Source organism: Podarcis cretensis (genome assembly GCF_951804945.1).
Source record: "Podarcis cretensis genome assembly, chromosome: 5".
Taxonomy (NCBI): domain Eukaryota; kingdom Metazoa; phylum Chordata; class Lepidosauria; order Squamata; family Lacertidae; genus Podarcis; species Podarcis cretensis.
In genome coordinates, this window is record NC_137174.1 from 91,419,312 (window position 1) to 91,663,104 (window position 243,793).

The 243,793-nt window shown below is 44.4% G+C and overlaps 6 protein-coding genes and 2 long non-coding RNA genes across 16 annotated transcripts; 4 read left to right on the forward strand and 4 right to left on the reverse strand.

The window, feature by feature from the left end:
- Positions 1-41,144: 41,144 nt before the first annotated feature.
- Positions 41,145-58,197, reverse strand: LOC307217201. Of its 3 annotated transcripts, none has more exons than XR_013839422.1 (3): positions 55,078-58,197; positions 53,316-54,720; positions 41,145-41,959 (listed from the first exon to the last, which is right to left on the reverse strand). It is a non-coding gene; the product is annotated as an uncharacterized lncRNA (long non-coding RNA). The 3 variants fall into 3 exon arrangements; XR_013839423.1 differs by lacking the exon at positions 41,145-41,959 and having other exon boundaries at positions 52,669-53,839; positions 53,888-54,720; XR_013839424.1 differs by lacking the exon at positions 41,145-41,959 and having other exon boundaries at positions 52,669-54,720.
- Positions 58,198-69,906: 11,709 nt separating this feature from the next.
- Positions 69,907-84,344, reverse strand: ZMAT3 (zinc finger matrin-type 3). Of its 2 annotated transcripts, XM_079978277.1 has the most exons (6): positions 84,302-84,344; positions 81,855-82,183; positions 79,589-79,708; positions 75,642-75,808; positions 75,372-75,475; positions 69,907-70,521 (listed from the first exon to the last, which is right to left on the reverse strand). In XM_079978277.1, exons 2-6 carry the CDS (start codon positions 82,125-82,127, stop codon positions 70,310-70,312), a joined length of 876 nt encoding a protein of 291 aa, XP_079834403.1. In that variant the 5' UTR covers positions 82,128-82,183; positions 84,302-84,344; the 3' UTR covers positions 69,907-70,309. The 2 variants fall into 2 exon arrangements, with proteins under 2 accessions (XP_079834403.1, XP_079834402.1); XM_079978276.1 differs by lacking the exon at positions 84,302-84,344 and having other exon boundaries at positions 81,855-82,375.
- Positions 84,345-95,023: 10,679 nt separating this feature from the next.
- Positions 95,024-137,326, forward strand: PIK3CA (phosphatidylinositol-4,5-bisphosphate 3-kinase catalytic subunit alpha). 2 transcript variants are annotated; one of them, XM_079977695.1, is made up of 22 exons: positions 95,024-95,313; positions 109,199-109,493; positions 113,488-113,903; positions 115,831-116,040; positions 116,565-116,815; positions 119,591-119,836; positions 120,870-120,955; positions 121,838-121,943; positions 122,192-122,344; positions 123,137-123,271; positions 123,580-123,704; positions 123,992-124,073; positions 124,573-124,737; positions 126,033-126,136; positions 126,895-127,066; positions 127,247-127,353; positions 128,216-128,337; positions 129,962-130,040; positions 130,659-130,829; positions 132,522-132,639; positions 133,107-133,258; positions 134,739-137,326. In XM_079977695.1, the coding sequence occupies exons 3-22, from the start codon at positions 113,552-113,554 to the stop codon at positions 135,007-135,009; spliced, it is 3,207 nt and encodes a 1,068-aa protein (XP_079833821.1). In that variant the 5' UTR covers positions 95,024-95,313; positions 109,199-109,493; positions 113,488-113,551; the 3' UTR covers positions 135,010-137,326. The 2 variants fall into 2 exon arrangements, with proteins under 2 accessions (XP_079833821.1, XP_079833820.1); XM_079977694.1 differs by lacking the exon at positions 95,024-95,313 and adding an exon at positions 95,368-95,511.
- Positions 137,327-139,837: 2,511 nt separating this feature from the next.
- LOC307217100 (uncharacterized protein) lies at positions 139,838-144,328 on the reverse strand. The gene is made up of 2 exons (XM_079978177.1): positions 143,052-144,328; positions 139,838-139,906 (listed from the first exon to the last, which is right to left on the reverse strand). The coding sequence occupies exon 1, from the start codon at positions 144,245-144,247 to the stop codon at positions 143,087-143,089; it is 1,161 nt and encodes a 386-aa protein (XP_079834303.1). The 5' UTR covers positions 144,248-144,328; the 3' UTR covers positions 139,838-139,906; positions 143,052-143,086.
- A 3,151-nt stretch (positions 144,329-147,479) lies between these two features.
- On the forward strand, positions 147,480-157,713 carry ZNF639 (zinc finger protein 639). 4 transcript variants are annotated; one of them, XM_079978122.1, is made up of 4 exons: positions 147,480-147,567; positions 154,813-154,881; positions 155,678-155,785; positions 155,985-157,713. In XM_079978122.1, exons 2-4 carry the CDS (start codon positions 154,824-154,826, stop codon positions 157,133-157,135), a joined length of 1,317 nt encoding a protein of 438 aa, XP_079834248.1. In that variant the 5' UTR covers positions 147,480-147,567; positions 154,813-154,823; the 3' UTR covers positions 157,136-157,713. The 4 variants fall into 4 exon arrangements, with proteins under 4 accessions (XP_079834248.1, XP_079834249.1, XP_079834250.1 ...); XM_079978123.1 differs by having other exon boundaries at positions 147,546-147,595; XM_079978124.1 differs by lacking the exon at positions 147,480-147,567 and adding an exon at positions 147,762-147,924.
- A 3,603-nt stretch (positions 157,714-161,316) lies between these two features.
- MFN1 (mitofusin 1) lies at positions 161,317-194,270 on the forward strand. The gene is given in 19 exon segments (XM_079977824.1): positions 161,317-161,437; positions 161,440-161,461; positions 164,874-164,995; positions 167,502-167,637; positions 168,672-168,834; positions 170,868-170,992; positions 172,582-172,690; positions 174,901-175,008; positions 175,977-176,130; positions 176,387-176,454; positions 180,736-180,857; positions 183,607-183,733; positions 184,433-184,537; positions 186,222-186,324; positions 186,873-187,102; positions 188,310-188,465; positions 189,787-189,983; positions 190,809-190,943; positions 192,043-194,270. Coding segments are annotated over 19 exon segments (2,358 nt in total). The 5' UTR covers positions 161,317-161,331; the 3' UTR covers positions 192,113-194,270.
- A 1,742-nt stretch (positions 194,271-196,012) lies between these two features.
- Positions 196,013-241,303, reverse strand: GNB4 (G protein subunit beta 4). Of its 2 annotated transcripts, none has more exons than XM_079978226.1 (10): positions 240,977-241,303; positions 213,578-213,685; positions 212,807-212,845; positions 211,551-211,657; positions 210,446-210,509; positions 207,989-208,151; positions 206,102-206,168; positions 205,805-206,006; positions 204,486-204,702; positions 196,013-202,001 (listed from the first exon to the last, which is right to left on the reverse strand). In XM_079978226.1, exons 2-10 carry the CDS (start codon positions 213,632-213,634, stop codon positions 201,895-201,897), a joined length of 1,023 nt encoding a protein of 340 aa, XP_079834352.1. In that variant the 5' UTR covers positions 213,635-213,685; positions 240,977-241,303; the 3' UTR covers positions 196,013-201,894. The 2 variants fall into 2 exon arrangements, with proteins under 2 accessions (XP_079834352.1, XP_079834353.1); XM_079978227.1 differs by lacking the exon at positions 240,977-241,303 and adding an exon at positions 233,825-233,920.
- Positions 202,018-204,466, forward strand: LOC307217240. The gene is made up of 3 exons (XR_013839477.1): positions 202,018-202,312; positions 202,674-202,834; positions 203,890-204,466. It is a non-coding gene; the product is annotated as an uncharacterized lncRNA (long non-coding RNA).
- Positions 241,304-243,793: the final 2,490 nt, after the last annotated feature.

Consider the following 243,793-nt stretch of genomic DNA (forward strand, 5'->3'; position numbering starts at 1 on the left):
GCTAGCCCAGCCCATAAGTAGAATGCTCTGAATGTTTTTGTGCTGGTCCTGGGGGCTACCGAGAGGCAAGGTCAGAGTCCAGTCCGAGGTCGATAGTGCGGTATGGAGGCTGTCCGTCAAAGCTGTAGCTGGGTCCAAGGCAGGGAGTCGGGTGGGGTCAGGAACTCTGGCAGAAGAGCAGGACAAGGTGCAAGCAGAAACAGGCTAGCAACAACGTTGCTCCCACAACCTGTGACTGGGGCTAACTGGCTTTTATCTGCCCTGAGGCATAGGGTGGCCCCGGTCCACAGGTGACTCGCCTCTCCTGGCCTGGAGACAAGCACTCCTCCTGTGGGAACTTAGTTCCCTCCGCCTCTCTGCCCCGAGCCTCTGTAGCTCAGGAGAGGCTGGAGGGTTACCGGACCCAGAGGAAACCTCCTCTTCCCCTGACGGGGCTGAGAGTGGAGCACCTGCAGGCAATGGGCCCTCCATCACCTCAGGGGCCAGAGCAGACTCAGCTGGTGCCTGCACCTGAGGATCCAGCACAGGTGAGGACCCTTCAGGCTCAGGCCCCAGCCCCACCTCAGCTGGTTCTGGAGGCAGGGACTCCTGTGCAGGCTGGGATTCCTCAGGTTCAGCCTATGAGTCTGAATTCCAGGCCATCACAGTTTTGAATAAGATACCTTTCACACCAGGGCCGTCTTACCCATAGATGCTAGTTGTGCAGGGCGCCAGGCAAGACCCAGGGAACACAGAAGGAGCGTGCTAAGTGAGCGAGGGTGTGTTCGCCGCTCCTGCCAAGCGTCAGCTCGGTTTTTTCTCTTTAAGCCTGCAGGCTAATAGAGAATTCTGTGGGGTGCCAGAAGGTTAAAAGGGAAAAAAACCGAGCCAACGCATGACAGGAGCAGTGCACAAGCCCTCACTCTCTCGCGCGCTCAGCGCAAGCCCGCTCACTCAGTGTGCTCGCTTGCCCAAGGGGTTGAGGCGCAGATGCGCATGGTGCACCTCCTGCTAGCCATCTTCTTCTTCGAGCTGGGCATCAGGTGCTGCGGATCTCCACAGGGCCAGCTCCCCCGATCTGCTCACCACCCTCACCCACCTCCACCATGTCGTGCCAAAGCAGCGCCACGCCCGGAGCCTCCGCCTGCCACGGCCACCGCGGTATGAAGTGGCCAGCTGAGCTGGGAGGCGCTGCGTCTAGCCTCTGCCGCTTCCCTGCTGGAGGAGCTGCCCTCCAGCCGCTGCCCGCCTCCTCCAGCCTTGTTCCTCCGCTGCTGCTGGTGTTCCCTCCCTTAAAAAAGGAGAAATGGGGGGGCACGCCAGAGGGATCTTTGCACTATGGCACCGGATATGCTTAAGATGGTCCTGCTTCACACTAGGAAAACACTGAGCACGACAATGCCCGACCTGAAGAATTTGGAGCAAATGATTCAGCAGAGGAAACACAGCCCAGAATAACTAAGGAGATAGTACAAGAATACTTGGCTAGTTTAGATGTATTCAAGTCTCCAGGGCCAGATGAACTGCATCCAAGAGTATTAAAAGAACTGGCAGATGTGATCTCAGAACCACTGGCAGTCATCTTTGAGAATTCCTGGAGAACAGGCGAAGTCCCGGCAGACTGGAGGAGGGCAAATGTTGTCCCTATTTTCAAAAAGGGGAAAAGAGAGGACCCAAATAATTACCACCCAGTCAGTCTGACATCAATACCAGGGAAGATTCTGGAGCAATCATTAAGCAAACAGTCTGTGAGCACCTAGAAAGGAATGCTGTGATCACCAATAGTCGGCATGGATTTCTGAAAAATAAGTCATGTCAGACTAACCTGATGTCGTTTTTTGACAGAATTACAAGCCTGGTAGATGAAGGGAACGCAGTGGATGTAGCCTACCTTGATTTCAGCAAGGCATTTGACAAGGTGCCCCATGATATTCTTGTAAAGAAGCTGGTAAAATGCGGACTTGACTATGCTACCACTCAGTGGATTTATAACTGGCTGACTGACCAAACCCAAAGGGTGCTCATCAATGGTTCCTCTTCATCCTGGAGAAGAGTGACTAGTGGGGTGCCACAGGGTTCTGTCTTGGGCCCGGTCTTATTCAACATCTTTATCAACGACTTGGATGATGGACTCAAGGGCATCCTGATCAAATTTGCAGATGACACCAAACTGGGAGGGGTGGCTAACACCCCAGAGGACAGGATCACACTTCAAAACGACCTTGACAGATTAGAGAACTGGGCCAAAACAAACAAGATGAATTTTAACAGGGAGAAATGTAAAGTATTGCACTTGGGCAAAAAAAATGAGAGGCACAAATACAAGATGGGTGACACCTGGCTTGAGAGCAGTACATGTGAAAAGGGTCTAGGAGTCTTGGTTGACCACAAACTTGACATGAGCCAACAGTGTGACACAGCAGCTAAAAAAGCCAATGCAATTCTGGGCTGCATCAATAGGAGTATAGCATCTAGATCAAGGGAAGTAATAGTGCCACTGTATTCTGCTCTGGTCAGACCTCACCTGGAATAATGTGTCCAGTTCTGGGCACCACAGTTCAAGAAGGACACTGACAAACTGGAACGTGTCCAGAGGAGGGCAACCAAAATGGTCAAAGGCCTGGAAATGATGCCTTATGAGGAACGGCTAAGGGAGCTGGGCATGTTTAGCCTGGAGAAGAGGAGGTTAAGGGGTGATATGATAGCCATGTTCAAATATATAAAAGGATGTCACATAGAGGAGGGAGAAAGGTTGTTTTCTGTTGCTCCAGAGACGCGGACACGGAGCAATGGTTCCAAACTACAAGAAAGAAGATTCCACCTAAACATTAGGAAGAACTTCCTGAGAGTAAGAGCTGTTTGACAGTGGAATTTGCTGCCAAGGAGTGTGGTGGAGTCTCCTTCTTTGGAGGTCTTTAAGCAGAGGCTTGACAACCATATGTCAGGAGTGCTCTGATGGTGTTTCCTGCTTGGCAGGGGGTTGGACTCAATGGCCCTTGTGGTCTCTTCCAACTCTATGATTCTATGATTCTACGACCTTAAGAATGCAGAGGTCTACAGTGATTAAAGGTCTTTGACAATTATCGCCTTTGCTTTTAACCAAAAAACTCAAAAACCAAGAAAAATCAATATTACAGTACAGTGGTACCTCAGGTTACATACGCTTCAAGTTACATACGCTTCAGGTTACAGACTCCGCTAACCCAGAAATAGTACCTCGGGTTAAGAACTTTGCTTCAGGATGAGAACAGAAATTGCGTGGCGGCAACAGCAGGAGGCCCCATTAGCTAAAGTGGTGCTTCAGGTTAAGAACAGTTTCAGGTTAAGAACAGACCTCTGGAACGAATTAAGTACTAAACCCGAGGTACCACTGTATCTCAAAGCACAGGGCTACTGTCAGGAAACAATTATCTCATTTGTTTCCAGCCCTTGCATGGAAAACAGGTTTGAGGGTTGAACCCACATGAGCCCATGCACAAATGAAGCCCTGCAATCTTCATTTTTTAACAGAAACTTGTTGGATAGCAGGTGGACAGCAGGAGAATTTCAGAGGGGCGGGGGTTCCATAGGAATTTAACATCTGTAACACGGTATAAAACATGGAATGACAATAAAAATAAAATTGGAAAGCATAAAACTATTCAACCAGCTGAAAAATATAATAATTTAAAATGCCCAGCAGGTGGAAGGAAGGTTTTAACCTGGTGTCAAAATAGAATAGAGTGCACTTGCTAACAGCTGCACAGTCATTAATTACCAGGAAATGGAAAAATCTCGAGGGCCTGTCCCAAGACAGATGTTACAGTGGTGTCTGGCAGCATCTGCTCATGGAAAAGGTGACACATAGACAGAGGCTAGAAAATGGCCAAGGTACACAAAACTCTTTTATTATTACATGGTATATGAAAGGAAGCGAAAGGAAAGTCCAATGCTGTAAAGAAAAATATTGCATAGGAACCTGGAATGTAAGAACCATGAACATGGGTAAGTTGGAGGTGGTCAAAAATGAGATGGCAAGAATAAATATTGACATCCTGGGCATCAGTGAACTAAAATGGACGGGAATGGGTGAATTCAGTTCGGATGACCATCATATCTACTACTGTGGGCAAGAAACTCGTAAAAGAAATGGAGTGGCCCTCATAGTCAACAAAAGAGTGGCAAAAGCTGTACTGGGATGCAATCTCAAAAATGATAGAATGATCTCGATACGAATCCAAGGCAGACCTTTTAACATCACAGTAATCCAAGTTTATGCACCAACTACTGGTGCTGAAGAAACTGAAATTGACCAATTCTATGAAGACTTACAACACCTTATAGAAGTGACACCAAAGAAGGATGTTCTTCTCATTATAGGGGATTGGAATGCTAAAGTAGGGAGTCAAGAGATAAAAGGAACAACTGGCAAGTTTGGCCTTGGAGATCAAAACGAAGCAGGGCAAAGGCTAATAGAGTTCTGTCAAGAGAACAAGCTGGTCATCACAAACACGCTTTTCCAACAACACAAGAGACGACTCTACACATGGACATCACCAGATGGGCAGCATCGAAATCAGATTGATTATATTCTCTGCAGCCAAAGATGGAGAAGCTCTATACAGTCAGCAAAAACAAGACCTGGAGCTGACTGTGGCTCAGATCATCAGCTTCTTATAGCAAAATTCAAGCTTAAACTGAAGAAAGTAGGAAAAACCACTGGGCCGGTAAGATACAATCTAAGTCAAATCCCTTATGAATACACAGTGGAAGTGAGGAACAGGTTTAAGGATTTAGATTTGGTGGACAGAGTGCCTGAAGAACTATGGATGGAGGCTCGTAACATTATACAGGAGGCAGCAACGAAAACCATCCCAATGAAAAGGAAATGCAAGAAGCAAAGTGGCTGTCCAATGAGGCCTTACAAATAGCGGGGGAGAGAAGGCAAGCAAAATGCAAGGGAGATCGTGAAACATACAGGAAATTGAATGCAGATTTCCAAAGAATAGCAAGGAGAGACAAGAAGACCTTCTTAAACAAGCAATGCAAAGAAATAGAGGAAAGCAATAGAATGGGAAGAACCAGAGATCTGTTCAAGAAAATTGGAGATATGAAAGGAACATTTCGTACAAAGATTTCCATAATAAAGGACAAAAGTGGAAAGGACCTAACAGAAGCAGAAGACATCAAGAAGAGGTGGCAAGAACACACAGAGGAATTATACCAGAAAGAAACGGATGTCTCATATACCCCAGGTAGTGTGGTTGCTGACCTTGAGCCAGACATCCTGGAGAGTGAAGTCAAATGGGCCTTAGAAAGCACTGCAAATAACAAGGCCAGTGGAAGTGATGGTATTCCAGCTGAACTATTTAAAATTTTAAAAGATGATGCTGTTAAGGTGCTACACTCAATATGCCAGCAAGTTTGGAAAACTCAGCAGTGGCCAGAAGATTGGAGAAGATCAGTCTACATCCCAATCCCAAAGAAGGGCAGTGCCAAAGAATGCTCCAACTATCGCACAATTGCACTAATTTCGCACGCTAGCAAGGTTATGCTTAAAATTCTACAAGGAAGGCTCAAGCAGTATGTGGACCGAGAACTCCCAGAAGTGCAAGCTGGATTTAGAAGAGGCAGAGGAACCAGAGACCAAATTGCAAACATGCGCTGGATTATGGAGAAAGCTAGAGAGTTCCAGAAAGACATTTACTTCTGCTTCATTGACTATGCAAAAGCCTTTGACTGTGTCGACCATGGCAAACTATGGCAAGTTCTTAAAGAAATGGGAGTGCCTGATCACCTCATCTGTCTCCTGAGAAATCTCTATGTGGGACAAGAAGCTACAGTTAGAACTGGATATGGAACAACTGACTGGTTCAAAATTGGGAAAGGAGTACGACAAGGCTGCATTTTGTCTCCCTGCTTATTTAACTTATATGCAGAATTCATCATGCGAAAGGCTAGGCTGGATGAATCCCTAGCCGGAATTAAGATTGCCGGAAGAAATATCAACAACCTCAGATATGCAGATGACACAACCTTGATGGCAGAAAGTGAGGAGGAATTAAAGAACCTTTTATTGAGGGTGAAAGAGGAGAGTGCAAAATATGGTCTGAAGCTCAACATCAAAAAAACGAAGATCATGGCTACTGGTCCCATCACCTCCTGGCAAATAGAAGGGGAAGAAATGGAGGCAGTGAGAGATTTTACTTTCTTGGGCTCCATGATCACTGCAGATGGTGACAGCAGCCACGAAATTAAAAGACGCCTGCTTCTTGGGAGAAGGGCAATGACAGGCCTAGACAGCATCTTGAGAAGTAGAGACATCACCTTGCCAACAAAGGTCCGTATAGTTAAAGCTATGGTTTTCCCAGTAGTGATGTATGGAAGTGAGAGCTGGACCATAAAGAAGGCTGATCGCCGAAGAATTGATGCTTTTGAATTATGGTGCTGGAGGAGACTCTTGAGAGTCCCATGGACTGCAAGAAGATCAAACCTCTCCATTCTGAAGGAAATCAGCCCTGAGTGCTCACTGGAAGGACAGATTGTGAAGCTGAGGCTCCAGTACTTTGGCCACCTCATGAGAAGAGAAGACTCCCTGGAGAAGACCCTGATGTTGGGAAAGATGGAGGGCACAAGGAGAAGGGGGCGACAGAGGACGAGATGGTTGGATAGTGTTTTCGAGGTTACCAGCATGAGTCTGACCAAGCTGCGGGGGGCAGTGGAGGACAGGAGTGCCTGGCGTTCTCTGGTCCATGGGGTCACGAAGAGTCGGACACGACTAAACGACTAAACAACAACAACATATGACTTTATTGACCACATGGATAAAGAGAACATGGAAGCAACCTTCGTGCACATAAAATAAACAATCTATGGTCTTTTAAACTAGATGGGGGGGGGGGGATTTTTCGTTATCAGGGTATGTATTTTTACATTTTTATTGTGTGTTGGAAATCAAGCCTTTATCAGGAGAAACTGGCAACTCTCCCAGGCACCTGGCATGATTCCCTGTTGACCTCCCTGGCTGCATTCCCCAGCAAGATCCAGGTGAGGTCTCGATAGGCGATTCTTCTCAAACGTGAGAAGAACACACCCCTCTTTCCTGCCCCCCCTGGCAGGGGAAAGAGATAGACAGAAACGTATTTACATGCCTTTATTTCTGTCTCTGCAGCATTACAAAAAACGTGACTGCTCTCTTCAAGCTCCAGCAGTCTGGTGACAAACACTTCCTGGACAGGAATAAATGGAAGAGCTCATATTACACTCTGAGCTAATTCCGGTGCTTCACACTGTGAATTGACTGTCCGTCTGTTTCCCATGGGCAGTCCCAACATTCCCATTATGTTTTGTTTTCAAGCTAGCACTTTGCAGCTGCATTGCATCCATATCGTAACAGTAAACCACCCTGTGATCTTCCAATGAAGGGCGGGATAGAAATTTAATAAATAAAATGATAAATAATGCCACCAGTATCTGGGTACTTCTCTCCCTCCCAACCCATATACATTTCCTCACAATACGAGTTTTTAAAATTATACATGGCATGGGGGAAAGTGGACAGGGAAATGCCGGAAGAGTCAGACAAAAAGAAGTTAAACTATGGGACTTGCTCCCATAGTGTAGCAAAATTAGTGTTTAGGCTGAAGAAAAAGTCACACAGCTATTTGAGGAAAACAAAAGGTGTTTCATTGCAAGCAATAAAAGTCTCAGTGGGATTTCTTACCCTAAAGCTGAGCCCCGCCTTGAAGCAAAAGGGGCTTCTAATATACAATTCTAAGGCAATGCATATGCAAAAGCTGAGATAAAATCCCTCCAATAAAAGGTTGCTGTTGTTGTTTAGTCGTTTAGTAAAGAAATCTCAAGGAGGACTAATAGGTGATAGGAACACAGGAAACTGCCTTATAAAGAGCCATACCATTGGTCCCTTTAGAAGAAGAAGAAGAAAAGATGAGTTGGGATTTGATATCCCGCTTTATCACTACCGTAAGGAGTCTCAAAGTGGCTAACAATCTCCTTTCCCTTCCTCCTCCACAACAAACACTCTGTGAGGTGAGTGGGGCTGAGAGACTTCAGAGAAGTGTGACTAGCCCAAGGTCACCCAGCAGCTGCATGTGGAGGAACGGGGAATCAAACCCGGTTCACCAGACTACGAGTCCACTGCTTTTAAACACTACACCACACTGGCTCTCTTTAGGTCGACTAGACCAGCCTGATCACTAACCTGTGACCCTCCAAATGGTTTGGATTAAAACTCCCAACATCTCCAGCTATCTGGAAGACACCAGGTTTGGAAAGGCTGGTCCACACCTATTGGCAGCAGATCTCCAGGGTTCCAGAAAGGAACGTTTCCCAGACCTTTCTGGAGATGCCTTGGTTGGAACTCAGGGCCTTCTGCATGCACAACACATGTGCTGCCAGTAAGCTAAGGCCCTTCCCCAGCAGCCATCTCTGACACGAAAGACTTCTCTGCCTAAGAGGCAGGATAGCCACTGGTAGCCAGAGAAGAAAATAGTGGGTGAAATGGGAAAATAGTCTTCTTGTTGTTTAGTCATTTAGTCGTGTCCGACTCTTCATGACCCCCTGGACCAGAGCACGCCAGGCACTCCTGTCTTCCACTGCCTCCCACAGTTTGGTCAAACTTATGTTGGTAGCTTCGAGAACACTGTCCAACCATCTCGTCTCCTCCAGCACCATAATTCAAAAGCATCAATTCTTCGGCGATCAGCCTTCCATATGGTCCAGCTCTCACTTCCATACATCACTACTGGGAAAACCATAGCTTTAACTATACGGACCTTTGTCAGCAAGGTGATGTCTCTGCTTTTTAAGATGCTGTCTAGGTTTGTCATTGCTTTTCTCCCAAGAAGCAGGCATCTTTTACTTTTGTGACTGCTGTCACCATCTGCAGTGATCATGGAGACCAAGAAAGTAAAATCTCTCACTGCCTCCATTTCTTCCCCTTCTATTTGCCAGGAGGTGTTGTGTCATCAGCATATTTGAGGTTGTTGAGATTTCTTCCGGCAAACTTAATTCCGGTTTGGGATTCACCCAGTCCAGTCTTCCGCATGATGAATTCTGCATATAAGTTAAATAAGTTTAAATAAAGTTAAATAAGTTAAATAAAAGGTTGCTACACCCTGCTAATTATACCATTGAAGGTCCTTTGGACGTGGCTCCTTTGAAATCCTTTCCTTGGGGGTTTACCTGTCTCAGAACATAGAGCCAGACACTTCCCTTCTTATGTGGGCACATCGGAATGTCTGTCTTCCAAGATAGAGCAAGGTCAAGGAACAAAGACTACTCTTAGAGTGTATGCAGACCTTCTGGAATCTGTTCAGTTCAAGATAAGGTCTCCTGCTGGTGTCAGGATGATCTGACTTTAAGGAGTCTGTGCATGAATAGGAGACAGTGGTGGTCTTTGTTTTCATGTGTGAGTGGGGTGGGTGGGTGTTTTGGATCAGGGTAGCCATATTGATTTGTATGCTGTTGGTGGATTTTTGTCGTTGTCTTGTTGGGCTGTGTTTGTGATAAAGGTGTTAACGGAGAAATCTGAGGGCTCCCTTGGACAAAAAACAAGGACACCAGCCAGGAATACCGGAGCAAAACAGCAGCCAGTAGGCTTGGTCTTTATTGAAGACTGTCGCAACAGGACTCCCACCTGCCACCAGGTGAAACAAGATGGAAGCTCAGAACAAAAGAAGACCCCAACTTTTATTAGCTACTAATCCCCCAAGCTACACCCCTAGAACTACATCACAACTACATCATGACTACATCATTGAGACATCACAAAAAGGAGGGGTTGTGGGAGGGGTTTGTAGAGGTAACCTGAGTATCTTGTCACCTGGCTGGTCCCTCCTTTCCCCCTCTCCATGAGTATTTTCCAGAGGACAAAGGGGAGCTGGCAGTTTCCTGCCCCCAGAGGGAAGAGCTGATCACCGTCCTTTGTTTCAGTCCGTGTTGAATCCACTCCCATATGCAAGTTCTTTAGATGGTCTTCTGTCTAGGACCATCAAGGTTGGCATGCCAACTGGGTAGGGCTCCTGTATACGTGTTGGTACACTCAAGGGATTATGGCCGTCCTGTATCAAATCATCCCCTTTTGATAGTCCTTCCTTCATGGAGCAAAATAAAAGTGGATCGGTGTAGATCCGATGTACTGTTGATTTTCTATGAATTTATAACAGAAACATTGTGTATGTCGTGTGTGAGTGTGTCAAGTTTGTACAAACTAAATGGGGAGGGGGGTTCCTGCAACAAAGGTGTCGTCTTCTATTTGTCCCCGTGTCAGCCAAATGAATAACCACACCCTAGGCCAATCCCAACCTCTCTCACCACCAAAGGAACACAAGTGAACAGCAAGGAACCTGCACAAGCAAGGCTGTAGCATTTGTGCGCACTCCCCCACCTCTCCAACCTGTCCTCCAAATCCAGCAGGGCCCAGCCAAGAGAGAGGGGTGCGCAGATGCTTTTACAAAACACACACACAAAAACCAGTAGTTTGTTGCCACCATTTCCTTATCTCAGAACAGCCCTGAAAAGTAACCTAAGGAAGGAGATTACTCTTCAGTTTTACGGGGCTGCCCCACACTGTGTCACTTTACCGTGGCACAGACAGAAATCCAACAGGCTCTGGTAGGCGACTAAATGGTTAAGCACTGGTTCAGCTCCCCAACAGAAAGGCACAAAAGACAGAAGCGGGGAAAAGTCCTTTTTCCAGAATTTATTAAAAAAAAAAGGTTACTCAGAAACATAAGAATTAGCACATCTCTTACAAATCCCAAACAGAAAATAAAAACATTTTTTTAATATCACTAACTACAGAACATACTCACAACAAGAATGAGAGTAGGAAACAAAACAGTTCAAAAAAGCGCTCTCGGCTGAGTCCTCCCCTTCCGCACCAGGGCAAGCCCTCTGCATAACAATGTTCTCACATGGCAAAGTATGTTAAGTGAGGTGGGCTGCAAATTGCAAGTGGGCTTCCTAAGTTTTTATCCCCTTTGAACCCAGTGGATTCAAAACTCAAAAGCCAATCAGTTCTTTAGATTAATTAGCAATTCACCGATGGTTACATGGAAGAACAATAACTCAGGCTTGTTAGGAGACTTGACAGCTGAATCCTGTTTATCAGAGGGGCCTTGAAGATTAAAGCATTCCCACAGACAATCAGATTCTTTGAGTTGTAAATTAACTAGATAACCCATTCACACTGGATCCCGGATAGCCAGGCGTCAAAAATCACCAATCAACAAGAAACTCCCTTTCCTATGGAGGAAGGAGACACCCAATTTTCACTTCTGAAGACAAGAATTCGGCAATTAAAGAACCAGATACACTTTCCCAGGATTCTGCAGCATTTGGCTCTCCCACAATGCTCTCCTTTGGCATGAGCCAAAGTTTTAACTTGCTAAGATTTCCCAACTTCACTACAAACGCTGACACCAAACCCTACGTATAGTAAGTAAAATAGAAACATCGCCACCCGACCCCACCCCACCCATCTTCCCTCCACCTCCACCTCTTTCCCCCTTTTCTTTCTAATGTCTCAACAAATGAAACTGATTTGTAAAATGTTACATGGGGGGGGGGGAGAGAATGCAAGAGAGAGACATTGCACACACTTTTGTAAATCAAGAAAATCTTTAATAAAAAAATAAAAATGGGAGTCAGTGATCATACCTTCCAGGTGTCCCGATTTTCCAGGGAGAATCCCGGAATTAAGAAAGCCACCCCAGCTTCTGATTTGATCCCAGAATGTCCCTATTCCCGCCCTCCCAAACTTGGGGGAGGGAGGAGGAGCCAGTGCTTGTCCAGAGTGATGTGGTGGTGGCAGTGGCGGCTGAGAAGGAGCACCCCGTTGCCCCTCTATGGCCAATGCTGCCAGCCTCCTCACTTGGGCAGCTGGTAGCGGCTGCTGGAGGGCAGGCGAGGAGGAGGAGAAGAGGCTGGCACCGCCAAGGGCCAGTCCCGCATGATGCCCCATCTCTGAGCTGCAAGCAGGGGGCAAAGCCGCCCTGCATGGGAAGAAAGGGGGAGCCTAGAAGAGCGCAAGGAGTCTTGGTTTTTTCTAAAATATACTTTGTGCGTATCAAATTTATTCCCCATCCCTCCTTATAAACGACAGCCCAGCCTTTCTTTGGAAAACCTCCAAGGAAACCAGTTTCGCAACATCCACAGACAAGCCCCCGACTTTCCAAGCCAGGGCTTGGTGTTTTAATTGCCTGTCCATCTAGCAGTAGGCAGCTAACCTCAGCTCCGGTTGCTTGGACATCGGCTGGCTGCAGTTCTTGCTTCAGTGCGTACATTTGATGCTCCAGTAGCATCTCAGCTGGCTGCTTGCTTTCCTCTCCATATGTTTCTGGGATTGAATGGCAGTCTGCCAATAGCTCTGGAGGGAATCGTCTTCTCTGTGGTTCCAAGGAAAGGCGAAGATACCAGAATTCAGCTTCTCAACAAGGAATCCTTGCGAGGTTCACATACATACTAGGACGGTGTGATTATATAATGGAGGTTTTCATGCTGCTGTCATGTGCCAGCTTTCTTTCCCCATGGTACCCTAACAGCAGAAAATTGGCTGGGGGGGGACTTTCCATGCTGAATTTCTGCCTGCTGTGCCGATCTTCTAGGTGCCCTAAAACAAGGCAAAAAGGGGAGAAATGAGTAGCACCAAAGAAGGATGTGGAAGATGAAGAGAGGGTCAGATCTTGAGCTGCTGCGTTATGGGGGGATTTAAGGGAATGAATAAAAATGCTCACTGTATTTAGCTTAGGAACATAGGAAGTTGTTTGATACCATGGAACTGATGCTTTTGAATTATGGTGCTGGAGGAGACTCTTGAGAGTCCCATGGACTGCAAGAAGATCAAACCTCTCCATTCTGAAGGAAATCAGCCCTGAGTGCTCACTGGAAGGACAGATCCTGAAGCTGAGGCTCCAATACTTTGGCCACCTCATGAGAAGAGAAGACTCCCTGGAAAAGACCCTGATGTTGGGAAAGATGGAGGGCACAAGGAGAAGGGGACGAGAGAGGACGAGATGGTTGGACAGTGTTCTCGAAGCTACCAGCATGAGTTTGACCAAACTGCGGGAGGCAGTGGAAGACAGGAGTGCCTGGCGTGCTCTGGTCTATGGGTCATGAAGAGTCGGACACGACTAAATGGCTAAACAACAAGAAGAAGACTATTTTCCCATTTCACCCATTATTTTCTGCTCTGGCTACCAGTGGCTATCCTGCCTCTTAGGCAGAGAAGTCTTTCGTGTCAGAGGTGGCTGCTGGGGAAGGGCCTTAGCTTACTGGCAGCACATGTGTTGTGCATGCAGAAGGCCCTGAGTTCCAACCAAGGCATCTCCAGAAAGGTCTGGGAAAGGCTCCTTTCTGGAACCCTGGAGATCTGCTGCCAATAGGTGTGGACCAGCCTTTCCAAACCTGGTGTCTTCCAGATAGCTGGAGATGTTGGGAGTTTTAATCCAAACCGTTTGGAGGGTCACAGGTTAGTGATCAGGCTGGTCTAGTCGACCTAAAGAGAACCAGTGTGGTATGGTGTAGTGGTTAAGAGCGGTAGACTTGTAATCTGGTGAACCGTGTTCGATTCCCCGCTCCTCCACCTGCAGCTGCTGAGTGACCTTGGGCTAGTCACGCTTCTTTGAAGTCTCTCGGCCTCACTCACCTCACAGAGTGTTTGTTGTGGGGGAGAAAGGGAAAGGAGATTGTTAGCCACTTTGAGACTCCTTACGGTAGTGATAAAGTGGGATATCAAATCCAAACTCTTCTCTTCTTCTTCTTCTTCTAAAGGGACCAATGGTATAGCTCTTTATAAGGCAGTTTCCCATGTTCCTATCACCTCCTTGAGATTTCTTTAGTATCAACTCTTAAGAAATACAGAGAATGATCATGGTGGTAGATAGGATTCAACTAGCTAGTTCTACTAGCAGAAGAATGTGCAAGGGCTTCCATTAGCACAGCAGGGCTTTCACCACTCTGCACGACTCTCATTGTCCTTTGGCACCTGAGATTTAGGACCGTATTCTTTTTATTGTAAACTGTTTGAACTTACTGTAAGATTGCATTTTTGCATTGCTGCGACCCACTTATGGTAAATGGTGGGTGTTTATTAGCATGATTAATAAAAACACCAATTATATAAAGCAGTTTTGTCTTGCTTTCCATGGAATTAAAGCCTGATAGCAAATTACTTTTTCGGGTAATATCCTCAGAGGCAGGGCTGATGAGCATAACAGATTATGTGCATGGCTGGAAGGGAACAGAGGGTCTTCCAGGTAAGGGATAACTCGTCTCCCTTTCTGGAGCATCTACTGCAGCAGTCCACAGCTAGCAACAGACAAGCCCTCTTTGCTGCGTCGAGCAGATTAGCTGCGTCACTGAACATCAGCAGAAAGTCCTTCACGGAGGAAACGAAATCAATGCACCTCAGGCAACTTCTCCAAAATGTGCTTAAGATGTTTAGGTCATTAGGCAGCAATGAGAGAGTAATGAAGGAACAAGCTCTCACGTCGTTAGTAGTAATAGCAGTACGTTTGTCAAGAGTTCCAACTCCCTTAAAAAAAACAAAATGCAGATCAAAGTGGCAGGCTGACAAAGGAAAGTTTTCCTTTCTTTTTCAAGGTGCTGGGAAGCCAAGGTGGAGACAAAGGAACATTGTTGTTGTTTAATCGTGTCCGACTCTTTGTGACCCCATGGACCAGAGCACGCCAGGCACTCCTGTCTTCCACTGCCTCCCGCAGTTTGGTCAAACTCATGCTGGTAGCTTCGAGAACACTGTCCCACCATCTCGTCCTCTGTCGTCCCCTTCTCCTTGTGCCCTCCATCTTTCCCAACATCGGGGTCTTTTCCAGGGAGTCTTCTCTTCTCATGAGGTGGCCAAAGTATTGGAGCCTCAGCTTCAGGATCTGTCCTTCCAGTGAGCACTCAGGGCTGATTTCCTTCAGAATGGATAGGTTTCATCTTCTTGCAGTCCATGGGACTCTCAAGAGTCCCAAAAGGAACATTAGAAGCTGCATTATATGAAGTCAGAGCACTGGTCTGGGTAGCACAATGGTGTCTACCTAGACTGGCAGTCGCTCTCCAGGAATTTAGAGAGGTTTTGTTTGGTTTTTCCCCTCCCAGACATACCTGGGGATATCAGGGATTAAACCTCAGACCTTCCACAGATGCTTTGCCACTGAGTCAAATCCCATCCTCCAGCTTACCACTGGGAAGAGAGTAGGGAACAAGGCAGCGGTGAGGCTGACGTGGTGCAAATGCACTGGCAGAGCCAATATGGTGCTTACTGCTGGCACATTTCCGCCACACCAACCTCACTGCTGCCTCTTCCCTCCCAGTAAGCCATGGCGACACCAGTCATGGGAATTCAGGTAAGCACTGCTGCCCTGCCAGCTGCAACTGCTTAGTCCTTGAGTGGATGGACCAGGGCAACCAGTAGCGTAGTGTGGGGAGCTGGGCTGGGGGGTCCATGGCTCCAGGTGCAATTTTTTGATGGGGCACAATCAGGTGCACCCATGACAAGCACAGAGCCCTGGCAGCTGAGGTATAGGTGGATTGTTCTAGTGGGTGGGTGGGGGCAACAGCCGAAGAGCCTGTTGGAGGTGGGCTCTGTTCACCCTTGGCATGGGCTCTACACATGCCCCCACCGCAGCTTCCCAGTCCACCTGGAGCACACAACACTTGCCTTGCCCCGGGGAACAGCAACCCACACTACGCCACTGCACCCACCTGCCCGCCTGCCTGTTACCCTGTGCACATCAGCTTGCTCTGCCTCCAGACTGGCAATCCTGGCATTCAGAACCCTGAAAGAGTTAACCCGAGTGGGCCTGGGATATTTATTTTTAAGAGAAGCATAGAAAGCTGTCAGGGAGTAATTACAGCCTTGATAACCAGAGAAAGCGTATTTGATTATTTTTTTTCCTTGCAGGATCACATGACATTCCGGCCCTGCAACAGCTGTGCTTGTAATTTCGCTGCTGTTTGCTTTGCATAATGTGTGTTGCTGGCTTGCTTTTGAACACCAAGAAATACGTGATAAGGAGGGGCAGAGAGCCAGACCCTCTCCACCAGCACTAGAGAGGCGGCTGCTCTCAAAAGCTGGCCCTTCGGAGGCCACGCATCGCCCTGCTGTTGTTGCGAAGATGTGGGGATGACCTTTGTGCTATTATGTTGTCAAGCAGAATGACTCTGGGAGGGAAGAATTGAATGCGCCACCACCCACCACTCCTGCTTGCACTCTGTCCATTTTTTAATCATCCCCTCCAGCTGAGTTGCTGGACCACAAAAGTATGGGCAATGCAATCTGTTCTTTTGTGGTTAGACATATTCCTTTCTTATCAACCACCCAGCTCGCTTCCCCCATCACCTTTTAAAGGCTGGGCAGTATTCAAACAGGCAGAAGGAAAGGATCCAACAGCAGGGGGGCAGGGGGGAGGACATCCAAAAGAAAAACAAAGAATTTCCCTCTCACCTGGGCTACCTGCTGCTCTCCTTCCTAGTCTGCTTCTTCCTCAACCGCTTCCTTCTTTTCACTAAAAATACCATTGGCAAGATGTCGCTCACAAGTCTTTCCTGTTTCTTTTCATTCCATTTCCATAGTCCATGTTTAGGGATTTTCTTTCCAGTTGAGCAGTAGCTGCCCAGATCGTCGATACATGGAGCGCAGGTGCAGCTTTCTAGAACTTACTCTAGATCAGGGTTTCCCAAACTTGGGTCTCCAGCTGTTTTCGGACTACAATTCCCATCATCCCTGACCACTGGTCCTGCTAGCTAGGGATGGTGGGAGTTGTAGTCCAGAAACAGCTGGAGACCCGAGTTTGATTAAATTGGAAGGTGCATTTCACTCTTCTTCAATCACTTCCAACAATTATTCCATCAAGGAATTGTTAGGGCTGCTATATGTCTGGGTTTTCCCAGACACATCAGGCTGCAAAATGGCATCTGGGTGGATTTTTGCTGAATTGGCAAAATGTCCAGGAAACTCGGATGCATGACAAGTACGTATGGTGATTTTGGGGGAGGAAGCTCAACAACTTTGTCCAGATTTTCAATTTTGGGAACATTCCAACCCTAGCAGTTGTTAACCCACACTCCCCCCCCCCAACTTGGAGGATGATCTTCTGAAACAAGGAACCTCCTGTGCTCATGGGAGTTCACAATCATGGAGGAGAGAGATAGCGATGGTTACTATCCATGATGGCTATACCCTGGCTCCATGGGCAGATGCAGTAATGGTTCTGAATATCAGCTGCTGGAAACCACAAGAGAGAAGAATGCTCTTGCCTCTTGCTTGCTGGTTTTCCACAGACATCCAGTTGGCCACAGTAGGAGCCAACACAGCAGTGAATCACCTGAGGCCAGTGAAGTTAATTCCTTATTCACGGAAGTGATCCACAGCTCTAACATAGTGGTCTCAGCAACTCTGCCTCTCTGAAGCAGTGGCAAGGACTGAAGGTCTTCCCATGTCCACTAGGACTCCTCCTCTCCAGGGTCTTTCCCACAGAGTCTCAGGATGCATCTGCGCACAACCAATCTATGCTCTGCCCATTTCAGTTCTCTGCAGGTTCTAGGAGACCGGAAAGGAGGTAACCTAGACACAACAGGAAGGAGAGACCCCCTGACTTCTGCTTCTGCCTCAGAGTCCGTACTGTGCTCTGTCACAGCCTCTTCTTGTTCACTAAAGCCTGGTGCCCCTTCTGCTTCTGACAACTCCTCCTCTGCTGCTTCTCCCTCTGACCAAACCATCGTCATCCCACCACCAATCTCCTGGCTCTGAGCCTTCATCCTTTGGGGGTTCCCCAGCTTGTGCCTCCTCAACACTCAGCTCCATCCAGCTAGTCTATGACACTTTCAGACATCAAAAAATAAAATCCCAATACAGTGGTACCTCGGGTTACAGATGCTTCAGGTTACAGGCGCTTCAGGTTACAGACTCCGCTAACCCAGAAATAGTACCTCGGGTTAAGAACTTTGCTTCAGGATGAGAACAGAAATTGCATGACAACAGTGCAGCGGCAACAGGAGGCCCCATTAACTAAAGTGTTACCTCAGGTTAAGAACAGTTTCAGGTTAAGAACGGACCTCCGGAACGAATTACATTATTAACCTGAGGTACCACTGTACAGTTAAATGAAAAGCCAAAAAAAACCCTATAGCACCAAAGCAGACCATGAAAATGGAAGAAAGAGGCAGAGCAAAAGAAAACCTGTCACACTCAAGGATTGAGGATTTTGAAATATCAGACTAGAATATGAAATATGCATACAGTCATACCTCAGGTTACAGATGCTTCAGGTTGGGTTTTTTCGGGTTACAGACTGCCGAAACCCAGAAGTAACAGGTTACTTCCGGGTTTCGGCGGCCACGCATGCGCAGAAGCGCCTAATCGCAACCTGTGCATGTGCAGATGCGGTAATGAACGCTGCGGGTTGCGAATGTGCATCCCGCATGGATCAGGTTCGCAACCCGAGCGTACGCTGTATATAAATATTAATATTGGGTTGGTCCACCATTCAAATTAGGGTAAAGGCAATTTACACACACACCCCAATAACACACCCCACACTGTTTCCAAGGGCCCTCCAAGCACTGTGGCAGTGAAAGGGGGCTGCAAAGGAAAGGGGAAGGAGGGACAGAGCCATTTTTTTGAATGTGAATTGTGTTCTGTTCACAGAATGAAAGTCTGGATCCAAACGAATGATTAAAAGATGAATTTACAGCAAATAGGTCAACATCCAGATCCAAACTCCAACAGTTTGTAGGGTTCCTCTCTGAAAATGTTGATATAATTACTTTGACCTCCTAGAGGAAACGTGGAGGGAGGGGACTTTGTTTATGCTGCCTGCTATGGCTTCTTAACAACCATAGCAACAGTTTCCCTGTGTGTTACAGGTGCTTTATCTGAGTGGAGAGTTGGGTGGTGTTGTTTTTTTCCACCAACCTCTCTGCAACTAGTCTCAGCCAGTTTGGATTATGTGTCATGCGTCTAGGAGCAGATCTAATGGAGTCAACACATTTCTTGCACGGCTAGCTTCGCCGATCATGTATAGCCCACAGGCAAAATGAGGCAGCTGCCTCAGGCAGCTGATTTTGGGTGTCACAAATGGTCACAAATTGTCATTTTAGTTATTGTTCTTTTTTATGTCCTGGGAGAGGCAGTGGAGAAGCTACATGCTCCAGCACCGGGAGCAGTGTACAGTGGTACCTCGAGTTAAGTACTTAATTCGTTCCAGAGGTCTGTTCTTAACCTGAAACTGTTCTTAACCTGAAGCACCACTTTGGCTAATGGGGTCTCCTGCTGCCGCCATGCTGCCGGAGCCCGATTTATGTTCTTATCCTGAAGCAAAGTTCTTAACCTGAAGCACTATTTCTGGGTTAGTGGAGTGTGTAACCTGAAACATATGTAACCTGAAGCGTATGTAACCCGAGGTACCACTGTACATCTGGGGGCGTGGCTGGTGTGGGTCCCAGGGTGTGGCACATAGCCCGCGGGGGGCATGATGCGCATCGGGGGATGCGCGGCAAGTAGTGTGCATCCCGGGGTGTGCACGGCGAGTGCTGAGTGTCCTGGGAATGTGTGCCAAGCGCCAAGCGTCCCGTGGCTGGGGCGACCGTGATGTCAACCCTCCCCCCCCCCGATGGCACCCAGGGCAGACCACCCCCACATTCGTTCACCAGTGGGAAGAGGCACTTATGGGGTTTTCTTAACCAGGCACCAAAATAACTTTGTAAGCCTAACTTGTGTGCTTTGTTAGTCTGAGGTGATACTTTGCTCTTTGCTTTTGCTTCCGTCCACCTTGGAACCTTTCAGTGCTATTTAAACAAGAAAAATAGCTAGCTAAAATTAAGCTGGCATAAAGTAGGCCAGATCTAAGCTCCATTCAGGTGCATGTTGAGGCTGCCATGTCAGGAACATAGCTGTCAGCGTTTCCTTTTTTTAAGGGAAATTCCCTTATTCCGAATAGGATTCCTCTCAAGAAAAGGGAAAAGTTGACAACTATGGTCAGGAAGAGAGGAAACAAGCCTTTAAAAAAGCATTTGAATTCCACCACCCTTTTTCCTGGCTTAATTTGGGCTCGGTTCCCAGGTCATGTGACTATGCTGAACAGGTTTAGGATGTAGCCTAAGTTCCCCTCCTCTGGTCGCACTTCTGCCAACTCTTCACAATACCCCCTTTTCAGGACTTATGCTAGTTTAAGATCTACCAGGCTTAGCAAAACCGGCTGGGTCCTGGTTGAACCAGGGTGGAGAAACTGCATCAGCGTATCTCTGGCTGAGCCAGAATGAGATAGTTTCCCTGGCATAGCCAGGAGCCTTCTGGCTCAGCCAGATTTTCTGGATCCTAACCATGCTCATCCCAACAGATCTAAGAGGCTTGCAGTGTCATTAAATAGACAACTCATCACCAATTCCCCTGCCATGATGAACAGGAAGCAATAAAATGTGCTGAACGTGCAAACAGTAAGCTTTTGATTAAAGACACAGTAGCCCTTAAAAACTAAATACAGCTTTTTCTTTTTCTCTTTCTTTCTTTCTTTCTCTCTTTCTTTCTTTCTTTCTTTTGGCCTGTCCACACAGCAGAGGCTGGCATTGCCATAACAGTTTAAATCAAAAGAATTGCCCAAAATTGCCCTGAATACTACAATTTGGCAACAACAACATCTAGATTCTCTGTAAAAATAAAAAAAAAATGAGCTAACCAAAGAAGAAAGTCCCAAAGAAACAGGCTAGTGTGGGAGCAACCTTTCTCTCCTTTCTCTCCTTTTCTCCTTCTTTATATCTGTTTAAACTTTCTTCCCCTGGCTTTGTCCTACACAAAGATCCTCCGCCTGCTTTTCAGAGCTAATCCTGGAGCCTTCCATTATTGAGCATTGTTTAAGCAGCACACACAAACTCTCCCTCTCTTATTATCCTTCCAGTCTGTAGAGGATTGTGGGCTATTTTTAACAACAGAGCTTGGCATGATAAGAGCCTTTAATTACAAGATAAAGTGTGTGACTATACAAGGGTGTGGGGTTTCTTAAAGGGGAAGAATGGGGGCTTGTGGGATAGCTGCACCAAAGATATTGGTGTGTCTGTTTTTCCCTGTAAAGGTAAAGGTAAAGGTACCCCTGCCCGTACGGGCCAGTCTTGACAGACTCTGGGGTTGTGCGTCCATCTCACTTAAGAGGCTAGGGGCCAGCGCTGTCCGGAGACACTTCCGGGTCACGTGGCCAGCGTGACATCGCTGCTCTGGCGAGCCAGAGCCGCACACGGAAACGCCGTTTACCTTCCCGCTGGTAAGCGGTCCCTATTTATCTACTTGCACCCGGAGGTGCTTTCGAACTGCTAGGTTGGCAGGCGCTGGGACCGAGCAGCGGGAGCACACCCCGCCGCAGGGATTCGAACCGCCGACCTTTCGATTGGCAAGTCCTAGGCGCTGAGGCTTTAACCCACAGCGCCACCTGCGTCCCTGAGCCCTTACTAATTGCATACAAGCTCTGGAAGTGACAGGGCGCCATTCCTGTTTTGGAACTATAAGAAGGCAGTAGGTACCTTCTTAGCAATAGACCCCCATAGAGAAAACATGGCATTGCAAGGGGCCTGTGACTTACAGAAATGAGCCTGCTACAATTACATTCAGGAACAAGCACACAAAGGAAAGCCTTTGCACCACAGAGCCCAACTTCTCCTCTCTTGGTTGCCAGGGTCCTCCCCAATGTCTGCATCTCCATCTGGTTCGCAGAGCCATCCAGTGGCTTAAAGGTGCACAGCTCATGTGAGGATTTTAAAAGAGGTCTGGCCCAGAGGAGTAGCAAGGTCAGGTGGTACCCGGTGCAGAAATTTTGTTGTCGCATGCCCCCCCCCATTGAAACTTATTAAAAGAAGGAAAAATTGAAATTATTAAAAGAAGGAAAAATAAGATGCTTACAGTATCCGCCCTCCCACTGTATGTCAAAGAGAACAACAACTACCAGACTTTTAGAAGACATCTGAAGGCAGCCCTGTTCAGGGATGCTTTTAATGTTTGATGCATTCCTGTATTTTAATATTTTGTTGGAAGCCGCCCAGAGTGGCTGGGGAGGCCCAGCCAGATGGGCGGGGTATAAATAATAAATTATTATTATTATTATAAAATTATTATTGCAAGTGTTATTTTCTGGTTTATTTACTTAACATTGTGAGCATAAGCACTTAAAACTTTTTTTCCTAACTTTGTTCTCAACCTCCTCCCCGGCGTTCCAGGGTTTGGGTCCCCACTCCCCCTCAACCTCCACCTCCCCGCCTGCCTCCTTCCCGTCCTCTCCCTGCCTGCCTGTCTGCTCACCAGCCTCCTCCAGCAGGCCGGGAGTGCGGGGCAATGGCGCGCCACCTGCCCGCAACTCCCAAGCATCCCCCAAGCTGCCAAAATCAAGGGGAAAGGGGGGAAGGCCTCTGGCAAAGCGGCACAGCTCCCCCCTTCCCCCGACGGCTGTTGGTGTTTCTGGGTGGGAAACGGTCTTCTCCCTATCGGCATCCTTCGGGGGTTGAGATGCCAGCTGGCTAGCCTCCAGCTGGATCATGCCCTTCCAGCCGTGATGATCCCCTAACCTCTGGTGTGACGTAAATCAGCAACTCAGACTTCAAATCCTGAGCACACTATATCAATAGAGCATACTGCGCAAGCAGAAGTGGCGTGAGGCTTATGGAAACATACTAACAAGCTATGGATTTATTAAGCATGTTGTTGTTGTTGTTTAGTCGTTTAGTCGTGTCCAACTCTTCGTGACCCCATGGACCAGAGCATGCCAGGCACTCCTGTCTTCCACGGCCTCCCACAGTTTGGTCAAACTTATGCTGGTAGCTTCGAGAACACTGTCCAACCATCTCGTCCTCTGTCGTCCCCTTCTCCTTGTGCCCTCCATCTTTCCCAACACCAGGGTCTTTTCCAGGGAGTCTTCTCTTCTCATGAGGTGGCCAAAGTATTGGAGCCTCAGCTTCACGATCTGTCCTTCCAGTGAGCACTCAGGGCTGATTTCCTTCAGAATGGATAGGTTTGATCTTCTTGCAGTCCATAGGACTCTCAAGAGTCTCCTCCAGCACCATAATTCAAAAGCATCAATTCTTCGGCGATCAGCCTTCTTTATGGGCCAGCTCTCACTTCCATACATCACTACTGGGGAAACCATAGCTTTAACTATACAGACCTTTGTTGGCAAGGCGATCAGGACAAAGAAAACATGTTGTCTCTCTTTCGTCTCCTCAGAGAGAGAATCAAAAGCAAAAGCTATACACAACAGAAGTTCCCAGCAAACTGTGCCGGAACGTAAACAGACATGTGACATGTAACAAACTCACATGTCTGCAACTTAAGGTGGAATGGAATTTTCCAACACTCCCAGCACCGGTCAGGAACTCATAGCACAGAATAGGACAGCATTCACCCCTCCAGATGATCAAGCAAGCAGGAGAGCTTAGCAGAAGCTGAGACTGAGGATATGTAGCATCTGGGTTTAGTGATTTATTTACAGGATCAAAATAAAGAACAGTGTAACCATCGCGTGTCTCTTCTCCTCCGAGAAAGAAACAAAAACATAATAGAAAACAAAGAAGACGGAAGTGGCGTACAGTTCCTCCCATTCCCATGCTTCCAAAGAATGGAATGTCAACACAGAGAGCATGTGATCTAGTAGTCACACATTCTGCAGCACGAGAGAGAATGAAACTCCTGACAATGGCTTGGGGTAGGCTTGGGAGTCGCAGCCAGGCAGTGCGGCGAATGCCATCCCCCTCAGCGATGACACCCGGGGCGGTCCATCCCCCAAGCCATTGCATCTTCTAGACCAGTGTTTCCCAACCTTGGGTCTTCAACTTTTTTTGGACTACAATTCCCATCACCCCTGACCACTGATCATGCTAGCTAGGGATGATGGGAGTTGGAGTCCAGAAATAGGTGGAGACCCACGGTTGGGAAACACTGTTCTAGACACAGCAACAACAATATATTTCAAGCAGGGATGGGATTGTCACTTATCAGTGGTGCTGCAGGAAGGGATGTCCTGCAATGGCAAGAGGTTGGACTACATGACCTTTGGTGATCCTTGTTATTCTAAAGCAGCAATGCAGCAGCAAGCAAAGGCTATAGCAGCCAAGTCTGCTGCTTGTGGCTGCAAAGCCAGACAGGATGTATGTGACTGTTGCCATGGAAACAAAGGGGCAGTCCATTCTGTACTGAGCACCGGATGTTAGCTCAGTGTGTGTGTCATATGACCTGTACAGGATGTACATGGGTGGAGTTTCTCTCTGTTTGTTGAACAGAGCAGACATGTTTTCTCTATATGACTGCTGAAGACAGGAATAAAACATGTAGATACATTTCTGTCTGAGTCTGATTCCCCTCCCTGGGGATATGCTGGAGAGCAGGGAGGAGGAGAAGCAGTTTGGTGTGTTTTTCTCACAGCCTGAGGAAAATCGCCGGAACGGACCTCGTGTGTTTTTCCTACCGGGAGTCGCCGGAGGGAGGTCAAAAGAATTCAGCCGGTGCCTGGAGAGATAGGCACATACCTCTGATCGGCCCTGAATTCTGACATTGGTAGCAGAGGATGGTTGCTACGATCCATGGGAGTCTGCATCAAGGAGGCTGTATTCATCCCTCTCCATGGAAGCCTGAGATGGATGCTGATTCTCTGCAGCCAGAAGCTGACCAGAAGAAGCTGAAAGCCAAGCTACGGAGCCCAGGTATGAGATTTTCGGGCTTAGAAGTGTGAATGCAGATGGATTAATTCTCTGCTTCATGGGAGCAACGTTTGGGAAAAACAGCTCCGAGAGAGAAGAGTCTGCATTCCAAACATTCCTGTGGTTTTTCCTGTCCAAGGAAAGGAATGTGGTTGCTTAGCAACGCAGATAAGGGCTGGAAGTCAGGCTATGCCCAAAGAGGCACAAACAGCTCGTGTTTAGACTAGGCCTTACAAAGGAACTGTTGGAAAGGGACTTTCCAAGCGGCCAGTGTTATTGCTGCCAGGTGCACAGAGTGTAAACAAGCCAGCTATTGGATTTTAGAGGCTTGTGTTTGAGAGTCAATGCAAGGACTCAAAATGGATGCCAAGAAGGAAGGCCTGCCTTCTCCAACCCTTTTGACCAGTGACAATTATGCATCTTGGTCTATTAAGATGAAGGCCCTGCTGCAGAATCAGAGACTGTTTGGGGTGATTGAGAACCCCATCCCTGCAGCACCAACGCCTGTTTGGGAGTCACAGGATATGAAGGCCAGAACTGCTATAATTCTGTGCGTGTCAGACTCTCAGCTTGTTCATATACAAGATTTAGAGCACGCGAAAGATGTTTGGGACACGCTGAGAAGGACACATCAGAGAGATGCAGGTTCTTCAGCGTTGCTGTATTTTGAAAAGCTGACTAACCTGAGGCTTGCGCCTGATGGAGATGTTCAAGCGCACCTGACGGAAATGAAATTTCTGCGTCAGCAGATGGTGGAACGCAATTTCCGTCTGCAGGAGGAAGTGTTTTGCTTCATGGTGATCAACAGCCTGAATCAGACTTACAAAACGGTTGCCAGTCAGCTGGGGTCTCTCCCAGCGCAAGATCTAACGTCGGACAGGGTCTTTGCCGTGGTCCTGAACGAACATGACAGACTTGCTGCCCTGGAAGTCAAGGACAGGGGGAGGGAAGAACGGAGTTCAGACACCCCCACTGCTGTAGCTACTGGAGGAGACGCCGTAGCTTTGAACGTTGTCCAATGCCACAATTGTGGACAGACTGGGCATCTTCAGCGGAACTGCAGGAAGCCACGTCAGAACAAAGGAGCCAAGGGAAGCTCCACGAAGTCTGAGGCGTCAGGCAGAAGTCATGCCAAGTCACAGGCGAAGCCTGCAAAGGCTTTGATGTCCCTAAAAGCCACACCACAAGTGGGGAATTCCTTCGTTTTAGACACGGGAGTGACATTTCACATGACCCATCGCAGGGATTTGTTTTCGTCATTTAAGAAGCAAAGCTTCGTTGTACAACAAGCCAACGGTCGAGAGCTGGAAGCCACCGGAATTGGGACTGTGTATCTTAAAAGTCTGAACTTGACTATAAACGATGTTTATTTGGTTCCAGAGTTGAAGTACAATCTGCTCAGCGTTTCGCAGATTGCCAAGAAGGGACTAAAACTGTCCTATGATGATCAACACTGCGAGATCTACAAAGATGGAGAGTTGTATCTTTCTGCCGAAGAGAAAGATGGACTGTATTTGTTGACTTTTGATCAAAGTGATTACATGGAATGTAATTCTTGTGATTCTAACATGATTTCTTTTGCAGGTGTAGCCAAGAAGAACGCCAAGCAGGTCACCTCGAGGGTCGACAGGGCATTTCAGCGGGTGTATGCTGATGTGATTGGTCCTTTAGCACCATCTAGAGGCAATGCAAAGTATTACCTAATATGTGTTGATTCTTTTACAGGTTTTGTCTGGATTTATCTTTTGGAGAGACCGAAAGAAGCCTTAGAAAGGTTTAAAGAGTTTTATGACAAGGTTAAAAATATGCATGATGCTGACATAGATTGTCTTTGCACAGATGAGAAGCCAATTTTTCTCTTACAGGATTTCCAGAGGTTCCTGAAGAAGAAAGGGATAAGACACAAAATTGCAGCTTCCGAAGAAGCTTGGAAGAGATGTGTCTGTGTTAGGGTGAACAAAGAATTGCAAAAGGGAATGGAAGCGCAATTGCTTAGTTCACATCTGCCACATGAGTACTGGGCTGAGTCGCTAATGTCATTTTGTTATACGTGGTTGAGAAAGGTTTCAAAAGACTTGGGAAGTTCTCCTTTTGAGAAACTGTTCCACAGAAAACCTTCTGTTGCCCATTTCAAGGTTTTTGGGTCTCATGTGAGGACAGAAGCTCCGGGTGGAGTAAAGAATGCCAGAGGCATTTTTGTGGGTTATGAAAAGGGTCTCTACAGAGTAATTTTGTCTGAATCTGGAAAGGTCATTCTCACAAAATTTCTAGAGAGTGCTCCTGAACAGGAGCGAGTGATTGTTCACACATTTCCCACAGGAGATGATGATGATTCTGATGATGATGATGATGAGTTTGATCTTATTGAGTTCAGTAGTACTGATGATGACTGCGATAGCTCAGACAGCTCAGTTGTCACAGTCATTGAGAGGAAATCTCACGTAATGACTAGACCCTCAGAAGAGGAGGATGAACCACTGATTAAGCTTAGTACTGGTTCTTCAGAGAGTTCAGAGGCTGAACCAGAAAGCAAGGGAGAGCAGCACCTCTTACGTAGGTCTGAGAGAGCAACGAAGGGTGTACCACCCAAGAGGTATTCAGAAGAGTTTGCCAACCAAGCTATTGCATGTGTTGCTGTTGTGAACGACCAAGGTCAAATTGAAGCTGTGTCTGAGTCAGAGACAAAGGCACAACAGAGAGTTGTTAACCAAGGTAATGCAGAAGCACTCATTCCTTGGAAGTCACACAACCAGAGAGGTACATTGGTGAAACCAATGGCGGGTAGTTCCAAGGGTGGAACTAAAACAACAGGGGAGTGTTATACATATAACAACTGTTTGTTTTCTTCTCTGGATGACGCTTTGCTCGCAGCACGCATTGATGCTTTAGGGGGAGTATGTTATTCTAAAGCAGCAATGCAGCAGCAAGCAAAGGCTATAGCAGCCAAGTCTGCTGCTTGTGGCTGCAAAGCCAGACAGGATGTATGTGACTGTTGCCATGGAAACAAAGGGGCAGTCCATTCTGTACTGAGCACCGGATGTTAGCTCAGTGTGTGTGTCATATGACCTGTACAGGATGTACATGGGTGGAGTTTCTCTCTGTTTGTTGAACAGAGCAGACATGTTTTCTCTATATGACTGCTGAAGACAGGAATAAAACATGTAGATACATTTCTGTCTGAGTCTGATTCCCCTCCCTGGGGATATGCTGGAGAGCAGGGAGGAGGAGAAGCAGTTTGGTGTGTTTTTCTCACAGCCTGAGGAAAATCGCCGGAACGGACCTCGTGTGTTTTTCCTACCGGGAGTCGCCGGAGGGAGGTCAAAAGAATTCAGCCGGTGCCTGGAGAGATAGGCACATACCTCTGACCGGCACTGAATTCTGACAATCCTTCCATAATGTTTAATCTCTTATCTCTCCTGAAGGCAAGAATCAGGACAGCAACTGCTCCCTGCCTTCCAGCCCCAAACAGCCCTGTTTCCACATATGAATGGAAATTTTATTAGAAACATGGATGTACGTTTAGCTTTTACCCTGTTTTGGTTTTATATTGGCTTTCATGTATGCATATCCTCCAACATTCCCCCAATGAAAACAGGGGCGGCCTGTTCCATAATAGGCTTCCAACATATATAAAAAACATAAAAAAGAGCTGCCTTCAGATGTCTTCAAAAAGTTGGCTCGGGGGCCACATAACTCCATACCTCCAACATTTCTCTGATAATTTTCACAAGCAGATTGAAAACAGGCATCCTCTGTGTGGGTTTTGTACTCTCCAAAGATCATATCGCTCAGGGACAGCCTCTGTTCATCAACCCTTCCATAAAAAAAATAAAAATCTTCGGTCTGTCCTTTACTTTTCTCACAGGGCGGGCGCCACTACCGAGAAGGCCCTCTGCCTGGTTCCCTGTAGCTTTGCTTCTCGCAATGAGGGAACCGCCAGAAGGCCCTCGGCGCTGGACCTCAGCGTCCGGGCAGAATGATGGGGGTGGAGACACTCCTTCAGGTATAGATAGATAGATGATAGTTAGATAGATGAGAGATGATAGATAGATAGATGATAGATAGATAGATGATAGATAGATAGATGATAGATAGATGAGAGAGAGGGGGGGAGGATAGATGGATAGATAGATGATAGATAGATAGATAGATAGATAGATAGATAGATAGATATAGAGAGATAGATAGAAACAAAAAATGCCAGAAAGCCTCGGTAGATGTTGCTGGATTACCTGGAGAATCAGGGAGTAGCAACTGTTGCTTGTTGCTTGAATTTGTTAGCAGAGCTGAAACAGCACCGTCCAAGGAACTCTAATATCGTTGGCCCTGCTCATAAGGAATGCTTCTTGACCCTTCTAATTGCAGTTCTCCAAACAGGCCTAAGCAGACTCAGTCCCCATTCATTTCCATTATCTACAGCTGAGCACTCTCAGCCTAATACAAATCTACTTGGAGAAAATTTGCTCCGATAAATATGTGCCCTGCGCAAATTGGAAATATTGACAACGGAGCAATTTCTGAGCCAAGCTTTCCCTAACCTGACTGAAGAAGATTAATCTTAATTCAGATCCATGTCTGCTAAATACGAAGTTGTGGAATGGAATTCTTCTTTCAGTTTTCATCTTAAATGGAATGAAATATTTGGGGATTAGAAGACAGATCATCATATTATTTCTGTTCTGTGCTTTCCTTTTTAACTTCTCTTTGGGGAATTTTTCCTCTTGCAGTCGCTGACACATTGATTTAGCATATTTTAGCTTTTAATTGGCTTCAGAATCTTATTGTGTTCAATGCCGCCAGATACCCTATGGAGAGGAAAAATATGATAGATGCCTAGGCAAACTTCAGTTGCTTCCTGAAACTCAGTACTCTTTCACAACTCTTGAGCAAACAAAAATATGTTTAATATAATTTATTTATTAAACTTATCAGTCGTTTCTTTACAAAAGCAGCTCAAAACTATCTACAACAAGCAAATAAAATTCACATTAAAACAAACATAAAAGAAAACAGAGAAAATCTAAAACACATTCCTATGTTAAAAAGCAGGATTACAGCATTCAACCTGGTAATAGAGGCCACAGACCATTGAAAAATAAAGGCTTTGGTCTGGTGCTGAAAGATATGTAATGATGGCGCCGGGCAAATTTCCTTGGGAAGGCATTCCACAAGCAGGGAGCCACCACTGAAAAGGCCTGTTCTTATGTTATCTTCATCCAGGCCTCCCTTGGATGGGGATACACAGAGAAGGGACTCAGACTGAATGTACAGGATTGCAATCCTGTATGTGTCTACTGAAAAGTAGTCTCTACTGTGTTCAAGGGGAACACGCGTGTAGGATTACAAAACTTAGTTATCTTCTCGCACCAAAGTTCCATGGTCAGTTGGCACCCCCAAGGTGGCATGCAAAAAGCTGTATATTGGGAAGGATTGATTGTGGGAGATAATAGATTAGATAGATAGATAGATAGATAGATAGATAGATAGATATAGATAGATAGATAGATAGATAGATATAATTTTATTAAATTTCCTGTTTTACAATTTAGAATATTCATTTAAACAACCATAAAATATCAGTGACTTCCCTTCTTCTCTTAATGAATTATCTTAATGCTGCCAACATTTCCAAGTGTACACAATTTCCCCCCATATATTCAACAAACATTTTCCAATCTTCTTTAAATATGTGTTCTTCTTGTTCTCTTATTCTATATGTTAGGTCTGCAAGCTGCACATATTCCATCAGTTTAAGATGCCATTCTTCTTCAATTGGGACATCGCTCATTTTCCATTTGGGGGCTGACAAAACATGGGCTGTAGTAGTGGCATACATAAATAACCTTTTTTGACACCTGGGAATTTCCATCTGAATTATTCCCAACAAAAAGGACTCTTTTCTTTAAAGTACTTTTAAACATTTTTTTCCCAATTCATTTTGGATTATTTCCCAATACTCTTTTACCCTTTTACTGGTCCACCACATATGAAAGAAGGTTCCCTCAACCTCATTGCATCTCCATCACTTATCAGATTCAGTCTCACACATCTTAGCAAGCCTAGTCAGAGTGCAAAACCATCTGTAAATCATTTTCAAGAAGTTCTCCTTCAAAGAATAACATGCTGTAAACTTCACATCTGAAGATTGTGGCTGGAGAAGCATGTCAGTTTGGGTTTCTTGTTTTTCAGTTCTTGAGTTCTTCACAGTTCCAAATCAGTGTGCATGTGTTTAGGGTCCTCGTGAAAATGTATCACAGTTTTAGTGTGAATTTCTCTTAATATACACATTTTTCTGCGAAATTTTGCCTTCTATACACATTTTTTTCAAAGCAATTTCTCCCAACACATTCTTGTACATTATTTTCAAAAAATATATGTTTATGCACACTTTATCCGGGTATGTGCATTTTTTTTTTATTTATTTTACACATCACTGAGCTGGAGGACTACATTGCAAAATTCAGAAAATTCAGAAAATACGAATTTCAGAGAGGGACGCTAAGCCACATTCAACCAACACACTAGAGCAGTGGTTCTCAAAGTGTGGGTCACGACCCCTTTGGGGTGATCAGCATGGCGATCGGCGTCGGGGGGGGCGATGTGGTGATCCGCCCAGGGGGGATTTTGTCATATCCCCCCCCCAGGAATGACACCTGGGGTGGACTGCTCCTACCGCTCCCTTCCTATGCCCCTGTATCCTTGGTCTAGTGTCTGCCTCCTGCTGCTTTGAAAGATGTGGGAGCCACACGCACAAAATGGCGGCAATCCTACCTATCACTAGCAAGTAATTTGGAGCTGTCTGAATGAACCCTTTCAAAGCATCAGCAATGTTGCTTCATCCTGGTTGTACATTTCCCTCTCGTACTGCTGAGGCTAAATTGCCCAAAGCTGCAGCGACTTTGCCAAGCTGATAATCGTTCCTGGGCTTAGGAACCAGGAACAAAAAAGGTGCAGGTTTCTTAGGCCAAGCGTAGCACGTGGGATTGAATGACAATTGGTTCAGACACGGCACCATTTTAAAAAAGCTGCGCCATGAATGCTAAGTCACTTTCTTTGATTGACTCTATCCTATGTAGAGCCTGTCAAGAAACTGACATAGCTGCTAAGGAGGTGTGATGACAATTTGTCCAAGGTCATGACTGAGGCTTCATCAATGTCATCATCAAATTATTTAGCATATGGAAAGCATGAGAGGTGCAGCTGCTGGAAGCAAATGCACCAGACTGAAGTTTACTTGCCAAGGATTATTTCATCTGCCTTTTTACAATAAACATTTCCCTCCTCCCAGGTTCTTTTAAAAGGAGAAAGGTGTTGCTAGGGTGTTGTTAGAGCTTTAAAAAGACCTGTGTTGCCTCCTGACTATAAAAGAGTTTGAGTGGAATTCTGAATTTGTGACACAGCAATGTTGCCCCAGGCAGTATAATTGCAGAATAAACTTTGACTCTTGGACTTGATATAATCAGAGCTTCCTCTTCCTTTTATCTTCCAGGTTTGGCATGCGGGACAAAATTTAGCCACCTGAGAATTCCTGCATTAATTTTTTTCCTTAAATCAAGTTTCTGGTTTTCATGTTTCCAGGTGTACTTTGCAGCAACATCTATCAAGATTCCAGAGTTCAGGAGGCAAAGACTCTTTGCATGGTCTTTTGTGCATAGGTAAAGGGACCCCTGACCATTAGGTCCAGACACGGATGACTCTGGGGTTTCGGCATTCATCTCGCTTTATTGGCCAAGGGAGCTGACGTACAGCTTCCGGGTCATGTGGCCAGCATGACTAAGCCGCTTCTGGCGAACCAGAGCAGCGCACGGAAACACCGTTTACCTTCCCGCCGGAGTGGTACCTATTTATCTACTTGCACTTTGACGTGCTTTCGAACTGCTAGGTTGACAGGAGCAGGGACCGAGCAGCGGGAGCTAACCCTGTCGCGGGGATTCGAACCACCGACCTTCTGACTGGCAAGCCCTTGGCTTTGTGGTGTAAACCAAAGCGCCACCCGCGTCTTTGCATGGTCTTTTGTGCATAGTGTCTGCTTATATCCCCCTTTCCTTACGGATTACAGTCGTGGCCATGGTTTTTGAGCTATTTTTAAGGAAATTCACCAAAAACTACACTTACGACATGGGTTGCCATATGCCCAGACCAGACTGTGGTGTGGCAATGTCCAGGAAACCCTAACAATGAGGAAATTTTATTCCATTAATCTCAAAAGCAAACTGCCATAGCACAGCTGGCAGAAAGTTGAAAGTTTAGTCTGCAACACCTCCAGGTAGAAGAGGGAATTTACCCAGGAGAGTCACTGTCACTCACTGTAAACAGTTCTGAGCTAGATGGACCAGCATAAGGTAGCTTCCTATGCTCCTAAACTTTGCAAATACAGTGGTATCTCGGGTTACAGATGCTTCAGGTTACAGACACTTAAGGTTACAGACTCCGCCAACCCAGAAATAGTACCTCGGGTTAAGGACTTTGCTTCAGGATGAGAACAGAAATTGCACGACAACAGCGCAGCGGCAGCGGGAGGCCCCATTAGCTAAAGTGGTACCTCAGGTTAAGAACAGTTTCAGGTTGGGGGGGCCACCAGGTGGCACGTTGGAAGATGGTCGACAATAACATCTCTCTGACCCATACGAGGTAATTAAGGGGCTGCTATGGGAAGTATGCAGCCTTCCTTCCCCCCCCCCCAGGAGACGGGGGCGCTGCCTTGCCAGCGGTGTTCACAATGCACCCCCTGATCCGAGAGATGGGGGTGCCAAACACTTGGCACGAGCCCTCGGTGAAGTCAGATCTTCCTGACGCTGATTCCAATTAGCACGTGCTGGTTAGCTTCAGCTCGGAATTATAATTGGAAACATACGATTGGAATGAAGCTGAAGCACATACATCAAGTAATGTTCGAGAGATAAGACTGCTGATTAATGGATCTCTGTGACCAGGAGTGACGGATGGATAAGTAAATCTTCTGATGAATCACCACTAGGAATGAAAGGGGGGTGGAGGAAAAAACTTTTTTTTTCTTTGCACGATGTGATATTAATAACCCTTCACCCCAGATAGAAATAAGATCGTTGCGTTTTTACTAATCACAAGCAGGAATTCAAGAACTGTGTGGGATGGATTATAACAGGAGAGAGGATTGGTGAATGGTGAGAAAGAGGAAATTTTTTATGACGCAGTTAAAAAATGGCGTCTCGCCAAGACAGGCTTGCCGGAGAAAGAAGGACAGGGGGAGGAGAATCAGGATCATTCGAAAGAGAAGGAATGTTGGAACGCAAGCTTGACCTGACAGAGCCTCCTGATTCATTTGATTTATTTGGCAAGCCTGAGAAAAGTAAAGGACAGACCGAAGATTTTTTTTTTTTTTTTATGGAAGCGTTGATGAACAGAGGCTGTCCCTGAGCGATATGATCTTTGGAGAGTACAAAACCCACACAGAGGATGCCTGTTTTCAATCTGCTTGTGAAAATTATCAGAGATCGCAAAGAAAGGAATATACGATAACAACAAGAAGAGAAAGAAAGTAATTTAAAATTCGGCTTTGTAATTCGGAATTTATGTGATTTAATTTGATTTGATTGGCCGGTTAATAAAAATTATTTTTAAAAAAAGAGAGGGAGAAAGAAAGAAAGTAATAAAGGACTATCTGGATTGAACTGGGTAGAACTGTCTAATTAAAGCAGTACTATAAGTGATGTTTGGATTCGTTCGGAGTTTTGGACTCGTGCGGAGCTTGATGTACAGGTACCCCCAACAAAATTTAAAAATTTGGCTGTATAATTTGGAACTAATGTGATTTGGATAATGTGATGTGATTGGCCTGTTAATAAAAATTATTTTTAAAAAGAACAGTTTCAGATTGAGAACGGACCTCCGGAACGAATTAAGTTCTTAACCCGAGGTACCACTGTACAGTCACAACAGCTGAGGAATGAGGCTGGAAGATAGGGTAACAAGTAAGCACACCAACTCCTACAGGTAGAGAGGTCTTCAAAAGCTTCCATTTCATATTCTTGTAAGTTTCTATTTTGGGGGGACAGGAGGCGGGCAGGTGTGGAGGATTCCCTGGTCCTGAATGGAGTAACTGTGCCCCTGAAGGACCAGGTGCGCAGCCTGGGAGTCATTTTGGACTCACAGCTAGAGGCACAGGTCAAATCCGTGTCCAGGGTAGCTGTTTACCAGCTCCATCTGGTACGCAGGCTGAGACCCTATCTGCTTGCGGACTGTCTCGCCAGAGTGGTGCATGCTCTGGTTATCTCCCGCTTGGACTACTGCAATGCGCTCTACATGGGGTTACCTTTGAAGGTGACCTGGAAACTACAACTAATCCAGAATGTGGCAGCTAGACTGGTGACTGGGAACGGCCGCCGAGACCATATAACACCGGTCTTGAAAGACCTACATTGGCTCCCAGTACGTTTCCGAGCACAATTCAAAGTGTTGGTGCTGACCTTTAAAGCCCTAAATGGCCTCGGTCCAGTATACCTGAAGGAGCGTCTCCACCCCCATCGTTCTATCCGGACACTGAGGTCCAGCACCAAGGGCCTTCTGACGGTTTCCTCATTGCGAGAAGCCAAGTTACAGGGAACCAGGCAGAGGGCCTTCTCGGTAGTGGCGCCCTCCCTGTGGAACGCCCTCCCACCAGATGTCAAAGAGAACAACAACTACCAGACTTTTAGAAGACATCTGAAGGGTGCCCTGTTTAGGGAAGCTTTTAATGTTTGATGTATCACAGTATTTTAATATTTTTTTGGAAGCTGCCCAGAGTGGGCGGGGTATAAATAATAGATTATTATTATTATTATTATTATTATTATTATTATTATTATTTCTAGGCTTTCCCCAGTTTAATCAGGTCCAGACCTCAGCTCAGTGAGAAGTGGTGCTTCATCTTTTTAAAAAATATAGGCCAGTCCGAGTCTGCAAAGCTAGAGGCTAGACCCCGATCTATACCTTGGGCAGCTCTACAAACTGTATTTATATGCAGCGCCTCAGTGACATCATCAGCAAGGAGTGAAGGTTCCCCTGGGTCCTAGCTTAGCCAGGATTAGGTACACCACAGATGAAATGCAGGTTGGCTTGGGGTCAGGTAGAAAGTCTACCTGTTTGAAATACAGTTTGAAATATTCGGTTGCAAATGTTCGCTTTTGTGCCATTCGGAACCCAAGTTGCTGTGTGCCAGTGCCATCAATCCGACTCGTTCTAATTGTCACAGAACATCTCACTCCTGTCTTTTCACACCTATTAGCACAGCTGGGAAATTCGAGTTCCTAAGTGAGACCATTAATTGTAATGGCCTGTTTTGGCGAAACTATAAATCTTACCAGCGGGTGGGGGGGCACGAGATAATGAATATTATGCACGGTTGGCAGGTAAGCTCTAGCATTCGGTGCAAATTCAATCTAACCCTCTCTCCCCCCCCCCCCAGAAAAAAAAACCTAGCTGGATGTATATGAGGATAATGTAAATATAGTTGAAAAGTTTCAGGCGACAACAGCTTCAGCATGGGCACAGCTGCAATGTGGATTGAATCCGCCCACACACCGACATGCTCAAAGGGTGGCATGAATCATCTCTAATCCTCCGGAGCATTCACAAATTGTGATCTATGGCTGATAGACTCAACGGAGGAATTGGATTTTGTAAGAAAGAAAGAAATAAATAAAGGTACGTTCCGGGGATCGGGGGAATTGTCCACATTTCTGAAAGCCAGCCTCGTGCAAAACGGCGTCAGCCCAGTCCTGTGCATCCTTACCTGGGAGCAGGAGTAAGGTCCATGGATATCAGTGGAGTTTAAAGGTAAAGGTACCCCTGCCTGTATGGGCCAGTCGTGTCCGACTCTAGGGTTGTGCGCCCATCTCACTTAAGAGGCTGGTGGCCAGCGCTGTCCGGAGACACTTCCAGGTCATGTGGCCAGCGTGACAAGCTGCATCTGGTGAGCCAGCACAGCACACGGAAACGCCGTTTACCTTCCCGCTAGTAAGCAGTCCCTATTTATCTACTTGCACCCGGGGGTGCTTTCGAACTGCTAGGTTGGCAGGCTCTGGGATCGAGCAACAGGAGCGCACCCCGCCGCGGGGATTCGAACCGCCGACCTGACGATCGGCAAGTCCTAGGCGCTGAGGTTTTACCCACAGCGCCACCCACGTAAGCCAGTGGGGTTTACTTCCGAGTAAATATGCCTCGCATTGCAGTGTTAGTCTAATAGCGGCAAAATGAAATAAAACTGGCTGCACCAACAAAATGCCGACTGCACTCTCAGAGTTAATGGAGAGTTCAGCGCTTCCTCGCCGGGTTTGGAGACGTTAACGCCAGAGAAGAGCTATGCCCCTTAGCGCTGAGGTTCTCCCCTTGTTAGCTCTTCGGCCAGATGTTTTTAAATTGATTTTAAATGGTTTGGTTTGGGGGAAACCCCATAAATGTGCTGCCCTGGACTCTGTACACAGGATCCCCACCTGAGCTCGGGGAAACTCATGCCTCCTGTTCTCCCTCTGTTTTCTCTGGCGTCTGGACTGCCTCGAGTTGCCAAGAGCGCAATCCTTCACCCGTCCTCTGAGTGCGCTGCTCCGGAAGTCCATATCTACTTGCACTTTGATATGCTTTCAAACTGCTAGGTTGGCAGGAGCAGGGACCAAGCAACGGGAGCTCACCCCATCGCAGGGATTCAAACCGCCGACCTTCTGATCGGCACGCCCTAGGCTCTGTGGTTTAACCCACAGTGCCACCCGCATCCCTTTTCAGCTGAAGTGTATCTAAGGCCAAAGGTAGAGATCTAGTCCACCTCTATTTTACATCATTATCCCACCTCATACCTGCCCCAAGCTTAGGCTGTCAGGCAGCAGGCTTTGAGAGAGTTTTTCAGGGGATAAGACTTGGCAGCTGTTGTTAGTACTAATGATCCAGTCCTCTGCGGAAACACCAGCCACTATCCTGGTATCTCACGGGATCAGGCCTTCATTTCCCATGATTGCATTTTTTAATTAAAACGGGAAGAATCTCATTTTTGAAAGATAATCCACAGCCAACTAAGACCACAGAGCCTCACTGGAGGGGGCCACGATCTAACTAGAATTATTTAAGATGCTAATTAAACAGAGATTGCTCTTGGAATGCTATTTTTATTCATATATATATATATATATATATATATATATATATATATAAAACCACCTCTGAGCTTCTGCTGTTCTGTCAGAAACGTCTAAAAGACAATGCTTTCTTCCAGATGCTTCCAGTTGTTGAAATGGCCAGATATGTGGCATCTTAAATATTTGTTTTTAAATTGGCTATTCATCTACACTTCTCTGTTTATCTATATCAGGATGACTCCACTGCACAAGAGGCTAGAGGAAAATAAAGCCAAATGGCCTTTATAAATTCAGAACAGCCAGGTCTAGCCCAATAAATTTTGCTGCCTGAGGCAAAGAAGCAAATAGCACCTCCGTGCACCTGCAGTCTGTCATATTATTTCGGCATCTGATGGAGAAAAATCACTCAATCCTCTCTCCCCCTTCCTGGCAACAAAATGCAACAACAATAAATAACAAGTCCTTCGCTGCATTTCATGACACCCCAAATCAGCTGTCTGAGATGGCTGCTTCACTCCGCCTAATGGTAGAGTCCTAGGTTAGAAACATTCTATCAGAAACACCACCCGAGATGGTAGAGAAATGGGCAAATGCAAAGTAGTGGCTTTGCCACTGAAAAACGTATTCTTACATCTTTGTGGTGATTTAGATCCTGCCCTGTACAACCCCAGGTGGGTTACAGATCCTGTGTTTCTCAAACTTGGGTCTAGCAGGATCAATGGTCAGGGAAGCTGAGAGTTGCGTGGCAAGTTTCCGCCTTCCCCCAGTGGAAATAAAGACACGTGACACCATTGTTTTAGGTTAATGGGCTAAAATTGGCCACAACTTTATTGGTTACAGGTAAAGAGCAGTATTGGCTTAGGCATTGGTCCTATCTGACTATCTGGCTTCAGCCTGTTTACTTGAAGACCAGGAAGGGTTAACACCAGCAGGGGGAACCCTGCTGATGCACATCAACTAGGGACTCCCCCGGGGTCACCGATCGGGGGCGTGCTTTAGGCCCTGGCCTCCATAGGCTTCGGACAAGGCAATGCCCCCCGGAATCCTTTACCGGACTACCCTTCAATATTTGGGGGAGGTGATGGCGCAACACATCTACATAACAATATCCCTACCAATGCCTAACCGCCAAAACCAAGGAAGTTGTGACGATTTGCTATGAGGTAGGTGAAAAACCAAATGGCCAGTGCCAATTTGCTGTGGGAAAAATTCCTAACAGGCCCCTTAATGGCAACCAACCGAGGTCCATAGCAAGGTCAGAAGGGCGGGTGGGTGGGAAACTGCTGCAGCTTTGCACACCAAAGAGGGAGATCCCGGGGCCATGCTCACCTTAAATGGGGCAAGCCACACCCCCAAGCCAGCCCAAGGATTCCCCTGATCACGCAGAGGCTGGAAGCCAGCCTCCGTCCGCGTGTTGGGGTCGTGAAGCCCGCAACACCACCTCCTCCCGAGGGTCTGAAGTGGCTTTGTAGTCCAACAACAGCAGGGGATCATAGCTGTCAACTTTTCCCTTTTCTTGTGAGGAATCCTATTCGGAATAAGATAATTTCCCTTTAAAAATGGGAAATGTTGACAGCTATGCTGGGGACCCAAGTGTGAGGGGAAAGTGCCTGAAACTGAAGGATCCAGGCCTCTAAAAGGATTCCTATTAGAAGCTGACTTCCCAGGAGGAAAGGGTGGGAGCAAATAACATAAGAAACCAGGGTGTAACCAAGGGTGGATCTACACACCAGGGGGGAGGGGGAGATGCTATAAATAAGTCAGAAATTAAATTGTTATAACAAAAGGGGGGAAAACCCTATGTAAAAATGCCATAGAAAGGTTTTGTGCTCTCTGGCGCCACCTGGTGTTGTGTGTTTATAATGCATTCAAATCACTGTTTTTTAACTAATGTAGTTGAGTCGCAATTCTTAGACCAGCATCTGTTTTCAGTGTCCAAATTTGACCCTGGAACTCAGGAAGCAAGAACAAATGAATGTACTCCTGAATAGGTAAGAATAATAATACTGTATAATAGTACTAAGAATTTATTATTTATACCCCGCCCATTTGGCTGGGTTTCCCCAGCCACTCTGGGCGGCTTCCAACAAAATATAAAAAATACAAGAAAACATTAAACATTAAAAACTTCCCTCAACAGGGCTGCCTTCAGATGCCTTCTAAAAGTTTGGTAGTTGTTTCTTTCCTTGACATCTGATGGGAGGACATTCCACAGGGCGGGTGCCACTACCGAGAAGGCCCTGTGCCTGGTTTCCTGTAACTCACATCTCGCAGTGAGGGAACCGCCAGAAGGCCCTCGGAGCTGGACCTCAGTGTCCAGGCTGAACGATGGGGGTGGAGACGCTCCTTCAGGTATACTGGGCTGAGTTCGTTTAGGGCTTTGAAGGTCAGAACCAACACTCTGAATTGTGTTCGGAAACGTACTGGGAGCCAATGTAGGTCTTTCAGGACTGGTGCTATGTGGTCTCGGTGGCCATTCCCAGTGGCCGGGTTGTGAACGTGATCCGTGTGAGATGCACGTTCACAACCCGCAGCGTCTAAAACCCGCAGTGGTGCATCTGCGCATGTGCAAAGTGCGATTTAGCGTTTCTGCGCATGCGCGACCACCAAAACCCGGAAGTAACCTGTTCCGGTACTTCCGGGTTTCGGTGGTCCATAACGCAACCTGAAGCTTCTGTAACCCAAGGCATGACTGTATATGAACTGTGTGATTGCATCCAGTAGCATTTACTCCCAGGTTGACCTTACCACCACCTTGCACACCCCACCCCACCCGTCTATCCCAATATGCAGCAGCAACTCAACCAGAGGGGGGTCAGGTGAGCAGGACAGGCTCACTACAATGTCAACTAATGATTTCCTCTGTCATTTTACACTCCCTTTTTCTTAATGGCATCTGTGAAGGGACTAGGCATCTGTGAGGGGACTAGGATTCAGGGTAGGGGGGCTTAATCCTTCTCTTTTCCTGCTGAAAATTACACATACACTCTCAAAGGTGCTCCTTTGAACCCATATGTTTTTCCTCTGGAGCAAAGAACATTTACAACGGGCAATTTTCATCAGGAAAATTGGCTACACATTCACACAACATGTTCCCAATCCAATCCTATCTTCCTACACTGGTGCTTTTTAAAAACATAATTCAAAAAGACAGAAATACAATTACTTTTTTTATATAAAAAAAAAATCTTGCCTACTTTCAGCCCCGAGGCTCAAACTAAATATGCTTTCTTATCAACATTTGGCTTTGTTATTTGTTTTGTCGTGCCTCAATATACAAACTTGTACTTCAATAATAAAACATATTATTTTTTAAAAAAGAAGAATGCATATTAATCAAAGCAGCCCAAGACATTTTGTTCTCTGAATCCGGAAATCCAAATTCTTACCTTCATCGTAAAAACTAGTAATAATTTGAAAAAACTGACCATTGACTGTCCTTTATTGACCTGCCACCCAGAGGTGCAATGGTCCGGGGTTGATGGGGGTCAAAGACCCATTGCTATTCTCTGCATCTGGGTCCCTGTCTCCAGCATCCTATAGCCACCAAATCAGCATGAAAGGAGCATTTTAGCCACAGAGAAATCTTTTCACCCATTGTATTGATGGGAGCTAACCAGACTGAAAGGAAGTGAGTGAGCCACTGAGGATGGGCTCCTAGGATCACTCTGGAGAAGGCAGATAACGCCAGAGAATTGTCTTGTGTGCTCCAAAGCTAAGGAACAACGAAAGCAACAAGGTGCTTCCACTTTCAAGAGAATGCTGGGCAAGTTCTGCAATGTACAATAGAAGTTTAAGGAAAGCACAGTTTCCATATTCAGTTTCCATATACAAAAGCTGACCAGGCCAGCCCAAGACATTTTGCTGCCTGAGGCAAAAGACAAGATGGTCCTTCCTCCCTTTCCATATACAAAAGCTGACCAGGCTGGCAGTCAAACCTTCAATTTAACACTTGTGGTGAGGCAGTATCCTCCACCCCACCTGAGGGAAGCAGGCTAACTCTTGAGGGCACGGGGCAGACTGAAGGGCACACAGCACTCTGTCCTTCAACATCTCCCTGTGGTTCCCTGTCTCCCAGCATTTGTTGCCTCACACTGCCTAATGGTAGAGCCGCCCCCATTCGCACATTGCAATCAATCAGGCCTATTCCAGATAAACATAAGAAGAGTCTGGCTGGATCAGGCCAGAGGCCCTTCTAGGCCAGTATCCTGTTCTGACAATGGCTAACCAGATGCCTATCTGAGACACTCTCCCCACTCATGATTCCACAAGTGGAGGCAGAACATAGCCATCGTGCCTGCCATGAAACCCTGACTTGTGACATGCAAATGTGACCCATACTTTAAAACTCAAACCTCTACAACAGGCATCCCCAACCTTCGGCCCTCCAGATGTTTTTGACTACAATTCCCATCATCCCTGACCACTGGTCCTGTTAGCTAGGGATCATGGGAGTTGTGGGCCAAAACATCTGGAGGGCGGCAGGTTGGGGGTGCCTGCTCTACAACAAAGCTTCATTTTTACCAATTCCCTGCAGCTGTTTCCATTAGCTAAAAAATCTAAGTCACTCTGAAAGAGGATATTAGAGCACTCCGAATCGTTTGCCCATGCATGTGTACAGAAAATAGCAGATCCGGCTTAAATACAGCACATGGTGTTCTGCATTGCAGCGCATCCCTAACCAGAAGTTTGTATAACCTTAAAAGGGGGCACGGCTCGGAGGGGGTGTTGCAGTGACAATCAAGAAGTGCCTCTGTGTTTTTGAATTTGCTACTGTGCTCCTGCTGCCACCTCACCTTGTCCAATGGTAGGGCCGTCCCCAATGAAACCAGCTACTAAGATCAGGAGCCTTTGCCCCACAACACAGCTGAACATGACTCAGCAAACGGTGCATTTGCAGAAGATAACAAACGCCATTTATAAGTACGCAGGAATGTCCTATTCAGAGTGCAAAATGAAGGAACCCAACTCTGACCCTGTTTCTGCTACCCCGAAGCTACCGATGTAACAGCATTGTGTTCAGTTTCACTTCCTTCGCTCTTGGACCCCGTTTTTATTATCTGCCTAGATTGCCAGTTGATGCACAATGCTTCGGTGGCAGGAACGGCCAGGCAAGTTATATTATCAAATTAAATTCGCTGAAAGGATACGGCTTCTTATACGAGTCACATTCATTTTTTGACTGAAATTAAATTCTTCTGCCACCGGGTGACTGGAGGTGAGACTGCCAAAAGTTTAAAAGTTGCCAGGAAGATATGAAATAAAAAGGAGCAGACTTCAATGAATAAAAAGGGCTTGAGGCTCTCTAAGAGAGGTGCCCTGACTTCTGGTCACAGTTTTCTGACTTCATACTGGCTGCAAGCTCATCATACATTGCATTCTGGGAACTGCCCATCACAGAGCTACAATTCCCAGCACCCTTAACAAACTACAGTTTACACATGTGTTTATGTGTAACACATGCGCCAGTTTACACATGTGTTTATGAGCCAAAAAAAGGTTGGTGACCCCCCAGCTCTACAGCAAAATTGGAGGGTCTTTTTTTCTGTTGAGAGCTGCATTCCCACAAGTGGTGGTCAGGAGCATCCATAGGAACATAAGAAGTCAGGTCGTTGGACCTCCTAGATCAGGATTGTCTAGTCTTTGACTCTCCTGGGTTCCAGGCAACCCTACCTGGAGATGCCAGGGATTCAATCTGAGATCTTCTGCATGCTCTGCAACTGAGTGCTCGTGTGTGTGTGTGTGTGTGTGTGTGTGAGTGAGTGCGCGCGCGCGCGCCACCCCATTCTTCTTCCAGAGACAGATTTAGGGGAGCATGACTGGTTTGGTCGCACTGAGTGCAGAGCATCGGGGGTGCTATTGAGACACCACCACTTATAAACGCCATCTCCAACTCCTCAAAGACAGGCAAACTAATACCAGCAAACTGGAAGAAGCCAAGATCACCAGTGTTGAAGCAATGATTCTTCAACATCAACTTCGTTGGACTGGTCATGTTGTGTGGATGCCTGATGATCATCTTCCAAAGCAACTACTCTATTCCAAACTTAAAAACGGAAAGCGCGATGCTAGTGGTCAACAAAAGAGGTTTAAAGACTCTCTCAAGGCAAATTTTTAAAAAAGTTGTATAAAGACTGACAACTGGGAAACACTGGCCTGCGAGTGCTCCAATTGGAGAACAGCCTTTACCAAAAGTGTCATGGGCTTTGAAGATGTTCAAACTCAGGACGAAAGGGAGAAACGTGCTAAGAGGAAGGCATGCTTGGCAAACCCTCACCATGATCAGTTCCCGCCCGGAAACCAATGTCCTCACTGTGGAAGGACGTGTGGATTCAGAATTAGCAGACTCACTGTTAAAACCGTGTTTATGGAAGACAATCTTATTCGGCTACGAGTGATCGCCAAAGAAGAAGAAGATTGGGGCAGCACAATTATTATCTAGGATGGAGCATGAGGGGTGAGGGGCACTGAATTTTGGCATTGCACAGGGCACCACTGACATTTGAGAGCTCAGGGTCCACCACTGCCTCCTCCTCTTCCTCACCTGCCTGAAATTAGGCCGAGAGCTACAGGAAATCCAAACCGCAAGCCCATTTCTGCCCTATAGCCTAAACTCCACTATTCATGCTAAAGATTGGGGGGGGGGTCTGAATCATCCCCATCATTACTTTACAATCCGATGACTAGAACACAGGGAAGTGCCAACAATTGAACATCAAAGACACCCTGTCCTTTGACCAATATTTGTTTTTGGGGTGGTTGTTGTTGGGGGATTTGAGGGGGGGGGGTTAATGAAGTGATGTACTTTGAAGCTTTCCCTTTCCTAATTTGATTGGAAGGATTATCTCTTTTATCTTGTTTGCATTAGGACAAGAAAGGCTTTTTTAAAATGCTGACACTAATAAGCCTAATTAGCAAAAGGGCTTTTATTATGTTTGCCTAATATCTTATTAGATTGATTTAGAGCCTGTTTACTTAGCAAAAACAACATGCTATAATTAGATTTCGTGTGGGGGAGGGGGAATAAGACCTTTTCTAATTACCTAAAAACTGGGAGGAGAATCAATAGAGGTTAAATTGGAGGGAAGGAAAAATAAATGAAGGCTCACAGCCTGCACATTGGAAGCATAACAAGCTAAATTAAAGGAGTTTCACCTTGCTAATTTAACCAGTACAATGGGAATTGCAGTTAAAACCCACTAAATCTACAATGGAAATGTAACATTGCAACACCACTCTTGGGAAAAGCACTGTTTATTTGTGAGAACTGACAGGACACAGTATTGTATGTGTGCGAGAGACTGAGTAATTGGGTTGCGGGGGAATGTTTGGTGTTGCATTCCCCTAGTTTCCTTTCAAAGAACTGTATTCTGCTTTTGCATCAGATCAATGGTGAATGTAGCTAACATCGATAGAAAATTAAACCAAATACATTGCGAAAATACAATTCAGAGAAGAAAGTAACCAGCAACTGCTATTTAGAAACATCACTGCCTCTGATCATGACAGACAAACATTATGGCTAGTAGCATTATCCTCCATGAATTTTCCAGCTCCCATCCAAATTGGCGGCTATCATTGCTTCCTGCTGAAGAGAGTTCCATAGATTACCTTTGTGCTGCATTAAGTAATTTCTCTGTCCTGAATCGGCCAACATCCAGCTTCACGAGTTCTACTGTTGCATACCCTTCAACTGCCATGGTTTTGCCAGAATGATCCCAAAATTGGTAAAGCTATCAGTTAGAATTCCTGCTCCGTGATTGCAGTCATGGGATTGTTGTCTTTCGCATCACGTGGCATGTTTTGACTCCACAGAGTGGGAAGTGATGAAGACAGGATGTTTGTGTTACAGTGGTACCTCGGGTTACATACACTTCAGGTTACATACTCTTCAGGTTACAGACTCTGCTAACCCAGAAATATTACCTCGGGTTAAGAACTTTGCTTCAAGATGAGAACAGAAATCGTGCGGCGGCAGCAGGAGGCCCCATTAGCTAAAGTGGTCTTCAGGTTAAGAACAGTTTCAGGTTAAGAACAGACCTCTGGAACGAATTAAATACTTAACCTGAGGTACCATTGTACTGTGTTCCATGAAGTGGGACTATTGTTCTTTGTTCTTTTTCTCTTTGCTGTCTGATGCTAGAGAGAGAGGGAGCCATGTTGCAGTGCTCCGTGTGTGTTTATATGTAAATAAAGTTGATTAGCCAAAATGCTGAGTTGCTGAGGTCTGTCCACGCACATGATGCGCAAACTATGCAGATCCCTAAGTGTGCCGGTGTCTGTTGGCATCGTGAGCTGAAGAAAGCTTATGAAGCTCCTGATCAACCAGGAGAGAGGTAACATGCCAGTCAGGCATGTGTCTCTGCCAGGGTCCTACTCGAGTGTAGGCTGAACTCCTGACAACCAAGGCTCCTGACTTGAAACCAGGGCACCCCAATTTCAAGGCTTTGTTCCCCCTTCACAGAACAGCCCCAGCAAGTGACAGAGCAGGCATCGGATTGTAGAGGCCACACAGGCCCTGAGGCTCACCTGCCATCTGCACGGTGGGCTGGACTCTCCAAGGTGGGTACTTCGGTTCCGATTCTCATGGATCCTGCCATGCTGCCCCTCACAACATGGAGGCCGGCTCTGAGCTTGGTGGCCAGGGCACCAATGGGAGCTGGAACCAGACAGGCAGAGGCAGCGGACATGGATATAAAAGAGCCGCAGTTCAGATTGGATCCAGAAGCAGCAGTGGGTGAGTCTTGAGCAGATAACAGGATGAGGAAGAGCATGGGAGGGAGGGAGGGAAATAATAAAATAATAATAATAATAATAATAATAATAATAATAATAATAATAATAATAATTTATTTATTTTTTTATTTTTTTATTTTTTATTTTATTTTTATTATTTATACCCCGCCCATCTGGCTGGGCTTCCCCAGCCACTCTGGGTGGCTTCCAACAAAATATTAAAATACAGTAATCCATCAAACATTAAAAGCTTTCCTAAACAGGGCTGCCTTCAGATGTCTTCTAAAAGTCTAGTAGTTGTTCTTCTCTTTGACATCTTGTGGTAGGGCGCTCCACAGGGTGGGGGCCACTACAAAGAAGGCCCTCTGCCTGGTTCCCTGTAACTTGGTTTTTCTCAGTGAGGGAACCGCCAGAAGGACCTCGGAGCTGGACCTCAGTGTCTGGTCAGAACAATGGGGGTGGATACGCTCCTTCAGAGGACTGGAGCCCAGTGCCAGGGTCTCGTCTGGTAACATGCGAAGTAATGAAGAGACAGTAGAATCTCTGAGTATGTACAGAGTGCACACATGTGTATTTCCTCCCGCTCAACACACAAACACATGCTTTCCCCCCAGCCAGGAACACCTTGCATTCCCCAGATCAAAATGTCCCAATTTTCATTGGAGGAATGTTGGAGGGTATGGTATTATAAGAGAGTGAGAGAAACTCTTCTCTAGGCTGCTTTGTGACCAAGGAGGAGAGGGATCCGAAAAGTCACCTACACAATAAAGCCCACCAAAGGCTTCTGAGAATTTGTTTTGTCCCCCGCCCGTCTCTAAAGAAATATACAGTGGTACCTCGGGTTAAGTACTTAATTCGTTCCAGAGGTCCGTTCTTAACCTGAAATTGTGCTTAACCTGAAGCACCACTTTAGCTAATGGGGGCCTCCCGCTGCTGCCGCGCTGCAGCAGAGAATTTCTGTTTTCATCCTGAAGCAAAATTCTTAACCTGAGGTAATATTTCTGGGTTAGCGAAGTCTGTAACCTGAAACGTATGTAGTTAAGGCACCACAGCTGTGGGCTAAACCACAGAGCCTAGGACTTGCCAATCAGAAAGTCGGTGGTTTGAATCCCCGCGACGGAGTGAGCTCCCGTTTCTCAGTCCCATGCTCCTGCCAACCTAGCAGTTCGAAAGCATGTCAAAGTGCAAGTAGATAAATAGGTACCGCTCTGGCGGGAAGGTAAACGGCGTTTCTGTGCGCTACTCTGGTTCGCCAGAAGCGGCTTAGTCATGCTGGCCACATGACCCGGAAGCTGTACACCGGCTCCCTCAGCCAATAAAGCGAGACGTGTGCCACAACCCCAGAGTCAGCCACAACTGGACCTAATGGTCAGGGGTCCCTTTACCTTTACCTTTACCTTTACTAGTCACCATGTGGCCTATATTACATAGGATAGTCTTCTGTCTGAGAGAGTCCTCAGATTAAAGGACTGTCCTTTCCAAATCTGTTTTAAAGATAACAAGATAATGAATAAATACGGGGGGGGGGGGGGGAGAGAGACTTATTGTTTTGGTTTGTTACTATGTTATGTGTTTTTGTATTGTAAACTGCCACGGATGAAGGGAGGTAAAGAAATTAAAATAACATAAAATAAAAATAGGCATGTTCACACATTAGCCTGAACACAGGTACAAGCTGTCACTAACACATGTACAAGTGTTTGTAGGGAAGAGTGTACACTTGTTGATTTGTACAATTCAACTATTGCACACCCAGGTACATAGACTGTACAGTTAGGGAATGCTAAATGTGAATAACCATATGAATATACCACTCAACTATTTGTGTACACAGCTACCCAGATGGTACACTTATTGGGTGTAATGTGTGAACGCCCCTAAGCAGGGAGAACACTGGCCATGAAATCGCCTGTTTGCAACTAGCAGACTGGGAAAGCAACGAGATCCCCTGGCCACAGTCCTCCCACAGCTACAGTGAAATCTATTGTATCTCTATCTCAGCTATAGGGATGCGGGTGGCACTGTGGTCTAAGCCACAGAGCCTAGGGCCTGCCAATCAGAAGGTCGGCAGTTCGAATCCCCGCAACAGGGTGAGCTCCCGTTGCTCGATCCCTGCTTCTGCCCACCTAGCAGTTTGAAAGCACGTCAAAGTGCAAGTAGATAAATAAGTACCGTTCTGGCAGGAAGGTAAATGGTGTTTCCATGCACTGCTCTGGTTCACCAGAAGCGGCTTAGTCATGCTGGCCACATGACCCGGAAGCTGTATGCTGGCTCCCTCAGCCTATAGAGCGAGATGAACGGGCAACCCCAGAGTCGTCCGCGACTGGACCTAACAGTCAGGGGTACCTTTACCTTTATCTTAGCTATAGTAATTATTTCTGAATTTGCACCTATGCATATAAATTAGCATATCCAAATGTAATGCAAATCAGTCATCTCTTTCTGGCAATAATGGGAACAGATCACTATTCAGATCACACTGTACTGTTTTTAACACTTGATTGGGAGCCGCCCAGAGTGGCTGGGGAAACTCAGCCAGATGGGCGGGGTATAAATAAATTATTATTATTATTATTATTATTATTATTATTATTATTCCCCAACAGCTCATGCATGCAAAACAGAAGTTGCTCCTGTAGGCAGAACATCTCCTTCCCCAAATATATCCCTCTAGTGCTGCCACTTTTTCCTGGCTGAGATTAGCCCAGCAATATGATATCCAAAGTGCAGCAGATGTTCGTACACAACAGGGCCTTCTTGGTTGTGGTGCCTTCGCCTTCATACTCCTTTCTGAGGGGAGCCTGCTTGGCTCCAGCACTGCTTGTCCATCTGTCACCCCAGTTAACAAAAATGCAGTTGTCTCAGTAATGAATGTTGGGTCAAAATACATGGGGAAATTAGTATTTCTTCTGATGCAGCATCTATCCTCTAGTCCCTAGAGAAGTTTCTTTAATTAAGCTCCTCATAAATTGATTTCTTTTTTTTCTGCAGCTTCTTAAATACTTGACCTTCTGCATTTTAAGATGGTTGTTAGCTTCCTCTGGAGGAGATGCCCAGTGGCAGAGAGGCAGGATACAAAGGCTTTAAATAAGCAGGTGTTGACATGGCAACGTGGTTTTCAAGCAGAATTCTGAGGTTCATCAGCAGCTTAGCAGGAGTCCCTTATTGAGACGATATTTGTCCAGCAAGCCCAGTATAATCTCTGGCTGTCTATGGAGAAACAAACAAGATGAACTGAAGCTTTTAATACAGGATGGCAAATACGACCTGGTAGGCATTACTGAAACCTGGTGGGATGAGACTTGTGACTGGAATGTAGGAATTGAGGGGTATAACCTGTTCAAAAGGAATAGACCAAATGGGAAGGGAGAAGTACCATTGTATATAAAGGATGTGTAGACTTGTGAAGCTCTATACAGTCAGTAAAAACAAGACCTGGAGCTGACTGTGGCTCAGATCATCAGCTTCTGATAGCAAAACTCCAGCTTAAACTGAAGAAAAACCACTGGGCCAGTAAGACACAATCTAAATCAAATCCCTTATGAATACACAGTGGAAGTGAGGAACAGGTTTAAGGATTTAGATTTGGTGGACAGAGTGCCTGAAGAACTATGGATGGAGGCTCGTAACATCATACAGGAGGCAGCAACGAAATCCATCCCAATGAAAAGGAAATGCAAGAAAGCAAAGTGGCTGTCCAAGGAGGCCTTGCAAATAGCGGAGGAGAGAAGGCAAGCAAAATGCAAGGGAGATAGTGAAAGATACAGGAAATTGAATGCAGATTTCCAAAAAATAGCAAGGAGAGACAAGAGGGCTTTCTTAAACGAGCAATGCAAAGAAATAGAGGAAAACAACAGAATGGGAAAAACTAGAGACGTTCATCTCACTTCAGGTCAATGGAGCCGGCGTTTGTCCACAGACAGCTTTCCGAGTCATGTGGCCGGCATGACTAAACTGCTTCTGGCACAACAGGACACTGTGACGGAAGCCAGAGCACACAGAAACGCTGTTTACCTTCCCGCTGCAGTGGTCCCTATTTATCTACTTGCACCGGCATGCTTGCAAACTGCTAGGTTGGTAGAAGCTGGTACAGAGCAACAGGAGCTCACCCCATCGCAGATTTGAACCTGCGACCTTCCGATCAGCAAGCCCAAGAGGCTCAGTGGTTTAGTCCACAGGGCCACCCGCTCCCTGCAAAGTATTACTAGCTCTTAGTAGACATGAACATTTTCTTCAATGCACAAGTGACTATGAAAAAGGCTTGTCAGGCGTAAGATGGAGTGAGCTGGTTTTCTGCTGCTCCAGAGGGTAGGACCCAAACCAATGGATTCAAATTACAAGAAAGGAGATACTGATTATAAACATTAGGAAGCATTTTCTGATGGCAAGAGTTGTATGACAGTGGAATGGATTGCCTCAGAAGGTGGTGGACCTGCCTTCATTGGGGTTCTTAAACAGAGTTTGGATGGCCATCTGTCAGGGATTATTTAACTATGATTCCTGCATTCCCTTGGGAGTCCCTTCCAACTACAAGACAAATGCCTCGCAAGACGAAAAGCGCGCAAGACAAAAGAGTTTTCTGTTTTTTGAGTCGTTCCGCAAGACGAATTTCCCTATGGGCTTGCTTCGCAAGACAAAACATCTTGCGAGTTCTTGCGAGTTTGTTTCCTTTTTCTTAAAGCCGCTAAGCCATTAATAGCCGCTAAGCCGCTAAGCCGTTAATAGCCGCTAAGCCGCTAATAGCCGTGCTTCGCAAGATGAAAAAACCGCAAGACGAAGAGACTCACGGAACGGATTAATTTCATCAAGCGAGGCACCACTGTACAATTCTCTGAAAATGTTTCCCTCTTAGTAGGAAAAATTATTAGGCTGGCAGGTACACCCCATTATGGAATGCAATTCCAAGTGATATATAAAGAAAAAGGATTTGATGAAAATATTTCAAAGTTTGAATTAGAGATATTAAGTAACGATTGTAAGATTTTGTCTAAAATGTATAAATTGCTGCTTGAATGGCATTTGAAGGATGAAGAGGTAAAGTCGGTTATGATTCATTGGGCTAAAGATTTTGGGTATAGTATACAGCTGAGTGATTGGATAAAATTATGGAAAGAAGGTTTAAAATTCACTGCATGTAATGCCTTAAAAGAAAATGTGATGAAAATGATGTATAGATGGTATATTACACCTGTCAAATTAGCTAAAATGTATAAAGTTGGTAATAAAAGCTGGAAATGTAAAGAAAAAGAAGGAACATTTTATCACATGTGGTGGGATTGTAAAAAGGTGAAAAGCTTCTGGGAGATGATATATAATGAGATGAAAAAAATGTTGAAATATACATTTATAAAGAAGCATTTTTATTGGGCATTGTAGGAAGTGATATAAATAGAAAGGAATGTAAGCTGTTTTTATATGCAACAACGGCAGCAAGAATGTTATTGGCCCAAAAATGGAAGCAAGAAGAATTACTGACAAAAGAAGAATGGAGGATGAAATTAATGGACTATGCAGAAATGGATAAACTAACAGGAAGGATTCAAAATCGGAGGGGCCAGAAATTCAAAGAAGACTGGAGTAATTTTACAGATTATTTGAAAAGTATTTGTGATGACCAGACTACATTTGTAGGTTTACAAGAAGTTTTGTGAGGAGTATGATTGGAATTATACTGGATAAAGGGGAGGAGGATTAGTTATGACATTTAAAGGTAATAAGAATTTAAGAAATGCATAAGAAGTGGTTAAAACGGTGGATCAGCAGAGGTGCTAAGGGAAGTCCAAAAAAGATTGTATAAATGATGAAGTTTTGTGGTATGTATTATAATTTATATGTTAAAATTAATAAAAAATATTATAAAAAAGCAATTCCAAGTGATAAGGAAACAACCCACATCTCTGGTCTCTCTTAAACAGACTTTAAATACTAATTTCTTTGCAATGACTTGGCAGGTTAATTAAGATGCCGGTTTGGGTTTTTTTTAGATGTACTTGGATATTTGAAGTATTTTAAATATTTTATTGTTAAACATTTTACTTGATTGTAAGCTGCTTTCTTTGAGAGGCGGTCTTCTCTGAAAAGTGCTACAGGCGCCTTTTAAATAAATAAATAGGAAAATAAATAATAAGACTGCAAACCCACTGAAATAGCAAAGCAGCATGAAGGATTACCAGAGACAGCAAAACAAAGCCATGAAACAGCGAGCAGAAGATGGTTTATTTTATAACACAGAAAGTTATCCGACTGCAGAAATCAGTGCAATTTTTTAAAACGAAGGAAAGGAGAGAGTTTCCAGACTCCAAGACTGACTAGACAAGTTGTCTCCAGCTGAAAGACATTTCCCTCAGGATTTGCACACAATACAGTTGCACACAATACAATTCCTTTCAGGAATACAAAAAAACAAAACAAAAACCAAAGCCATTTCTGTGGTTGTTCAAAGTAAAACGAATTCTAGCCAGTGGCCGGCCCAAGACATTTTGCTGCCTGAGGCAAAAGACAAGATGGTCCTTCCTCCCTTTCCATATACAAAAGCTGACCAGGCTGGCAATTGAATCTTCAATTTAACACTTGTGGTGAGGCAGTATCCTCCACCCCTCCTGAGGGAAGCAGGCTAACTCTTGAGGGCACAGGGCAGACTGAAGGGCACACAGCACTCTGTCCTTCAAACATCTCCCTGTGGTTCCCTGTCTCCCAGCATTTGTTGCTTCACACTGCCTAATGGTAGAGCCGGCCCCATTCGCACATTGCAATCAACCAGGCCTATTCCTGCTAAACGTAAGAAGTGTTCTGCTGGATCAGGCCAAAGGCCCTTCTAGGCCAGCATCCTGTTCTGACGATGACTTAACCAGATGCTCTCAATTAGGAGAAGTGCTATCTCCTGAAAGATTAATCTGCTGCAAGGCTCTGGAGGCCACAAAAAAGAACACTAGACAGAGTTTTAACATTTCTGAGGGGATTATGGCTTCTGAAATCTTTCTTCTCACAAAAAGGTTATGTAGTAATCCACCTGGCTCCAGACCAGGTGTGGGGAACTTTTGGCCCTTCAGGTGTTGCTGAACTACAATTCCCATCAACCCTGGCTATTGGATGTGCTTTGCTGGGGCTGATGGGAGATGCAGTTCAGCAGCATTCTAGAGCGATGTTTCCCAAACTTGGGTCTGGAGCTGTTTTTGGACTACAACTCCTCCCATCATCCCTAGCTAGCAGGACCAGTGGTCAGGAATGGTGGGAATTGTAGTCCAAACACAGCTGGAGACCCAAGTTTGGGAAACACTGATCTACAGAACCAAAGGTTCCCCACACCTCTAGGCAATATCACTTCAGAGTGCAGGACTTGTTTAAAAATGAACACAGGAAACTAGTATCTCAGAAAGAAAGAATGACTGCTTTCCCAAATTCAGTATTCTATGTACAGTCATACCTCGGGTTGCGAACGTGATCTGTGCGGGAGGCACATTCGCAAACCGCAGCGTTCGCAGCTAGAAGCACCACATCTGTGCACGCGTGTGATCTGATTTGGTGTCTCTGCGCATGCGCGAGCGCCGAAACCCGGAAGTAACCTGTTCCGGTACTTCCAGGTTCGGCACAGTCCGCAACCCGCAGTGTTCGTAACCCGAGGTATGACTGCAAAAGGAATCTGGAGGAATAATTAGTCATGTGATCGCCATTCTGCAATCTGAAGCGGCACATCCCAGACACAAATTAGTTGCTTTATCTGCTGTTTGTTACAAGACCCAAGTCCTACATCAGGGTTTCCCAAACTTGGGTCTCAATCCAATTTTATTTATTTATTTGGACTACAACTCCCATCATCCCTAGCTAGCAGACTCGTGGTCAGGAATGATGGGAACTGTAGTCCCAGATATTTTATTTAGATTTGACTTCCACAGGGTGAGAGTGAGAATCACAGCATCTTTCATTGAGTCTTGATTTATAGGAGCAGTGGAGGCTGATCTATTAGGCAAAGGGGCACTGCCTCACCAGTCTCAGTCTGCCCCCACCGCCTGCCTTCTTTCTTACTACCAGTCCAGCAGGTGACCCTGGCTGCCCAAGTCCTCCTCCTTAGTCTCTGTTTTGCCCTTCTAGGACTGAACAGGGTGGAGCATGGGGATAAAAGCTTAATTATTTGGTTTGGCCGGTCATTGGCTGTGGCTTTCTGTCATTTGTTCAGGCAGTCTACTGTTGCTTTCTGCCCCACCAATCCCAATGGGGACCATCCACCACTGACTAGGAGACCACTCAAATACTAGTTTCCTAACTAGTATTGTGGGTTAAAGCCTCAGCGCCTAGGGCTTGCCGATCGAAAGGTCGGCGGTTCGAATCCCTGCGGCGGGGTGCGCTCCCGCTGCTCGGTCCCAGCGCCTGCCAACCTAGCAGTTCGAAAGCACCTCCGGGTGCAAGTAGATAAATAGGGACCGCTTACCAGCGGAAAGGTAAACGGCGTTTCCGTGTGCGGCTCTGGCTCGCCAGAGCAGTGATGTCACGCTGGCCACGTGACCCGGAAGTGTCTCCGGACAGCGCTGGCCCCTGGCCTCTTAAGTGAGATGGGCGCACAACCGCAGAGTCTGTCAAGACTGGCCCGTACGGGCAGGGGTACCTTTACCTTTACCTTTAACTTAGGAAGGCCCTCTGTATTATGACACTTCTTAAAGTATCACAGTTCCCCCCCCCCATCTTGCTTCAGATTTTCAACAATGAGCAAGAGTAGGTCTCTCATGAGCCCGGCCTTCACTCTTGGAATACACTGTGGGATAGCTCAGCCAGTACAGCATGAAACTTTTAATCTCAGAGTGTCGTGGGTTCAAGCCCCACTCTGGGCAAAAGATTCCAGCATTGCAGGGCATTGGACTAATTTTTGCAGGTGGAAGGTGGGTTTTTTTCCATCTCAGTGACTAGAAAACTTCCCTTCCCTTCCAAAGTGTCCTTGTGCATGGAGACGGACATGTCAACATGGATGCAAAAAGAAAAGGCATTTTAACAAGGCCATGACAACAATACTCTAAACAGCAAGACAAAGAAGATTTTTTGTTTTAATTAAAAAAGAAGCAGCAGCAAAATAACATATACAGTAGTTCCAACATGTATGACAAGCAATCTGCTTTGCCTGGGCAAAACCATCATAAGACATGTCCTACATTTATTGCTAAGCAGCACTTACATTGTTTTTATTCTCACAGTGTATTTATACCATAACAGGAATCTGTTTTTGAATCAATTCTCTCCACCATGGTGAAAGGGGGAAATGGTGGTGGTGGGGCACTGTATTTTAATTACCCTGTTCACAAGGTCATTAAGAGTCAGTAATGATGGGGAGGTGGGCAAAAGAGATACAGCCTTCGGAGAAATGGGAAGCAAAAACCAAACACATGGTAATGGACCACTCCCAAAAATCAGCTGCTGATGAGGACAACAAATAGGCACAGCAAGATCAAGAGTGTTAATAACCATGGTTTACGAAGTGGTTGTACATACACACACACACACACACACACAAACACACAGTGGCCCATTTGCATGTCATGCTAAACCATGGTTTAGTGTGACATGCATAAACTACAACAAGCCTTGACTTCACACGATCTCCCTCTCCTCCTGAGCAGCAAGAAGCTTTTGCTATCACTTTTAGTTTGGGGCATCTTCTGGACTCTACTATGTGGCTGACACTACCTATGGTTTAGTTTCACTAAGCCAGCTTCATGAACCAGTTTGACATTGGCTCTTTTGAAATGATCCGTTATGCGTTATTAAATTGATGTACCGCCCTTCATCCAAAGATCACAGGATGGTTCACAGTATAAAAGCACTAAAAGCATAGCATAACAACAAATTGACCAGTATTAGCCAAGGTTTGTTGCTCCAGGCGGCATAACCAACCATGGTTAACCAAAAGCAAAAGCTTCCAAACTCCTCTTCCTAATCATGAGGGAGGAGACAGGGCAAGAAGGAGAATGTTGTGTTGCTTTTCTGGTTTAGAATAATATGTGAACAGACTTCTATATCTACCTTGTCTTCCTCTCAAATGATAAGAAGATTAATGCCATGAACCAGGTGCCAGATATGTGGCAGAACTGTTTTCTGCATGTACATAACAGAAGAGGTAACAAGTTTTTTTTAATTTTCTGAGGAAGAAAATTTGTTAAAATTTCTCTCCAAACAACCTGGTTGGTTAGGCTATTGACTGGGACCAGCTTAGTATGGGTATCACAACTTTTACAGTTTTGCTTAAATGGACTGTGCCTTGTTTACATTAAGGTAAGCAAAGCATCACAGTCAAAATCTCACAACCCCGAACGACCCACATTTCTCTCCAGAGGAGTTTTTGTTAGGCAAGCACATCAGGGAATTTGGAGGAACCTCAGAGGGCACGTGCTCTGTTTGTTGATTTCAGCAGCGTGACTGAGGCACCAGAGAATAATACTGGCATGTTGAACTTCCATAACCTGGATGCCATCTTGAACACGATACTTTTCAGTGGACACAGTCCACGCATGCAGCTGAGAACCAGCAAGATGCAAGCATGTGTGAACAAGCCCCCTAAGCAGTAAAAGGAACATGAGGCTCTTCTGATGAGTAATAGAACAGTGCAGCAAGGATGAGATGCAAGCCCATTCATGTGACTTTTGGCAGGTTTCAACACAACATGGCAATTAACGTCCCTTACAATCCAAAATGGTACACCTTTTATTATAACGCTGTGCAAATTCTACAGACACTGCATAATGGCCTTGTAAGTGGCATAACATGGCTTTGTTGTGCTCACGTTGTACAGTGCATCACAGAACCACAATTTTAAGACTCCGAAGCCATTAATCGGACATAGAAACCCACAGGGCAAATGCAGCAGACCCTCAATGATACAAACAAAGGCTGGCAGCAACCGCAGATGCTAATACTTCTCAGCCTTGTCCCCATTGGAGACACCCCACAATTCACACACTCCTTCCTTACGAGGAGGTCCTCCAATTAATTGCCCAAACTGACCACATGGAATAGCGTTTTACCTCAACCAGGACTATTTCCCACGAAGCACAAGGCATAGAGATTTCCTTCCTCCTCGCCCCACCCCCAATTCATTCATACATTTGATAAAGCATCCTTGATAGGTGTGGTCAGTTATGGAGACAGGTCCTGAGATTGATTCCAAGGATGCATCTGTGGTCCACTGTAGATGCAACGTTGGCCTTGTTAACTGCATTTAAAGAGACCGGGTCGAAGCCTTTCTCTGTACTCGTTTCTCAAGAGTTCCAGCAAATTCCCCACCTCTCTTCACAGCAGTTAAGCAGTTTGTTGTCACTTAACTGGAGGAGAGTCGGAGGAGATACAAGGAGGGGTCATGCATTCTTGCAACTGGTCCCAAGTTTGTTAACTGCAGATATCAGAAAGCCAACATCACAAGAGCACTTGCCCACCCTAGCAATGAAACGGAAGATCTATGTGAATACCAATCCACACTATTTTCTGTTTTACAGAGGCAAGATGAAGGAAGCCTGAAAAAGTAATATTGAATAAGAGATCAACGTGAGATGGTCAAGAGCTGTAAGAGAGAATGGGCAGATATAGGCATACACACAGACACACATCGGGAAATCAGCAATGTCAAAACAACTCTGCCCCGCCATTTCCCATGAGGATGAAATCACAAGTTCTGATATCATGAGTGGTCCTCAGTCCTGGGCAACCACATCACTCCTACCCTGAATGACTGATTGCTATTAGCAAGGAATGTTTGGACTTCCAGAGGCGGCGCGAACGACAATGGCAGTCCTTCTCGCGCTGTGAGAAGGAAGCTCTCCAGAATCGGGTCGTCCGCTACGGCAAAGCGGAGACCCGTGCTGGAAAACCCCAGGCAGCAAGAGCCTGGGGACGTGGGACTCGGCGGGTGCCAAGAGCGACCCTGGAAACGTTGAAGAGACCCCGTAAGGAGCCTCGGATCGTGGAGGGGGTCACGGCGCTGTGAGTCGATCGCTACTCTGGAGAGTGAAGCCGCGCAGCTGCTGTCGGTGAGCGCTGACCTTTCTTCCTTAAAATACTGGGAACCGAAAAGCAACAACCCGTGAGTAAGAAGGGATTTTTTACGATTGGAGTCTAAATTATTGGAAATTCTGCTGAAAGCGGAGAGACGTTAAAAGGAAGTCCGTCTTCCGCTGCTATTTAAACTTCAAAGCAAAAGAGCTGGAGGCGTGGAGCCATTCAAGAGGCTTTTAAGTTATTTTGATCTGAGCATTTTCTGAAGCTGTTTCTGGGCAAAGTAAGGATCTAATTTATTTATTGGACTTATTCTTTTAAGTGGACTGTGTCAATCTTCTTTTTTGGGAATTACAAAATCTTAACTGAGAAGCCCAGGCAATAGGGCTGCCTGAACAGTAGAACTGTCAGCTTGCAGACTTGGCTATTGTGTATTTGGATTTGCAACAATCTGAGCTTATTTGGACTTGTTACTTTGGACTTGCTATTTTGAAACACCAGTTGGCACTTGTCAGAAACAATGTTATGCTTTTAACACCAACTTTTTAACACCAAACATTAGCTATTGAAGGTCTGTGGACATTAAATTGGACTTAATTGATTTTATTTGAATGGACTTCTTCCCTCAAAACATTCTAAGCTCCCTCTAGAGGAATTTGGATTTACAGCAGTGACACTATTTTACTTTCTCTTTCCTTTCCTCCTATTTGACTGTTTGCTCTTGGGCTGTTACATTCTCATGGGAACAACTCAGTTTGACCTTGGCTCCCAGATAAAATTGGAATGAGTGGCACAAGAAAAAGAGGAGCAAGAACTAGACAAACAACTTTAACCTCAGCCTTACAGACACGTAGATCATCTGTACCTACTCTGCCGTCAGCGGGGGAAGAAGAAATTGTGTCTACTCTGCTGTTGGCAGGGGAAGAAGAAACTGAGCAGTTACAGTTGGAAGATATGGCCTCAGGAACAACTGCTTCAATTTTAGAGAAAATTTATGAAAAATTGGAGTCTCTGGATAAAAAAGTAGAATCTCTGGATAAGAAAGCGGATGAACAAACAGCTAAAATAGACCAAAATACAGCTAGTCTAAATAAAATAACTGGACAGGTGGCACAGAACGTACAAGCAATTGGGCAGTTAACTGAGGCCACTGTAGAGAATCGTAAATTGGCTGAGGCCACTAGCCAAAAGGTCGAAAATTTAGAACAAGAGGTAAAACCATTCCATAAACAAGTTGGAGAGCAACAGATGTATTTGTCTATGATAGAATTGCGGAATCGGGAAAACAATTTAAGGTTAAGGTCAATACCAGAAGTTGAAGAAGGAAATTTAGCTGAGTTCCTGACCAAAGAATTCTCCAAGTTCTGGCCTATCCAGGAAGAAAAGGACTTTAAAATTGTGTCGGCTTTCAGACTTGGAAAATTTGCAAAGAAGGATAAGCCCAGAGACTGTTTGATAACTTTGAGATCGAAGGAGGAAAGGGATAAGATATTGGGCCAACACTACGAAAAGTCATTGGACATTTTGGATAAAAGAGCTGAAATTTATAAAGACATCCCAAAACAACTGCTGGACCTTAGATCCGCCTATCTTGAATTGACCAGATTGTTAAGAAGCAACTTAATCATCTTTAGGTGGGAATTTCCTCAGGGATTATCCTTTACCTTCAGAGGGAAGAAAGTCAAAATTAAAACAATTGAAGACAGAGATAAATTCTTGACTGCCTACGGAGAGGACCTTCAGAAAGGAATTGAAACACCATTTGGGCCTGGAGCATCTGCTGTACTTCTACCCTTGGAACCTGGAGACTCAGAGAAAAAGATACCACCCCTAGAGAAATAACAGAATTGTTTAGGATGTCTCTGCAACTGTTGAGTTGGAATATTAATGGGTGCAATTCCCCGGAAAAAAGGAGGAAACTATTTCATATATTGAAAAAAGAACAATTGGACATTATTTGTTTGCAAGAAACACATGTGACTAGGCTCCACAGAAAAGTGCTAATAAATAAAAGATTAGGCCAAGAATTTATTTCTTCGGATCGAGTTAAGAAAAGAGGAGTGGTGATCTATGTAAAAGAGAGCCTGTCACCTAAATTTTTGTTCAAAGATGAGCAAGGAAGAATTTTGGCAATCGAGATACAATACCAAGGAGAGAAGTTTTTGATATTAGGAATTAACGCACCAAATGAGGGGAAATCGGAATATTACAAGAAGTTGCATGAGAGCGTCCTGGACTATCTGGACTATGACAACATCATTATGATGGGAGATATGAACGGCGTGGTATCAACCAACATGGATAAGTCACATAATCAAAATGTTACAAAAGATGGCAGACTACCTAAGACCTTTTTTGAACTGACTGACAATATGGACTTGATTGACATCTGGAGGACAAAGAACCCCTTGGGAAGAGAAGGAACATTCTTTTCTGAAGCCCAACTGACATGGACAAGAATTGACCAAATATGGATATCTAGAGGTCTGGCACCTAAGACCAGAAAGGTGGAAATCTGCCCAAAGACCTGCTCCGACCATAATGCTGTAAAGATGGTTATGACACTACTACCAACCGGCTCCTTTAGATGGAAGATGAATGACAATTTGTTCAGAGATCAGGAGATAACCAAGAAGGCCCAAAAAGTCCTGAAGGATTATTTTGAGATAAATTTGAATACTACAGTAGAAAAAAGAATTATCTGGGACGCAAGTAAGGCTGTGATGAGGGGGTTCTTGATACAACAGAATGCTGTAAAGAAAAGGACACAAAATGAGAAAAAAGATAAGATTCTGAAGAAAATTAAAGAATTTGAGAAGAAGTTAAGATTAAATCCGAAGTCACAGCCGATTCTGAGAGAAATTAAACTCTATCAAGCACAATATTCCAAATTGATAAATCAGGAAATAGAGTGGAAAGTTAAATTAATGAAACAAAGAACATTTGAATCGGCAAACGAATGTGGAAAACTGCTAGCATGGCAGTTGAAGAAGAGACAAAAATTAAATACTGTTACAAATTTAGAGGTTGAAGGAAGAAATATTCAGAACCCTGTGGATATCAGAAAATGCTTCCAGAGATATTTAAAAAAATTATATACTCAAGGGCCGCAAGATGAAATGGAGATAAAACAATTTTTGAAAAAAAATGGACTATCAAAATTATCACAGGAAAATAGAGTAATCCTGAACTCTAAAATAACACGACAAGAGATTGAACAAGCCATTCAGAACACGCAACTGGGCAAATCCCCAGGGCCAGATGGGCTCACCTCCAAGTACTATAAGACATTGAAAGACTATTTGATACAACCATTGTTGGAGGTTTGCAATGAAATTCTGGAGGGGAAGAAGGCGCCGGAATCGTGGAAAGAAGCGTTTATCACATTGATACCAAAATTGGAAACTGAAAAGACTCAACTTAAGAACTACCGCCCCATCTCTCTTTTAAACGTGGATTACAAAATATTTGCAGACATTTTAGCAAGTAGATTTTAAAAAGTTTTGAACCAAGTAATTCACAAGGACCAGGCAGGCTTTCTCCCAGGTAGACATTTGTTTGCTAATACAAGGAACATTATTGATATTTTGGAACTATTGCAAACAAATATCAACACAAAAGCAGTGTTAATTTTCATCGATGCGGAGAAGGTCTTTGATAATATTTCTTGAAAATTTATGAAGGAAAATTTGGAAGGGATGGGAGTGGGACAGGGTTTTGGAAATGGGATAGATGCAATTTATTCAGAACAAAAGGCTAAACTGATAGTAAACAATGTGATTACAGAAGAGTTCAAAATTGAAAAAGGAACACGACAAGGCTGCCCTATTTCCCCATTGTTATTTATTTCGGTCCTGGAGGTGCTCTTGAACATGATTAGAGGGGACCGGTTGGTTAAAGGGATTGAGGTCGGAGAGAAACAATATAAACTTAAAGCGTTTGCAGATGACCTAGTTTTGACTCTACAGGAGCCAGAATCTAGTACGAAAAAAGTACTACAATTGATTCAAGAGTTTGGTCGGGTAGCGGGATTCAAATTAAACAAGCAGAAAACTAAGGTGTTGGGAAAAAATTTGACAGTTACAGAGTCAGAACGGTTTCAGAAAGAGACAGAGTTAAATGTGGTCAAAAAAGTTAAATACCTAGGGGTGAACATAACAGCAAAAAATCTGAGTCTATTTAAAGATAATTATGAGAAATGTTGGGTTGAAATTAAGAGAGACTTAGAAACTTGGACAAGATTGAAACTTTCCTTGTTAGGCCGAATTGCTGCTGTAAAGATGAATGTATTGCCAAAAATGCTGTTTTTATTTCAAACATTGCAGATTGTGGACAAAACAGAGTGTTTCCGGAAGTGGCAGAGAGATATTTCCAAATTTGTCTGGCAGGGCAAAAAGCCCAGAATTAAGTTTAAGATATTAACTGATGCGAAAGAAAGAGGGAGCTTTGCCCTGCCAGACTTAAGGCTGTATTATGAATCAGCAGCTTTCTGCTGGTTAAAAGATTGGCTGCTTCTTGAGAATACTGATGTATTGGATTTGGAAGGTTTTGATAATGCATTTGGTTGGCAAGCATATTTATGGTATGACAGGGTTAAGATTAATAGGAATTTCAAGAACCATATCGTCAGAAAAGCATTGTTTAATGTCTGGACAAAATACAAAGACTTATTGGAAAACAAAACTCCAAGGTGGCTTTCACCATTGGAAGCTAAGGCCCGAAAAAGACTCAATATGGAGGCCAAATGGCCGAAATATTGGGAAATATTAGAAAAAGATGGAGACAACTGGAAATTGCAGAGTCAGGAGAAAATGAAAGACAAAGTGCGAGATTGGTTACATTATGCTCAGATTAAAGAAGTTTTTAAACTTGATAAAAAGCTAGGATTCCAGGTGGAAAAATCGAAGTTAGAAACGGAACTGTTAGAGCCTAAGACTAAGGTACTTTCAAGAATGTATAAAGGTAAAGGTAAAGGTACCCCTGCCCGTACGGGCCAGTCTTGACAGACTCTGGGGTTGTGCGCCCATCTCACTTAAGAGGCCAGGGGCCAGCGCTGTCCGGAGACACTTCCGGGTCACGTGGCCAGCGTGACATCGCTGCTCTGGCAAGCCAGAGCCGCACACGGAAACGCCGTTTACCTTCCCGCTGGTAAGCGGTCCCTATTTATCTACTTGCACCCGGAGGTGCTTTCGAACTGCTAGGTTGGCAGGCGCTGGGACCGAGCAGCGGGAGCGCACCCCGCCGCAGGGATTCGAACCGCCGACCTTTCGATCGGCAAGCCCTAGGCACTGAGGCTTTAACCCACAGCGCCACCTGCATCCCTCAAGAATGTATAACTTGCTGTTAAAATGGAACACACAAGATGAAATGGTTAAATCGGCTATGATAAAGTGGGCACAGGACATTGGGTACAATATTATGTTTGAGGACTGGGTAAAATTGTGGACTACTGGGCTGAATTTCACTGCATGTAATGCTTTGAAAGAAAATGTAATGAAAATGATATACAGATGGTACATGACCCCAGTCAAACTTGCAAAAATATACCACTTGTCTGATAATAAGTGTTGGAAATGTAAGGAAAATGAAGGAACGTTCTTTCACCTTTGGTGGACTTGCCCTAAAGTGAAGGCTTTCTGGGAAATGATATATAATGAGCTGAAAAAGGTATTTAAGTATACCTTCCTTAAGAAACCAGAGGCCTTCCTTTTGGGTATTGTTGGCCAAGGGGTACTAAAGAAGGATCGAACATTTTTTATGTATGCAACAACAGCAGCAAGGATACTCGTTGCCAAGCATTGGAAAACTCAAGATCTACCCACACTGGAAGAATGGCAGATGCAACTGATGGACTATATGGAACTGGCCGAGATGACGGGCAGAATCCGAGACCTGGGAGAGGAGACGGTGGAAGAAGATTGGAGAAAATTTAAGATTTATTTGCAAAAGTATTGTAAATTGTATGAATGTTAAGCAGGATGTTTGATCATAAACAATTGGGCACCATGGAAACAAATGAAGTGAATTATGAAGATAAGTTAAATTTATGAAAAAACTAAATTTTTAGATAATTATTGGGTTAATCTTAATGCACTGAAGAGGAAATAAACATATCTAAAATTTAAGATATAACATTGTAAAAAGGGATTTTAAGGTGGGGATAAGGTGAGAAATTGCTGGTTTAATTTTTATAAATTTGGAACGTAGGAGCGGGAGATGTGAGGAAGTCCAAGGAGGATCAGAAAATATGTTATGACACATGACATTCCTGTATGTTTTATTTTGTTTGTTGTATTTAAAAAATCTTTAATAAAAATTATATATAAAAAAAAGCAAGGAATGTTTGCTTGACAATTCCTTTCCAATTTCTGGAGGTTCATATCGTCCGAGGTTCTACTGTATGAAAAGTTCATTTTTGCATCTAACACGCATATTGGGGGAGGAGAGCAGGGAGGAAAAGCACATGTCAACAAAATAAATACTTAGTAAGATGAGAACTTTTTTTTAAAAAAAAAAGAGGAATGATATGGATGCCTTCAAGGTTAATGACACAAACATTAAATGAAACATACAGGATAAAGGCTTAAATATATTTTAGCTCCTCAGTGGTCAGTATGACCAAATAAATAGAAAAATACACAGATTAGTAGCAGCAAGTATCAATCAATTCACTGGCCATTAAGAAAACCACTTATTTCCCCCTTCCCTCTCCCACCACCACCCTTATTCATCCAGACAGAAGATGCTCAGAGCATCAGGTGGGTCTGTGCAAAAGATCTGCTATTCTCAGAACAATGCCCTTCACAAACCATATATTTCAGAACAGAGATGTGCTGTTCCAAATTGAAAATACAGAGTTCCAAGACAAAAACAAACCAGTCTCTGGCTCATCTCTACCATTCAAGTGGGCTCTCAGGTTTGGTTTCATGCAGTCTCCTCTCTCTTTTCCTGAATGGAATCCACTGTAGTATGGACCTCCTGAAATATAAATTCTCTTCCTCCCCACCAGGGATCAATTGTAACAGACCACTCATGCCTCTTGGAAAGCTGAACACCAGAAGACAAACTGGGGCAAAGAACAAGACTGCACGAAGGCCCTTTCTACCAAATTCTGAGGCTATGAAAGCCATGGTTGTTCAAAACAGTTGGAATTAAAAAGGGGTTAAAACCAACAGCAGCATCAGGCGAGGACGGATGGATGGATAGATGGATGGATGGATGGATGGGCAAACCAAATAACCTTCCCATCCCAGCCAGCCATGGACGCTCTAAAGTTGCAATCCTCTCCACATTTATCTGAGAGTTTAAGCCCCATCAAACCCATTGGGACTTGCTTCTGAACCAACATGCATAGGATCTGGCCTTGGCCAAATTAGCAATTGGTACATTACATAACACTTCCCCACTGAAATCAAGAGGATTGCAGAAATGGCAGCTCTCTTGTTGCGTCATCAACTCTCCTGCTCTGAAGTCGAGTGTCTACCTCACAGTGCTCATACAGGAATGATGGAAACAGGGGACTGGGAAGGGGAAACCCTGCCGCCTGCCCGGATCCATAAAACTAGATGGCGAAAACTCAAAATAAATAAATAAAAGAGGGTGGCAAAAATGCATTTTTCTTTCCGTGAAGGTCAAAAAGCTATACAAAAGAAGAGCACGGGCAGGGCTTTATGCCACACTAGGTTTTTTAAAATTTACATTATTTTAAAAATCGAAGCGGTGGGATTCAGAGTCTGTGCCACTTCACAGCAGGGGGAGGTTTCTTTGTTTCTTTGTTTGCACTTGAAAAGTTCTCTGCATGCACTAAATCAGCACATCAGAATGTTGCACTGAGCCTTTCTCCTTGTTGTGTAAGTCTACTGCCTGCAAGGAGTCTGGGGTTAAAGAGGCAGAGAGCATTGGAGAATGCAATTCCCCCACCTGCAGACTGAAGTGGTAAAGTCCACGGCTCTAACATTCCAGTCCGTCCCTTTTGTTTTGTGCAGACCAGCACCTCAGCTCTTGAGATGTACCTTTTTGCGGCTTTTGAGAGAGAGAGAATATTTAAAGGGAAGTACCAAAGCAATACCATAAAGAAGGCTGATTGCCGAAGAATTGATGCTTTTGAATTATGGTGCTGGAGGAGACTCTTGAGAGTCCCATGGACTGCAAGAAAATCAAACCTATCCATTCTGAAGGAAATCAGCCCTGAGTGCTCACTGGAAGGACAGATCCTGAAGCTGAGGCTCTCATACTTTGGCCACCTCATGAGAAGAGAAGACTCCCTGGAAAAGACCCTGATATTGGGAAAGATGGAGGGCACAAGGAGAAGGGGATGACAGAGGACGAGATGGTTGGACAGTGTTCTCGAAGCTACCAGCATGAGTTGGACCAAACTGCGGGAGGCAGTGGAAGACAGGAGTGCCTGGCGTGCTCTGGTCCAGGGGGTCACGAAGAGCCGGACACGACTAAACGACGAAACAACAACAACAACAACAACACCAAAACAATGCATAGGAACTCAAGAAGCAAAAGCATGGCAACTCATATTAATGCATGAAGCTGCCTTATACAGAGTCAGACCATTGGTCATGTATTGTCTACATCTGGGTTTCCCAAACTTGGGTCTCCAGTTGTTTTTGGACTACAACGCCCATCATCCCCAGCTAGCAGGACCAGTGGTCAGAAATGATGGGAATCATAGTCCAAAAACAACTGGAAACCAAAGTTTCCAGTGGCTCTCAAGGGGTTTAGGCACTCTTTTCTCGGTCCTACCTGGGAGATGTCAGGGGTCAATCCTGAGACCTTTTGCATGCAAAGCAGATGTTCTACCACTGGACCTGCCCACCCAACCCCACTTGTTCGATTTCTCAGTTAAATGAATCTGCTAAGCAACAAAATTGAGGAGTGGTTTCACCCATCCATGAAGGTCACGGGATGGGTCTGGATACTCCTGTGCTTCAGCGGCTGAACAGGCATGCAATCACAGCTGGCAGTATGTCAGAAAAGCGAATGCCAGCTCCCCTAAACAATGAGACTTCTGAAGGAAGAGGATGGTTGCAAGCCTGCCTGAGACAAGAGGCGCTGCCCAGCTATGTGTCGCCATTCTAGCAGCCAAGGTCAGATGCATCCAGTTGAGCAAATGGCTATGGCTGGCAATGCATAAACCTCACAAACGCCATGCTTCCAATCGCTGACGGCCATCAGCCTCACACACTGTGAAATTATGGACTTGTTCAGGGCTACCCTCCATCTCTAGAGCTTATTGAAATAGTCCCTTCCATATAAATTGAGTGAATATGCCGAACCGGCAAATGTAACTATGAAAATCAGGGATCAAGAAGAAGCCATCTATAAGGGGGTCTGGAAACCTTTCGTAGAATATTTGAAGAGTTGTTGCAAACACGTAAAAAGGCAAGTAGGATTTGAATGAAAAACAGCAGTAAATACTATGTACTAGGGAATAAACGGAAAGGATAGGACACAGAATAATCAAAATATGCAGCAACATGAGAAATTATGGGGAAACCATGGAGGGGTGGAGGGGAAGCCAAGTGGTAAATAAATATTAATGGGAAAGTATGTATTTTGTATTAAATTTGTAAACGTTTGAAATTTATAAATTAAAAAGAAATAGTACCCTCCGATCCGGAGGAAATCATTTTTATTTTTCCTATTATTATTATTATTATTATTATTATTATTATTATTACTATTACAAATGAAATGTGTGAAATAAAACTCATCCACAGCCATGAAAATGAAGGAAAGTAAAAGACACCAGGTTTTCTCAAAGTATGCTGAACCTTTATAACGGCTTTCAGTGTTAAATGTATTGAAATGACTAGGGCCCTCTTGTCACATGTAAACTAGGGAGGCCAACCCAACCCACTGCCAGGGAGTTTGGAATTGTGTGCTCCAAAACACCCCCCACTTCTGCAAGTGGAATGGCTCAAATTCATATTACTTCCACGTCAAAAATCGCCTGAATTTTTAACAATTTCTGACTGCTTGTGGCTTTTGTTATATTCTCCTTTCAAAGGGCACAATTTGCATGAACGCATATTGTCTGTCTTTCTCTCCCCACCCCCAATACATTTGTTAGGATTTTTATCCACCTGTGCGGCTCCAGTATGTAGCACTATGTCGTTTATATCATGTGAGTGTCTGAGAGCGTGAGACAAGAAGTCTCAACACTGTTGTAAGTTTTAGTTTCACTTCTGTGTGTGATGCTGTTCTGTACCGCTGCTGAGAGAGCACAGACATGCTGATGGATTCTTTGTATATAGACTGTAAAATAAAGTAGTTTAGAGCTACTGATTGACTCTTTCTTGATTTGATATCCCGCTTTATCACTACCCGAAGGAGTCTCAAAGCGGCTAACATTCTCCTTTCCCTTCCTCCCTCACAACAAACACTCTGTGAGGTGAGTGGGGCTGAGAGACTTCAGAAAAGTGTGACTGGCCCAAGGTCACCCAGCAGCTGCATGTGGAGGAGCGGAGACGCGAACCCGGTTCACTGGATTATGAGACTACTGCTCTTAACCACTACACCACACTGGCTCTCCAGTGATGTTTGATGATATTTCATGTTCACGGTTTGTAAATCCAATAAACTGAAACTGGGATATTCACATACTTCATTTTGCATATTTGAATTGGATGCTGTAAAATAATAATAATAATAATAATAATGCACCTGGAACGCCAACCCCCTTTTTAAAAATGGCTGGTTCCAACTCTGTAGGAGGGAAGGGCAATGGGTATGAAAGGAAAGGGGGACAGAATGCCATGGGGACAATAGGTTTTTACTAGCTTTGGAGGGGGAGAGACAAACCTCTGGCCCCAGATCTACTTTCTAAGCAAGTTACCCTGCAGAGTTTTAGCTTTCCCTCTCCATGCCCACCGGCAGAATCTTTGCAAGCAGACAAAGATGTCTACTACCAACTGTGTCTCTACAGGCTCATCCAGTATTGGCATTTCTAAGCGGCAACATCTCGCCCAGGCCTTGGGGCAGAGGTCTTCCGCAGCCCTGGTGCCCAAGAGCCTTTCATGCAACTGAAGATGCACAGGTTCAAAGCCAGGACCTCCTGTTTGCAAGGGGTGCGCTCTGCCATTGCGCTCTGGCCTGCCAACGGAGCTATGACTCCTGGCGCAGCACTGTGGCTGCTTTTCTCTCATCCAGACTGCCCCTTCTGAAGCTGCAGTGGAATGCAGGGAGAAAACAAAGAAGAAGACGAAGAAGAAGAGGAGTTTGGATTTGATATCCCGCTTTATCACTACCCTAAGGACTCTCAAAGCGGCTGACAATCTCCTTTTCCCTTCCTGCCCCACAACAAACACTCTGTGAGGTGAGTGAGGCTGAGAGACTTCAGAGAAGTGTGACTGGCCCAAGGTCACCCAGCAGCTGCATGTGGAGGAGCAGGGAATCAAACCCGGTTCACCAGATTACGAGTCCACTGCTCTTAACCACTACCCCATGAGCGAAACTTGCGCCCTGCCTGTTTGTGGCTCCGGTGCTTCCAAGGCCAAGACTCATGCAAAGGGGAGGATGGGGTAGGGGGAAGAAGGCAAGATTGAGCCTTAACGAATGAGCAAACACAACACGGAGAACTTGGCACCCTGCAGCGCATACTCGTGTGCCAAGTGGCAGCGGAATTTGAAAAAAAACCTTTTGCTTCACCTACTTCGCCGCTGGCCTTGTAGGTGCTTTAAAACACAGAGAGAGAGAGGAAGAGAGAGCGCTGGAGAGCTGAACTCCTAAGGCACGGAGTAGAAAAAGCAGGGCGAACGGCAAGCAGCAGGCGAGAGAAGTTGCTCCCTCCATCAGGGCTGGCGGGAGGGGAGGGAGGGAGGGAGGGAGGAAGGAAGGAGCCAGCGGGAATCGCCGTCTCATTGTACGTAGCCCAGGTTCTCCATCTCGTTCTTGTAGCGCTGCTCCGACACTTTGCTCTTGTGCTGCTTGCTCTCCAGGTGCTGCCGGAACTCGGCCTCCTCGCTGGCGCTGGCGTTGCACATGGAGCAGTAGAACTGGCCGCTGGGGGTGACGCACATGGCAAGGTCGCGCGGGATCCGCTGGCGGGAGCGAGGGTTGAAATAAGGGCCTGCAGGAAGAGGGGAGGGAGCGGAAGGGAAAGGTCATTCATGTCCTGCCAGAGAGAAGTCTTAGGGCCCAGTTCACACTGGCCAAAAACCTTAGAAGAAGAAGAAGAAGAAGAAGAGGAGTTTGGATTTGATATCCCGCTTTATCACTACCCGAAGGAGTCTCAAAGCAGCTAACATTCTCCTTTCCCTTCCTCCCCCACAACAAACACTCTGTGAGGTGAGTGAGGCTGAGAGACTTCAGAGATGTGTGACTGGCCCAAGGTCATGTGGAGGAGCGGGGAATCGAACCCGGTTCCCCAGATTACAAGACTACCGCTCTTAACCACTACACCACACTGGCTCTTAGAAAAAGTCCAGGCACTGGATCAGGTCAAAGGCCCATCTGCATGGTGCAGCACCCTGTCCTCAGCATACGTTGTCGATGCTGGTTTATTAACCTTGTATACCGCCCTTCCTCATTAGATCTCAAGGCAATTCACAACAGAAAAGTACAATACAAGAAACACAAAATCATAGAGTTGGAACGGACCCCAAGAGTCATGCAGACCAATTCTTACATTGGGCTTGGTCTATTCATTTTGCCATTTGTCTTATGCGTAGTGGGTTTTATGCATGTTTCACATCACGCATGTCCCGTGAGCAAGAAGACACTGTTTCAGCCTCCTTGCCCTGCAAGAAGCCTCTATGCAGGTAGGAAAAATCTTCTGTGATACATTATGGCCTTCTGCAGTCTATGCGGCAGCTAGACAGGTGACTGGGAGTGGCCGACGAGACCATATAACACCGGTCCTGAAAGACCTACATTGGATCCCAGTACATTTCCAAGCACAATTCAAAGTGTTGGCGCTGACCTTTAAAGCCCCATATGGCCTTGGCCCAGTATACCTGAAGGAGTGTCTACACCCCCATCGTTTTGCCTGGACACCGAGGTCCAGCTCTGAGGGCCTTCCGGCAGTTCCCTCACTGCAAGAAATGAGGTTACAGGGAACCAGGCAGAGGGCCTTCTCGGTAGTGGCGCTCACCCTGTGGAACACCCTCCCTTCAGATGTGAAGAAAATAAGCAGCTATCTGACTTTTAGAAGACATCTGAAGGCAGCCCTGTTGATGGAGGTTTTTAATGTTTGATCGTGTTTTTAATATTCTGTTGAAAGCTGCCCAGAGTGGCTGGGGAAACCCAGCCAGAGGGGCAGGGTATAAATATATTATTATTATTATTATTATTATTATTATTATCTAATAGAATCACAGAACTGTAGAGACAGAAGGAATCTCAACTAAAGCATCCATGACAGACGGCCATCCAACCTGTTCTGACTTTAATTCTGCATTGGGTTGTATCCCATGTTAGTCCTACTCAAAGCAGACCCATTGGAAATAAAGGAGGTCCATTCATTTTAGGGACTATATTCTTACGGGACATCACAGGGATGGTCCTAAAAGGTAGCCTGGAAATCTCAAATAAATACATGCAGTTAAACCAAGATCACTCCAATGAGCCTAAAGCTTTCTAAACCTATTTCAGTTACGTCTTGAGCAAGCTAAAGCACCTCTTGACCTACTCAAAACAAGTAAACAAACTGTCTGTCTCCTGGACTGTTTATTAAAAAGTCCACTCCGGAAATGCTGGAGGTGAAAAGGATTCCCATAGCAGATGGCCTTGGCGGTGGCTAACCAGCTCTGTCTTTCTGGACGAGGATCCAGCAGCAGTGTGGCAGGAGTCAAATGACCTGGCCTCGCGCCAAGGAAACTGAGCAGAAAATTGCCCCTGCTCAGAGCAGCATCAAGGAAGGGCAGATGGCAAATTAAGTTCTGGAGTGAGAAACCAAGGCTCACTAATAGGCAGACATACCCAAGCAAACTTTGGATGCTGTGAGGGCAAAGACAGGCAGGCAGACAGGGGTCATGGGGAGAGAAAATCAGACAAATAAGTCTTTAATGCTCATTTTCTGCAGCACCAACTGCCCAGGTTCTTAAGCTTTGGAAACCTCAGGACAAAGTCTTCGCAAAGCCAAAAGGCACAAGAATTTTATTTTTTTTTAAGAAATTACGAAAAGAAATACAAGACTCTGTCCTCTGCTACCTTCCCTGCAGAAGAACATTTGTTCTCTTTAGTGTTTTTCACGCGTTCCTACCCCAATTTCTCCCTGGCTCCCCACCACCCAGCCAACTCTCCTCCCCTCCCTCTTCCAAACTACCTCACAATGCCTGGGTAGCATTCATCAACCTTGGGACCAGGGATAGTACTGGACTACACCTCTGCACAGTGCAAGTCGCTTGTGAAGGAGCAAAAATCAGCACCGTGTAAGACAGGATCCTCCTGTGTGTGTATGCATACATGTGTGTGCCTGAAAACCTGCACACACCATCCTTTGTAAGGATCTGAAAACCCTTCAAATAATAACTTAGCCCACAACCAGCACCCATTGGGAACGAAGCAAGCTGCATTTGCCCCATGTCACGTTGGCTGTCGGTTTACCGCTTGCTTTTATTTTCAGAGGGGTAGCTGAGCGAGATCATGAACCAAGATCATGGCCACTGGTCCCATCACCTCCTGGCAAATAGAAGGGGAAGAAAGGGAGGCAGTGAGAGATATTACTTTCTTGGGCTCCATGATCACTGCAGATGGTGACAGCAGTCACGAAATTAAAAGACGCCTGCTTCTTGGGAGAAAGGCGATGGCAAACCTAGACAGCGTCTTAAAAAGCAGAGACATCACCTTGCCAACAAAGGTCCGTATACTTAAAGCTATGGTTTTCCCAGTAGTGATGTATGGAAGTGAGAGCTGGACCATAAAGAAGGCTGATTGCTGAAGAATTGATGCTTTTGAATTATGGTGCTGGAGGAGACTCTTGAGAGTCCCATGGACTGCAAGAAGATCAAACCTATCCATTCTTAAGGAAATCAGCCCTGAGTGCTCACTGGAAGGACAGATTCTGAAGCTGAGGCTCCAATACTTTGGCCACCTCATGAGAAGAGAAGACTCCCTGGAAAAGACCCTGATGTTGGGAAAGATGGAGGGCACAACGAGAAGAGGACGACAGAGAACGAGATGGTTGGACACTGTTGCTCGAAGCTACCAGCATGAGTTGGACCAAACTGCGGGAGGCAGTGGAAGACAGGAGTGCCTGGCGTGCTCTGGTCCATGGGGTCATGAAGAGTCGGACACGACTAAACAACTAAACAACAAAGCTGAGCGAGTCATCTCTTCGCTGCAGCCAAAACAATATACAACTGAGCCAGGGTGGACTAGGACCTGGGAGACCAGGGTTCAAATCCCCACTTGGCCACAAATTCCTCTGGGTGACCTTCAAGTCAGTCACTCTCTCAGCTTAACCTACCTCACAAGGTTGTTGTTAGGATTAAAGGGAGGAGCAGAAATACCACCTCGAGCTCCTTGGAGGGAAAGAAATTTAGAAAGTAAACAAATAAACTTGATTGTGGCATAAACTTTAACCGTTCATGAATCTAGGGAACCAGGCAGAAGGCCTTCTTGGCAGAGGCAACCTCCCTGTGGAACACTCTTCCAACCGATGTCAAGGAGATAAAGAACTACACGACTTCTAGGAGACATCTGAAGGCAGCTCTGTATCGGGAATTTTTAAATGTTTGGTGTTTGATCATGTTTCTGTATATGCTGGAAGCTGCCCAGAGTGGCTGGGGAAACCCAGTCAGATGGGTAGCGTATTATTATTATCATTATCATTATCATTATTATTATTATTATTAGACTGTAACCCACCAAAGTTTATGTTGAAATGAATGTCAGCCTTTAAAGTGTCATCACAACAACAACAACTTGGCCTGACTCCTCCCTGAATTGTTTTGGGGATGGATCTGGGGTGCAGCACGGGATAAATTGCGGTGATCTGAGGGCCACATGGCATGTGGGAGGGGGGTCCCTGTCGGGATCTCTGCTCAGCCAAGCTGATAAAGCTCATCCTCCTCCGGCCAAACCTTCGGAATCGCCTCCCGACGTGATTAACGACCTGAGCCTTTGATGAGGCCTCAGGCACATTCCCATCCAGCAGAGAATCCAGCAGCATGCGGAAGTGATGAGATTTATGGCTGCATGGCTAAAGAGTTTTATTTCTCGCTACGCAGACAGAAAAGAAACATCCTCTCTCTATGAAAGCAGAGAACAACGGAACAACAAAGGAACAAAGGAACAGGAAACCAGTACGTCACATCCGGCTCCTGTCTTCCGTGAGACTTCCAATAGCCTGGGCTGTCTCTGGAATGTAAACAGAGTCTTGTGACTCCAAAAGCACTGCACAGTGGCAAACAGAAACTAACAGTCCCTGCCCAGCCCTATTATATTAGTAAACCTCCCACTTACTATGTCCCAGGCTACAGCTTCAGCTATGGATGTAGAACTGGTAATTGGCTGCAATGATTCTGGAATCACAAGGTCTCTCATCCCTAACCTGGCTCTGCTATTGCGCAAAAGGAGGTCTCTAGCTTCAGCTAGAAATAACACGCACTGAATAGGATGCAAATTGTCAGTGTTTGAAAAAGAAAAGGTTCTGACCTCCTTTGACTCCTTCGCCTGGTTCTCAGACCCTAGTTGGAACAAAAGAGTCCTTGAGAAAGAGTATCTTTGCAGAGTACTGCTGCTTTTATTCTTAAAAGTCTTCTTATCCCACCACGACCGACAGCTTTATACATATTAACGCAACCAGCTTTCAACCATCCGACCAACCCAACCCATGCCACAAACAGACCATCAATGACCACCCTATATACAAGCATATGTAGGTGAAAGGTTTCATGAGTCATGCTGACTCAGTTTCTTTTTGTATTAAAGAAACAGCGGTTATTTTTTAGCCGGGACAGCAAATATGGGAAATACCTGTGTTACTCTGGACGGCATAGACGTTTCGTCTGCTCTGCATCATCTTGTATTCGTTCCCTACTTTCCGCATCTTCCTTTTGCCCACCACTTCCGATGACTCCCTGGTGTTGTGAAGACATGAGGAAGAAGGAGGAGGAGGAGGAGGAGGAGGAGCAGGGGTGTGGGAAGACAACGAGGAGATATATTTTACAGGTGTCACCGGACAAGGTTAGCAAAAGCCATTCCAATCACAACCCCTCACTCTCAAAGAAGTTCAGTAATACCTACGAGAATGTGTTGTTTTGAGCTTCAGCCAGGCGCAACCTCTTGGCGTGATTCTTCCCTTGGTAGTGAGCCTGGGCCACAGCCGGCGAGCTGAACGAAGCATCACACAATTTGCAGTAGTCATTTTCCGTGGCCAGGATCACCCGCCCTCCTGGTTTTGAGGAAGCGCCCTGGTCAGAAAGGGGGGGGGGGAAAGGCATTAAGGCACATCAACGTGGCTCGTTCTTCAAAACGGATGTTCTTGTACTTATTCATTCGGTTGGTGGGCATTCTCAGGGACTGGCTGCATGAAGAGGAGTGGTGGGAGGCACCAGCCGGGGAACCCCCAGAGGAGGAAGGCTCAGAGTCAGGGGGTTGGTGGTGGGACATTTAGTAGAGGAGAAGATTGGAGGAGGGAGGAGGTGCCGGACACTGGAGGGGCAACAGGGTTAAATGGGCAGAAGGAGTCAGTGACAGGGAGCAGTTCAGACTCTGAGGCTGAAGCAGATGAGGAGGGTTAACAGACTGCTGAAGAATCCAGGGAGTCTCCCTCTCCTGCTGCAACATGTTCCCCTCCCGCTAGTCTCCCAAAATACACAGAATAATGAGGAGAGCTGAACAGAGGCCAGAGGTGCGCAGACGTAGTTTGAGACTGCTTAGGAAACATCTGGGAGAGGAGGAGCCATAAGTACCTTCATTCCTGACAATTGCTCCATAAAGACCTACTGGGAAGTGTTGCTGAGCTATATGCTGTTTTGTCGGATAAAGAGTTAACTTCACTGATAACGGAGCCCTGTGTCTTTTGTACTGACCTGTGTCTGACTCTAGGCCTGGCAGGTACAGAGTACAGGGACTTTTCAGTGGTGGCTCCACAACTGTGGAAACTGATTCCGTGTCAGCCAAGCCCCATTCCAAAGTCTATTTAAACAGGCCTTAACAACCTGCCCCTTAGCACAAGCCCCATCCCTCAGTACTTTTCAGTGAACCTCAACGACCTTTTTGCTTTGGCATTTAATGGCCAATTAAGACCCGGGCTACAGAAATGGTACTGTTGTCAATTTTGAAATATTACATTTATGCTAGGTTGCAGTCACTGTACAGTCTATACTGGCTTCTAACAGTGTTTAGAAGGAAATGTAAATTTAAGTGGTTATAATATTGTTTTTTACTGCTTGTGTGTTGGTTGATCATTGGTGAACAACTCTGGTTGGCATTTTCTTTTGCCCTATACTTTTCTGCATTCACCCATAAGCATAAATGGTGCCCATAAAAATGAATGGCTCCCATTTATTTCTGTGTGATGGGAGAAAACAGTTGCAATCAGAGTGATCAACAGCTTTTACAGCAGGATCTAATAAAAAAATTTACATAAGAAATTGTCTCCCCCCAGTGGCTGACCTCATCAGCTACTGTAATCTTCACTCCCACCAAAACTGGTTTCCTTTAGCTCCTTTGGATCACTGGGTACGGTTAGCTAGGACTGGGGGAACGCATGCTGAGGCAACATCACAACACTTGGTGAGTGATTCTACATGTTCTGGAGGCAAGGGGGGAAACTTGACAGTGGGGTGTCATTTTTTGCAGCATCCCATATCACACGTAGCTGCCATGTTTGCACTCAACACCCAACCATAGTTTAGCATTACATAGCTGAGTCCGGATGAGTTTCAGGCACCCATGTCTCTGGCTGGAAAATTTACCAGAATTTCACCTTGAAAGAATACTGGCTTTTCATTCCATTAGAGCGAGGGATCATGGTTTAAAACAAGGGGACAACGAGTGCAAAACCTCCCCCCCCCCTTGCACCATGGTCCTCATGAACTCCTCCATTTAAATTACATTGTCCTGGGAAGGCACCTTCCATGGATGCCAGTGGAATCTTCTCTACGGCCTCAGTCCAGTATACCTGAAGGAGCGTCTCCATCCCCATCGTTCTGCCCGGACACTGAGGTCCAGCTCCGAGGGCCTTCTGGCAGTTCCCTCACTGCGAGAAGCCAAGTTACAGGGAAGAAGGCAGAGGTCCTTCTCGGTAGTGGCACCCGCCCTGTGGAACGCCCTCCCACCAGATGTCAAAGGGAAAAACAGCTACCAGACTTTTAGAAGACATCTGAAGGCAGCCCTGTTTAGGGAAGCTTTTAATGTTTAATAGGCTATTGTATTTTAATATTCTGTTGAAAGCTGCCCAGAGTGGCTGGGGAAACCCAGCCAGATGGGCGGGGTATAAATAATAAATTATTATTATTATACCAGAACGGCATAGCAGCTGTGGTCTAGATGAAAGAGGTAGCTCCCCCCGCATGCCCGACGGACCTCCAGGATGCAACTTACATAATAAAAATGCAGAGCGTGGAAGTTGCATCAAGGAGGGTGTTCATCAGTGTAAGCCTTTCTGCTTGCCTGTAATCTCCCCTCTCCTCCCATTGTGCTGTTCTGGGGGCTCCCCCGCTTCTTCAGAGAGGATTTGTGCAGGAGACATGTGGGGGGAGGAGAAAGGGAAGCCCCCTTTTGGTAGCAGGAGTCCTTGGTGCTGGCTTCTGCTAGCTGAACGGCACACATTTCATATATTATCTAGCTGTAATATTTATGCATGGGAGTCCGTGGGACACAGCAAGGAGAGAGTTTCCCCCATAATCACCCTGTTCCCAGGGTTTTCTTTGGAAGAGTAATTTGCTAGCATTTGAAGAACCCTGGGATATGAAACAAAATGTGCAGACACCGTTCACATTTTTGCATGTGAAATTAGCCTCTACCCGCCCTTTTCAGAGTTTGATTTTGCTCCCCGCACTGGCAGATTTTGCTCTCTGCCCCCCCCCCATTACACCCATGTAATCCCACCCTGCTTTTTTGTAGGAGAACCAAAGCAGCTTTCAACAGAGCAGAGCAATAAGTACCTTTTAAAAAATACATCATAAGGACACAAGATGAGCCCCATCTGGTTCAACATTCTGTTTTCACAGTGGGCAATGTGATACCCCCGGGGAAACCCGCACGCAGGACCTGAGAGCAACAGCTTTCTTCCTTCCTGTGGCTTCCAGCATGCGATATTCAGAGGCATGGCTGCTTTTGGCTGGGTGGAATGAGACACATGCATGCACAAAAGCACATGGCAAGTATACGTCCTTGTCTCATAGACACTGGCCAGGGAGTAAAATCCCCGCCAAACTCAGTGGAACGTACTTCGATGCCTCCCTTTCTATGGAGGCACAGATTGCAGCTATAACAAAGGCGGCATTTTTTCATCTCTGCCAAGCTAAGCAGTTGGCTCCTTACCTCTCTTGCCCTGACCTAGCCACTGTGATCCACGCGACGGTCACCTCCAGGCTTGATTATTGTAACTCACTCTACGCGGGGCTGCTCTTGAAACTGACCCAGAAATTCCAGCGGGTGCAGAATGCCGCGGCGAGACTCCTCACGGGGTCCTCGCCGCGGGAGCGCATTCATCCGGTGCTATACCAGCTGCACTGGCTCCCGGAGGAGTACAGGGTCAGGTTTAAGGTGCTGGTTTTAACCTTTAAAGCCCTATACGGCCTAGGACCCTCGTACTTATGGGACCACCTCTCCTGGCATGTCCGATGACCTTACGGTCTGCAAATAACAACACCGTGAAGATTCCAGACCCCAGGGAGATTAGACTGGCCTCAACCAAAGCCAGGACCTTTTCAGTCGTGGCCCCGGCTTCGTGGAATGTTCTCTCACAAGAGACCAGGGCCCTGTGAGATTTGACATTCTTCCGCAGGGCCTGCAAAATGGAGCTGTTCCGCCAGGCTTTTGGTCAGGGTTCAGACTGACTCATTCTCTCTTTGTATAAGAACAAGCACGAAGGATGTTTCCCAGCCTGCTCATAGGTCCTTACAATATAAGTGGAAACAGTTGGTTTCCACAAATAAAAATTTATTATTATTACTATTATTCTGTGTCAACATGCTGTGGAACGCACACCGCAAAGCAAAACCTCCATACAACTAACTCACCTGGAGCGGAAGCGAAACCACCGGTTGGGTGGCTGCCTCAAGGGAACTGCTCATCCTGGCAGGAGCTGGACAGCTGTTGGCAGCATAGTAATTCCGAAGTTTCTTACTATGGTTTTTACCCTGGAAAGAGAGCCTGCGTTAACAGCTTTCATGGACAGCCATATAGCTCTGCGACAAGAAAATGCGGCTGCAGGTGGGGTTTACTGTGAAGGTCGATGCAATCCTCAACTGTCAATATTAATCAAGAGAGAGAGGGAAGGTTCTTTATCTTCATCCACACAATGTGGCTGTCATCAGCGTTTTAGGACTCTTTCACAATAGGCAATCCTATTTTGTTTGTTTATTATAGTCCACCTTTCCCCCAAAGAGCTCTAGGTGTTGTGAACCGCCCTGTAGGGCTGGGAAATATATCGCTATATGGTCCAAAACCGGTTTCAAGTCCATATCGTGATATCAGTTCCATAGCTTGTGACTTGGCAATATATCGCGAATCATGATGTGGGTGGGTGGGTATGCTATACAAAAATCACAACACAGGGGAAACCGTGAAGCCAGCCAATGACTCTACATAGCTCCATCCTTATTTCGGACGTTGTGATCTATCAATACAGTGGTACCTCGGGTTAAGTACTTAATTCATTCCGGAGGTCCGTACTTAACCTGAAACTGTTCTTAACCTGAAGCACCACTTTAGCTAATGGGGCTTCCTGCTGCTGCCGTGCAGCCGGAGCACGATTTCTGTTCTCATCCTGAAGCAAAGTTCTTAAACTGAAGCACTATTTGTGGGTTAGCGGAGTCTGTAACCTGAAGCGTATGTAACCCGAGGTACCACTGTATATTGTGATGTTTAGCTGGTGATATATCACAAAGTTGAAAACCAGGTATTGCCCAGTGCTACTGCCCTGAGATCTATGGATGAAGGGTAATATACATATTTAATAACTAATAAATAATAAATAATAACATGGTTCTCTTCCTCCCTGTTTTATCCTCACAACAACCCTGCAGGTAGGTTAGTCTGAGAGACAGTGACTGGCCCAAGGTCACCAAGCACGTTTCAACCAACCCTCTAACTACTAAAGGTAAAGGGACCCCTGACCGTTAGGTCCAGTCACGGACGACTCTGGGTTGCGACACTCATCTCACTTTACTGGCCGAGGGAGCCAGCATACAGCTTCTGGGTCATGTGGCCAGCATGACTAAGCCACTTCTGGCGAACCAGAGCAGCGCACGGAAACGCCGTTTACCTTCCCGCCGGAGCAGTGCCTATTTATCTACTTGCACTTTGATGTGCTTTCAAACTGCTAGGTTGGCAGGAGCAGGGACTGAGCAACGGGAGCTCATCCCATCGCGGGGATTCGAACCGCCCACCTTCTGCAAGCCCTAGGCTCTGTGGTTTAACCCACAGTGCCACCCGCCTCTAACTACTATACCACACTTAATTTACTAGGGACAGAATACACACACACACGTGTGTGTGTGTGAGAGAGAGAGAGAGAGAGAGAGAGAGAGAGAGAGAAACTGGTTGAACAAACAGCCTCTCACTGGTCATGTAAAACGTCAAACACACTGCAATTGTAGTTTTCAGTCACACAAAAATCTCATCTCATTTTGCACATTTTAACACTCAAGATATACCCAACATGTTTCTGTCAAGATGCCTCGCATTGTGCAATAATGCATCTGTACACACAACCTCTTTTAGGATGTTTCCTTTTATGCTGTGCAACTGACTGCGGAGGTCAGCAGTACAGTGGTACCTTGGGTTAAGTACTTAATTCATTCTGGAGGTCTGTTCTTAACCTGAAACTGAGCTAATTTAGACAGGAGGGCGGAGCAACCCACCTGGCCATCACCTGACATCACAGTGTCACCAGGTGAACTTTTCCACCCTTTCTAAGTGCTGTGTCCCCACCTCCATCATTCAGCCTGGACACTGAGGTCCAGCTCTGAGGGCCTTCTGGTGGTTCCCTCGCTGCAAGAAGTGAGGATACAGGGAACCAGGCAGAGGGCCTTCTCCGTAGTGGCACCCGCCCTGTGGAACGCCCTCCCAACAGATGTCAAACAGATAAACTACTATAGGCCTTTTAGAAGACATCTGAAGGCAGCCCTGTATCGGGAAATTTTTGGTGTTTGATGAACCCAGTCAGATGGGTGGGGTACAAATAATAAAATTATTATTATTATTATCATTATTATTATTATTATTATTATTATTATTATTATTAGTGGTGTGCAGTGCTGGTGTTCACAGCTTCCTCCTCACCTGGTAATGAGCCTGGGCTTGCTGTGCAGAATTCAGCGTGACGTTACAAAGCCTGCAGCACAAAGGCTTACAAAGTTCCTCCAACACAGGGTCCTGCTCCACCCCTGTAGCAAGTTCCTCATCTTGTGCAAGTGGCAAGGACGGCCCCAGTCCGAGAGGTTTCTGTGGGGATAGTCGCAAGTTGGCTGCAGGCCTGGCGCCCACTGACATAGGAAGCGATGGGAGCTTCTCAGGAGGAGCAGGAGGAAATCCAGCTTGCTGCAAGAGAATCATTTGTCGAGAGAATTTCTGGCATTGCTTCCTTTGATGACAGGAGACCAACGTCGACTCTGGATCAGAAACACAGAGAAGTTCCACTAAGACAGGATGATCCAACAGTAGGGTGTAATTTAAGGGGGTGAAATTTAATTTCCTGCCATTTTCTTTCGTGAGGGGTCATAAAGATATGGTTTTGGGCGTGAAGAATTTAAATCTGCTATTATCTTTATGATTGGACAACATTTAGCTTGGAATGACTACGTTTGATGAAGAATCACATAAACTGCTTTCGGAAAATCCCAAAATTTCAACTTCAGTTTCTGAAAATGTCAGGTAATGCATAATAATAATAATAATAATAATAATAATAATAATAATAATAATAACTAACTTGGGAATCAATACCTGAAGGAGCGTCTCCACCCCCATCGTTCAACCTGGACACTGAGGCCCAGCTCCGAGGGCCTCACTGAGAGATGTGAGGTTACAGGGAACCTGGCAGAGGGCCTTTTCGGTAGTGGCACCCGCCCTGTGGAACGCCCTCTCATCAGATGTCAAGGAAATAAACAACTATCTGACTTTTATAAGACATCTGAAAGCAGCCCTGTTTGGGGATGTTTTTAATGTTTATCGTGTTGTTAATATTCTGTTGGGAGCTGCCCAGAGTAGCTGGGGAAACCCAGTCAGATGGGCAGGGTATAAATAATAACAAATTATTATCAATATCATTAAATCATAGAATCATAGAGTTGGAAGGGACCTCGAGGGTCATCTAGTCCAACCCCCTACAATGAAGGAATCTGAGCTAAAGCATCCACGGCAGATGGCCACCCAACCTCTGCTTAAAAACCTCCAAGGAGTCCACAACCTCCCAAGGGAAACCGTTCCACTGTCAAACAGCTCTTATTGTCAGAAAGTTTTTTTCTTAATGTTTAGTCAGAATCTCCTTTCTTGCAACTTGAAGCCATTGGTTCGACTCCTACCCTCCAGAGCAGGAGAAAATAAGCATGATCCCTCCTCCATGTGACAGAACTTAAGATATCTGAAGCTGGCTATCCTATCTCTTCTCAGCCTCCTCTTTTCCAGGTTAAACATACCCAGCTCCTTCAAGCGCTCATCTTATTTATCTCATAGACATCTGAAGGGAGGGCGTTCCATAGAATGGGAGCCACTACGAAGAAGGCCCTCTACCTGGTTCCCTGCAACTTCACTTCTCACAGCGAGGGAACCGCCAGAAGGCCCTTGGAGCTGGACCTCTGTGCCTGGGCTGAACGATGGGGGTGAAGATGTACAGGGCCGAGGCCATATGGGGCTTTAAAGGTCAACACCAACCTTTGAATTGTTCTGAGAGCCAATGGTGCCCTGATCGTCAATGAATTCATCTAATCTTCCTCTAGAGCCCTGCCTTTTGTGGGAGCTGGTTCCAAAGTTTAACTATATGCTGGGTGAAGCTCGTACCCTCCAACATTTCTCCAATGAAAACAGGAATGTCCTATTCAATAATAATAATAATAATAATAATAATATTTATACCCCAGCCATCAGACTGGGTTGCCACAGCTACTTTGGGTGGCTTCCAACATATATATAAACGTAATAAAACATTAAACATTTAAAAACTTCCCGATACAGGGCTGCCTTCAGATGTCTTCTAAAGGCTATATAGTTTCTTATCTTCTTGGCTCGGGGGTCGAACAACTCCCCACTCTCCAACATTTCTCTGATGAAAATAGGGACGTGCTCAGGGAAAGCAGGACATTCCAAGATCAAATGAGAAACCAGGATGGCTTCTGTTTATCCGGGACTGTCCCTGGAAAATAGAAACACTGGGAGGGTCTGCAAGTTTTGTGAACCTATGTGCCATGCACAGCACAAGCTCTGCATGCAAAAGGTCCCAGGTTCAATCCCAAATGTCTCCAGGTAGGCCTGGCAGGGATGCCCTGTCTGAAACCCTGGAGAGCTGCTGCCAGTCAGTGTTGTCAACCTTGAGCTAGATGGGCCAATGATGTGACTCAATATTAGGCAGCTTTCTATGTAAAAGCTATTTGGCCAGTGAAATGCAACCTTTAGCTTTTAACTAGAAATACAAACTATCCTGCAAAGGCACATCAAAATCTACCTGCTTTTTAATATTTTCCTCACCTCTATGCTAAAGCAGCCAGAAACAAACTTGAAAACCTAACTATTACCTCGTTCAACTGCCGGAGCAAAGAGGGCACCTCAAATTATCCAGGAGCTCTGACCGGTGACATCATCACTCCTGCTCTGGAAAAAAAAAGTCTAAAGGCTTTGATCCCCTGCATCCCCCCACTACTACACTGCTGATTAAAACCTGCAGTATTAAAAAATGCAAACTAAAACAAAGATATAGATGGGCACAAGGAGAATCCTGTCTTGTAGACCTTCCCCCAACATGCTTCTGGTGGCTAATAAATCGAGGAAATGCATGAGGGAACATGGGCAAATGATGGAAGCAGTGGAGATTATCCAGAGATGCAAACGTGACTCATTGCTGTGCTTAAAGCCAGCATTCAAGGGTTGGTTTGGCCCACAGATTCGTTGAACAGGTCCTTTATCCTCAGTTCCCCCTTGTGTAAAATACAAAGGATGCAACACCGGGAGGTCATATAACTAAAATGTTATGTGCATTTATTACCCTTATTAAAATGTGGGATTTGCACTTGAGGTGATAAGTCATTCGCTTAGGAGGGGCTTTTTTAAAGGCAAATTCCTGGAGGATAAGACTTTGCCTGTTGCTGGCTGTGACAGAGATAGTCCCTGCTTCTAACTGCCATCATCATACTCAGCTTGCAAGTGCAGTATCTGGCTATCTGAAGGCATATTAGTGCTGCTATAGATCACACACCCAACACCAGGCACACACAGTATCCGATGCGATGCATTGCAAAGAAAACAAACCCACCCTCCCCCTTTGCAAAATGCCCCTAAAGAAGTGTGCAACGAAGCTGAATGAAGCCACGCACAGCCCTGTCCACACGCAAGTCAACCCCACTTTGTCCAATGGGGCACGTAGGGTCGCAGCTGCTCTTAGACGCCGGTTCCCCGGCTATTCTATTCCAGGCACATCGAGACGAGGACATGACGATGGACCTACCGGCTTGGTGGAAGGAAAAGAGAGCGATTCACAGGAGGCTCCTGCAAGGATTTTCCCGGAGATGGAGCCGCATCCCTGAGCTTGGGATCTTGGAGAGCTTTCGTGGCGCCTCTTTTATAACTTAAAAAAAGCCAGGTCTCAAGGGGCTACGAAGAGAACCGGTGGAGGGGCGAGAAAGCCGGTGGAGCGGGGGGGAGAGAGAGCTGCATAACCGGACACAGATGGAAACAGCTGCAGGAAGTGACTGCAGAGCAAAGCGGGGAGGGGAGGAGACTTGGGAAAACTGCCCTGTCACGTCTCTCTCTGGGATCATGAGTCTCTCCATGCGCAGGAGAGCAGCGGAGAGGATGCGCTCTGCTCCACGGTCGCGTCTGTGCCGCCGGTTGCTCTCCCGTTTGGACCTTGCGAACCACCAGCCGCTAAGCGAAGCCCGGGCGGAGCGTGCAAACTTCCCGGCGGCGTCTTAATAGCTGCTCCCGGGGATCTGCTGCCGGCGCTTCTCCCGCTTGCTGGGGAGCAAAAGCTAAGGAGGCTTCCGCGGCGGCGGAGCGGTAGATCCCCAAGGGTTGGCCGCGTCGCATCTGCGCGGTCCTAGAGGTATCTCCTGAGAAGAAAGCCCCGCTGACTTCAGAGGCATAGGATGATGACCCAACCCTGCGCATATTTATGCGGGAGCAAACCGTTGGGAATTTGCTCCCCCGAAATTATGGGCGCACAGGACTGTGCAGCTGCGCCGGCTAATGCTGTGCGTTTTTACGCAGGAGTTCAGTGGGTCTTGCTCGCTCCTCAGTAAGAGTAGTGGCACTGAGTTGCTGCTAAGGCTGTAACCCTGCACTGCTTCCCTTTGTGTAAGCCCATTGAATTCAGTGGGGTAACTGAATAGGCGTGCAGGATTGTGTTCATAATAACTCTGTATAGGGCTGACTTGAGCTACTTTGATCCCCCAAGTGAAGATTAATAAATCTTTGTTGTCCCTCCTCCAGTATTCAAACTGAAAGGGTGGGGTCCTTTTGTGGTTATGGCTCCCTTAGTTTTTAGAAGGCTAAATTTGGGGGGTCATTAAGGAACCCCTAATCTTCTCCCGACGCGGGTGGTGCTGTGGGTTAAACCACAGAGCCTAGGACTTGCCGATCAGAAGGTTGTGAGGCATCTAATCATAGCCTGCATTTTTATTAAGGCTTGATCAGGGCCTGTATTTTAAAATGAGCTTAAAGATTTTCAAATGTTCATGCCAGGCAGAAGACCAGCTGCCTAAGAACCTTGGCAAGATGTTTATTCTCCTGGACAAGGGGGCCCCCTGATTTATAGCAGAAAACAATTCTCAAAGTCAAAGGGAATTACAGGCTGACAGCCAAGGTTACACTGACCCTACATATTACAGAAGATAAAAAAGCAGAGAAAAACATAATTAAGAGTGGGTAAATAGTAAAATAAAACCATGTGCCTCCCATTAAACTTGAGCCATATTTTCCTAAGGTTGAAAGGTCAAGAGCAGTGAAAACGGCAACTGGCTTGGCTGGAGAAGAGGTTTTCTTTCTATCTTATTTTGAGGCTGGAAAATGTTCCTTCCTTTTTTACTTTGAAAAGGTTTATTCTTCTAAAAAGCTATCTATGTTATGTATTAAATATATTGGCTTAAATGTAATTATGCAAAGGAATTAGAAGATAAGAAATGTTAAATCCTTATGCTAGATTCTTATTTCATATAGTTGGAAGAGATCACAGGGGCCATCAGCCACCAGCCCAGCCCCCCCTGTCAAGCAGGAAACATCATTAGAGCACACATATGGTTGTCAGGCCTTTGTTTAAAAGACCTTCAAGAGAAGGAGATCTTTCAATGATGATGTGAACTCAAGATCCTTGACATCTGTTTAAGATAAAAATTTAAGATTAAACCATTTGTTTTGGAGGGCAATAGGGCGAGGTGAGCTGGTAATTAAGGTTCCTTGTTGAGACACATGTAAGATATATTACTACTTATTTGTCATTTATAGATAGAAGAATATATATCTTTTTGTTTCCCATAAAAGGACAAGAGGAAATGGGTGTATCTTTTGTGATTGGTTCTAGCAAACAGCCAATAGGAATTTCAACCAGGCTGATTGGACAGAGGCAGCCACAGGAGGAGCAAGGGGGCTGGATTAAGGAAATATAAGTGCTGGCCAGAATGGCAGGAGGCCAGGCCAGAGCTTGGTAACCATATACCACTGTGCCTCATATTTATTTGTCTGACAAATAAATTATTATTTTAATTTCTCTATTGCTGCGTTGAATATTTCATTCCAGCTAAGCGTTAACTACAAGCAGGGTGCTACAGTTGGTGGTTCAAATCCCCGCAACAGGGTGAGCTCCCGTTGCTCGGTCCCTGCTCCTGCCAACCTAGCAGTTCGAAAGTACATCAAGTGCAAGTAGATAAATAGGTACTGCTCTGGCGGTGAGGCATCTAATCATAGCCTGCATTTTACTTAGGCTTATATTTTTGATCAGGGCCTGCATTTTAAAAAGAGCTTAAAGATTTTCAAATGTTTCATGCCAGGCAGAAGACCAGCTGCCTAAGAACCTTGGCAAGATGTTTATCCGCCTGGACAAGGGGCCCCCCTGATTTATAGCAGAAAACAATTCTCAAAGTCGTAAAAAGGGAATTACAGGCTGAGAGCCAAGGTTACACTGACCCTACATATTACAGAAGATAAAAAAAGGCTGAGAAAACATAATTAAGACTTGGTAAATAGTAAAATAAAACCATGTGCCTCCCATTAAACTTGAGCCATATTTTCCTAAGGTTAAAAGGTCAAGAGCAATGGAAAAGCATCTGGCTGGCAGAAAGGGAGCGAGTATTTTGGGAAGTCTTTTTCTAAAGTTGTTTCTTTCTTAAACTGAGATCCTTTTAAGATTTCTTTTCCTTTTAAAAGGTTATTTATGTTATGTATTAAATATATTAGCTTAAATGTAATTATGCAAAGGATTTAGAAACCAAGAAATGTTAAATCCTTATGCTAGATTCTTATTTCATATAGTTGGAAGAGACCACAGGGGCCATCAGCCCAGCCCCCCTTGCCAAGCAGGAAACATCATTAGAGCACACATATGGTTGTCAGGCCTTTGTTTAAAGACCTCCAAAAGAAGGAGATCTTTCAATGTTGATGTGAACTCAAGATCCTTGACATCTGTTTAAGATAAAAATTTAAAACTATTAATCCATCTGTTTTGGAGGGCAATAGGGCAAGGAGGGCAAGAGGTGAGCTGGTAATTAAGGTTCCTTGTTGAGACAAATGTAAGATATATGACTACTTATTTGTCATTTATAGATAGAAGAATATATAGCTTTTTGTTTCCCATAAAAGGCAAAAAGGAAATGGGTGTATCTTTTGTGATTGGTTCTAGCAAACAGCCAATAGGAATTTCAACCAGGCTGATTGGACAGAGGCAGCCACAGGAGGAGCAAGGGGGCTGGATTAAGGAAATATAAGTGCTGGCAATAACGGCAGGAGGCCAGGCCAGAGCTTGGTAACCATATACCACTGTGCCTCTCATTTATTTGTCTGACAAATAAATTATTATTTTAATTTCTCTATTGCTGCGTTGAATATTTCATTCCAGCTAAGCGTTAACCACAAGCAGGGTGCTACAGCGGGAAGGTAAACGGCGTTTCCGTGCGCTTCTCTGGTTCGCCAGAAGCGGCTTAGTTATGCTGGCCACATGACCCGGAAGCTGTACTCTGGCTCCCTTGGCCAATAAAGCGAGATGAGCGCCGCAACCCCAGAGTCGGTCACGACTGGACCTAATGGTCAGGGGTCCCTTTACCTTTAATCTTCTCCCCTCCCCCCCAATTAGAGCAATGTCCTTCTCCCAAATCTCACTGCACATGGTGCAGTTATAGTCCCTTTTCCATACAAATGTATGGAGAGAAGGACATAAAATTAGGGTAACAGTATTTGTGCAAGTATTTTCCCAATAGCGGGCTATTCCGTAATAGTGGATGGTCACTGCTGTCCTACTTGTGCAGAGCAAGGGAAAAGGTGGCACGGTTGTAAAAACTGGGGACACAATTTACCATACAGCTGAAAACCTGTTGTCCCAAGAGTCGGGGTCCCTTTAGAGGCTTCCTAACTAGCCTGGAACCTCTGGAATTATACTACTGTAGTCAGCTTCCTGTAGAACCAGTTGGGTTGAGCCAAGCCTTATTCAACTAAGGTGGTCAGCCCATCTGAAAAGAACAGGTTCTCCAAGGAGGAAAGACTAAAGCACACAGGACTTTTTTTGGTTACAACATGAGAAAACATAATAAAAAGATTTTAGAAGAATGATGTAAAGAGAACAGATGGAGATAAACTCTCTCGTTTGAATGCATACCTATGCACAAAATTTCCTTCGAGTACACAATAAAGATTACAGACCACACACTGCCGATTTTATGCTTTAAAAGACTATGTAAGTCCTCTCTCACACACATATTGTCAGTCTCCTCTAAGGGCTAGAATAATAAAATCATAGACTATTCCAAGGATTACTGAAAAAATAAAGTGCTCTAGGCACTTGAAATCCATTTACTAAATGTTAAGTATATTTACGCAGCCATTCTCGTCCCTCCTAATGTCCTTGCTCTGCAACTTAACATAACTCTGAAAGATAATCATCATAACAGAAATAAAGAGTCCTAACAGTACATCACTAGATGGCAGCAATCAATTAGAACTGGAAAGGCAGGAAGCCTTTCCCAGTAGCAGAGGCAAGATTTATTTCTACAGGGAGGCAAATGCAAGCAGTGAAGATCACACTATTCTTGAGTTATGTATGAATAATTCCCTAGTTTCTTACTAGTGAGGGTTTGTGAATGAAGTGACCAAACCTGATTGCCCACAGACAAGCTGTTGAAATTAACAGGAAATAAGTAGCAAATGCCACTGATCATGTGGCAAGTGGTGTCTAGAGTCTTCAAGAAGGCGAACCCAGAAGGAATATCATCATCGTCTTCAAATATTCTGTAACAATTAGTGTATAATTATTTTCTATTAGAAATATTAGTTCAAAGTATCAATTAATAAGCTATTAATATATAGTGACATTATAATTTAACAATTCCTCCAAACAGCAGACCTTTAAAAACCAGGCTAAATGTAAGTATTGTTGTAAGCTTGGAAACTGGGTTCCTAATGGTCCTCATTAGAGTACCTTCCGACTCTTAATTCTGGACTCTGCGTACACACAATACATTTAATGCACATGGCTTCTCCCCAAAAATCCAGGAAACTAGTTAAGAATGCTGGGGACTGTAGCTATGTGAGTACAATACTCTTCATAGAATTCTTCTGAGGGGAGAGGATGTGCTTTAAATGTATGATGTATATAAGGGTTCTGTGAATAGAACTTTCAGTCTGGTTTACCCTAACTTAGTTCCTCTTAAGGCAGTGGTGGCCAAACTTGGCCCTCCAGATGTTTTTGGGACTACAACTCCCATAATCCCTAGCTAACAGAACCAGTGGTCAGGGATGATGGGAATTGTAGTCCCAAAACATCTGGAGGGCCGAGTTTGGCCACCACTGTCTTAAGGCCTCACAAAAGATTTTTGATAGCCACTTACATGTGTCTCAGTGGGAGTTAAGATGCCCCAAAAAAGGCATAGGTGATGGGAGAACTCATCCTTATTATACCTGACCCTACCTGCTCTGTTAGCAAGGGGTAGGAGGCAAGTCAAGTACATCTGAATAATTGTAGGACTGTACTGTGCATCTGCAGAAAATCAGCTTTTTAGGTTGCAATCCTATATGCATGTTTGCTTTGGAATTTGCCTTCCAAGTAAACATGCCTAAAACAGAGCTTCACAAGTCCAGAAAACATTTTGCAATTATTATTTTTGTAAACAAATGTTCCTATTTTCAGTACAAAACTCTGGCTTTTAGTGCAACACAAAATATGCATATGCTGGAATACAGGTTGGTAGGTGCAGTACCAGTGAATAAGAGTGACCATTCTAGCAACCTAAAAGGATACTGTATTTTTTAAAATAACAAAATAAGGACCTCTCTAGCCCACAAGCTCCCCTAGCGTTATACATATAGGATTTCAGTCCAAATTACATAAAGCCCCCAAGTCTACCAACAATTTCCTCACACCTGCAGTTTTATCTTGTGGTAATCAATGCTTAAGAAGCCTCCAATCAGAGTTAACTCTATGGAATTCAGTACCAAAAGAGATGGCTATGATCACTTGTTTCAATGGTACATTTTAAAAGGGTTAAATAACTGCCTGCATCATAGTGTACATATCTAGGACAGGGATCGGAAACCTTTTATAGCCAGGAAACCACCTTTCCTCATGAGCAACCAGGTGGGCGGCTGCATTCCAGTGGAGGGCGAGGCTAGAGGCAAAATGGGCAGAAGAATAGCCGTGACTTTTACCTTTTACAGTAGACTACATTCCAGCCATACAGGAGCCACGTGTTTCCATTTAGCCCCACATCTTCATCCAGGTAGACAAGATACATTACAGTTCAGGACATTCTATTTATTTATTTATTTATTTATTTATTTATTTATTTATTTAAAATTATTAGTTTTCCAATTTTATAACAAACAAGTCCACAAACATAGAAAGAAAACATCAAAAAACAAACAAGCATTTATCCTAGCTGTAATAATTCCACTTTTGTTAACATTGTTGGGTGACTTCCTCAAGTGCCCTTGGCTGAGTTTCCATATAAGTCATTGTAGCAGTTTTCCAAAACTATTTTCACATAACATTTACTTGGTCAATTAACATCTTTATTTCTTTTCATTTTAACTAGTTCAGGACATTCTAGCCTGACAAAAACATGCGAGGAGGCAGTGGAACAGGACTGGTGAAAGGTATGATCTGGATTCTGGGCCGATCTGGGCCCTGAGGCCAGTTTCAATACCAGACCTGAGCTTCCCCACCTCAGATCAATAATAACTTACAGTGGTACCTCTGGATGCGAACAGGATCTGCTCCGGAGCGCCATTCGCATCCTGAAGCGAACGCAACCCACGTCTGTGCATGCGAGGGTCACGATTCGACGCTTCTGTGCTTGCGCGTGACGTCATTTTGAGCGCATGCGCGAGCAGCGAAACCCAGAAGTAACGCGCTCCGTTACTTCTGGGTCGCCGCAAAGCATAACCTGAAAACGCTCAACCTGAAGCACATTTAACCCGAGGTATGACTGTAAATGGAACTGCCATTATTACAGGCCTCTGAACTGCCTTTATTACAGGCCCCACTGAGGAGGACAAAAGTGACAACTTTCATGAGACTCCCCAAAGGTATCTTGACTGGCTAATTCTTATTTATTTGACTAATAGTTCATAATACTGTGGTACCTTGGGTTACATACGCTTCAGGTTACATATGCTTCAGGTTACAGACTCCGCTAACCCAGAAATAGTACCTCGGGTTAAGAACTTTGCTTCAGGATGAGAACAGAAATCACACGGAGGCGGCGCGGCAGGAGCGGGAGGCCCCATTAGCTAAAGTGGTGCTTCAGGTTAAGAACAGTTTCAGGTTAAGAACGGACCTCCGGACCTCCAGAGGTACCACTGTAGTCCTTACCATGACATCATTAAGGTGAACAGTGAGCTAAATATATTTCCAAATAAATATGAACCTATTAAGAGCCCCATTGGATCAGACCAAAGGATAATTGAGTTCAGTATCCAGTTTTCAACACTGGTTAGTCAGATGCCTCCATGAGAAGCGGATGGTTGTTCATCTAGCATTTTCTATTCCAAGGCATGCTGTCTCTGAATAGGGACAGTCCAGAACATGGAATCATAGATTTGGAAAGGACCCTGAGGATCATCTAGTCCAACCCCCTGCAATGCAGAAATATGTAGCTGTCCGATAGGGGGATGGAACCTGCAACCTTGGCGTTATCAGCACCATGCTCTAACCAACTGAGCTAAGTGTGCAGACTTGTTTCATTTTTGAACCGTAGATAGAAATTATAATGGCTGCAGTCTACCCAAATCATGCCCAAAGAAGCAGCGATCACTTGCCATCCTTCAGCAGCACCGCTTATTTTAACGGCTGCCCCAAATATGATTTCTGCTTCTGAAGGTTCTAGGAAAAGAAGGTAAAGGTAAAGGTACCCCTGACGATTAGGTCCAGTCGCAGACGACTCTGGGCTTGCGGCACTCATCTCGCTTTACTGGCTGAGGGAGCCAGCGTTTGTCTGCAGACAGCTTCCTGGTCATGTGGCTAGCATGACTAAGCCGCTTCTGGCAAACCAGAGCAGCGCACGGAAACGGTGTTTACCTTCCCACCGGGGTGGTACCTATTTATCTACTTGCACTAGTATGCTTTCAAACTGCTAGGTTGGCAGAAGCCAGGACCAAACTATGGAGCTCACCCCGTCACAGTTATTGGAACTGCCAACCTTCTGATTGACAAGCCCTAGGCTCTGTGGTTTAGACCACAGCGCCACCCGCGTCCCTCTAGGAAGAGAAACAACCCAATAATACCAGTCTTTATAGCAAGTGAGCCTGCCAGCATAGAACAGTAAAGTTGGAAGGGACCCCGAGGGTCATCTAATCCAGCCCCCCACAATGCAGGGATCCTGCCCTCAGCCATCCCTGGGTGGGCTCGAACCACTAACCTTCTGGTTAACAGCCACACAAACTGACCCATTGCTAATTTTCCAGGATTAGGTACACATTTGGTACAGGTGAGTAACCATGTACTATCTGCAAAGTCAGATGATGAGTAATCGGAAATAATTATCCCAATTCACCTCAAGAGTTTGGCCCCACCTGACGAAAGGAATTGTTTCAGGGACAAACTGACAGCGATCTGCTATGACTCATCACAGGATGGGTCAGTTAGACCCATTTCATAATTTTATCACTGGGAGTGCCTTTGCCCACCATTACTAAGCCTTCTAGGTGATGGCAACTGTTTTTCTCTCTCCTAGTAACAACTTTGAGGGACAGACACAAGATCAACAGGTGCAGCTCTGCAGAGCCAGAAATAGAGCAAAAGGGCAGATGCAAGCCTGTTGGATTTCCTCCTGACAGTGGTCCTTTACCTGTGCACAAATGCTGCCAGGATTTTATATAATAATAATAATAATAATAATAATAATAATAATAATAATAATAAATTTTATTTATATCCCGCCCTCCCCAGCCGAAGCCGGGCTCAGGGCGGCTAACAACACTAATATATAGTAGTATTACGAAGTGAACACCCGACTCTTGTGCCGCTTTCTTTCTCTGTGTGGTTATGCAGTTTACTATCATCCTGGCAATGAAATCAGACCATAATTTTTTTGTGTTATGAACCGCCCTGAGATCTGCAGACGAAGGGCGGTATAAAAGTTTGATGAATACTAAAAAAAAAGCACTCTGCAGCTGCTAATATTTATTATTATTTATTATGATGATTATTAACATGTTTTTCCAAGACACGGATTCAGCATGGCTTACAGCTAAAAATAAGAGCAGCCTAAAAAAATCATTAAAAACAATTGAACATTGATAGAATTAACACACACACTTTATTAAAAACATACGGATAATTAACAATAAAAAGGCTCCCAGTTTCTCTCTCTCACACTCACTCTCCCTTCTCAACCCCGGGTCAGAACCTAGGTAGCGCCCAGCGCGCCTGCGTCATGCCAAGCCCCGCCCCTACCCCCCCTCAGTGCCGAAAATGGCGCGTGCGCACTGAAAGCCCGGTCTTGTTTGTGCATGGGCGCGCGCTCCCGTGTGTGTGTGTGTGTTTTTGTATATATGGGCTTTCCCCGTTCTCTCTCTCTCTCTCTCTCTCTCTCTCTCTCACATACATACACACATCTCCTCCTCCTTTTCCACATCCGGGGTCACGCGGCTTTCGCTTCCTGCTGCGGTTTGTTTGTTTGTTTTTTCGGGGTGGGGAGGGGAGAGGAAAGAGCCTTAGAGACAAGACAGACAGACAGAAAGAGACGGAAGGAAGGAAGGACCCGAATGAGGGACCCAACCGCCGCCTGGTCGCGAGAGCGCGCGCGTCACCGTGGCTCCGTCAGCTGAAGGAGGAGGCGCAGAGAGAGAGGGAGAAAGCTCGCGCCTCCTTTTCTGTCAGAGGAACGCTGAGCGGGTGAGGGAGCGCGAACGCGAGCGGGCACGCGCCGCTGGAATTTTCAAAGAGGGAGGGAGGGAGGGGGGCGACGGGCGACCCAAACTGCCGGCGGCGGCGGCGGGGCCTGTCTTGGGCTTCGGTTTCCGTTGGCCACGGCGCCCCTCGCCCGGTTCGCCCCTTCGCCTCAGGCTCCGGTCCACGCGGGGAAAGACGGAGGTGAGTGACCGGGAGGTGGGGAGAGGGAGGACGGGACGGACAGACGGAGGGACTTGCCTGGGGTTTCGCGGCTGCGGGGGAAGATTGAGGGTCAGGGAAGCGGCCCTCATGGGTGTGTGAGGGGGGAAGGAGCCCACCTCCCCCTGGAACTTTGAATAGGCTCGGCGTTGGTTTGGCTCCTTTGCGCGCTTCAGGCTCCCGCATCCTGAAAGGCCGACCCCCGCCCCACACTCCCACCCACCTGCACCTACCTTTTTTCATACACCATGTGGCTTTTTTCTGGGGGGGGGGCGCTCTCCCTGCCCGCCTCTCCTGCTCTGGGCGCACCTTCCCTTCAGCCCCTCTTTCCCACCCCAGTTTCTGATTCTTAAACGTTACTCGGGGCTGCCGCCAGGTATAGTCTCCCCTTCCTTTGAATAAACAACCACCCTGTGAAGTTGAGAGTTACCTCTTCTCTCTGGGAGCGCCTTCACTCTCGTGTATCGCACACATACAAGTCCACGCTTACTTTCTCTTCAGGAGGAAATTCCCATTTCCTCTCAAGGTCTTCTTCCTTGCAAGGTATTTCCAGAGGAGTTTTGTTGCAGAGAGAGAGAGAGAGAAAAGGCTAGTCTTGCGGGCACCTTGGAAGACAAACTTACTTTGGGAGAGTCTAACAGAAGATGCTTCTTCACTGTGTTGCGCCCAAATCCTAAATTCGTTGACTTGGAAGAGAATCCCGCTGTGTTCCGCAGGACTTACTCCTGGGTAGGTGCCACAGGATTGTAGCACAATCCTGACCATGTATATTCAGAAATAAGTCCTGTTGAATTCAGTGGGGTCATGACTGCAGCCTTAGTCTTTTTTGATGTAGACTATATAGGACATCAGATCCACACACTCTGTTTCCACCACCTGTATCCCTTTACCAGTTTCCTATCCTCCATTCTCTTTTACTCAACCCTTCTCATACCCCAGCCCAATGGCATCCTGTATGAAGAACCTTTTTAGCTTCCTCTTTACGCACCCTGTTTCATAGCCCCCTTGTCTATCGTCTGAGGGCCTCCTTGTTTTCCTGTTCACTGGATCCTCTCAACCTGTGGGTTCTCTCCCTCCTCACATCCTGTTTTTGTGCCTCCATTCTTCCTGGATCCCCATTCCTCTGCCCCTTCCGCATTCCCTCTCAGTGCTTCCTTTTGGGGAGAGCTGCTTGGGATGAATGAGAGAGACCCAGACCCTGCCACTCCCTCTATTCCCATGCTACTTTGTGATGTTTACCTATCCCCCTCGGCCTCTCCCCTGGTCCCTGTACAATGAGGTTGGAAGAAACGCTAGAAATTAGGGTTTCGGTGGTTTACTAGCAAAGCTGTTTGCAGCCACCACCCCTTCCTTGCTGTTTGGAGTGTGTATGCACACACGCCTACGCAAGCAACTCAAGCGGTTTGAATCAGGCTAGCAGGGAAGAAGTGTCGTTTGCCGCCTTCTTGCATTTATTGTTGTGATAGTCTGGTGCTCATTGTTGTGATGGGAATCTGTCACTTGTGAACATATGAGGCCAGTGTATTGAGCTTTAGAAAGGGGACACCATCCTCATGATACACTGACCTAAGGCAGATTTGTTTTGTCAATGAATGTGTTTGTACATAATTCAAAAGCCACACAGCTTCCTGGTTCAAAATTATATCCCTGAGTAATCATGAGATCTGAAAAACAAATTGCATAATTTCTGTGGTTATTCTTTGTGGACATTGCTACGAAGCTCAAGAACGAGTAGAGCTGCTGTAAAGAGGAGGGGCAAATCTCTTTAATGCTGTTTCATAAGCATGTTTTATATTTTACAAAGTATGCTTTGTAAGAATATTTGTTTGAAACAGACTTATTATAGCTCCCAAGTAGAACAGTTATATTCAGAAATCTGCCTAGTTAAATACCGCTGTTTTTGTGAAGAAGAGAGGAGGCTAATAATGTGAAGATTGCCTTGTTTAACTTGCTGCATTTCTTGGCACTTCAGTGCATGTATTTGTAGGTCATGAAAAAGCCCTTTTTTAAATTAACAAAGACTTTGAAGAGTGACTTAATATTAAAGATGGTAGTGTGCACACACAAATATTTAGTGACTTTGGTAATATTGTGGTAATATCTAACATAAGAACACTGGTGTGTGAAATAATCCAAGACAAGGAAAACTAAGTATAAACAATGGTAGTGCCTTAAATAATGTGAATTAGGTTAATAAACTTCAATAGGCAACCTTTGGAAAACTGTTGAATGTGTATGCTTTGCCAAGTAAGAAATATACTTGTGTGCATTTTTGTTTCTGTTCAATGTGTTCCTTTTCTTTTGTCTCCAAGCAGCTGTTCCCCATTGGAAACTGACTTTGTCCGAGCTGGACTAAAGTCCTGTCCCTGCTTGGTTGACCTGTTTGTACTTTCTTTAATTAAGGAAGAATCTGGTCCATATTCTATGAAGAAATGCATAGCACTGTATGTGCAGGAGGGAGGAAAGTAGGGGAGGAAATAAATAAGCATTGGACTGGATCATCTCTGTGCAATGCAATCATATTCATCTTTACTTGGAAGGAAGTCGCACTGTGTTCAGTGACATTTACTCGCACCTAAGTGTGTGTGGCTTTGCAGCCATATAGCACAATTCTATGCTTGTTCACTCAGAAGTAAGATCCACTTTGTTCGTTAGATCTTACTTGCAGGTAAGTGTGCACAGGATTGCAGCCTGTATTTATTTGTAAAACAGAATGCCTGGCACTCTGCATCTGAACAAGCATGCAATGAAAGATGAACTTTAACAGGCTGCTTTTGTGATTAATACTAATGTTTGCTTTTGATATGCAAGCTGATGTTTGTTTCTGTGAACAGATGTGATTTTAAAATGCTCATTATTGGTAGCCAGTTGCCATTTTTGCAGCAGAAAGACATAACATTAGTTTTGTCTTGGGTGTGGCCTTCTGCATTAGAAAACATTGTAGTATTTCTGGGAGGAACAATTTTTTATCAGCAAATGTGTGACTTGCCTAGATAATGAGCGTGTTAGGGACAGGGGGCTTTCACAAGGGAGGGCTAGCAGTGGAGAGGGCTGTTAATCCTTCAGTTGCCTGCTGATTCTCTTCTGCAGATGCACCCCAAAGCTGTCCACCCCCCTTACTACTTGTTTCAGTCAGAGCCTGGCTGGGAGTAGGGGAATTAAAAACTGCCAGGTAGCTTGAATTTTAAAAGAAGAATCAGGGGGCAAGGTAATTGTTAACTGCTCTACTTTAAGCCTTACAATGGAAACATGAGATTGGGACCCTTGGGTTTCCCTCATCATGTCTAGTTTCACTGCAATGAAGTTCTGACATGTGTGGGTTAGTAATTCTTGTGGACTTAATTGCAGGCGAATATAGCAATTTGCCTTATACTGAATTCAACCTTATATTAGCCTGGTTCTCTCATAAGACTTAACTTGGTTTATTAAACTTGTTTTATTAAACAATGGTTTGGCACAGGGGTTGGCAAACTAAGGCCTGCGGGCCGGATGCAGCCTGCTGGGCTCGTTAACCCGGCCGGCGAACCTTGCGGACCCTGCCACACGCTCAGTCAGTCCCCACGCTAAACCAGCGCAGCGTGGAGGCTTTGCCGCGCTGGGACTGACTTCCGTGATGCGATGCTGCTTCTGATTGGCTGCAGGAAGTCCAATATACTTTTTTTACTCTTGCCATTAGCTGATAACAATATATTCTCTCTTATGAGTTTGTAAATACTCTAGTATAATGCAAGAAGCATTTTCTTGACTATGCGTTCCATGAAGAGTGAAATTCCCTTGTCAAAATTCCCATATTACTTTCATTCTGGTATGTCAACACCTTGAAATATTCAGTTGAATTGGAGGCATGAGCATATGATCCAGGGCAAATTTATGAATGTAGCTTTTGTATCCTGAGTGACAAGTACATTCAGTTATTAAATCTAGTTTATTCATCTACAATCTATAAGCAGAACTGAAGAGTAGATGGAAGTGTTGAGAAAGTCTGAAGCTTTGCTTTCTTTGTCCTCAGTTATACATGGAATTTATTTTGGATACCAAATACAATCTGAAACTCCCTCCATTTTGGAAGATTTTCTGTTTCTAGCTTGCTTTGGTTTTGTAGTGGGTCAGTTTCTTTTTTAATCTATTTTTATTAAAGATTCTCTTAGTTTACAAAAGTACATGCCTTGTCTCTTTTTTCAGCTTGTACAGTCTTTCTTAACAAATCAGTTACATTTGTTGTGAGACATTAGTGTTGAGTACAGTACAGTGGTACTTCGTGTTACGTACTTAATCTGTTCCGGAGGTCCATTCATAACGGGAAACCGCTCGTAACATGAGGCACGCTTTCTCTAATGGCGCCTCCTGCTGCTGCCGCGCTGTCGGAGCGCGACTTCCGCTCACATCCCGGCGCAAAGGTCGCAACAAGGGGCTTTTACTTCCAGGTTAGCAGAATGCGTAACCCGCAGCATTCGTAAGGGGGATGGTACGTAACATGAGGTACCACTGTATAAGGTTGGGGGAGAGGAGGTGTGGTGTGGTGTGGTGAGGCTTATATTCTTTTGTAAAGTGTACGTGTGGGGTTTTGTGTCAGCGTCAACTGGGTAGGTTCTCTTTCTATTTGTTTATTACATTCCCTTGGTAGTGAGAGGTATTGGGGGGTAGGGTGTGGTTGGTTGTCTGTGGTTGGCTGCAATGGGGTTTGTTTGCATTGGAGGGGTGGCTTATTGGGTCAGGTAAGCCAGATTGATTCCTATGCTGTCAGTGGGTTATTCTTGTTGGACTGTGTATGTGATAAAGGGGAGCCATACTGGGGTGTAGGCATCCTCTTCTATTTGTCCCTGTGTCAGTTTCAGTTTATTGGTTAGCTTTTCTAGTAAGGCCGTTTTCCATACAATTAGATACCATTGGTCCATATTTACTCCTGACTGGTCTCTCCAGTGGGTCAGCTTCTGACTGAGTATAGAAGTTTAGGAGGAGGAAAATTTTGAGCAGACTGGTTTAGAGACAATAGCAATGAAGTCCTGCCCTTCAGAATACTTTATATTGACAAATGCAACTTGGAGACTATTGATAAAATTCACAGAGTTATGAAACAGTGGTGAGTTTGTAAGAGGAACAGTGTTCAAAAGAGGATGAAAAGTATAACTTTTCACCCCTGCTTCCTGTACCATGTGTGCTTTAGGTGATACTCACAGTATGTTGCTTTATTTTTATTATTTATTAAATTTGTATACCGCCTTATACCCGTAGATCTCAGGGTGGTTTACAATATATAAAAAACAAAACATGTAATAAAAATAAAAACAAAGATAACTCAATAATAATTATAACTGCTTTAGTGTTAAATATCACTATAGTCTAGGGTACAGAATTATTATTGCTGCTACTACTTCTGGGAACCTAAAGGTCAGTAATGACTAATGCCACATGCAAATGTAAAAGGTGGTTTTTGTGTGTGTTGGTTCCCTCACTTTCCAGAGTTCAATTTGAAGACACTAAAACTGTAATAATGCTCTTATATGCTGCTTAATAGGGTGTTCATGTGAGACTGAGATGGTAGTCTAAGAAGTTGTTCTGGCTTGGCAAAGTTCAGCCTCATGCCCTCTAATATTTAAGGCAGTGGTGAGGAACCCATGGCTATTAAGATGTTGTTAGACTACAACTTGCAACATCCCTGATCACTGGCCATCCCGGCTAGAGCTGTTGGGAGTTGGAGTGCAACAACATCTAGGTTTAATGTATTTATTAAAACAGGAGACTCTCCTCTAACAAAGTTCCTAGCTGCTATTACTCCAACTCCTAGGTCAGGCGGCTTAGACAAAGTGTGCCAAGCTGGAAAGTTTGATAGCCCTGACAACCCATTGCTTTAATATACTTCTTTCTTTAGCTTGCTAATATGTGCATATGGAGCTGCAATATGAGAAGAAATTCTAACTGCATAACTCTCAGACTTGTATGCTTCCTCCCCACTTCCCAAGGAAAGTTATTCACCTCCAAATATGTTTACGAATCTCCTTTTTACGTTTAAAAAGTGCTCACAAAGGATGGACAGGACATCATGTTCCTCTCTTGCCAGTTAATCTAATGAGTAAAAGGTGGGTAGTAAAAAAACAACGTGGGTTGGAAATGCTTGCAGACCGCAGTGGATCTCTCAGTATCACTGCTGTCAGCCCACTGTGTTTCTATGCTGCATATATAGGAGAAACTCCCTCCATTGACATATTTTTTCCCTCACCAAAACCTACAGTTCCTTCCCTGCCACCCCCACCCCAATACTGTACCTAGGCTAGAAAAGGTCATCCTGTTGGAACCACATTCTTTTGCATCAGAACTGTTAGCTTACAAACTGATCATACACCTAACGAAATGCATCTCAGAGTCCCTCTGTTTGACTTATTGTGGATTATCGTGAACAATTTGAAAAACTCCCCCCAAATTTTGGATATTGATATTTTCCTGCCTTTTATATTAGCTCTATAATTATTTCCACATAATAGTGGTAGAATTGTTATTTATATTGCCAATTTGCTGTGTGTGTAACCTAATTTTGCAGGTGAGTGGCCAAGTTGATACTATCTGTTAATTTATTTGGAAAAATACTTATATGTTACAATTTTATAGAAAATATCAAAGCAGTTTACAACATGTATGAGAGAAAGGTTGTTGTTGCTAATAATAATAATAATAATAATAATAATAAATTGTATACCACCCTTCATCCAAAGATCATAGGGTGGCTCACAACTTAAAAATACAAAATGAGAATGTGTGTGTGTGTGTGTGTGTGTGTAAGTAATAGCTCACCAACTGACTAGTACATTTAATTTACTTACGAAATCCTGATCTGGAATTTAAGAATAGAAATGGGACAATCTGTGCCCACTGTGCTTCTATGCCAGATGCTCATGAGGCAAAATCTCCTTCTTCACATCCAGTATAGATATCAGGTGGACTGCCAGAGGAGGCGGCAGTGCCTCTTGCTTTCTTTAGCAGCCTTCTTTATTTGTAGTCTATCTATTAAAAAACTTACTAGCCTCTGTTCTTTTTTTCTTTTCTTTTTCTCATACGAAGATTTGTTGAAGAGTAAAAAGCAGATGAATTTGAAAAATCAGTCTAGTAATTTTGCAGGGCTTATTGGCAAGGTTATGTTTTGTAATATTTTTTGTTTGTATATAAAGTCACAATTTCTAGCTAGTTTTCACGGTTAGTAACATTTTCCAACAGTGCTGCAGCTCTTGCTATTTCAGTTTAATGTTTTATTAGCACAGACAGAAATACAGTCCAAGAAAACAGACCAGATCCAGATGGAGAGGACAGATTTTTCTAAATGAGATTGCAGAGTACTCATTGGCAATAAAAATGTGGCTTTAACAGTCGCAATGTAAGTATTGAACCTGAAGGAGGAGCGGAAATATCTAGCCATTGTAGTGGTGGGCCCAAATGAGTGATAAATTTGTAGCAGGGATTTTGAAAGATGAATGACTCCCATGACTTTACTCTTGGCTATTTATTGGTCAGTATTCACTTATGTTGATCATGTTCTACTCCAAGATTTACATTTTACTTTATCATAAAGATTCAAGAACAGGAACATATTATTTAAACTTGCCTGACTTGCATTGCTAACTATCCAGAAGCTCTATATATAGATATGGATTAGATATAGATATAGATATAAAATTCAGCCACTGTCTTTTTCTTCGCTTTTTCAAAAGGTATTAATGGTTTCCTAGTTGGAGTGTAAGTAAGTTGTCTTTTTCAAAATGGTTAAGCCCCAGCTGCTACAAACGTTACATTCTGTTCACTGTGTTATTCGAAATCAGGAAATTTAGTACACCTATTTATTTATTAACAATATTTGTATACTGTACTATTGCATCTTGCAAGCAGTAGACTTACACATTTTTAACATTGTGCAGTTGAAAGCCGGCCAGTCGATTTCCCACAAATTAATTGCACCCAAAGTGGAGACCTTAAAAGCTCCTTTTACACCAGGTTTCCCAGCACTGGAAGAGCTTTTTAAACTTTCTGCCTTGCTTACTAGGCAAATTCCGCTCAGCACATGGGAAATGGGATATTCTTGCAAGATCCCCATGAGATCTAGTGAAAGCATCCCAGACCCTGCACACCGAGCGGAACTTAACCAGTAAGTAAAATGAAGAGCTTAAAAGCTCTCTGCTTTGCTTGGGTAAGGTCCGCTAGATGTACCAGTTCCAGAAGGTAAGGATGGTTGCACAAGTGCAGTTCCAAGAAGATGATTAGAGTATACACATTTTTGCACTTTTCCTGAAACGTAACACCTGTACAATATAGTACTGTACCATCCAATAACTGAGGTTTTGTGCAACTATATTAAAATGTCCAAAAAAGACCATAATGTGATTGCCAGGCACACCTCTAAGAAAAAGCTGGATTCTATGGAGGGTGACAGATTTCCCACCCCAGATCTAGAAAATCAGTTTCACCCAAGAGTGGCTGGGGTTGACCTGGCCTGAACTCCTTCATCCAAAAATTGGGGGGGAGTCAGCAGCCAGTCTATAACTGTTCACATCTAATAAGCACTTTTTAAAAAATAACATAGCCCATCACTCGGAGAAATTTGCAGCCTCCTGTACTCAGCCAAACAGCCTCTCCCTACTAGAAGTAATAAGCCATGAAAGGCAAGGGTTGGTTGCCTAGACCAGGGGTTGTTAGCCTGATCCCTACCGCCCACTAGTGGGCGTTTCAGGATTCTAGGTGGGTGGTAGGGGGTTCTACGGCACAAGTTGCTTCCTCCTTCCATCGAGCATTGGTGGGCAGTAAGGAAATTTTACCATCAAGAAAGATGCATTAGTGGGTGGTAGGTATAAAAAGGTTGACTACCCCTGGCCTAAAAGGGATGCTGTGGGTTAAAGCCTCAGCGCCTAGGACTTGCCGATCGAAAGGTCGGCGGTTCGAATCCCTGCGGCGGGGTGTGCTCCCGCTGCTCGGTCCCAGCGCCTGCCAACCTAGCAGTTCGAAAGCACCTCCGGGTGCAAGTAGATAAATAGGGACCGCTTACCAGCGGGAAGGTAAACGGCGTTTCCGTGTGCGGCTCTGGCTCGCCAGAGCAGCGATGTCACGCTGGCCACGTGACCCGGAAGTGTCTCCGGACAGCGCTGGCCCCTGGCCTCTTAAGTGAGATGGGCGCACAACCCCAGAGTCTGTCAAGACTGGCCCGTACGGGCAGGGGTACCTTTACCTTTACCTTTTTTACCTCTGGCCTAGACTTTACCAAAAACCATGTCCACATCCTTGGATCTCAGTAATAGACAATCCTACAATGAAACAAGACCAAATGGAGCACAGGCACCTTTGTTAGTAGAGGACTCCATCATAACACTCTCAGGGCCAGATTGTAAGAGGCTTCTAACCTAATGATAATTAACTTCTGGATGGCTCTGAGAAGATGCACTGATAATGGGGAAAAGTTTCTTTGCCCCCAATAAGTGGCACACAGTATGCCTGATCATTAACTCTAACCCATGTTTTTTAGTCATAAAAAGTCTTCTGGTCTCAGTGAACTACCTGATGATAGGATTCTGGTCCCCTGCATGAAACTTTTGGCCCTAAACTACTCAGATACGACGTTGATGAACGCACTGAACACACTTAGTTATCTTTAATAGCGGAAACATACACTCTACTGTCAAAAATGAGCAATACAAGTAAGCTAAAATACAAAAGTTAATATTTTGCTTCTGAGCAACATTATTTTTGTTGTATCCATGTACACAGTTTAAAATGTTAAAGATACACTCTCCTGCCATTGAAGGTGTTGTTATTCATACTGATTTAGTGAATTTGAGTTCCCTAAAGAGACCTTCAATCCTGCTTATAAATTACTGTTCAGTGAAAGTGCATTGGGAGCAAGATATTGGGGTTGTCCTTTAACCTTTTTACATCCTTGGCTATGATATTATTTCCTAATAAGCCATCTTGAAGGTTCCAGTAATATCAGGAAGTTGGTGTGAAAAGATATAATGAAAACTTAATGCATTTCTGCTTCTATTCTACATTGTGTCTAAGGTAGTGAACCTTCCTACCTGTGTTTTATGTGTTCCAGTGGTGCTGTGGTCTAAACCACAGAGCCTAGGGCTTGCCAATCAGACGGTCGGTGGTTCGAATCCCTGCAACAGGGTAAGCTCCCGTTGTTTGGTTCCAGCTTCTGCCCACCTAGCAGTTCGAAAGCATGTCAAAGTGCAAGTAGATAAATAGGTACCGCTCCAGCGGGAAGGTAAACGGCGTTTCCGTGTGCTGCTCTGGTTCGCCAGAAGTGGCTTAGTCATGCTAGCCACATGACCCGGAAGCTGTACGCTGGCTCCCTTGGCCAGTAAAGCAAGATGAGCGCAGCAACCCCAGAGTCGTTTGCGACTGGACCTAACGGTCAGGGGTCCCTTACCTTTACTACTACAGATGCGTACTGAGGGAGCTTAAATTCACCAGCCCATTTGGGGCGGGGGGGGGGACTTAACTGCTTTGCACATAGTGAACTCTAAAAGTATAAAGAGAAAGCTTGAGTGCCTTTAATACAACCAAAACCTTTAGAACCGATAATGTCATTGGATTGTTGAATTGTCTGTATTTTAAGATGTTGCCAGTTTTACAGGCTAGAAGAGCAGAGCAGCAGCGCACCCAATCAAGATGGCAAGCCATGCCACTGTCACTATGCAACAGACTTGGAAAGCCACAAAAGCAGGCAGGCTGGCAACGCTGCCAGTTCTTGCTCTGAATTCTGGGGTGACTGAAATGCCTGAAGAGAGAATGAAAACATTTTGTTCTTTAGACTTTAGAGGTTTGAGATTTCTAGGCTGAAAATTTGGCATTCGGGGACAGGAGTTTCACATCGGCAAGTATTGTTGCCCCTGGGAAAGTGACTTATGTTCTTTGCAGGACTCTTCTTTTGGGGAAAGATTCTTGAATCAACCAACCTATAAGCTGATGTTGAAAATACAATGGTTTCCATTGAAGAAGTGGGAGGCAAATATGTTGGGATCTGTTTCCAAACATTAGACAAGTTTAACTGAAATACGTTGCATTTATGGAATAGTTGTTCCCTCACGGAGTTTAACAAGAAAATTCTAGTAGTAGGATAACTTCTCATTACTATTGCTATTGAAAATGTAGTGCTATGGTTATCTTAGCTGCTGTATGGACTAAAACAAGTGATGCTTTGCCAGGGCTTTGTACTCTCTTAGGCAAGATTGGGGCGGCAGAAGAAAGTAACCAGAAGTAGAGGTGATGTAGAGAAGAATCCTGTGGAACAGAGGGGGCAGATGAAGCATGTTGTGGGGTTGTTTTTTCAAAATATAACTGTTGCAGAAGTGGTTTCAAAGAGGAGCTTAAAGAATAAGGGAAGTGGCATGTTGAACAAAGACGGTTATTTGAGGGAAAGGAATAGCATGGCAGTTTTTTTGGGGGGAAAGAGTGAACAATCTGCATATATGATGAAATTAGATTCTTGATAAACCTTGTTTATTTTGCAACAGGAAGTTGCTTTGGCACAATAGAGGCAGAAGTCTTAGCCAAGCTTGGAAATAGAAAGCAAACATAATTTTAAACAAATATTTGGAGTTAAGTGTACTGGAATATATCCTAAGAGAAGTTAACTTAAGGAAGTTTACAGAAGGCACTTTTCCAATCCCTTCCTCCTTCAACCACCCATGTCTGACTGTGGGGGCTGGGAAGGCACAGAGTGGGGCTGTGGTGGGAACCTTTCTTCTATGTACTTCTTTAACTTAAATTCTATTAGCATCCAAACCACTGTATTCACTCAGTTGATAAAGCTAGGAAGTAAATGGAATTTGATGGGAGTAAATGAATTTCTTTACAACTTTTGATTTGCACATATTACAAAAGTTTGCTTTTTTGTTGCAAATCTAGTCTATCTTTGTGTTAAATATAGTCTTTGTTTGCTGTAGTACTGTTTGTACTGTTTGTATATACAGTGGCATAGCATTTCAAAAGATGAAGGGAATGCTAAGTTGCTGCTGTTTCACTCTTAACGCTGAAAGGAGGATTTTTGACTTAGCCTTTCTTTTTTGTAAATTAGCATATGCTAGACTCTGGATAATTAGGGATTTGTGACAAAACCTAACAAATTATTGTGAAGTTATTTTGTTTTCAAAAATCGTGGGATGAATATTTGTGTGGCACACCTTCTGTTTTGCTGCTGCAGCAGTCAAATTACTTTGCCTTTCCTTTGCTACTACAGCAGATGTTTTCAGTCTTTCTGAGTCCACAGCTCCCTTGATCAACTAACTACATGCTTACTGTGGCACCCTTGTGGGTCTCAGGAGCCCATTTATGTCACCCCTTGCTGGCAGAGCTGGCAGCCCCTCACCCTTTTTCGAACACCCTCCCTTGTGGAGTGTTTGCTCAGCCTCCTCTCTGCTCCCCTCTCCATGGGTGTCCACTGGGCAGCCACAGCTGCCCCCCCAGTCTCTGAGCTGCCCCCCCCCCCGTCCCAAAGAGAGGTGCCTCCTCACAGTGCCCCACAGGGGCCTGGGAAGCACCCCCTGGCCAGCCCCAGCAGCACCATTCACATGGGGAGCTTGTAGCCAGGCTGCAGCAAGAAACAACTGTGCAAGCCTTTTGGAGGCAGAGGCCCAAGAAGGCATCAAAGGAAGGAAAGGGGGAGGGAAGGGAAGAGGGACAGAGGCCAGTGTTCCTGTGCCACCCCTGACCATTCAAGGCACCCCAGGGTGCCACGGCACACTGGATGAAAACCACTGTACAGTGGAACCTCTACCTGCGACCATAATCCATTCCGAAGGTCCATCTGGAGGTCGAAATGGGTTGCTGGGAGAGGCGCCATTGTGCGCAGGCACGGGTGGTGATTGCCCACTTCTGCGCATGCGCGAACGGCGATTGCCACTCCTGCACAGGTGCAAACAGCGGCAAACCTGCCGGTTACTTCCGGGTTTGCCGCGGACGTTGGGCTAAATGGACACAAGCGGAGGCGGACGTAAGAAGAGGTTTGACTACATTTGTTGCCCATCTCCCTATGCTGGATCATCTCAGGTTACATTAGTGTCATAGAAAGAACTGGCTACTTCCCCTTACTATTGAATTTTGAGAAAGAAGCCTCCAATACTATCATTGCCCCAGTTTCCATGAGTTGGGATACTTGCGTAGTGAAGTAGTGCAATGTGGGATGCTCCCCACATGACCCAGGACCTCTTGCTTTGGCCTGGCGACATGCCCCTTACCACTGCCAGACTTAAAAGAGGCCTTAGAAGATGACAACACTTTCTTACTGTAGCAATGATCAAGACTTCTTTATGAACAGAAACTACCTTGATACATGCTATTAATACATATACCTATTTCTATTATTTTATCACATTCTAGTGTCCCACTCTATCACAAGCAAGGGGGGGATGGAAATAGCAGTAGTGCTGTAGGGAGAGTTGGGAAGTTGGGGGTGCTTAGTTCTCGTTTATTCTCTTGGTTTGTGTTGCTTCCAAAAGTTCACTTCCTCCAGGTGGACCCCTATGAGACAAGGTAAACAGCTGTAATGACCCCTTGTGAGGAAATGTAAAGCACGGCACTCCCTGCTCCCCACCACAAAAATGTCCCTGTAATATACAGATCTTCCTCTCAAAAGTAATTATTTTCCTGGAATACGCCTGTTGAGAGAATTTCCTTTTTTCCCTTTATTTTCCAGGTTGGTACCTTGATTAGACACTTGACCTTCAGTCAACTCTGCTAATCTTGGAAATAAATATGTTCAAAATGATAATAAGTTTAGATCCTTGCAGTGAAGATTCATACAGAATGAATTCCCAGAGTTGAAAAACAGTTCGTGTAAAGAAGACCGTAGCAATGTTTCTAGATTATATCAAAGATCCACATCTTGGTACTTTACAACATACAGATAACAGAACATCCAATAATGTGATCATCATGTGAAACAGAAGCCTGTGTAGGATCTGCTGATCCAAGAGAATAAGCGGTTGCAGGTATGTAGAAGTTGTTTTATCCTCAGTTTTTCTCATTCTACTCCATAGATTGGCAAAATACCCTGCAGAAGATTATTTACCTTGGAGATGAAAGGTTAAATCAAAATATTTCAATTGTGTTTCTGCTAGGTGCAAAGTGGAAAACATTTCATAAACATGATACAATATACTGAGTAGGAAATATTTCTAAAGATTCGAAAAGATGCTTTGTCCTAACTTTAAGCACTGGAAATAGGCTTCAAGGTTTTGAGAGCTGTTTCCAAGGAATCCTTTCAAATCTTGATGCCATGACAACTTGCTTACATTAGCCATTAACAAAGACTGTCAACAAGAGTAAAATTAGAGCTCGTATGTGGCTCAATGAGAGCAAAGTCTTAGTTTGAATATAGTACTTTGGGCAGCATCCAAAATACATTTCAGATCTGCTTTCCTTTTCGATTAAAATGTATAACTATTTTGTTCACAAATTTTACATCTGTAATTGCAGAAGTAATAAATATAAGCTGAGGAACTATGAGAGATATTGGGATTATAGAGACATAAAGCTAGAATAGCATTAAACGGTATCTAACCTTTTGATAACAAAAGGATTGATAGAAGGATTGGAGCCAAACTAAAGTAGTATGTTCTATTGAATTCAAAAGGGTTTCATTTAGTAATGACTAACTTGTCCAGTTGATTTAAGTGGGACCTAAGTTTAACTAGCTTTTTTGGATCTAACTCATTTTCTTTTTCTCCACTGTTCATTAAAGAAGATTGTCTTTATAGACTCTAAGCTTTACCAAATCTATAATCCCTTCTGCTTAATACTTATAGCTGCTAGTTGTGTTTTAAAAGAGCTGTGTCTTTGATATTCTGTCTTTCCAAAAATCTACATTCTGGAGGCGTAATTCCATGTGTCAGCAAAATAAATGTATACACATTCTAAGTACAGACAATCTCTTGCCATTTCCTGAAAAAGAAGAAACACAAATGCCAACTGCTATTTTGATTCAACCGCTCTATAATGGGAAACTTCAATTGCCTGCTTCCTCAAATAAAAAGAAAATTAGTGTGCTTTCCAGTTTTAACTATAGAACTTAACTTTAAACTGCCAGACAAAATTTCTTCCTTTACAGCTGAGTTTTAAAAAGGCATCTCTACTGTTCTTTCTCTGGGCCAAACTGTATGTTATTCCAGGAGATGGTTGTTAGTTTTTTAGGGGTGTGGCACAAGACCAAACACAGAGCATAACACACACACACACACACACACACACACACAACGCAAAAGTGGAAAAGATTTCCCTGACTATGTCGAACAATTTCATAAGCATTTTTTCTTGTACTTGTTTGAGGATCATTTCCTTGTCTTTCCTCCAAGTTGCTTACAGTAGCGTACAAGCTTCTTCCATCATGCACATAGATTTTATCCTCACAACAACTCCATAAAGCATAACTGGCCCAAGGTTACACAGAAAGCTTCATAGCTGAGGGGGGCTTTCAACCTGGGATTCTCCATTCACAGACTGATACTAACCACTACACCACACCACCACTTTCCCTTTCAAAAGAACAATGCAGACTTAGAAACCTGTAAATCTGATTGCAAAAAGTGGCCCAGGAGGAAGGGGTTAAGCGCCTTCTTACCTGAGCATCACTGCTGAGGTCAAAATCTCAACCCTCTACAGGTGTCCCATATGACCTCACAGGTGGTGTTTGACAGTTGGCATGATTGTGGGGCTAGGGAAGCATGCTTCTATTTGTGGTTGGAGTCCCCAGTTATACTCATTTCTTGATCTGCAGTATATCAATATATTTCTAACATTCTGAAGATTCCTATGCAGATGTATCTACAGCTCTCACTTTTAAATGAATGGGACAATCAAAAGCAAAACTTACCCTCAAAAGAATTTGTAACGTGTCTGTTGGTAACTGCTATAATTTCTAACACAAAAAATAGAATGCACTGCAAGGTTTGCAGCTACTGTTGTGGTATAAAAATGTTTGGAATTTGGGAATCTTAGCGGGGGAAAGGCATAATTTGAAAGTCTCTGATGGGTCAGAAAACACAGAATATTTTTATGCCATATAGTGGGATGTCATTAGTTAGACCACTACAAATGATCTCTATAATTGATTGACTTTTCCAATGCATGAAATTTGGACTTTTATGCTAGTCTCCTTATGCAATATTCATTTTACAAAGTATTGCCCAAGAGGATTTGTATGTTATGTTCCTTGGTTTCATACTCTACAGTTAAATAACATCTCTTTTAAAAATCTCACTCCTCTGGCTGCTTTGCCATCCTTGGAGGAAAAAATACTGGGTACCACGCCACACATCACCTTCTCCCACTCCTTGCTGATGGGAAGGCTGCTATGAAGAGAAGTTGATCTTTATTGCAAATTGAAAAAACTAGGGAAACATTACTACTGTAAATGTAATTCACAGCTCCCCCCTACATTTTCATTTAGTTGGGAAGGGGATTGTAGACCTCTCACATTGTACACCGTTTGTCCCTAGGCTGATACGCCTTTTTTTAAAAAAAAAAGTGGTGTACACAACTTCACATACTTCAGAATAATGGGAACTGAAAAACATTATTGACCTGACCTTTTCCCATACATCCTTGATTTTGATCCATTAGTGTTTTTTCCCTGACAGTCTGAGACGTCTCCGCAGCTGTGTCTGCTAGGTATTTTAAAGCAAGATAGCATATTCGGGAAGATAAAGAGTTGTATAGGAAGTGCCTAGGGGGCTGCTTGTTGCATAAGACAGGTGTCACTTTTCAAAGCTTGCATATGAAGTGTGGCTAGCTGACAGCTCTAGGGTTCTGGACATGCAACAGCACAGCAAAATACCATAGCTTTCTTGCTACTCTAAACTTCAGTAGCGGGAGAACTGTGTGTCAGACGAAAGAGGCGCCTTAAGATTTCTTACCAAAAATCCTTTGCACTGAGTAAGGTTTTTATGTTGACTGACTTAAGGAACAAGAGGATTAAAGTAAAATCCTGTGAGCAAAGTTCAGAGTGGGCTCGAAAGATTTCTGTGTGCAGGCTATCTCTATGCCACAGCCAGAGATCTCCTGAAATGACAGAAAATACAAGTGTCCAGGAACCAAAGTGTTTTATTTTCTAGAAGCAAATTGGTGAGACGACTCTTAAGAAAGGCATGTACTGTTAAAACTCTGGGTAGTTTTGTGGGAAATATGCTTCATTCTGATGTGAAGTCTCTTGCGTTTTTAATAAAACCTTCACAAAGGAGGCTAGAGAGCAGTTAGAAACAACATCTTTCTCTTTTTTTGCTCAACCAGGTGGCTTTTTGTATTTTGCAAGAGAGATTGTTTGGGGAGGGGAGATAACAGCTACAGCCACGAATGTGTCATGGCAATATTTCTGTAGCCCAGCTTTTGTACCAGGATGTTTGTAGCATGCCAGAGCAGTGTTAGCTCTTGCCTCTCACAATAAGCCTGTGTCCCTGGCAGCCATACCTGTTTGCTCTGGTAAGCCCTGCCTGTGACTTGCCGCCAAGTTTGATGGCTGCTGCTGTTTCCATTTTCTCTTCTTCCTCTTACCTGACTTCCAACGCTTGGTGGGTATAGGACATGTTCATTATTATTTTTTAGGCCTTTATTGGGTAAACGTAAAGAGTTGATCACTATAAATGTGCTTCCGCCCAAAGCAGTGGCGTAGCGTGGGCCGGCCGCACCGGGCGCAACATCTGGGGCGTGCGCGCTTGCACTCGAGTGCTAAAATCCACGGGTTAGGGGGCGCAAATTACTTGCCTTGCCCCGGGTGCTGACAACCCACGCTACGCCACTGGCCCAAAGCAAGAATGGCTGCTCACTTTCTGTTGAGCAGTAGTTGGCGCGATAACTTGATTATGGCAGATGATGGAAGAGCAAATTATTAACGATTGTTTCCCATGTATTTTTAATTTCTGTAAAGTACTGGAAATGTAATATCACATGGACATGTGCATGCTACTTAAATATTACATTGTTTTTGTTTAGGTTTTCCTGCGAGAATCTACTAACATAGTCTTTTGATAACCTCAAGAGAAGGTACCTAATAAAAATGCCTCCAAGACCATCATCCGGTGAACTGTGGGGCATCCATTTGATGCCACCAAGAATCCTAGTAGAATGTCTTCTACCTAATGGCATGATAGTGACTTTAGAATGCCTCCGTGAGGCCACCTTGTTAAATATTAAGCACGAACTTTTTAAAGAAGCTCGGAAATACCCTCTCTATCAGCTCCTTCAAGATGAGTCCTCTTACATTTTCGTAAGTGTTACACAAGAAGCAGAAAGGGAAGAATTTTTCGATGAAACACGGCGACTTTGTGATCTACGACTCTTCCAGCCTTTTCTAAAAGTCATAGAGCCAGTAGGCAACAGAGAAGAGAAAATTCTGAATCGGGAAATTGGTGAGGCTTATTCATTTGTTACAAATATTTATATGCCGCATGACAGTCTGCAGTACAATTTTTAAAATATGTAATGGAAAGTGGCCACAATTTGATTCCCCTAAAGCCTATGGGCCTTTCATGAGAGTATGGAATCATGGAATTGTAGAGTTGGAAGGGGCCCTGAGGATTATCTTGTCCAACCCCTTGCAATGCAGGAATCTCAGCTAAAGCATCCATAACAGGTGGCCATCCAATCTCTGCTTAAAAACCTCTAATGAAGGAGAGTCCACAACCTTCTTAGTTCCACTGTCAAATATAGTTAACTATCATGTCATAAAGCCACTGTGATGGAATTATGAGTAAATGGTCTTTTTGGTTGTGTAACAAACTGAGTACATCATGTCAGAAACTGCAAATTGTTCATTAAAACATGATTGCAAAGACCGCTGAGCTCTTAACGTGATTATTTGGGATCTTGCTATTAATTAAAGCAGGAATGGGGAACCTTCTGTGCGCTGTTTGGCCAGATATTTATTTCCTCGCACCCTGTGGGTCAACTCTGATAGGTGAGACCACTCACCTGTCAATCATCTGATAATAGGTGACTGACAGATGTGTGAACCTGCCAACCTGTCAGTTTACTGGTGGGGGGAGGAGCCTGCTGGAAATGTGCTGGCAAAGCAGCAGCTGGAAGGATTGAACTCTTCATCAGCTAATGAGCAGAAACTTCTATCTGCTGTCTGCCAGTGTCTGCTTTACCAGTATGTTCCTTGCAAGAATCAAACTGCCAAAGCAACACCGTGCAGGATTTAACCCCCTGCTTATCATCTGACGAGCCAGTTTCCCATGGGCCGGGGAGGTGGGGCGGGGGGACTAGTGACAACAACCAAAGCAAAATTGAACCCTGTCCCGCCATCAGCTGATATCACTCAGTGATAGCAGCTGATAATATTGTGGGTTTGGGGAAATGACCTTGTGGGTGAATTGGACCCTATGCGGACCAAGTTTGGACCGAAGGCTAAAGGTTCCTCAGTCCATTAAAGCATGCATATAATATAGGATATTGACATTGTTGGCAGTCTGTATGAGGCAGACAAACTTTGCACATATTTTTAGAGTGCAGTACTCCAGCGATAAAACGGTTGAGGGACCTCTGCATTTATAATCTTGAACTAACAGTGGTATATGAAATGCAAATACGCACAGCATGTATTGAGTATTCAAGCTATTCATGCACATATCTGATGTGGAAATGAACATTAGTTTATTAAAAGCAGTTGAGTCAGCAATACCCTTTTCACTAGAATAAGAAAATCTTGTCACATTTGCTGGTTTTGCAGAGTCTGGGGTGCTGCTACAGTAACCAAACAACTGGATGCTGTCAGGTGAGGGTGGAATCACAGTGTTGAAGGGCAAAGAGGAGATTTCCCCTCCCTTCAACACTTCACAGCTGCACTAGGCCAACTGTGTTATGCTGAGTTGTCTTTTAAGCTGTTTTCTCAGTTAATTACGTTTTACCTGAGTGCCACTCTTTGTTGACTTGTACTTGCTTTCATTGTGATGGTGCATACTTGACAGTGGGTCAACTTTTTTTTATTATAAATTTAATAATTGTTCGCGATCATGGGCATTTCTTTATATAAAGATGGGGTAGAAGTAAACTTTGGTGACAGCCTTTGGAACCCTTTTGCTTGACCTGGGGAAAAGTTCCAGAACATGTCTAATCTTACTTAAGCAGAATAGTTGCAGTGGGTACAGAATATGCTTCGCTGCTGCAGCCCCTTGAGCTATGGAGACAATTGCTGTAGCAGCCCAGCCGTTCAAGCAAGACAGAGCTGAGCTCTTGTGGGAAGGGGTAGAGGACAGAGTGACAGGAAACTATACTCTGAGGACTCACTGTTTCTGAAAATGTATCAAAGAGAATTGCTCTCTCCTTCTTTTTTAGGTTTTGCTATTGGCATGCCTATCTGTGAATTTGACTTGGTTAAGGATCCAGAAGTTCAGGACTTCAGAAGAAACATTCTTAATGTTTGTAAAGAAGCAGTAGATCTGCGAGATGCTAACGCACCCCATAGCAGAGCATTGTATGTCTGTCCCCCAAACATAGAATCTTCGCCTGAGCTGCCCAAGCATATATACAGTAAACTTGATAAAGGTAAAAGAAAAGAAAACACAATTCAGTGCATTTGTCAGATTGGTACCAGATTAATGTGAAGCTGCTTGAACAGTGAAATTCAATCCATTTCCCCCATATGCCCATTTCATTTCAGCGTGAGTAATCAGCTCAGTGAAAATAGTTACATTTTCAGACATGTCGTAGCGTGCTCAGTGCACTCGTTTTCTTCTACTTTAGCAGCATTATTCAGATTTTTTTCCCCTGTTATTGTTAGGGGCTGCTTAATAAAGTTCCAACGAAACAGTCTTATTCAAGAAACCTGAAGGGTCACACCATTGTTCTGTCCTCTCCCAGCCTTTCTCCTTTCCATTTTAAAAGTTGCTTTAGTGGAGAGCTAAGAGGAACCCATAGCTTGTTGCTGCAGCCCCAAAGATTGCATATTCTGGATAGAGAGTACTGAATTGTGTTTTAGGTCTTTTTTGCTCCTGTATTTTCATTTTTCTGTAAATAGTTATGTGGCCATGATCCCTGATGTAACCTGACATAGTTTCCTTCTGTTCCAGGACAAATAATAGTGGTGATATGGGTAATAGTCTCCCCCAACAATGACAAGCAGAAGTACACTTTAAAAATCAATCACGATTATGTGCCAGAACAAGTCATCGCTGAAGCAATCAGGAAAAAAACACGAAGTATGTTGCTGTCATCTGAACAGCTAAAGCTCTGTGTGTTAGAGTACCAGGGGAAGTATATTTTAAAAGTATGTGGTTGTGATGAATATTTACTAGAAAAACATCCCCTGAGTCAATACAAGGTGAGTAAACATCTGGTTCATTTTGAAATTTAATGCTTGTTGTCAGAGTTAGATCTTGTGTGCAGTTCAGGGGTCGGAAGAGAGGGATTTGCATATGAAAATGTGCAAAAGATGAAGTACTGAAGCCTGGTTTCCATTTTTTTATGTGCTTTTATTGGGTGTGATTTGGCGGATTCACTGGGGATGTTAAAAGTTTATGATATTTTCCTTTCAGTGTGGTTCACCTACTGTTACTTGGCAGGGTGTACATTGAAATAGATTGCTTTTCATTTTTAGACCAACCAATCCCTTCCTGTAGCTTGGGAGATACAATCAGATGCTCGCAAACAACTGCTTTTGTGGTGTCTTGAAATAAGCAGGGAAGAGCATGAATTAGGGCCATATTTCAGGGCTAGACCAGAGGTTTTTATGGAGTGGGTGTGGGTGTGAGAACCACTTTTGCCAGTGCTGAGACTGTCGGGCTGCATCCCTGTGATCCAATGCACCTGCAGCGCTGCACAAGCCCAGGATCATAGAATCATAGAGTTGGAAGAGACCACAAGGGCCATCGAGTCCAACCCCCTGCCAAGCAAGAAACACCATCAGAGCACTCCGGACATATGGTTGTCAAGCCTCTGCTTAAAGACCTCCAAAGAAGGAGACTCCACCACACTCCTTGGCAGCAAATTCCACTGTCGAACAGCTCTTACTGTCAGGAAGTTCCTCCTAATGTTTAGGTGGAATCTTTTTTCTTGTAGTTTGGAACCATTGCTCCGTGTCCACTTCTCTGGAGCAGCAGAAAACAACCTTTCTCCCTCCTCTATGTGACATCCTTTTATATATTTGAACATGGCTATCATATCACCCCTTAACCTCCTCTTCTCCAGGCTAAACATGCCCAGCTCCCTTAGCCAATCTTAGTGTCTTTTTCATGGACGTGGACAGAACTTACACATGGTTTGTTAGAATATTGAGAACTAAAGTCTGCGGTCAAAAACACATAATTCAGTGATTCTCAAAGGGTGTGGCACACCACACTGATGTGGCAGGAGAGGGTGGCAAGTGTGGTGATAAGATTCAAGGGCAATTAAAGAAACATTTAAACATTTTAGAATACAGTTGTACCCTGGTTCTCAAACAGAATGCGTTCCGGGAGTCCGCTTGACTCCTGAAACCGTTCAAAAACCAAGGCGCGGCTTCTGATTGGCTGCAGAAGCGTCCTGCAGCCAATTAGGTAAAAAGGTAAAGGGACCTCTGACCATTAGGTGCAGTCGTGACCGACTCTGGGGTTGCGGCGCTCATCTCGCTTTACTGGCCGAGGGAGCTGGCGTACATCTTCCGGGTCATGTGGCTAGCATGACTAAGCTGCTTCTGGTGAACCAGAGCAGCGCACCGAAACGCCGTTTACCTTCCCGCCGGAGCGGTACCTATTTATCTACTTGCACTTTGACGTGCTTTCAAACTGCTAGGTTGGCAGGAGCAGGGACCGAAGAACGGGAGCTCACCCGGTCGCAGGGATTCGAACCGCTGACCTTCTGATCGGCAAGTCCTAGGCTCTGTGGTTTAACCCATAGCGCCACCCACATCCACCTGCAGCCAATCAGAAGCCGCACCAAACGAGGGGAGAACTAATGGGTATTCAGTTCAAGGAGAAGGATATTTAAACTTGTAGAGACAGAGAGTCATGAAGAGTTTTTTATGCGTACATCTTACTTAATGAGGTGGTGCAAATCATGTGATATAGGATTGCACGTACAGTGGTGCCTCGCAAGACGAAATTAATTCGTTCCGCGAATCTCTTCGTCTTGCGGTTTTTTCGTCTTGCGAAGCACGGCTATTAGCGGATTAGCGCTATTAGCGGATTAGCGGCTTAGAAAAAGGGGGGAGAACTCACAAGAACTCGCAAGACATTTTCGTCTTGCAAAGCAAGCCCATAGGGAAATTCGTCTTGCGAAGCACCTCAAAAACGGAAAACTCTTTCGTCTAGAGAGTTTTTAGTCTTGCGAGGCATTCGTCTTGCGGGGCACCACTGTATGTATATTCTCATGAAGTGAAATCCAGTAGTGCCTGTTTACTAATGGAACAAACACTGTTGGCAGAGTAGATTTTCTGTGCCCCACCCCTTGCACCCCTAAAAACTTGCTGCAGGTGATTTGGGGGGCAGTGGGGAGGGGCACAAATTGCTGCAGGAGGAGAGGAAAGTAAGGTCCTTTTTTACAATAGGATGTTTGCTTATATAACAGTGGGTGTCACCCTTAGTGCTTTCTAAAATAAGTTCATTATGGGTGAATACATTTACACTACTAAATAAAACCATAATTCAGCCGCCCAGAGTGGCTGGGGAAACTCAGCCAGATGGGCGGGGTATAAATAATAAATTATTATTATTATTATTATATAAATAACAAAAAACCTGCATTACCAAAAATTGTAAGTTCTCTTTCCTCAGCCTTCCCTTTTTTATAATTCTCTTTTCTTCTGATAGAAAATACAAGGAATGTGCCATTAGTGAGGCAACAGTCTATATGTGGATATTTCTTTTTCTCCAAGTGCCAGTATAAAAAGACAAGTTTGTCCCTTGTTTGGCATGCTTTGTGATTATCTGCTACTTAGAATGACCTGCCAGCCCTACAAATATTGCACGCTAGCTTCATTAAACCGCTTATACTGTGGTTCCTGCTTCGCCTTGAGTTGCAAACCATTCACAATGCCGGCATTGTAATCTTTGCAATTAAGCAATGATGCTGCAAAGAGCAGCATCCAGTGCAATAATTGTGTTTTCTCTGCCTATTTCAGTACATCCGGAGTTGTATCATGCTTGGTCGAATGCCCAATTTGATGCTGATGGCTAAGGAAAGTCTTTACACCCAGCTGCCATTGGATACCTTTACAATGCCATCTTATTCTAGGCGTATTTCTACAGCTACACCATACATGAATGGAGAAGCTTCAGCCAAATCCCTCTGGGCTATTAACAGTAATCTCAGAATAAAGATTCTCTGCGCTACCTATGTAAATGTAAATATTCGAGATATTGACAAGGTAAAAAACGACAACTTGGTTTCAGTATGACTTGAGAGCACATGCATATTTCTGATGAATGACTCTTAAATGCTTAGGTTTTTTTGTTTCTACATTACTGTCCAGGCCCACCAAACCTTAAACATTTTGCCTGGGTGTGAAACAAATAACTTGCCTTTTTGAGGTATTTACATATATTGGGCAAAACCTAAGGTGCATTCTGCATTATTATTATTTTTATTATTATTAATCACCATCATTATCAGTTTATTACTCACCCTTCAGCCTGAGGTCCCAGGGATGGCTACAGCAATTTAAACATCAGTATTAAAAACAACTAAAATTACTGACACAAGAATAGGGTGGATCAGAGGTGCATTTTCAGCATATGGCAGAAACTATATATTAAAGGTGCCAGATGTACCTCTGTGGGGAGGGAATTCCACAGCCTAGAAGCTGTCAAAGAGCGGTTGAAGTACCAAGAGGGCTCCTCTGCTGATCTTAACACCTGAGGTGGTCTGTAGGGAATAAGTTGGTCTTTCAGATGTTTGTGGCCTGAGTTGATTAAAGCCCTAAACACCAATGTGAGCACCTTTAATTGAGCCTGGAAATAAACTGACAATGCATCTATTTTAGAACAGGGGTTAGATGAGTTACTCTTGCTTGATATTTCCGTACGGGCCAGTCGTGTCCGACTCTAGGGTTGTGCGCCCATCTCACTTAAGAGGCCGGGGGCCAGCGCTGTCTGGAGACACTTCCGGGTCACGTGGCCAGCATGACGAAGCTGCTCTGGCGAGCCAGCACCAGTGCAGCACACGGAAACGCCGTTTACCTTCCCGCTATAAAGCGGTACCTATTTATCTACTTGCACTTAGGAGTGCTTTCGAACTGCTAGGTGGGCAGGAGCTGGGACCGAAAGACGGGAGCTCACCCCGCCGCGGGGATTCGAACCGCCGACCATACAATCGGCAAGTCCTAGGCACTGGGGTTTTACCCACAGCGCCACCCGCGTCCCCTTGTAGTATAGTCATGTTCATAAGCGTATTTTTTTCAGATTTATGTCCGAACTGGCATCTATCATGGAGGAGAGCCATTATGTGATAATGTGAATACTCAGAGAGTACCTTGCTCCAACCCCAGGTAAAGAATATCACTAAAACAATGAAAAGAAACCTGATGTTCAAGTTTGTAGAAACCTATTAACAATTCAGATAATTGCTTTACAGTATATGTTGTGTCTTTCTTTCCTCCATCTAAAAGTGAGTTTGGAAGTTTAGTTTCTGTTCGGATCTGATACTGTACCTTAATGTTCAAGGAATATATAGAATCATAGGATTGTAGAGCTGGCACGTAGAATCATAGAATCATAGAGCTGGAAGAGACCACAAGGGCCATCGAGTCCAACCCCCTGCCAAGCAGGAAACGATGAGTGTCATGTAGTCCAACGCAGGAATCTTTTGCCAAGAACGGGGCTCAAACCCATAACCTTGGGATTAAGAGTCTCATGCTTTACCCCCCCCCAAAAAAAACCTTCCTAAATACCCTCAACAGCACTCTTCAAATACCTGAACAAGTTATTGCATAGAAGGAAGCAAAGACTTGTTTTCTGCTACCTTGAAGGGTTGGACTTGATCTAACGGCCTTAAGTTACAGGAGAGTAGAGATTTGCTGAACATTTGGAGAAACTTTGTGAAGGTTAGAACAATGGAACCTGTTACCTAGAGGGATGGTGCACTCTCTGTCACAGGAGATTTTCAAACAGAAGCTGGACAGCCACCTGGCAGGGATACTCTCACTCTTGGTTTCCTGCATAGAGTAGGGCATTGAGGTAGATAGCCGTCAAATTAGCTTCCAATGGTTCTACAAAAGTAGAATGCCACACTGGAAAATTCAACTCAAACTTGGCTTGGTTTACACAGAATTGCTTTAGTATTTTTTAATTTGCCATATCACTTTTAAAGCATCTTTACATAGCACTTTTGGTTAAAATCTTGGGTCAAATCCCTTTTATCTTCCTTTCAGGTGGAATGAGTGGCTGCAGTATGAGATGCACGTTCTTGATCTTCCACGTGCGGCTCGGCTTTGCCTTTCTATCTGCTCCGTTAAAGGGAGGAAGGGTGCAAAGGAGGTAAGGGTCTTGTCGTTGGATATAGTGAATACTTCTCAAATAGGGAGAATATCTCATTTGAAATTATTCTTCTGACTTATACTGTGTTGATCTCTAAACTAATGGTAACAGTTATAATTTACTTGGTCATCGTATATTTGAGTTAAAAAAAAAAAAGTCTGCCCCTGCCCTTTTAATTCCTCTATATCTGAGTTTGAAATGTGTTGCTAATAGACGAGACTAAACAGTGATTATTTGCTCTTTTTAAGGAGCACTGTCCATTGGCGTGGGGGAATATTAACATGTTTGATTACACAGACACTCTTGTTTCTGGCAAAATGGCTCTGAATCTGTGGCCTGTACCCCATGGGTTGGAAGACCTGCTAAATCCCATTGGAGTCACTGGATCAAATCCCAATAAGGTAAATGGACATTTCATGCCAATTTCTGGCTTATTTACTAACAGTTCGTTGTGTTAAATCAAGGACTGTCCAAGTGAATTCTAATGGTCCTCTGTATTTTAATAAAATATTGTCACTGTTTCCAAAATGTAACAATGGTAAACCTGTATAAACTGCAGTATTTCGGGCTATAGATGGGGGCTCACATAATTTATGCTTCTGTGCACAAAAAATAATAAATCTGTGCATGTAGAAAACTGGCATGTCGGGGAGAGGAGCCTGCTAGAACCCTTGTATCTGATATAGCAGCTTTCTATATAGGAAAAATTTGCTTTCACAGAGGAGCATGCAGTTATCTGAGCCATTAGTTGCAATCTGGAGTGCTGTTCCCAAGGTTGTCAAAATAAAATGCTGTGCAATTTGTGAGGATTTTGTCTAGTGATACAGAACTTTAGGTAGCCTGAATTGTTCCATCCACAAAGGTTACAATGGGACTAATGTCTCTACCAAAATCCAAATTGAGTTTACTATGGATACAGCTTTGAAGAACGCAACTTTAGCAAGCTACTGTCAGGGTCTTTTCATTCTTTGACTAGCAGCAATGAAACTTGGTCTTCTGAAGACAGCTGGTGTTTCTCCTGAGACTTAAGACTAATTTGTCTGATCCTGTGCTTTTATTATTTTAAATACCTTGTATTTGCATAGCTTGTACTTGTGGAATAGTGTGATATATATATATATATATATATATATATATATATATTAAAAAACAATATTTTAAATCATACAAGGACAAACTTCTTTTCTTCTTAGGAAACTCCTTGTTTAGAGCTGGAATTTGATTGGTTTAGCAGTCCTGTAAAGTTTCCCGACATGTCTGTAATTGAAGACCATGCCAATTGGACTATATCTCGAGAACTAGGGTTTAACTACAGTCATGCAGGACTGGTAAGGAGAATTTTACTTTCCAGGTTGCATTGTGGCTAAGAACATGCACTACAAGCTAGTTCTCACCTCACTCATGAAGTTTTATCAGATTGCTTTAGGCAAGCGACTGTCTCCCCAACCCATCAACTACAGAGTTAAGTATTGAACAGGGTTTAATAATACAGAGTGGTTGTTAGGGCTACTGAGATGAAGTATGTGAGATGCTTTAAGTATTCAAAAGGATATATATATATATATATATATATATATATATATATATAGTATTAATTGTAGTATGAACAAGTCCCCGTTGCTCTCTTTTTTTACAGAGTAATAGACTAGCACGAGATAATGAATTAAGAGATTGTGACAAAGAGCAGCTGCGTTCAATCTGCACTCGAGACCCACTGTCTGAAATAACTGAACAAGAAAAGGATTTCCTTTGGAGCCACAGGTATGACATTGGGTCATAAGTAGGACTATGAAAAGTAGGTGGGCAATCATAGGCATGACGCTCCCTGGACTGCATTTTAAGTGGGAAAGGAAAGAAACTGGGGTGAGGACACGAGGCTTGTCATCTGCCCCTAAGCTTAACCCACAAAACTTTGGCTTTTTGTGAAGTCTCCTGAAGATTTTTATTTTTTTTAATCTATAACCAGCATACTAAATAGTTCCATGTAATAATGACAACAATACTTTAAATTTTTATTTCAAAATCCCTTGTTATTGTTTTTTTTGCAGGCATTACTGTGTAAATACGCCAGAAATCCTACCTAAATTGCTTTTGTCTGTCAAATGGAACTCTAGAGATGAAGTAGCCCAGGTAGTATCTCCGTTACTTATACACACTTTTAAACTGGCTACAGTTGTTAGCAGTAGCCTTGGTCAAAGACTTTCATTATAATAGCTTCCCTGTTGATGAAAAACAAAATGGGTGGGGGGGAATATGACTTTAGTTTTGTTCTCTTACCTCTTAGTTAATAAAACATTTTTGTTGTAACAGGATCCCATAAGCTCTCTTCAGTAGTATTAGCACAATTTCCTCTTGATATAATTATGGCCCATAATTAATATTTGAAATTCGTTACCCCAAGCCATGGCAGTTGGAGCTTTCATGGCAGTATACCTCTGAACACCAGTTGCTGAAAGCTAAAAGGATGAGCCCGTCATCTTCATATCCTGTTTATGCACGTCTAGAGATGTTTGTTTGCCTTTCTGCTGTTGGAAGTAGGATATTGGGTTAGTTGGAATTTCATCTGATCCAGCAAGACCATTCTTGTGTTCTCATGACTGATACAAATTCATTGTTCTCTACTGTGCAGATGTACTGCTTGATAAAAGACTGGCCTCCCATCAAGCCTGAACAGGCAATGGAGCTTTTGGACTGCAATTACCCAGATCCGATGGTGCGAGCGTTTGCAATTCGATGTCTAGAAAAATATCTGACAGATGACAAGCTCTCTCAGTATTTGATTCAGCTGGTACAGGTACTGTAATCTATTTTTGTCAACTGCCTCTTAATGTATGCCATTGTGCCTGAAATTTATGCTAAGACTTTATATAACTTTTCTGGATGATGAGAATCAGAATATCTCCGAAAGGTTAAAGCTTACCAAAGTTACCACAGGGCTTGGCTGCATATTAAAGATCCTTCTGCTGACCATTGCTGATAGCTGGATAATATATTGCTGTAGCACTTCAAAGGTTGATAGCCCCCCTCCCCAAAGGAGTAATATTACGAGACAGAAATGAGCAAAGGCTCGGGCAGCATTGTAAATAATTCCACCAAGTTACCAGCCTATGGTTAGCTATATCTATTGATTTCAAGAAACAATATTTATATCTTTTCATTGCATACCCTTGCAAGCAGTGATATAAAATACCGTATTTTTTGCTCTATAAGAGTCACTTTTTCCCTCCTAAAAAGTAAGGGGAAATGTGTGTGCGTTTTATGGAGCGAATGCAGGCTGCGCAGCTATCCCAGGAGCCAGAACAGCAAGAGGGACCGCTGCTTTCACTGCGCAGCGATCCCTTTTGCTGTTCTGGCTTCTGGGATTCAGATTTTTTTTCTTCTTGTTTTCCTCCTCCAAAAACTAGGTGCGTCTTATGGTCTGGTGCGTCTTGTAGAGCGAAAAATACGGTAGTGGTTCTTGGCCAAGAAGATAAAGGAAAGAAGAGAGAACTAAAAGGGAGAAAAATATTTAGCTTTTCAACTTTCGGGGATCTTTAAAGAATAAATTATTTCTCTTCTCCTCCTCCCCATTCCAAATGACTCTGCCTTAGGGCATGTAGCAGCAAATAAACGCAAATGTAAACCTACAACATGGTTTATATTGTAGGTATAATCAAGCTATCTCAGAAAACTGCAGGGGACAACAGAATTAGACACAAATCATAATACAAGGGCAACTGCACTGTTTGTAAAATAAAGCAGGCAGCTTGAGGCACAGTAGTACTTTGGGCTCATTCACATATTCAGACTGAGAACTTCCTCAGATTTCTTTATAAAGGGCTAGATAGTGCTGAAGGCAAGCTGTAATTTAGAGGCTCTGGATCAGCACTGGTCACTGGAGAGGGAGGGCAATTTATATTCACCCAAAGTGAGTAGGTAAGTTATAATCTGCAAGCTTGGGATATAGGTAAAAGGTAAAGGACCCCGGACGGTTAAGTCCAGTCAAAGGCGACTATGGGGTTGCAATATATCATGCAGAGTGGCAAAACCTTGAAGTCTTCCACAGAATATAGCTAAATGCCAATTACACTTCAATCCTCTTGTGCCTAGGTTCTGAAATACGAGCAGTACTTGGATAATCTGCTCGTGAGATTTTTACTGAAGAAGGCACTAACCAATCAAAGAATAGGACACTTCTTCTTTTGGCATCTAAAGTAAGTTTGGATTTCTACTTTAAATGGATTCCTGTTATAAAGATATGAAATTTTGATCTTGACCATCCTGTGCTTTTATTTTTTTTTTATGTATAAAGCACTTGAAAGCACTATTATTACTATTTTTTTTATTAAAAAAAATTGGCTTGATGTTCAGAAAGATACTGCAACTGTTTCTTGGGCTTTGGGTCTTTGCAGTGCCTCGGTGATGAATGCAAGAGATTTGGTTCAGAAAGTTGATTTCTGTTTAAATCAGCAACAATATAGCATCAGGATAATAAAAATAAAAACCTTTAGAAAACCATATATTGATTTTCATGTTAAAATGAAGAATGCAATCTTGAGTAAATGGTGTGTGTGTGTGTGTGTACACACACACACACTAAGACCAGTTATCTGACTATCTAAATCAGGGGTAGTCAACCTTTTTATACCTACCGCCCACTAATGCATCTTTCTTGATGGGAAAATTTCCTTACCGCCCACCAGTGCTCGATGGAAGGAGGATTCAGTTTCTGCCGTAGAACCCCCTACCGCCCACCTAGAATCCTGAAACGCCCACTAGTGGGCAGTAGGGACCAAGTTGACAACCTCTGATCTAAATAGAGAGTTGATTGACTCTCTTAAAGTTTGAGGCAGGGTTCTTTCCATCCTTGCTTAGTGGATACTCTTTTAACTGGTGAGTCATCCTGAATAGTTAGGGGTTTTTTTAGCAAATGCTTTATTAAAAATTAACTATAAGTTATGCCTTCTTTTAGGTCTGAAATGCACAACAAAAATGTGAGCCAGAGGTTTGGTCTGCTTTTGGAGTCATATTGCCGAGCATGTGGGATGTACCTTAAACACCTAAGCAGGCAGGTAGAAGCTATGGAAAAACTTATTAACCTCACAGACATCCTTAAACAGGAGAAAAAGGATGAAACCCAAAAGGTAAATTGATAAATTTAGCACTGGATGCATTCTTCAGCACTTAGAGTTGAAATATTTCATTTAAAAGCTTTTTAAGAAAACATGACTCTTCATGCTAAAAATTGAAATTGGTCACAAACACTGCCTTCGTTCGTATTTGACTGATGAGCTCGTCAATATTTGGATGCTGTTATCCATCAGGTACAGATGAAATTCCTTGTGGAGCAAATGAGGCGGCCAGACTTCATGGATGCACTGCAAGGCTTTATATCTCCTCTCAATCCTGCTCATCAGCTTGGAAATCTTAGGTATCATCTTTCTCAGATTTCATAAATAGGCATGAATGTATCTGGAACATTTAAAACGGGCAATTGCATGAAGAGCCTCCTCAGTCACCTTTTTCTAAAATCCTGTCCTCTAGCTAAAACTAGGTCACATCTTTTTAGATCCATCTTTTTATTTGTAGCTGCATCATGCTTGGAGATTGCCCTTTAGACGTGAAAAGTAATACTGCATTTTGGTTTAAGGCAGTAGAGGGGAACCACCAACCCAGATGCCAGACTTGGCCTACCAGTCCCCTCCATTTGGCCCATGAAATACACATTTTGTGGAAGCCATGCCCACCCCCAGCCCTACACCTGACACCATACATGGCTTCAGGTGTGTAGTGAGTAAGGGCTGAGCTTCAAAGGAACAATCAGTACCTTAAAGTACCAACTGCCCATCAGCTGGTGGGTGGTAGGAGTGCACCTTGCTCACAGAATGGGGATAATTTCCATTCTGGTGGATAGAACAACTTGTCTCTCAATCCTGTTATGTCCTAATGATGTCATGTGATTGACAGGTGCGTGTTGCTGACCATCCGTCCTATTTGGTTTGTAATGAGGCTTATCAGGATCAGCCTCAGGGAGCCAAAAATGTTCCCCACACCTGAGCTAAAAGTGGGGGTAGGGGAGTAGGGCTTATTATTTGATTTTGGTTTTTTGTTCTTGTTTTTATTATGTATTTTCCACTTTTTTATTGTATTTTTATGTTGTGAACCGCCCTGAGATCTGCAGGTGAAATAATAATAATAATAATAATAATAATAATAATAGGTCTATAGAAATATAATCATTTATGTCAGTTTGAAGGTGCACTCGTTTAAGCAGCTATTTTATCCTTTCATAGGCTTGAGGAGTGCAGGATTATGTCATCTGCTAAAAGGCCACTTTGGCTTAATTGGGAAAACCCAGATATCATGTCTGAGCTGCTGTTTCAGAATAATGAAATCATCTTTAAAAATGGAGATGGTAAGGAAGTATATTTCATTGTATCCTGTATGTGTTTCTTCATCACCCTACCTATCTTAAACACCTCTATTCAATTTATACCAACTTATAAGTTATAACATCAAAGTAAAAGATTTCTTCCTAATCCTTGTGAATTTTATATTAACATCCACTGCATTCATTTTTGCCAAAAACACACACAAACCCCTTCCACTACACAGTATTAGTGAGCAATAATGCAAATGCGCCATCACTATGTCTACCATAGGAATATATCATGATGTTTAGCTGGTGATACATCACAATGCTGAAAACCAGATAGCGCCCAGCGCTAGTGCTGGCTTATCTGGCCATGACATTCTCATTCAGGGAATCATAGAATCATAGAGTTGGAAGAGACCACAAGGGCCATCGAGTCCAACCCCCTGCCAAGCAAGAAACACCATCAGAGCACTCCGGACATATGGTTGTCAAGCCTCTGCTTAAAGACCTCCAAAGAAGGAGACTCCACCACACTCCTTGGCAGCAAATTCCACTGTCGAACAGCTCTTACTGTCAGGAAGTTCTTCCTAATGTTTAGGTGGAATCTTCTTTCTTGTAGTTTGGAGCCATTGCTCCGTGTCCACTTCTCTGGAGCAGCAGAAAACAACCTTTCTCCCTCCTCTATGTGACATCCTTTTATATATTTGAACATGGCTATCATATCACCCCTTAACCTCCTCTTCTCCAGGCTAAACATGCCCAACTCCCTTAGCCGTTCCTCATAAGGCATCGTTTCCAGGCCTTTGACCATTTTGGTTGCCCTCCTCTGGACATGGCAGTCCCTATCTTACTGCATGGTGATTTTGCACCAGGGGAGACAGAGCAGAGTGCTGTGGCAGTTGCACATAGGCAGTTGTTCTCTTTTAGCATGGGAGGGCACATGCACACAGATTAGCAGGAGCCGCTTGCTCTGTTTGCCCAGCTGAGGGAACCAACATAGCTGTTTGAGGTGTGCTCTGTTCCTGTCCAAAGAGCTTTCCTATGTAGGTTGTGGCTGGCAGTGGGGGACCAGAGCACTTGGTAAGCTTTTCTGCTGTTGCCCAATATAAAGTTGTTTTATTATTATTTATTTATTAAATTTGTATACTACCCTATACCTTTATACCCTGCCTTTTTCCATGATGGGACTTAAAGCAGCTTACGGATAAAAGCAAGAACCCCTAAAAACATAGAAAAATTAATCATTAAAATACAATTCAATATTGATAGAACCTAAGCTATAGATATATATAAAATCTGTTTTAAACATACCAATAATTACAATATACAAGTAATTGCAGTAAAAACAGCAGCACAGCAGCCCTTTAATTCCCAAAAGCCTGTTGGAACAAGAAGATATTCACCTCCATAGACTTGAAGTAGTGGACTATAATAACTTGCCCCCAATCTCTAGAATTAGTTTGATTTCACATTTTTGTCACAGGTTGTGTTTTGATTTTTTAAATGCAGAGTCATTTTTTTCAATCAATAAAAGTCATTGATAACAGAACAGAGTAAGCTTATCGTGCAAAACTTTGATTTAACGCATTAAAAACAAAGTTGTTGAAGCTGTTTTATGCCTTCCAAAAGTTCCCAAAACCTGCATTCACTTGCATGTTTTCAGATCTACGTCAGGATATGTTGACACTTCAAATCATAAGAATCATGGAAAACATCTGGCAAAACCAAGGGCTTGATCTTAGGCAAGTATTCATAAATATTGCTAATGTTACAGTCTGTGTTTTGTTTATCATTCTGCCTGAAGAACAACATATTTGGTTCAAGAGTTTGCAGAAAATTTTAGTTTATTTATTGTAATCAATAACTACCCATTCTACAAATGTTTTAAATTTTCTTCTCTATCTAATCAGTCAGATTACTGCTTAACGTTGTCATCAATATGCAGTGAATATGTAAATGGCTACAAAATCAAGTATCATCATGATTTAATGTTCTTGCATGTGCCCACTATTTTCCTGGGCTAGGATCCAAAAAGCGACTTTGTACATACACAGTGGGATATTTTGCATGAGAGAGCAGGCCCATTCCACACCACAAACTGCTTTCCAAACGCCTTTGTATTTAAAAAATGACTTGTCATGTAGCCTTGAGCTGCTGTTCTAGAAGTGCAAGTCTAGTGTTGCCCTGGGGGGGCTGGAATTAATTGTGTAGTAGTTCTATAAACCATGGCCCTGCTGGTCATTTATCCAAATGACTTAAATGTTTGATTATTACATAGAGATTTCAGTGCCTGTGTGTTTTGTTTGGTGGCCATTACGATGTCTTTTTTATTAAAAAAAAAACTCGCATTGCTCTTCTAGGATGCTGCCTTATGGTTGTTTATCTATTGGCGACTGTGTGGGGCTCATTGAGGTTGTGAGAAATTCACACACAATCATGCAGATCCAGTGCAAAGGTGGCCTTAAAGGAGCACTGCAATTCAACAGCCATACATTACATCAGTGGCTCAAAGACAAGAACAAAGGGGAAATGTGAGTTGACTTTTAATCCCCCCCCCCTTTTATTCTTTCTTTGATGGAAGCCTAAGAATATTTTGGTCCCCTTTTGTTTTAAGCCACAGTATTTTGTGACTGAAGTATGGACATATCCAAAGATTAGATTCAGGCAAGACCTTGTTCATTTCTTGCAGAGCATGTTAATGTTTTCTTGAGACAGCAAGCTCCTATACTATATCACAGGCTGCTTTTAAGTCTGCCAAGTCTCTGAAACAATCTGCTGTGCGATGCAGGAGGACATTCACGTTGCTTGAATAAGTGAAATCCCCAGTGGATGAGTGGCACACATGGTTTTCTGGATTGTGGCTGCAATGTTTAGTTATGGTTTTTAGGAGGATGAAGTGGTTAGTTCACACCACCTTATAACTGCAGACATTAATGCAGCTATGTTCCTAACTGGTCTTCTCCAGTTTTCTGATGGCAAAATCTGGCCACTGTATTTTCCCATGGTTTTTCACTTCCCCAAGTGGTAGGAAGTTCTAAGTGCAACTGCTACGCTTGCATTGTGAGAAGCAGGTGCTCAGGACTTCTAGTGGCATGGGGGAGCAGACATAAAATAATCTTTAAAGTAGGACCAAAATACCATTCCAAAATGATGCTGTTGGAGCTCCATCCCTTCTTGCCCTCCGGCTACAAGACGACATCAGCCACCAATCAGAAGTACCGTAGGTAGAATGTGTGTGATAGCTGTTACGTACCAAACATCAAAATGTATCATTCCTTATTTAGGCAAGTATCTTTTAGCCTTAGTTCCCATGAAGGAAGCATATTTGCCTGTTAACGATAACATATCACCTATAGAAAAGGTGGAAACTGGTGGTGCATCTAGGAAATCTTGGCCTCTCATCTTAATGGTCTTATAGTGGGCCCTCTGTGGAGTGATGTGTATTACTTCACTTACTTCAAGATTAGTTAAGACAGCCCTGCTGTGTTCGGTGGCTCTCCTGCTCATTCTGCTGAGCGGGGCCCTGGATTTCTTCCCAAAACCATGCCTGGAAAGCATCACTGGTGGAAATGTCACCTGGTGCAAAACAATTGCTGATGGATTTGAACGGATTTTCTCATATTGTAAAACAAACTGCACTTGAGTGCTGATCTGTTTCTGGGCCAAATTCAAGGTGCTGATTTTAACATTCAAAGTCTTAACCAGCCTGGATCTTGATTATCTGAGGGAATGCCTCCTCCTGTATGAGCCCTATCAACAATTAAGATTTACCACTGAAATCCTGCTAAAGATTTCATCATCTGTTGAGTCTAGATTGGACTCAAAAAGAAAAAGAGCCTCTTCTGTTGTAGCCCCAGATCTTTGGAATGCCAACCCTCAAGAGATTCACATGGCTCCATCTTTAGTTTTCTTTGAAAGACAAGTCAAAACTTTTCATTTGTTTCTTTTCTGCCTTTTGATAGTTAATTTTATAGAATCCACTGTTTTATTTGTGGCATAGATTTGGTTTCAGATTTAGATAAGGTATATTGTTGATTTTTGTTGTAAAACTATTTTGAAAAGTGACATAAAATGTTTTAAATAAATATACATGTTGAATTCTCCCCCATCCAAAGAGGTGGCTTCCGGGAATACTCATCTACGTTGCGTGTCTGAATTGTTTTCTTTTAGAAGTTCTAAACAATGTCACCTGCAATATTTCATGTGTTCTTTGTTCTTAATAGGTATGATGCAGCTATTGATTTGTTTACACGCTCTTGTGCTGGCTATTGTGTGGCTACTTTCATACTGGGAATTGGAGATCGTCACAATAGCAATATCATGGTGAAAGATGATGGGCAGGTAAAAATGTTTACAATGATTATGCCTTTCTATGTGCAGGTATTTGGGCAATGCAAAAGCTTCCTACCATCATGCTTCTTATCTTCAGGAAACACTTTCTGCCTCTGCTTCTGATGAACCTTTTAAGCATCTGCCCTAACAGTTCTGTAGGTTGCAGAGGCATTAGGCTAAGGTACATATTCACACTAAACATTGGCCTAAAACACACCCAGTACCCCTGTGCAGCTGTGAATTTCAGTAGCAGTTTTATGGTGGTGCCTTTGGAAAGTCTGTTCCCAATACTGAACTGTTCATTGCACTTCTGAGAAATCCCAGGTTTCTTTGGAACAGTATGAAAGCCTCTGGTGCAGGGCTGTTTTGCATATTGACTCTTAGAATGAAATATCAGATCAATATGCAGGTGGGAATATTCTATTCTCTTGGCTTTCCCAGATTACTAATAACCTAAAAATGCATTTTCTTTAAAGCTGTTTCACATTGATTTCGGACACTTCTTGGATCACAAAAAGAAGAAGTTTGGCTATAAACGAGAGCGTGTGCCATTTGTCTTAACGCAAGATTTCTTGATAGTGATTAGTAAAGGAGCCCAAGAATGTACCAAAACAAGGGAATTTGAAAGGTACGACATTTTATAGTTGAAGTTTTAATTGAAGTTTAATTGTTATAAACAAATATTACTATATAATTAATCAGATATTATCTTGAAATACTGAAGGAAAGGGTGATGTTTCTGTGGGGGGGGGTGATATTTTGAATGAACTAACTTTTTAATTGAATTTATATACCGCTCTGTACCCGCAGGTCTCAGACTGGTTCACAGACTATCAGGGCAGTTCACAGAATACAGAACTTTGTCACTGTTACCTTAATTTTATGTGCACAATGTGGCTCACGACTTTCATTCATACGTTATTTTATAAAAAATAATAATTGTAAGGGTTTTGAAATACAACTGGTGTAATAAAGCAAAGACAATGTAATCCTGGGGTGACTTGTTTTTACAGTGTTCTGTAGTGGTTACACTGTTGGACTAGGACCTGGGAGACCATTGGGTGACCTTGGATCAGTCAACATCTCTTAGCCTAACCCAGGCTTCCTCAGCCTCGGCCCTCCAGATGTTTTTTGGCCTACAATTCCCATGATCCCTAGCCAGCAGGACCAGTGGTCAGGGATGATGGGAATTGTAGTCTCAAAACAACTGGAGGGCCGAGGTTGAGGAAGCCTGGCCTAACCTACCTCACAGGGTTGTTGTGAGGATGAAATGGGGAGGAAGAGAACCCATGTACACCAACTTGAGCTCCCTGGAAGAAAAAAGTTGGTATATAAATGTAGTAAGTAAACAGAGAGCTCCCAGAAAAAATTGTCCACATCTAAAGAGCATGAGGGTTTTGAAAGCATCACACATACTCCAAATACATTTTCTCCAAAGAGGTTTTCCCTAAACACCATGGAATAAACCACAAGCCATGGGTGTGGGGTTATTGGTTTGTGTACTGGGGGTTGTTCTTATTTTTATTAGGTATTTTTAGTTTTTATCATGTGTTTTTATGTTGTGAACCACCCTGAGATCTACATATGCAGGGTGGTATACAAATTTAATAAACAATACTCCTAGAATGGGAAATTGGCATGTTCCTCGTCATGTATATCTCAGAACATGTAGCCTATAACCTGTAATAACTGGGGCCAAGCAGAACAGGAAATGCATGACCAATGTGCACAAATTATTTGATTCTGGATTTAGTAGTTTAAAAGGCTTTGTGTCCTTCATTTCCAGGTACTCTACTTTTAAAATGCCTATATTTCCAGAACATCTTTTTTGAGAAAGCTAAATACAGTGAGCGGTATGGTTTTATGTTGAAAAGCATTGCACAAATTATTTTTTCCTCAGTGGGAAAATAGTTTTCTTTAATGCCACATAATAAAGAAATGTTGATAGCCTCATGGCCTTTTCTGTTGATGGCATCATGGCCTTTTCAACTGTAAAGGTCAACTAGCAGCTGTTTTTATGTACCGTACTCCTTTTGTTTCATGATCCTCAAAAACTGTGGCATAGGTCTGATTGATATTTTTTTTTTCTTTTTCTTTTTCTTTCCAAGGTTCCAAGAAATGTGTTATAAAGCTTATCTAGCAATCCGGCAGCATGCCAATCTTTTCATAAACCTCTTCTCCATGATGCTTGGTTCTGGAATGCCAGAACTACAGTCTTTTGATGACATTGCATATATTCGCAAGACTCTTGCATTGGACAAAACAGAGCAGGAAGCGCTGGAGTATTTCATGAAACAGATGAATGATGCTCATCATGGTGGCTGGACAACAAAAATGGACTGGATCTTTCATACAATCAAGCAACATGCCTTGAACTGAAACAAAAATGAATGTGCTGAAAAACTGATAACCCATTTTGTGGCTGTTTCACTGCACTGTTGGCAGTAAAGTTTGGTTGCATCTTAATTGCACAAACCATTAACAGCATTTGAACTTGCAGCAAGATTAAAAAACAACAACCTCAAAGCTATTTAAATACGTTAAACAGGGTTTCGGAACACTACAGACTGTGTATTACAAATACAACTTTTCCTGTATGTACAGTCATGTTATGCCTTAAGTCCAGGAAGGTATACTTCAGTGATTTGTTTGATTGATTGAGGAATCTGTGCCGAGCATTAAAACCAGTCGTTCACATGTTCCAGTTGGTCTGGTGAAAATTGGGCCCATGTAGGTTTGCAAAAGAAGGAAAGCTTAGCAATATTAATTGCTCCTGAGAGTTTTCCTCTCCCATGAACTCCAGTCAGTAAATTAGAGAAGATCGTGCCTTCATAATGTCAGATATAATTGGTGGGTTTTAGAGTAGCAATTTTCTCAGTTTTTATTTGACTATTTCAAACAAGTTATTAGGTGTAGATCTTAAGATTCTGCTGGACAGTATTAGTAGGGTTTCAATGATTACCTCTCCCACCACCTCAAAAGTCTGGCTAGTGGGGAGGATCGGGTTTAGTGCAACACTTTCAGATTTGATTTTTTTTTTCCTAACCTAAACCTCAGTACATTTTTTCATGCATGTTTTTCAGAACCTAAAAAGAGGTGAGTTATTAGAATTAAAGATTATTTTTATAAAGGTTATTTATATAACAGAAGCTATTAATATATAATACTTCCTTACATTGATTTGTCCAGTTTTGTCATTTTAATTCTGTAGATCATTTCTCTTTCTAAGAGCCTACTTGTATAAGCTGCTAGGCTGATGTTGTGGTTTGTAGGATCATATTTAAAGATCCTTGTGCTGTTCTGGGGCATGAGTTGTCCATGTGTTCTTAGAGGTGACTCTAAAGCCCTACACCAAGTTCACCTCTGGCAGGAAGGGATTAGGAACTTTCCAACAGGAAGCTTGGTAGAGCAGCATAGGAGCACCCCACTATTTAGTACGCTGTTTAGTTGCACCAGCACAACTTCTATTCCTGTGGTTGACCCTCTATGACAAGGCTAATTTGTTTGCTTGGAAGCGTTTTTCTGTTTTAATCTGTGGGATCCTTTTCCAAGTAAACACACTTTAAAGACTAGAATGTCCAACTCCATTGTCTACAGCTTTCTTAAATGTTGATAGTGTGTTTAAGTCAAGCAACAAACCCTTGCTGAAATTCAAATTTGACTTGGCAGATCAATGGTAATCCTTGGCGTGGGACCAGGTAGATCAGTGGGAATGCAAAGACTTTGACTTCGTCTAAGTGCTCCCAAGGAGCAACATTCTCTTGCAAAACCTCTTTGATTATGCTGAACAAGAGTACTGAAAGCCAATCAGAAGAGAGACTTGCATGGATTGGGAAATGAGGGGAGGGAAAGATGCGTACCCTTCACCCTCTGCTTTTTCACCCAGTGCTGACACACACAGATTAAGATCAGTTATTGGAAAAGCTTTTGCTTCCACTACTAACTGTTTTTACTTCCAACGGAAGTATAAGCAGAAAGTTTTTACTTCCAGTGGAAGTATAAATGGAACGATAACTTGTAACAATGCTTCCAGTGCCAATGTCAGCTCTGGTATTTTAGGGTGGAATGAGGCCCCACTTGTCTTCCTTCAAATACTATCTCAGGCAATACTCTTCAAATGATATGCTGGGCATTTTGTTAATCCTGGACTTTGGAGTCCATCTCTGTCTTAGCCCTCTTTCTTGGACTGTTAAACAGAAGCTGCTTAATTGCAGTAACTAACATACTAGAAAATCACTGTATTTTCAATCCGATCATTAAATGGTCCTTTGTACTGCAAAAGAGACAATAGTCCATAGCATGCAGAGCTAGCAACCAATATTTTATACGTGTGTGTGTGTGTGTGTGTGTGTGTGTGTGTACATACATATATATATATATACATATATATATATCTGTATATATCTGTCTTTAAAACAACAAAACTGATACAACTAGCAGAACCATTGGTACAACGTATGTCTTTTTTAATAAGGCCAGGTATTTTGAGCCCGGGATATGTAAGGTGCCATTTCTTCCATATTAATGTTATTGTCTCACAGCATCTGAAAATGTTTCAGAAATTTGGATATTTGAGTTCACTTGCCTTTTCTTCTGTCCTTCAAATCTAGGTATTACTTGGAGTGCAATACCAGTTTGAACATAATTTGCTGACGTTAGGTCATTATAAATAAATTTGTATAGACTTCATGGAGAAGAGGCTATGTTTTTTCAGCAAGATAAATATTAAGTAGGCTGCTTGTTGTTGTTAAAATTGAAAGGGGAAAAACCACCCACCATGCTGAGTGTTCTTATTTTTGTGGATACAGATTTGCAGCTGCAGAGGTAACATAACTGTTACCAGGCAGCCCTGGTAAACATTACAAATACACTCTCCTTGAAAACTAGTATCTATACAAATAATGCCAAGTGGGTTTGTAGAATGAAAGCCAAGGCTAGACTGGTGGAAATAGGGACATATGAATTATCTGAGTTGAGGTGGAGAAGACTGTTAGCCAAAAGTCTTACTGGATCCCAGTCAATGTGCTTGTTTGCTTCTCTATGTTGCCTTGTATATGATTGTCATTCATAGATAGATAGATATGAATGAATGACTCTTAGGCTGTAGTCAACAGTTTTGCAGCTTTTTGGGTTCTGCTCACTTGGGAATAATGATAAACGTAATGCTGTGATACAGTGGTGCCTCGCAAGACGAAATTAATCCGTTCCGCGAGTCTCTTCGTCTAGCGGTTTTTTCGTCTTGCGAAGCAAGCCCATTGACGTCTTAGCGGATTAGCGCTATTAGCGGCTTAGCGGCTTTTAGTGGCTTATCGGATCAGCTGATAAGCGGCTTAGCGGCTTAGAAAAGGGGGGGGGGGAACCCGCAGGAACTCGCAAGACATTTTCGTCTTGCGAAGCAAGCCCATAGGGAAATTCGTTTTGCGAAGCGCCTCCAAAACGGAAAACCCTTTCGTCTAGCGGGTTTTCCGTCTTGCGAGGCGTTCGTCTTGCGGGGCACCACTGTATTTTTATAAGAACATAGACCCTGTCTTATAACAAGTCAGTCAATGGATCCACCTAATTCATTAATTTTTATGCGAATAGGCAGCCCAGTCCAGGATTTTTTTTTATTGTCCTTTCTTGAAACACCAGGGGTTGAACCTGCAAATTTCTGCAGACAAAGCATGTGTTCCACCACTGAGCAGTGACCCTTTCATAATCCATATCTTACTCCTTTAGCAATTGTAATACATGTATATTTTACCATACAGAATATCATCATCTTTAGTTGTGTTCTAGCACTCCACACTTAAAAAGGTCAATGAGAAATCTTGTCTGGTTACAGAAGCCTGTGATATCATTTCTGGCAAGCTTTTGTTGTGTTCAGGTGGGTGATTGCAGATTCTACCTTTCAAGACTATGAAGATTAATTTTGGGTTTTTTTGCGGGGAGGGGAGAATGCATAATGTCTGCTGAAGACTTAAACCATTTCAAGGCTTCAAGTGCTGACCACCTAATTCCTGGCTGTATGGTGCCAGCAAGCAGAAGTAGTTAGGAAGGGTATATACAGCTGTTAAAATCTGCTGTTCCATTGATACTTCTGTGGTTGGGTTTGGGCCTTGAATACTGGTATAATGGTCTAAAGATTCAAAACTGGGTTTAGTAAGTACAAATTCAAACAACTTTTACTCTTTAAACACCTTGAAAGAAACCGGCTTTCTGCGAGTGATACTTGGAGAAGTGAGGGGCTGTTCCCCGACTAATGGTGTTATTTCCCTGTCTTTTGCTTCCCTTTTTCTGAAGATGCTCCTACCACAGCTTCAGTCCACCCACTAAAATTGCTTGGGGACCAATTCTGTTGCCATGAATACCACCTGCTGCACTTCTTCCCTGGCTTGGCAAGTGGACAACCAACTGATAGCCCGCAAAGGGCTGGCCCCTGGCCCAGGGGTCTCCAGTTTTTGACCTGACTAGTAGTCGGCAATGACATATTAGATCATTTTTAAAATGAGAACTGGTTTGTTCCTACAGCTTTCCACATCTTTAGATAAAGAGTAGCCAGTATATGTGGTGAAAAGGAAGTTTTATAAACATGTTTTGCTACGTCAAAATCAAGTGATTTGTCATTACATGGGAAAGACAAGCCCATGTATTTTATGGACATGAATGAAAATTAGTTGCAAGTAGTTCACTTGAGATGGGATTGTCCTTCTCTTAGTATTTGCTCTTGTTTTTTAATGGAGAGCCATGTAAACACTTAGGAGCGTCTGCTGGCATTCTCTCTTCCTTATAATCTGCACGCTCAGTGTTTGATCTTTGTATTTTTCTCCAGTTTTAGTGTCTGCACAGGTTGCAGACCATGTCTGGACCCGTCTATACAGAGGGAAAGCAAGAACCATGGGCCCACTCTGAATTCTCCCCCACCCAGCTACTTTTTGCTTTTAAAAATTAAGAGATAGAAGATCTAATCACGATGCTTCATTGCCTCATCCAGTCTGGCCCTAAGCTACCTATTTTCTGATTTGGAGTCATATGTTACATTTTCCAAAACTTCCTTTGCAATAAATGTGATACTCCTTTCTCTCTTTGCTTGTGTAACTGGCTGTAACATATCAAGTAGGCTGGTTGCAGAGATTACGCTTCCCCACCGCTTGAGAGTAACCAACTTACTAGGCATTTAAATGCTGGATGTAAATAATTCCAAAATTAAAATACACACAGAGAGAGATTGGAGGGAATAATCTGAATTTTAAACGATGTTCCAGTGATGAATGAGATCTTGAGTATTACTGAAGAGCTGTAAATAAAAACAACACAATATGAATATTTAAAGTAAAAAGGTAAAGGTAAAGGTATCCCTGCCCGTACGGGCCAGTCTTGCCAGACTCTAGGGTTGTGCGCTCATCTCACTCTATAGGCCGGGAGCCAGCGCTGTCCGCAGACACTTCCGGGTGACGTGGCCAGCGTGACAAGCTGCATCTGGCGAGACGGCGCAGCACACGGAACGCCGTTTAACTTCCCGCTGGTAAGCGGTCCCTGTTTATCTACTTGCACCCGGAGGTCCTTTCGAACTGCTAGGTTGGCAGGCGCTGGGACCGAACGACGGGAGCGCACCCCGCCGCGGGGATTCGAACCGCCAACCATGCGATCGGCAAGTCCTAGGCGCTGAGGTTTTACCCACAGTGCCACCCGCGTCCCTAATATTTAAAGTAGGTGACTGCTAATTAATCTGAAAGTAACAAGCTTATTGTGAAACATTTCTACATGTCACATAGTAATGCACAGAGTTGCTGCATTTTTGGCTCCAATTTCCACCTACGCCAGTGCTAATTGACATTTAGCAGATGTGGAGACTGGCCCATTGGGGCATGTGGGCAACTGCCCCACCAACTACAGTCCGACCTAAGCCTGCCTTCCTTCCAGGAGGTACCACTGACTGTCAGCTTCCTTCTCCTTAACCTCAGTCCTACCATTGTAGACTTTAGCAGGGAGGAAGATGTGGGGCGAAACTAGAATTAGTTGCCTCTGGCTCCACCCAAGTCCCAATAGGACTAGCCACCATGACAATCAGACTCAACATCTATTTAGTGTCTTCTGTTTGTTAGGTACTCTATCAAGAGCCCTGCAAGCATGGCATGTGGATGAGACAGGTTTGAAAAAGAGGGCAGTGCCATTTAACAACTATAGTAACTGGGGGTTCCAACCGTTGGGGACCAGTGGGTATATCTGGAATATTGAGCAAGGTCCATGGGTGCCAGTCAGAAAATGGCTGTTGTGGGGTGTGTAGAAGCGGCTGAGCCAGTGCACACAGGAACTGAGTCAGAAGAGCAAGCTATCTCCTGCATTGTGGGTTTTAAGAGATACTGACTGTGACCTTTTGCAGGCACAGTAAGGTGGGCACCCTGATGTCTATGGGTGCTGCGTTGTCAATCCCTGACTTTGAGGGACATGAAAAAGGCAATAGAAGATAAAAGATGGACCAGAGTGATTTAATTACAGGTCTTTTTCTTTCTTTTTTGAAGGATGGTCTTGTGGTGAGACTTGAAAGCAGCAGAGGAAGCTAGCCAGAACAACAGAATAGATTTAGAGGTGTGGCCATGGAAGAGTTAAAAGGAAATTGCAGAAGAATATGAATGATCTGAAAGGGGGGGATAGCATAAGTGAAGAGAGAAATAAATGGCTATGTTGCTTTTTGGCCAAGAACTCTCAAACCACTGCCCTGCAATCTTGATGGTTAAGATTTTAATAATAACAATGTATGTGCATGGTTACATATAGGGGGTTAAGGGAGGGGTAGTACGTCTGGTGGAAGACACATTATGCTACTTCTGGGGTAGTTTACTGCAGCCTGCACTCTCCTATCACCTGTGGCTTCTAGAAGCTGTCAGCATGTAACAGCAGTCACCTGAACAACAGATTGAGCAGACCCACAGCTCACCTGATCACCATCTTTGTCACTATAGTGAAATGCATTGTATTTCTATTTGAATTTTAATAAATGTGTCTAAATTTGTGTCTATGAATATAAATTCGCCTATGGAGATTTATGTCCTCTTTCTTTTTTGTAGGGTGAGATTTTCTCTCTTGGAAGATGCATAAGTGGCCAACCTTTGTGGCTTATATTAGCCCATTTGTAAAACCAGGAAACAGAGATCACAACACACTGCCTTGGATTAAAGTGAAATGAGACTGCAGCATAGAAAGGGGCACTCTGCAGAAGCAAGATTCTCCTGCCATGGCTGTGATGCGATATGAGGCATGTTGTTTCAAAAAGCCCTTTGGCCTTGCATTGTTCTAGCATCAATGATCTAGGTATTACAAATCTGGGTATGTAGATACAAGTGCAGTATAAGAATGTGTGCAGAATATTTGCCTATTACAAGGAACAGCTTTAACAAGTATGAGATGCTCTTAGTGGCCTTGCAGCTTCAAGTCTAGCTGCCAAAGCTGGACACTGATCTGACTTCAACACACACCTCCTGCCATTGTTGGCACCTGTCTGTCTTGAGAGACAATGGAGTGTGCCTCTGGGGGTGAAGTCAAACCACTGTGTTAGCAGCACTGAAGTGACTTCCCTGGGCACAAGCCTGGGCAGCCTGTATGAAGCTCCTGGGCTGCCCAGATGACAACACTCCCATCTTGGCCTCACTGATGTGGTCCAAAGGAAGGCAGAGCAATATGTTTGGCACCAGCTTAGTTGCCGGAGGTGTACAAGACGCCATCTAACTTAGGAACTTGGCTCAGGATATGTGTAGGGTTTACTCCTTAGCCTTTTCTTCTGAAGATATCCCACACGGCAGTGGAGGTTTAGGATCAAGAGTTTTGATTCTCCTAGATAGGCACCCTTACCTGGTTGACTAGTCTCATCTGCCCCTCATTTCCCTCTACAGCACAAGCAGAAACCGCCTTCATGACCGTTGGACCAACTATTGATCTCATCTGCCCAATCTGCCGGAGCCTGTCTTCACATGCAGGGGAAGTCCCTAACTCACTTAGGGGTTGAGACCCATTAGCTACCCTCACTTGGTTTAGCGGGCCAGTTGAAGCCATTCCTGGGGTGTGGCTGCTGTTGCATGCTGGCAGCTTCTAGAAAACACAGGTGAGAGTTGAGTGGAGGGTGGGGGCCAAAGGTGGACAAACTACCTCGGAAGGAGCATGATGTGTCCACCACCAGATGTGCTGCCCCTCCCCTAATGCTCCATACACCACCTGCCATACACTTCAACCAACATTCAGGGATGTGAAATCTAGGTAATGGTCAGGCAACCATCCAATTGCCTTGCACTCATTGGTCAATTAATTCCAACATGCTCTGCAACTATTTACATAATTGCTTCATCTCCTAAGTCCTGGACCAGTAAGGGGGGATGGAGAACCTGCTTCTGCTGTCCCCTTGAATCTAGATTCCAACTCAGTCAGTGTTGCTGTTCCTTTAACCTTACCTGATGTGAGCAGAGTGTTCATCTGTGGTGCCAATTCAGAACTTTAGAGCTGCTCGTATTGCCTGGCATGCTGCTCTCTTCACCTCTAAAGCCCTCTCGGGCTGGCCTGACTGATAGACAGCCACCTGAACTTGAACTTCTGGCTCTGTCCCGTCCTGATCTAACAGTAAGTCGCAGCAGAAGAACCCATCTAACAAGCACCTCAGCCAGCGCCGTGCTCGGGCCTCTTGTTCTGCATCCAAACCCGGGTCGGGATCCACCTGCACAATGACCCCAACCAGAGCCACCGGGTTATAGTAGATGCAGTTCTTCAGCTTGTGCAGCATTTCGGCCAGTCGATCCAGTTGGTCCCACGACTTTAAGAAAGGGGCTCTGCACAGGAAGAAGATGAGCTGGGAGTAGATCCTTTCTTGTTGCCTGGAGCAGCCATTTTCAGTCAGGACCTGGGGTCTCTCGGGCCTTTGGCTGGCTGCTTGGTCGCAACAGATCACCGAGCTCGTCACATGGAAAGCTGGGATTGGGAACTTTGCAAACACCTCCTGGCGGAAGGTCTCCACCACTGCCTGGCTTTGTAGCTCCCCAAGCAAGTGCACGTTGCCTCCCATCATAAACTGGAGAGTCACAAATTCCAGCTCCAGCTTTTCCTCGTGGGGAAGGTCAGATCTGGCAACAACAGCCAAGAGGTCCCTGACTAGTTTTAAACCTGCTTCTTGACCTTGGTTGTCCTGTTCTGCCATCTTCCCTTGCCCTCTTCCCGCTTGGTCTGTGATCTCTTCCCAGGATCTCCCAGCCTGCCTCAAGATCTTCCTGTGGGTTCCTGTGGTCCACCCTCTGAAGACATCTTGGCTTGCTCTAATTTGCTCAGTATTCCTTTTGGGGGCTTCTGTAGGCTGCTCTATATAATCTTCCTGCCCACCTTGAACCTGCTCCTTGATCTTTGGCCTGGCTCCTCCAGCCATACCTGTGACACACTCATGATCCCTGCCAATCTCTTCTGGGATTTCTTGTGGCATAGCTCCATCCAGCTCAGTGCTCTCTTCCTGTGGTCCTCCTTCCTGTTCTAGAATATTCTCCTGTTCACTTTCCTCCAGCTCTGTGAATTGCTCCTGAAGTGTTCCATCCAGCTGCCTGATGTTCTCCTCAGCATCCCACTCTTGCTCTGTTACCTCCTCTTGTATTCCTTCCTCCTGCTCCATTCCCCTTAGCTTCCTTCCTCCCCCTGTTCATTTCCCCAGATCCTCCCAACTCTGCTTTCTTGTTGCCTAGTCCTCAGGCAGCCTTGTGTCATAATACACATTGACCTGACTCATTCAACACACATTAACATGTGTCACCCGCATTACTATCTCTTGAAGACAACTGCATGATAGTTTCAAAAATATGTTTTCAGACAGCGCATTTTCTGGACCTGTCTGAAAAGAAAGAAATTATGACTCAGTATAATTGGAGAAATCAAAATAATCATAGGGTGTTTACTCCCATTGGTTGTTCTAGTTGGTTGTGTAAAAGATAGTGGGGGACTTGGGGCTTTCAAATTTCAGGTCTGGGGACACTAAAATTTGGCATTGCCAGCCTCTTGCGCTCCATTCTACAGCACTGTTGTGGTATCCCTTGCAGTGCGGCACCCAGTGCAGCCAAACTGGTCGCGCTACCTAAAACCGCCTCTGTAAAATATGAAGTCCTAATAGAGGATAGAGAAATGGCTATGAAGTTTATGGCATGTAGTGCCTTAAGAGAGAATATTATGAAAATGATATACAGGTGGTACATGACACCAGTCAAGCTTGCAAAAATATATCATCTGTCCGATAATAAGTGTTGGAAATGTAAAGAAAATGAAGGTACATTTTTTCACCTTCGGTGGACGTGCCCAAGGATTAAGGCTTTCTGGGAAATGATATAGAATGAAATGAAAAAGGTATTTAAGTATACCTTTCTGAAGAAACCAGAGGCCTTTCTCCTGGGCATGGTCGGCCAATTGGTGTCAAAAAAGGATAGAACTTTCTTTATGTACGCCACAACAGCAGCAAGAATACTTATCGCAAAGTATTGGAAGACACAAGATCTACCCACTCTGGAAGAATGGCAGATGAAAGTAATAGACTATATGGAGTTGGCAGAAATGACTGGCAGAATCCGGGACCAGGGAGAAGAGTCGGTGGAAGAAGACCGGAATAAATTTAAAGATTATCTGCAGAAATATTGTAAAATTATTGAAAGTTAAATTGATGTTGGACTGAAACAAAGCGGTTTTAGCAACAAGGTTAAAATGAATCTGTAAAAATAGATTGATAACAGATGAAAATATAAAGTTATAAGGTGTTAAAATATTGGATTAAGATTAAAACAAAGAGGGAAAGGATTTGCTGAACTAAATAATGTGAATTGGAATACAGAAAAGGGAGGTGTTAGGGAGTCAGGGAAATAAGTAAAGGAAGTATAAGACAAAGAAAAGATGGATTTATTTTTAAGCGTTTTTTCTTTTGTATTTTGCATTTTGAAATTTTTCCTGTGTATCTTTGTATTTCTTTTATCTTGTTAGTTTTCTTTAATAACCTTTTTTGTTCTGTAAAACCTTAATAAATATATTTTTTTAAAAAGAGAGAGAAATGGCTATTAATGTATTGACAGCTGCCCATATTATAACCTGTCATAATTGGGGAGAAATATAAGGTCCCCAACAATGTAAGACTGGGTGATCAAAACCTGAGAAATAGCAAAGTTTGTTTGTTGCATTTGCCAAAAAAGGCTCCCAGAGTGACTTACAGTCCAACATGGCCAAAGTGGAAAGAGGAAAATCTAAACTTGGGCACCAATTTCTAGACTGTTGTTCCTATATTGGCCAGCTGACACAGTTCTAAGACAGGAAGTGCATGATGGAGCTGGATCTCCAACAAAGCTGGTGAAAGCTGGCTTCTTATCTCTCTCATTGAGTCCGATGGAACGGCTGCCCCCAGGTAACAGTTGAGGGGAGAGAAGGCTTGAGGGAAGTCTGTCACCGCACAGCTGATGGAGTGAGCTCTGCTTTTCGGCTCTCCCACTGCTGGAATTTTAAATATAGGCAACAACCGTTTTGCGTGGGGTTTACATTCCTGACCACCACCCCACGGGTTTGCAGAGCACGCATAAGTCTGCTGCAACCTGCCCCTTTTCCCAAGTTGCTGTGATGTGCGCATGTGCAGTCGAACACATATTGGACAAGCGTAAGACAGTTGTTGCCTGTATGATAAAATTTCACAAACCTCATCAGAGTATGAGAAGGGCGGTAATGTAGTACAGTAGCTGATTTATGGAAAAGTGGAATATGTTCAAAACACATTGGTGCAACACAGTACAGGAAAATGCAAATATACAGGCCCTCAGGCATGTTGTAAGTCACTTTTTAAAATATATAAATACACTGATTGGATAAAACAGCAATATTGGAACATATTTGCACTTCTCATCAGATTTTAAAAAACCCTTAGAATAAGCAATCATTTAAATAAGTAAACACTGATAGAATTAAAACTATATACCGGTAGTTTATATCTAGAGCTGGGGGTGCTGTGTAATCTCACTGTATACAAGTTGTACAAATGACAATAAAGTATTTCAATATAACTACAGAACTCGCTCATACCTTTTCATTTTCAGCACGTGGGCAAAACAGGAACAAAACAGCAAAAGGCTTAAAAGGACTGGGATTAAGGATCACAGTTAACCCCGCTGCTGAAAATAAAAGCGTATAGGCGAATTCGCCTAAAGGTGTGACGAGGAGGGCAAGGGACGTCACCCTGCCTTTCCCACATTTATCAGAATGAGGCAGTCCCGGCAGGTGCCTAGAATGGACTGTACCTTTACGACTTATCTGGAAAATAATCGGATTTAAAGAGGCTTTGTGAAAGAGAAAGGGTATTGTAAAAGGGAAAGGAGCTGTAAAGATTTATAAACTGGCAATATAATTATAAAGGAAATGCGGAATAAATATAAAAGTATGAGGATTGCGGGGGGAGCGGGTGGAAGTCAAAAAAGAATTTGTAATATGTGGAATATGAATGTGTTTAAATAATTTGTAAGTGAAAAATTTTCTTAAAAATTAATTAAAAAAAAATAGAATGGACTGTACCACTTCGGAGAGCAGCTGGGGGTGAGGATTTTTTTTAAAAAAAAAAAATCAATGTAAAATAATCAACACCAGAGAAACACAAAAACCCTCCCGCCTCCTGATGCAAGCGCCTATTTTCACCTGCAAAGAGTTGCTGTCGACCCAGAGGCGGAGCCCCACTAACCCCCGGCATCCTAGGACACACCTCCCTGCCTGGGCGTGTTAGAACGGCCGGTCTTACCGCGAGGCCCTCGGGGATCGGGGAGGCGCGGCGTAGACGTCCGCATGCGCCCAGCTGCGTCGGGGGCGGGGCAAGACGGCGCGCGAGCGCCTCTCCTCCGCCCCTCCCTCCTCCCCTCCCCATCTTCCGTTGCGGCGGCGGCGGCGGCGTCGCGTGTGTGAGGCGCCGCTTGCGGCCTGCTGCTCAAGGTGAGTCCTGTGGCGGGGAAGGCGTGAGGTAGGTGTGGGGAGGGAAGGAAGGTTCGGCCTCCTTTTTCTTCCAAAAACTGGAAGAAGGGGAGAAGGAAATACCGCTATTTATTCTTATTCTTATTATTATTATCCGTGGCGCCCCCCCCCACCCGCCGCAAACTCTGAGGCAACTCGGGCGCCTCAATTCTCTTCAGCTTTGTGGGGTTGTAGGAGGCTCGCTAGCTCCACACACACCCTCATCATCATCATCTTCATCATCTGTAGGATGGACCCAGGCTTGATTACGTTCAGACCCGTTTATTGTCTCTTGTCAGAGGATCCATCCCGTTACGAACGCGCCTCTCCCCTTCTGAGGTGGGTAGCCAGTTATTGGGGGGGGGGGCGGAGAGAGAGGGAGGGAGCAACCTGTGTCTTTATGTAAAACCGGCATACATTGGTACCTCGGGTTACATACGCTTCAGGTTACACACTCTGCTAACCCAGAAATAGTGCTTCAGGTTAAGAACTTTGCTTCAGGATAAGAACAGAAATCCGGCTCCGGCGGAACAGCAGCAGCAGGAGGCCCCGTTAGCTAAAGTGGTGCTTCAGGTTAAGAACAGTTTCAGGTTAAGAACAAATTAAGTACTTAACCTGAGGTACCGCTGTAAAGGGTAAAGGGACCCCTGGCCACTAGGTCCAGTCGTGACCGACTCTGGGGTTGCGTCGCTCATCTCGCTTTATTGGCCGAGGGAGCCAGCGTACAGCTTCCGGGTCATGTGGCCAGCATGACTAAGCCGCTTCTGGCGAACCAGAGAAGCGCACGGAAACGCCGTTTACCTTCCCACCAGAATGGTACCTATTTATCTACTTGCACTTTGACGTGCTTTTGAACTGATAGGTTGGTAGGAGCAGGGACCGAGCAACAGGAGCTCAACCCGTCGCAGGGATTCAAACCGCCGACCTTCTGATTGGCAAGTCCTAGGCTCTGTAGTTTAACCCAAAGCACCATCCGCGTCCCTTGAAACCACATAGGAACCCTGTTAATTGATGAATGGTAAATGGCGGCAGCGCGCAAGGCATCCTAATTCATGCCTGCACGCTTTATGCACCCAGGAGCGACTTAGAGAGCCGCCCCAGTGGAGCTTCTGCGTCCGATTCGGTGGGTTGCGAGGAGGCGGGCGCAGCTCGCGACCATGTAAAAAACACAAACATAGAATGGGGCGCCTGGAGGGACAACGTGGTTTGAAAGCAGCGGGGACGGGGTTTGCTGCTTTTAGGGGTGGAGATTCAATGAGGCTGGGTTTCTATAGCATTCAGTTGGGCTCTACCCATTCCTGGTAGAAATATCCCATGTGAGAAGACCTGTTTTCTGGGATTTGGGATAGGTTTATTTGGAATAATGAAAGGGCACCCATTCTAGAATCTTTTGCTTCCTTGTAACACTTGCAAGAGGATTCTTGTGCAGCACATATATCTTCAAAGCATATTAGGTGGTACTGACATGGAGAAAACTGTATCTTTTCAGATATCAAGTCATGATTGATGGACACTTTTTTCTTTAAAAAAAAAAGTTATATCTTTAAAAAAATGCTACCTGTAAGTAGATATTTAGTTCACTGTGCTAAAACACTTATCCTTGATTTAAATTTTACTTGACAGGAGACTTTTATTTTGAGAAACATTTTTAAAAAATAGTAGTCCCCCTCTGGTATTTGAGATGGAATGCTCCATTCCATTTCCTGGGATTCTAACAACCTCATTCTGCTTCATGTGTTGTCCAGATGTGCAGGTATCGATAGCAGTGTTCGAAACTCCCATTGTTTTAGCACATTTTGCGATGCAATTTCATTAGCATGAGCAGTTTCTGAACTCTGGGCACTGTACTGTGCCTAGGATTTCAGAATAAAACTGCAGAGTGGAAGGAAAGGATGACCTTTTTCTGCCTCCCCACTTCCAGCTACTCTCTGAAGACTTGAGAAGAAGAATATTAGGGGGGTGGGCAGGGGAAGGTCTAGACCATGTGAAATCAAACAAAATATTTTAGCTGAAGTTCATTCATTTTCAGCTTTGTATTCTTGTTATTAAAGTGTGCCTAGACATTCTGTTGTTGCTCCCATAACCTGGTTTTAAGGTGCCATTTAGCGCCTAGTTTTCGTATCTCCGTTTCTAACGCTAATTGATAGGGAGGGCAACAATCACATATCCTCCAAAACTGCTCCCCTCCACTGAGAGGGAGCTTTTGGCAAATGGGAGGGAAAACTGTCAGTCACATTTACAAGTTCCATTGAAATACAGTGGTACCTCCGGTTACTGACGCTTCAGGTTACAGACTCCGTTAAGCCAGAAATAGTACCTTGAGTTAAGAACTTTGCTTCAGGATGAGAACAAAAATCGCACAGCGGTGGTAGGAGGCCCCATTAGCTAAAGTGGTACCTCAGGTTAAGAACAGTTTCAGGTTAAGAACAGAGCTCCAGAACGAATTAAGTTCTTAACCCGACGTACCACTGTATAGCATATGGAAATATATCTGTTTTGGGAAAGAAACTAAAATTGCAATCTTCAGGAGCAAGTGCTGTTCTTATTTTCTGTTTTCTTAATTGTTTATATTTCTCATACAATCAATCTCATTCCCATTCTTTTTAAATACTGGTTCTCTGTCATTTTTAGGTCTGGTTCACACATCAGACTAAGTCAAACCATGGCTTAATATGAATGCATGAGCCCCCAGAGAGAAGAGCCACTCCTCCCCAGTTGTTTCACTGCTGCACTGAGCTAAACCATAGTTTGGACTAGATGATCCTTGGGGTCCCTGCCAACGCTACAATTATATGAATTAAACTCCTTTTTGGACTTAAACATAATATTCTTAACAACAAATGCAAAAGAAAGATAAGGAAAAGCAAAATAATTTTTCACTTGACTGATTCACTACTTGTCTGATATGTGTGCGTCTTGCCATTAAATCTTCTCAACAACAGCTGTTGCTCTGTGATGAAAACTTGTGCTTTTAAAGATAAAACTGAATTTTCTGAAATTCAGATTGTGGGACAAAGGAGTCTTGGCCTAACTCTTGCAGTAGGCCCTGATCCCTGAACTTGGTGATCTAGGACCCTTTTGAAGAACACTCTCCGTCATGTCTCTCTAGGCAACAGGACAGAGAGCTTTTACAAAGATGCTGTGCTCCAGAATGCATCCCTTACTTTCAAGTGAATAACCTCCAGCTGACTGGTTATTTCTGGGTTCGCCAGAGGCAACACTCTCGCAACTGTATTGTCTCATGGAAATTATTCCAATCAGCCAAAGGTCAGACATTTGAGCTGGAATGGTGCATGAGGCCATATGGGTCAACTAGTACTTGATCAGGAAGCCTGTGTTTATAAGCAGTTTCAGAGTACATTGAGTATATTGGGAAAGATCCAGGAATATGTAGGTTGTTTTTCTCCAGGGACAGCCCCTAGTGAGCATTGCAATCCAGATGTACATGCTACCACCCACCCACCCCTTTTGCAGATCCAGTGCTGCACTGTGTCAACATTGTCAATTGATGAGGAGCCAGTGCAGGTGTAAATACTGTATATTTCTACAGCAACATGAATTTTCAAACTTAATCCGCAAATTAATTTTGTCTGGTCCTAGTTCTCCCCTTGATTAATGCCTTATGCTGATGACTAATGTGAATATGATTATAGCTGAAGTTCAGGGAACAATACTTTGGGTGGAGCAATGCCACATTTCAAAAAATACATATTATTGACTACATTGGCTTAAGAGTTACTGCAGTTAGACACATCAAGATATGCTTTCTGTTTTCAATTTTTAAAAATGTTGAATAGTGCACACTTGCAGATAGGTAGCCGTGTTGGTCTGCCATAGTCAAAACAAAATAAAAAAATTCCTTCCAGTAGCACCTTAAAGACCAACTAAGTTAGTTCTTGGTATGAGCTTTCGTGTGCATGCACACTTCTTCAGATACACCTTCAGTGTATCTGAAGAAGTGTGCATGCACACCAAAGCTCATACCAAGAACTAACTTAGTTGGTCTTTAAGGTGCTACTGGAAGGAATTTTTTTATTTTGTTTTGACTAGTGCACACTTGGTTATTTAGGACTTCAGGCATGGTAAAGTCAAGAGCAGGATTAGTAATTTGAAAATCTTACTACTACTGACTTCCCTCAGACCACCTAGTGACATGTTGGCAGGGGTGATATTTAAAACAGGCACTTTGTGAATCACTTGATCTCCTAGTTACTATACAATACCAGCTTGCATGTCACATAAGAGATAATCTCTGTGATTGAACAGAAATTCCCTGTTGAAAATATTTCCATATTCGAGAATATCCTAATTTGACTCTCGGCTCTTTTTGTGAACTGTGTTGTGCTCAGCTGCTGTTGAAGTTGTTCTCCAGTGAACTTACACCCATTCACAAAGTGCCCTGGTAATATTTCTCATTTGTGAACTGGGAATGTGAAAGGCATTTTTGTCTGCTGTAAGGATGATCAGCTTCAGAGAAACTCAGTTTCTAAGAAACTGATTTAAAACTGACCTATGTCAGGACAGACAGGGGAAGTGTGTCCTTGTTAATTCTCCCCTGCTTCTCAGTGGCTTTTGATACCATTGACCATGGTATCCTTATGGAGCAGTTGTCCAGGTTAGGGGTGGGTGGCACTGCTTTGCAATGGTTCCTGTCCTACTTGGATGGTCGTTCCCAGAGGGTGATGCTGCAGGAGTGCTCTTCTGCCCCGTGATGCCTTCATTGTGGAGTTTCTCAGGGTTTGATTTTATTCCCCATGCTGTTTAACATCTGCATGAAATCACTAAGTGAGATCATCTAGAGTTTTGGAGCATATTGTCAGCAGTATGGTACTGAGACACAGCTCTGATTCTCCTTTACATCTGCAGGTGTGGCAGTGAATGTACTGAACTGATGTCTTGCCTCCGTAATGGACTGGATGAGAGCCAATAAATGGAAGCTCAATACAGATAAGACTGAGGCACTGTTAGTGTGTTCTCTGGATCAGATGGATGGGAAATGGCTTGCTATTGATGTGGTTCGCTTCCTCTGAAGGAGCAAGTCCACAGCTTAGGGGTGCTTCTGGATCTGTTGCTGTTGCTTGAGGCTCAGGTAGCCTCTGTGGCCCAGCTGTGCCCCTATCTGGTCTGGTATAGCCTAACTTCTGTCATTTATGCTCTGGTAACCTCTAGGCTAGATTACTGCAACATGTTATACATGATGTGCCTCTGAAGACAGTTCAGAATCTTCAGCTGGTGCAGAAGTGGCTGCTGATTAATAAACAGTGGCTGCTGGTTATTTTTCAGGCCCAGTTCAAAGTGCTGACTTTGACTTATAATTTCTATAGTGCTAAACAGCTCTGGACCATAATAATTCAAGGACCACCTCTCCTCTAACCCAGACCCTGCAATCACAATCTGAGGTCCTTCTTCATGTGCTTCCTCCACAGAGGATGACGCCATGAGAACAGCCCTTTTCTGTGGTGGCCCCCGCGTGTGGAATGCTTTCCCCAGGGAGGCTCTCCAGGTGCCTTTGTTACATATTTTTGTTACAACTCCCATAATCCTGGACAATCAACTGTGCTGGTTGGGGCTGATGAGAATTTTGAGTGCAATACGATGGTACCTTGTGTTCCGGACAGGATCCGTTCTAGAGACCCATCTGTAACGTGACATGCCTGCAACTCGAAGTGCTGTGTCTGCGCAGGCGCGCGGCGTTATTTGGCGCTTATGCCACAATTTAGCGCGTCTGCGCAGGCGTGAGCAGCGAAACCCGAAAGTAACCCGTTCCAGTACTTCTGGGTTGCCGCAGGACGTAACGCGAAAAGACGCAACATGAAGCAGACGCAACGCGAGGTATAACTGTATCTGAAAGGCCAGAGGTTACCCACACCTGGTGTGTATTATACAAGGGAGCACCTCTTCTTTAAATCTCTGCCTATGTGACTGATTAATATTTCAAAGCAAGGAGATCCTAGTCCTCAAATTGTTGTTAATTCATTCGTCTCCTCCCACATGTGTCTCAAGGTAATTTACAAACAGATCATAAGAATAGTTTGTGCTTTGCATAGTTACTCTAATCTGATTAGGTTCCTTTTGATGTTTGATTTATTTCTTCCTTCAGATGTTTCCTCTGTTGTAAGAAGTTGTGTAGTTGACAGTTCTTCAGCTTCTAATGAAGAGTCCGTCTAGTAATTTGGAAGTCCCAGTTCTTTTCCTCACATTTTATTATGTAAACCCAGGGAGGAACATATCTAATATCTAATTAAGTCCAATTTGAAAATAACACAAGAATAGACCCTTGGTTGTAAAATGTCATTCAGCAGTTTATCAAAGGCTGAAATGGTGAGAGAACTGCCTCATCTTTTTCTGTTCAGTCATATCACTTTCGATTACAAAGGTGAGATTAAAATTGTTTGATGTTGCAATGAAAGTTTCATTTCTTTTCCTTCAGGGGAGGGCAGCATCAATGACAAACATGCATTTTGACTAGCTACAAAACTAAGCAAAATGTGTTGGTTCCTGAGAAAGGAAATCCTTCAACAGCAGAGCAGCCACAGTGGATTCATATCTATGTTCCCCTGTTGTTCTTCTGACTTTGATCCATAGATAGTATCCTCACCAGTGTCTTCAAATAGCACAAGTGCTGCTGGCCCAAGATCTCTCAGTCTGGTTTCAGGCCATTTCCCCCCTCACACTGCAGTTGTGTGCAACACAGCCCACATGGTTCAGGAGCGGGGCCCAACCCTATGGAGAGTGTTTTTTCAAGGGAGGAAGAGAAAAGAAAGATTGGTTATTCAAGTTGCCTTGCTTGTGCAACTAGTGGATAAAACCCTTTATTTTCATTGCTAAGCTAAACTATACTAATGCCCAACTTGGGCACCTACAAATAATAAAGGCATACAACAAGGAATACCCAACAGTTCAGATAAATTACATTTAAAAATTAATTGCAGCAATCTAACACCTACAACCAGCACAAGCTAATCTAAATAGATGGGCCTTTTATCCTGAAAAATCCTGTTGTGACTGACAGGAGTCACAAGTCTTCCAGTGACACGCAATCTCTAGTTTGTGGAATGATTTGTTACTTAGAGCTTTAAGACTTGGTAAATATCATCTTGCTGATCACATTGATGCACAGCAGGGGTGGTTAAATTATTGACTTATCTTCCCATCTAACTCACTGTAAAGGAGCTTCAACAAGTTTATCGTTTTTCTTTTTGTTCTTTTTTATTTCAATTTGTTTAGACTGAAGCAAAATGAATGAACATCCAAAGAAGAGGAAAAGGAAGACTCTACACCCCTCACGCTATTCAGGTAGATTAATATGTTTACCTATTTCATTTACAGAAAGCTATTAGTTATCTTGTGAACAAAGCTGGTAAATAGTCGCAAGATACATTTTGAAATGGGTGGGTAAAGAATAGCTTAAGCATCAACTAGGACATATATCTTTCCCTATTCCTGTTTAATTAAAATGTACCAGTTTATTGAATATGCAAAGCATGTCTTTATGCATATAATATATGTAGTTATAATGTTGTACGTTCAGTATAAAAGCTGCAAACCTTTATGGTTCTCGATTACAGTAGGACTGAAATAGAAGTTTGTCCAGGAACTACAGTGTTGTGTACAACACACAGTAATGCTCATTGGTGTCTGAAGTAGCACCACTGCTGTCACCATAGTATCAAATAAGGAGCAAAAGGATTTCTGTACGCTTTGTTAGCATTGTTGCTTCTAAGAGAAATATGCTAAATAATAATTTGTTGTCTAGGCTATTCTGAGAAAAGGCAAAGTGATGAGATTGAGAAGTCAGAGCCCTCCGTCCTATAAAGCCATAACTGCCACTGAAATACCATCCATTTACAGTATTTCTGGATTCCTTTGTTAACCTTGATAATTTATTTACTGCAGGGAATTGAGCATAAGAACACAATGTCCTTGATACTGTCATACTTTGGAAATAAACATTGCTATATAAGTTCTAAATACTATTTTCAGCATTGGTCATCAGTGCAAAGTATATCAGTTGTAGTTTCTGTACATTGCATCAGAAAGCAGCAAAAAAAGTGTGTCAAGCTAACACTTGCCTTTCCTTCTAAATGTCTAGATTCTTCAGGCGTCCCAAAATACATAGACAATAGCGGCATATTTTCAGACCACTGCTACAGTGTGTGTTCTATGAAACAGCTAGACTTGAAGGTTTCTGATAATCGAGGTAAGGTTTAGCATCTTGCTTTTTAATTCACATATGTGATCTCCTTGTCCATAGCTCATTAGAACTTGGATTGGTTCTAAAAACTAATATTTCTATCCATTTTACTTTGATACATTTTTGTCAGGCACATTAAAATGGCAAAAGAAAATACCTGCGCATCTGATTTTCATCTTGCATATCTTTTATTCCCTTTTTGCAGATAAACCTGCCAATAATGGGATTTTTAAAGACACATGTGAGTCTCCTATCTTCAATGACAGCTTAACTGAAGAGGAGAAACCACTGGATATTCAGACTGTAGAAATTTCTACTACTGAAGTCCAGGCTGTTGAAGTTCATGACATAGAAACTCAAACTATTTCCCCGGAGAAGCTTGAAGCGGAGGAAACGGAGGAAATCCCAGTTGAAAGCTGCAAAGTGCTTGAGAAAAACCCTCCCTTGAATGTCACCATTCAGCCAAAATGGCCTCTCTTACGGGCCAACAGCAGTGGCTTATACAAATGTGAGCGCTGCGCATTTAACAGCAAGTACTTTTCAGATTTGAAGCAGCATCTTGTCCTGAAGCACAAGGCATGTCCTGAGGGCAACATCTGCCGGGTATGTAAAGAAACATTCTCCTCTAAAAAAGTGCTTATTGAACACTTAAAAATCCACGAGGAAGATCCCTACATTTGCAAATACTGTGACTACAAAACAGTAATGTTTGAGAACTTGAGCCAGCATATAGCAGACACACACTTCAGTGACCACCTTTACTGGTGTGAGCAATGCGACGTCCAGTTCTCCTCCAGCAGTGAGCTGTATCTCCATTTCCAGGAGCACAGCTGTGATGAACAGTACCTGTGCCAGTTTTGTGAGCATGAGACAAGTGACCCCGAGGACTTGCACAGCCATGTGGTGAATGAGCATGCAGGCCGGCTGATTGAGCTGAGCGACAGCTACCACAGCAGGCAGCAGCAAGGCCAGTACAGCCTAGTCAACAAAATCAGCTTTGACAAATGCAAGAACTTCTTTGTGTGCCAAGTATGTGGCTTCCGCAGCAGGCTTCATACCAATGTCAACCGGCATGTGGCAATTGAGCACACCAAAATATTCCCCCATGTTTGTGATGACTGCGGGAAGGGGTTTTCAGGCATGCTGGAATATTGCAAACATTTGAACACTCACATGTCGGAAGGGATTTATTTGTGTCAATATTGTGAATATTCGACAGGGCAGATTGGAGACCTCAAAATTCACTTGGACTTCAGGCATTCGGCTGAATTGCCTCACAAGTGCACTGATTGCTTGATGAGATTTGGAAATGAAAAAGACCTTTTAAGCCATCTTCAAATTCATGAAATTGCTTGATTGTTGTTGTTGTTGTTGTTGTTGTTGTTGTTGTTGTGCATGTCCCTGTGTCAGAATCTAGCTCAGAATATTAGAATTTAAACATGTTTTCCACATATGCTATCCTTGAATGAACTTCAAATGAATCTACTCCTATGTCACTAGGAAAGAATCACTATAGGCAGAGGCCTACTTGTGATGTAGCCCTACTTGTGTTCAATAATAAATCCTGGCTCTAATGGAAACCAGGGCTTTGAACTCGCAGCCCTGTAGGGTGAGCTGGCTGAAGACCCAACCCACCAGCTTTCTTTACACACACTATGCAGATTGTTCAAGAAATGTCTGGTGAATTTTCAAGCAGTGCAATCAATGACTTCGTCTCTGCGTTTTTGGGTTTCCTGACCAGGATTTCTGCAGGTAGAAAATAAGCACATCAGTGAAAACAGCTGTTGAGTTGGGGTGGGAGGGGGAAGTTGTGTGTGTCAGTGAACCTGTTAATGCATAATAGCATGTGCAGTTGGTGTATGAAGATAACATAGTATAAAGTTGTTTTGTACCTATGGGGGGGGGGGACAAAAATAAATACTCAGATATGTGTATGTCATTTGTGTTCCGTACTATTATCATCAAGTGGCAGGTAGATTCGTACAGGACGCCACGAAAAGTTCCACTTTGTGAGCAGAGAATATTTATATGATTGAAAAACTGTCACTTAAAATCTGGCAAGGGGAAGATTTAAGGTGATAGCATGAATATATATACCTATATCTAGAGGGGGATCTGCTCATAACAGTATAGGCATTAAGTGGCAATATCTGTGTTTGAACCAAAGTGGTCTCACATTGAGATCAGGAGAAAATGTAGAAGTACTGAAGTTGAGAGCTGACTTGAAAGTTTGCTCTTGTATTGGAAACTATGTCGATGTCAGTAAGTTGGAAAAACAGCTTCTACGCAAGTCCTCCATTTGCCACTTTCATGTTTCATCTCCTTGTTCTGCTACCAGCACTCCCAAGTGAGAGTCATACACATATAGCTGAGTGTGTCTCACACCAGTGATGTGGGATAGCAGATTTTCCAGTGCTTTATTTTTCTGCGGAAAACCTGTTCCATGCCACTTGCAAATAAATATTATGTAAGCCCCAGTACAGTGTAGTGGAGGGGAAGTTGTTCTGTCGGGCAGGTAGAAAGATTTGCACTGATGGCATGATCTCCTTAGCACTACTTTAAATACGACCCAATATACACCTACAGGCTGTCCAAAAGCCTCTATAAATACATAACATGGTAAAAAGGACTATAAAACTAAATTCTGCTCTGCGTAGACCCATTAAAATTAATGGACATTAGTGAAGACCTTCAGCGAGTGTACTGAGTTTGACTAATGTTGGATGCAACCTAAAACAACCATCTTAAAAGCCATCACAGTAGCAAATGAAACCAGCAAATAATGCAAGTGTAAAAGTAGATAGCAAAAAATACCAATTTAATTGTGTTAATGATTTGATTGTTTCTTTGATTGTCCCTGAATCTTCCCACCACACTTGCCATCCTCTCCTGCCATACCCTTTGAGAAACCCTGATGTAAGGGGTCTTCCACACTGATCTTGGAGAAGTGAAATTATGCATGCTTCAAAAAAGGTGCTGTGTATATGAAAAGTAGATATATATTCACATGGGGTTAGTAATTCTCAATAGAATTGCTTTCTGGAAGCAGAGAAAGTGTTTCCTGCTGCTTGAGGAAGCGCTCTGGGACCACGGACCATTAAAGTGCAATGTAGCTCTTTGAATTCTGGACCTACTGTGATAAGACTGATGAAAGCACCATGTATCCAGTGTTCGAAACTCCCATTGTTCTAGGTGCGTTTTGTGACAGGGAATTTCATTAACGCGAGCAGTAGTGCACCTAAGATTTCAGATTAAAACTGCAGAGTGGAAGGAAAGGACCTTTTTCTGCCTCCCCACTTCCAGGTACTCTCTGAAGACTGGAGAAGAGACCCTCTTGAGAATATTAGGGCATGGGCAGGAAAAGGACTAGACCATGTGAAAAACGAACATACTTTAGCTGCAGTTCATTCATTTCCAGCTTTGTATTCCGTTACATTCCATTGTTGCGTCCATAACCTAGGTTTAAGGTCCATTTAGCTTCTAGCTTTCATATTTCAGTTTCTAACAGCATGTATCACCATGGGAGTTGCTGTTAATTTCTATCTTCTTAAATTATTCAGGTTTATTATGTGACCTATAAATGTTTTATATACCCAAGCAATAAATCTATAAAATTATATCCACTATGCTATTGTACCAACAGCTCTGGTAGTCTAGCAAGGTTCCATGTGGCACAGTTTGCCACTGGGCAGAAACTATTCTGCTCTGCTCAGCTCAGCTGCTTGCTAGCAGTGCAAAGCTATGCATACCTATGCAGAAGGAAATTCCATTGAGCACAATGGGACTTACTTGGGAGTCAGTGTTTACAGTAGTGTTTAGGCTATAATGCCTATCAGCCCTCTTCTTGCTTTCCTGACCTCGGAGCAGCCATTCCAGTGCTTCAGTGGGGAAGATGGAAAACACAGCTCACTTGCATTAGCTGAAAGATCAGCTTGATCAGGCACTTTGTGCCCCAGGAATTGTGCCAGCTGGTCATTATATGAGCAACTTAGTGCCTGGGTTTGATTCTTCCCTTTGTATCCTTTTTCCTTCACGTGCCATGTTTTTCTTATATCATAACCCGGCAGGCAGGGACTGTCTTCTTTTGATCGTATGTGAACCACTCAGGGAGCTAAAGAGCAGGGTACAAATGCTCCAAAAAGTTCGCATTTCACATTTATCGGGTCTTTGCAGCAACATCTTTTTAAAGGCTAAGCAATGGAGAGGTCCTTGAAGAACGCAGATTGCTAGGCTGCAGCCCTATACACCATTAACCTGGGAGTAAGTCCCATCAAACTCCAAAGGACTTAACTTCTGGCATTGCACTGTTAAGCACCTAATCTAGTGTAGAGTAGTGGCTAACTGTGCCATCTTTGTCTCCTCAGAAGGAAGTCCTGTTGAGTTCAAGGGACTTACTCTCAGGTTAAGTGTGCATAGAGGACTGCAGCCTTAGGGCAGCTGTCGCCAGTGTGGTGCCCTCCAAATTTTTTGGACTATAAGTCCCACCAGCATGTGGCATTATAAATTTACTAAGTCATTAAGGCTCCCAAAGACTCTTGTTGTTTTACTGCTGAGCAAACAGGCACAAGTCTATACCCTATTAATTTCAGGGTAATGGGTTCAAGCCCCACATTGGGCAAAAGATTCCTGCATTGACCCTCGTGGTCCCTTCCAACTCTAAAATTCTATGATTGCATGAGTGTGTTTTGGAGGGGAATCTCTGTTGTTTAGTCGTTTAATCATGTCCGACTCTTCGTGACCCCATGGACCAGAGTATGCCAGGCACTACTGTCTTCCACTGCCTCCCACAATTTGGTCAAACTCAAGCTGGTAGCTTCGCAAACACTATCCAACCATCTCGTCCTCCGTCGTCCCCTTCTCCTTGTGCCCTCCATCTTTCCCAACATCAGGGTCTTTTCCAGAGAGTCTTCTCTTCTCATGAGGTGGGCAAAGTATTGGAGCCTCAGCTTCAGGATGTGTCCTTCCAGTGAGTACTCAGGGCTGATTTCCTTAAGAATGGAGAGGTTTGATCTTCTTGCAGTCCATGGGACTCTCAAGAGTCTCCTCCGGCACCATAATTCAAAAGCATCAATTCTTCGGCAATCAGCCTTCTTTCTGGTCCAGCTCTCACTTCCATACATCACTACTGGGAAAACCATAGCTTTAACTATATGGACTTTTGTCGGCAAGGTGATGTCTCTGCTTTTTAAGATGCCTTACTAAACCAGTGTGGTACAGGGGTTAGATTGCTGGACTAGAACCTGGGAAACCAGGGTTCAAATCCCCACACTCAGCCAAGAAGCTCAACATATAAATAAAACAAACAACGAAGCCTGCCCCTGGAGGTCGACTTGCACCTCTTCTCCCTCGACCACTCCCGCTCTTTCCTATCTCTATGCAACGAGCCCGGGCTGAACCGAAAGACTTTCCAACGTCCGCAGGGAAGAGACGGCATGGTGGTGGTGGTGGTGGTGGGAGGGGGTAAAGGCGGAGTTAACCGCTGCGCACGCGCAGAGGGAGTCTCTGACGCCGGCTGGCCCCGTTGCCCGGACCAGCGATGGCGGAGCGCGTGGATGATGGGAGGAAGGCGCTCGAGAGGCGGCGGAAGTGATACCTGCCTCCTCTTGGTTGGGCGAGAACGAGGGGCGGAAGACGCCGGCGAGGCTGAGCGCGGGAGGGGGCGAGCCTTGCTCCCGTTGCCAGGTAAAAGGAGCACGGGGGGGGGGGGGCAAGTGACCTTTGGGCTTTTTTTTGGGGGGGGTTGACCTTTCGTCCCCCATTTGAGTTGCGGGGCTTGTTCTGTGAGGTTTTGCTTCAGGCTGGAGGGGGCTTATGTAATGCCAAACTGAACTTGGTCCCAGGCATTGGGCTACCTCATGGCTGACCTCCTCGGACACGTTTCTTCACATTTATTTACTGCATCGAGTTTTTTTTTTTTTTTAAGTAGCTGTTGTAAATCTTCTAGCTGTGGGACAGGCAGGTCGCTCGCCCCCAGTCAAGACACTTGCTCCTGGGGTGCCCTACCGAAACACCCCCCCCCCAAAAAAAAAACCCCAACAGAATTGGGTGCAACAGACAAATTAAAAGGGGCTTGTGCTGTAGTCGACTTGGAGCAAACCCAAAGTACGTTGGACGCAGCTGCCAAGCCCCTCTCTTTCCTCTTCCTTTTTTCCTAATCTCTCCTTGGGAATCTTCTTTTAGGAAAGGTCAATTGCGAACATTGTTGTTGTTGTTTGTTCCTGCCAGCCTGGAATCCTGGCTCGGGAGAATGCAGCTCAGACAGGATCAGGTTGGGCCCCACCAACTCTTCTGAATCTTTCAGGGAGCTTGTTTCAGCAAAAGCACCTAATAAGACCCTCAGACTGAAATCAGCAAAGAAGTTTCAACGGCAGAGTCCAGCCTGAAGCCGCCAACTTAGAATTAATAGGGAAATTTGCACTTCCAAACTCGGGCTTAGTGGTGATTTCATTTCACTTTTAAATTGTATAACCTACCACGTTTCTGTATTACACAAGGCGATTTGGGATTGGCTAACTCCCTCTTTGAGTTTGAGTTATCTTTCTTTTTGTCAGTTCATTCCCAGGTGGGAGTGTTTCGTGTCTCCTCTGGTTAGATCTTTTATAGTTTGTCTGGATCTCATTTTAAGTCACACTCTGAACAGGAATGTGGTGTATCTTGCATTGTGGGGGATAGGGTTTCTGGCCAAGCTTCGGACAAATGCACACTTGCCAGTTAAGGCTGGGCTTCATAGAATCATAGAGTTAGAAGGGACCCCAAGGCAGCTGTCCCATACGGGGATCAAACATGCAACCCTTCACTGCGGAACTAGGGTGGTATTCAACTAAGCTTTACTCAGAGTAGACCCAAATAAAAAAAGGTTTTCAAAAAGTGAAAAATATCCTCTAGATCTGTCACCAGTATTGCATCGGAGGGTATGCTCCCTGGCCCATAAACGCTTGTGTTTCCAATAAACGTATTGTTGAAGATTCCACGAAGCTCTCTGCTATTTAAGGTATATTCATTATGCAGAATAGAAAGTCTTTCATCACACTGCATTTCTGGCAAAGTGCATGCTCCATATATTGCACGGAGCTGACAGTTCCAGCAGCTCAGAGATACACACCCAGTGTTTTTCTAGGTCAGTATGGCACAGTTGGGGTGGGACTGTTATGGTTTCCTCCCTCTCTGGAGAAGCTAGTCACAATCCGGTTACTAGTCAATTTCACTTGAGTTTGACACACTAACTTGCAGGTCACAGGATAAAATGTGAGCCTTCACTACAAAGCACTTGAAGGCTGCAGACACTTTATAAGACTTTCAAGAGATCATTTGTTTTATGAATATTGCCTATAAGGATCTGCACTGAAGGAAAATAGTACTGATTTTTCTAATCCGGAGAAATTAACATTTGGACAGGGGGATAAATGGAATGCATAAAATTGAATGCAACATCTGATTGGCCACTGTGAAAACAGGATTCCTGCTTTACTAATCTAATTTGCTGTTTTGTCTCCATCATTTGATTAAATTTAACAGTCTGATTTCATAATAATACATATTATTTCTTATCTTCTTTATTTTAGCAATGGTGAATTGTATGGGAAATGGTTTTTTCTGTCTCTAGGATTATAACAGCTAGTCATAAAGTCACTTCATCCTGGAGTATGATTGAAATATTGTATGGCAGAATTTAATTACACTTTTTGAACATGGATACAAAAGGCGCAGAAGTTCAAAAGGCTTAAATATACACATGTTAATTGTGGATATCATGATCTTTTGATGATTGGGTTTCTCTGCAACAAACAAGGAAGCAAAGCTTGATAATGATGGTTATTTATTACATTATATTGTAAGTCACTTTGAGTTTACACATTGTGAAAAAGAGACTAATAAGTCCTGTGAATAACAATAAAATATTAATATTTAATTTATTAGTTGCCCCTCACAAAATTTTAAGCGTATAAAGTATAAAATTATAAAGTGTATAAAGTACCAAATAAGAAGAAACAATGCCTTATAATAAAATTTGTACAAAATAGACTTAATTAAACAGCAAAAACTTATAACCCACAAACAGCAAAAACATCTTAATCCATCATGTCTCTGAGGAAAGAAATAAGTTTTTCCCCTGTCGCCAAAAGGATATTAAAGATGTCACCATCCAGACCTCACTGGGGATAGCATTCCACAAGTAGGGAGCCACAACTGAAAAGGCCCTATTCCCTGTTGAGACACTTTAAACCTTCCTCAGAGGGAGTACCTGAAGGAGGGGCTAAGATGAAGATTGAAGAGTTTGAGCAGTTTCATATTGGAAGAGATACAAAACCTCAAAAATATTGGTCCGTAAAGCCATACAAAGCTTTGTAGACCAAACTCATCACACTGAATTAGGCTCAGAAATGTGCTTGGTGTTGGAAATCCAGCCTTCTGTAAAGGTACACTTAGTAGTACGGTGGTACCTCAGGTTAAGTACTTAATTCGTTCTGGAGGTCTGTTCTTAACCTGAAACTGTTCTTATCCTGAAGCACCACTTTAGCTAATGGGACCTGCCGCGCCGCCAGAACACGATTTCTGCTCATCCTGAAGCAAAGTTCTTAACCTGAGGTACTATTTCTGGGTTAGCAGAGTCTGTAACCTGAAGCATCTGTAACCTGAGGTACCACTGTAGTGCTAGTAGTAGAAATAATTTGCAGATACCTACAGTAAATATCCCTACTATTGGATATTTTGAAATTCTTTGCAGCATTTTTGAACAAGCATATGGAAATTCATTTCCCACCGTACAATACCACTGGGAAAGGCAGCAGTGGAGTATCTTTCTCAGCTGTCATATCTCCAGCTGTCAGCACCTCCATTGACTGCCAAGAGAAGGTACCTTGGATGCTCTTGTGTGGAATGCAAAGCATTGTGGAAATCCCTTCTCTCTGTGGAAGGGCCTATGCCCAGGAACGTTCATTTCCATTTGTGGGGGAGAGATGGGAGAGGGGACTAAAACTCTCCTTGCAAATGACACCACTGATGTATTGCCTTGGTTGCTGAATGCATTTGGATTTGCTTGGATTGGGAGTTAAATTTCACTTTCTCTTAACTTCTGTACCATTTACTCTTTCAGTTGCATAATGGCAGACACTAATCCCTCCCCCCTGAAACACTTTGTGCTGGCTAAGAAGACGATTACTGCCATTTTTGAAGAGCTCCTGGATTATGTTACGGAAGGAACGCATTTTGTTGAAGGTTAGTTTTTAGTTGGAGAGGGGCAGGGAATATATATTTTTGCAGTGGCAGGAAAACACTGAGAACCATTCCTTCTCTCACACAGCATGTGTAGGTAGTATCTAAGAATGCTTCACTGTAATCTGTTGATGGCAGGTTTGGTTAGAGAGTCCGTCGTCTGTTTTGATTCTGCCTGGCTGGAAATACAATCGAGTTACTGTTAGCATGGTAAACTTGGGAGTGAAGAAGTTGGCAGAAATGATGACTAGGGGCTCAACACACATTGTAAAACTAGAAAAGGGCTTAGCGGTTTGTTCTGCCAGTTAACTATGAAATTTGGTCCCACAAGGTGCAATGATGACTATCAACCTGGGTGGCTTTAAAAGAGGATTAGACAGGTTCACTGAGGATAAGGCTTTCAGTGGCTACTAGACACTTTGGCTATGTTCTATCTCCACTGGAAGAGTCAGCGTGCCTCTGAATACCAGTTGCTGGAAATCACCAGTGGAGAGGGCATTAGGTCCAGTCGTGGCCGACTCTGGAGTTGCGGCGCTCATCTCGCTTTATTGGCTGAGGGAGCCGGCGTACAGCTTCCAGGTCATGTGGCCAGCATGACTAAGCTGCTTCTGGCGAACCAGAGCAGCACACGGAAACGACATTTACCTTCCCGCTGGAGCGATACCTATTTATCTACTTGCACTGGCATGCTTTCGAACTGCTAGGTGGGCAGGAGCGGGGACCGAGCAACGGGAGCTCACCCCGTGACGGTGATTCGAACTGCTGACCTTCTGATCGGCAAGTCCTAGGCTCTGTGGTTTAACCCACAGCGCCACCCACTTTACCTTTTTTTGGTTTGGTCCCATAGGGCTCATGACTTCCCTACCTGCTTTGCCTCGCTTGATTCAATTGGCTCAGCTGCTCTGATGGGCCTGGGCAAGCAGCAGTTTGCAGCCCTTCTGACAACTGTTAGTTAGCTACAGTGGTGCCTCGCAAGACGAAATCAATCCGTTCCGTGAGGCTCTTCGTATAGCGGTTTTTTCGTCTTGCGAAGCAAGCCCATTGACAGCTTAGCGGATTAGCGCTATTAGCGGTTTAGCGGCTTTTAGCGATCAGCTGTTAAGCGGCTTATCAGCAGATCAGCTGATAAGCAGCTAAACGGCTTAGGAAAAGGGGGGGAAAGGGGAAAAAACCCGCAGGAACTCGCAAGACATTTTCGTCTTGCGAAGCAAGCCCATAGGGAAATTCGTTTAGCGAAGCGCCTCCAAAACGGAAAACCCTTTCGTCTAGCGGGTTTTCCGTCTTGCGAGGCGTTCGTCTTGCGGGGCACCACTGTACTTTGATACCACAGAAGAGCTTGAGCTGCCTAGGGGCATGCAGTTGAGTACCAAGGATTTCTTTGGCAACCCATTCAAATTCTGAGATCCCTGAACAGCATCTGGTAAATGAAAACTTCCTTGAGTGCTACCTATGCTCAGTGCACTTTCAAATGTTGGTGTAAACTGCCTGATTATTTGGAGCCTTCCAAGGGCATGCAGGAGGATGACCTATGCTGCTTATTTAATAGGGGAAGAGTGTTGGGTCATGTAACTTTGGTAAAGATACGAAAAGGAAACAGAAATCCTTAAATGTTTTCCTATTTGGAGAACAGAAATCTAGAATCAAATCCAGTAATCAAGAAGGAACTTTTTGACATGCCTTGATTTTTGGCCATCTAGTTAGAAATGATTAGAGTAGAAATGCCTTCCTTCGTTCATGGGTGCAGGAAAATAATGTTCCTGGGGGTATTGAGATGAGGAAGAATGAAGAAGAAAAGTGGCCCTACCATTTCTATACTGTGCTGGGAAGTGGGGTTAAGGAGAGAGAAAATAAGCAGTAGCAGATGTTGGATATGGAGTTGGAAGTACTTAGAATCATAGAATTGTAGAGTTACATATGACCACATGTAGGTCCGTGATTTAATGGGTCAAGATTACAGTGGTGCCTCGCAAGACGAAAAGAATCCGTTCCGCGATTCTCTTCGTATAGCGGTTTTTTTCATCTTGCGAAGCAAGCCCATTGACAGTTTAGCGCATTAGCGGTGTAGCGGCTTTTAGCGATCAGCTGAGAAGCAGCTTATCAGCGGATCAGCTGATAAGCGGCTTAGCGCTTAGGAAAAGGGCGAAAAAAGCGAAAAAACCCCGCAGGAACTCGCAAGATTTTTTCGTCTTGCGAAGCAACCCCATAGAGAAATTCGTTTAGCGAAGTGCTTCCAAAACTGAAAACCCTTTCGTCTAGCGGGTTTTCCGTCTTGCGAGGCGTTCGTCTTGCGGGGCACCACTGTAATCTGCTAATCTCTGAAATATTTGGACCAGGTCACCAGGTTGCTGGCAATGAGTCTAGGGAGATAAGGCAACGCTAGAGTCGGCACAAGGGATCAAGTACTGGGTCTTGATCCCTCATTGCACTAATTTGTCCCATTGGATTAAGGAAGCACTGCTGTGCATAGTAGCCAGTTGTGTCATTGTGACATTGTCCCATTTAATGGCAGAAACTTACAAAAACCCGCAACTTGAAGATATAGCCACCAAGGATGAACTGGCAAAAATAGAGGAGTACAAGAAGAAGCTGGAAGTCATTGGTGGGGTACTCGCACGAAGACACATGAAAGTAGCTTTTTTTGGCAGGTAAGCGTTAAATGGCTCTTATTTGGGATCAGTGTGTAAAATTACGGTTGCAATCTGCCAGGAGCCTCTTCTGACCAAGTCTCATGGAAATGAGTGGTGCAAGAAGCACTGAAGCGTTCCACTGTCTCATCAGTCCCTAAAGCAACCTTGCAAGGCCGTTCAGAATCATTCATACCCATATTGCAGATAGGTTGAGTAAGGCTGAGAGATTGTGAGTTTCGCAACTACTGAGCTCAGCGGAGATGACAGTTTAGGTGCAGACCTCCTGGTTCACAGTTCACCTTTATTTTAATGCTGTTTATGGGTGGTCTTTGTTTTTAGGTCTTCTCCTCCTCCTCTCCCCTTTCTCGTTGTTTGGGAAAGTTTCAGTGGGGAGGCAATCAGGCTGCTAACACTATTTGTCCCCTCTCCCCAAGAGCTGCTCTTGCTTTGAATCAGAATTGAGATTCAGAATCTGACTTCCCGTAAGTTGTGTCTTGAACAACCTGGGAGAACAAAAGCAAAGTAAAGCAGCCTTAGGAAGTTTCCCAGAGCTGGAGAACGAGAAGGATATTTGAACAGTGGACCCAAAGAAAAACCCTTTGTCTAATGATTCCACCAGAATATAGAAGAAAACACAGTGTGCTAGTAGGTATATAATTTAGCTTCCAGAGAGGCTCTGTTTTCCTTTTAAGCATAAAATCATCTTTCTGTCTGCAATGTTTGCAAAACGATACTTTAAAGCCTGTAGATGATGCTTGGCTAGATCTCTAAAGAGTCGAATAAATGTCCAAAGTTTTATGGCTTCATTTCTCTGCCTTGTTCAACGCCCCTCCCTGAATGAATTATGTGGAATAACGCAAAACTTATGGGGGTGGGCTATGAATCGTGCCAACGTACTCAGTTGTCTTAACCTTTGCATGTCATAATTAAGCTTTAAAAATTAAAAAAAAGTGATGTTTTGATTTCTTGGGCTAGATTTTTAATTTAGCATGGAGTGTTCTCACTCGGTTTTAAACCTGGCAGTTTAACACTGTGTTTGCCCTCCTTTGCAGAACCAGCAGCGGAAAGAGTTCTGTCATCAATGCCATGCTGTGGGACAGAGTGCTCCCCAGTGGCATCGGGCACACAACCAACTGTTTCCTCAGCGTGGAAGGAACTGATGGCGATAAGGCTTACCTTATGACTGAGGGCTCGGATGAAAAGAAAAGTGTGAAGGTACAGATTATTGTGGCTTATAAAACGGGGTCCAGAAAACTTATTAAAAGGACTACACATGTACACTTGTTTCTTACCTGTCATCCTTTATGTTTCCCTCTGCCACTCAGAAGAATGTGTTCCAAGTTTTAAAAAGTAGTTGTCCTATGCCAGTTTTTTCAGAATTTATTCTCTACTGCACAGAACAATAAGGGCAAAGATCTTTAAAGAAATATATCTAAAACAGTCAGACTTGTGTCCTCGGACTACAACACCCATCAGCTGCATGTGCCGGCTGCTCCTGATGGGAGTTGTAGTCCAAAACATCTGGAGGGCACCATTTTGGCAAAGGCTGATGGAGAAGACGCTAAAAATGAGGCATTTGGGAGGGCAGGAGTTAACGCAGAGATTTGGAAAGTCCAATTTCTGTTACAGAAGACAAACACAAATGTCCTTACATACTTGTTAATTTCTTTCGCTTTCATTTATTTCAAGATATTTGTGTCCTGCTTTTCATGCAAACTTCACATAGCTGTTTGCATTAGAATACTAAAGTCATAAGCATCAATTAAATATGTATAATGAAACAGCAAATACAAGTTACAGTGGGGGCGAGAATCTTTTTAAAAATAAGAGTTCTCTCCTCGGAGCAAGATGGTTCTTGAGGAGCCTTGTGAGTGGCAGTCAGGGGAGGAAGAGGGGTCCAGCTGGACTACTGGAGGCTGTCAGGAGCTCGTCCTACTCTCAAGCAGGACCCTGGCAGAGACATGTTCTCTCCCTCCTGGTTGATCGTTTGGGAGCTTCAAAAGCTTTCTTCAGCCCAAACATCACAGCAACCAATGCCAACAGACATCGGCACACTTAGGGATCCGCAGATTATTCGCAGCTTGTGGAACAGACCTCAGCAACTCAGCATTTTGCCTAACCTACTTTATTTACATATAAACACACACAGAGCACTGCAACATGGCTCCCTCTCTCTCTAGCATCAGACAGCAAAGAGAGAAAGAACTAAGGACAATAGTCCCACTTCACGGAACACAGTAGCACAAACTTCCTGTCTCCGCCACTTCCCACTCTGTGGAGTCAAAACATACACCGTCATGTGGAAGACAACAATCCCATGACTGCAATCATGGAGCAGGAATTCTAACAGAGGCTACATGGTGGACACCTCACTTGCCTGTTATCCAGTATGTGTTTCTGGATTTTGGGGGAAGGGCCTTAGGACCAGCGTGGGAAAGGTGTGTCCCTCTAGATGCTGCTGAACTACAACTGCCATCATCCCCTAGCTATTGGTCACGCTTGCTGGGGCTGATGGGAGTTGTGGTTCAGCAACATCTGGAGGGCCAATCATCTCCCATGCCTGCTTTGGAAGGAAGGTAAGAACGTGTGGAGCAAATGAGGACAATTTGAATTTTCAAAATAAGGGGTTATGGGTTGGTGAATCACTGAATACACACAGAGAAACGTAACTGAGGAGAGACCAAACCTCTATTATATGAAAGAGTTCTTCACTTATATGTGAAAAGACCTAATAATAATATTTATATTCCGCCCATCTGGCTGGGTTTCCCCAGCCACTCTGGGCAGCTTACAGCCCATTAAAAATGCAAAAATCAGACATTTTAAAATTCCCGATACAAGGCTGCCTTTAGATGTTTTCTAAAAGTCAGATAGTTATTTATTTCCTTGACATCTGATGGGAGGGTGGGCGCCACTACTGAGAAGGCCCTCTGCCTTGTTCCCTGTTACTTCACTTCTCGCAGCAAGGGAACCACGAGAAGGCCCTTGGAGCTGGACCTCAGTGTCTAGGCTGAACAATGGGGGTCGAGACGCTCCTTCAGGTATACCGGGCTGAGGCCGTTTAGGGCTTTAAAAGTCAACACCAACACTTTGAATTGTGCTTGGAAATGTACTGGGAGCCAGTGTAGGTCTTTCAGGACTGGTATAACCTCTCAACAGCTTATTTAGGAATGCTGGTCCTTCAGTTACCATGCCAGCTTAAGAGGCACCGGTCTCTTCCTAACCTAACCTGTTGATTTCTTTTACAGACTGTTAATCAGCTTGCGCATGCCCTTCATATGGATAAAGACTTAGAGGCTGGCTGCTTGGTCCACGTCTTTTGGCCAAAGGCTAAGTGTGCCCTCTTGAGAGACGACTTGGTGTTAGTGGACAGGTACAGCTCTTGAATTTTGTTGGGCATAGAAAGTGAGAAAATGCACCCTTCTTTTACAACGCCCCAGGCTCTCCCTTGGCTGCGCTTCCTTCTTTGCTAAGCCTCTGCACACAGGTTGGCTTGGTTTCAGCTGAAACAAGAGGAAGTCTCATGACTGGAGCTTTAAAAGGGAATCTAGCACTTGGCTGAATTTTAAGTGTCCTTGCGAAACTAAGCCAAGCACAAGTGCAGAAATGTCCCCTTTCACTTTCAGGTTATCCATTTTTTTCTTTTAAAATGCAGAGAACCTGGAAGTTGGACTTCCTGAGAGAGGTTTAACAAACAAACAAAAAACTGGGGAAAGTGATGCTTTTCAGATGGGCAGCTGTGCTGGTCTGCTGTAGTTTGCAAGTCCAGCAAATTTATTGTGTGAATTTAGAGGTCATTGCTGTTGGTTTGATCTTAATCTAGGCTTCTGCTGCTTACTTAATAGAGCATTTTCCTAGTAATTTGTATTATGGCACTTCTTTGGTATGTCACTGGAAGTCATGCGAACACACAATCATAAGTATGCTGCTTACAAGGACCGATTAGGAGAATAGGTAGCTATGTATAGATGAGTACAGATGCAAAGAAAATCTGAAATTTTACAATGGAGCCAAAGGTCAAGGGGAGTGAATGAAAAATTGTGTGTCACTGGACAGTGCAGGCAAATTTCAAGACGCCTTCAGAACAGGGATGTGTTTCCTGCTTCAATCATATATTCACAAATGATATGTTACAGTGTGGTGGAACCTGCAGCGGACCACTGTATGAGGGCTGCATCAAGACCAGGACCCCAGGGAGAGTAGTTTTACCCCTTCCCTGCCCCCTGCATGCCACAGCCCCAGTGAAAACTGAGACCCTCTCTGTCCTACCCTCCAAGCTATTTGCTCTGGAAGTGATGCTTCCAATGGAAACTTCCTTTCTGGGTCTAATAGGAGCTCGGCTCGGGTGGTTGTGTTGGGATTTTATCAGAGCTGTGTAATGGGGGGGGGAGCTAATATTGCTTTGTCCCTGTTGTCTAAAGTGGGTCCATGTAGCAACATCTTCCCTAATTATCCCCTCTTCAAACATTAACTGCATTCATTCACCACTACCCCATGCAAGCATTGCTCACCTCTGTTCATTTCAACACCCCTTCATTTCTCCCTCCATACAACTTGCCAGTCAAATGAGGAAATCTATTCGCCACAGTTTCCTGTTTCATCCAAACCAGGAAACTATGGTTTAGCACCCTCAGAAAAAGGCAGCTTGGGAACAAGCCAGGATATTAAACCCTGGTTTTGAATTGATTAGAATATCTTCACTTCTTCCAAAGCTGTTAACCATAGCTCCTTGGTTTAGGCAGACTGAGAAGCAACAGTTAACGGAAAATTTCCTGGTTTGCTGACTTGCATTAAGGAAGGAAGGAAGGAAGGAAGCACCTGTGGGGGAGTGGCCAAAAGGCTAGTTCATATCTTGGATTATTAAGGCAAAATGTGATTGGACTTTCCCTCTTCTGTGTTCTTATTTCTGAATGGGAATAACTTCTTCAGGTTGCTGAGTAACTCTCTGACTTCATTCCACAGCCCTGGCACGGATGTCACCACAGAGCTAGACACCTGGATCGACAAATTCTGTTTGGATGCCGATGTCTTTGTTTTAGTCGCAAATTCAGAGTCAACCCTCATGAACACAGTAAGGCTTGTTTAAACCTGCTACTTCATTTGCCTCATTTGCAACACACCTTTCCTTGGGTCAGCAGACAAGGGCTTGAGATATTGTGCAGATTCTTGGTGGAATAGCGACATCTGAGTTTTTTTAATTAAGTCTGTTGCAGAGCATTTTCTTTATTGGACAAACAAGCAAGGGGAAGATGGGAAGTTGAGTTTGACTGCATCTTCATTCAAAGGTCTGCTTGCTACAAAGCCAAGAATCATCAGTGAAATTACATGCCTGCTTGCAGCTTCTTCTGAATTTTGGATCTTCGCCCAAAATCTATAACTGCTTGGGTTTGTGAGGCTGTATGTGTCAATTAAAAAACAAACAGCAGTCTTTGCTTTTGTATTGAAGTTACAATTTAAAAGGCCAAAGCTGGCTTGGCATTCTTTTATTTGGGTAAAAAAATGTTTTAATGACTGTGCAGACTTCATGCTGGTGAGCATGTTGCCTTCTCAAGAGACACTGGGACACAGCCAAACCCTATGGATAATTCCCCCCCCCCCCGCAAAAAAAAAAAATCTACTTTAAGGCTCTTAGATCAGCCTTCCTTCCAGTCTCCCTCCTGGAGCATGAGACTGTTTCCTGTAGTAATTAAATATTATGGCAGGCAGATGACCAAACCCCAGAGATACTGTTCAGATGGCATTCCTTTGGTGAAGCTGATGTGTGCAATAGATCTTCTGTATCACAGGACAGGGAAAACATGTGCGCCCCCCAGCTCCCATCAGCCCTAACCAGTAAAACCAGCAGCTGGGACTTATGGGTGTTGTAGTCCTGCATCATGTGGAGGGCCATAAATTCCCCAGCTCCACTGCATCAGGTTAATAGTGGACAGTTACCAATACCTCCTAAGAAAGCGACTTAAAGCTCTAAATGGGATTTTAAGTGCCCTTTGCTATGTGGTCCACACTGTATGGGCATCCCAGGGCACTGTCTGTAATATTGCAAATTTACCAACATTATAAATGTGTGAATCAGATCAGTACCTGGATGGGAGACTGCCTGGGAATCACATGTAGAAAGGTGGGATTTGAAGGAAATTGCCATGTGGCAGAACCAAAATCGAAACGAGGGGTCTAGACTGAAACCCAGGTTTTGGCCCAGGTGCTATTTTTTTTTGGCAGTTGATGAAGATGAAGATAAATGAATAAATAAATATTTCATAAAGATAGGTATCTAATAAACATAAAAATCAGCATTTTATCTGAACTGAGAGTAGATGTGGTATGACTGTACAACGGAGCTGTGAATGAAAAAAATTACAGGTTCAGTTCTCACCTCTCTTGTGAACTCGGCTTTATCGAGCTGCTCTCTCTTAGCCTCAGCCCCGCACCAGCACATAGCTGTCAACCGTCCCTTATTTGGCGGGAAAGTCCCTTATCCCAGCGCCATGTCCTGCTGTTGTCCCTTATTGATGATGTCCCTTAAATTTCCCAGGTTTCAAAGGAAGCAGCTCCTCTCCCTCCCTCCCTGCTGGCTAGGGAGGAGGGAGGCTCCAACTGTGTTGCTTGGCTGCGTTGCTCACCCAATAAGGAGTCTAAGAACGACTGGGGGGTGGAGCTTGCATGCCTTGTGCCGATCAAATCGGCCGTGTTGCCCGGGGACTCGCATTTGCTCAGCGCTTCCCAGCGGAGAGGTGATGGTAGTTTTCCTCCATCCCCTTTGCCGGGTTGCTGCGCTGTGGGAACCACCGCTTGAGGCTTTGTTTGGCTGCTGGCTGGGCTTTCTGCCTTTGGCTCGGAGGGGCTCAGAAGTTGAACATACCTGTGCTCTGAAAATCCCTTATTTTGGCTGCTGATCCCTTATTTTCGAGGCTGCTGGTCCCTTATTTTCAAATCTGTAAGTTGACAGCTATGCACCTGCAACATGGGGCAACAATAGTCACTTGCCTTTAAGTTGTCTGGGGCTGATGGCAGGTGCAGTTCAAAACATCTGGAGGATGCCAGGTTGGGAAAGCCTTCAAGCAGGTGTGGGGAATCTCCAGATGTTGCTGAACTTCACCTCCCATCATCCCTGGCCATGAAACACTTTAACTCACCATAGAAATTTTGCAGATTTATTTATTTTTACATTTGCTTTTAACGTGCTGTATGAAGACCTCACAATTAACACGTGTTGGCGCTCCATGTTTCAGAGTTTAAAGGCTTAAATCTTCCTCTCCCCCCCCCACCGTTTTTTTTTAATAGGAAAAGCATTTTTTCCACAAAGTAAATGAAAAACTTTCTAAACCAAACATCTTCATCCTGAATAATCGATGGGATGCTTCTGCATCAGAGCCGGAATACATGGAGGATGTGAGTTCTTGAATTGTATTGAAGGGGCTCTGTGGGTGTGTTAGATTGGTATTTAAGAAAAACTGTGTATTTAAGCTGTCAAGAGGTTGAAGTGAGTTCAGGGATCATCATCCCAGGATATGCAACCAACAGGGTGGCTTAGATCAGACCAAAAAAAAAGCAAAGTATGATCCAAGACCTCTGTAGTGTGTAGTGCATAGTTTAAAATTTCTTATCTAAAAAGAAAGAACTGTAGTGAGAACCAACAAGAATTTCCAAGAGTTTTTATTCCCTCCAACTAAAAGTGACATTTGAGGTGCAAATGAATTGTTTCGTACTGAGGAGTGTGTATGGATGTTTTGCACTGCTAACTTCAAAGGAAAGTAATCCTTTCCCTGATTAGTACTTTTGACTCTGGGAACACATTAAGGCCATTTTTGTGACATGGTTGTAGGAAATAAATAAATAAAAGTACTCTCCCGGCCGGGAGAGACTGCCCCTGGCTTCTGGGATTCAGAATTTTTTTTTTCTTGTTTTCCTCTTCCAAAAACTAGGTGCGTCTTATGGTCTGGTGCGTCCTATAGAGCGAAAAATACGGTATATACTGCTTTGTATTTTTAAGAAAAATCTCAAAGTGGTTTACAGAATATTAAAACATCAATAAAACAATTCTACAGGACTGGACCGATAACGCTAAAGGCTCTTATTTCTTGCTGTCAAATGAGCCTCGCCAACCCTGGGAATGATCAGCGATGCTCCTACAGATGATCTCAGCAAATGAACTGAGATATAAGGGTTTAGGCATCCATGAAGTAGCCTAAATCTTTGTTGTTCAGGGCTTTGCAAGTTAATATAAAGAACCTTGAACCTGGCTTGGTAGTCGATGGGACAATGCAGATGCGGTCCCACCCAGAGAGGCTGTTTGTATAGTGCTCAGTTTATCAGCTGATTGAAGACTGCCCTGATGTGCTGCTGCTCTCTTTCTTTAGGTGCGCAAGCAGCACATGGAGCGGTGCCTGACGTTCTTGGTAGATGAGCTCAAGGTGGTGGATCCCTCCGAAGCCCAGAACCGAATCTTCTTTGTTTCGGCCAAGGAAGTCCTCAGCGCCAGGAAACAGAGAGCCCAGGGCATGCCTGAGGGAGGTGTGTATTGAATGTGGGATCCTGCAATGTAATGTTCCTTTGAAAGCACAGCTTTTCAAAGAAGCCTTGTTAAAAACGAGGCTTTTGGTGTGTGGTCTTGGAAAACTTGAATAATTGAATCAGAGACTTCCAAGTAACCTAGTTCAACTCCCAAGCCAATTCAGGAAATCAGCTGCTACAGCATTGCTAGTAGGAGGCCATCCCTGTTTATAAACCTCTCACATCAAACCTCATCAGCTTCTTTGTGCTTTTCCAGGTGGGGCACTGGCCGACGGATTTCAGACACGCTTCCAAGAATTTCAGCAATTTGAGAAAATGTTTGAGGTAAACTTCCTGAGAGTCTAAAGCAACTGTGCTTGGGTTTTTAATATACTGCACAGTGGTACCTTGCTTTAAGAACAGCTTAGTTTATGAACAACTTGGATTAAGAACGCTGCAAACCCGGAAGTAGGTGTTTTGGTTTGTGAACTTTGCCTTGGAATAAGAACATGTTCCGCTTGCTGTTGAGTGTGTTCCATTTGTAAATTGAGTCCCCCGCTGCTTTGGGAAAGCACGGCTCAGTTTAAGAACGCTTTGGTTTAAGAACAGACTTCCGGAATGGATTAAGTTCATAAACCAAGGTACCACTGTATATACTTACGCAGCAGCAACATTTTTCTAGGAAGGCTAGTTTGAAATGTTGCAGCTTTTATCTGGACAGCTCAATTGGTAGAGCGTGAGACACTTAATCTCAGGGTTGTTGGTTTGAGCTGCATGTTTGATGAAAGATTCTTGCATGTCGACTCTTGTGGCCCCTTCCAACTCTACAATTCTGTGATTCATATGCAACCAGCCATTTGGCAATGTTACTCCTGCCACATGCAACAGGGTGCGCTTTTTGGTGGCATCCACCCAGAGGCTGCAAGGCGGCCTTCGCAAACCTGATGCCATCCAGGTATTTTGGACTGCAACTCCCATTCTCACCTCAAAGAGGGAAGCAGAAAGGGGAATCATCCTCACCTTCCTTATCTCCTCCTCCTCCTCATGAGTGCCAATGCACAAATGTCCAGCTCTCTTCTAGGCCTTTAGATTGGAAGCATACTCTTTGACTGGTAAGGTAAAGGGACCCCTGACCATTAGGTCCAGTCATGACCGACTCTGGGGTTGTGGTGCTCATCTCACTTTATTGGCCATGGGAGCCAGTGTTCAGCTTCCGGGTCATGTGGCCAGCATGACTAAGCCGCTTCTGGTGAACCAGAGCAGCGCATGGAAATGCCGTTTATCTTCCCGCCGGAGCGGTACCTATTTATCTACTTGCACTTTGAGGTGCTTTCGAACTGCTAGGTTGGCAGGAGCAGGGACCGAGCAATGGGAGCTCACCCTGTCGCGGGGATTCAAACCACCGACCTTCTGATCGGCAAGCCCTAGGCTCTGTGGTTTAACCCACAGTGCCACCCACGTCCCACTCATTGACAGGTAATTCCTGTCAAATGTTTGGGGAAGGGCTATAGCTTGGCTGTTGGGCATCTGTTTTGACTGCAGAAGGTCCTAAGTTCATTCCCAAGGTATGGCTGGGAATGCCATCTGATTTGCTGCCAATCGGCGTACACTATACTGAGTTAGAATAACTCAAATTCTTTTCAAATTCTCTTTATGTAAGTCAATAAGTAACACACATCTGTTCTTATCCCCCCCCCCATGTATTGACTGATTTTTCTTTGTTAACGGCATTCAGAATGTGAAACATTGGCAAGAAGTAGGTGTAGTTGCTATATAGCAGCTGCTGCAACAAAATGATTTGATGTTAAGCCTCTCATCACCTGCATACATTTGATTGCCCTTGTTAGAATGCAGTTTGAAAGCACGTCAAAGTGCAAGTAGATAAATAGGTACCACTCTGGCAGGAAGGTAAACGGCATTTCCGTGCACTGCTCTGGTTTGCCAGAAGCGGCTTAGTCATGCTGGCCACATGACCCGGAAGCTATACGCCGGCTCCCTCAGTCAATAAAGCGAGATGAGCGCCGCAACCCCAGAGTCGTCTGCAACTGGACTTAATGGTCAGGGGTCCCTTTACCTTTACCTTTCACTGCATCTCTTAGAAGGCAACATGTGTTGGCAGGACAAATCAGGCAAGAAGCTTTGCAACTGTCACAAAATGGGGTGAGGGGAGAGAAAAGGGAGACACACATTTAAATTACGTTCTCCTGATTAGGATGTCCTAGGTGCTCATTGCCTGACATCTGACTTGGTTGGTATCCATAATACTAATTATATTGTTATTTGTACCACACACAAACATCCATCTGGCTGGGTTGCCCCAGCTACTCTGATCCATAGTCTCATGTAGGGTTTTCCCCAGTCTCTCTCCTGCCCCAGATCCTTTTAATTTCAGATGCCTGAAATTGAACCCAGGATGTTTTGCATGCAAAACTTGTCTATTTTGTATTGTTTTAAAACTCATCTTCTGTTGTCAAAAGCAATTATTGTTATTGTTGTTGTTATTGTTGTTGTTACTATTGCAAAGCATGTACTCTACCACTGAGTTATTGTTGGGAGGAGACCAGGTTTCAAGACGGTAATTCAGTTTGCTCGAATAATGTTGATGTGTGAACATGTTTGAATTGTGTACTCCTTTATCATTTCTGAGGTTGTTTGTGGTTGTTTTTGCTGCGGTATTACTAACTTTTGTACTTCTTATAGTTTTCTGCTGTGGATTTTCTGGTTGCATAGTGCACAGGATGGGATTATAACCCTTTCGCCTCCTTCCTATTTGCCTGTCTGGAATCTGACTCTCCTCCACGTCTTGTCTAGCTCTAACAATGTGCTGTTACATGCCAGCCTCTTGCATTTTCATTGCTGATTTCTAGATCTGCTTCATCGAGGATCAAGGAACTCTCCTTATATATTCTTTCCCCTTTTTCTTTCTCCTTCCATTTTTTAAAAAATATTGTTCTGTCACCTGCTGTGATCTAAAATGTCCTAAGTGCAAGTAAACCTAGATACAAGAAAATTTAATTTTCCACTTTTACCAGAGGGCAAGTCCCATTGTTTGCCACATGTTTGTAATTGCACAGGCTGCATTCACATGTCTTGTGAGCCATAAACTGTGGGTTGCAATAAGCCATAAGCCATGGCTTGCTTTGCTGCTCGCACTGGGAGCATTCAGACCACAGTCACTGGCTTTTCTCTTGTGAACATGGTTTATTTCCTTCCACTGCATGCGACAATGATCAAAACAGCCCATTCAAGCCTGTTTGTGGCAAACCATGGTTTATCACGATAGGTGAATTGAACAACAGATTCTTCACACGAATGACTTGAGCTACGAGAGAATTCTGTTTGTTTCTTACATTTATATGGCATTTGGCACATACATAGGATTTCTGCCTTCATCTAATCACCGAACAGACTTGGATCAGCTTAGGTTCTGTGCGACGGCTGCATCAGCCTGCCTTCAGAGATGCCTGCATTACCACTGTGGGTATCTCAAAGATGTGCAAGGTCCTCCTTCAGGATTGTGGGCTATGCGTGAATACAGAAAGCCTGGTTCATTTGCATGTCTCATATTTGTGCAGATTTGGGGAGTGATAGAGCGTATGCCTGCGGAAAGTCCCAATCGAGAGAACCCTAGTCAATGCGAGAGACCTCTTCCAAGGCTCAAGAAAGCTGTTACCAGTCAAAGCAGGCAATTCTGGGCTGGACGGACAAATCTGGGGAGTGATAAGGCAGCTCTATATCAGTTGGCACCCAAAGCCACTAGATTCTTGAAGGGCACTAGGGTCATGCCCCCAATAATAATAATAATAATTATAATTATAATTATAATAATTTATTATTTATACCCTGCCCATCTGGCTGGGTTTCCCCAGCCACTCTGGGTGGCTTCCAACAGAATATTAAAATACAATAATCTATTAAGCATTAAAAGCTTCCCTAAACAGGGCTGCCTTCAGATGCCTATATTAGCCAGAGGCAAGCCTGAATTCACTGTGGAGCCTACATTCAAAATGGAGCTGCAGCTGATCGCAGCTCAGTAAACGGCGTACCTGTAGGATAGGTATGTTCACCACATTCACGTGTTCAGTTTTTAGCAATACACCTATAACCTGTCGTGTGCACTGTGACTCTTTGCAAGAAGTAGCAGCAGCAGCTCCTTCCTTATGAATGAATGGCTAATGCCAAATGGGTTGACATTCCTCATTGCTCCTCTTTTGCTTTTCATTTGACCATTGCACATTACTGTGGCTCAGGGTGGGGATACCTTGGCTCTCCAGAGATTGTTTGACTTGCAACTCCCATCATCCCTGACCCCATGGCCCATGTTTGCTGGGGATGGTGGGAGTCCCAAGAACATCTGGAGGGCACTACGGCCCCGATTTCTGCTGCAGCTGCACCATCAATGTCAGCACTAACTTCTTGCTATTGACTTGTGATTTTGTTTTCAATCTTCCTTTGTTCCTTTTTGCTTCTATTGTGTGTTTTTTACTTTAAATGTGTGTTTTTTTAAAGATATAATTTGCTTTAGGATTTAAGTTTTACTACATAGCAGCACAATGCCTTTGTGAAATTCCAACGTGTGTTGGTGATGGAATTGCAGTAATGTGTTGTGGCTTGGGCCCCTCGCAGGAGTGTATCTCGCAGTCAGCTGTGAAAACCAAGTTTGAGCAGCACACTATCAGAGCTAAACAGATCCTAGACACAGTGAAAAACATTATGGACTCCATAAACGTGGCAGCAGCCAATCAAAGGTAGGCCTCTCCTATCATATTCACCTTGCTCAGCTAAGCAGGGAAAGAGCCACCGGGTGGCGCTGACTTTCTTCCCCTTATCAGGAGATAGCGCAGCCCTTAGGCCAGTGCTGGCAAGAGGTGAGTAAGGGGTTTCTCTGGTCACTTGGCCTCCACATTTGTTGGGTTGTCCCTTCAAATGCATGAAAGATGGTCTGGCCACCGTACTGCATACTTTCAGATTGGACTGCTGCAACACTTTCTGCATGGGGCTGCCCTTGAAGACAACTCAGGTCTCAGTGCATCCACTGTATCCAAAATACTGAAGCCCAGACTATTGGCTGGCGTCCCATTTAGATATAATGTAGTCCCTGTTTCAAAAGGGTTAAACCACAGAGCCTAGGATTACCAATCAGAAGGTCAGCGGTTCGAATCCCCGCGACGGGGTGAGCTCCCATTGCTCGGTCCCTGCTCCTGCCAACCTAGCAGTTCGAAAGCACGTCAAAGTGTAAGTAGATAAATAGGTACAGTGGTGCCCCGCAAGACGAACGCCTTGCAAGACGGAAAACCCGCTAGATGAAAGGGTTTTCCGTTTTGGAGGCGCTTCGCAAAACGAATTTCCCTATGGGCTTGCTTCGCAAGACGAAAATGTCTTGCGAGTTCCTGCGGGGTTTTTTTCCTCCCCCCCCCCTTTTTCTGAGCCGCTTATCAGCTGATCCGCTAAGCCGCTAGAAGCCGCTAAGCTGCTAATAGCGCTAATCCGCTAAGCCGTCAATGGGCTTGCTTCGCAAGACGAAGAAACCGCTAGACGAAGAGACTCGCGGAACGGATTAATTTCGTCTTGCGAGGCACCACTGTACCTCTCCGGCAGGAAGGTAAACGGCGTTTCCGTGCGCTGCTTTGGTTCGCCAGAAGCGGCTTAGTCATGCTGGCCACATGACCCAGAAGCTGTATGCTGGCTCCCTCAACCAATAAAGCGAGATGAGCGCCGCAACCCCAGAGTCGTCCGCGACTGGACCTAATGGTCAGGGGTCCCTTTACCTTTACCTAGTCCCTGTTTCAAAGCAGTTGCTTTGGTTGCCAGTTGGTTTGGGGGGCCCAATTCAAAGTGCTCACATTAGTGTTTAAAGCCCGAAACCTCAGGCTTGGGAGCCACTTTATCTGGTCCTCTGGACTCTCCTAAACCACACACCCTACTGGTCCCAGTTCATCCCCACCTTGAGTGTTGTTTTTCTAAAAAAAACCTGTCTTTGAACCCTGATAATGCCTCTTGCTCTCTTGGAGGAGTGTGGGTGTTGAAACTAGTCTTCTGTATAAGGCTACCCTTCTGTCATAGTTTCTTAAGTTGAGATACCTGCATTGCAGTGGGTTGGATGGTCGCCGGGGTCCCTTCCAGGCCTTCAAGTCTGTAATTCTGTGACCCCTGGCATGCAGCTCCCAGAAGGTTGTCCAGAAGAGAATGCAGCCCTCAGGCTGGAAAAGGCTCCCTGCCGTTAAGGACTTAGGCCCCAAATATCTGAAAGATGGCCTCCTTCCCTACAGACTCTCTTGGGTGTTAAGATCAGCAAAGCCCACCCCCCACCCAAGCTGCCTTAATAGTTCCTCTGCCCTGAGAAATTTGGGCAGGAGAGGGCATTCTCTGTGGCAGACCCTAAGCTGGCACCTTGATTGTATAGCTTTCATCATATGTCAAAGATACATCTTTGTACCCTTGATTTAGGACTGACCCTAATAAATCTAATATGGTCGAGTAATAAATGGAATGAATGAAGGAAGGAAGGAAGGATTTGGGCTTTCCCCCCAATGACACTGGTTTTTGCCCTTGCTAAAATTGTGGAATCCCAAGTCCATGTTTGGGGAAAATGACAAGTGCCCAAATTTCCTCTAAAGCAGGGCTATTTGTTGCCTGCCTGCCAAAAATCCAAGCACTAGCACTTGGAAAAATAGATGAGAAAATAGATCTGCTCCGCGTTAAAGAGGAACATACCGTATTTTTCTGTATGTAAGACGATGATTTTGCTTTTTAAATATTAGTCAAAAATTGGGGGTCATCTTAAACATGGAAAAATACGATATTTCTCCATATACCTTGGTAACTAGAGTAATGTAATCGCTGGGAACTGGAGACTTATCTGATTAAAAATCGCTCCTCTGCAATGAATGTGCTAGATTGCCTTAGTGTTAGTGAGTCTCACTCACTGGCTCCCTTTCCTCCCCGCACCCCCAGTCCATCTGCAGTAGAATGATAATACTGGCCTGCCTTAACGGAGTTATTGTAAGAATATTGCAAAATAATCCCTAGGCAGCATATGGTCACACAGCGTGAGTGTATAATAAAGTGTAACGACAAACGGTAAAAACAGCAGATGAAAAGCAGAGGGTAAAAATGTTAAGCATAAGGTGTTGAAACCCAATGGTAGGTAAAAGACAATTGGCTAAGGCTCCAATAGAGTTCAGAAGTTCTCCTGAGCATGTGAGAGCAAGACAGACTTTGCCGGGTGTCTAAACATTGAGGGCACCAGGCCAATGTGGCTAGGGAGCGAGTTCCAGAGTTTGGGAGCCACCACTGGGAAGGCCCTTCTCCCAAGGGGTTGGGGCCTTTCTTTAACTGGCGAGCTGCCATTCTCGCCCGTGTCCTTGGGTGTAGTTTTGCGTCAAGCCTACCTAGACAGGGAGAGGCAGCAGCACTTTGGTGCTTGGTTTTTCTCCCCCGCCGGGACATTGTGCGTACAGTCGGGGTTGATGGCTGCATTTCCGCTACTTACCTTAGAGTCCATTCAATGGAAGAGCGAGAAGATCAGAAGGACAGGCTGGAATTTGTCCGCAACCAGCTCAACCTTTTGACAGACGATATCAAGAAGAAAATCAAAGGAGTCACGGAGGAGGTAGCGAACAAGGTAAGTTGCGGTAACCAGCCCGGAGCATGCCGATCATGGCTGTTCACAGACCTTTGGGGGGCTTTTGTGGGCTTCTGGTGCTGGAACAATGGCTAGCGAAGACAGTAAGTGCCCAGCAACTTCAAAGATATTGAAAGGGGTTGTTAAGAACATCAGCTGGGAGGTGGAATTCACTGAGTGACCTTAGCCAGGCCTTTCCCGATCTCTCCAGCTGAGTCTCTCCTTCCATCTGTGATAAGGAAACTATTACTGGTCTGCCTTGCAGAGTTGTAAGGTAGGTGGGAGGCCATAGCTAAGGGGGTTGGTTTGCATGCAGAAGCGCCTAGGATCCCTTTCTGACATCCTCTGTTCAGTCTGGCACAGCGCGGCTGGGAACGGATCCTGATTGTGAAGCTAGAGAGCAGCAACTTGCGGGAGAACATGATAAATAGCCTGAAGTCCACTTGCTCCTGGGCTAGTTGATGGATCAGTGGCCTGACATGGCAAAGGAAGCTTCATATCTTCAGGGTCATTGAGATAACAAGGGCACGTGATGGGCTTTGAATGCTTGCAGCGTTAGTTTTAATCCCAAGGTTGTACTGGAAGTTAAAGCTGCCCTGAGCATCAATTTGCAAAGAATTTAGAATAACCACCCCGCTTGCATTTCGTAAAAAGCCTCCTCATGCTGTTCTTGTCCTTTGTGCGTCCCGTCTTTTCCAGGTATCTTCAGCCATGACTGATGAAATTTGTCGGCTTTCTGTTTTGGTAGATGAGTTTTCCTCCGATTTCCACCCATCCCCACAAGTTTTGAAACTATATAAGAGTGTAAGTTCTGCCCTAGGCGGAAATGGTTTAGGTTTTGTCCAGTTTTGCTTTGTTGGGGTTCTGCGATGGGTCTTTTTGTGCTTACATGACCAACACGTAAGGTAAAGGTAAAGGGACCCCTGACCATTAGGTCCAGTCGTGGCCGATTCTGGGGTAGCGGCGCTCATCTCGCTTTATTGGCCAAGGGAGCCGGCATACAGCTTCCGGGTCATGTGGCCAGCATGACTAAGCTGCTTCTGGTGAACCAGAGCAGCGCACGGAAACGCCGTTTACCTTCCCGCCAGAGTGGTACCTATTTATCTACTTGCACTTTGACGTGCTTTCGAACTGCTAGGTTGGCAGGAGCTGAGACAGAGCAACGGGAGCTCACCCCGTCACAAGGATTCGAACTGCCAACCTTCTGATCAGCAAGTCCTAGGCTCTGTGGTTTAACCCACAGCACCACCCACGTCCCAGACCAACACATAGAATGTCTCAAATACATCTGTTTGTTTGAGTTTAATGTTAAGTGTTCAGATCTGATCAAAATGGCAGAGGGAGGGATGAATTAAAAGGACTCAGTTCTGGCACCTCTGAAATGGGCGCCATTGCCATTATTCAAGAACAATGGAGGCATTCGTGGTGAGCTCCAGCACCTCTTTTTCTAGGAAAATAGCACTGCTCCTGACCCCTCCCAAGGATCAAAAAGATCACACACTTAAAAAAAAACCTTATTTGGCAAAATGTTGCCACCGCCCCTCAGAATCTTGCTGAAGCTAATGTGTTTGACTGAAGAGAGAGTCATGCCAACTGTAATTAGAAAGTTCGTTTTTAATGAATGGATTATCTCTTTTTGGGGTGGGTGGGATAAAATTAAAATATTCCTTCCATTCCCCCTGCATCTCTGTGTATGTGTGTACTCCTTGGAAAGTGTTGAATTTCGGGGAGAGAGAGTTTGAAATTGCCTTGACTTGCATGGTGCTAGTGAAATCAGTTAGAGGGCAATAGGGTTTGTTACCCGCAAAAAATTGAGTCTGTATGTTTTGCAGCCAGTCCAAATGTTCTTAAAATATGGGGATGCAACTCATTAAATCAGGATAGCGCTTGCAATGTAACACAGTGGCATATTTTTAATCGTGCTGTGTGTGTGTGTGTGTTTTAAAAGCATTGTTAGGGAAACTGTAGATAGTTTAATGACAAGCTGCTAGCAAGCTGCCCATTAAATTGTGAAGAGTGTTAACATTCCAACCATTGCCCGGTGTGCCATGTAGAGACTTGAAGTCTCAAGTATGCAAAGAGGAGAGAGGGCAGAGGCCTCTGATTGGTCTGCTGATTGCTCCTAAGTCTGTACTGGGGGAGCCTTTGACTGACATGTCCTGGAAGGCAGGTGGGGCCTTTGGGAGGCTGTCCCCAAGGTGGCAGGTGCCCCCCGCAGCTTTCTGATTTCTCTCTCCTGCCCATGCAGATGAAGAAGCTCAGGAGGTGAGCAGTTTCTTCACAGGCAGCTAGGATACTAAAAGTTAACTGCGTTGCACAGCTATTCATGTTTTGAGAGGCGTTTGCAAAGGTGGTGGCTCAGAAGGAGCAATAAGAATGCCCTCGAGCACGTCATTTGCTTGCCCTCTGCTGCCTCATTGTGGCTTTTCAGACCCTACAGCTTGGCCAGCTCACCTGCTGACTCTTTGCTTTCTCTGTGAAATGTCAGGAGCTCAACAAGCACCTAGAAGAGGGCTTGGGAAGGAACCTGGCTGACCGTTGCTCCAGTGAAGTCAACAAGTCTATGTGTCAGTCGCAGCAGGAAATGATAGGTAAGATTTCTTATTCACCTCCCTCCCCCAAGAAACTCTCGTATATCTATTTGAACAGAGATTTACGGACTAGTCTTTCATATCCAAAGTTTGTGCACCAGCAGAGTTGCCCCATTAGTTTATCCTTCCTTCCTTTTTTCCTTTCTTCCTTCCTTCCTTTTGCCAGTCCCCTTCCTGATAAGCAGCTATTTATCTTTGTCACTTGGGTGTCAGCTGTATGGGGGCTCATGAGAGAATGCGGTGTAATGGTTAGAGTACTGGACTCTGACCTGGGTGAGCAGGGTTTGAATCCTCAGTCAGCCATGAAGCTCACTGGGTGACCTTGGACCAATCACCATCTCTTGGCCTTAACCTACTTCACAGGATTGTTTTGAGGATGAAATGGGGGGAGGAGAACCATGTACACTACCTTGAGATCCTTGGAAGATAAAAGGTGGCCTATAAATGGAACAGATAGATAGGAGTTGTAGTCAAAAGCAACTGGAGGGCACCAGGTGGGGGCCAGTCTGCTTTGAGCTCTGCTTTCACCCCTCTCCTTTCTTTCCCAGAAAGCCTGCAGGCCCTGCTGCCTTCTGACGTCCAGAGCAAGCTCCACTTGCTGATTCCGTGCAGGAAGTTTGACCTCAGCTACGACCTGAATTGCAACAGCCTGTGCTCCGACTTCCAAGAGGACATCACTTTCCGGTTCTCACTGGGCTGGACAGCCCTCGTCAGCCGGTACCTGGGGCCCAAAAACGCTCACCGGGTGCTGCTGGGCGTGGCAGAGCCGGTTCTTGCAGTGAGTGCTTCGCAGGGTTTTTCTAGGGGGCTTCAGTTTGTGCAGAAGGATCCCGATCCACCGGGTGCAAGTAGCATCTCCAGTGTGACTATGGAAGCCTATGGCTTCTGTGTCTCTGTTCTCTTAATTAGCGGGGCAGCTGCCTGCCTGTGTGTGTTCAAAACAGCATCAAACAGCAACAGTGAGACCTTTTCCTGCTCCTAAGTGCCAATGTGCAACTCCCTTGCAGGCCTTTAGAGCAGAGTTATACCGTTTGACAGGGTGATTCCTGCCAGACCTTTGGGGAAGGGCCCAGCTCAGTGATAGATCATATGCTCTGAATGCAGAAGGTCCCATGATCAATCCCTGGCATTTTTCAGGCAAGGTTGGGATTGTCACCTGGTCTGAAACCCTGGAGAGCTGTTGCCGTTTCAGTGGAGAAAATGCTGATCTCGATGGGTCAATGGTCTGACTCGGAATGAGCCAGCTTCCTCTGTTCTTATATTCCAGGGCAGGTTTTGGCCTCCTCCCCTAGCCCAGCCGCTGTGTGCGAAGTTATGATCCGTGCAAGTCAAATGGGCCTGTTTTTCCAAGAGGGCAGGAAAAACAGGGAACGTGGTACTCGACACGGAATCCAACTTTTTTTCTGAGTCTCTCTATTGCATCTCAGTTTGCAAAGCAAGCTTGTAGTCCGCGTGACAGCAAAGGTGTGCTTAAAGTTCGGTGGGAAGCACTTGCTGCAACCTCTGCATTGAGCGGATGGCCAGATAAACTGGGGCTGCAGTACACTGCAGAGCCCCTAGTTCTGCCCCATAACCTGCAGAATTTCTGAGGCCTCAGCTTGCACTCCTTCTGGAAATAGCGCAAGATTTATTTATCATAAGTTAAAACTGGCTTTTGAGATATATTGGTACTTGCCCAGTGCCATCGGGATCGGCTGTGTCCACTTATGTAAGCAGCAGAGCTACATGTACAAAATAACGTAGGTAGGTTGCAGAATTCTGCTTTCTTGGTGCAGAATTTGGACTGCCTGGCTGCAGAATATGCTTGCCCTTTGCTGAAGCTATTTGAAACCCCTTTTGGAGGCTGATGCTCCACCATTAAATAGTTTCATCCAACCCACCGTAGTTCACAAACACACTAATCGTGAGCTGTTTATTTAAAGCCGATTGCTCCCCGTTCTGGTCTCCTGGGAAGATGGATCTCAGTTTGTGCTCTTCGCCCCTAGATCCCTCGTTCTCTTGCCTCCACCCCTTGTGCGCCCGCTGCTCCTGCTCTGACCCCAGAGAATGCATCACAGGAGGAGCTAATGGTCTCATTGGTTACCAACTTGGCGTCGCTGACCTCCCGGACCTCCATGACCGTCATCATTGTCGGAGGACTTGTGAGTACCCTGCGCAACTCTGACGTAGTGAGAAATCCCGGGAAAGGATCAGATCCCATCATCCCTAGCTAGCAGGACCAGTGAGTAGGGATGATGGGGAATTGCAGTCTAAAAACAGCTTGGGAAACCCAAGTTTGGGAAACCTTGGTTTAAAGCAAACTATGGTTTCACCTTGCCAACAAAGGTCCGTATAGTTAAAGCCATGGTTTTCCCAGTAGTGATGTATGGAAGTGAGAGCTGGACCATCAAGAAGGCTGATCGCCGAAGAATTGATGCTTTTGAATTATGGTGCTGGAGGAGACTCTTGAGAGTCCCATGGACTGCAAGAAGATCAAACCTCTACATTCTTAAGGAAATCAGCCCTGAGTGGTCACTGGAAGGACAGATTGTGAAGCTGAGGCTCCAGTACTTCACCTATTAGAAGAGAAGACTCCCTGGAAAAGACCCTGATGTTGGGAAAGATGGAGGGCACAAGGAGAAGGGGACGACAGAGGACGAGATGGTTGGACAGCGTTCTCGAAGATACAAACATAAGTTTGACCAAACTGCGGGAGGCAGTGAAAGACAGGAGGGCCTGGCGTGCTCTGGTCCATGGGGTCACGAAGAGTCGGACACGACTGAATGACTAAACAACAACATGGTTTAGATCCTTGGGTTTATTTTGGGTGGAATTCTGTGTCGGGCTCTTACAAACGTACCATCTCCACAAGCATCATAGCTTGCCAGGTGGAACGATCCTCACTCTCTGTGCCATTCAGCGGGTTCTCCCTACAGCCCACAAGCCAATTTTGGAGGGCACATCAGGGGGGAAGGTGGGGAAACCCCATTGCACAAGTGAAAGTCCTTGTGCAGGGCTTTTGATGATGGGTCTTATAGGTGACTCCTACCCTTTGTTTTTAACTGTATTTTATCGCTGGTGCACATGTCTTCCTGGGCTCCTGTGAGTAGCAAGGGCAGGATATAAATGTTATGGATAAATTTATAATACTGTGAATGAGAAGTCTCTTCTGCTGCCATGCCACAGACAAAGCAAGGCAAAGCCTGGTTTTTCCTGTCTGTAGCTTCCAAACGGTCTTCAGGGGCAGCCCCTCTTGTAGAGCACATTGCAGTAGTCTAGTCTGCATGCGTTAGATCAGTGTTTCTCAAACATGGGTCTTCAGCTGCTGTTGGACTACAACGCCCATCATCCCTAGCTAGCAGGACCAGCCGTCAGGGATGATGGGAGTTGTAGCCCAACAGCAGCTGGGGACCCACGTTTGAGGAAACACTGCATTATTAGACAGATCCTGCTCAAATTCTGACCCTGGTGTTCCTCTTCCAGGTTTGGAGAACGGTTGGCTGGAAGGTCATCTCCCTCTCCCTGAGTTTGTATGGGCTGCTGTATCTCTACGAGAGGCTCACTTGGACGACCAAAGCCAAAGAGCGAGCCTTCAAGCAGCAGTTTGTCAACTACGCCACGGAGAAGCTTCAGATGATCGTCAGCTTCACCAGCGCAAACTGCAGCCATCAGGTGCAACAGTACGTCTTGCCTGTTTCCGTAACTTGGGCTTCTGATCCAGAGGAGCAAAGTTGTAGGGCCGTCTCAGCCGTTTACTCAAAGGGGATCTCTGTAAAGCAACTGGAAGGGGTGGCCGGGTGTTGCAATGCAAAGGACCGAGTGGATTGAACTGAGAAACTTCTGTTAGGTCCCTGAAAGAGCCTGGGACTCAGCTTTGCTTAGGGAAGTTTTTAACGTCTGATGTTTTATTGTATTTTTAATATTTTGTTGGAAGCCGCCCAGAGTGGCTGGGGAAACCCAGCCAGATGAGCGGGGTATTATAATTAATTAATTCCCACCTACCCTATCCTGAAAGTTCCAGGATGAAGCTACTTCCTTCTCCGTGGCTCATCCCAACTCATTTCTCATCCTCTCCACAGTTATCCCTTGGTAAAGAGACCTTTCAGCATGTGATTAAATTGATCCAGTGGTACCAGCTTTTCAAAATCTGATAGTAATTCACACCTCCAAACCCCCTGCCCACCTGCCCCCTTTGCCCCTTAGCATCCCTCTAGGTAATTCCACCTCCAGAACCCCAGGGGGCAGTACTTCTCACTTTGGGAACTACTGGTTGAAAGTGGCATGTTGGCAGGACCAAAATGGGAGCCACATTTCAGGGTTTCCCTGTTCTTCTGTATAACATATGTCATAAAAAAAGAGGTAGGGTCTCCCCTTGGGCGCTTGGTCATCCATGCATATGGCAGGAAATTGGGCCGGGGATGGGGACATCTCATTGCCGTTTCCCCCTCGGAGCCTCCAGGGTTGAACAAATTGGCGGACCTGGGCTTTCCGGGTTTCTCTTTCAGGGAAATGGCCATGACTTTTGCTCGCCTGTGCCAGCAAGTTGACATCACGGAGAGGAACCTGGAAGAAGAGATTGCAAGGTTGTCCAAAGAGATTGCTCAGCTGGAGAAAATCCAGAACCACTCAAAACATCTACGGTAAATGGCCACGAGGGGGGCTGCTTCTGCAGCTATCGAAATGAGCAGCCGTGAGATGAAATGACTGCTTCACTTTGGCCTTGAGGGGCGTCATAATCTCATGGCTGTGTCTTGAAGCAATATTGGCGATAGGTCTAGAGCAGGCACTTACAACTCTATAGAGACTGCGATCTACTCCCAGTATTATAAAACTGGGAATGATCTACCCCATGGGTAGGCAAACTAAAGCCCTGTGTCCGGATCCGGCCCAATTGCCTTCTAAATCCAGCCCATGGACGGTCCAGGAATCAGTGTGTTTTTACATGAGTGGAATGTGTCTTTTTATTTAAAATGTATCTCTGGGTTATTTGTGGGGCATAGGAATTCGTTCATTCCCCCCCCCAAAAAAAAAATATAGTCCAGTCCACCACAAGATCTGAGGGACAGTGGACCAGCCCCCTGCTGAAAAAGTTTGCTGATTCCTGATCTACCCATTGCACATAGTTGTTGAGCTTTTTTTGGGGGGGGGGTACCAGGAGGGTCTTTTTTACTTTTTGAAAAACTCGTGCGTAAAGCTTAGTTGAATACCACCCTAGTTGTTCAGTGAAGGGTTGCACATTTGAGTCCCATATTCTTGCATTGCAGAGGGTTGGACTAGATCCTTAGGGTCTCTTCCAACTCTATGATACTATTCTATTTGGATCAGGCCAGTGGCCCATCTAGTCCAACACCTGTGGACTCATCTACACAGCTGCAAATAAAACATTTTAAATGTGAAGTGCAATATACAAATTTGACACTAGATGGTGACAGTGAGCTAAGCTAAATTCAATGTATTTTTCAAAAAAAATTTTTAAAAAAGCTTTTTCACAGCGTTTTTTTAATGTGTGTGTATATTCCACCCTATACTCACAGTGGCCAAATAGATGCATATGGGAAGCATGAATTTAGGCGTATGGTTCTTGATTTTAAGTTTTTACATTGTGCTGCGTGTGCGGTATGTGTTAACTTTAGTAAGCTACTGTGAATACTCTTTCAGTGGAACGGAGTAAATATCCTCAGAAATGGTTTTTGAAAAGTAATGTGCTGCCGCACGTATTTCCCCTCCTTTTTTTCGTAGGAAAAAAGCTGTCCGCCTTGAAGATGAGTTTGACTGTTTTACAAAGGATTTTCTCCATAAAAAGAAATGAAGAGAAGGCCTCGTGCTTTTTGGCTGCTCCAGGTGGAATTTACAAGATGACACTATTTCCCATCCCCGCAAAGTCACATGAATTTTTCAAGCCCCCTTTATTCTACTTTCCCAGTTGCTGCCTGGCTCTTTTGATGCTTAGAAAATGAACTCTGCCTGAGAGCTAGAGGAGCGAAACAGTATTACCACTGATTGAATCGTTTTGCATCTTTTCTTAGAAAGAGAAATAATTTATATTTACTGGTGCGTACAGAAAATTATTTGGCAGTGTAAAAATAATAAAACTAGCAGACCTATCTAGTATTTTGTATTAGTGTTTGCCTGAAGGACAGCCCCCCCTCTTTCTGGCATCCAGGAAGAGAATAGAGCGAATTCACCCCTAATCCTGTGTCAAAGTCTTGTATTAGCTGGAATTCTCTGTGGGAATGTGTGCTGCTGGCTTTTTCCAGGACTCTTGTTACAGAGCAGAAGTATTGTGGTGACAGATTTCCAAAGGGATTTACGAAGTTTGAGTGCAGAGACAATCACTATGGCTGAGCATTAGGCATAACTCTGGATTTCCCATTCTGTTGAAAGGGACTAAGACTGTCAAATTTTATTTGTCATGCTCTTAAAGTTTTAATGCCCTGGTAATTAGACCTTCTCAGTCAAGATTAGCTAGCAACCTTGTTTGTAGAGAAGAACATGGCTTAGCTCAGAGAACTGTTATGGAGAAACACCCTTTTCAGTGATGGCATACGTCCTTTTGACCCAATGGTAGTTCTTGAAAACCAAAGTGATGCTATGCGTATGAAGCTAGAAGAAGGGTGTCTAGAAGTCCAAAATTCATTTTATTTGCCTGGCCCAGGCCAAGCATTTAATTTCAGGCTGCATGCCCAAAATTAACCCTCTTTTAAGACCCTGAAAAGCGTCAAGACTATTCTGTTAAGGGAGCAACTGCATAAGCAGAGCGGTCTTTATTGCACACGGACTCCTTTGCTGATGGTGGTTCAGTTAGGACCTCAATGATGGTCTGCATCAGGACCTACAACCTGATGTTGCCTCCAGCTCAGGCTTCCTCAATCTCGGCCCTCCAGATGTTTTTGGTCTACAACTCCCATGATTCCTAGCTAACAGAACCAGTGGTCAGGGATTATGGGAATTGTAGTCCCAAAACATCTGGAGGTCCAAGTTTGGCTATGCCTGCTCCAGCTGCTTCAATCTACCATGGTTGCACTGAGTGATGCGAGTTGCTTACCCAAAGCATCTAGAGAGGGGGGCACCAGGTTAGGGATGTCTCATCTTCAATAATCAAGGGACTCTCCTGCTTTTTGATACCCGTCTTCCCATGACAGTTTTCAGTCAGTGCATTTTACAAAAAAGAAATGCAGAAGTTTCAGTTGCTCCTACAAGTGATCTTTCAGTAATGCGTTTGAAACTGATGAATTGATTAATTATTATGAGTGAAGCTGGCGCGTTAGTTTTTTCTTTCTTTTAGGTACAGTTACAAAATATACATGTTTTTTTTAAAACCAAAATGAGAACTTAGTTGTAAAAGAGCCCGTGTTTTTGTAGTGTTGCTTGAACACGAAAATCCACTGCTCAGGAAGGGCTAATAAAACTGCTGGGTTGGTAGAGACTTTTGTTTAGCAAAAAAAAATTGAGGTTCACTCTTGTATTTTTACTCTGGCGCACTGAAATGTCTGATGCGATTCTCCTGCTTGAAGTGGGTGGTGGGTGTGTTTCATTGTGAATGCAGCCAGTAGGATTTTTAACATTTGATGAATGTGAAACTAAAATGACACCATGAACTGTACAGATTGCAGCTATTTAAGGTCTACGATTCTCTAAAAACAACGGATAGACTTATACACATCTTTTGTTATGGCACATTTTTGTAGGTATTTATATTGGCCAAGGAACACAACGAATTTGAAAGCTACTCACTCAGTAGTCATTTATGAGCTGCTTTCTTCATTCACTGTTGTCATACATGTCGTTCTATGTTTCTTTGCTGGCTGTATGTATGAAGATATGACACGTTGGGAGAATTCTGCTCTCTAAACTGCGAAGGCTCGAAGGGGAAATTAAAAACCTCACTGCAATTGGTATTTTCCTCCCAAGATTATCACTTTATTGTTGGAAGTCCTAACTAAATAAACTTCTAGACTTCTTTGGTAGTGAAGTGTCCTGAAATGATTTTAGCCTGCTGCAGTCAAGTGATAGCTCTCGCCCTCTGCTTCAGCTGGGAAAGCTCAACAATTTTCTTAATAGGATTTCTCCACTTGAATGAGGTGCCTCTTCCAGCAAGGTTTCAGCTAGTGCAGATCTAGATAAATGCAGGAACCACCAAACTGATTCTAGCATTTCACAATATGTAGTCCAGGCCCAAGCTTAATTGTTGCTGTAGCTAAAATTTAGCTGCTAAACTAAAGCTCATCTAATTCAGGGTCTAACAAAAAAGAATATTGCTTGATCCAAAGAGACTGTTCTTGTTAATAAGCTTTAATCTGTAATTTCTACTTCTTTAAGGGAAACTATACTTAATTCTAAGTAAAACAGAGTGGTCATATCGGTTGTCCTAAATAAAATGTGATGTTTAACATTCTGCATCTTCCACACTTTCAAGTTAGTTTGTGATGGGAATTCAGGAGCACTGGTGACAGATTATTAGGATTTCACTTTACATTACTGCCCTGTTTAATTGCAGTGGTCATGTATCACAAAAGGATTTATGCTGGAGCCACAGGCAAAAAATTATAGAGTTTGATCACAGCCGAGATTGAGAAGGCATGTGGCAGGAAATGGCTAAGGTTTCTATAGAAGACAGTCTAGAACACACTTTTAAGACCTTACAGTGATTATTTAGTTTAAGCTGGGACTAACTTGTTTTAAAATGGAATTTGACCATTTCTAGAATGCTCGTTTCAAAATGTAGTATGCACACGTGCATAATTTATGTGGAATATATATATATATATATATATATATATATGCACGCACACATTAATTCTTCCCGTGTCTATTATTACAGTCAATTTATTACCTTCTAAACCACTATCTCAGGACAATTTAGATATCTAATATTTTGTGATACCAAAATTTCCTTTCCACCTTTTGCTGCCTTGAAGTAGTTTTTATACTAGGCAGCTAATAAATCAAGGAAACAATTTTGCTCATTGCATTTTAGCAGCCATATAGGCAAGATTGGAGGGGGGGGAATCACATATGAAAGGCAGCCTCCCTCAATTCTGGCAGTATCTCCCCTCTTTCCAGTGTCCCATACTGTTTCGGTGGGTCCCCTGGCAATGGCCTTTATGGAAACAGACAAGCTCCACTGTCTGAGCAAATTTTACTCACACTTCTTTGCAGCTACCCCAGTATATATAGTAGTTATGTAACAGATCAGATGCTTAGGCATATAAAAAATGGTTCTGAGCATAAGGCAAGAGGTATAAGTATTATACAGCTATGCCCCATAAAGGTAAAGGTAAAGGTACCCCTGCCCGTACGGGCCAGTCTTGACAGACTCTGGGGTTGTGCGCCCATCTCACTTAAGAGGCCAGGGGCCAGCGCTGTCCGGAGACACTTCCGGGTCACGTGGCCAGCGTGACATCGCTGCTCTGGCGAGCCAGAGCCGCACACGGAAACGCCGTTTACCTTCCCGTTGGTAAGCGGTCCCTATTTATCTACTTGCACCCGGAGGTGCTTTCGAACTGCTAGGTTGGCAGGCGCTGGGACTGAGCAGCGGGAGCGCACCCCGCCGCAGGGATTCGAACCGCCGACCTTTCGATCGGCAAGCCCTAGGCGCTGAGGCTTTAACCCACAGCGCCACCTGCGTCCCTATTAACTCATATTTCCAAAGAAGGAGGAGAGAAGGAAGGAAGGAAGGAAGGAAAATGAACCATCGCAGGCAAAGAAATCCTAATTAAAAGCAGTTTATTGGTTACAATATCAAGTCAGGGTAACATCTTTCACGGAACCACTGTACAAATACAAAGGAAAGGCTTGTTATAGTGGGGAGCGGGAGGCAGGAATATAAACAATTCATAGCAAGTGATTTTTTTATTTTTTAATCCACAGGGAAGTCTTTATACAACAGCACTGTTAGAAGAACAAATGGCACAAGTCCCTGCACTCTTCTTTTTTAATTAGGTTAAATAAAATAATTTTTAAGACTTTCTGAATACACAATCCAAAAGGCGGTGCAGAATCACTTGGCACCTGGAAATGTTTTGGAAGGTGTTTTTTTCCTCAAAAGAAGCTGGCAGCAAGGTAAAAAGAGAGAACCACACACATACACCAAACCACTGTGCACACACCCTGGATGTGAAAAGGTTGAAGCAAGTCATTAGAGCAGGAAAACCCCATTCATTTCTGAAAACGGATGCAGTTCCTTTGGATGGCTATGCGAATATACACATGGCGAGATGTGTTGCCGTGAAGAGGAAAGAAAGAGCACCATTGTGTTGTAAAAGCAAAGGCTTGAACTGTCTCTTTAAGATGCCCACATTTAGTCAAAACCGAACATCGTGTGGCACGAAAAAGGTCAGGCACATATAAAAAAATAATCATCATCATTTATAAGTCATTAGTAATACTGTTCACGTACTCACCGTAACATCATCGAGCATTTTTAACAGTCTTGCGTGTATTTTACAATCAGTAACTGACTTGAGAAAGAAAAAAGACCATGGCATGCCAGTGCCCCAAACATGGAAGAAGTTGTTTGGGCAGCATGCATGCCAGACCAAGATAGGAGGCGTAACACAGAGACCCTGAACTTCCAAGGTCAGAGACAGCCATTGGAACAGTTCTACCTAAGGGATCCCAAAGAGGGAGCACTGGCTATTTTCCCTCCCAGCTGCAGCCAATGGCATTTAAGAGCCTTCTCCCAACTCAACATTCAGGGCTATCTGCCCAGTAGGGAGGGAGAACATTTAAGAAGCCCCACTGCAAATGCACGACTTTGGGTCCCACCCACAGACAGAGGATTTGGCTGGCTGTAGACCTTGTTCACATGGCAAGCCCTATTGCAGCCACAGAGAACTGGGAGTCACTCTGGGCCCTGGCTTGGCTTGCCCCATGACCAAAGCCTACGGATGCTTTCCGGGCAACTGGGGCCGCCGGACCGGATGGGATGTCTTTGAACTGTGGTTAAATGGTGACCAGTTTTCATTTGTTGGCACCCTTGATCCCAGCTGTGTTATTTCTACGGGCCATCTGTCATGGATGCTTTAGCTGAGATTCCGGCATTGCAGGGGGTTCGACTAGATGACCCCTGGACCCCTTCCAACTCTTAAGGTTTTATGATTCTATGAAATGCTACTGGCAGTCACTCTGATGCACAAACTCCTTGAAAGCAACAACTGAAAATGACCTAGTCACGCTGACATCTGAACAACAGCACATAAAGTCTAGTGCAGCGGTTCTCAACCTGTGGGTCCCCAGATGTTGTTGGACTACAACTCCCATCATCCCTGAGCTCTGGCCTTGCTAGCTAGGGGTGATGGGAGTTGTAGTTCAACAACATCTGGGGACCCGCAGGTTGAGAAAGGCTGGTCTAGTGGGAGATGGGGAGAAAGGGCAGAGGAAACACTCTCAGAACGCTTTGGCTGTGCTCTGAATTAATATGGAACTTTGCAGTGGGGCAAGACCAAGAGTGATTTTCATTTCATGCAGCGCAGCAGATGTTTCATACCAGGAAACATAACATTGCCAATTCACGGGCAACCTTTCTCTTCGGAGGAAAAACCGCTCAAACCCTTGACTCAACCTGGGATGCTCATATCAGCTAGACCCCCTTGGTTCTCTTAGAAGATGGAGGCTGGCTGATTCACAAACTGTGGCTCACCCCGAGGCTTGGCTCAATAGGTGGAAAGCGATTTCGCTTTTGAAATATAAACTCATGACAGCAGTTGGCATATCCACGTGGCAAATCGCTGCTCCGCTCCACATCATTTAGTGCAATACATGCGAGTGGAGGCCACCATGGATATAGCTGGCAGGTAAATTTGTGCAAGAAATTGCAGTGAGGAACAAGGGGTTGAAAAATCTGCCCTAGGGATGCTGATCCTCCTGCTAAAGTAAGCCACAGAACAGCCAAGAACACAGAGGCAAAAATGACGGACCCCTTGCAGGTAAGGATGTACTTCCAGTGTTCAGATGCCAAGTTCAACTGGCAGTACTCAAATCATGAACTTGAACCCAAATAGGAATGCAAATATTTCGAATATACTACATTCCTTGTGTTGCTGGAAACCAGAGTAATCCTGTAATTGGCCTAGCAATAGCCTTTTGACAGCTTAACATAGGCCACAGCTTGCAATCCCACGGCACGACTTCCCCTTTCTCTGAACAAGCCCCACTAAAACAAACAGAGGGAATGTTAGGAAACAGCTCTGCCTCTTGCCTATATTCTGTTCATTTCAAGCTGTGTCTCCAACCTGAATGGTGCTAGGACAATAGCGACTTGGGACATCTAGCTAAATCAATAGGGGTGGTCTATACCAACAAATGCCGTGTTCATTTTGTAAAGCGGATGTGAGCACTCTGTGCAACCAAGTCCAAAACACTACAAATAAGGAAATTTCCCATCAAAACTCCACAGTTGTGCAGTTGCCTTCAGCCATGCACAATGTACACACATGCAAAAAGAAAAAAGTGCCCTTGGTATCAGCAACATTGAAGAACAGCAAAGCAATGCTTTTGTTACAAGTCAAGGGCACAGAAGGCAGCTCAGTTTCAACTTAAGATGAAACCGTTTATATCTGTGGGGCAGCCTTGAGAAATCTGGTGCCATCCAGGTGTTTTGGAATATAAATCCCCATTAGTTCCAGGCAGATGGGAGTGGAAGCTTCTAAGAACCACATGCAAACCTGCAAAATACTCCACTGATCTGTAACTCTCACAAATTGTACTTGGGAAATCATGGGCATCACAAAATACTCATTTCACAGAAGAAAAACCAAGGATGCTCAGAACCACCCTGCCCGGCCCAATGACACAAAAAAGTAGGCAAGGGAAGAAAAATCATTTAAAATATAATATTTTTGGGGAGGGGTAAGGGTCCTTGGCAGGTACAAAGGGTTAGTGTACCATGATGCCCATGAGACCATGTTGGGGACTCCAGGCATACAGCCTCATCTATAAACAAGACATTTCCACGGGTATCCATGCCCAGGGTCACCAATACATGCATTCTAATACATGGGTATAAGCTGTCGCACCCCTTAACTGGCACAAAGCAGAAGCGGCTATGTAACAACATCTGCCAGCTTGCTTGCTCACTGGCCCATCCATTCTCAATTTCAAAGTTTTTCTGGAGCTACTGTATTTCACTTTTCAATTCAAGGACTGCATTAGTTTTACAAGCGCAAGTCAGTCTTAAGGTCAATTCAAAAGGTGGCTTGTGTTTGTTGTAACAAGGGAGGTTTGTACACAGTTCAGAGTGACTGCCTGAGCATGGAAAGAAAAATAATATAAATCCTGAAACATTACTTGACCCCTATGCTCTCTGGTCCACATGAAAATACGAGTGCGCTTGTGAAATTGGTCCTACACAGACAATAGGTTTGTTAGTGTGCGGAGGAGCAAATTCCTGAAAAATCACAATGTAGTAGTGTATTTTTTACCCCTACTAAATCCACTATGCTTGGCACATGAATTGGCACTTTTACTGTTGTAAACCAGGGCAACTCGAAAGGCTGGAATGAGTGATTAAAAATTCAGCTGAAACTTGCCAAAACAGATGGCTCAGCTGCAAGACTGTTTTAATGTTGACAGCTCCTGATATTTGCCAACAGAATTGGGATTGTTTTAAAAGCTCCTCTTACCCCACACTTTGAGAAATGGGAGCGTAACAGCAATGTAAAATTGCATCTTCTGATACTGTGTGCGCAATGAGAAGACAACCAAGGATCCACCTCCCCGTCCACTCTTTTAATATTTCCAGAAGAGTGTGATTCACTTAACTGATTATAAGAACAGGCACATTTTTTTTACCAGCACCATAAATTGATTCCAGTGATTTCTTTTTATTTTTAAAAGCTATTTCTAACCCTTTGCTGTATTTCAGCAAACAGGTCTTATGAGCTGTGACTGGGTGAACTTCATCTCACACACATTTAACTTTTTTAAGAGGCAGTGTGGCCAGTTTGTTAGGATGATCTTCCATAACACCTGGCTCCCAATTAAAGGCTGAATCTGTAGCAATTAATGGATCAGGATTAACTGGGATGAAATGTTCTAGAGAGAGAGAGATGAAGACAAAGGGAAATAAATGCCCAAGTTCAGGGAACCTGTGGACCTCCAGATATTCCTGGACTCCAACTCCCATCAAGAGCACCCGTCCAAAGAGCATTTAATGTCATGCCGTTTCTGGGACAGGCACACATAAAAGGCAACTCTGTTCTGCTGTGGAATGTCTGGGTAACTTGGCAGTATTAGAATGAGCTTTCAGCCTTTCCTAGAGCGGTGCAACTGAGCAGAAGGTTCTAAGAGCCAAGACTTATGCTAGCACACAAATACCAAGGTTGGAAGAATGCTTGAATGCACTCCCGCTCTTATCATTTCTCCTCATGTGCAAAACATCAGGTGGGTGTTTTCTAGCTGACAAACAGATCAACCTGTGGATTGTACAGGAGAACGAGATTGAATGAGAGGAGCTGCCTTCAAAACAGCGTTATGCCCCCACATGGACTTGGAGTGGTACGATCCCATGAGAAACAGTATCTTTGCTAGAAAGTGGCTCAACCTTATACCAGACTGTACAGGCTGATGATTTTATAGCAGGTCAAAACTTCCCATTTACAACTGCTCCAATAAAAACAAACGATTAGCTCAGCAGTTTTTCAGCCTCCGTCCCTCAACTTACATGCTGATCCAAATTTTAGAGGCTGCTGGAAGGAAGCTCATATAGTCTGCAGACCAAAATATTTCAGTTCTTGTTTGTGAAATGTCTGTCTGATGACCTATTTAACCCCCTGGTGTTTAAAACCCCCCTGACTGCCAAAGGACTAGCCAGGGTCCACAGGCAAATAGGATCAAACCGCCTATTTAGACCAACTGGTCAACAAGCAAGTAAGGCGCTAGGTGTCGCAAGAAGTCGTCAGGGCCTTCTCTCCTGTTGTTGTTTTTTAAAACGGATAGAAACAAAGACAGATCAAGCAGTAATTCAAACACTTCCTGTTATAAAATCCACAAACAGCTCAGTAACTTCACACTTTATCTACAGTAAATTCACTTGGAGGGTGGGGAAATAAAAACATATCAAAACAGCAATCTAAGTTGATCCGCCGCAGAACTCAGGAGAAAAGAGACATCTCAGATTAAATGTAGAGCTATATAAATGCAGTTTCTTAAAAAAAATGGTGAACATTATTTCTTTACTTACAGACAAAATGTTACATGATTGGCTGCTATGTGTATATTCAGTTATGTACAAAAAAAAAGAAGTACAGAATTAGCCGGGATAGGCACAAACAGAAATCCCTCCAGGAAATATAGCCAAGCCAAGCACAAGATGGACTGGCTCTTTTAGCTTCTGTCAACCATAAACGTTATGTCCTGTTCCCCACCCCAAGTCACCAATTTCTCCCACCCACGACTTCGCTTGATTTTATATATATATATATATTTCATTTACAGAAAGCCTATTTATGCGATAAATCAGAGAGTAGAAAAATTTCACCTGTAAATACAAGGTAGAAATGTTATTTCACAGCAATAGGCTGCAGCATTGATCTCTCCAGATCTCGGTGGAGACGGTGTGCGTGTCTGTGAGTGTGTGTGTGGACTGCCAGATTAATTCCAGATTCTGAGAAAACTGTCCCAAGATCCTGTAGCTACAGCCATGCCATCATCAGTAACTCCTAAGCAACTGACTCTGTTGTCATGGCCAGCAAGGACGCCTGGGGAAGAAAACAAAAATAACATTAGGATGGGTGGCCCCAAAAGGAGGCTTATTATTTTTACCACATTTGTTATCTTGCCATCCTTCCAATACCTTAACAGCAGCATACATTTCAACAGCTTCAACGGTAGGATGGCAAAGACAGGAACCATGGCCCGACGCCGTTCAATACGCTTCACAGCTGGGCAGGAATTAAAACCCACATCTCCTGAGCTCAAGTCCAACACTCCATCCCATCATGTCACTTGAGGCTCTCCCGGAATTAATATGACCGAATGGACAAATTAGACATTGGTGTGAAAGTAAAAGGTAAAGGTAAAGGGACCCCTGACCGTTAAGTCCAGTTGTGACCGACTCTGGGGTTGCGGCGCTCATCTCGCTTTATTGGCCGAGGGAGCCGGCATACAGCTTCCGGGTCATGTGGCCAGCATGACTAAGCCGCTTCTGGCGAACCAGAGCAGCGCACAGAAACGCCGTTTACCTTCCCGCCGGAGTGGTACCTATTTATCTACTTGCACTTTGACGTGCTTTCGAACTGCTAGGTTGGCAGGATCAGGGACCGAGCAGCGGGAGCTAACCCTGTCGTGGGGATTCAAACCACTGACCTTCCGATCGGCAAGTCCTAGGCTCTGTGGTTTAACCCACAGTGCCACCCGTGTGAAAGATCAAGGATCAAATCCTAAGCTTGACCACATATATGTCGCCAGGAAGCCTTAAACAACCTGCTGCCCTTGTCTAAAGGTGCCATCATGTTCTGTCTGTGGTCTTTCTAGGAATTAAGTGACTGGATAGTACAGCTGTAAAATGTTCCCAATGGGACTCTAAATTACCGTATTTTTCGCACCATAGGACGCAACGGACAATAGGATGCACCTTGTTTTAGAGGGGGGAGAACAAGAAAAAAAATTCTCCCCCTCTCTGCCCAGCGCCCCTTCAGCGAAGCGGCAGGAGGCGCTGCACAGAGAGGGGGAGAATTTCCCCCCTCGTTTTCCCGTTCTAAAACAAGGTGCCGTTTAAGGTGCGTTCAGGCGGCTACCTTGGAAGCCTGGAGAGCTTCTTTAGCCCCTCACACGCTCTCCCAGCTGGAGAGGTGGCACGCGGCTAAAGAGGATCCTGCCATAGCCACGCGTCACCTCTCCAGCCAGGAGAGGGTCGCGGGGCTATGGCTCCTGCAGGGCTCCTCACGCTGCAGATGTCCGCCCGGCGCGAGGGGCGCTCTGCTTCAGGGTGCCATTCACGCCGGGCGGCAGGCTGCTATCCGCAGCATGGGGAGCCCTGCGGGGAACTTCTGCAGGGCTCCCCTCGCTGCGGATGTCTGCCCGGCGCGAGGGGCGTTCTGCTTCAGGGTGTCCTTCGCGCCGGGTGGCAGGCTGCTATCCGCAGCATGGGGAGCCCTGTGGAGAACTCCGGCAGGGCTCCCCTCGCTGCGGATGTCTGCCTGGCGGGAGGGGCGCTCTGCTTCAGGGCGCCAATCGCGCCGGGCGGCAGGCTGCTATCCGCAGCGTGGGGAGCCCTGCGGGGAACTCCTGCAGGGCTTCCCACGCTGCGGACGTCTGCCCGGCGCGAGGGTCGCTCTGCTTCAGTGTGCTCTTCGCGCCGGGCGGCAGGCTGCTATCTGCAGCGTGGGGAGCCCTGCGGGGAACTCCGGCAGGTCTCCCCACACTGCGGATGTCTGCCCGGCACGAGGGGCGCTCTGCTTCCGGGCGCGCGTCGCGCCGGGTGGCAGGCTGCTATCCTCTATAGAGGCTCCTTCCATAGCCGCGCCACCTCTCCAGCCGGGAGAGGGTAGCGGGGCTATGGCGTCTTCGCTCCATAGGACGCACACACATTTCCCCTTCATTTTTGAAGGGGAAAAAGTGCGTCCTATAGAGCGAAAAATACGGTAGTCTTGAAACCAACTTACCATCAAGCAGCATTGGTCGTTCTGATGATCTAGCGAACTCTCGTGTTTGAGCATGTGTAAGGTAACCTGCACAGCTTTCATTCCTTTCAAGCTGAGGTTGTGCAAGAGAAGAAATTGCACCCAAAGCCACCAAAACATCCCTCCATTTCTTTAATCTGAACAGAATATTAAAGGTCTCAAAGAATCCAGAAAGCCGTGAGTTTATGACTGATTGGGGATACTGTGTCGCCCCATCACTGGGGTTCTCTGGGTGAAGAGTTTCACCAATAAAATGGGGGTGAGGCTGCTGTGTTCGTGGAAGAAGATTTAGCTGGAGCGCCCAACTTGAGACTACTTTTTCCACCTCTCCTGGTATTGTACTTAAACCTCATATCTGGCAGGAACTGTTGGTGTTAGTGGAACCATCCTGATGTCTATTCTTATAAAATCGATGGACTAGCCAGGTCCTCCCACACAGCTCTTGGAGCTGTTGCCTCAAGCTTGGCAGCTTCCTTGGCTGCCAGTATGAGCTTTTGAACATGCAGGGGATTCCACAGAGGGGACCCTGAGCCATTCCTTTCTGTAAGCACGTCAACTAACCTGCACGCTCTCCCTTCAGGGAGTCCCAAACGTTGCAGTTGAAGTCGTCGTAGCCCGCCAACAAGAGGCGGCCGCTCTTCGAGAAAGCGACGGATGTGATCCCACAGATGATGTTGTCGTGAGAGTACATCGTGAGCTCCTGGTCAGCTCGCAGGTCAAACAGCCGGCAGGTGGCATCATCAGAGCCAGTGGCAAAGGCATGGCCGTTGGGGAAGAACTGGGAAGTGAAACAAGACGGATCGTGGTGGAGAGAAACAAATAGGGCAACATCAGGAATTGTTTTCCAAAGGGACCAGGTGCCTTTACTAAACTAGCTTATTTCCAGAGTTGTTGGCATCTGTTTGTCTCGGAACACAATGAAGGAGCGCCCCTTTGAGGGCTGTAGGAAGGTTGCAGAGCCTGCTGTGGCCATAGAGGAAGAGGCAGGAGAGACAAGCTTCATTGCAGCTGGGGCACATGAAGGCATCCATTTGTGTTGCTGCAGATGCACCGTGGCTTTTCTTCTCTCTGCGCTCCTCCCAAAGGACATTTCAGAGTGGACAAATGTAATTTAAGGCCTTGAGGTTTCAATTTACAACAGCGGAGATGGGGAACCTCAAGCCCAGGAGCTGAAGGCAGCCCCTCCAGTCCTCTGTCTGGCCCTTACAACTCTCCCCAGATCATTCCCCTCAGTGGCTCTCCGCGCATGTTTCTTGCCTGGCTGGATGCATCATGGCCTGGCTGGGATGAATTTTCTGTCTAAGGAGTCCCATCCATTTCTCTGCCCTTTTTGGCCTGTGGAGCCACCTAACACTGGCATGCGGCCCCTGGAAGATTCCCCACATGGAATGTGGCCCTTAGGTAGAAGGTCCATTGCTCCTGTTATATAGCATGCTGGCTTGAAACCTGACTTTAGCAGACACTTTTTTAAAAATGGCAAAAAATAAAAATGAACCCCTGGTTTCTCTTCCCATCGTTTAATTCTTGACGTTTTACAGCAGTTTAAAAAGAAAAGTCATGTGAGAATCTCAGGGATCAGAACTGCTGGATCAGAAATACTGGCATTAACAGGGACTTCATGTTCTCCTGCTTCGCCAGTGCCTCTTCCACCACAAACACACCGTGGTTGATAAGAGGCTTTTCTTCTCCTGTGTCAAACTGACTTTTTTTGTGTGTATTTTCCTCACAGCAGCCAACCTGCCAATATTCCATGACCCACTCATCCACGTTTGACCACACTTGTGGCAGCTCCCTCAACACCCTGAAGTGCACACGCATGACAACACCGTTTAAATTCATGATTTCCCTCTTGGTGCATTTGAGCATAGCTAGCCACTTACACAAACTGCATTGATGTCAGACACATGCCCTGTGAAAGACTGCCTGCACATTCCGTCTCGGATATCCCAGAGCTTGGATGACGCGTCACAGGCGCCCGAAACAAAGGTGCTCATGTCTGGGCTTAGAGAGAGACTCATTACATCACCGGTATGCCCAGTAAAAGCAGTAGTCTGCTGGCCAGTCTCAATGTCCCATAGAGCGCTGTGAGCAAAAGAAAAACATTTGAACACAGAAGGTTAAAACACGCAGTCCCAACAGTTCAAGGCATGTCACGAAAGAAAACCCAAGAAACTCACCAGGTGGTATCTCCTGAGCTTGTGACTATTTGGTTGTCGTCTAGAAAGCGACAACAAGACAAATACCCTAGAAATGCGAAACAGGAAACATGTCAGTGGCAAAACCCATCACTTAAGAAGAGATCCAAAATGCAGATTGTGTGCGTTATGTAATTGAAATCCAGTGCCCTGAAAATTTCAGCTTTTATTCATTTAAATTATTTTCAACCCTCAAGGCTGCAAAGGTTTGGTGTTAGGTGGGCATCTCAGGAGCTGGGAAGAAGCTGAACAGTTAAGTAGATGAGTAATTCTTCTCCAAATGAAGGGTGGTGTATAAATTCTAATTCTAATAACAACAGCGCAGCAGCACCTAGGCCATATTGAGTCATACACTGGAATACGCTTCCAGGTGCCAACCTTAAATCTCCTATTCAGCTTCAGGCATAAAACGTCTCTCTGTCAGCAACCATGCCTTAATTCACAAGGAGTCAGCACAGTGGGAGAGAACACTGCTCTCTGCCGCTCCAGATTTGGCTGCAGTCTCTCCTCAGTCCAGCTGTAAGGCAGGCCGCTGGAGCAGGGATAGAGCACGGAAACCAGGCAAGATAGAAATAAAAATTTAAAAATAGTGTGGCTCCCCAAAGGGGTTATCCCCAAAGGAATACAGCCCTAAATATAAAAGAGGGTCCCCACCGAACTTAAAACAGCCAACCAAATGTCTCGTAGAAAATATTTGGGAAGCATGCTGCTGTTGTTTTTAGATAGATAGATAGATAGATAGATAGATATAAAATGCTCAACCAACAGATGTTTAACCGTCAGGGTGCCCAACAAAGCCATAGGGCCTTCCCCTTTCAGCTGTCCACTGTCCAGTGCGATCACATCTCAGGTGAGCAGGAATTCCCAAGGCCAGACTGTGTGTAGCTCTCAACACACTTCACTTGGAACAGTAAAATCATACATCTCAAACTATGTGCACATGTTGACATGTTTGCTTAAATGCATTCAGGTTGCAGATTCACCCCTTCTTGACTATTACCTTTTGACACCTTCACACAGAATTTGGACTAGGAACAATTGCTGCTCATTTGCAAGCCATTAGCAGAAATTTCAAGTCTCTCTCCCCCACCCTCCAAATTCTTTTATGGCCGCTATAGTACAGCACTGAGGACAGACCAGGTTGGACCGACCCACAGGCTTGCAGGAGCTACTTTTTAAAAAAACCAACAATCCTCAGATTCAGAAACCTGGAGCCAGGATGGACATAAACTTGAACTTGAAAAAGCGCCTCTGAGCTCATGCTCAGTGCAGGAATTTCAGTACCACAACAAAGTAGTACACAGTCCTTACTGAGAAATTCACCAGTTGATCATAATCTCTCTTCCCTATACCCACGGAATACAGCATTGGGTTTGGACAGAAGAACCTTAGGCCACAACTTGCGCAATCAAATTCTGGTTTAAAGCCTGGCTTGTTGGGAAGCTATTCATCATAGCTCCCCAGTTTGCATTTAATGGGAAGCTGCAATGAACGGTGGCTTCCTGGTTGGTTGTGCCACTGGTGCAAGGGAGAAGTGAAGCTGCAGCAAAAGGGTTGTGGGAGAATGAAGTCATAAGGTTAAAACACGGCTTGGCAATGACACTGGCTGATAAGACACATTAGCTCAGCAATTGGGAAATGTGTTTTTTTTTTTGGGGGGGGGAGGGTTTGGCATTGAAAGTAGACAGGATAGAAGATGACCGGTTGTAGCAGAACAGTTTCTGCCACAACAAATCTATCTAGTTATGTATTCACTTTCGACTCCTCTGCTTTTAGGGAAGTTCAAATAAAGTCACAATTTAGGGAATTGCAGAAGTTCAAATAAAGTCACAATTTCATCGAAACAAATAGAAACAGAAGCCTGCTGACCAGTATGTCCGGGTAGTTCCCTGCTCACTCGTACATTGCCTTCTCGTGTCTTCAGGTTGTATATGGAGCAGATGTTGTCCAATCCACCACAGGCGACGTAATTGCCAGATGGGGCGTATGCACAGGTCATGACCCAGGAAGATCTTAAAGGAATGGCATGCATCTTCAGGGCGGAAGGGAGGGAAAAAAACACAGTTAGAAGGGGAAAGTTGCCCCCTGAGCATGAATAAACTTCTTCCAGAACCATATGCAGGCTTCGCCAGGGTTGCCTGAACTACCACTGCCACACTGAGAGATGCTGTTCATTCACAGAGCCTGCTCTCCAGATGAAGAACAAGATTTCATGGCAAATATTGAGAGAACAACATTATGAAGTGAGGGAATATATATATTTATGTTCTCAAATTGCAACTTCCCCAATTTTACTTGGATTTTCGTAAGGTCAGAACATTTTAAACAGGTGTTATGATATTCCCCTCAACAAGAAGCAAGCATCTCAGCAGGCTGCTCAATCACTGGGTCCTCAAAAAGAAGTCAGACAGTATTTTTATTTCTCTGAGTCATTATTAATATTTTATTTACTAACTGGAGTTACATATTCCTGTGACACATTGACAGAGTATAGAGTCACAATTAAAACACGTGGCACAGAACAGTCTAAAAGACAAACTGCTTTGTGTAAACCTCTTTTGAGGTTGGATTGTTGCTGGGCTGTTTGTTTGGTTTTTACAGCCAGGTATATAAATTTTACGAAATCGATAAAATTAAAATACAAGCAGAGGAGTGCTTTCAGACACTGTAAGCAAGTTTTAAAACAGGAGTCAATACACTTTGCCCAAACACTGAAAGCTTTAGATTATGTTCCAATGTCTCCTACGTTTTCCTCAATTTACTGATAGCCTTCAGTAACCTGCCCTGTGGCATAACATAAAGGTAAAGGTAAAGGGACCCCTGACCATTAGGTCCAATTGCGGACGACTCTGGGTTGCGGCGCTTATCTCGCTTTATTGGCCAAGGGAGCCGGCGTACAGCTTCCGGGTCATGTGGCCAGCATGACTAAGCCGCTTCTGGCGAATCAGAGCAGCACAAGGAAACGCCGTTTACCTTCCTGCTGGAGCGGTACCTATTTATCTACTTGCACTTTGACGTGCTTTCAAACTGCTAGGTTGGCAGGAGCAGGGACCAAGCAACGGGAGCTCACCCCGTCGCAGGGATTCGAACTGCCGACCTTCTAATCGGCAAGTCCTAGCTCTGTGGTTTAACCCACAGCGCCACCCGCGTCCCTGTGGCATAACATATTGTATTATTATTATTATTATTATTATTATTATTTAATTCATTAACTAAGCACTTTCCCTAGTCCTCCAAGCAAGCATGAAGTGGATAGATCTGCCAAGTTCTGCTTGCCAAATTACAGCTACCCCTACTGCCCAACCTAGAAGTGTGTGGTTCCCAGGCTTCCCCTTTCTCAAAGAGCAGGATGCTGCCCTTGACCTTGTGCTACACCTCTGAAGTGCAGCATGAGGTTTGGGGTGGGGGAGAGAAGTGCCTGCTCTCTTTCCAGCTCTAAGCTTGGAGCTGAAGATTGGGGGTGGGCAGAAAATGGGCCTGCCCCCCAATAACTCAATGTATGCCATGGGGAAGAGAGGTCTGCTTCTGCACTCCATGGGTGCTACAAATAACCCTCAAGCAGAGTGGCAAGTCCAAACACTTCTGCCACGTTTCCAGCTCAGCACTGAAAGTTGCGGGGAGGCAGAGAGGTGCCTCTGTCTGTAACTGCTCACCAGAGCACGGCTTTCCGGCTTCCCTCTGGCCATAGCAAACTGAACGAGTCCAAGTTTTTCAAACCTGGGATTTTTATGGTCCCAAGCAAGTCCAGAAGCAAACGGAGACCTCACTGGGAATCAGAGACAGCTGATTTTGCCGGCCACTAAGCAGATGCACAGCTAGTCAACCAGACTAGACAAGATAAAGCTTCTGCTTTCTCATAGGGTAAATTTAAGAACTGGGCGTATTTCAAAAAGCACCGCCTTTTCAGATTGCAAGGCAGCTGCTTTATATCAAAGAAACCTGCCATTCCGAAAAGATACCTGTAACCCCACATCAATAGATGACACCCCACCCCCCTCAGAAACAGACAGGAGACCCAACAGTGTTTTCCCCAAGCAAGTGAGCCACAGTTGTTAAGAGCAGTGAGATGGAAGAGTCAATGAGAGGTTTGAGTAAGTAAGTTTTAAAAATAACAATAAACGAAAGCAGAATTAGAATAACTGGAGGGTGGAGAAAATAAAAAGCAAGAGAGTCAATAGAGGGGGAAAACAGAAAAAGTAGTACTTCAGGTAGAGAACAAAAAGAAAATAAAAATAGCAGTGGAAACAAAAAATGCAAGCCCACCAGCAACAGGCACATAAAAAAAATGCCAAAACGGATTACTTTTTTAAAAAACAAAATCTCTACCTTGTTTGTTGTGTAACTATCCCAAATAATTAATTTTCCATCTTGGGAAGCGCTCACTAGTAGCCTAAAGATAACCACAAAACACACATACACACACAAAAAAGACATTATCAAGTTAACTTTGTGCCTCCTTTGCTAGGTTTCAAATTTGATAAGCGTCACGTGCATGCATCCAGCCGTTCACCAAGACCCTGCTTTTGCCTTTTCCTCTCGCAAGACGCATGGCTTTGACGCATCAGCAGAGGACGTCTAGGCAACATGTTGCAAAGTCAATCGTGCTTTACTTTTACTGAACTCTAAACAAATGCCCGACATTCTAGCAGGGGTGGAGAGATGGGCAGAAAAGGTTCGTATACTGTTATCTCCCCTTAAGAGCAGGCCTGAGGACCCAGGGTCAGGTATGGCACGTTCCCCAAGTGCAATGCTCTCATAGGAGTAATGCCAGCTGTTCGTTTACGTAGAGGGAAAGGAAATATGTGTTCTCCAGGCAGCTTTCAGGTAGGGAAAACTTAGCCTACCCCCCCTGTGATGATGGCAGTTTCTTGGTCATGGAGGAATTAAAGGTACAGGTTTTGTATGCCCCGAACAGTCTTGCTGATTGCAGCCTTATTAATTTTGGCATGTGGGCTTCCATAGAAACAATTAAAACGACTTCTACCTGTGTAACTCTTCCATCCCTTTTCTTGATGCAAGAGACAGAAAGAACTCTGGAACCAAAATATATATTGTTTAACCGCTAAAGGAGTTTCCAAGATTGTATGGCTTACTGAGGATGAACAAGTTAAATGCTTCCATCGGTTTTTAAGTATTTTTTTAAAAAACTTTTTTTTTCTGTAGTATTTTCTTCTGGTACTTCTATACATTCAAATCTAGTATTTTATTAAGCTTGTCCATAGCATAGCTAAGCCTCCCTACCAAATGACTGGGCCTTTAAGGGGGATCAAGGGCTCCTTGAGCATGTAAATGTTTTGTTGCTGTTTGCTGTGCTTAATTTATGAATATATTTATAGCATGCAGGTGCTCATGTGGGGCTGTAGAGTGCACACGGCTTTCCCCCAACAATGGCAAGAATCCTCCGACATGCACATCAGCTCTCTGTACAAACCTTGAATCGGATCCCCAATGCATGGCATATATTTTAGCTAGATGGCCTCTCAAGGTACGTCTTGTGCGCATCTGGATTCGGCCCACCGAGTCAAGGCTTGTGGTGATCTAGGCAGGAAAGGAGAAAAACATGCATTACTCCAAGCCTTCTCCTGGGCAGAGTAAGACTACAGAACATCTAAATACCCAGGACACTTTCTCAGGTGAATCTTACAGCAGCATTTCCTTATTCGGAAAGGGACAGACCAACTGAGATCTGGCATCAACGTTATCAGGCTCCGGCTTCCAGACTGAATCTCTACGTGGAAACTCAGCATGTTGTAGAAGATTTCTGGTGCATGTTTTAGGAGGCACTGCAGCAGATAGCTCCCAGAGTAAATATCTCACGTGTGAAGGAGCCCAAGTCTATAACCAGGAGGTACCAGGGCTTCTGATAATGAAGTAACCATTTAACGAGCATTATGCAATTAAGTAATAGGCGCATTCCACAGTAACTCACTTTAATCAAGCCTGGTTGAAATCAAGTGAATGGGTTTTACACGGAAGTTATTACTTTATTAGCAGCCGAAGCTTCATCCATTTCGTTTATGAATTGAGGCATCTCAAAGCAATTTAAAACTTATATAGAACAGTTTCATATATAAAAATTACACACACACACACCAGTTTAAAAACAGCAGCAGCAGATACATAAAACCAATTCCAATCCACTACAGATATCAGCTGGGATAAATATCTCCATTTGTTGAAAGTGGAATATCTTTAGCAGACACTGAAAATGCAACAGATAAGCTGCCAGTCTGATATATATTGTGGGGAGCTTCAAAGGGCAGGTGCTTCCACAGGAAAGGCCCAATTTTGGCATCGTACAAATGGATCTTCTGAAACGATGGTAGCTGCACGATGCCCTTGGAGTTTAATGAGTATGTACTGGGTAAGGTGACATTTCAAGTTCCCGATGGATTGCATGAACTATACAAGGTGCATAGTTATTATTCGTCCACGTGAATAAAAATGAACTACTACTTAACTTTGTGTCCTAAACCTTTTAGCTACAGCAATATCCCCTCCCTTGAAATGCCCCACAGAAATTTCCCCACAGGCAAGAATGAACGTCTTTGTCTTTTAGTTTGTCTGGTTGTTTTATGTTTCTGATACTGATTTTATTTCACCCTAGCTGTTTATTTTATCGCAGTTAGCTGACTAGGGGGCTTCAGTCGGCAAGGTAGAATATTTGCTTAAAACACACATACATACCTGAGCAAGAGTTGTGTCACTACACGCTTTTCTAGCATCCTTTAAAATAAAACAAACAAATATCAATCTACGCAGAAGAAATTGGAATTTGAAGAACAGTGTTATCATGGAGCTTGATTCTAGCTTCCTCCTTCTTGGCACAGTTAGCTTTCTATACACAGTGAGTTTTATCCTTGAAATGTGTGTTCAAACATGTCAAACACTACCTGAAGCTTAAAGTAGGCTCAGTCCTGTAGTGCAGTCGAAATCCTGCACGACAGCAAGCTTTCTTTCTCAGTTGATGACAAGTGTGAAAAGAGATTATACTACCACACATTGGCTTGCTCAGCCTGACCCCTTAATCTCAGCCTTCAATCCTGAACCCATCATGGGCGATAATGGAACTCGGAATCAGGGTATAAACACTGGCTGATTGTTCTTAGCCTGTGCTAGAGCATCACAGCCACAGGGGGGAAAGCTCACACATGCACCCATTGACTCTGAATCCGTCACAGGAGCTGAGCAAGACAGCTCTGGAAACCTCTCAGGAATGAATGCTGATTTCATTCACACATGCAGTGAGGAGACCCCAAGGAGGCCCAGCACTGTATCCCAAGAGCTTTTAAAATACAGCACCAGCCCCCCCAATGGCGCTTTGCCCACCAAGTGAAGAACTCACGGAAGGAAAGGTGTTGGGAAGGGATAGGAGGCAAACTCCATTTTTTTCTCCTCAAGATGTTCACGGATCCCAACTTATTTAGCATCAACAGCATCAAAAAAGAAACTCCTTACTCTGATTTGATTCCGGAGTTGTTCCGCCTCCTGCCGCAACTGCTCCAGTTCACTCATTCTCCTGAATGACTCTCTTTCCCACCTTCGCTGTACTTTTGAAGAAGAGGTCTGCCAACAAAGAGGGAGGAAATAAAGAAAATAATACCTTCTTCACCTCCCAACACATCACAAGAGACAAAAATACAACTTACTGAATTGACTGAAGTTTTTTATTAGTGCCCTTCAACCCTTTCATCACCTCTACAATACCACCACAACATTTGGCATTCATCAAATACATTTCAGGTGCATCATGTTCTGCACACATTGTCTCGTTATTCCTTACAGCAGCCCCGAACAAGGAAATCTGGATTGCCCTCCTGTTGGAGAAGGGAAGGTTGGGTGGGCTGGGGAAGTGGAAGAAGAGAATATTGGTCTGCCCAAGGCCACCCTGCAAGTTCAGGGCCAAGATGGCATTTCAGCTAGGGAATCCCTTGCTCATAAACCTCAGTAAGGGAAAGACAAAGATGATGGGAAAGATACAAGCATTTCTCCTTCCTCGGTTCTAATGCACAAGACACAGCGCAGGCGCAACACAGTCAAATAAGGCAGCCATGCATTCTGAACAGGAAACAAGCAAAGATACTGGAAGCCCAAGGATAGCATTTTGGCCACAGGAACAGTATTTTTGCCCAATGAGTCCTTTCTTAGCAGGCTTAAAATACAAGTAACTCGATGCCCCCAAAGAGGGCTTTTGCTGGCATTTCACATTTTGTGTTCTTAACAAGCAGCACAACATAACTTTTATTTCATTCTCTTTATATTATTTATATGTATCACGGATATCTCTGGAAACAGTAAATTGATGCGGCTCAAAGCTTTCAAAAGATGCTTCAGCCTCATTAGGAACCGAGGTGAAAATTTAATTACCTTAAAAGCAGCTCTTTATTCACTTAACAATGCCATATTGCAGTGAATGCATTAGCTCCTTGAACGTGGAGAGATCTTTCCCAGGAAGGGAGGGAGCAAGGGGATGAAGTCAGATTCGTAAACATATCCACATGACGCACACTGAAAAATAACGTATCTTGTGCTTCCTGAAAAGCACAAAATATAAAATACTTCCACACCCAATTCTTGTTTAAGGGATGCAAGGCCACGCTTTGCAGCATAATGGAAAAAGTTCCCATTAAAAGGTTTGAACAAAGTGAACACAACTCCAAGCTTTCAGTCTATGTCATCCTCAGCAATGATGAGTGTGGTAGAACTCAAATCATACTATTATCTACCCCAACCTATTAAAAGTAGCTCTTTGCTCTTCTAATGACTTCCTTGAGTTTCAGACGTGTGCCCAGGAAAGAGAGGAAGCTAAATTTTAATGTGCATAGTGTGAAATGGAGATCATCCTGCGTTTTCTGCCATCATGTGGAGTTGTAGAATATATACATCCTGTGTTTAATAGGGATCGCCCTGTCAATGGTGGTTTACATGTACAGTGGTACCTCGGGTTAAATACTTAATTTGTTCCGGAAGTCCGTACTTAACCTGAAACTGTTCTTAACCTGAAGCACCACTTTAGCTAATGGGACCTCCTGCTGCTGCCGTACTGCCGGAGCACGATTTCTGTTCTCATCCTGAAGCAAAGTTCTTAACCTGAAGCACTATTTCTGGGTTAGCGGAGTCTGTAACCTGAAGCGTATGTAACCCGAGGTACCACTGTATAGCACATAAAATACAAATATGAATGAGAAACATCCGTTTACAAAACTTTAACTCTATTGGTAATAAAAATTCAAATTTTCATACCATTATCTCACTACAGTGGTGGCTAGTCAGGTGCTTCTGAGAAGACCATGAGCAGGGATGAAGGCAAGAGCTATTTCCTGCAGTCATAGGGCGCTTATGAATATTAGTTAGGGGGCATGAGAACATGGGGGTTCCTTTAGGTCATCCTTATTGACAATGACAAACCCATCCTTCATGAATGTGTCAATCCCTTTTTAAAAGGCATCACCACACCTTGCAACAACCAAGCTACATATGCAATTATGTATTGCATATTATTATATTTTGCCTGCCCTTAGTGTATATGAGAATGGAAGAAAACATTTGTCTGTATCCAGTTTCTCCATACCAGTGTACCATTTTAGGAACCCTAACAAGTCCTCCCTTAATTGCCCTATCTTTTACACATAACCCTGCTTTTTAAAAATCTGCTTAGTTTCAGCAAAGACACTATTACTTTAATTACAAATTAAAATGGGGCAGGGGGAAGCAACTTAGGTCACATTTAAAAAATATTCTTAAAGATGTGTTTTTATCCTCCCCCAACTCAAAATGACGAAACTGTCCAAAGAAAGTGGTTGAATATTTCACCAAAAGGTAGGCATATTAAAGCACAGGTAAGAATCAGGCTTAAATCAGCTTTCATTTACACACACACACAAACACACAATACTTACCCTAAAATGGCATGGGGTATTCAAAGCAAACTACAGTGTTACCTTGGTTCTCGAACTTAATCCATTTGGGGAGTCCTTTCGACTCCCGAAACCGTTAAAAAACCAAGGCACAGCTTCCGATTGGCTGCAGGAGCTTCCTGCACTCAATTAGAAGCCATGGAAGCCGCATCAGACGTTCAGCTTCCGAAAAACGTTTGCAAACTGGAACACTTACTTCTGGGTTTGCGGCGTTAGGGAACAGATTTGTTCGACAACTAAGCCATTCTCTCAACAGTTACACATGATGCAAACCAGCACCAGCAGCATCTACAAGTAAAAAGAAATGTATATAGCTGCTGAAGTACCACACACCTCATTTTCAGTATGATCCTAATGTTAAGTAGACTAATTTGCAATTAATACAAGGTACAGATACTTCACTTATAGAGGTTGTTTACGACAAGTTGTGGTTGCTGCTGTGGTTTCCTATCAGTATCAGAATTCTAAACAAGCATTCCAACACAGCCGAAGTGTTAAAGAAACCTCACAAGTCCTTTTGTTTCTTCAAAAAATAAGCACAGGAAACAGGCCTAGGTGTGTCCTTGATCTTCTAAGGTTGAAAACATTGTGCACATTTTCAAAAGGGTTCTGCGGCAACGTGTGCCATAGCAGATCTACTACAAAAGCACAGAAGGCTTTAACTCATATTGTAACAACCAAGCATCAGTGGAGGACTAGATTCTTTCACACTATTCCACATCCCACCCACTGCATCCTGGGACAACACAGCCCATGATGCTTGAAAGGCCCACACAACCCTCTGAAGAGGATGCCAGGGAAAAGAGCCACAGTAGAAGCTTGCTTTCTGCTCACATACAATACAGCCAAGTTCCAAGAGGTTGAGAAAGTAGAAATCAGAATGCTCAAGGACCTAAAACATGCCTTGCAGTAACTACAAGATCATCAGTCGTAGATTCCTGCTGTTGGGTACCCACACAATCACCATTTTGACTTGAAATCTGGACGCAGTGTTCCCCAATCTCTTAAGTGTTTGATAAGAGAGCCTATCATGCTTATCTTCCATGTGACTTGGGCAAAGCAACATTCTTGGGCAACTTGATTGGCAGGAATTTACTCAACAGTATGAGGCTCACAGCTGAAAGGGACAAGTGTGCACTACTGGTGCTCTAGGCATTTTGTAAAAAGTATCAGCTTCAATGCTGATGCCCCTCGAAGCTTTCCTCGGCCAGCACAGCTCTGGCACTTAAAGAACACATTAAGACAGCTTGCATCATCACGCAGCTGTGACATTTAGTGCACAGCTGTAACATCTCAGAGAGCACAAAAAGTGATATAGAACCATTGCCTTTTTATACACCACTGATCATCCAAAAATAATTAACAGTCATTGCTCTCGGTGCTAACACTTAATTTGATACATCTTCCCAAAACGCAACCATGGTTGACTTCAAACTGGACTGATTGTTTTTTATTAAAAACCCTTTCAGTTAGAAGATACAACTTTATAATGACTGTACATCATTATCTTTATCATTAGATTTCTTACCCACCCTTCCAACATATGCTCCCATGGCAGATTACAACAATTTGAATATAGAATATTAAAAGGAGTTAAAACAATTTACTGATACTGATTTTTCCTCAGGATTTACTCCTCAAGTTGAGCACCATCTGCCCCTTATTTCCCTCTACAGCACATGAAGCAACCACCTTCTTGACCATTCGACCCACTATTGGTCTCATCTGCTCAATCCACCGGAGCTTGCCTTCGCATGTAGGGGAAGTCCCTAACTCATTGAGGGTTTCAGAGACCCATCATCTACCCTCACCTGAGTTAGCTGGCCAGTCAAAGGCATTTCCTGGGGTGTGGTCGCTGTCACATGCTGACAGCATCCAGGAGCCACAGGTGAGAGCTGAGTGCAGAGTAGGGACCAAAGGTGGACAAACTACCCCAGAAGGAACAAGACATGCCCCCAACCAGAGGTTCTACCCTTCCACTAACAACCCAAAGAATATTGTAGAATTCAATGAAAGTGAAACTGAATTAATATGACACCTACACAGACTCTAATGATGGTTTATACTATCTAGGTTCCTCTTAACCAGGATTTGCAAAACAGCTTTGGTGTTAAGACTGGGGCCACAGGTAGTGGTGATGCAGACATAATGTTAAATGAAGAGAAGGGAAATTGTGCAGAAGTGGGAAAAAGTGCAAGCCTAACCAATGAAGACATTACACCTGCAGTGGGCCAATAATTTATTCTACCAAACGAAAAGAAAAAAATCAAATTGTTCTGGAAAATGGTCTTTTCAGACTGGTTTTTCAGACGTTTTAGCAGATATAAGCGAAATATTAACATTTACAAAGGGCACTGAACTGGAAGAGACAGCTTACCCATTTAGAATACAATACTTCAAGGAGTGCCTCTCCCCATATCAACCGACCCAGACCCTGCAATCATAATCTGAGGCCCTTCCTCGTGTACCTCCTCCTCAAAAGGTCTGGAGGGCGGCAGCACAAAAACAGGTCTCTTCTACAGTAGCTCCCCATCTGTGGAATGCTCTCCCCAGGGAGGCTTTCCTGGTGCCTTCATTACATATCTTTAGATAGGCAGAAATGTTTCTCAATAACTAGGCCTTTGGTTGATTAAACATTCCATGCCTTTTCAATTGTGCTTGTGGGAGAGGGCTTATTGGTTTGTTGATTTTATTTTATTACAAGCATCCCGCCCCCCCTTACCTGAGATTGACACATGGGCAACTGCGTATACTTGAGGCACCAGGAAATAAGGTAAAGGTAAAGGTACCCCTGCCCGTACGGGCCAGTCTTGACAGACTCTGGGGTTGTGCGCCCATCTCACTCAAGAGGCCGGGGGCCAGCGCTGTCCGGAGACACTTCCGGGTCACGTGGCCAGCGTGACATCGCTGCTCTGGCCAGAGCCAGAGCCAGAGCCAGAGCCGCACACGGAAACGCCGTTTACCTTCCCGCTGGTAAGCGGTCCCTATTTATCTACTTGCACCCGGAGGTGCTTTCGAACTGCTAGGTTGGCAGGCGCTGGGACCGAGCAGCGGGAGCGCACCCCGCCGCAGGGATTCGAACCGCCGACCTTTCGATCGGCAAGCCCTAGGCGCTGAGGCTTTAACCCACAGCGCCACCTGCGTCCCTGCACCAGGAAATAGGCCCCCCCAAAAAACTTATGTGCATTTTGTTAGGGGGGCGGAATGTAACCCCTGCCTAAGTGAGGAGTTGCCTGTATTATGCATTTTGTGTTCTCTTCTTGTATTTTTATGTTGTGAACCACCCTCTGATCTTTGGGTGAAGGGCAGTATACAAATCTTCATCATCATCATCGAAACTCAAGAAGACAAGTGGATGCTATGTATCTTTCTATTTCCAGGTCTGTAAGTCATCTTCAAATGAATCACGGTTAAAACATGACAAGGAAAAAATCTTACTGGTATAAACAGCAACATGACTCAAAGTTCTCCCAAGGCAGCTGAAGATAACAATAAACTATCTAGTCAAGAGTTTGAACCCAACAGATTTTGTCACAAACACATATTCTATCTATGGGCCGAGGGCAGACACCAAGTCTGATAAACCTTCATGGTGCTGAATCATAACCACAATGTTATTGGATGGGAAAGACGCATGATATCAAATGGCACCACGACACTGAGGATGTATAAATGTTCAGATGCAGCACTTTGCATAAAGTGGCTGCAGGAGCTTCAAACGTTTGCTCCCTTAACAGCATTTCATATAGCAAACCTGTCCAGAAATCAAGAGGAGATTCAAAAGTTGTTTGTGTTATGGCATGGAAGTCTGATATCAAAAGGAACAAAGTAAAAAAGAAATATGTCTACTTGACACGCTGAAGCCTTTACACACACCTAAAGCAGAATCCCAGACTTTATATTAGTAAACAGTCTTATGATAGGTCAGTATTGTCGCCATATTACAGCTGGAGGCTGAGATAGCAGCCTGCCTAAGGCTGACACCTTGGCCCAGGCTTCCTCAACCTCGGCCCTCCAGATGTTTTGAGACTACAATTCCCATCATCCCTGACCACTGATCCTGCTAGCTAGGGATCATGGGAGTTGTAGGCCAAAAACATCTGGAGGTTGAGGAAGCCTGCCTTAGCCAATTTAAGTCTCATGACTGTTAAAGTGAACCATGGATTTGGCCTCCATGCCCAACAATCACATGTACATTGTGGATTATGGCTGCAAGCCCTAGACATGACTTCTAGCAAAAATAGAACTACCAACAGAACTACCAAGACTACCACGGAGTAATTCAACATGATTATTTATTTCGCACAGCACACTTGCCACTGAAGTCACACAGCAAAACTTACATTCCTTTAAATGGGACAGAACTGCATCAAAACTTATTTATCTACTTCAAAGGCATCATTCTTTAGGAGGGGAAAGCAATCTGCTTCCTTTCGACAATACTCTGCAGGTTGCTTTTTGTTCTGATTCTAAGCAAGATCACGTGATCGTTCAAAGTAGTATAGGAATAAAGAGTCTTGTAGTGAATTTTAGACATGAGAGAATGAAAAATGCACTTCGCTTCCACGGACTGCCAAACTGATCATCCTCCAGATACTCAAGCAATCATCTGATTGGATGTCTTGCAGGTGCTGTAGATGAAATATACAATACGTAGATAAACACCGTACAATGTTAATTTGCAATACAGTGCTACCTCTGGTTACGAACTTAATTCATTCCAGAGGTCCATTTTTAAGCTGAAACCGTTCTTATCCTGAGGAGTGCTTTTGCTAATGGGGCTTCCCGCTGCACACGGGCCTCCGGCGCACATTTCCATTCACATCCTGGGGCAAAGTTTGCAACCAGGAGCAGCTACTTCCAGGTTAGCGGAGCTCATAACATGAAGCGTTCGTAACTAGAGGTGCCACTGTAAAGCGCAGACATGCAGTACATTTTGACTAACAACACTTCTTCTATTATGGCTTCTTCAAACAGCAATACTCATTTTTCAAGGCTCAGTTTAGTCTTAAAGTGTATGAAGTCCAAACAACTGAAAAAATAAAAAGCTCCATAGAGATAAAACTACACTGCTGTCCTGGCCTTAGAACACTCCAACAGCAGAAACTCCAAACAAAGCAAGATTCTGTTCCATGGAAAAGCACCTAAGATCAAGCTGTTCAAATGTGTACACTCGCACGTGTACATCAACAAGCACTACCACTATCAATTTAACTGGCACAATTCCAACTAAAATTAATCTAAGTAGACTAGGGCTTTTCTTATATTCTTATTTTCTAACAGGTCATTATAATTAACCCTCATATTATTATTGTCAAGGAGGAAAGATACATGGATTGCTTCTTTTTTTTTAGCCAAGTTCATAACAAAGACATGCTGTGAACCAGACGTTTTCTAATACACAGCTGTCTCTTGAGCCACAAAGTTACACTGAAAATGATATTGGCATATGATAACCATGCATTTTCACAAGCATACATTTTTGCAAACATACTTAATATTTGGCACCTTCGTAATAAAAACATGAGACCATATGTCACTTTAGATGCCATTCAGAAACAATTTCAGCTCCTTTAAAATGAATTGGCAACAACATGTAAGCTTTTCCCCCAGCTCTGCCAATTACATTATACAGTACCATACTAATTTAAGTAACCCATACATTGTTTCATAACATCCCTTACTGGAGACGGTTCCAGTATTTGAATATTCATTTATCTCTTTTCTTCTCTCATTTTCAGTCCATTCCCACTGATAAATTGAGCCCTGCTGTACCATAAACTGATTGGCAGGTAGCCACGGCAGAGCTACTGTACATAAATCTTCCCAATGAACCATGATTGCAGCAAACCCTAAGAGATTTTTGCACCATTCCACAATATCTAATGGAGCGCTGTGACGAGCAGATGTTCCTTTTGTTATGCCTCTTTTGAAACTAGAGGGACCCTGCAGGAGCTTGTCTGGACACAGCAGGTCTGGCAAGAGGTTGAGTGTGGCAACACCAGGCAGCAAAAGACTCAACCAGCTGAAGCCAAATATGTAACATGGGCTTATGAAGTGTGAGATAGATCTGGGAAGAGGAAGGGGGAGATCACATGCAATTAAAAACAACCTGTGAAAATCTTCGCCAACTCAACTGATTTAAGCTGAATCAGTTTAAAGGAGTGGAAGTTTAGACAAGCATAATTAGGACTACGGCCAATTCCCGTTTCATTCATTAAACCCCATTTCAAAGCAACCATATTAAGGCAACTCTCAGTGATCATGCGATTCCTACAATGTTCCATCAGAAAACACCAGAACATGTGGCTTCTTAAGGCATGGTTATTATTTTTTATGTAGAACCTTATATAAAGCAACAGTACAAGAAGAGCCTACAAGGAGGGGACTGGTACAGGAGCTGAAATTGTCTAATTTCAAGGCAAAGGGCAGAGGAGCCCCTTGGTTTTTTTGGTTTGGTTTTGTTTTTTAAATGTATTTTTATTAAAGATTTTCTTGATTTACAAAGGTATGTGCAATGTAGAGGAGCCCCTTGTTGATTTCAGCAGCAAGCCCTGTTAAAGAAACCAACAGACTACTCCAGACTTTGCACTGAGATTAGTCTACCTCTTCGCTAATTGTCCTCTTTGAAAGTTGAGCACTAAGTTAGGACACCGTAATCGTGGAGGGCAGGGAGACGAAAGAGGTCAGAGCTGTGTTGCTTCTTACAGGCAGTAACTATTCAGTAGACGCCTCTGACAATTGTGCAGCCTTGTTATAGCACTAAAAGTGCATTTTGCTAGCAGCAATATTATAGTTCTGGAAAAACAGTGGGATAACCCTGAAACTAAAGTGCTTATCTGAAAGATGTCTGGATCTTGTACAATAAATGAACAACAACTATTCAACTTGTTGTGTAGTCTAGAAATGTTAAGGTATGTCCACAAAAAGATTTTAAAAAATAGTTACTAATCATGTCTCCCATGCAACAAAAAAGTCAAAATAAAACAAGCCAATCAGTAGTATACAGAGGTCATAGGAAAAGAAGGAAACCCTATGATTCTCACAAACAATGCAAAATAAGGACTACATCCAAGGACTACATCTCCATATTTCAATAACAATAAAAAAGGAAATCTCACAACCTGCAGCTGGTAAGTTACTATGTTTTAGAATTTAGACAGTGGCGCTGTGGGTTAAAGCCTCAGCGCCTAGGGCTTGCCGATCGAAAGGTCGGCGGTTCGAATCCCTGCGGCGGGGTGCGCTCCCGCTGCTCGGTCCCAGCGCCTGCCAACCTAGCAGTTTGAAAGCACCTCCGGGTGCAAGTAGATAAATAGGGACCGCTTACCAGCGGGAAGGTAAACGGCGTTTCCGTGTGCGGCTCTGGCTCTGGCTCTGGCCAGAGCAGCGATGTCACGCTGGCCACGTGACCCGGAAGTGTCTCCGGACAGCGCTGGCCCCCGGCCTCTTGAGTGAGATGGGCGCACAACCCCAGAGTCTGTCAAGACTGGCCCGTACGGGCAGGGGTACCTTTACCTTTACCTTTCTCCTCCATAAGGGGACGCAGGTGGCGCTGTGGTCTAAACCACTGAGCCTCTTCGGCTTGCCAATCAGAAGGCCAGCAGTTCAAATCTGTGCGACGGGGTGAGCTCCTGTTGCTCCGTTTCATCCTCTGCCAACCTAGCAGTTCGAAAGCATATCAGCACAAGTAGATAAATAGGTATCGCTGAACTCTGGAACTCATCACGGTTCTCCATGCACCAGCAGCAATTTAGTCATGCTGGCCACATGACCCAGAAAGCTGTCTGTGGACCAACACCGGCTCCTTTGTCCTGGAAAGCAAGATGAGCACCATACCCCATAGTCACCTTTGGCTGGACTTAATCATCCAGGGGTCCTTTACCTTTAACCCCTCCTCCATAATCTGATGGGGGAAAGAAGTCTCAGTTCACAAACTGCACACTTCCTTAAAGCTATCAACAATAGCATATCATGGACAAAGGGTCCCAAATCAATGAACTCAGGATTAGGTAGAAAGCACCAGATACCATGCACCACCATCATCCCACTGAGTGTCTAGATAACTACAAATCCTCTGCGTAAGCAAGGCTCATCCTACCCGTTCTCACTGACAAGATGTGTTAGGTTAAAGTCAGATAACTCACACCCACCACTCTCCTTAAAACATGTGCTATTCTGTTCTGAGTCAATATGGTTCCCATTCCCTTACCTATCCCCCCGATCTGGACCGTTCTTCACTTCCCAGTTCCTGCTCCTGTATTCCTTGGATAGGCAGCTATTATCCTCAACTTCACTCAACCCTATCTTTAGATCTCCCTTGAGTCGTCTCAACCCACTATGACTGTTTTACTCTTTCCTCCTCCTAGTTTTCCATGACTATGTCCTTGTCCTTTTCTTCTGGCTGTCGTCCCAGGACTCATCAATACACCCCTCAGTTGCAAAGCATGTTTTCCACTAAGGTCCTGGTCCTATAAAGAGAAAGAGGTTTATCCCCTAAACAGGGGGGATTCCCACTAAGATATACGCAGAAAAAATAAAATACAGGTAGTTTCATCTAAGAGAAATGAGTCCTTATTTGTACAGTATATGGTACTCCCAGATCACTCACTGTATCAAGGACTCCTTAGATAAGGTATCTTAAGCCTTTTCAGATCCAGGACACACTTTTAACCAAAAAATGAATTTGGGGACCCATTTCTTAATCTTTTACAACATATTTGCATGGTGGTTGTGCTTCTGTTGGACCCACCTGTGATCAGACCATGACCCATTAGCTGGTTCCAACCCACCAGTTGAAGAACGGCGTCTTAGATTAAATTACCTGTATTTAGATAGATAGATAGATAGATAGATTCTTTATTGTCATTACACAAGTGCAACATTGCATAGTGCAACGAAATTGGATGTCATCCCTTAAAAAAACAACAAAAGCAAAACAGCAACAACAACCAAACAAACCACATTCCAGCCACACCCACACCCACACCCATCAAACTCCCAGGTCACACTATCGAGTTACAGCATTCAAAAAGGCCACAGCTCTTGGATAGAAACTATTTTTCAGTCTATTTGTCCTTGACTTGATGTTTCTATATCTCCTGCCAGAAGGCAGTAGTGCAAACAGACTGTATCCCGGGTGAGATGCATCCTGCAGGATGTTGTTTGCTTTCCTAAGACAACGGGAACCGTACAGTTCTTCCAAAGATGGGAGAGGATGACCAATAATCCTTTGGGCTGTGGTTATGACCTTCTGGAGCACCTTCTTCTCCCTAGCTGTACAACTGGAGAACCAAGCACAAATACAGTATGTGAGAATGCTCTCTATGGAGCCTCGGTAGAAGGACACCAGCAGTTTCTCACTCAGATTGTTCTTTTTTAAAAGTCTGAGGAAATAAATTCTCTGCTGAGCCTTCTTCACCAGAGCAGTGGTATTTGCGCTCCAAGTCATGCCCTGATCGATAGTCACTCCCAAAAACCTGAATTCCGCCACCCTCTCCACCCGTTCCCCGTTGATATACAAGGGCTGAATGACCGCCTTTTTTGTCCTGTAATCCATCACCAATTCCTTGGTCTTAGCTGTATTAAGAGCCAGATTGTTCTCTCCACACCAAACACAGAGCCGCTCCACCTCGTCCCGATAGGCGGACTCATCCCCTCCTGAAATGAGCCCCACCACCGTAGTGTCATCAGCAAACTTGATGATTTTGTTGCTGGAATAGATGGCTGTACAGTCATACGTATAGAGAGTAAAGAGCAGGGGACTCAACACACAACCCTGTGGTGAGCCGGTGTTAAGGCTAAGGGCTTTGGACATATGTGACCCTACTCTAACCCTCTGAGAACGTTCTGACAAAAAATCCAAAACCCAGAGACAGGTGGAGTTGGAGAGTCCAATCGCCTCTAGCTTGGACACCAGTCTATGGGGGAGGATAGTGTTAAAAGCAGAGCTAAAATCCACAAACAGCAGCCTCACATAACTCCCCGGCTGCTCCAGATGGGACAGAGCAGCATGGAGAGTGGTGGTGATAGCGTCTTCCGTGGATCTATTTGCCCTGTATGCAAACTGGTAGTTGTCAAAAATTGGTGGAAGACAGGAAATAATGTGACGGCGCACCAGTTTCTCAAAGCACTTCATGATGATTGGAGTCAGTGCAACTGGTCTGTAGTCATTCAAACTACTGATTGTGGGTTTTTTAGGCAGAGGAACAATAGTTGACGACTTCAGGCAGGGTGGGACAATAGACTGGTGTAAGGACTTGTTGAAGATCTTAGTAAAGACCCTCGCCAGCTGATCCGCACAGCCCTTCAACACCTTTCCAGTGATGCCATCAGGTCCAGCAGCCTTCCTCGGATTCACCATCCTCAATACCTGTCTCACCTCGTGCTCCTCTACAGTGAATGAGGGGCCCCTATGGGCTGGTGGCTGTAATACCGACGTCTCAGGTGGCTCCCTCTCGAAGCGAGCAAAGAAGAGGTTAAGCTCCTCCGCCAGCAAAGGGTCACCGTCGACAGCACCAAGGTTAGGTTTATAGTTGGTAATATGCTGAATCCCCTGCCACATCTGTCTTGTGTTGTTGCTCCTTAAATTATCCTCAATCCTCTGTCTATAATCCAGTTTCGCCCGTCGAATACCCCTCTTCAAGTTTGCTCTTGCCACACTGTAAAGCTGCACCTCGCCCGACCTGAAAGCCCTGTTTCTTTCCCGCAACAGGCATTGGACCTCTCTATTCATCCAGGGTTTCTGATTGGGGTAAAACCGGATGGATTTATTTACTGTGACAGTGTCTGTGCAGTGATTGATATAGCACAGAACTGCCGCCGTGTGCTCCTCCAGGTCTGAACGATCGAAAATATCCCAATTGGTTCTCTCAAAACAGTCCTGCAGCTGGTGAATAGCACCTTCAGGCCAGATTTTAACAGTCCTTGATATTGTGGGAGCCCGTTTCCTGAGTGGGATATATGCTGGTACCAGGAACAGAGACATATGGTCGGACTGGCCCAAATGTGGCAACTGTAAAGCCCTATAGCCGTGATTTACATTCGAATAAACTTTATCCAGTGTCTTGTCCCCTCTTGTGGGACATTTCACATGCTGATAGAGCGATGGGAGCACTGTTTTAAGTTCAACATGGTTGAAGTCTCCCGCAATGATGTGCACAGCTTCAGGATACTTGTCTTGCTGGCTGCTGATAAGGCTCTGCAGGCATCCCAAAGCCAAGTTGGCATTAGCATCTGGTGGCACGTACACACCAGTTAGCATAACAGCTGTGAACTCCCTAGGGAGATAGGCTGGTCTACATTTAACAGCTACAAATTCCAAATCTGGTGAACAGTGACTGCCCACAGTCTTAGAATTTTTAGACCAGCACTTGTTCACATATACACACAGCCCCCCTCCTTTGGTTTTTCCGAAGTCCATGCTTCGGTCATGACGATGTACCGCACAGCCTTCCAACTGAATAGCTATGTCTGGTATGGACGGTTGAAGCCATGTTTCAATGACAAATAAAACGCAGCAATCTTTTACAAGGCTGTTCTTTGCTGCCTGCAGCCTCAATTCATCCATTTTGTTGGCAAGAGATCTCACATTAGCAAGAAATATGCTAGGGAGTGGTGGTTTAGATGGACTCCTCTGCAATCTTACCAGGACGCCGGCCCGACAACCCCTCCTTTGCCTCCTGTCTCTACGCCGCCTTCGCCTCCTCCCTGGAGGCATAGTAATCCATGGAGAGCCCGGTGGCCTGGCTACTCCCACAGGAACGGTATCTGGGCGAAAATAATCAGCTCTTACAGCTTGTTCACACTGTAACCCGACCTTCAGAAGTTCCTGCCTGCTGTAAATCTTTCTTGCCCGGCCAGACATACTCAGAACAAGTAAAAATAAACAAAAACAAAACGCTGAAAAACAAAGGGAGAGCACTAAGCCACAGCGTCTGTGCGCACCGCCATCTTGGCTGACAGTTGATGACAGTTGATAGATGATAGATCTAAATAATCAGCTCTTACAGCTTGTACACACTGTAACCCGACCTTCAGAAGTTCCTGCCTGCTGTAAATCTTTCTTGCCCGACCAGACATACTCAGAACAAGTAAAAATAATAAAAACAAAACAAAAACGCTGAAAAACAAGGGAGAGTACTAAGCCGCAGCGTCTATGCGCGCCGCCATCTTGACAGTAATTTAAGGCCTTCTGGTGGGTTCTCCCAAAATTCTGAATGGAACAGTTGGTTACCTGGAATACCAGATGATGGTGGCTGTTGCAGTGCATGGCTGCATGTCTATAATGTTGAGGTTTCTGCCTTTTTGTGTGTCTTGTTTGTGACACTCAGTTGTCCTTTTTTATTCCTGCTTTAATTTGCAGGATGAATTTAAAATGTTTTGCTAGCTACCCTTATAGAACTAATAGATCCACATTTTAACTTAAAAAAAGTTGAAGTCAAGCAGACATGTGTCCTGATTAATGCCTACACACAGAGAGAGAAACGCCCTGGGGCAAATAAACTAAGCCAAGTTTCCTTAAGGAAGGGCAATATTAGTAAATATTTTGTATCAACATTTACTGATAAACAACGATCTGTAGCTTCAGAAAGCCTTCACAGAAACATTGCTCTGCTGTGACTCACCATGGATGCGACACATGTTAGCAAGTCTGGGATTGTTGTTCTCTTCATGTACCATCAGTTCAGTATTACAAATATATATGCAGTCCAAGCTTTAAAATGCAAACCTGTGTCTGCATATTTAACCACTTGGTCATTTCTAACCCCCAAACAAAAAATTTACAGTAAGCCATGACAGCACTAAGCATCAAACATACGGGATGCTAAAACCATGAGTAAATCACTGGGAAATCATGGAACCGATTGCCCTTGCCTTACCACAAGGTAAAAGTGCAATGTCTTTAAAATGGCACTCATGTCACAAATCCCACATATCTTAAAATATTAGCTTAGAAAACAACTAAATATACAAAGTAGAACTTTGCTCCAAATCAAGATATCTTATCACCCTTACTTTTTACATACAAATAGATGGAAATAAATGGAAACTTCTTCAAAGGCTTTAGCCACATGATCAAAATTCCAGAAAAGGGACAGGCACAGTGGGGAATCTACTTTGCATGGCTCAACAGGTATAGCTACTAACAATTATAATTTTGCTAAATGCTTCATTTAGACTAAAATCTATACTATTGGCAACTCCCCACATAATCTCAATTTTCAAAGTGCTCCAGGTCACTAAGGTCAACTTCACACATGCTGCACTGGGATAATTCCCAAGATCAGGGAAAATATGTGTGTTTGGGATCCATATGAAGACTCACTGCTGGGTGTAAGATTGAGAAGTGGCTACTTGCAGTTTCAATACTTTCAGTTTCTGAGCACCTACTGATCTCACACATGCGCACATCATTGCAAGCCAAGATTCACATTAAGGTTCCAATGTGATATGCGGGCAGTATTGCTCAACATCAGTGATGTCAGGGGTTTCTATTCAATAGGTTCAACATTTAGTCAGCCACATTCCAAGTAACACTCTGAATTCCTGTAACACATTGTCCCTGCCCCTGCCTCTCTCTGTCTTTCTCTATATAACACATACAGGAATGCACCCAGACACACAAACGTACCCTAGGATAAGCATCTCTTACAGCAAAGTGAAATTAATGGGGCTTTGATTCCACAGTGGGGAATAAAGATAAACCTCTAACAAATACCCAACAAGGATAGCGCTAGATTTATTCTAGTTCTGCTCCCCTTGGCTAGGTCAGTGTTAGAGAAGGATTCTTACTGCCAATCGGGTGGCTACACTAAATCCAGTGCTTTGCATAATTACCAGCAAGCTGCAGTTTCCCATTTCTTAAGTCCAACGGAACATGTGAAGAAACCCAGATATACGTATGCAAGGCCAACATTTTCAAGCCCTGACTACTGTTGTTCTCAGAACCTGGTGCAGAACAGCTTCCTCTCTTCGAATGGTTGACAGGTAGCCACTGTAGACTACTCTTACAGGCGAAACTAACAAAGTTACAACATGATAATTAAAAAAAAATGCTACGGCCATCAGAGGTCAGATAAATTTGTTTAGAATAGGGGAAGTGGATCCAGGCTGTTAGTTGGCCTTTTCTCCTCCTCAGTATATTCTGAACTACAAGTAGGATGGTTCTGTACTTAGTTTTATCCTCATGTTCTTCACTATCAAGTTCTACATAAGAGTCACCAAATCTGGGCAAAACTGATCCTTTATTTTCTGCCCAGCTGATCAGTGCAATATATATCACTCACAACAAGTATTATCAGATGATGATTATTATTTCTTTTTAAAATTTCTATACTGCCCTTCATCTGGTTATCAGAATGCATGCATGTAAAGAGACAATTTAATTCACACCAAGTTCATGAGCTTAAATGTGAGCGACTTTTCCTATGGCAGGAATGGTTAACCATTTCCCAACAGTTACTCCTTTTCAAACTGTGACACCAACCATGCAGCATGGATAGCTAAACTGATGCCAAAAGTGATCTAAGCAGTAAGGTTTTGTGGGAGTCCAGGAAAGCATCAAGAGACTGTGGGCCGTACTGCACTATAATGGATTCCTGCTTGCCTCTCCTGGATTGCCAGCTCACTAAACTAGAGGAAATAAACTACCCCTAGCAAAGGGAAAACACACCCATTCAGTACCGGGGTGATAGAGGTGGGAGTAAGGAAAGGAATCATACGTAGTTTCATTCATGCATGGACTATCTAATATTATGCACCAGACACACTTAAGGAAAGTACTGGCTTCCCAAAGAAATTAGCTACTACAACACTGAAATTTCAAAACTGATGTAAACACTAGAAATTTTGTACAATTTGTACTATTGCCCTATATGATGGCTTTGGATGATTTATAAAACCATGTATTAATCGTAACTCATCATTTGCTACCCAGCATATACTCTTAAATCTATTAAGCGCAATACCAAGCCATTACTAAATGTGTATACTAATTTCCCTCCTAACCCACCAGAGATCATGGGATTTTGTGAGACACCATATCCAGGATTTGATATGTCAACACCCCATGCCTATCCATTCCTCATGCTGAGTAACATCCTTTATGCCATCAGCCAGTTTTACCGCCAAGTAAAAGGCAGCTTGCAATTGCCAACAATTACACCTTTTTATTATTTTTGTATTTATTAGTCTCTTTTCCACACCCCCAAAAAATGAATCCCAAAGTAGCATATAAAAATTAATAGTAAAAACAAGTTTAAAACAAGCTAAAATACAGATGTAACATATACAGTGGTAACTTGGTTCTAGAACTTAATCTGTTCCGAGAGTCTGTTCGGCTCCCAAAACCGTTTGAAAATTAAGGTGTGGCTTCCAATTAGCTGCAGGAGCTTCTTGCACTCAATTGAGAGCCACGTCGGACGTTCGGCTTCCGAAAAACGTTCATAAACTGGAACACTCACTTCCGGGTTTGCGGTGTTCGGAAGACCATTTGTTCGGGAGCCAAGCCATTAGGAGTACCAAGATACGAGTGTATGTAAAAAAAATGATCCAATTTAACCTTTGCATCACAGATAGTGAGGGTGCCAGACACGCCTCCCTGGGGACAACATTCTATAAATGGGGAGCCACCACTGTGAAGGCCTGTTCTTGTGTTGCCACCCTTCTACCTCAGTCAGAGAGGACACAGGGAGAAGGGCCTCTGATGAAGAGCATAGGGTCCGGGTTGGTTCACATGACCTGACTTTCGACACCTTTTCTGCCTAGTAATCAGATGTCTTGTTTTGCAAAACTTTACACACCACCATCAACATATAAAACAAGTATTGTGAGAGATGTGTATTATCCCTCTCTCTTTTGCCTACACCTACTAATCTCAGTGTTGTGCGTTTGAGCCCCACATCAGGCAAGATTCCTGTATTGCAGGGGGTTGAACTAGATGCCCTTGTGCTCCCCCCCTCCAACTCTACAATTCTATGATACTTTTACTCTATTAAAAAAAAAGATCAGAGGTGAAAATTGCTTTTCTGCCTCCCACTAACATATGATGTATTTTTAATACACAAGTGTCATGTAACGGGCTTCCCTGCTTTTTGCAGTGATATGAGAAAACCAGAGGTTTTGACCAAGATAATCCCATTAGCCTTTTTAACATCGACTCTTCCACTCTCTTCTTCCCCATCTATCATCCAAGGATGCATGCTTAAAATCATTTAGCTATCTTCTGAAACCCAATCTATCCACAGGTAACAAGTCTATAAACACTGGAAGAGAACATGGGAATCAAAAGACAGCAGTTATCCCAGATAGAATCTGAGCACAATCCTGTAGATGAGGCATGAAAGTGGTTAAAGAATAGTAAAGCAGGTTATTTTATTTTATTTTTTAACTCATCCTTTCCATATACACCCACACATGATTATGAATAAAATGAAGGTTCTAACCCATTCTTTAAATAAATAATAAATTGCTCACTCTGCTCACAAAAGTTGATAAGGCATCCAACAAAGGAATAAAAACAAAATGCTCTCAAGGAACACAATGTCTCAAAGCTGTATCAATGACGTGACATTTTAGTAGAAGTTGTCTTATAGCAACCAACAGCATAAGGCCAGCCAACAACCCTTCCAGGACCACCGGGACAAGAGAGTCGCTCTCAGACCAACTACATCATACAACTACATTCATAAGAGTGAATCCAGACCATTTGGAAGGCAGAATAGGCTCTTGCTTGGCACCAACATCCTAACCTTAACGTATGTTTTACTCAGATGTAAACCCCGCTGCATTCAATGAGGCTTACGAAGCATTTACACCCCGCCCTTTACACCTCACAACCACTCCATAAGGTAAGGTTAAAGCAAGAGCGACAAGCCAGTTTCGCCACTGAATAACAACCTGAACCGCTCCAAGGCAAACTAGCCACTAATATTTCCACATGGGCACTTCAGTGCTGCAGAGCCCAAGTTCCAGAGGACTGAATGGGTTCGACTTCTGAGCAAACATGCACAGGGCGGGGCTGTAAGGCATGTAATGTGTGCAAGCTAGAGGGAAAGGACTGGGAAGCTGTAAAAAAAAATGGAACAGCTCAGCTGGTAGAGCATGAGATCTCAGGGTTGTGGGTTCGAGCCCCACGATGAGCAGAAGATTCCTGCCTCGAAGGAGGATGGACTAGGTCAGGCTTTCTCAACCTCGGCCCTCCAGATGTTTTTGGCCTACAACTCCCATGATCCCTAGCTAGAAGGGATGATGGGAGTTGTAGTCTCAAAACATCTGGAGGGCGGAGGTTGAGGAAGCCTGGACTAGTCAGTGTTTCCCAACCTTGTGCCTCCAGCTGTTTTTGGACTACAATTCCCATCATCCCTTGCCACTGGTCTTGCTAGTCAGGGATGATGGGAGTTGTAGTTCAAAAACAGCTGGAGGCACAAGGTTGGGAAACACTGGACTAGATGACCCTCACAAGTCTATGAGCCCGTGTGGCCCTCCAGGCATTGCTGGGCGGCCCCAGGGGCTGATGGGAGTTGTAGTCCATCAGTACCTGGAGGGCAGGTAACACAGGTTTCCCAATGCCCACCCCTACCAGCCCTCAAGTATCCAGGGGGCTCTTTCTCCCCACAGCTTCTCCCATAGCGGCGGGGGGGGTCTCCTTCCTTCTCCCCCTACCCACCTCCAGCCCCAGACGCCAATCACTGAAAAGGGCGGGAAAGAGGAGCGCGCGGGGGGGGGGGGTGTCTCGCCCTCACAGAGAAAACCCCGAAGCCGCGGAGGCAGACGGCCGCCGCACACCCACCTTCTTCTTTCCCCCCCGAGCGGGCGGAAGGAGACGACGAAGGGACAAGAGAGCCGGGCCGAACGCCGAAAGCTTGAGCGGGACCGAGCTGCGAGAGAAGGGGCGTGGCCAACGCGCTCCCGTCAGCCGCTCGCTCTTCCCCGGCCCCTTCGGACGGCGGAGTAGCCAATCAGGGCGCCGCCCGCGGCTATAAGTTTTCCAGGAGGCCACGCCCCGTTTCCTCCCTCCCCTCGCCCGCTTTTTTTTCCTTCCCCAATGTCTCGTCACGGCGATGCCCCTGTGGTAACCGCCCAAGTTTCCTTGTTCCGTTATCGGGAGGGCTTCCCTTCCTCCAACACCACCCCCGTCACAGTTCTAAATGGACCAGCCCACACGCTGGCTTGAGCGGGGCAAGGAAGGGGAAAGGAGCGGGCAACTTCGGGGAAGAGGGGTGCGCCCTCTCCCTGCTGCGAGCCCAGCTAACTCACACCCTCACATACGCGACTGTGGAGGTTTTTTGTTAACTAGGGAGTCTGCCTCATTCACCTCCCCGGGGCTTGCTTCTGAGTAAACACGCAACAGTTGAAGCGTATTTTTAAAAAAAATGTATTGCGTCCAACAACCCTGTGAGGTAGGGCTGCGTTTAGCTGTAAGCCGCCTGGAGCCCCCAGCAGTGGGAAAGGCGTGCTATAGTAACAACAACAACAAAAGTTAGGTGAGGGGCAGTGACTGGCCCCCGAAGTCTCTCCCCCCCCCCCCAGCATTTTCATGACCAAGTGGGGATATGAACTCCAGTCTCCCCAAATCCTAGTCCCAACACTAACCAGTACACCATCTGTTTGCTGCGTTTTCCATCCCAACCTAAAAGCACACCATATGCACGATTTGCAAGTAGGGTGAATAGAAAAAGCCCGGCTGGATCAGATCGAAGCAAAGGTCTTTTTCGTCCAGTTCCCCCATTGTGGCTGACTCATAGCTGTCAACCTTCCCTTTTTTTGCAGGAAATTCCCTTATTCCAGCGCTGTTTCCCGCTGCTATCCCGGATTGTTAGATATCCCGTAGACTGTCTCCGGGACAGGTGAGGCTGCTGATCCCTTATTTTTGAGGCTGCTGATCCCTTATTTTCAAATCTGAAAGCTGACAGCTATGGGATGACTAGATGCCCACAAGCTGGGCAGGATGGCAGGGCCAGCCCAGCCATTAAGCAAAGTGAGGTTACTGCCTCGGGCAGCGGGATCTACAGGGGCAGCAGATCCCAGTGTAGATCTTTATGTTTCCAAGCACAATTCAAAGTGTTGGTGCTGTCCTTTAAAGCCCTAAACAGCCTCGGTCCAGTATATCTGAAGGAGCGTCTTCACCCCCATCGTTCTACCCAAACACTGAGGTCCAGCACCGAGGGCCTTCTGGCAGTTCCTCACTGCGAGAAGTGAGGTCACAGGGAACCAGGCAGAGGGCCTTCTCGGTAGTGGCACCCGCCCTGTGGAACGCCCTCCCACCAGATGTCAAAGAGAAAAACTACTACCAGACTTTTAGAAGACATCTGAAGGCAGCCCTGTTTAGGGAGGCTTTTAATGTTTAATAGACTGTTGTATTTTAATATTTTGTTGGAAGCCGCCCAGAGTGGCGGGGTGTAAATAATAAATTATTATTATTATTATTATTAATTATTATTAATTATTCTCCCCTTGTTCCCGATGTAAATCTTCATTCACCCCTTCTTCCTTTGCAGGGGATGGGTGACATTTTGTGGTTTGCCTCAGAGGCTAAAATGTCCTGGGCTAGCCCCACAGGATGGAAATAGCCCTTTCCTGTGACTGCTTCCCTCCTTCCCACAATCGGTATACAGAGCTACGCAGCTTCAGAATTTGATTCTATGCCTCCTTCCTTACGGGAGAGTAAGTGTCACTTAAGTCACTGGGCCTTACTTCTTAGAACAGCCACATCATTTGCAACACAATCCTATATGTTCAATGGGGATTCCTCCCAATGCACAGGTTTGCAGCCTTGGTAGATAAAACACTTCGATTGATGTGCTCTTGACCTCCCCCCATGGGCGTAGCCAAGACTTTTGTTAGGGGGGCAGAACCAACATGATTGCTCAGTTAAGTATTCCTATTGTTTGACTTGATCTGGAGGGGCAGCTGCCCCTCCCTGCCCCCCCTTGACTACACCCATGCCTCCCACCCCCCATTTATCTGGCAGCATATACAGTTTTCAATATAGGTACAAAAATAATTGCAATCAGAGAAAAGGCATTCCCTCCCCATGTGGGAGAGAAATAGAAAGGCATCTGTTAAGATGATGTCTGCCAAGGTCCATTTATCTCTCAATAAATATTTCCTGGATACCTTACAGAAAAAAATATTTAAAAGACAGCATACTAATTAAAACCAACAATAAGAGAGCAAAAAAAAACCAACAACTTAATTACAACAGAGTCAGCATAAAACAATATACAGCCCAGACTTAAAGGTAAAGGGACCCCTGACCATTAGGTCCACTTGTGACCGACTCTGGGGTTGCAGCGCTCATCTCACTTTACTAGCCGAGGGAGCCGGCATATAGCTTCTGGGTCATGTGGCCAGCATGACTAAGCCGCTTCTGGCGAACTATAACAGCGCATGGAAATGCCATTTGCCTTCCCACCGGAGTGGTACCTATTTATCTACTTGCACTTTGACGTGCTTTCGAACTAGGTTGGCAGGAGCAGGGACCGAGCAACGGGAGCTCACCCCGTCGTGGGGATTCGAACCGCCAACCTTCTGATCAGCAAGTCCTAGGCTCTGTGGTTTAACTAACAGCGCCACCCATGTCCCACAGCCCAGACTTAAAGGGCAATAAAAAAAAACCCGAGTGAATAAAAATATCTTTATCTGGCACCAAAAAGTCTGTAAAGAAAGCACCAGGCAAGCCTCTCTGGGGAGACTATTCCATAGTCCAGGTGCCACTACTGAAAAGGCCCCGTCTGTAATGGCCACTCAGTGTGCTTCTTTTCCTTTAGAACCTTTTAAATATGCAAAGATACTTCGTTTCATACATTTTGTCAACTAAAACTTACACAATCAATTGAGATTTATTTCTCTATGTTCCCCCATACCCAGGAGTAAGGTTGTAAACTCTTATTTGGGAATAAGCCACATTAAATTTAATAGGTTTTACTACTTATGAGTAGGTACAAGTACCGATATTTATTTCAGTACCTATGAAGCTGCTTTACAGAGATTAACCCTCCCTAGCACGCAACATATTAAAAAATTATTCAAAATTATTCAATTATTCAAAATGTAAGTTACAAACCATAAAACCACCATATACAAAACATCTAAAAATATTTTTTCTTGTAAGCAAACATACATAGCGCTGGACTCCCATGTAGGTACTTGAAGTAAGCCTTCCTGAAATGGGTCTTACTTCTAAGTAAGCAAAACTAGGATTGGGTTCTGTACGGCATTTGAGCTGCATGTAAAATGTGGTCTTTGCGTTGTGGATCTCTGAGTGCAGACGTGTACAAAGAAGCCTACACACGTACAACACTGTGCACATAGTTTCCGCACGATATGCACAGAGGTGTACCAATGGGTATCCCCCTTTGCGGAGATCTGCACTCAGTGCGTAAAGGCAGAGACTAGGGATGACGCAATGTCCAACATGGAGGATGGAGCCAGTAAGCGCAGCAGTAAGCATATGCCCTAAGCCTGGAGCTACACATTAACAGGGTTGTAAGAGCAGGTGGCGCTGTGGGTTAAAGCCTCAGTGCCTAGGGCTTGCCGATCGAAAGGTCGGCGGTTCGAATCCCTGCGGCGGGGTGCGCTCCCGCTGCTCGGTCCCAGCGCCTGCCAACCTAGCAGTTCGAAAGCACCTCCGGGTGCAAGTAGATAAATAGGGACCGCTTACCAGCGGGAAGGTAAACGGCGTTTCCGTGTGCGACTCTGGCTCGCCAGAGCAGCGATGTCACGCTGGCCACGTGACCCGGAAGTGTCTCCGGACAGCACTGGCCCCTGGCCTCTTAAGTGAGATGGGCGCACAACCCCAGAGTCTGTCAAGACTGGCCCGTACGGGCAGGGGTACCTTTACCTTTACCTTAAGAGCATGCTGACGTTGAGTTATGCAGAGCCCTCACTGGCCAGGCAGAAAGTCAGTTACAATCAACTACAGAGAAAACAATTCTTTAATCAAAAATCATTTACAGTGTAACCCAGCACATGTTTGCATGGGGGAAAGTTCCACTCTATTCAAGGGAATGCAGTCCCAGAAAGCACACATATAGCTGACAAGTTGTTTGTGTGTGTTTTCCAAATAATGGCTAGTGTTGGAAAAGACTTGAGAAACCCAGCTTCAAATCCACACCAAAGCTTTATTTATCCTCCTCCAAAGGGTTGTTGTGAGCATAAAGAGGGTTCGTGGATCAAATGCACTGCCCTAAGCTCCTTAAAGGAAGAGCAGAATGAATGTAATATATAATAATTATGTAATGGAAATAATAGAATAGCTAATAGAAGGTTAAATCACCAGAACTTCAAAGTAGTGTTAAAAAAATGTGCCGGGTAAATCACAGCTAGGAGGATTTTTATCAGGACTATAGCACATAAACTGCAAACTGCAATCCCACTCCTGATTCCCACCACCACCCCGCAAAAAGCCACTATTTACACATTTGTAAAGTTGAAAGCAGTTGCAAGTGCCACATTTTAACAGCACATGCAGTTTAGTCCCAATGCATGCAATATGTGAACATGGAGAATGTTCATCCAAAGCACAGGGTTGCGTTTTCTATGGGAACTTTATAAGAGAAAGAAAAGATGAGGAGGAAGATGTACAAAATCTTTTTAAAGGGCTTCATGAGTGCTCCCACCATTCAGATTTGCAGCAGGGAATTACTCAGCTTCTAACGAAATAACAGAGCGAATAAATTTTTCCTTGCTAGAAAAAAAAAAAAAGGAGGCATTATTATCTCCTGAGACAAGCAGGTTAACCCCCTATGTGAAATGTGTTTTGATGTCCCACAACAACTGCCTAACAACACAAGAATTGCCTCCTAAGGCCTTGATCCCGTGTTCAAAGAAGCCCACGCATGTTCAACACTATGCACATACGCTATATATGGCACAGCAACAAATCCAGCAGAAGATGTCCCCTCGCCTTTCCTATGCCTGTACAGTGCAAAAGACCGCGCAACATTTTTTTTTTTACAGGAAATTTTCCAATAGAGAATTTAATAATTCCACTTCGCTTGCATTCTGTACTCACAGGAACCAATATGGTGGAAACTGTCTTTATCGTGCTAGGAGTGACATAAGGTACTCATACAGCAGGGCACCTCTGCTGCAATGTACCTAGTTTGGTTGTAGTTTGGAGAACGGCACCATATTGTCTACGCATATCTCTGCATTTATTTATTTATTTATTTAGGTCTCCAGCATCTACAGGCAACAAGTCCCGTCTTCTTGCTAGACGCAGTGTGCAAACTTCATCCCTCATCTTTGAAGGCTTACGCACCGACATTTAAATTAAAACACACCAAGAACATTTTCGTACCTGTGCTGGGTTTTTAAAACTCTTGCAGCAGGGAATGGGGAAAATCTACAGCAAAAGAGGATTTCCAGGTATAATTTTCACTGGAAACTAGAACAGGGTTCTCAGCCCCATCTGTGCCAATAAATTGAAGAGATGCAACATCAGCTTACCTGAGACAAAATGCCCCAATTCTAAAGCATCACTTTGAACTAAGCCCCTTTCCCATGTAAGTACTCGCTTCCCACACAGTGGTCACAATCCACAGCCTTGCAGTGCATTCTGGCACCGCCACATCCATTGCACCTACCAAACAGATTGCTGGCTCTGGTGGTGCCTATCAGAGATAGGAGGAGGAAAGAGGGTCCACATAACAGGGTGGCCACCCACTCGCAGACCTGACCCAGCCAAGATACTTGTTTGCAACAGCCCTTACGTGCGGCACCCGTTGGCACATGAAGACCACATCCAGCAAAGGTAACCGGTTGCCTTGAAGAAACGTACAAAGATTGCCTTTTGCAGGGGTTTGGGTTCTTCAACGTTTAAAGATACAAGCGTAACGGGGTTTCAGATATGGGCATTGCCGCACAACAGCCTAGTTCACCAGAGGCATAAAACGGACTGAAAAAAGTAGTGTGTTTATCAATGCAACATTAGCAAGACACAGCGGAGGATACGTCCAAGGGTGAAAATGAACAGTGGCATTAATGGTCATTATTATTATTATTACCTGAACGCCTTTTGCCAGCTGAAAAGCTAAACCTAACAATTTCCTGGAGAATCAGGGCATGGATTCTAACCACTTGTTGTAGCAGGACGCACCAGCACACACAGTGGCAAAAGGGAGGCAATAAGCTCGTGTGAATGAATGAGCCGCCTACGGTATTATTATTGTTGTTGTTGTTGTCGTTACAATGAGACATGCAAATTTGGCTGTAAATTTAAAGCCCCCTCCCCATTTTTAACCAGGAAATAATATCGTGGGGGGGGGGCAGTGAGAAGACACCAACAACATACAGTCTGGCCACAACCATTCATTGCGGCAGTATGCCACTGTCACGCCCACATTTGTCTTCTGATCCGCCCCTGGGATTTCCGCGAAACCCGGGAGGTTGCAGAGAAAGTCCCGGGGTGGGAGGGAAATCATGGCTATCTGGGTGTGCCTTTAAAAAGCCGCCGCCGCCGCCACCTCCTTGAATAAAGAAGGCGCCTTTTTTTGCGCATTTGCAGTCAAAGAAGCCGCGCATCGCATGCATGCATGCACGCACGCACGCTAAGAAAAAGCAAAACGCGGGCTGGATCGATATTCGCATTATTAATGCAGGGGGTTCCCCGTGGGGTGGGAGGGGGGGGGGCAAACACGACACACACGGAATTGTCTTTCTATACAAATGGGCGTCGCCACACTTTTTTTGCAGCAGCCTGAGCAATGCCTGAGCCTTTTGTTAGCTAGGGAACGGATGCGAATAGCCGCTTGCCCCCTTAATCCGGAGTGAATCCGGACTTCGGTTCCCCAGCCCCCGACGCAATGCACGCGATTCTTTCAAGCGACCCTGAGCAGCCGCTTTTTGCAGCCAGACAACCGCTGCGATCGAGCGCGGTTCCAGCAACAATCAATCAATCAATCAATCAATCCAATTATCGACAAGGGGATCTACTCACAAGACTTGGCGAATTTCCCTCCCTCTGCTGCGTTTTTTCCTCCTTCTTTCCTGCTTCTTTTGTTTTCCCGCTTTCCCTTTTCTTTCCGTTTAAGGCTCCACTCTGAATGTCACAAAATAAATGCGTCCATTGTGCATTGCAACCACCCTGAAGCCTCGCTTGAACTGGAGCGGTTCCTCTCCCACTTCCCCCTTTCCTCGTGTGCTCATCCAACGTGATGGACAGTTGCTATGGTTTCGCATCTCTGACGTCAACGACATTAAAGAGAAAGAGCTTTCCTTTGCTTCCTTGGGATAACTCCCACCAAGGAGCACAAAAAAAGAGAGACAGACAGAAAGAGGATTTCTTGTGCAGTCGAGCCTGGCAGGGCGTAGTCGAGGCACCTCCCATTTCTTCCCACTGAGGCAGCTATCACTCAGTAATTACTGCAGAGATATTAGGATTATTAAGCCTTGCCAGGGATGCTTGCATACTGGGCTGGCACTACTATTAGGCAGACTGAGGCAGCCGGCTCAGGCGGCAAGGTGCTGGGGGGCAGGCGGCAAAGTGGTGGGTGATGTCGGCCAGCCCTGTGCCCCATAAGGCAGCCCGCCACCCTCTGGGGGGGGGTCGGTGTGGGGCAGCGTCTCAACCCCCATAGTGAACTTAAGAGTCAACAGACAGTCTGGTCAGCTTCTGAGTGTGGAAAGGTTGTTGGAGGCAGGGAGAGAGGGGGAAAAAAACCCATTATCTCCTTTGTCTCAGACAAGGAAAATGCCTTGGACGCACAAATATTAACATGTACTTAATGCAATAAAGTTTGTTTCTCAATATACGTAGTAATTGTGTTCAGAAGTGGTTCTATCTTAAAGGTAAAGGGACCCCCGACCATTAGGTCCAGTCGCGGATGACTCTATGGTTGCGCGCTCATCTCGCTCTATAGGCCGAGGGAGCCTGCGTTTGTCTGCAGACAGCTTCCGGGTCATGTGGCTAGCATGACTAAGTCACTTCTGGCAAACCAGAGCAGCACATGGAAATGCTGCCAGAGCGGTACCTATTTATCTACTTGCATTTTGACGTGCTTTCAAACTGCTAGGTTGGCAGGAGCAGGGACCAAGCAACGGGAGCTCACCCCGTCACGGGGATTCGAACCGCCGACCTTCTGATCGGCAAGTCCTAGGCTCTGTGGTTTAGACCACAGCACCACCCACGTTCTATCAGTGTTATCTTATTATTTAATTTTGTGTATATAATTACATACTGAGTGACATTGCCATCGGTGTGTTTTTTTATTGCCCTGGCCTTTTTTATTGCCATAGCAGCAAAACAAATAAACAAACAAAGTGAATTAATTGATCCCCATGTAATTTACTGTCGGTTGATTGATGTCTGAATAGTTGTGGGTTTTTTTAAAGTAGCTTTATCACTAACTGAGTGAATTCAGTTTTCAGGATATGGAAACTAAATACTGTATATCAAATTGCCCAAAGATCACAGAGCAGTATAGAAATAAGAACAATTATAAAATACTTGGCAAACAAAAATCCAAGTTGATGCAAAATGTTGACCCATAGGACAGGCCTCTGACCCAGAGGGCTAACACGATCAAAATGGGGGGGGGGGTGAGGAACAGAATCCAGCCAGCTGTCTGGATCCTGACCTCCCTTAAACCTCTCAAGCTATTTTGACAGCTAGGTGCAGCCACCCATTTGCCCAATTCCTGATACCACCTTCCTACCAGGACAGTTATCTTTCCACAAGGGCCAACGTTGATGCCAAAATCCAGCATCGCCATAACTCTGCAAATGCAGCTTTCTCCTGATTGAAGTGCAGTGTGTTTAAGGACTGGGACATTTGCAGGGAAACCAAAATGCTTTTTTACAAAGCTATTGTACTGATGCACATAGAGCAACAGTACTACCAACCTTACAGTATGCTTGTGAAACATGGACCACTTATAAACGCCATCTCCAACTCCTCGAAAGATTCCATCAACGGCGTCTCCGATAATTTTTACACATCACTTGGGAAGACAGGCAAACTAATGCCAGTGTACTGGAAGAAGCAAAGATCACCAGTGTGAACATCAACTTCGTTGGACCGGCCATGTTGTATGGATGCCTGATTATCGTCTTCCAAAGCGACTACTCTATTCCAAACTTAAAAATGGAAAGTGTAATGCTGATGGTCAACAAAAGAGGTTTCTCAAGGCAAATCTTAATGGCCTATCTTTAAAAATGTAGTATAAACACCGACAATTGGGAAACACTGGCCTGCGAGCATTTCTATTGGAGAACAGTCTTTATCCAAGGTGTGATGGACTCTGAAGACTCTTGAACTCAGAACGAAAGGGAGAAATGTCCTAAGAGGAAGGCTTTTTGGCAAACCCTCACCATAATCAACCTGTGTCCCCACTGTGGAAGGACATGTGGATCCAGAATTGGCCTCCACAGTCACCCACGGACACACAGTTAAGACCGTTTTCATGGAAGACAATCTTATTCGGCTACAAGTGTTCACCAAAGAAGAAGAAGAAAATCGGGTGAAGTGTTTTCCTTTGCCTGTGGGGTTCGAAATCAAACCCCCTAGGCACAGATGCAGGAGTTTGGAAATGCTGGTGACTGGTGGCACCCGCAAATCTCACTTTGGGCAAGGATCAGCTGCTCTGCTGGGGCGCTCCCAAGTTGGGGTTTGGCACCGCAATCTACCGTATTTTTTGCTCTATAAGACTCACTTTTTCCCTCCTAAAAAGTAAGGGGAAATGTGTGTGCGTCTTATGGAGCGGATGCAGGCTGCACAGCTATCCCAGAAGCCAGAACAGCAAGAGGGATTGCTGCT

What these genes read in the sequence shown, in the direction of transcription:
- ZMAT3 (XM_079978277.1), bottom strand. Translation starts at nt 82,127, where the DNA reads ATGATTCTCTTGCAGCAAGCTGGATTTCCTCCTGCTCCTCCTGAGAAG. An exon ending in GCTCAAAACAACACATTCTC is followed by an intron (nt 75,476 to 75,641) that starts GTAGGTATTACT and finishes TCACAACACCAG; the next exon opens with GGAGTCATCGGAAGTGGTGG. An exon ending in TGCCGTCCAGAGTAACACAG is followed by an intron (nt 70,522 to 75,371) that starts GTATTTCCCATA and finishes CTCTTCCTGCAG; the next exon opens with GCCCTTATTTCAACCCTCGC.
- PIK3CA (XM_079977695.1), top strand. Translation starts at nt 113,552, where the DNA reads ATGCCTCCAAGACCATCATCCGGTGAACTGTGGGGCATCCATTTGATG. An exon ending in GGAGGAAGGGTGCAAAGGAG is followed by an intron (nt 121,944 to 122,191) that starts GTAAGGGTCTTG and finishes GCTCTTTTTAAG; the next exon opens with GAGCACTGTCCATTGGCGTG. An exon ending in GACAAGAACAAAGGGGAAAT is followed by an intron (nt 130,830 to 132,521) that starts GTGAGTTGACTT and finishes TGTTCTTAATAG; the next exon opens with GTATGATGCAGCTATTGATT.
- LOC307217100 (XM_079978177.1), bottom strand. Translation starts at nt 144,247, where the DNA reads ATGGAGCAGGAGGAAGGAATACAAGAGGAGGTAACAGAGCAAGAGTGG.
- ZNF639 (XM_079978122.1), top strand. Translation starts at nt 154,824, where the DNA reads ATGAATGAACATCCAAAGAAGAGGAAAAGGAAGACTCTACACCCCTCA. An exon ending in ACACCCCTCACGCTATTCAG is followed by an intron (nt 154,882 to 155,677) that starts GTAGATTAATAT and finishes CTAAATGTCTAG; the next exon opens with ATTCTTCAGGCGTCCCAAAA. An exon ending in GAAGGTTTCTGATAATCGAG is followed by an intron (nt 155,786 to 155,984) that starts GTAAGGTTTAGC and finishes CCCTTTTTGCAG; the next exon opens with ATAAACCTGCCAATAATGGG.
- GNB4 (XM_079978226.1), bottom strand. Translation starts at nt 213,634, where the DNA reads ATGAGTGAACTGGAGCAGTTGCGGCAGGAGGCGGAACAACTCCGGAAT. An exon ending in AACTCCGGAATCAAATCAGA is followed by an intron (nt 212,846 to 213,577) that starts GTAAGGAGTTTC and finishes TTTATTTTAAAG; the next exon opens with GATGCTAGAAAAGCGTGTAG. An exon ending in GGAACTACCCGGACATACTG is followed by an intron (nt 206,169 to 207,988) that starts GTCAGCAGGCTT and finishes TCGCATTTCTAG; the next exon opens with GGTATTTGTCTTGTTGTCGC.